This window comes from Anopheles gambiae, chromosome X (assembly GCF_943734735.2).
Source record: "Anopheles gambiae chromosome X, idAnoGambNW_F1_1, whole genome shotgun sequence".
NCBI classification, from domain to species: Eukaryota; Metazoa; Arthropoda; class Insecta; order Diptera; family Culicidae; genus Anopheles; species Anopheles gambiae.
Window position 1 is genome coordinate 9,863,859 of NC_064600.1, and position 276,732 is coordinate 10,140,590.

At 48.4% G+C, this 276,732-nt stretch overlaps 26 protein-coding genes and 2 long non-coding RNA genes across 78 annotated transcripts in view; 17 read left to right on the forward strand and 11 right to left on the reverse strand.

The window, feature by feature from the left end:
* Positions 1 to 2,604: 2,604 nt before the first annotated feature.
* On the forward strand, positions 2,605 to 5,636 carry LOC1271615 (vitamin K epoxide reductase complex subunit 1-like protein 1). Its single transcript, XM_310541.5, has 2 exons — positions 2,605 to 3,132; positions 4,947 to 5,636. Exons 1-2 carry the CDS (start codon positions 2,948 to 2,950, stop codon positions 5,290 to 5,292), a joined length of 531 nt encoding a protein of 176 aa, XP_310541.3. The 5' UTR covers positions 2,605 to 2,947; the 3' UTR covers positions 5,293 to 5,636.
* Positions 3,854 to 6,255, reverse strand: LOC133391580 (uncharacterized). Its single transcript, XR_009765070.1, has 2 exons — positions 5,654 to 6,255; positions 3,854 to 5,571 (listed from the first exon to the last, which is right to left on the reverse strand). It is a non-coding gene; the product is annotated as an uncharacterized LOC133391580 (long non-coding RNA).
* Positions 6,256 to 7,054: 799 nt separating this feature from the next.
* LOC1271693 (solute carrier family 35 member E1 homolog) lies at positions 7,055 to 14,101 on the forward strand. The gene is made up of 4 exons (XM_310540.5): positions 7,055 to 7,198; positions 7,314 to 8,183; positions 11,671 to 12,005; positions 12,114 to 14,101. The coding sequence occupies exons 2-4, from the start codon at positions 7,718 to 7,720 to the stop codon at positions 12,657 to 12,659; spliced, it is 1,347 nt and encodes a 448-aa protein (XP_310540.5). The 5' UTR covers positions 7,055 to 7,198; positions 7,314 to 7,717; the 3' UTR covers positions 12,660 to 14,101.
* A 3,447-nt stretch (positions 14,102 to 17,548) lies between these two features.
* Positions 17,549 to 24,043, reverse strand: LOC1271679 (von Willebrand factor A domain-containing protein 8). The gene is made up of 3 exons (XM_310539.6): positions 23,634 to 24,043; positions 23,119 to 23,546; positions 17,549 to 21,310 (listed from the first exon to the last, which is right to left on the reverse strand). The coding sequence occupies exons 1-3, from the start codon at positions 23,836 to 23,838 to the stop codon at positions 17,711 to 17,713; spliced, it is 4,233 nt and encodes a 1,410-aa protein (XP_310539.5). The 5' UTR covers positions 23,839 to 24,043; the 3' UTR covers positions 17,549 to 17,710.
* Positions 24,044 to 24,883: 840 nt separating this feature from the next.
* On the forward strand, positions 24,884 to 26,455 carry LOC4575968 (acyl-CoA-binding protein). Its single transcript, XM_001237265.3, has 2 exons — positions 24,884 to 25,299; positions 25,499 to 26,455. Exons 1-2 carry the CDS (start codon positions 25,285 to 25,287, stop codon positions 25,751 to 25,753), a joined length of 270 nt encoding a protein of 89 aa, XP_001237266.2. The 5' UTR covers positions 24,884 to 25,284; the 3' UTR covers positions 25,754 to 26,455.
* A 1,996-nt stretch (positions 26,456 to 28,451) lies between these two features.
* Positions 28,452 to 31,173, reverse strand: LOC1271677 (rabenosyn-5). 3 transcript variants are annotated; one of them, XM_061642806.1, is made up of 3 exons: positions 31,066 to 31,173; positions 30,604 to 30,673; positions 28,452 to 30,543 (listed from the first exon to the last, which is right to left on the reverse strand). In XM_061642806.1, exon 3 carries the CDS (start codon positions 30,439 to 30,441, stop codon positions 28,843 to 28,845), a length of 1,599 nt encoding a protein of 532 aa, XP_061498790.1. In that variant the 5' UTR covers positions 30,442 to 30,543; positions 30,604 to 30,673; positions 31,066 to 31,173; the 3' UTR covers positions 28,452 to 28,842. The 3 variants fall into 3 exon arrangements, with proteins under 3 accessions (XP_061498790.1, XP_310537.5, XP_061498787.1); XM_310537.6 differs by having other exon boundaries at positions 30,879 to 31,156; XM_061642803.1 differs by having other exon boundaries at positions 30,743 to 31,156.
* A 2,748-nt stretch (positions 31,174 to 33,921) lies between these two features.
* Positions 33,922 to 35,174, forward strand: LOC1271676 (uncharacterized). The gene has a single exon (XM_310536.3). It carries the CDS (start codon positions 33,976 to 33,978, stop codon positions 35,131 to 35,133), a length of 1,158 nt encoding a protein of 385 aa, XP_310536.3. The 5' UTR covers positions 33,922 to 33,975; the 3' UTR covers positions 35,134 to 35,174.
* On the reverse strand, positions 35,166 to 39,769 carry LOC1271675 (lipoamide acyltransferase component of branched-chain alpha-keto acid dehydrogenase complex, mitochondrial). The gene is made up of 4 exons (XM_310535.6): positions 39,253 to 39,769; positions 36,984 to 37,670; positions 35,958 to 36,353; positions 35,166 to 35,867 (listed from the first exon to the last, which is right to left on the reverse strand). Exons 1-4 carry the CDS (start codon positions 39,340 to 39,342, stop codon positions 35,628 to 35,630), a joined length of 1,413 nt encoding a protein of 470 aa, XP_310535.6. The 5' UTR covers positions 39,343 to 39,769; the 3' UTR covers positions 35,166 to 35,627.
* Positions 39,770 to 43,463: 3,694 nt separating this feature from the next.
* On the forward strand, positions 43,464 to 52,428 carry LOC1271674 (protein mesh). Of its 4 annotated transcripts, none has more exons than XM_061652080.1 (10): positions 43,464 to 43,667; positions 43,793 to 44,549; positions 45,345 to 45,949; positions 46,020 to 46,157; positions 46,224 to 46,990; positions 47,591 to 48,617; positions 48,689 to 48,818; positions 49,296 to 49,584; positions 49,697 to 49,884; positions 50,032 to 52,428. In XM_061652080.1, the coding sequence occupies exons 2-10, from the start codon at positions 44,216 to 44,218 to the stop codon at positions 50,841 to 50,843; spliced, it is 4,290 nt and encodes a 1,429-aa protein (XP_061508064.1). In that variant the 5' UTR covers positions 43,464 to 43,667; positions 43,793 to 44,215; the 3' UTR covers positions 50,844 to 52,428. The 4 variants fall into 4 exon arrangements, 3 of the variants coding, with proteins under 3 accessions (XP_061508064.1, XP_061508176.1, XP_061508253.1); XR_009765566.1 differs by lacking the exon at positions 43,464 to 43,667 and having other exon boundaries at positions 43,891 to 44,549; positions 50,032 to 50,972; positions 51,667 to 51,865; XM_061652192.1 differs by lacking the exon at positions 43,464 to 43,667 and having other exon boundaries at positions 43,892 to 44,549; positions 50,032 to 50,373; positions 50,440 to 52,428.
* Positions 52,429 to 54,178: 1,750 nt separating this feature from the next.
* On the forward strand, positions 54,179 to 59,738 carry LOC1271673 (probable 2-oxoglutarate dehydrogenase E1 component DHKTD1 homolog, mitochondrial). 2 transcript variants are annotated; one of them, XM_310532.6, is made up of 6 exons: positions 54,179 to 54,763; positions 55,323 to 56,018; positions 56,557 to 57,389; positions 57,462 to 57,885; positions 58,913 to 59,514; positions 59,594 to 59,738. In XM_310532.6, the coding sequence occupies exons 1-6, from the start codon at positions 54,676 to 54,678 to the stop codon at positions 59,693 to 59,695; spliced, it is 2,745 nt and encodes a 914-aa protein (XP_310532.6). In that variant the 5' UTR covers positions 54,179 to 54,675; the 3' UTR covers positions 59,696 to 59,738. The 2 variants fall into 2 exon arrangements, with proteins under 2 accessions (XP_310532.6, XP_061508962.1); XM_061652978.1 differs by lacking the exon at positions 54,179 to 54,763 and adding an exon at positions 54,814 to 55,230.
* A 2,386-nt stretch (positions 59,739 to 62,124) lies between these two features.
* LOC1271672 (TBC domain-containing protein kinase-like protein) lies at positions 62,125 to 67,600 on the reverse strand. Of its 4 annotated transcripts, none has more exons than XM_310531.6 (6): positions 67,443 to 67,600; positions 66,481 to 67,002; positions 65,625 to 66,411; positions 63,607 to 64,409; positions 63,265 to 63,536; positions 62,125 to 63,186 (listed from the first exon to the last, which is right to left on the reverse strand). In XM_310531.6, the coding sequence occupies exons 2-6, from the start codon at positions 66,785 to 66,787 to the stop codon at positions 62,716 to 62,718; spliced, it is 2,640 nt and encodes an 879-aa protein (XP_310531.6). In that variant the 5' UTR covers positions 66,788 to 67,002; positions 67,443 to 67,600; the 3' UTR covers positions 62,125 to 62,715. The 4 variants fall into 4 exon arrangements, with proteins under 4 accessions (XP_310531.6, XP_061509156.1, XP_061509229.1 ...); XM_061653172.1 differs by having other exon boundaries at positions 67,286 to 67,485; XM_061653245.1 differs by having other exon boundaries at positions 67,302 to 67,462.
* A 4,056-nt stretch (positions 67,601 to 71,656) lies between these two features.
* On the forward strand, positions 71,657 to 82,457 carry LOC1271671 (protein white). 4 transcript variants are annotated; one of them, XM_061653814.1, is made up of 5 exons: positions 71,657 to 71,941; positions 74,683 to 74,900; positions 78,510 to 79,453; positions 80,543 to 80,876; positions 80,955 to 82,457. In XM_061653814.1, the coding sequence occupies exons 2-5, from the start codon at positions 74,835 to 74,837 to the stop codon at positions 81,699 to 81,701; spliced, it is 2,091 nt and encodes a 696-aa protein (XP_061509798.1). In that variant the 5' UTR covers positions 71,657 to 71,941; positions 74,683 to 74,834; the 3' UTR covers positions 81,702 to 82,457. The 4 variants fall into 4 exon arrangements, with proteins under 4 accessions (XP_061509798.1, XP_310530.4, XP_061509581.1 ...); XM_310530.4 differs by having other exon boundaries at positions 71,754 to 72,080; XM_061653597.1 differs by having other exon boundaries at positions 71,754 to 72,080; positions 80,543 to 82,457.
* Positions 82,458 to 82,470: 13 nt separating this feature from the next.
* LOC1271670 (activating signal cointegrator 1) lies at positions 82,471 to 87,801 on the reverse strand. The gene is made up of 4 exons (XM_310529.6): positions 85,791 to 87,801; positions 84,682 to 85,708; positions 83,497 to 83,992; positions 82,471 to 82,642 (listed from the first exon to the last, which is right to left on the reverse strand). The coding sequence occupies exons 1-4, from the start codon at positions 85,856 to 85,858 to the stop codon at positions 82,560 to 82,562; spliced, it is 1,674 nt and encodes a 557-aa protein (XP_310529.5). The 5' UTR covers positions 85,859 to 87,801; the 3' UTR covers positions 82,471 to 82,559.
* A 291-nt stretch (positions 87,802 to 88,092) lies between these two features.
* Positions 88,093 to 91,051, forward strand: LOC1271669 (molybdenum cofactor sulfurase). Its single transcript, XM_310528.6, has 2 exons — positions 88,093 to 88,561; positions 88,644 to 91,051. Exons 1-2 carry the CDS (start codon positions 88,492 to 88,494, stop codon positions 90,884 to 90,886), a joined length of 2,313 nt encoding a protein of 770 aa, XP_310528.6. The 5' UTR covers positions 88,093 to 88,491; the 3' UTR covers positions 90,887 to 91,051.
* LOC1271668 (migration and invasion enhancer 1) lies at positions 90,890 to 91,619 on the reverse strand. Its single transcript, XM_310527.5, has 2 exons — positions 91,460 to 91,619; positions 90,890 to 91,350 (listed from the first exon to the last, which is right to left on the reverse strand). Exons 1-2 carry the CDS (start codon positions 91,510 to 91,512, stop codon positions 91,089 to 91,091), a joined length of 315 nt encoding a protein of 104 aa, XP_310527.5. The 5' UTR covers positions 91,513 to 91,619; the 3' UTR covers positions 90,890 to 91,088.
* Positions 91,620 to 95,425: 3,806 nt separating this feature from the next.
* On the forward strand, positions 95,426 to 125,647 carry LOC1271667 (mannosyl-oligosaccharide alpha-1,2-mannosidase IA). 2 transcript variants are annotated; one of them, XM_001688239.3, is made up of 6 exons: positions 95,426 to 97,672; positions 118,499 to 118,897; positions 121,655 to 122,093; positions 122,174 to 122,457; positions 122,518 to 122,634; positions 122,714 to 125,647. In XM_001688239.3, the coding sequence occupies exons 1-6, from the start codon at positions 96,956 to 96,958 to the stop codon at positions 122,846 to 122,848; spliced, it is 2,091 nt and encodes a 696-aa protein (XP_001688291.2). In that variant the 5' UTR covers positions 95,426 to 96,955; the 3' UTR covers positions 122,849 to 125,647. The 2 variants fall into 2 exon arrangements, with proteins under 2 accessions (XP_001688291.2, XP_310525.6); XM_310525.6 differs by lacking the exon at positions 95,426 to 97,672 and adding an exon at positions 115,190 to 116,806.
* A 492-nt stretch (positions 125,648 to 126,139) lies between these two features.
* LOC1271666 (nucleolar and coiled-body phosphoprotein 1) lies at positions 126,140 to 130,755 on the reverse strand. Its single transcript, XM_310524.4, has 4 exons — positions 130,439 to 130,755; positions 130,182 to 130,346; positions 128,674 to 130,114; positions 126,140 to 127,070 (listed from the first exon to the last, which is right to left on the reverse strand). Exons 1-4 carry the CDS (start codon positions 130,491 to 130,493, stop codon positions 126,383 to 126,385), a joined length of 2,349 nt encoding a protein of 782 aa, XP_310524.4. The 5' UTR covers positions 130,494 to 130,755; the 3' UTR covers positions 126,140 to 126,382.
* Positions 130,756 to 131,851: 1,096 nt separating this feature from the next.
* On the forward strand, positions 131,852 to 135,002 carry LOC1271665 (paraplegin). The gene is made up of 3 exons (XM_310523.6): positions 131,852 to 132,317; positions 132,394 to 134,438; positions 134,512 to 135,002. Exons 2-3 carry the CDS (start codon positions 132,420 to 132,422, stop codon positions 134,863 to 134,865), a joined length of 2,373 nt encoding a protein of 790 aa, XP_310523.6. The 5' UTR covers positions 131,852 to 132,317; positions 132,394 to 132,419; the 3' UTR covers positions 134,866 to 135,002.
* A 3,038-nt stretch (positions 135,003 to 138,040) lies between these two features.
* Positions 138,041 to 161,683, forward strand: LOC1271664 (kinesin heavy chain). Of its 7 annotated transcripts, none has more exons than XM_061652774.1 (9): positions 138,043 to 138,156; positions 142,213 to 142,954; positions 149,770 to 150,608; positions 150,689 to 151,942; positions 152,055 to 152,156; positions 158,176 to 158,293; positions 158,370 to 158,709; positions 158,792 to 158,929; positions 159,022 to 161,683. In XM_061652774.1, exons 2-9 carry the CDS (start codon positions 142,808 to 142,810, stop codon positions 159,033 to 159,035), a joined length of 2,952 nt encoding a protein of 983 aa, XP_061508758.1. In that variant the 5' UTR covers positions 138,043 to 138,156; positions 142,213 to 142,807; the 3' UTR covers positions 159,036 to 161,683. The 7 variants fall into 7 exon arrangements, with proteins under 7 accessions (XP_061508411.1, XP_061508626.1, XP_061508758.1 ...); XM_061652722.1 differs by having other exon boundaries at positions 138,056 to 138,260; XM_061652642.1 differs by having other exon boundaries at positions 138,042 to 138,156; positions 158,792 to 161,683.
* A 652-nt stretch (positions 161,684 to 162,335) lies between these two features.
* LOC4575958 (moesin/ezrin/radixin homolog 1) lies at positions 162,336 to 199,792 on the forward strand. 15 transcript variants are annotated; one of them, XM_061654690.1, is made up of 9 exons: positions 162,336 to 162,470; positions 166,461 to 166,642; positions 169,989 to 170,185; positions 187,315 to 187,494; positions 193,953 to 194,227; positions 194,307 to 194,613; positions 194,698 to 195,270; positions 197,024 to 197,236; positions 197,319 to 199,792. In XM_061654690.1, exons 3-9 carry the CDS (start codon positions 170,174 to 170,176, stop codon positions 197,481 to 197,483), a joined length of 1,725 nt encoding a protein of 574 aa, XP_061510674.1. In that variant the 5' UTR covers positions 162,336 to 162,470; positions 166,461 to 166,642; positions 169,989 to 170,173; the 3' UTR covers positions 197,484 to 199,792. The 15 variants fall into 15 exon arrangements, with proteins under 15 accessions (XP_061510674.1, XP_061510099.1, XP_061510234.1 ...); XM_061654115.1 differs by having other exon boundaries at positions 162,353 to 162,470; positions 194,698 to 195,288; XM_061654250.1 differs by having other exon boundaries at positions 162,411 to 162,672; positions 194,698 to 195,288.
* Positions 195,299 to 197,012, forward strand: LOC133392911 (uncharacterized). The gene is made up of 2 exons (XR_009765886.1): positions 195,299 to 195,760; positions 196,187 to 197,012. It is a non-coding gene; the product is annotated as an uncharacterized LOC133392911 (long non-coding RNA).
* Positions 199,793 to 206,023: 6,231 nt separating the features above from the next.
* Positions 206,024 to 213,323, reverse strand: LOC1271660 (arf-GAP with coiled-coil, ANK repeat and PH domain-containing protein 2). Of its 3 annotated transcripts, none has more exons than XM_061652860.1 (5): positions 212,383 to 213,323; positions 211,746 to 211,949; positions 210,588 to 211,655; positions 208,814 to 209,101; positions 206,024 to 208,738 (listed from the first exon to the last, which is right to left on the reverse strand). In XM_061652860.1, exons 2-5 carry the CDS (start codon positions 211,799 to 211,801, stop codon positions 207,196 to 207,198), a joined length of 2,955 nt encoding a protein of 984 aa, XP_061508844.1. In that variant the 5' UTR covers positions 211,802 to 211,949; positions 212,383 to 213,323; the 3' UTR covers positions 206,024 to 207,195. The 3 variants fall into 3 exon arrangements, with proteins under 3 accessions (XP_061508844.1, XP_061508913.1, XP_061508940.1); XM_061652929.1 differs by having other exon boundaries at positions 212,183 to 213,323; XM_061652956.1 differs by having other exon boundaries at positions 212,955 to 213,298.
* A 1,363-nt stretch (positions 213,324 to 214,686) lies between these two features.
* LOC1271659 (C-signal) lies at positions 214,687 to 217,984 on the reverse strand. Its single transcript, XM_310515.6, has 3 exons — positions 217,342 to 217,984; positions 215,617 to 215,668; positions 214,687 to 215,531 (listed from the first exon to the last, which is right to left on the reverse strand). Exons 1-3 carry the CDS (start codon positions 217,468 to 217,470, stop codon positions 214,966 to 214,968), a joined length of 747 nt encoding a protein of 248 aa, XP_310515.3. The 5' UTR covers positions 217,471 to 217,984; the 3' UTR covers positions 214,687 to 214,965.
* Positions 216,650 to 227,797, forward strand: LOC1271658 (thioredoxin reductase 1, mitochondrial). Of its 4 annotated transcripts, none has more exons than XM_003436982.2 (2): positions 216,650 to 217,174; positions 225,415 to 227,797. In XM_003436982.2, the coding sequence occupies exons 1-2, from the start codon at positions 217,159 to 217,161 to the stop codon at positions 226,905 to 226,907; spliced, it is 1,509 nt and encodes a 502-aa protein (XP_003437030.2). In that variant the 5' UTR covers positions 216,650 to 217,158; the 3' UTR covers positions 226,908 to 227,797. The 4 variants fall into 4 exon arrangements, with proteins under 4 accessions (XP_003437030.2, XP_001237264.2, XP_310514.4 ...); XM_001237263.3 differs by lacking the exon at positions 216,650 to 217,174 and adding an exon at positions 222,746 to 223,650; XM_310514.5 differs by lacking the exon at positions 216,650 to 217,174 and adding an exon at positions 224,939 to 225,106.
* A 2,596-nt stretch (positions 227,798 to 230,393) lies between these two features.
* Positions 230,394 to 234,756, reverse strand: LOC3289711 (B-cell CLL/lymphoma 7 protein family member A). Its single transcript, XM_003436983.2, has 3 exons — positions 233,773 to 234,756; positions 232,895 to 233,677; positions 230,394 to 231,978 (listed from the first exon to the last, which is right to left on the reverse strand). The coding sequence occupies exons 2-3, from the start codon at positions 233,427 to 233,429 to the stop codon at positions 231,860 to 231,862; spliced, it is 654 nt and encodes a 217-aa protein (XP_003437031.1). The 5' UTR covers positions 233,430 to 233,677; positions 233,773 to 234,756; the 3' UTR covers positions 230,394 to 231,859.
* A 4,344-nt stretch (positions 234,757 to 239,100) lies between these two features.
* LOC1271656 (palmitoyltransferase ZDHHC8) lies at positions 239,101 to 265,785 on the forward strand. 12 transcript variants are annotated; one of them, XM_061656754.1, is made up of 10 exons: positions 239,105 to 239,910; positions 243,194 to 244,052; positions 244,154 to 244,275; positions 248,462 to 248,619; positions 248,712 to 248,887; positions 248,989 to 249,183; positions 249,264 to 249,567; positions 255,584 to 255,664; positions 260,317 to 260,792; positions 263,969 to 265,785. In XM_061656754.1, exons 2-10 carry the CDS (start codon positions 243,961 to 243,963, stop codon positions 265,122 to 265,124), a joined length of 2,760 nt encoding a protein of 919 aa, XP_061512738.1. In that variant the 5' UTR covers positions 239,105 to 239,910; positions 243,194 to 243,960; the 3' UTR covers positions 265,125 to 265,785. The 12 variants fall into 12 exon arrangements, with proteins under 12 accessions (XP_061513204.1, XP_061512738.1, XP_061512826.1 ...); XM_061656842.1 differs by having other exon boundaries at positions 239,111 to 239,400; XM_061656915.1 differs by having other exon boundaries at positions 239,111 to 239,332.
* A 3,441-nt stretch (positions 265,786 to 269,226) lies between these two features.
* Positions 269,227 to 275,989, forward strand: LOC1271653 (forkhead box protein P1-B). Of its 2 annotated transcripts, none has more exons than XM_061647021.1 (5): positions 269,227 to 270,998; positions 271,073 to 271,099; positions 273,753 to 273,829; positions 273,907 to 274,008; positions 275,003 to 275,989. In XM_061647021.1, the coding sequence occupies exons 1-5, from the start codon at positions 269,918 to 269,920 to the stop codon at positions 275,447 to 275,449; spliced, it is 1,734 nt and encodes a 577-aa protein (XP_061503005.1). In that variant the 5' UTR covers positions 269,227 to 269,917; the 3' UTR covers positions 275,450 to 275,989. The 2 variants fall into 2 exon arrangements, with proteins under 2 accessions (XP_061503005.1, XP_061502996.1); XM_061647012.1 differs by having other exon boundaries at positions 269,228 to 270,998; positions 274,118 to 275,079.
* LOC4576160 (uncharacterized) overlaps positions 275,501 to 276,732 on the forward strand; it is a 1,442-nt gene continuing 210 nt past the window's right edge. The window contains exon 1 of the mRNA XM_001237262.3: positions 275,501 to 276,732. This exon is cut by the window's right edge and continues 210 nt beyond it. Coding sequence (XP_001237263.3) covers positions 276,307 to 276,732 — 426 coding nt within the window. The 5' untranslated portion in view covers positions 275,501 to 276,306.

Consider the following 276,732-nt stretch of genomic DNA (forward strand, 5'->3'; position numbering starts at 1 on the left):
TGTGCAGGCAGCACTCACCGTTCCCGTTGCACTCTTTCCCGTGGCTTTGCTGGATGGTCTAGGTGCTCAGCAGTCGGCCTTTTACATTTAAAAACTGTTTCAAATTTAAATTTTTATTTCATCACTGACAGTTTGTTTACATACAGTTTTTTTTTTATTTGTTTTAATGTGCAAAATGTAAAACTACACAACCACTGGCAGGGGGGGAAAGGTTTCGTTTTCACTCTTGCTGTTTGCTTTTTAAGAGCAAGAGCGAAAATAAATCAGGAATGCTTCATTCTTCGCCTTTGCGCGATTGCACAAGCCGTTAATCTGGACGCTTTTGACAGCTTATGGCAGCACGGGGCGAACTAACCGATTGGGTAATCGGAACTAAGCTATCGGCACTGGCTGTGGCATTTTTTTTTTAAGGCCTGGGTCTATGAGCATGTTGCGGCAACATTGGTTCAATGGCAACATTGCTGGACTTAACTGTTTTAAAATTAAGTTGCAATTATTTACATTATACATTTTGATGCGCAAACGTGATCAAAAGTGTTCCTGCAGCAAATAAACGTGAAGCAAATCATTTTTTTGTTTTTTTTTTTGCAACAAAAGAAATGATTCTGCAACATTTTAATAGACCAGAGCTTTAAATTAAACAGCATCAGCGTGTTTACAAAAAATAGTTGAGTTTAATGATTCTCACGACCGATTCTAATATTATTCGATGCAACATGCAAATAACATTTTGCGACTACCAGTCGAGGACCATACATACGAGGACAAATTTTGAATGAAAAAAATGGACATCACGTTTTTTGCAGATGCACTATTGTTCAACTGTACAGGAATTAATGGAGAGTGTTGCCACACGAAAATGCTTTTATATTGTGAATATTTTCATTTATTTTTATTTGTATTTAATACACTCCAAATAGCCAGCTGGAACTCCATAGCTGATTTGGGGCTGTTTAACGAAAAATCGCTCCGATGTCGAACTTTGAGAGTGACTGTTCTCTTTGGAACTTTGCGGCTGATTAGTACTATCTATAGGGTTGACGATGCAACTTTAAGGCTTTTTAAGAAAGCGTACCGAACTTGGTGGAACTTTTGAGCTTTTTAATGCATAACATCGGTACAAGGTGGGTCTTGTCAAAGTGTCAAAGACAGACGCCGTCAATCATCTCATTGCTGCTGTACAAGTTAGATAACTTAATTGAAGAAATTATTTTGAGCGAAGTGATTGTGATTGTACAATAAATTGTGTGACATTTAGTGCAATTCATGAATGTTTAAGGATATAAAAATAAATACATGTACTTAAACAAAACAAATCTTGTTGTTAATCGACAGTTATTGCATCGATGACGCTGGCTTGAAAATAAAACACAAAGAAAAAAAATCCTCGGCACCGTCGCACAAGGAAGCTGCTTAGGCGCTATTAAGAAGGACCACCTGGAACATTGATGCTGTTTATTTACTGGAAAAGGCGAATTCGAGCAGCGATCTTCGAGCTTTCCAAAATTGGCTGCTTAAGCAATTTTGGCTATTTGGGACATGATGAATTTATGCTAAAAATATTTAGTTTTTAGCTTTTAACGTATTAAGGGACCCTTTATACATTACAGGAATAAATCTGTAATTTATCTGTTGCTGACCTCATTACACAGAAATATTAATGAAACGGAATTATATTTAAAACACGTCTTTTTGCTTCAAATAACTATTTTGTGTGGAAGAATTTGTTTTGCGACTACACTGTCACGTATTGGATTTATGTGTTTCTTACTTTAAAAAAAACACCGTTTTACACTGTGACAGTATAATTCTACCTCCTGCAGGAATCTACATTGGCTTACAGCAGGGGCCTCCAAACTTTTCAGCTCACGGGCCGCATTGCTTCAAAATAACTCATTTGAGGGCCATTTGACGCTACCTTAAACTGACGAGTGAACGTTTGAATCAGATTTTATAACAAAATACTAAGGAGACCTGTTCAGCTTCGTATTACTAAAGCTTGGCTTTTGTCTAAGAAAAATGAAAAATACAATTTTATTCAAAAAAGTCTAAATAATGTTATATTTATTTTAACCTATGCAAAGTCATCTGGGGCCGCATTATAAGCTCTCGAATGCCGCATGCGACCCGTGGGCCGTAGTTTGGAGACCCCTAGCTTACAAGACCAATTCATTTACTCTGGCGAGGTAAAAGCTATCAAACGCGTTTTTTTTACGTACCATTTCTATTTCACATATTCCTCAGTGTGATAAGCCCTTTGTGAGAACCTATTTCAAATGAAACCCTTTCTCTGCGTGATCGCTATTGCCCCGTACTCCCTTACCAAAAACTTTCAATTTCGGTTCGTGACGTTTGCTTGGCGGCTACACTTGATTATGGCAATATTGTTTTGTTTATGTTTTTTTATTATCTTCTTTTAATTGTGCGTGCTTGTCGTTTTTGAATCCCTCTATTGCGATGAAAAGGGGGACCTTTACCAAAATACTAGCGATTGATGGCATTGTTCTGCATGATTTAATATACAGGTCCCGGAACGAACGCGGAATGGGAAAAAATATGTTCAAAAACAATCGAAATTCAAATTGAACGTTATTTTGCCATCCCCCGGGTCGTGACAGTCGGGACCAGGATGCTATTGCATTGTTTTCGTTTGACCCCGTTTGACACCAAACGTCACCGTGGCGTAGAAGTGCCAGAGGAAGGGCAGAGGGGAGGGAGGAAACAACAACAATCACATCAGAGCCTATATTCCAAAATCTCACCCCTTACCCTCGGGGAGACGCCATATAGGTGTATCGATTGGTGTTGGTACAAAGTTCGATCGTTCCCTTTTTGCCGCTTCTGTTCGCTGCGATGTAAAAGTGTCCCTGTGTCTGTAGCCAAAACAAACGCTTTCCATATTGCGCGATCCATCAGTTACTTCGGAAGCGATTAGGCAACACGCAGGATGAGCATCCTGGCGGGCAACTGCAAATGCACGTACACGCTCGCGCTCGTCGGCCTGAGCGTGTGCGGCTTTCTGCTGTCGCTGTACACGTCCTACGTGGAGCTGCGGGCCGAGCACGACCATACCTACCAGGCCATGTGCGACATTAGCGAGCGCATCAGCTGCACCAAAGTGTTTACCTCCAGGTAAGGAGCGGGATGGAATGCAAAAGGGATTCACCGGTACGTAAGAAGGAAACCTAGGGAAGCCAACAGTAAGGAGTGCGGACCAATGATGCCGTTTCCTATGCAAATGTGCATCATTCGATAGCATATGGGTGAGTTTTATGAGATGTAAAGCAATAAAGTGATTATTGTCGATCAATTGATTCGCCCCATTGCTTGGCGAAGGCAGCGCGAGGACAAACCCCAATCAAGCTAACAAATCAAAAGGAATGATCAAGTACCGCCACATCATTAGCATATGGGTGGGAAATGTGAGAGGATGGGAAAAAAAACAAGAAAATCAAATTGCCAATAATTTAGCGGAGCGTTTGCCGTTGAGCGGCACCAAATGGGAACGATTCGCCGCGTTTTAGGTGCAATAAAAGTTTGCACCCTTCCGCGTGCAAGCAGCCCCCATGCGTGCGCCATTGCGCCGGGGTCGTAAAACGGGTAGCAAAAGAAAAACCAAAAATCGGCAAAAGCACGCAGAGAATGCCCGCGAGCGAGCGAAAACTACACTGCACCGCGAACACGTTTGTGCAATCGCGCGACAATAAGGTGGTGACGCTTGGGGCTGCGGCGGCATCTGTTTGCCATAAAACGGTGCATCGTAAAGCAGCCGTATGCGGGCTGCCTGTGGAACTGGATTTTATAACGCCACAGCTGGATTATTCGCAGCTTAATGATGGGTGAGATTAACACATATGGCACCGCGCGGGAGTTCATTTGTTTTTATTTTTTTTTTGCGACGTCGCCATCATGCTCCTCTCTTTTTGTTCCTTCAACATGGGAACAGCAATCCTAGGGTGGGACCTTCATGGGTTTCTATTGAATATTACGTCTGTAAGGTTTGGAGGTGTAACACAGAGTAAAAATGTATTAACACATTACCAAAGGTTACTTCAATTCAATTGTTACTACTCTAACATCCCTCCTTAATCCAGAATTGACTTAATTCCAAGGGTCTCTCGTCCATCTTTACTGCTTTGCTGATAGGAAGTATCTTAGTAAGCAATTCTGCTTCTTGATTTCCAGAGCAAACATGTTTCAGCTGTATTATTTTTCTTGCAACGCTATGTCTGACGAAATGGTGTCGTATATCGATATGTTTACTTCTGCATGAGTAGCCAATTTGCCTCTCTGCCAGATGGATAGCACTCCGATCATCACAATAAATCGTCAATGGCTCTGCACATCCCAACAGTTCTTTTCGAAAACCTTTCCATCAAACAGCTTCCTGAGTGACTGCTGAAACTGCAATGTCGCCGAAAGTGCTACAGTTGATGGTTTACGGCAATTCCAGGCAACTGGACCTTCAGACTGCTTCTTCACATAACCAGTAATAGAATGACGGTTATCAGTGTCATTGATCCACTCAGCATCACAAAAACCTTCGAAGCTTCCATCGCTTGTACTGTTGTATATAAGCTTCATGGTTTTCGTCCGTTTCAAATAACGAAGTGTTTCGAAGATTACCCCACACCTCTTTCGTATTTTTAGCATCTCGCAACAGTCCTTATGTTCTTGAATCAATACTGAGACATATTGCAGTCAATGCTTGCTGGGATATTTCTTCGCTCACTGCCGATTCACCTTCAGCTAGCTCCTTCACTGCGCACCAGGTCCTCTCATTAATTAGGACCATCTTGGTGACGAAAGACCAAGAGCTATAGTTTTCCGATCCTCGAAGTATCTTCCGCAATTGCAGAGAAAATGATCCTCCTGTTTCCTATAAAAAGAAAGTTTTTCTCCTTCCCCATCTCCAATTGCTCTCTTTGCCATTTCTCCATTTCCAGGTACGGGCGTGGCTTTGGCATTGTCGGGCCGTTGCTCGGCGACGACTCGCTGCTGAACGTGCCGAACGGGTTCTACGGCATCTTCTACTACTTCCTAGTGGCCGGCCTCAGCTTCAGCAACAATCTGGCCGTCTCGCGGCTGACCAGCTACCTCATACTGCTGTCCAACGGGCTGTCGCTCTACCTCGCCTACCTGCTCTACTTCGTGCTGCAGGACATGTGCGTCGTGTGCGTCACCACGTACGCGGTCAATCTGGTCAGCCTGATACTGGCGCTGCAGAAAATTCAGGCTCTGATCCGGGAGGAGCAGGTAATGCGCGCACTCAAGGTTGGCAAGGCAAAGTAGTCGGGTCCCGGTGCCAGTCGTTTGCTTCTGCTCTCCCGGTAGACCAGATTATTATTTGCTCGCACCCGGCACCCGTAGTAGCCGTTCGTTGGTCTGCGACTGTTGCTGTTACTTTGTTCCTTTATACATTTCACCGGTGGGAGGATGTCGTCCGTTCATTGTTGGTTCGTTGTTTGACTGCTTTGTGCCAAGTTTTTGCCCCTCTCGTTATCTCGTACACAGTGCTTTCTAACGTTTCTCGTTCCATGGTGCCAAAAAACAAAACCTAAAAAATAGAGCCTGCAACAAAGATGGTTCAATGTTTGTGATGTTGATTTAATAAAAAAAAATCCATTCCATTACTGCGCGATGAGGTACCTACACTTATTCAATGCTGGACCCCGGCAATGCGTGCGTTTCAGTGCGAGATTTTGTTGTTTACAGCAGCAGCCGCGCGTGCTTGCCAAACGCCGCATGCACGTGTCGCACAGCGGGCGGAGCTGTCATTGTATACTGTCCGAAATCAAGAAAATACATGGTTTTTCAAGTCATTTCCCAAGCGCTAGAGATTACGCTTAAACGACTGAAAAATCGAATATCCATAGAATAAAAAAAAAAAAAAACGAAAGCTCCATAGCTTCATTGGTTTGTTCAATGGATGGTGTAATACAACTCATCATTATAATGATGTTCTTTTCTTGCAATGTGTTTCGACAAGCTTCATCTAATCATCACTTACAAAATTCATTATCATCACCTATAAAAAAATAATAAATAAATAACAAAAAAATCAACTTAAACGGAATATAGAAAGACTTCAAATAGCAGATGGCAAACGACTCATGCATTCTAAAAATAGCAAAAAAGCTGGAGGCGCCATTTCTTGGTGGGATTTTCAGCCAGTGGTGCTTACTCGCTTGGAGAGCTTTCTCATTCCCTCTGTACTGTTGTATGGTTTCTCATTGAAGTTATGCATCGCTAGAACTAGAACGGCGATACGATTGTTTAAACACTAATCTCCAATGTAAACCACCAGCATTAAAGCAAGTGAGATTTGAGCGATGGTCGTTGGTGTCGATACTCACGTATCTGAGCGCACGACCATTCATATAGATTTTTGCTCGGAAAGTTAGAAGGCTATATAGGTCATGATTAGATGAAACTTGTCGAAACACATTGCAAGAAAAGGACAGCAATACAAAGTTGTAATACGCGCCATCTATTGAGCAAACCAATGAAGCTTTCGTTTTTTTTTCTTCTATGGATATTAGATTTTCTAGTCGTTTAAGCGTAATCTGTGGCGCTTGGGGTGAAACTATGGAGACTTCGTTTTTCTTTTCAATGGACATTTGATTTCCGAGTCGTTCAAACGTAATCTTTGGCGCTTGGGCATTTTGGAGTGCATTTTCAAATGCTAATTATGTGCATGGCTTGAGCTGACTTGAAAACCCCTGCAATTCATTACTGTAGGCAAGGTTGTGCACGCAGAATTGATAAGAAATAATAAACAAAAATTCATGAAATAGCCATGAAAATTACCAATAATTAAAAACAAAATATCATCTACGAAGCAAAATTAAAATCTATAGAATTGCAAAAAACACCCCTTTGTCCAATAAGAACCATTTTGCGCCCATAGTGCCCATCCGCAAACGTCAGCGACAGTTGACAGCCAGCTGGGACGATCTGTCAACAATGTAGTGCGCTCTCGCTCGCACCAGCGCTCCCGAAAAAGCGAGGGAAAGAAAGAGCTCACAACATCAGCTGAGGGCTGTTTCGCTTCGTTTGCTCCATTTTTGACAGTTCGCACACACATACACATACTGCACACACGCGGCCACGCAGATACACCGTGAGACGTGGTCAATGTAAACGCCAGTCGCTAGATGCTTCGTCGACACGTATCGTGAGCTGTGCACCGCCAAGGGTGTGTAAATTTTCCTTCCCCATTTTCGATTTCCTTTTGCCCAATGGTGGTTGTGGTGGTGTTGTGTGAAAAAGGCGCAGTGAACTAATTGTGCCTGTGTGTTTTTTTTTTGCAGCGAGCCTTTGCTACGGGCTATCGGAACGAGCGGAGGAAGGCCATTCCTGCCCAACCACCAGTGCCGCCCAGAGTGCAACGGAACAGTCGAGGCCAAGGCCAGCGAGGAAAGGCTGCCCGACCCGTCCCTGTGAAAGAATACGAACGCCATCGGTGACGATGTGTGATGTGTGTACACGACAACATTTGCTTTCCATCCGTCGACGCACCGATCAGTAGCCAAACGGAAGAGCGAGAGAGAGGCCACTGGCCGCATACGTGTATTGCCTCCCCTTGCTAAGAGCATACCCCAGCTCTCCTGTCCGTGCACCTGAAGCCTCCAACTCCCCTCCCCTAGTCATAGGGGTAAGTGGGTAAAAATAAACGACGTCTTCTGTGGCCAAACGTTGGTCGTCCTCGCACACGATGGCGCAGGTGCTGAAGCGTCCGATCGGTACGCTCGTCAACGGGCTGCGTAGTGTCGGGGGCGGCGGTGGTGGCCGCACCGGCGGCAGCGCACCGCTCCTGCCGGACGGTGGTGGCGGATACGCCGGACAGGGGGCGGCAGGCGCCCCCGACGGCACCATGCGCCAAACGCTCACGATCGTCTTTCTCTGCATCCTCTGGTACGTGGTGTCGAGCAGCAACAACGTGATCGGCAAGATGATACTGAGCGAGTTCCCCTACCCGATGACGGTTACGATGATACAGCTGACCAGCATCACCGTGTACAGCGGGCCGTTCTTCAACCTGTGGGGCGTCCGGAAGTACGTCGACATCTCCTGGCGCTACTACTTCAGCTTTATCGTGCCGCTGGCGCTGGGGAAATTTTTGGCCTCCGTCACCTCGCACATCTCCATCTGGAAGGTGCCGGTATCGTACGCCCACACCGGTGAGTCTTTGCAGCAACGTTTTGGTTTTTGGTTTCTTTTTAGCCGGGGTTTTTTCCCCCTAACGGCAACCAGCGGGAATTACCGAGACGGAGGTTACGCAAAACCTGCACGCTGTGTGTGTGATTGTGTGAAAGTGAAAGTCTGAAGCGTGCGAAGACGAAGCCAACGCGTGTGAACAACAACTGGGTCAGCGAAACACGGTACCGTACCGCGCGTTTGGCACGTGCAGCTTCACCAATCAAACACGGCACATATAACGGAGGTTATCATTCAAACTCCTGCAATCAAACGCGAAGTGGTGATAGAGATGTAGCAAAGCGTGCTGGAAACGTTCCCTCTCTAAGGGCGGGTTCTTTGTAAAAAGGGTTGATCGATTTGTTTTTTTTTTATTAGTATTATTACTAGTCGATCGTATTTTCATGTGTAAACTATTCAGATAGTTTCAGTTTGTTGGCAGGAAAAAGGTTTTAAAAACACAAACATTATTGTTGAAGTAATTGATCCTTTCAAAAAGCGATCAAACATTACATTCTCTGTAGCGGTAAAGACACTTTAACGATAAAGATTCAACTTTTACTCTATGCATTATGTCTTGATGCTAAATTGCTTGCAAATCCCTTTTTTAATTAGAAGATCAGACAATTTATCATTAATTACAGAGTATTGTTAAGCCGTTTGCTCCTTTAGCTAGACAGAAGCATAAAAATAATGTCCTATTTATTCGATAATGAAAAACAGATGACCCTACACGAGTCTAGAATTATGCTGGAACTGAACCTGACCCCATGCTGGTCGTGGAATTGAACAAATCAAGAACAAATCCATACTAGTCCTGCTTTTTTCTATCATTAAACTGATCACTGAAGTGATCCTGAACGCATATCTTGGAACCGATCACGATCCCACGCCCATACCGGAGATGAAATTGACTTTCAGCTTACAGGGTTTCTAATTATAATGGAATAGTTCAATCACTTAAAAACTTTATTTTGATTTGTTTTTTCTGTGGCACCCATCTGTATGCATGGTACATTTTAACATCACTAGTTAATTTGGCCAGGTAATAGTACTCTAAAAACAATGGTCTCGAAACTCAATTTAGGTACTTATGATAATTAGGATTAGGAGGCCTAAAACCAAAACCAAACCCATACTGGTCCTGACACCAATACATAATCTTTTCTGGTTCAAGAACTGCACATGGCCTAATGCCGGTCCTTTACCTGATTACTGAACGTATGCCGGTCCAGGAACCGATACTGATCCCAAACCGGTCCAGGACCCAATACTGATCATACTGGTCCTGGAACCTATCATGAACCCATACCGGCCCTGGAACCCATCATGAACCCATACTAATCCAGAAATAGCTCCCGATTTCATTTATTTTTAGGAATTGTACCCTGAGTTGTTCCGGATTCAGATTCGGAACGATACATGTAACTGATCCGGGTATGAAACCGATACAATTTCAATTCAAGTCGTCAAACCATACCCGGAAGTAAATGTGCAGCGTAGGAATTAGCGCAAGAAATGGCGTAGGAAATAGCGTAGGAAATTCAGTAGAGTTTTTAGAGCGATAAAATTTTAGACACAAATGAATTCAATGCTAGCGAAATTAAGCAATGCAATGCGGTTGTATTTGTAGATTTTCTTTGGTCTTATCATCATCCAAGCAAGGTGGAAATTCCTATTATTAAATATCTGCTATTAAAATTAATTGTACAGATTTTTAAATCAAGGATTGGTAACATAGAACACAAAAGTGTTTAAAATGTAAAACAACAGAGCAAGAGCAATTTTGGCTTCTTGATAAACCTCTTCTCTCATGCTTCAAAAAATATTGGGGATATTCTGGTGATACATACTACAAAGTCCCTAACGACTGAAACATTTTTTTTTTTCAGACAAATTGATAACTGAATCCTTTTTTAAAAGCTCCTTAACAATCGTTGTAATCTTAAAAGGCAACAGTGTGTAATTGTCGTACTCTTAAAATCAACAATCAAGAGCATTGTCATGTAGAAGCAATATTAGTGGTAGAATGTTAGTCAATCCATGTTACTATAATGCAATTTGGGAGAGTTCGAAGGTATGAAATGTCATATTTCAAGATGTTCAGTATTTTGTAGACGAAATGGTATACAAACATTGGAATTTCAAAACTTTGGACGGGTTGGACTTTGCCGACCGCTGCCTTAGTCGGTACCAACTAGTGTTGGGTTTCATGAATCTTTCGTTGAGTTTCATTCATATGAATCTTGAGCGATGATTGATTCGAATCTGGAATCGGATCTCTAAAGATTAATTTCCAAGGTTATTTGGACTTCATTGCGCTGTTTAAAAATTCGTCTGTCCTTTCTGGCTAAACTTTTGCTACTGCGCGCGGTTTGCGATGGCGCCTATTATTCCTCAGCTGATCAGCCCTGACCTTGCCTGACCCCACTTAGTGAACTTAGCCGAACTTTTATCCAATTGGCCCTATTTATGATCAGCATGAACGTCTCATATCTTGGCGCATCTTTCCGTCCTTATCTCTCTCGACAGCGCCATCTGAGGTTTAACAATTGTTGCTATTTGTTTGGCTAATCCACACGAGGTCGATATCGTGCCAACAATGGACCTTGGAACCGATTACAAACTGAAACTGAATCAACACCGGCCGTGGAATCGATACGAAAATAATACCGATCCTAGAACCTACACCTCCTGGAGCGGTTTCGGTTCCGGCACGAACCGTGTGGAACCGAAATGGTTCCTGTTCGTCAAACCATTTCGAGGGCAGCATAAAATAAGCTGCAAATTCAAGCATATAGATTGAACGTAGAAATTCTGTTTATAAATTAAATCAAAGGAATTAACGCAGGAATTAAGCACAATTTGTATAGTGGTATTATTTTTACTATTATTATTATTATTTCACGTAAGAACTAAGCTTGGGCAATTTGGTTCATTTTCATGCACGTGAATGTACTAGTTCTTTCACTTAGATGAACTGAGCGTGAATCGCGATTCTTTCGTTCATTGCAGTTCATTCAGATCATGAAAATTATTTGGCAGACCAGAAAGTTCTTTTTGCGAACGACCTAGTCATACGGTTCACGTTCATATTTGTATTGCCTCCATCCAATGTATTGCCTCCAACGACCTGTCCGACTAGGATGTTCTTTATCTCGACGGGTAGGACGTTCTTTTTATGAACAACTCTGTGCATTATGGCTTCTAAAGAACCGATGAACGTTAATTAGAAGAACGTAGGTCGTTCGTTCTTTTGGAATGAACTGATTGAATTGTACAGGTTCTGGTTGTTGGGGCACACCAACGGCCTGGTTGATCCAACTAAGTCTTGTCGTTCTTGCCGTCCCCTGGTGGGTGTTAGGGATCTTTATTTTCGCTTTTGAGCGATTGTTTGAAGAAATTTAACATTACTAAATATACTAATCACAATTGCATTCCCGTTTTCCTCCAAATTTCCCTTTCAAACAGTGAAAGCGACGATGCCACTGTTTACCGTGATACTGTCGCGCGTGATCATGCGCGAGCGGCAAACCAAAGCCGTCTACCTGTCGCTGGTGCCGATCATCGTCGGCGTCGGCATCGCCACGCTCACCGAGCTGTCGTTCGACGTGATCGGGCTGGTCAGTGCGCTGATCGCGACGATGGGCTTCTCGCTGCAGAACATCTTCTCCAAGAAGGTGCTGAAGGAGACGGGCGTGCACCATCTCCGCCTGCTGCACATACTCGGCCGGCTGGCCCTGTTCATGTTCCTGCCCGTCTGGATCTACGTCGACATGTTTAACGTGATGAAGCATCCCTCGATCGTAACGTATCGCGTCCAACGTGCGCCTCTCGTGGCTGGAATGAATTCACCCCCTCATTAATGTTTCTTTCATCCTTTTTGCTGTGTTTTTTTCCTCTTCCTCCTCCAGGTAACGGGTGACTATCGCGTCATTGCGCTGCTCTTTACCGACGGCGTGCTGAACTGGCTGCAGAACATACTGGCGTTCAGCGTGCTGTCGCTGGTGACGCCGCTCACGTACGCGGTGGCGAGCGCCAGCAAGCGCATCTTCGTCATCGCCATCTCGCTGTTTGTGCTGGGCAATCCGGTCACGTGGGTGAACGTGCTCGGCATGCTGGTGGCGATACTGGGCGTGCTGTGCTACAACCGCGCCAAATACTTTGCCCGCCGGCAGGACACGCTCCTGCCGTACGCGTACGGCGCGAAGGAGGCGGCGGCGACCGGGCCGCCGACCGGTATCAGCAACGGCACCGCCACCGCCGGGCGGCGCTACCCGTACGCACCGCTGCACAGCAACGGGGGCGTGCCGGTGCCGGACAATGTGCTGCTCGCCGGGAACGGCACCGTGGCCAGTGGGATGACAGCGACGGCCCACGGTGCACCGACCATCCCGATCAGCGCCTCCTCGAGCGTGAACGGGCCGACCAGCTCGAACGGCAGGCTGCTGTTTGTTTAGGCAAAAGGGCAAAGGGACCTGAACCAAGGGCAAAATGGCAAGCCGCGCGCGCGCGCGCTTGGGGAATGGAACAATGCGCGGTTTAGTACGTTAGTAATTTATATGTCTAGAAAAAAACAAAACGACGCCACCGTTGTGTGCGAGATGATCCCAGCGCCGTCTCGTTACTCAACAGTGAACACACACACACGACTGTAATATAGACAGACACACACACCTGGACAGGATGTATTGGTTTGCCAATCGGAAAAAAGCATGCGTGCGAGGACTGAGTAATTGAATGTGCAAACGAAATGAAAGACACGGAAGCAACATGCTTTCCGCAACAAGAAAAAAAATATGCATGGCTTGTTTGCTCAAATCCTACCAAGAACGGCTCAAATCTAGTGCAAAGCGATGGGTAGGGAAAGAAGGGGAAGAATCAGAACACGCGAATAGTAAAATCAGAACACGGATCGGAAAGGATTATGGTTGGGCGATGGTAGGGACAGCGAGAACAAGCAATAATTTTTCAAGCACAGCAGTATTTTCGTAACAAACGTTTAGTTTAATTATTTTCTTTCGTTTCTTTAAGTTTTCCCCAATATGTTCCCCACCTAATTTTTGTATCCCCCCGTTTCTGCCATCCCCACCAAATGCCGATTCGATTAGGGACAGTAGTAGCAATATTTCTCACACGCGTTTGCTATTGTAATGTACATAGTTAGGGAAAAGTATGCTCTTAGCAGCACGAATCTGTATCCGTTTTTTTTTCTTTTTTTTGTTCCGGGACGCGAGCACCGCGACCATGCTTTGTTTGTTTTTCGCAAGGCTCAATGCTGTTTACCACTTTGTGTATTATTTTTCCGTTTTCTCTCCAACTATAAGCAATATTAGTTTTTTTGTTTGTTTTCTGTTTGTTTGTGCGATCGTAATACTTTCTGGCGTGGCTTTCGGCCGTCAGCCGTCAGCATCAAAGTGCGGGGAAGAAAAAAACAAAGCGCGTACTTAGCAAAAGGAAAGAGAAACACACTAATCACAATCGTCATCCACACCGCTGGCACACCCTCGTGTTAGTTGCCTTTTTTTTTTTTTTGCTCGGCTTTTGTTAAATATTGTTTCGTTTATGTATTCTTATTTTGTTTCTTCTGTTCTGCTTTTATTTGTCTTGCGTTATTTGCTTGGTGGATGTGGCTCTCCTAATTTTAAATGTTACACAAAAAAAACAAGAATCGTTGATGTGGGGACGGACGGACGAATTTAGTGTAGTAGCAAAAAAAGAAAGAAAGCATTATTATAACCTGTAGACAATTTTTTAGCTCCTTTTTTCTTTTTTTCCTGCAAACTCTGTTATTTGAATTAAAAAAAAAAAACAACAACAAGCGTTGCATTTGCTTAGCAAACAAAAATCACTTATAATATATTTAAAAAAAAATGAAGAAGAAAAAGAGATAGACAAAAGGGCAAACAAAACCCGAGGAGATAGCGAAGGGGAGGGAACGACGACGGTGCTGTGCGAAAAGTGGCAAAGCAATGTGCACACGAAATATACATTACTTGGCGAGATATTGTGGCTATGATAAAGTTTGCTTTCAGTGTCGGTTTTCGTCTCTTTTCGGGGCTGTTTAGGAGTGCTGGAGGGACCAAGTCACATTGGAATTGGTATTACATCCCGAAAGAACTATAAAAAAGCGATATCAAGATTTGGGTAGTAAGAAGAAGGAAGCAAATTAGGGATTGCCATGCAATTCCTCTATTAGAAGGGTTCTTGCAAAGCCCCTTTTTTGCAAAGGGATTCGCACTACTACTAATATTACACCTGTTCCCGTCAAAATTGCCCACGGAGCGCACCCACGACTCCGATCCGACTCCGACTATTATTAGTACGATTTCAACTCCGGCAAAATGGGAACCACTAGTTCCGCCCGGAAACGGAGTCGTCCGGAGCTGTCTCGAGTCGTCCGAAGTCGCCCGGAGTCGGAGATGTCCGAAGTTGAAATCGTACGGAGTTGTCCAGAATTGTCCAGAGTCGTCCAAGGTCGTCCGGAGCTGCCTGGAATCATCCGGAATCGGAGTCGTGTAGCGTCGCCCGGAGATGTCTGAAGTTGGAGTTGTTCGGAGCTGTCCAGAGTTGTTCAGAGTCGTCCGAGGTCTTCCGGAGCTGTCTGGAATCATCTGAAATTGGAGTCGGTTAGAGCCATAGTCGTGCAGTATCGCCCGGAGTTGTCTTCCAGAGTTGTTCAGAGTTGTCCGGAGTCGTTCGGAGCTATCTGGAGCCAACCGGAATCGGAGTCGGTCAAAGTCAACCGGAGCCGGATGGTGCAATGTGTTTGTGATCAGACATTTAATTTCGTTGCGTTTTTTTGTCTTTCACTTTGAGCGTCCATTTAGTATACAGGCCTTGGATTCGAAGCCTGACTCTTGTCGACTTCTACCGACCACGAACGACTCCGGACGATTCCGAACTACTTCAGGCAATGCTGAAGTGTAGGTGGACCTACCTACCGGAGTCAGTTTTAAAATTTTCGGAGTCATTTTCGGAATTTTGCCAACTTTACCCATCATTAGCCTAGACCCGACAACGGTTGTTGCACCAAAGAAGACTCAAAACCTAATGTGTGCCTTTCGGGCACAAATGAATGGCTACGTGCCTTATTTATGACCTGTAAGGCGCCAATGCTTTGTGTCGTGGTTAATGATGTTTGTCTGTAAGGCACCAATGTAAGTTAATAAGCATCTTAATTAGCTTCAGACACTGTGTAAACTTTCCACATTTATAGAGCCTTTTTTATTGAAGGATACCGCAGAACCATTCTTAACGAGTTTAATACGTTCCAATGATTCACGCATTATGCAGGAAACTCTTTTCCTGAAAGAAACTGAACTGAATGAAAAAATATATCAACCCGACGCTAAACAAACTAAACAAATAACAAGGCACCCGGAACCGACGGAATTGCAGCCGAACTGGTCAAAAATGGAGGTGCACGACTAGAAAACGAGATTCGTCAAATTGTTGCTGAGGTGTGAGATAGCGAATCGATGGCATGTGATTGGAATCTCGGCATCATCTACCCCATATATAAGAAGAGCGACTATACACATATACATAGACATAGAGACATAGACATAGACATAGACATAGACATAGACACATATAGAGAGACATATACAAGAAGGGAGAGAGAGAGAGAGGTTGGACTGCTACGACAACTGAAAATATCAAAGATCTTGCAGATGATGGCAGAATACAGACACGACACCTACCATCTGTTCATTGGCTTCAAAGCCACAAATGATAGCATAGCCAGGGTAAAACTATACGACGCTAGGAGCTCTTTTAGAATCCCGGCCAAACTGATAAGGCTGGTTAGAATGACTATAACCAACGTCACATTCCAGGTGAGGGTGGATGGAAAACTCTCAGGACCTTTTGCTACCACCTAAATCAACCTGGCGCTAGAGAGGGCCATCCGTGACTCGAGGGTGGAGACTACGGGAACCATCTTCTATAAGTCAACCCAGATCCTGGCATACGCTGATGATATAGACATCATTGGTCTGCGGCTCTCCTATGTAACAGGCGGCAGACAGCCTCGGATTGCTGATAAACAAAGCAAAGACCAAACTGCTGGTGGCAACATCAACGGACCTACCAATAAATAATCAGAATCTACGTAGGCGTGACGTGCATATAGGTGAACGCACTTTTGAAGTCGTCCCACAATTCACCTATCTTGAGTCAAAGGTCAGCAACGACAATAGCATGGATGCTGAGCTGCGCGCAAGGATGCTGGCTGCCAACCGGTCATTCTACAGCCTGAAAAAGCAGTTCACCTCAAAGAACCTGTCGCGACGGACGAAGCTGGGACTATATAGTACTTATATAGTTCCGGTACTCACATACGCCTCTGAGACATGGACACTGTCCAAATCTGACGAAACCCTCTTAGCCGCGTTCGAGAGGAAGATGCTCAGAAGGATACTTGGGTCCGTATGTGTGGAAGGACAATGGTGGAGCCGCTACAATGACGAGCTATACGAGCTGTACGGCGACCTCACGGTCGTGCAGCGTATCAAGCTCGCCAGGCTCCGGTGGACTGGCCATGTTGTACGCATGGAAACGGACGACCCAGCCCGTAAAGTCTTTTTAGGCCGTCCATAAGGACAGAGGAGGCGTGGTAGGCCCAAATTGAGGAAGGGCAAACAGGAGAGTCCATTGCCAGTGTCTCAGACCCCTGTGAGATTCGAATTCCTTTCCGACATCAAGTACGACACTCTCACCTTGCTTTGCACCCCGATCATGGTGGTCTCTAACAGCTGGACCAACTTCCCAGGGAAGTGGTACCGCTGTATGATGTTTCATAGCTCACTCCGGTCGATCGATATGTCAGGGGAAAAAAATCAAAAATGTTGATGTCCATCCTTCCTATTTCGGTGTCTTAACCAAAGGTGTCTGAAGGCTGCTTAAACCACAAGAAAATAAGATTCTTGAGTGCAATGAGTTAGTGAACTGGTGATGGGTTTTTTGTTTAATACTGATAATACTGAACTGAAAACTGAAATATTTCATACCACTGCCGACAATGTAAACAGTGCAAGTTACGGAGCTAAGATTCGTAGTAGTCAAATTAGATCCACAAAGGGTTGAGAAATAAGATCCACATACGATTGAAATTTTTAAAAATCTATTTTGCAGATATCATTCCAACAATATTCTCAAATGTGTTGTTATACTTTCAATTTGGATGCTTTACTCGTTATGAGGGGTGCCACTGTGTTAATACATCCCCTTACTTTCCCATGTTTACACAACTAAACAAAGAATGTTCGGATCGTTCGGATCAATGAAAGAATGAATTGTTTTAACCCGTAAGTGTCCCCAAAACACGTAGAAACAGAATCGATTGTACGTTTCAGAATCGGTATAGCGAAATGTATTGCAATAACAAGCATCTGTACACACCGGATAAGGTACAATGTATAGCCCCCTAGCAACTAACAAACTGTCTAGTTGGAATAAAACGAAAAAAAAAAAATACCCAAAAAGAAACCCCCGATCGTTACCAACACTACTGCAGCAGCGAGGCGGCAAAGATCTGGCGCATAATGTGGGGCAGCTGCTCCAGATCCATGCAGACGAACGCCTTGCCCGCGGTCATGCTGTCCGCCACTACCTTCGCCTCGTCGTCCAGGCTGCCGATGAAGATGACGTACGCCTGGACGCGGGGCGATTGGCGCGCCAGCGCCGCATTCAGCTTGCGCGGCGTGATGCCGTATCGGGCCAGGTTGGCATCGCTCAGCACGATCACGATCGCCTCGTCGCAGTCCTCCTTGGCCAGCTCGTCCACCGCCAGCTCGGTCGCGGCCAGCGTGTGGTCGCCGCTCCAGCAGAACTGGGCGTGCGCGTGCATCATCTTGATCGTCTCGAGCCGGCGCTTCGCATCCTTCGGCGGGTTGTTCTCGCTCACGAACGGGACGGCCACCGCCTCCCCGCTGTGCCCGACGATGTCGTACCGGATCTTGCCCTCGAACCCGTCGAACGCTTCCATCACCATCACGGTCGCCTCCAGCTCGCGGTCGAGCCGGCCATCGTACCCGTTGAACCGGTACATCGACCCGGACACGTCCACCACCAGCTTGAGGCGCTTCGGCTTCTCCTGGGGCGTGCCCGGTTCGGGCTCCTGCTCCGCCCGCTGCTTGTAGATCGCTCGCTCGCCCGTCAGCCCCTCCACCAGCTTGGTGTCGTCCAGCTCGCCCGCGCTACGGTGCCGCTGCCACTGGCGCTCCCGGGCCCGCGCCTGCAGCGCCTGCAGCGTGATGCGCAGCTGCTGCACCTGGCGCCGGACCGGCTCCGCGTACTGCTCGTACACCTTGTGCTCGTACGGGCTCATCTGTATCTCGCGCAGCTTCTCCTCGAACGCTTTCCGGTTCATGTCGCGCGCCGCCTGCTTCACCGACTCCGGGATGTCGTCCTTCTCCGCGTCGGACAGCTGGTGCACCTTGTGGCCGGCGTCGAGCCGGTACGGGCCACCCTTGCCGCCGAGCCCGGCCGTATCGCGCCCGCCCGTACCGCCCGCCCACGTGTTGCCCCCGACGTGCGGGTCATTGTTCGGGTCGACCTTGCCGTGCTTCGGTCCGGACACGCCCTTCCCGCTGTGGCTGCGCACCGTCAGCTGCAGCTCGCGCTGGCGGCGCATCGCCGCGAGCGCCTCGCACCCCGCGGCGTACTCGCCGACCGGCAGCCCGTGGCGCAGCAGCACCGCTGTCACCTGGTCGAGCGTTTCCGGCGCGTACCGGTCGTAGTCGAGCACGTTGCCAATGACCTCGGCGAGCGGGTCGGCCGGGAAGCGCTCCAGATGGCGCACGATCGCGACGACCTCGCGCGTCGAGTACGGATAGTGGAGCTTGCCGGCGTCCGCCATCTCGCGCAGCTCGGCGAACGCGTCCACCAGCCGGCCGATCGTCGCGACCGGCACGGACGGCCCGTACTGCTGCAGCAGGTAGCGCTCCGACTCGGGCAGCGGATTGTCGACCGCGTGGCACGCGAACAGATCGCCCAGCGCGGCAAAGAAATCGTTCCCGAGGAAGGGAAAGCCGGGCCGGTTCGCCAGCACGATCATGCGGAAGTCGGGATGGGTCGGCAGGAAGCCGCCGCCGCCTCCCTTCGCACTGGGCGGGCAAATCTTGCGCCCGTCGGACAGCAGCATCTCGCCGTGCTCGACGAGCGTCTTCAGTATGCAGGTGACGTGGACGGGCGCCTTGTCCGCCTCGTCCACCACCAGCACGTGCCCGTGCCGGACCGCCTTCACCAGCGGCGAGTCCTCGTACGCGATCCGGCCGTCCCGCACCGTCGCCTGCAGCGTCAGCGACTGGACGGTGGTGTCGCGGTGCAGCTGGATGTACTCGCGCGGCCGCCCCATCAGCTGCAGCAGCCGGTCGACGATCTTGTTCTTGCCGACGCCCTGGTTGCCCACCAGCAGCAGATGCTCGCCGAGCAGAAAGTCCTGCAGCAGCCGCTCCATCAGCCGCAGGTGCTGCGGCACGTCGTAGAACACAATGTCCGGGATCTTGCTGACCGCGTCGGTGCGGTACCGCGGTACGCTCGTGCGCCCAATCCGCAACAGCTCGTCCGTCTGCTCCACCGCGATCGGGGCGGCTCGGTCCGACTCACCGGCCGTCGCACCGCTGTAGCCGTCCAGGTAGCGGCGCATCGCCGAATCGAGCACCGAGCGCGGCAGGCTCGGCATGAACTTGCTCAGAAAGGTGGCGTGCAGTATGTCGGCCGCTGCCCCGGCCCGATTCTCCTCCTCCCCGTACTGGTGCAGCCGGCGGGCGATGCGCAGCAGCTGCCGGGTGGACAGATTGCCGGCGAGCGTCTGCTGCACCGGATCGTTCGAGGTGCGCAGGTGGTGCGCGACACGCAGGATTTGCTCCATCGTTTCGCCGATCGGGCCGTACAGCGTGTCGAGCACGTGGCGCTCCTCGCGCTCGCTCAGCCCGCGCACCTCGTGAAACAGGAAGAGGGCGAGCGTCTCCGCCCCGATCCAGGCGGTGCGGGACGGCCCGTTCGTACCCGCCGCCCCACTCTGGGCCGGCTCGGCCAGCGCGATGATGCGGAAGCCGGGATGGATGCGCAGCAGGCCGGCCGCCCGCAGATCCTGCCCCGGCTGGGCCGCCTGCAGCCGGTCGTACCGGTCGTGGGCCAGCAGCCGGCGGCCATCGTACAGCTGCAGCTCGCGATCGTGCACCAGCCGGTGCAGTGTGCCGAGCGTGCTGTGGTGCAGCCGGTGCACGCCGTCCAGCACGATCGCGTGCCCGGCGAGGGCGGCCAGAAGCAGCGGTGAGTCCTGCCACACCGTGTCGCCGTTCAGGCGGGTCGTGCGCTTCTGCAGCAGGTCGCGCGCCGTCATGTCCTGGTACAGGACCATCGCCTCCAGGTGCTGGTCGTTCAGCAGCCGGCACAGCTGCTCGGCCAGTATCGATTTGCCGCAACCCTTCGGGCCCACGAGACACACGTCACCGACGGCCACCGTTTGCACCAGCTCGGCCAGCAGGCCGGTCTGGTACGGCGTCGGTATGAACGGTTGCCGCTTGTCCTCGAGCGGGCTGGACGTACCAGCGGGCAGCCGAAACTCGACCGGTCCCTTCGCCGTTTGCAATCGCACCTTTAGCTCGTCGCCTTCCGCCGTAACGCTTTCCACCGCCGCTCGGTTGGCCGCACCTTCCGCCGGAGCAAACTTGAGCGACTCCATCAGCCCGGTCACGTACGAGCTGCCCTCCTTCTCGAGAAACACCGGGTAGGGGTACAAGCGCCGCAGCAGCTCCTGCTCGGTCAGCGTGCCGTTGTGGCGGAGCAGCCGGCCCGCGTACTGCAAATTGTCGATCGGGAAGTCGGGCAGCAGGGCCGAGGCCGACTGGATGCCGTACGCGAACGAGACCAGCTTGGTCAGCACGTCCGGGTGGTCGAGCGGACCGGCGAGGGCTTTCGCCTCCGTCAGCACCTCCACGTACGGCAGCTCGGCAATGTCGCGCGCCTGGAAGCGGGACCGGAGCGGTGGATCGAGCGGGGAGCCGCGGTACCGCGGCACCGGCAGACCGAGGGCGATTACGCGGAATTTCTCCGACACCCGCACCAGTCCCCACTGGTCCAGCTGGTCGCGGCTGAAGCGCTGCAGGGAGAAAGAAAAGTAAATAGATCATAATTAACATTTAGCGACTCGATTAGTGGTAGGAGCTTGGAGTCGGAACTACCCGGTACCGATTCCGTGTCCAGAATTAATTCCGAAGCCGATTCTGGTACTGGAAACGAATCCGGTTCCGGAGCCGATTTATATTTTAGAATCGATTCCAGTTCCGATTCTGGAATCGATTCCGGTTCCAGAGCCTATTTCTATTCTGGAATCGGTTCCGGTTCCGGAGCCGGTTCCTATTATGGAATCGATTCCGGTTCCGGAGCCGATTCCGATGCCAACTCCAATTCCGGGGCCAATTTCAGAGTAGATTCCAGTATCCGAAATCGGATCGGATCCGGTATAGGACCCAAAACCCTATTCTCATAGAAATACCGAAATCGACTTTGATTCCGGACCCAATTCCGGAACCGATTCCCGAAACTGATTGAGGATCTACTATCCGGAATCGATTTCTCAAAAATTCGGACCTAGTCGGAATCAATTCCGACCAAAACTTTGTTTTTCTCATCACTAGTTTACAAGTAAATTTTGATTCTTTGCGGCTATCAATATGATAGCATCATTGGAGGCGAAAGAACTCCGCAGGAGCCAAAGCCTCTCTAAACCATACTAACAACAACAATAGCATCATTGGATCTAAATGTATATTTTCAAAGTCGATTCAGATTTCTGAGCCAATTCAGATTCCTGAGCCGATTGCTATTCTGGAAACGATTCCGGTTACGGAGCCGATTCCGGTGCCGACTCTGGATCCGGAATTGATACGATTCCGATTCCGGAGTAAATTCCAGAATCCAAAATCGGCTCCGGTATCGGAGTTCCTCCGAAAATCGCGATCAACTCCGGAATCGGAATCAGTTTTGGCTCGAGAATCAGAGTCAGTTCTAGAATTAAAATCAGAAGTTTTGGAAACGAAATACGTCCCGGAATTTCCATGAGAATGGATCGTTTACAAGTAAATTTGGGTTCGTGGCGGCTTTAGATACAATCGTCGCTGATAAGGACCCAAAAGCCTATTCTCATAGAAATGCCGAAATCAACGCGGGAATCGCAATTTGCTCCGGTAACGGAATCAGAATTAACTCCATAGTTGGAATTAGCTCCGGAATGATCATCAGTTCTAGAATTGCAATAAGAAGTTTCAGAAGCGAAATCAGTCCGGGAATCTCCATAGTTTGCAAATAAGTTTTCATTCTTTGCGATTATCAATTCGTAGCATCGTTGGACTCAACCGTCTATTCTTATGCCCTGGTTTCTCTGTCCGCGAGCTAGGCTGGATTAACGAATAGATCTTCAGAGTGCGGAATTTCGCCGAGTTACAAATCAGGCCACGTTCATTGCCGGCTTATTGCTAGGAACTGTTAACGATCTCTATCTGTAAGGAGAACTTGGTTTTACTACACCCAGAATATCCTACCGGCATAAAAAAAAAAACCCTGCATGTTACACGTTCACGTCAACAACCATGACCATAATGCTCCTACTCTCCTGTATCACTTGTTGCTGGTATGTTAATATCTCATATTAAGCCGTTTTTTAAATTCATATTTAAAAAAAAAACAAATTAAACGCGCCATTCTACATGATACGCGGCTTTTAATCACACCAGTCCTTTCCCGCATATCTTTAGTTTATCTCGCTCCTTGCCTCGTCATGCTTTCTTATCTCTACCACGTGCTATTGGTTGTGTTTTAAACCTTAATTTCGTATGAATGCGTACGAGATTGCAAAACAACACACGGGTAGTTTGATGAATTCCCTCACCCGGGGCCTCGCTCACTCACCTCCAGCAGGGCGTCGTAGTTTTTGGCCGCTATCAGGAACCGGCCATCCTCCAGGTGCATCTCCCGGTTCTCGAGCAGATTGTTCAATATCGGCAGCACGTTCCGCTCCGTCTTCTCCACCCCCTCGATCAGCAGTATGCGGCCCTCGATGGCGGCCCGGACCGCGCTCTGGTTGTGGTACGAGGACGTGCCGTCCAGTATCTCCCGGCGCTGCTTCAAGTCGCTCTCGGTCGTGTCGCGGTTCAGCAGTATGTACTCGACCTCGCGCCGCGTCAGCTCCGAGTACTGCATCACGATCCTACGCCGCAGGCCGCCGGGCCGCCCGAGCAGCAGTATGTCCTGCCCGAGCTTATCCTTCTGCAGCATCCACCGGAGATGGTGCAGCCGGGTCTGGGACAGGGCCGCCTCGCCGGTCTCGCTGACGCTCACTGAAACACCCAACCAGAGGGAAGAGAGGAAGAGGTGTTAATCGACGTTGGCCAAATGGCAATAACGAAGCACAAACACATCCATACCGTAACCGGTCGGGACGAGTTCCGGGCGCAGCGGCACATCGATCTCCTTCTCCACGTCGTCGATCTGAATGGTGCCACCGGTGGCGGTGGTGCTACAGTGTCGGCTCCACGATACGCCGCCCACACCGGCCACGGCCGGCTGCTGGTGGGCGAGGATGCGGCGCAGCACGTTGATGCGCCGGACCGTTTGCACGTTCCGCTGCATGGCGCTCGTACGGTCCAGTCGCTTAATTCACTGCCCGCGCAATTAGCTTCACTTGACTATTACGGCCCCACTTTCCGGTGGTCGCCTTGGGGGTCAAAGTCTCCAGCCGCCCAGGCCTGTCTGTTGCGTGTTTCATCTCGTCGCGCGTTCGCCGTTGTTGCTGACGGCAATGGCACACACACACACATTCAAAGCTGGCTGACAGTTGGCAGCTGATTTTGACAGTTTCGTGTGAAGTCGCTCTACTCTATCTCTTTCACGCTTGCGTCGATTTGTGATATCGTGATTTGCAGGCAGAGTGACCAGAAATAACGATTTATCGGTTCAAATTTACCCCAATATCCTTTAAGTTGGCAACCGGATCCCGGGTATTTTTATTCAACTTTAAACTGCAATAACTTTTGATTCACTGCTTTTATTGGCCTGAAATTTTCTGTAGCCCATCAACTTTTAATTTATGATTTGTTGGTGCATAAGTTGTAATTTTAAACAGCCTGTAAGTATTTTATTTTGATTTTTTAACTTTACCTCGTAAGTTGGCAACCAGCATACCCGGATATTCCATACATTTTGTATGGAGAATGACGTTTCTTTTCTTCTTCTTTTCGAATTGTGCCTATTTTCGAGTAAAATTCAATCGATTCCAAATTTTAATTTGACCGTTATTTTTATAATAAAATGAAAAAAAACTTAATGAATAAATGAAATAGAAGAGAATATATGGTCGCCACTACTTGCTTACAGCATTAAAATATAGAATGCATTGTTTACCCATGAAAATCGTTAATTTTTTACATCAAAACGTGTGGAATACCCGGGTATGCCGTTTGCCAACTTACGTGTGTAAATCTGGTTGCCAACTCTACGGTTAAACGCGTTGTATTTTATTAAGACCACTTTTTTCATCTAAAGAAGGCGTTTGTAATGCTGAGATTTTAAAAGTAATAAAAGAAAAACACATGTTGTTTTATACAGCACACTTTGATTGTTGTTTGGTTTTGTTCACATTTTGAATTTGACAGTTGCAGCGCCGGCCACATGAACGTTGCAAATTAATGTGCACAAAATAGCACAAATTCTGCAAACATCGATGCTAAACCGTGATTTCTTTACATCCACTGCATGTTTTACATTTTTCTGCAATATTTTAAAAATTTGTTTATCAAGAACAAAACCAAAAAAACCGTTACAAAATGCAAAAGCCCCCCACCGAACCGGTTCTTTCGTGTGGCCGCAGCTTCAGATGTGTATGCGCCATTTTCGTACGTCGCCACTCATCTTTGTGTGTGTGTGTGTGTGTGTGTGTGTGTGTGTGTGTGTGTGTATATCCAGTTTTATCTCGCTCATCATCTCGACGACAGTAACCTTCCATCTTTGCCATCGCCCAAACGTGGCCGCTCCGTTTAGCAAAGCAGTTTAATAAAAAAAAAAAATCCGTGCAGCAAAATGTCCCTACAGGAGGTAAGGCGCTTTCCTATTTATCTTTCCGTTGCTTTTGCAAAGGGAAAACAATCACCTCTGCCGGCGTTTGTGTTTTGCTCGTTCGCAAACACCGTCGATTGAGGTTATTCCCAAGCCGGATGCAAGGATGCCCTTTTGGGCAGGGGCAGGCTACTTTGTGACCAGTTGCTAACCGGCTTACTCCCCCCCTTCCCTGCAGAACTTTGACAAGGCGGTCGAGAACGTGAAGAACCTGAATGCCACGCCCGCCGACGCCGATCTGCTGGAAATATACGGCCTGTTCAAGCAGGCGACCGTCGGCGACTGCAACACGGAGAAGCCCGGCTTCCTCGACTTCAAGGGCAAATCGAAGTGGGAGGCGTGGAACGGCCGCAAGGGCATGTCGCAGGAGGACGCGAAGCAGGCGTACGTCGACAAGGTGCAGAAGCTGATCGACCAGCACGGTCTGAAGTAGAGCGCGAAAGAAGGGGACAATCCAACACCATGGCGCGAGGGAGGCAGCAGGAGGACAATTACGGACGCATTGCAATTATGGTACAAACCGTTTGACCACACACAGCTGTACGGGAAGGTGTTGGAGCGATGTCTGCTCCCGTTGTTTTCTTCCTTTCGTTTTTTTTTATGTTACGTTTCCCGCCATTCCACACCCGGACGCCCTCTCGGCACTCAAAGAGACCCTCTGACCGAGGGGACTGGCTGTGGCGGACACGCATGTGGAAAATAGTAGCCAAGCGGATTGAAAAAAGGAGGCAAAATTTCGATCTTTTTTGTGCAATTTAGTTAGTTAGTAACAAATGGTAGGCAAAAAAATCAAAGCGGTGGTGGCGGATAACACGAGAAGGGAACACTGTGAACTTTAGGAGATTCTTTCTTTTTTTTTTACTATAATTAGTTTGTTAAATTGTTGTAGTAGTGAAAGCTTCGTGCTTTCGGCGTATCGCCTTGAATTTGTTTTTGAAACAAAGAAAAAGAAAGGGAAAAAGGATTCCTCAAAAACTACTCCATTGAAGAATCTCTTGCTGTGGCTACAAGCGGAAATAGGGAGTAGAAAAACAAAAACAAAAAAAACCAAACGCACACACACATACATTTGGACGGTTAATTTTGAACTCTTCGATAAAACAAAGAAAAAATAAAACCGATGAACTAACATAAATAATACGTGCAACATGTGAATTTATGATTACTAGTTAAATTGGCTCGGTTGACTGATTTGTTTGAGTAGATCCTATGTTAATATATACATATATCTCAATTACATGTTGGACCGGTCCTGTGATACAGTCGTCAACTCGTAGGACTTAACAACATGCCCGTCATGGGTTCAAGCCCTAAATGGATCGTGTCCCCCATACGGTAGGACTTGACTATCTTGTTGGTAACCAGTAAGTCACTGAAAGCCAAAGCCCCAATAAGAGTAGAGTGGTACAGGCAGGCAAGGCCTTTGACCGACAACGATTGTGTTGTGCCAAAGAAGAAGAAGGATTACATGTGGGTGGTCCCGTGATTACAGTCGTAACCTCGTACGACTTTAAAAATACAAACTCAAGCCTTATTTCAACCGTTAACCCATAGCAAGGATTGAGCAGAGAGACTGGGCCAAGATAAGATTCAAATTATATCTCAAGTTTTTCCACTTCCAAAATCTCAGACTCGTTTTAGCTGCTGTTTTCATGTTAATGCATTAGATATCCTATATTACAACATTTTCAAATCTTGTAACAATAGTCGAATTGTTTTTGATCAGTTGTTTGTATTACTTATAGTTTAATCTTTGCGTCAATTTCGCGAACAACATGTTGACAATCCTGATTCTACCTGTTTTTTTTTCTTATGCTACAGGCTTCCATTGTACAGACTCTTTCTATACTAATTAGGTTCAAAGCACTGGATAGTCTGTCTTTGCTTCTTGGTGATATTCCGGATGGGAACCAGCTGATTACAAAAGATCCTGCTGGCCTGCATATCTGATTTTCCGCCATAGGATCATTCTTCCTAATACTTTTAACTTTGAAGCAACCCGTTCAAAGATCCTGGCAGTTGTTCACAACCCGATTCTTGCATCAATAGTTAGATCAGTTTTTTGTTTACCAAGTTTAACTCTAGCAATGCCATATCAAGCTTAAGGATTCTGGGCTTTATATATAGCCTCCTCCTTATCCATCCTTATCAGACGTGTTCAGTTGATGGCCAGTTATGACCGAAATTCTTCTTCTTGGTATTTGGGACAGCAACGCCACCAATGTTGTAGATTTAGGCCTGTCTTAGCCTCTAATATCCTTAGCTATCTGGTGTGCCCATAGTCAGTCACTTGGAGTGCGTGATCCAATCCATATCTATGGCCTATGTCCGTATTGTTGTTTAGGTTTACCACGGGACTCAACATTAGCCGACTGACTGAAATTAAGGTATTGAATCAATTGTTACATTTCAAGGCCAGTTAAATTAAAGTAATTGAATGTGATTACAGAGATTTCTCTAAGGTGAATCTTCAAGGGACCGTCATCTTAGAGAGATATTCACGTTGAGGATAACTAATGAAGGTATTGCTATGAAGTCGAGACGCAAAAGAAAAAGCATGGTTGCCTTTGACCAATTTTTTTGTGAACTATCACCTAAACATTCACTTGAGAGAATTTGAACTCTCAAATTTGCGTATGCAACTGATGTTGACTTTGGAGATGCCGTCTATAGAGCAACCATTCTCCAAAATTTGCTAAATTCCAAAGCACCGTTGCTAAATTTTCCCATGGTGCTACTGCTCAAGCGTGACGCTCCTGGGTGCGTTAGACTATTTATATACCAGATTTTGCATTTTTTTTCATCCGCAGTGCCCTTGCTGAGGCTCTAATCTTTAGCTACTTTATGAAAAGCCTTCTAATGCTCGCGACGCTTACGCTAGAGAACATTTTAAATTTGAAAATGATGCTGCAAGTACCATTTTCCGTTATCGCAAACTGCAACTTCAAGGATTGTCCATTCTTCTGCTCAAAACTGCTTCCTAATTCTCCTTTTCCGCTCTGCAAGGTTTGATATCCTTTCGATAATAGTGAAATTGTATGCACCAATCGCACATTCTTCAACAATCTTGCCTTTAAAAGAATTAATATCGGAGTTGGAAATTGAATGAACGAAACCGCTAGATTTTAAATAATAATAATAATAATAATAACATATACAATTTATTATTCTGGTTCTTCTTCTTCTTCCTATTTGGCGCAACAACAACCTCGGTCGGTGTGCAGTGTGCCTCTGGCCTAAGCGACACAATGGGCTCGGCTATCTCAGTGACGTGTTGGTGGTGTGTACTCATGTAGCAGGACACAGTCGCAGTCACTGCGTATGGGTACGGAGCTTAAACCCTTGCTAATGTCGTGCCAAACTGATTTGCCAGCTGAGCCACGACGGGACTGGGTCTTGTTTTTAACTTGTTTTAATGGAATAAATAAACAGCACTCGGTGTGCCGTTCCGTAATCACTTTGCTCTCCTTTAAAGCACCTGACAATATGGTTCGCCCGAAGGACACCTGCTAGTGTCCTCGCTTACGAAGTTTCCGGCTGCTTGGTGTCCGTGTCCTGCCGCTGCCGGTGGTAAAACTCCTGCGTCAGCTCGCTCAGATTGCGCTCGAGCGTGGCGACCTCCTCGAAGCGCAGGGCGGCCCGCGCCTGTCGGATGTACCCCTTCACGATGTTGATCTGATCGATCAGCGGATCGGAGGTGCCGCCGGTCCCGTGCGCCTGCGTGCCGCTCCAGTTGTCCATCGTCGAGACGGCCGCCCCGTACCGCCCGTTCGTCATCTCGGCGGTCGAGGCGGTGCTCGAGCTGGACGAGCTGCCGTTCTGCCGGTCGGTGCCGGGCTCGGCACCACCGCCAGCCTGCAGCTCGAGCCGCTCGAACGCTTCGAGCGCGAGCTGCCGCTCCCGCTCCAGCCGTCGCTCCGTCTCCGTCCGCTTGCGGGCCTGGATGCGCTTGATCTCGTCCTCTACTGGCAGGGGCGGGATCGAAAGCATCCGCTCCTTGATGTACGCGATGCAGCCGAGCCGGATCGCCTTCTTGAGCGCCTCCTCCCGGCTGCCCGGCGCCGTCGGCAGCGTCTGCAGGCTCTTGCTCACGCCGTCCAGCTTCTCCGCCGACCGGCCAATCCGTTCCCGCAGCGCCGACGCGTCCGACAGCCGGTAGATGACGTCGCCCTCGTACAGGCTGTCCAGGATGCGCCGGTACATGCCGATGTGCGGCTCGATGTCGGTGCGCTCGCGCTCCAGCGCCTCGTAGTACTGGCGCAGCAGTGGCCGCTCCCGCCGCCAGTCCTGCATCTCCATCCGCACCAGCAGCAGGCGCATGCAGTGCTCGCACACCCGGAAGTGGCTCGACTCGTTCGGCTGGTCCGGCTCGGCGGCGGGAGCGCCCCCGGCCGGGCTGGCCACGGTCGGGTTGACCAGCCGGCCCGCCTCCTCCAGCGTGAGGAAGCGCGAGCAGCCGTCGCACATGACCGAGCCGCACACGCGGCAGTGGTGCTGGCGGCGCGTCAGCCCGAAACCGCGCGCACAGGTCGGGCAGAGCTTCACCAGCTTGCCGTCGATCCACGGCACCTTGCTCTGCTCGTGCCGCTTCCTGCCGTCCGGGTCGGCCGGCAGCCCGTCCAGCAGCTTGTCCAGCCGGATGATCAGCTTGTTCGTTTCGGCCGCGTACCGCTCGAGCCGGGGGCTGCGCACCGCCCGGAAGTACGCCATGTGCTCGCAGGTGCAGCCGGCCGGCTGCTGCCCGCCCGGCTGCAGCAGCGGATTGTTGGCCGTGCCGGCGCTGCCCACCACCACGCCCGACTCGGCCCCGTACCGGGACGGCGGGGACGGTTCGCTACCCTCCGCTCCCTGCTGCTGCTGGCCCTGCTGGCCCGCCGGTTTCCGCTTACCACCCTTCAGTATGCCCTGCCGGGCGAGGCTGAAGATTTCCTTCAGCGATTTCAGCAGATCCTGCTCCTCGGAGTGCTCGTGCTCGACGTGCACGGTGAGCCGCTCCGGCGTGCGCAGATCGCGTTTGCACACGGGGCACAGGAAGCCCTCGAGGATTTCGCTGTCCGTCGGCAGCAGGAAGGCACCGGACGTGGCGGACTCTTTGTCGTGCAGATCGAACGGGTTTTCCATGGTGTGGGGTTTGTTTTTTGTTTTTGTTTTTGGTGTTGATAAATTGCTTCTCGTTGTCGGACACACATACACAGGTACGCACACGTACGCGTGTATTACTCACTGTGAAGGAGAGTTTGTTATTGCAAGGTGCTCACCCTGATTGCCACTTCGCTAACTTACCTCATTGCTTCTTGGTTCCTTGGTGCCATCGGAGCGGAGGAACGTGTCCAGCCAGCAATAACAGGAGCTCCTACAACAACAACAAAAAGTTCAATTAAATCAATCCACTAGCCCAAAGCAAAACAAGCCCGAAACGGACCGGCCCAAGAGGGGAACAATAGCTTTCCCTTCCCGCAAGTGTCACGCAATTATGGCACGCAACAGCAAGTTAGCTGATTGTAGAGTGTCCGCCCCGAAAAAAAAAAAAACAAAACAAAAACGCAAAGAAAACGCACCGTGTGCCCAGGGCCGGACTGGAGACTGGCGCAAAAGGTTTGCAGATAAACTCCGCACTATCTTGCCCCCCTGCACAGTGGCCAAGGGTGCAGTCCCGGGAAGGGTGAAAAACGGGAGGAAGAACAAAAAAACACACACACACACTCGCTCAAAGGAGAGAGTGCTCCAACAACAAACCACACTCACTGGCTGCACGGTAGGGCTGGCCCGCCGTGCTGGATGCGGACTGAACAGTCGAGACATGCCAGGAGAAGGAGAAAGCAGGATGAGGGCAGCAGGAGATGCAGGGAGCGAGGGTGTTTTTCTGACAGCGAGTTGTGATTGGCTGGGGGAAAGCGCTGAGACTGCAGTTGCATGACGTTCGGTCTTTGTTGATTGGTAGCTGCCGCGCGAATGCAACAGACGGCGCTAAAAGCAGTTTGAATTTTTGAATTATGCTTTCAACGGTCAGTGAACAAATTCTGAGAATGTTTTTTGAAAGCGGTTCTTAGCGCATCGGCCTTCCAGCTGATGCTAGCACTGGCTTTCACTTGTTTTCTCTTTTGGCCCATCCCTCAATCTTCCGGCTCCCCCTTTTCCCGTATTAGCCGGTGGTTTAATGGCGTAGCGCTTCCACCACTTTGCTCGGCGTTAGTGTGGTTAACGGTTTATAAGGGGCAGAGTCAGGAACGAAAATTTAATTATTTAGCTAAACAAACTGTGTTGGCTTGTATATACAGGTTTAGAGACATATTACACTGCAAATAAAAAAAAACAAAAAAGCCTCAATACAAGAGGACGCAGATGAAACTACTTATTTACTGTAAAAAGAATCTTTATTATGTAACATGTTAAAACCAAAACATAAAAAGCCTATTAGCTAACGGGACTTTAAAACGAGTAAATAATTAACGATTTATTTATAAATAATTAAAATAAAGTTGACAATCATAACACAAAGCAGACATGGAATAGATGGGATAGATTGATTTTTACAAAGAAAGCGATTTAGCATGCATAGGAAAAGGTTCATAGGGAGAGATGTCGATTAAAAATAGCCAATCTAGTAGTAGATTTACAAAAGAGAAGTTGTTACGACTAGTGTTGGGTTTCATCAATCTTTCGTTGAGATTCATTCATATGAATCTTCAGTGAGTGATCTCGAAAGATTCATTGATCCATTCAAATCCACATATCTCCAGCGGGTCATGAATACTTAGAGATGTATGATTTTCAAAATATTGAGTTTGCGCGATCCCACCTAACATGCCCGTCGTGGGCTCAAGCCTCGCATGAACCGTCTCCGCGTAGCAAAACAAACTATCCGGTTCCGAGGTACTTTCCAAGAAGTCTCAAAAGCCTGTATAGGCTGGTATGATCTCGTAGGTTGTTACGCCAAGAAGAAGATAAAGCTAGAGCTTTATGATGTTTTAGAGATGTATGAATCCCTTGAGATTCATGAATGTTTCGAGATTTGTGAATCATTCGAGATTAATGAATCTTTGTAGATTCATGAATCATTGAGATTTATCAATGTTACCAACCGAGATTCAGATTGATTGAATCATTTCAAAGATTTATTCAGATTCATGAATCTGATTCAGATTTACCCAACACTAATTACGACGGTGAACGGATCTGTGGGCCACGCGAAGGATGCGGCCTTGTAAGTCAAACCCGCTCGGGTAACAGCAATCTTTTCAACCCTTCAACACCAGTAATTAACCTTCCCGCTAGTCGCTCTCTCAAGTATTTTGAGGAGCCTATGTCGCACAAGGGGATGAAGAAGGAAGAGAGATTTCTTTCGTGTTTGGAATATGCAAAATTAAGAAAAGTGAGCTTTCTTAGTGTTGCAAAATCCGAGTGGTTTGTTTTTATTGGTTTGTTTGTTGGTTTTGAGTGAAGTTATAAACTAGTAACAAGTTATGAAATCTTGAAGCGGTATCAGAATCGGGCCCGGAATCAGAATCGATCTGGAAATCGCAATTTGCTCTGGTAACGAAATCAGGATTGACTCCAGAAGTGGAATTAGCTGTGGTATGAAAATCAGTTCTTCAATTTAAATAAGAAGTTTCTGAAGCGAAATCAGTCCGGTAATCTCCATGAATTTCCGGATCGTTTGCAAATAAATTTTTATTCTTTGCGGCTATCAATACGTAGCATCATCACTCAAACACCTGTTCTTATGGACATGCCAAAACCGACTCCAATTTCGAAGCCGATTTCGGAACTAATTCCGTACCCGATTCCTATTCCGGAACTGATTGCGGAACCAATTCCAGCGCCGATTTCGATCGATTCCGGAAACTGATTTCGGACCTACTATCCGGAATTGATTCCAAAAATCTTTGGAGCTGGACGGAATCGATTCCGATGAAGACTATATTTTTGCCATCACTAGTTCAGAATATAGGCTTGAAACGTGTGTCGATTCCTCCGGAGATGTTGAGATATCCCAAAATTGGCGACGCCCAACATTGTGCTACTTAGTTAGCATGTTGACAAAGCATGGTGACAAGCATGTGATTTGTGTGGAGAACACACTCTGGAGTCTTCGGTTCACTTGCCTTTAGTGATTACAGCTCCTGCCAGTGTTATTCATTAGATGGGTTTCTCGTTTTAGCCGTTGTAGCCTTCCGGAGATTTCATGTTGACTTTGCTGCCAGCTCTCCGCTCTGATGCGAAGTTGAGTTTTTAAAGGTGGTTTTTGATAACCATAAAAAAAATACAACTAATAGGAAAATACAACAATAGACTTTTTCCTGGTCTTGGAGATGCCATTAAGAGAGTTGAAGTTTTAGCTTCAGTCAGTTTTATAGTGCGTCCAGCGTCCCTATCCTGGTATTAACTATTCTCCAACATTCCGGACAACATCACATTGCATGTTAGAAGTTGGTATTATTCCTGCAATTGTTGTAGTATAGAGTGACATCCATTTCCAATAAATCATACCCAGGTTGAGCGTCTGATCAAACAACACACTCGCTGTTAATTAATTGGCTTGTTTGCTCTGCTGTCGCCACAACTTATTACTACCAAACAAACCCACTAGTGTGTAGTTATAAAAAGCGAAGGACACACTGGCCACCTCTGCAACGATTGCATTCCCACTTCACGATGGCTTACCGACTGCTGGTGAGCTGTCTGCTACTGCTACAGCTCGTACTAACGCAAGCCGACGGAGGCAGCTTTCTAGCACCGTCCGGTAGTAACTACTGTCCCATACCGCTGGAAGTGCTGGAGCAGGAGAACGGCACCGCCCCGGCCGACTGGAGTGCCAGCTGCACCCAACGCCGCACGGAGGATCACGCCAAGATCGAGCAAGCAGTCGCAGTAATCAAGGACCACTTGGAGAAGCAGGCAGCCGCCACCAAACCTATACGGGACGAGTTGCGCCAGTTTGGCGGCACACTGTTACCACTGCTAAACTCCGCCCAGGTCAAGACCGATGCCGCCGAGCTGGACGAGCTGCGCATGAGTGTGCTGGTCGCTGCGATTGAGGCTGGCCGCATACCAGAAGCGATGACGCAGTTCCTCATGCTGGCCGGCTGGAACCGATGGCCGCAAATCGTCGCCCAGATCTACCAGAACACGAGACGCGACCGACAGCACATTGCGAACCTGCTGGAGTTTATCCGCATTGTGCCGGCGCCCGACGACCGGGTCGCGTTCTACCACGAGCTGAAGAAGCACATGGTCGCGAGCAAGGACTACGAGTCGTACCTCGGCGCCCTGTTTGCGGCCGATGCCTTCCATGTGGTGTACGAGGCGGACGGCAAGACGCCGCTGAACGAGAGCGACGTGAAGGCGCTCTACACCACGATGCTGGACGGTGCGGGGGCGTACTTCCAGCGTGCCCTGCTAACCGGCGCCAACCGGTACGATCTGTTCCTGCTCGACGAGCATCATCCGCAGCTGTTCGATCTGCTGTTCGACCGCATCGTGAACGTGTCCCAGGCGAATATGCGCAAGTTCAACTCGTGGCAGATGATGGGAGCGCTCTGCCGCGTGCACCGGCCAATGTCAAAGGTGCTGCTGTTCCGCAAGACCGCCAACCTGCTACTGGACCACTTCAAGTGGGAGAAGGAGAACGAGTACTACGCGCCGATGCTGGCCGGCTACTTCGAGGTGTGCCTGCCGGACATCCGGAAGGATCCAGCCACCGCCGGTCTCGTCACGGAGGTGCAGAACATCTTCGGCCGCTACAAGAAGGGGATGAACTACAAGAGCATCTCGCATATCATTGGCAAGAATATCCACGCGTATGCTGGGTAGGATTGTGGGTTAAGAATAAAATGACCGATGTGTATAATGCAGCCATTTCCATCAACGTGGAGTAGTTTATGTCAGGCGTTTGACGTTCTTTATTGACTTGGTCGAGGAAGCGCTAGGAGGGAGCCGTCGTAGGGACGACACAACAACACAAAGGATACAGTGCTAGCACATAACGATACATTCTGCACGCGCGCCTTCCAACCGACCGCCTGGAGGGTCTCGTGGAGCTCTGCTCCGGTACGTCATTCGATGACGTACGCACGTAACACCTCCGGGAAAGTCGCATAGGGAGTCGCGCATGCGGTATGGGATTATATAAAGAGCCTTAGACAACTAGTAAATGCAATATCGGCACATTAGAGGGTTCTCTCTCTCTCTCTCTCTCTCTCTCTCTCTCTCTCTCTTTCTCTCTATCTATATGTCTCTTTTTCTCGTCCCTGTGGGAGGAAAGGAATGTTTTCTTTTCGTTTGCGTCGCAGTTTGCCGTCCTCCGCCTACTTCGCTCCCAGCATCAGCAGGTTCGGGTTCTCCAGGTACTGCTTCCACAGGTTGGAGAAGCTGGCCATCGTGACGCCGTCTATGATGCGATGGTCCGCCGTCCAGCTGACCACCATGATGTGGGCCGGCACAACCCGCCCGTCCGCATCGAACCGGGGCAGGACCCGCGTCTGCCCGAGCCCACCGATCGCGACCTGGGGCGTCATCACGACCGGGTGCGTGTACGTGCCGCCAATCTGCAGGTGTACGAGAGGGAGTGGAAAATCAACAAACCATTTCACACACACACACACACACACACAGCAACGCCATCACACAGTACGTACAATGCCGATGTTAGACAGGGCGAACGTGCCGTTGGCAAAATCGTTCGGCGTGAGGGCCCCCTTGGCGCCCCGCTCCTGCAGCGCGTTCAGGTCCTGCGCTATCTGCAGGATCGACTTCTGCTCGACGCTCTTCACGTTCGGCACCACCAGCCCCTGGGGCGTCTGCATCGCGACGCTAATGTTGTGGTAGCGCTTGTAGATGACGCTCTCGGACGGCTCGTCGAACGAGCTGTTCAGTATCGGGTGCTGGAGCAGCGCGTTCGAGGCCGCCTTCAGGAAGAACGGCATGTAGGTGAGCTTCACGCCCCGGGCGGCGGCCTCCTCCTTCAACTCGGCGCGTACCGCTACCAGCCGCGTCACGTCCACCTCGTCGCAGTACGCAAAGTGTGGTATTTTCTGTGGGGGAATAGGTTGATGTTAGGGAGATTAAGGTTTAAAGGTTTGTTACGTCCGTTACGTCGTTACGTCTGTTGGGTATCATCAATCTTTCGTCGTGAGACATTTGTCGAACTCGAACTGAATCTCTAATGATTCATAAATCTCCAAGGTTTCATGAATCTCGAAAGATTCACCAAATCTTCAAACATTCATGAATCTAGAATGTCATTAATCCATTCAGATTCATAAGTCTCCAGAGATTAATGAATCTTTAGAGATACCCATCTCTTTCATTTTCAAAATATTGAATTGGCACGATTCCAAGCCTCGCATGGACCGTCTTTCCGAGGCAAAACAAACTATCCGGCTGCATAGTAGTTGCCAAGATGCCTCGAAAGCCTGTATAGGCTGGCATGATTACGTAGGTTGTTACGCCAAGAAGAAGAATAATAAAAGGTTCATGCTCGATGATTTTTTGGAGATTTATGAATCCCTAAAGATTCATGAATCTTTCGAGACATATGAATCTTTGAGATTCATGAACCTCTCCAACCGAGATTCAGATTCATTGAATCATTCCAAAGGTTGATTCAGATTCATGAATCTGAATCAGATTTACCCAACGCTACGCAATGCGTCCATCCTTACCAGTGCGTCCGTCATCGAACGAACCATCGCCTTGGCGACTCCCTTCAGTGGAACGACCGTTTCGGCCTGCTTCAGATCGAGCGGGGCCGTCGGTTCCGCCTTCCGCTGCTCCTTGGCCACCAGTGACGGATGGGGCTTGACCGTACCCTTCGGTATCACCTCCAGGAACTCGAGCACGTCACCCTTGAGGACGCGTCCGTTCCGCCCGGTAGCCGGTACCTTCGACAGGTCCACCTTGTTCTCCATCGCTATCCGCCGGACGGCGGGCGTAGCAAGCACCTTGCCGGATGCTGCCGTCGCCGCCACCTGACCCGCCTGCTGGGCAGCCGCTTTCGTGTCCTCCTCGTCGGAGCTGCTGCTGTCGCTGCTGCTACTGCTACCACTGTCATCGCCTTCCTCGTCGACCACATCGAAATCCAGCAACGGTTTGCCGACCAGCGCCACCCCGTCGACGTCGTGGTGCAGCTTCACGATCTTCCCGTCGTACCGGCTGGTGATCGTGACCGACGCCTTGTCGCTCTGCACCTCGCACAGGTTGTCGAACTGCTCGACCACGTCGCCCACCTTCACGTACCACTCCTTCACCGTCACCTCCCGGATGCCCTCGCCAATGTCAGACAGGTGAAAGGAGACGACACGGTCCAGCGCCGCGGTCGTGTGCAGCGCGCGCCCAAACGCGTGCGATGGCTGAAAGAACAGGCAACAAACAAACAGGCATACACTTTAATGTAATGCAACAAAATCACCCAATTTATGAATGGTACACACGCAAATGGATTAGCAACATGCATGATTGAGAATTGCGAGTCGGCGACCCGCTCGGGCGTGTGCACACATAATCTGGACGCTGGAATATTTTGATTGCTGATCCGATGTTTTGACTTGCCGCACCGTGCATAGAAACTGGCGATTGCACCCAGTTGCATGGTTGTGGACGGATTGCTTTTCCGCAACAATAAATGATTACCGAAGCATTAAACCTTTGCATGGCGTTGCATCGAACTGCACAGAAATCTTTAATTCAACGACTGTTTTTTTTTAAATAGAAAGTAAAGAGCAAACAATTTCCAAATCATGCAAGATATCGTGCGAGCAAAAACCGTTTTACTCTATGATCAAGCAAGCAGAACAGTGAATATGGAATCCGGAGAGGCACTAACGGAGGATCAATGTTCTTGGATTTTCCCTTATTGATCAGGCGATATTTGTTTTTTATTTGATTGCTGATATTGAGTTCTTGTTTGATATCTTGATAGTATTTAATCTCCATCGGTACATTGATAGATTCTTCCCAAGATCCAAGACTCCTTGATGATCAATCCTAAATGGTTCTTGATGTAGGATCCAATATCCAGACGATTTCGAGATTTCGTGACGATCTAAAGCGACAACTCTGCTGGCAAAGATCATCCAGAGTTGCTTCAATCAGAAGATTTAGGTCATCCGAAGCCTTACGTACTTCAAAGTTAGCTGCCTCAAACATTGGCAGCATCGTCGGCAACATATTGTACCTCTTCCTGATGGCGTTAAATGGGCAGCAAGACTTGCAAAATGGTCTTCAGTTTGACAAGTTACAAAATAAATAGGCAAACAAGCTTGATTTCTTCTTGCGATTCTCCTAAAAGCCATTTAGCGCATCACGGGTAGCTGGCGTGTTTAGCACACTATCAATTTCTGGCACAAGGCTCCCCGTGGGTTGTGGGTTTCAATTAGCAAAGGATTTTTGTCATCCCGTGTTCTTCCTGATTTCTTCGAGGTTTACCTCCCTCTCTCTATCTCTCTTTCTCTCTACCGCTCTGGAATCGCTAGAGCATAAAGGTCGCCTGCGACAGCTTTGACGTAAGGCGCCACGCAACGGCGCTCCTCTGTTTTGATGCCTGGCTTTCCGAGAAAGGGGATGAAACGCTGAGAGAAGGGGTCCACCAACCCGGTGCCGTTGAAAGTGAAATTCTCGGGCGGGGTTTGATCGTGCGGTTGTCCGGTTGGCACAGGTCGTGCCGGGCGATAGGGCAATCAAAAACATCTCTACTCTCTAGGGCTTCTTCGTTGTTGTTGTGGACACTCGCTGTACACGTAAACACACACTCACACACTCACGCACACACACACACAGTCACACACATACAGGTCTGCCGACAGGCTTATCGTACTGCGCATACGGGCGAGTGTTGATCGTGGGTTTGTCGACGTGCTGGAGAAAACATTACGTAATGCTCGGGGAGCAGGGGGCCACCGCCGCCGCCAAGAGTACCTCCTGGAGCATACTTACAGGCCGTCGGCAGGTTGAGCCACCGCAGGCTAGCAGATGGTGCCGGGCGATGGATGCACCGTAGCGCCGCAGGTTGAACAGGCCGGACATTGTGTCTGTGTTTTTGGGGGTTGTGACGAGCACTCTCAGCAATGCCACAGACAATTCCAACGCTTCGCTTCTAGACCACCGCGTTTGACTGGAGGAGCTACTGGAGCACTGCTGCAAACCGTGACCGTCGCGGACTGACTTCCGTGCTGCTTGTCCGCCCGTCGTGCCCTAGCCTCGGCGTCTCGCTTAATGTCGACTGCGCCCCGTGCGCGCGCGCTCTTGCCACCTTCACCTTCGCGAGCCGATGCGAGAGGTGCCCGAACGCGCTTAAACCGCAAACGCAACCGCGCTTTGCCGACACGAGATTCCGCCGACCGAAATGGTTAGGGTGTGTTGGTGCAGCAAAGTGGTCCCCGTCCCCGGTTTCTGTGGCAGGCCGGGGGTGCCTTTGTGTGCGTGCAATCTTGCCGGAACGCATCGCGTTTCTCGCCAGAGAGTGGGGCATTAAATGACTCGTTACCATGTGAAGTTTGCTACGTGTTATCTGGAAACATCGCCCCCCCCTCTCCGATCGATTCCATCTTTTGCTCTCGTGTCTGTGTGTGCGTTTCTGTGTGCGTAAGCGGCGAGAATCGTCAACAACCACGTGTTTTCGCAAAATACTTGCGGCACTGCGGCCTTGAATGTAATTGCGTAAATTATAACTTTTTTTAAATGATAATTATAGATGGTGGAGAGATTGGAAAAGGTTGAAAAAGATGTTTGATACTACACAATTTTTGTTAATAGAAATAAATAGAAATAAAAACAATCAACATAACGAGCAAAACAAGCGGAGAAAAATGCGTGTTGTTAAAGGTTCACGCCCTCTGGGGTGTTTTATCCAAAGCATTATCCCAGTGGGCTTTCATGACGACACGAAAGCTCCGTTCGAAAGCTTTGTGATATTACAGGGTGTCACGGGATGTAACTCCAGACGGTGGTGACACTTTTGCGATTCACCATGAGTCACAATGCTAGAACTGGTTGTGGGTAAAGTTGGCAAAAAATGGCGACTCAGATACGACTCCAAACATCCGGAGTCGTCCGGAAGCTGAGGAATTAAGTCTGCGTTAGAGTTAACATGAAAGACTCTTGAGTTTACTCTTGAATATCGTTTTGAAAACTCCAAATGTTTGGCGTACCCGTGGTACAATCGTCAGGTAGCACGACATACAAGTCGTTGTGGGTTCTATCCTCATTTGGACAGTCTTAACGTGGTAAAAACTGACTATATCCGGCTGCGTTGTACTAATAAATAAGTCTCGAAAGCCTGTACTGAGCTGACCGCGTAGGTCGTTACGCCAAATAGAAGAAGAGAAATAAACAATATCCAACTTTCAATCATTACTATTGGACTATTATTACTATTGGAAATCATTTCAGAAATTCAAATTCGTGTTCTTATTCATATTTGTTTATGTGTAGGCATCTGGTTAAATCCTGTAGGTTTATACCCGACAGAAGGGACTACAAGTTCAAACAGCTTTTTGCAAGAGGCTCTGACGTCTGAAATCTAAAAATCTTCGAGAAACATGTACTCTGGAATATCATTTTGCTCCTAGCCAAGCTGATCTTAGGCATAAGCTGTGTGACTGCTACTTAGATCCTCAATAGTGGTGTCTATTACCTACATCACTATTTTCTATCTCAGACTAGTTATTCTGATGATTGATCAAGTGGAATCATATCCATTCCTGATGAGCTGGAGTTCAGTCCATACAAGATTTGAACCCTGGATGGACAGTCTTTCAAGCTATGCATTTTACTGTTTCATGAGGAGAACTGACACAATGCAGGTCAAGCAAGACAAAAACATAGATAACATAAATAAACACATTAAAACTATTTTTAAACATTTAAATGCATAAAACTAAAGCTCCCCTTAATCCAGTTTAAAAGCAACCTCTCCTGCGTACAGGTGACTCGAGAAAACAGGTGTGGACGGTTTTGTTTGTTCACACCCGTTATCGTGCCGATCGAGCTGAAATAGGTCACACCCGACAGCCGTACGATCGCTTCCTCTACCCATACGCTGCGTGGTTAAATAGCACTACAAACGTATTACAAATACACACACACACACCGCTAGAAGCGTGCCGGAAATTGGAGGAATCTTATCATCATCATCACTTTTTCCCTCTAGGGCATCAGCACGCGAATAGCAGCAACGCAGTACGCTATGTTTGGGGCAAGGGTAGTCATCAAAAGGAGGATAAATTCAATGAATCATCCAAGAATATCCAAGAAATTAGAGCAATGCTTATGGTTAGCAATGCTTGTGAGCTTATTGCTTATGGTGAGCATCAGGAATTCGAAGCTTGTAGAGATAGGCTTATTTAAAGGAAATTTAGAATCCACACAAAGTTTGAAGTCTTGTCCATCGGGGTAGCCATATGCAACAAACTTCTCTGAGGTACAGTATCGGACATTAAGATAGGACCCTTTTTTTCAATGCACCGTGCACTTGTTTTGCCACGTTACTCGTGTTTGTGTGTGTGTATGTGTGTGTGTATGTGTGTGAGTGTGTGAGTGTGTGTGTGTGTGTGTTTGTGTGTGTGTGTGTTTGTGTGTGTGTGTGTGCATGTGTGTGTGTGTAGTAGTAGAAAGTGAGTGTGCTTTTTAATGTGTATTTGCAAGTGCGCGGGTTTGTGTCTGAAAAACATAGCTTGCCATGATGTCATATTGCGTTGAAATTATTCTTATTATGTGTGTTATCATGTGAAACATTGTGCGTTTACACTTGGATAAAAACTAAAGTTTGCATCGACAGCAGCCCTTGTTCCTCGGACGAAAACGCAGGTGTACTGTTTCATGAATGTGAATGCGACACCGGTGCGAAATGGACACACGCACAATAGCAATGAACTCGGCATTCTCTCACAGGTGTTTCTCCAGTGCACGCCATTGAAAGGCCTTCGTGCATCTCTGCGTTGCACGTTGTGTGCGAATGGTAAACTTTGTGCGTGCATTGAGCTGGCGCGCAGTTGTTCTTTTCAATGGGCGTTTTGTTTCATGAGCGCGGCAGTATTCTGTTCTCGATTTTGAAGGGAAGACGCTTACTCGCGTACTCGTTGATAGTTTTTATCCATGCGATGTTTTCGCTGCTCGACAACGATGTAATTCATCGCGTATAGAAGTAGAACGCAGGCAGAGCACGGGATCAGCCGTGTCCAAGTTTTTAACCAGCGCGTTCTTGACGGTCCAAGCAAGCAATGTTAGTAACAATGGGTCGAGGTAAACGTTGTACCGATTATCAGCGCCATATGTAAAAGCGAATGGCTGCTGCTGGCATTAAGCGCAAAAGGATCGAGTTCGTAATGGAACGATCGCGCACTTTTGTGGCAAACGCGCTTCGGACAACCGAAACGTGCTTAGACAACTGAAACGCGCTTGGACAACCGAAACGCGTAAGTCAACCGGTCGTCCTCAGAAGACCACGGCGAAAGAAGACCGTAACATTGTTAATATATCGAAAACACACTGATCGTGAGGGCGGTGGTCCTGCTTATCACACCAAAAACCTAACCCAAAACACAAAAAAGCTACTTACAAATCTATCCGAAACGACCTACTTGTGAAACAAACACACACATCAATACACATTCAAACATACATCCACACACACACACACATGCACACACACATACACACACACACATACACACACATACACACACACACACACAAACACAAACACATACAAACCACACATAAACTTGGCCCAACGGGTGCACGGTGCGTTAAAAACCCAATGCCCTATCTTTCTGTCCGATACTGTATCACCAAATTCTTAAAATCTCCAAACGGGAAATTGGAATTCAAATGAGAGCAGGTGCTGCAGCCTTGAAATTGTCCAATGTTAGAACAAAACTGATTATTTTTAGACGCTTGATGACGTATGTTGCGTTGGAATTCGTACATGTAACGATACCCAAAAGGTTTTGTTGGAGTAAAATATTGAGTTTTAACAGATATGCTAAAGGCGGTAAACTCATTATTTTGCTATGTTTGGTCATCAGTAATGGAGAAGCAGAAAAAAACACAATCCCTTCAGCATAACTTTGGTATGTATCAGTTTGCATTCCAAGAAACCGTGTGAATCACAGTACCCATGATTCTGGCACCTATTTCCAGCACTGCTGCCCTAGCCTTTATCTTCGCTGAGATAAGGGCCACGCACACTGTTGACACTAACGCTTACTCAACAAGTTAGCTGGTTCGGATCCAATACACAGCCCGGGAAGGAAATAAGGGCTTCGAGCGTGGTGAGATCTGCAAGTTGGATGACTTTTTTTTTCTTCCTGCCCGAAAGTGTAATCGCCAAAACCCTTTTACCCCAGTCGGTATAAGTTTCTAGATGGGGAATCGGCAGTGCATCAGCAAAACTTACCACTACGCATTCCCCGGAATGGCTACACTAACGGTTACAGGTTGGCACCTTATCTTATCTGTGCTGCTTTTTTTCTAGTTTCAAGCTTATCTTGCTTTTTGCTCGCCACTGCCGGGCTGAAGGGTTTTTACGATAACGACGGGGACGGGCGCAGCAAGGTGATTGTATCGTAGACCCTGTGTTGCGCTCCATCAGAAACCGTGGGGACACCTGCCCAGCTATCCCAGTTATCGACAAGACAACGCCCAAAGCGGTTGGGCATCCTGGGCATCCGTGAACGTGCCAGCAGAAGTGCAGAAATAGTGTTTTACCTATAAACCTTTGGTCCGAGTGAAATTGTGTGTGGAATAGCAGTGAGAAAGGAGTGCAGTGAGTGGTGGAGTCCTGTAGAACAGACAGTGTAGTGGGAGCTACCGGAAGCTCCAGCAAATTATTTGCCCCGTACCGGTGCCCAACTTCAACAAGCAAACAGAACGCGTCCCCGGCACGCGCAGCACAGCCATGCGGTGGAAGTTACTTCTGCTGCTTTTCTGTGCGGTATCGCTGATCTCCCTATCAACCAGTGCCGCCGCAGAGGAGCACGAGCAAGAGCAGGATGACGCAACGGACGACGACTACGATGCGGTAGCGGCAGAGAATGAGGAGCAAACCGAACCGGAGGAGCAAACCGATCCAAGCGACGAACCGGAAGACACCGATCAAAAAACGAACGAGGACGTGATCGACGTCGACACGGACGCAGTGGACGAGGGCAAGGATAAGAAGGGCAGATACTACAACTATGCCGACTTTCTGTCGGAGCTCGATATGTCCGACTCCAACTACAACTGGGAAGGTAAGCTAGATCAGTTTTTTGTTTTTTTTTTATTACTTGGAAAAGGATGAAAGTTCCCATCTACTGTACGCACACGGGATTCGTTTGAACTTGCTTGCTGTAGCCTAAAAGCGACTACCCTGTTTATCTTATCGTAGCACCTGTGTCCGCGTATTCTTGGGCCCACACGGATGACACATTCATTTGCGCAAACGCTTGTTATTGATTAGATTAGACCCGTCCATAGTTGTGTTGGAGAGCCCAAGACATACACGCACGACTGGATATTACACGCGAGCGCAGGGGCTTCTCTGCGGGGCAGAGGTTAGCCGTGCACCGGAAGGGCTGTGAAGTGCCCGAAGAGCACACGGTACATGTTGCAATTTTCATGCTGAAGCAACTCCACGCTCGGGAAGGCCGTTATCTTGATAACGGGCGTGTTGGGGACGATAACGACTTTCAATAACGACTTCATCGAGCCGATTTCAAACATGGAGGACGCATGATTGAAGTTGATCGATTCGAAGTTTGCCAATGGCTTGGTTGGATAAGAGCAGTGGCATGAGCGTTATAGAGCAAGGAGAGGTCTTTCGAGGTTATGTATATCAGAATGGCTGATCAAGCCCATGCCCAAGCCAGCTTATGTTGCGCCCCTCCACAGAGTACAGCAGACCACTTTATCTGATAACCCGTATCATCTAGCGATAGATAAATTGTGTAGTGTCGATTGCGAAATGCTCTCCTTATGCGGTGTGCGTTGATTCATGGCCATCGAATACCCTGTTTTTTTCTAATTTCCCTGCCCTAATACTATAGATCCAATGAATCGCGTCCAGCCGAAGGAACCGCCGACCCACAGCATCGACGGTGGGTACATCATCAACCCGACCCGGCTCGCCCAGATCCGGCGCAACTTCCTGTACCCGTTCTACGATCGGGGCGGCCCGGAAGATACCGGCGATCTGCAGCGCGACATACACGCCTCGATGCCGCAGGTCCACAAGAACTTCAACTTTCAGCTGCCGTTCTTCGGCTTCCGGTTCAACTATACGCGCGTGTCGATGAACGGCTTTCTGGAGTTTTCCGACCCGCCCGAACACTACACCTACCCGCTGTCGTTCCCGATCAAGGACTGGCCACAGCGCAACGACCCCTCGTTCATCGGCATCTTCTTCTCCAAGTGCCGGATCGGGCGCATCTACCAGACGGACTTTGACCAGCGGGCGCCCGGCGTGTACTTCCGGATGGAGCGCGATCTGATGACGCGCACTGATCGGGCGGGCGTCGAGATGCGCGAGCGCGTCATGTGGGACATCCGGGAGGGTGTGGTCGGGTCGGACACGTTCGTGCCGAAGCACGTCATCATCACGACCTGGAAGAACATGAGCTTCGCCGGCGGCATTGACAACTCGCTCTACCGGGTAAGTGAGGGTCGAAGGGTGTAGTTGTCCAGCTGGTTTTACTGACACGAGTCTCTCGCGCCTTCTTCAGACGAACTCGTTCCAGATGGTGCTGGCCACCGACGAGGTGTACACGTACGCCATCTTTAACTATGCGGAAATCAACTGGTCCTCGCACACGGAGGCCGGCGGCGACACGACCGGTGGAGAAGGTGGCGTTCCCGCCTATGTAAGTGTTGCTGCGCATCTGTGAGGTGTGTAGGACACCTAACTCACCTTAACGCTTCCTTTCCAGATCGGTTTTAACGCGGGCAATGGTACGCAGGCGTACGAGTACAAACCGTACAGCCAGGCGTCCGTGCTGCGCGACCTGACCGGGCGTGGCTGGGCGAACGGTTTCCCCGGCCGGCACATCTTCCGCATCGACGAGCGCATCATGCTCGGCACGTGCAACAAGGACATTGACGCGTCCCATCTGCCGCTGGTGTTTGCGCCCGAGTCGGGCAACATGCTGGGCGGCACGGTGGTGAACATTACCGGGCCGTGCTTTACCCGCGAGGACCGCATTGCCTGCCGGTTCGACACGGAGGAGGTGGTCGGCACGGTCGTCGACACGAACCGGGCCATCTGCATCCAGCCGTTCCTGAAGGCGCAGGGCTACATCCGGTTCGAGATTTCGATCGGCACGGATCGGTTCAAGTGGCGCGGGCGCTACTTCGTGGAGACGCCCGCCACCGCCACCGATCGGATCTTCTTCGAGACGGACGACGTGCACCGGCGCAACCCGAACGAGATCCGTATCACCTGGAACCGGTTCAACCTGACGACGAACCTGAACGCGAACGTGCAGATCTCGCTGTGGGGCTACCGGGAGGCGACGATCCGGCCCGAGCTCGAGTTCATCGACATGATCGAGACGCAGCTGACCAACACGGGCGCGTACACGATCATCCCGGCGAACTACCGGATGCGCGACAACCCGCGCACGGTCGACATGCAGTTTGGCTTCATTCAGATCAACCTCACCAATCCGGAGCAGTACAACAATCTGCGCATTTCACCGTAAGTAGACGTGGTTAAGACGTGTTTAAGAGGACGTACAGCACTTGTGGAGGGAGCTCAGAATCGAAACTACCCAGTTCCGATTCTGATTCTGATTTCGGAGCCGACTCCGATTCCGGAATTGAAGTAATGATCAGTAATGTAATTGATATCAAGAGTACTAGAAACGGCATCAGTCGCGGAATCTCCATGAGAATGGATCATTTACAAATAAATTTGGGTTCTTCGCGGTTATCGATACTTATCATAGACCCAAACGGTTATTCTCATGGAGGTACCGAATTAGAATTTGATTCCGGAGCCGATTCCGGAGTCGATTCCGGAACCGGTTCATGATCCAATTCTAGAATCGGTTCCTGAGCTGAATCCAGAACCGGTTCCTGAGCTGATTTCGGAACCAGTTCCCGAGGCGATACCGATTGCCGAGCTGATTCCGATTCCGGAGTCGATTTCGGAAACTGATTCTGGCCCTTCAATCCGGAATCGATTCCATAAAAATGGAAGCTAGTCGGATCGATTCCGACCAAAACGTCAATTTTTTCATCACTGCACAACACACTTTTCCCGTTTACTATCACCCTTCTCTATATAAAAAAACAGCATCCTGTGGTCGAAACCGATCCCACTCGGTTGGTACTTTGGACCGCAGTGGGAGCGCATCCACGGGCGTAACTGGCCCCGGGCCCTGTGCGACAACTGGCTGCGGACGGATCGGTTCCTGCGCAACTTTGCCCATGAGCTGCCGATCTGTCCGTGCACGCTCGAGCACGCGCTGCACGACAAGGGCCGCTTCCTGCCGGATCCGGACTGCGACCGGGACTCGAACCCGACCTGCCTGCAGCACCGCGGTGCCATCCACTGCGTCCGATCGGGGCAGCCGACGGTACAAGGGTCGGAACAGCAGTGCTGCTACGACCGTAACAGCTACCTGATGCTGTCGTACGACCAGATGTGGGGTTCGCGGCCCCGCCGTAACCACAACATTGGTCAGATCCCCTGGAACGAAGCCAACAAGGTGCCGACGCTGTCCTCCTGGTTCCACGACGTCCGCCCGTACTACTCCTGCTGCATGTGGCAGGACGAGCAGGCGGTCGGCTGCGAAACGTTCCGGTTCGAGCGGCGACCGTCGCAGGACTGCATCGCCTACCAGTCCCCCGGTGTGGCCGGCGTGTTCGGCGACCCGCACATCGTCACGTTCGACGGGCTGCAGTACACGTTCAACGGTATGGGCGAGTTTGTGCTGCTGCGCGGTAATAATGGGCGCGAGCGGATCGATGTGCAAGGCCGGTTCGAGCAGGTGGCGCGCAACATCCATGGTCCGGTGATGGCCACCCAGCTGACGTCGATAGCGGCGCGCGGCAACACGTCCACGATTATCGAGGTGAGGTTGCGGCCGCGTGAAGCCCAGTGGCGCTACCGGCTGGACGTGTTTGCGGACCAGCGGCGCATCTACTTCGACCGGCAGAGCCTCAAGTTCCAGCACTTCCACGGTGTGACCGTGTACACGCCGACCTACATCCTCAACCAGTCGGAGGTGGTGATCATGTTCTCGTCCGGCGTCGGTGTGGAAGTGGTGGAGAATAATGGCTTCATGACGGCACGCGTCTACACACCCTGGAGCTTTATCGTAAGTATTTGGAGTGGAGGTGGAGGTTTTTTTCTGAGATGGATGGGAGACTACATACATCACTTTTGCAGAATAAAACGCGCGGTCTGTTTGGCAACTGGAGCTGGGACATGCAGGACGATCTGGTGACCCCTGGAGGAGCGATCATCACACCCAACATCAACAATTTCCAGAACGTTCACGAACAGTTTGGATTACAATGTAGGTGTCCTTTATAGTTGTGTTTTATGAATCATTCGTTGTGACTCATTCTTATGAATCTTTAGTGATGAGCGATTCAAATCTTGAAAAGAACCTATAAAGATCGTCTATCTTCAATAAATCTTCAAAGATTCATGAATATCTGAAATTCGACGAATCTTCACAGATTTATGAATTTCAAGATATGGAATTTGGGATGATCCCGTGGTATAGTGGTCAACTTGCACGACTTAATCACATGCCGTCGTGGGCTCAAGCCTCGCAGAGATCTTTCGACATTCATGTAGCTTTTGAGATTCGTGAATCTGGATATTCTTGAATCTTTGAGATCCCATGAATCTTTTCAACCGAGGTTACGATTAATCGAATATTTTCAAAGATTCATTCAGATTCGTGAATCTGAATCAGATACACCCGCTCAACACACTAATCTCGGCTTTTGGTGCGAATTCTAACGCTCGTTTGTTCACCCAACAGGGATGCTCTCCGATCGGGAGGTAGAGAACATCGGGCAGGCACTGTTTACGCGCGAGTTTGGCCGCACCTCGAGCTACTTCGCCAACGCCAGCTTCATACCGAACTTTGTGCGGGAACCGGCAAACTTCCTACCGCCGAACCGGTCCCAGGACGTGATACGAGCGGAGGAGCTGTGCGGTGAGAGCTACCAGTGTCGGTACGATTTCGGCATGTCGCTCAGTCGGGAGATGGCCCACTTCACCAAGAATTATCACGCGAGCGTCATCAACATACAGGCGGTAAACGAAAAGTAAGTGGTGGGAGGATCTGCTCCCAGAGATTTTCAATAGATCCTACCGCATTATTTGCTGTGACTAACATATTACGACCTTTTTGTCTCCGGCCTCGCGATGATTCCTCAGACGTGTTGTATCGTGTGGTATACTGGAGACACCCCGGTTTGGCCGTAAGTCCAACTTCCTCTTCACACCCGGGGCGCGCGTATCGTTCGAATGTAACGAGGGCTTCTTCCTGATCGGCGACTCGCGTCGCATCTGCATGGAGAACGGCCAGTGGGACGTACCGGAGCACGGATACACGGAATGTTTGCGTAAGTATGAGTTCAGACAGTTTTGGCAGATGTCTCCCCTCCACTTCCCCTGTGTGTGTGTGTCTCTCTGTCTCTCGTGTCTGGTGTTAAACCAACGCACCCAGCATTCGCCGTTCACCCTCGCCATTTCTCGCCTCGCCCCCGCAGGTGGTGTGTTCTATTCGCGCCGTACCGCTTGGATCGCGATCGGCATTGTCATTGCTGTGATCATACCGCTGCTGCTGTGTATCGTGTGCGGCGTGTACTGTCTGCGCAAGCGCAAGCGCAAGGAGGACCCGGACTGGCGGCTCCCGCTGCCGTCCCGATCGGGGTCGCGCGCCACCCTGCGCAAGGGCGACGACAGCGAGTTTGACGACACGACGATCAAGAAGACGCTTCGGTACGACGCGACCTACCGGACGAACGAGCCGCTCGAGGGCAAACCGAACATACAGTTCGAGCCGAAAAAGATGGACCTGGACGAGGAAGATATCACGTCCTCGGAAGGAGGTGAATATAGCGCTAGGGTTGCACGTGATATCGAGTATAAAAACCTGGCTGATCACAAACAACTAGGTCGGCGCAGTCAGCGTGGCGTAGGCGGGCTGCAGCAGGCGGGCCTGTTCTCCGGCGAGGAGGAGGAGGACGACGACGACCCGAAGGGATATCCGCCGCCACCGCCCCCGATGAGCCAGCAGCAGCAGCAGCAACAGCAGCAGCAGCAGCGTAGTATGCAGCCCGAATCGCCCACCCAGACGTACGGTGCGTACAGCCCAACGTTCAGCGACATCGATCAGGTCAGCAGCTTCGCCACCGAGGACAACTCGCCGCTCAATCAGCGCCGGCCGCAGAACGGCAACATGTCGCCGATGCCCAACACGAGCCGCAGCTACTACACCGGCGAGCAGGGCCAGACGCAACCGCTGGTCCAGAACGTCGGACTGCCCAACCGCATGGACAGCCGCTCGACGGAGGTGTAAGGAGTATGGTTTAGCATGGTAAACCCAACCCTGGAGACATCTTCCTTGTATCAGTATATGACAGGCACATAGAACACACACATTTACACAAACACAGACATACACACAGAGACACACAGATGCCAATGGGTATGTGTTTTGGAAATGTTTCTTTCTCCCCAACTCCTCCCAGCAACCCCCCCCCCCCCCCCTAACTAACCATGGCAGGTTTGACAGGTAGAAGTTCGGTTTAGTTGCAAAAGCGCAGCACTAAGAAAATAGCTTAATATATCGGGCAGCAGTGCCCTTGCTAGGAAGAACGTAACCAGTTTCGCAGCAGTTGAAGTGTTAATCTTATCGTGTAAGGAATAGGAGCGCACCGAGAGCCGAGAGAGTACCTCTCAGCAGCAGCACAGAGGAGGCATTCTTGGAGGTCTGCAGAGATAAGATAAGGCACTCGCTAGACCACCTCGAACGGTGTGTGCTCGATTTCAGTGTTTTTTTTTGTTCGCAATAAGCAGTATTTTAGATATCCTCCATTTTGGACAACACCTCAACAACTCGTACGAGTGTTGTTGTGAGGTCTCATTATATTGACAGACTAATAGCAACTCTTCTCCAAGAAAAAAAAACAAACAAACAAAAGCACAGCAATGGCAATGCCCGGTTTTTGACGATCAAGCGCTGTACCAAGACGTCCTGAAAAACGAGACTTACTGTACCATCTGCACCAATGTTTTGAATTTAGCAGCTTCCCCCCCCCCCCCCCCTCCTCTATTTCTCGTCTGTCGTATCTACGTATCTTTTCTCGCCCACTCACCCACCTCTGGCGTGTCATTTGCAGGTGAGGAAGAGTACGTGGCACGGAACGCGGGCACCTCGTTCGGTATCGTGCTGGTCATAGTCATCCCGATACTGCTGATCGTCATACTGATCGTGCGCTACAAGATCAAAAGCTGGCAGCGTAGGGCGGGCGAGAAGGCCGGCAATAGTTTCTAGCAGTAGGGCGGACAAACAAATACAGTACCTTCGACAACAACAAACCAGTGCAGTTGCCACATCGATTCACTAAGCTTAGCGTTAGACGCGTCTAGACAATTAAGGATCATCTTTCCCCCGCTCCTTCCAGTAGACTACTTCTCTAGGTCTATAATGTACTTTTTTCTATGTTTATTTTTAAGGGGTTTGTGTTTGAAAATGAAGATAGAGAAAGAGAGAGGGAGTAAACAAAACTCCTTTACGTCGCTTCTTTTAAGTTACATGTAGCGTCAGTGTCAACGCATTTTTTTTTCATCCTTTATTCTGTTTGGTGCATGGACACCGTGAGGCAAGCGAGCACGATAACAAGTAATCGCTGTACCGCTTCATACGCATTGTGAAGCACAGGCACAATGTTAGATATGATTGATATGCAATGACAACAACGGTGCCTCCCTCCGCACACAAACAGTGCAGTTTCAAGAAACGATGAATTCAAAGATAACGATTTGTTTGCTTGGACATATCACAACACAAAAATAGTAAGCGATGATAAGTTTTTTTTTTGTTGGCTAACCTGTACCGAAAGTAATTTCAATAAACGTTTCATCCTTTCAATTAGCTTAAAGTTGGCGGTGTTTTGATTATTTTGTTTATTTGTTTGTTCTGTTCAGGTAAGTCTCAATTCATTGAAGCAACATTCCTCAATTCCTCAAAAATAGCGCTAGTCAATAGTTACAGGACTATAATTCCAAGATGATTACATACAGCACACAGTCCTAACACCTAAATTCCTGTTCAGGCACTGCTCCCGAACCTGTTAACGTTCTGGAGTTTAAACTAATCTTATGTTAATCTATCCCTGGTAATGGAAATCAGATTCATCCCATAGTTGAAATTGTGCTAGAACCTATTTAAGATCTGGTCCTAGATACTTGTTTCTTTTCAGGATTTGTTCCTGACAGATCTTCCTTCTTTTTTAGCACAACAACCGTTGTTGGTCAAGGCCTGCCTGTTCACCACTTGTAGATTTGGCTTTCAATGACTTATTGATTTCCCCCCATAGCAGGATAGTCAGTCCTACATATGGCGGCCCTGTCTATTCGGGGCTTGAACCCATGACGAGCATGCTGTTAAGTCGATCGAGTTGACGACTGTACCACAACACCGGATTATTAAAGTTTTTAAACTGGCTATTGAATTTGAACCTATCTTAATCTGTGAAATCACATGGTCCTTAATGACGTACATTCTTAGTGAAGAAAAGAAATGATAGCAATACAAGAAAGGCATCTAAATTTCTACACAGAAACGGTAGAACTGGTGTATTGAGGCTATGCTGGTAAGGACAAAATCTTCTTCTTCTTCTTTTGGCTCAACAACCGATGTCGGTCAAGGCCTGCCTGTACCCACTTGTGGGGCTTGGCTTTCAATTGATTTCAGTGACTAATTGATTCCCCCCCATAGCAGGATAGTCAGTCCTACGTATGACGGCGCGGTCTATTTGGGGATTGAACCCATGACGGGCATGTTGTTAAGTCGCACGAGTTGACGACTGTACTACGAGACCGGCTAAGGACAAAATAAAAACTCCAAATAATATTTTGAAAGTCTTTGTCGAAGAACTGTTGCACTTGAAGGACGTTTCATGTGTACCGAGGCTAACCAATAACTAGTCTTAATTTCTATCAGAGAAGAACTACACAACTCAGACATGATCAAGGATACGTCTTCTTCATGTTGTGCCTAACCAATCTAGGATATAAATGCCTGGATCAGGTTCAAACATGCAACTATCTGTACCGATTTACAAATAAACAAGAATGTGTGACGATCGTTAGCTTATTTCAACATCTTATTGACCTCCCGGACAGTTTTACGCACATCAGACGCGCTACGCGTTTAGTTAGCTCTCAAGAGAAGAACAAAATTATCAACTATGCCCCCCTCCCTGCTTGTTGTCGTGTTAGTTAGCAACGATGACGTCTTCCTCCTCTATAGTTACGAGTGCCTATTGAATTGCCAATAAATTGTGTTCCTAAGCGCGGAGTTCATGAGAGCATTTGCGCTTATCTGGAACGAACGCTGACAGTACCGTTCGTGCCGATTCTTTCGCTTCTACAAGCTTTTAAATGACGTACCGTTTTTTTGTGGCATACCAGATGATTATGTTTGTGTTGTAAAAATATAGAAGACAAAAATCCCAATTAAAGTCAGCATTGGTCGAAGCACACGGCGTGAATGAAAACGAACGAAGCGGCCACATCAACCACCCACCACCACGCTGCTTCGAGTGCGTATTTGAGCCACACACACACACACACACATCAGACCGGACAACCTTACCCTTACACACACAGAGAAACAATCACTACGGTCTATGCTGGCTGAGAGCAGGGCGTAAACATGCTTAAACGGTTGCGGCGCGCCGACGATCTCCCCGTTGCGCACAGATGTCGCGGGCTGCGTATCAGCGCCGAAACTGATATGCGGCGCGCACGCCCTTGGGGGGGGTTGAGCGATACGTTGTCCCGTTGTCAGGCACGGGTAATCTTCCTGCGAGCATTCCGTCGCCGGTTGCGTCTCGGTGTGGAAGCGTGTTTGTGACGAGCCCTTTTTTGCTGCTAACCCCAGTGTAGTGTACGATCGAGCGTATTCATCCCACCTTGGACAGCGTCAGTGTTGTGGGTGTTTGTGTGTTAGTGTAGGGATTTTTGTTGTTTTTCGGAGGTGCGTAGAGCTGGTACCGAGCCCCGCAGGTACCGACAGTGATCAGGATACATCAGGCAACGTGTGTGATAGAACGAGATAGAGCGAGAGCGCATCGAGGAGGTACACGCATCCTAGCCAACGCTCGCACACACAACCTAGCACGATGCTGGGCCGGCTGTTACTCTCACGCGGATATCACAGCACAAAGGGTGTGTTTGGGCATCGCCCCCGGCCAACGACGCGCTATGAAGGTAAGGCTTGTGCGTTGGTGCGAACGCTAAAGAGCAGTAGAGCTGCTCGTACCGGTTGCGCACGGTGCCGGTGCCTCGATCAATGCCCTCCGCCGCTTCTATCAAACGATTCTGCGATTGCGATTCAAACCCGTTCGAGAGCCTACCTGCGCTGCAGAGTGTAAACCGATCGTAGTCTCCTATCACCGGACAGACAGTCGAGACAGAGTGTTGGAGTTTTTTTTTTGTGTGGTGTTTGCTTTCCATCTTTCTATCTGTGCCTTCCCTCCCGGCAAAGATGCCAGTTGCCGAGTGCTTTTGTTAAGCTCTCCTTATCGCGTCCACTGATGTGTCTCCACACACAGAGGGTCCCAGTTGAAGTATGCGGATTCCTCTCGTCACCTGGCGCGCATCCGTGCTGATAAGACCGCGTGGTGTGTGCTTGACGATGGCCTTGCCACGGATGCAACAGCCATGAGGTCCTGCTGGTAGATCACACTTTGAAAGCAAACCACCTCAACGCTTATCTATGTGCGAATTGTGAATCTCTCTCTCTCTCTCTCGCTCTCTTTCCCAACAGGACTTGCTGCAGCGGTGCTGGACAAGCGCAACGCCAACGCCAACGTGTACCGGTGGGTCGAGGCATACCGCAACCATGGTCACCGGATGGCCGCGATTGATCCGGTCAAGTTTCACCTTGCAGACGAGGCCGCCAGCGAACCGCTGCCAGAGCTCCAGTACGCCCGGTACGGGCTCGGCGCGGCCGATCGGATCGATCCGCGCGGTCTGCTCAATGTGCCCGCCGCCCAGCAGCCCCTGTCGATGGCCGAGCTGGACGCGCTGCTCGCCCGCATGTACTGTGGCAGCTGCAGCATCGAGCTCGCGTTCATCGAGTCGGAGCAGGAGCGTGAATGGTTGGCCGGCCGGTACGAGCAGCTGTTCCAGCACGAGCTGACGGAGGGCGAGCGGCGCGAGCTGGCCGAGCTGATGCTTAAATCGCAAGCGTTCGACCAGTTCCTGGCCGTCAAGTTCCCGACGGTCAAGCGGTACGGGGGCGAGGGCGCCGAAAGCATGATGGCGTTCTACTGGGAGCTGTTCCGGTCGGCGGGCGAGCACGAGCTGCGCAACGTGGTGATCGGTATGCCGCACCGCGGCAAGCTCAACGTGCTGACGACGATGTTTGGGACGCGGCCGGCGAAAATATTCAAAAAGTTCAAGGGCCACCCGGAGTTCCCGGCCGACGCGCAGGCGATGTGCGACATTGCGAGCCATTTCCGTGAGTAGTCTCCAAACTTAGTGATGGGTTCTCTGGAGCGCATCCATGACTCCGGCAAAATGGGAACCACTAGTTCCACCCGGAGTCGGAGTCATCCGAAGTCGTCCGCAGTCGTTCCGAGTGTGTCTGGAATTGAAGTCGTCCGGAGGCGCTCGGAGCCATCTTGTCCAATGTGCTTAAGATCAGGAAATTCATTTCGATGTGTCCGGCCGACTTCAGACAACTCAGACTCCGGGCGATACCAACTCCAGCCGACTCCGGACGACTCCAAGCGATACTGGGCGACTCCAGGCGACTCCAGGCTGACTTCGAACGACTCCGAACGACTCCGGACGGCTCTGGACAACTCCCGATGGCTCTGGGTGACTCCGGACGACTCCGGACGACTCTGGATAATGCTGAACGGACCTACCTTCCGGAATCGGTTCCAACATTTTTGGAGTCGGATGGGAGTCGACTCCGGATTTTGCTCAACTTTACCCAACATTATTTGTAAAAATGGCAAATTAACTTGTTTTGTTGTTGCTTCTTCTTGTAGACACCTCCACGGATATAATCGTGGGCGGTAAAACATTTCACCTGAACATGCTGCACAACCCGTCCCATCTGGAGGCGGTCAATCCGGTGTCGATGGGCAAGGCCCGAGCGAAACAGCTCGCCCTGGCCGACGGTCCGTACGATACGAGCGGCACCGACCGGCGCTCCAAGGTGCTGAACGTCCAGGTGCACGGTGATGCCGCCTTTCCCGGCCAGGGCATCAACCAGGAGTGTCTGATGATGGCGGCCGTGCCGCACTACGAGGTCGAGGGCACGGTGCACCTGATCGTGAACAATCAGGTCGGCTTCACGACGCCGGCCGAGCGCGGCCGCAGCACCCGGTACGTGTCCGATCTGGCCAAGGCGATCATGGCCCCGGTGGTGCACGTGAACGGCGACGACCCGGAGGCGCTGGCCGGCGTCACGCAGCTGGCGATCGAGTACCGGCAAAAGTTTGGCAAAGATTTCTTCATCGATCTGAACTGCTACCGGCGCTGGGGCCACAACGAGCTGGACGATCCGACCGTGACCAACCCGCTGCTGTACCGGGTGATCCACGGCCGGCCCTCCATCCCGGACCGGTACGCCGGCCGGTTGATCGAGGCGGGCGTGTTCGACCAGCAGGACGTGGACGCGATCTCGAACAGCCACCGGAACTATCTGACCGCCGAGCTGGCGGCCTGCGAGCAGTACGAGCCGGAGCGGAGCTACTTCGGCGGACAGTGGGCCGGCCTGCAGCAGCCCGGCGACGAGGTGACGGTGTGGAACACGGGCGTCGACTACCGGCTGCTCAGCCACATCGGCCAGGAGAGCGTGCGGCTGCCCGAGGGTTTCGTGAGTGTTTCGCCGGAAAATGCCTCACCCTTGGCAAAGAGATTTGATGAGGTTTTTTCTTTCCTATTTTAGAATGTACATCCGCATCTGCAGAAGACTCACATTGATGCGCGCCGGAAGCGGATTGCCGAGGGGCAGCGGATCGATTGGGCCACGGCCGAGGCGCTCGCCATCGGCAGCCTGATGTACCAGGGCTTCAACGTGCGGCTGAGCGGGGAAGATGTGGGCAGGGGGACGTTTGCCCAGCGCCACGCGATGCTGGTCGATCAGCAGACGAACGAAATCTTCATACCGCTGAACGCGATGGCCGCGGCGACCCCGAACGCTGGCCGGTTCGAGCTGGCGAACAGCATCCTCTCGGAGGAGGCGGTGCTCGGGTTCGAGTACGGAATGGCGATCGACAGCCCGAACAGTCTGGTGCTGTGGGAGGCCCAGTTCGGCGACTTCTTCAACGGTGCCCAGATCATCATCGACACGTTCCTGGTCAGCGGAGAAAGTAAGCAAATGTTTATATGTTGTGATTTGAGTAGTGATGGGTTTAGTTGGCCAAAATCCGGTGTCGACTCCGATCCGACTCCGCCAATTTCGAAACCGACTTCGGAAAGCAGGACCGCTCTGCATTATCTGGAGCTGTTCGGAATCGTCATTATCGTCATTATCGTCAGAATCCGGACGACTACGAACGACTTTGAACGATGCTTGACGACTTTCGACGACTCCGAACGACTTTGAACGATGCTTGACGACTGACTCCGGATGACTCCAGACGACTTCAGATAACTTCGGACGACTCCGGATGACTCCAGACGACTTCAAATAACTTCGGACGACTCCGGCCGACTGCGACTCCGGATGACTCTAGGCGATTCCGTACGACTCTGGACGACTCCGGATGACTCCAGACGACTTCGGGCTATTCTGAACGAGTCTGGATGACTCCAGAAGACTTCAGATAACTCCGGACGACTGCGAACGACTCCGACTCCGGATGACTCTGGGCTATTCCGTACGACTACGGGCAACTCTCGGCGACTTCAGGCAACTCTGGACGACTCCGGATGACTCCAGACGACTCTAGACTCTGAATGAAACCCGCCTCAGGACGACTCTGCACGATTCCGAACGACTTCAGACGACTCCGGACGATTCCAGACGACTCCAGACGACTCCGACTCCAGATGACTCCGTCTCCGGACGACTCCGGATGAGTCTGGGCGATTCTGGACGACTCTGGACGATTCCGGACGACTTCGGACGACTTTGGATGACTCTAGACGACTCTAGACGTCTCCGGAAAACTTCGGGCGTTTCCGGATGACTCCGGACGACTTCGGACGACTCTGAACGACTCTGGACGACTCCGACTCCAGGCGACTCCAGACAACTGCGACTACGGGCGGAGCTTATGTTTCCCATTTCGCAGGAGTCGAAGACGGATCGGAGTTTTGAGGGTGCTCCAGAGAGCACATCACTAGTTTTAAGGCCCTGTTTAAATCTCTACCTAAACTCTTACCTCTCCGCAGCGAAATGGATGGTCTGCAATGGACTGGTGATGCTGCTGCCCCACGGCTACGATGGGGCCGCCTCCGAGCACAGCTCCTGCCGCGTTGAGCGCTTCCTGCAGATGACGGACTCGCGCGAAACCAGCCCGGACGGGGACGCGGTCAACCTGCAGATCATCAACCCGTCCACCCCGGCCCAGTACTTCCACGCCCTGCGCCGCCAGCAGATACGCAACTTCCGCAAGCCGCTGCTGGTCGTGGCGCCCAAGACGCTGCTCCGCCTGTCCGACTGCGTGTCGCCGCACACGGACTTTGCCCCCGGCACACACTTCCAGCCGGTGCTGCCCGATCCGGCCCCGCTCGATCCGAAGCGGGTGCGGCGCGTCGTGCTGTGCAGCGGCAAGCACTACTACACGCTCGCGTCCGAGCGCCAGGCGCGCCAGGTGACGGATGTGGCGCTCGTGCGCGTCGAGTCGCTCTGCCCCTTCCCGGTGCAGGCCATCCGGGACGAGCTGGCCAAGTATGCGAATGCGCGCGAGTTCGTCTGGAGCCAGGAGGAGCACCGGAATATGGGCGCGTGGACGTTCGTGCAGCCCCGGTTCGAGAACATGTGCGAGCGAAGGGTAAGTGAGGAGGGAACAGGGACGAATTGTTTGGCTGGTATCAATCACTTACGGAGTTCCTTTCTTTTTTTTTCTGCAGATTCAGTACCGGGGCCGTCCGGAAGCTGCCACCGTTGCCGTCGGTGTCAGCAAGTGGCACGTGCGGGAGGCCGAGGATGTGATTAAAACCACCCTGTATTAAAACCAAAAAAAGAAACGTTTCCCTTACGCTCCAATTTTCCCCACGCTGGGTTTTTATCCTTTGTTTTTGCGTTTAATTTTACTACAGCCTTTCCCCGAGTTACACGAATAATACGTTCCAATGAGTTCGCGTGTGTTGAATATCACGTTTTTCAGCCAAATTATAGTTGATAGATAGGGTAATTTAGCATTTTTTGTACACCACCCAATTATTCAACTGTTTCCTTTGTGGAAAAGAGCACTTTTTCGACTTATTTTTGATGGAAATACCAAGAATTTTTAAGAATTGTGCACAACACAATAAGGTGTATCCTTTGAACCATCTAAGCTTTATATTTTGATGGAAATCAAACAAATGTGATTATTCCTCGCGATTGGGTAGCAAAAATGTGAACTTTTGATAAAACAACTCTTATTTCAGTTCACTGTTCAATAATTGGAACAAAGAGAGTGCTTCGATCCTATTTTATCTTTCCAATCAACAATTGGCAAATACCCAAATTATTTTCGATTAAATTTAGTACTCTTCTGCTCTTAACTTATACAACTCACTTTCCTTTGAATCTTTCGTGCTACGGATTACAATCCATGTGAATGGATCGCAGTCAACTACGTCTCAATCGTTTTCAACTACGTTTGCATCGTTTTCAGCAACGCATTAAGCTTATGAGAAATGTATCAATGTTTTATTTTTTTTATGTATTTGTCCTATGTGAAGCTTACTTCACCATTTATACATGTTTTAGTGTTCGACACCATGTGGCGAACAAATCCCTTACAGCCGTCTCTGGGAATTAAAGATGATCGGCTGCTTATGTATTGCATCCATTAGCTCATCTTTATTTAATGGCTTTGATCGTTTAACTAAGCTTTTCCACTTACTAAAAACTACTATTCCGTATTGGAATACAAAATTGAAAATATGACGGCAAATGTATCAATTGATGACTGTTGTTAATAATTAATAATGTTTTTTTTTACATCGTGATTACCATGAAGCGGCACATTACCACGACACATCTTTGACTGTTTGAGTTTTCAAGTTTTGCGTGGAGATTGTTCAGAAAATCCGTACATTTTTCTCGATGTATGGCTCTGTTGTGTACCTCACAATGAAGCATCCCGTTTCTTGCCATGGCACAAACAATGGAGAAATTACGCGAACGTAAAGCAGGCACCACTTGGACTGCGCTCTTTGACCTACCGACCGATCGGTCATAATTCACTCTCATTGAAACTTGAAATCCAACTTCATTCATAAAAACAATAGAATTGTCTGGCTATTAATTGCGTAGTTCCATTAAATTTTCGGCACATTGTTTTCCTCCGTCCTTACAGCGAATGGTAAAACAGGCCGTGCAACAACGCTATGCATTCTTTTAAATATGTAGTGGAAACCTGCAATAGCTCGTAAAACTGTTGGAACTGAAACTATCCAACGACGCAAGCTTTCAACGTGTTCCTATTTGAGCTTCTTGTATTCTCTAACAGTAGCACTAGCTATTATTCTTACTCTTGAATTCGAATTCTTGAGCTTTTTACTAGAGTTGAGTAAATCTGAATCCGAATGGATCTTTGAAGTGTTTCAATGAATCTGAATCTCGGTTTGAAAGATTCACAAATCATGGATCTCTAAAAAATCATGGATCAAAAAAGATTCATATATCTCGAAAGATTCACGAATCTCTAAGGATTCATATAGCTCCAAAGATTCATAGAGCTTTTTCTCATTCTTCTTCTTGGCGTTAAAACCTACGTGGTCATGCCAGCCTATACAGGCTTTCGAGACTTCTCGGAAAGTATCACACAGCCGGATAGTTTGTTTTAGTTGCGGGGAGACGGTCTATGCGAGGCTTCGACGGGCATGTTGTTAAGTCGTGCGAGTTTATCAATGTACCATGGGATTGCGCAGTTTCAATATTTTGAAAATCGTACATCTCTAAAGGTTCATGAACCACTGGTGATTTATAAATCTTAATGGATTTATGAACCTTATGGTTTCATGAATCCTTGGGGACCCAATTATCTTTCGAGATTCATGTATCCCAGTAGATTCTTGAATCTTCAGAGATTTATTAATATTTAGAAATATTTGTGTCTATGGATTCGAGATTCGATTCACTGAATGAATCTCATGAATGAATCTCATGGTACCCAACACTACTTCTTACCATGATGCTTTCTGGAGGAACCTTACTAATTGAAAACTGAGGCAAGTATGAAATTTGTACTTGAAGAAACGTTTGTTACGTAAGGGAATACCACCACGGGGAACGCATATGTACTGTATCTCATTCTGTATCCCAGCCTGAGGGACCATTTCAAACATTTTCATCAACTTAGTTGCCCTATCCAAGTCCAAATCATTTCCAATACTGCCACAACACTGCTACTGCCTGCAAAGAGTTAAAAATTAAACCATTCGATCCGTTTCTTTTTTTGTTATACCTTCTTTTATTATGCAATATGTAAAATAGCTACAAGAATGGTTACACACAAGGTGTGTGGTTTTGGTTTAACGGTCGGGTTTTGAGTGATTCAAGCAGGCGCTTCCCGGTGGGCGAAAGAACTCAATCCCCCTCCGAAAATAATGGCGCTTATTGCTGGCTGAGAGTATTTAGTTGCAGTCACTATTGCACGTGTCATTAATCTCTGCGATTGCTGTTTGACGGTTGCTTTCTGAGTTGCGATGTATCGATCAGCAATGGTCTAATACGACACTCGAAAAGCTAACAAATAGAGTGTGTGTGTGTGTGTGCTGCCTATATATATGTAGCAGAACGGGGTATGAGTACGTTTCTTACGAAATATGAAATTAAATCATTAAACACATAAACCGATGGCGTAACGAAACGCGGTTTTGGAACAATTTGCACAAAACTTTTCTAAAACAAAAGCCTAATATGAGGATAAACAAAGACAAAAAAAAACAGAAAGTAGGTCCCCAACCCCTACTTCCCAACACAAAATAAACAATAATCTTTCCTATACACTTGCAGCTCGCGAAGAGTCTCCTCGCAACTACTCGCTCGCCGCAAACGACCCGATCGGCGTGAGATGCTTCGCGAGCGTATTGATGTAGTCGAACGTTTGCAGTATCAGCTTGTCGTCCGGGCGGTAGATCGCCTCGAAGCCGCGGTGCAGCACCGCCACGTACGGGACGCCACTGTCCACCAGGAACTTGGCGAACAGCATCGCGCTCTCGTGCGACACGCTCACGATCACGGTGATGAGCGGGTGGCGGCGCAGGTACGCCTCCAGCCGCGGCACGTTCAGCGCCTCCAGCCGCGGCTCCTTCAGCGAGACGGACGCGAACGGCACGTTGATGCTGTTCTCGATCGCCACCTTCCGGTAGTCGGGGCTGCTGCGTATGTCCAGTATCGCGGTGCTGGCCGGCCGATCGCGCAGCAACCGTATCAGATCGTACACGCTGATGCGCGGGTGCAGCTCGGCCTGCACCTCGCGCAGATCCTCCTCGGTGTAGTTTAGGTCCTGTGCAAGGGGTAGAAAAAAAAGGGAAGGGTTTAGCTCCACTGAAATCTGGCTGCAACAGCAGGCCGCTTCCCGTACAAACTCTTCCGGGCCTTCCTCGTGCAGGGCAAACTTGCGGTAGGTGATGCTTTTCGGCGTAAACTGGTACATCGTTTCGGAGTCGTTGACGCACGACTCGATCACGATGTCGGGCAGATCGCTGAACAGCAGGATGCACTCGTTAAAGCCCGACTTGAGCAGCGTGCCCTTCAGCTGGCGCAGTATCGCGATGCCGATGAACAGCGGGTAGGAGTTGTCGCCCAGTATCAGCTTGTCCCACAGGTGGAATATTTTGTGCAGCGGAAACACGTCTGCAACGGACAGAAAGAGCGGTAGTCAGTTAAATGTGAATTTCAAAGGCACCCAGGCCCGGCGACTTACGGCTAAACATGGTGAGAAACCACGGGATCGCGTACAGCTCCGGTATGAAGCTGATGCCGTGCAGGTGGTTCGCGAGCGCCGGCTCGTGGAAGAAGATCAGCTGAAAGAACTTCACCAGATACTCCTTGATGATGGCCGAGTTGTCCTTCAGGAAGAACAGGTGCAGATACTTCGGTATGAACCGGTACAGGCTGAGGAAGGCCCGCTCCTCGTCGTTGAAGTTAAGGTACAGGAACGGGGCGGTCAGCGAATCGAGCCCCTGCCAGTACACGTACTGCGGGTGGGCGGCCACCCACGCCTTCAGCAGGCGCTTCAGCTTCGCGTGCCCTTCCGGTGCGGACAGCAGCTCGTTGTACTGGTGGCAGCGCGGTATGTCCACCTCGATCTGCCGGTCGGTGTGCGTCGGGCTGCACTTGTCCAGCCGCTCGTACGCCCCGTTCGGTACCACACCGAGCAGGCAGGCCCACACCTGCCCCCGACACAGCGGCGGTATGTCCTTCGCCGCGAACGAGCGCAACAGATCGTGCGTGTACGGGTAGCCGTGCAGCAGCGTGTTGAGCAGCACCAGCCGGTGAAACTGGTACAGCATGTCGCGCTCGCGGATCACCAGCGGCAGCACCGTCTTGAAGTTGGCCGACTCGAGGTACGCGTCCGTGCTGTAGATCAGCGGCAGATAGTCCTCCTCCGGGATGCCGGACAGCCGCTCGAGCAGCGTGCCGAAGTTGAGAAAGATGATGCGGTGGTCGTGCAGGACGCTTTGGCTTTTCGGCGGCGAGATCGACCTCCCGTTCAGCATTACCAAGCTGCAAAACAGGGGTGCAGGGGGAAAAAAGCGATAAATGTAAGCGCAACGCTCGCCCTCACATGGGGGTTCCCCCCACCAGTGCTGCAAAATGTCATGAGCATCACGAGATGTCCACCAATGATAACAATGAACATATCCGTGGTAGCTTGATGCTCATTGCTGATACTCAATTAAAGTGCGTCATGTTATGCCGAATGCGACATGCGAATGCTTGAGTCAAACGCGATACTCTGACAAGCTGAGCTTAATGCCTCATGATAATAATCATGACTTTTTTCTGGCTGTAAACAGTGCTGCTAACTGCCACTGTTTCAATCATCACCACTCATGACTGAAACGAAGCTCAAATCAGATCACGTACACAACTGCGATGATTACAGGTAATATTTTTGCGACCAACGCTTGGTCAGTTATTATGTCATGACTTTTTTTTACTGTGATCAGTTCTGCAAAATGTCATTGACATCAATATGACAGATTCCAGCTAAAACAAAATCATGTCAGCGTCACTGTGATCATGAGTCTACTGTGATGATCACAGGTGAGACTCAAACAGTTGTTGCGACCATCACATGCTTGGTGACATTTTTTTTAGCATCCAGCTCTTGGCCACTCACTTAATCACGACATTTTCTGTCGGTGATAATCACGACATTCTTGGAATATACTTGGCGCGTGGTTACAAGCAACAAAATGAGCATGCTTTCTCGCTCTGCCTGGTTTGATGGACTGTCGGGTCAAACAGAGCATGAAACCATGCTTATTTTGTTCCTTGGAACCAATCGCACGCTCCGCATATCTCTCATGACTATTGTGATGATCACCGACAAAAAATACGCAAACAAGTGACTGACCAAGAGTGCACAAAATGTCACCAAGCATGTGATGGTCGCACCAACTGTTTGAGTCTCACCTCTGATCATCACAGTAGAGCTCGTGACGTTGACATGATTTTGTGTCAGCCGGAATTTGTCATGACTATGTCAGTGACATTTTGCAGAACTGATCACACATGACATGACATCATGACATAATGACTGACCAAGCGTTGGACGCAAAAATGTCACAAATCATGCATTGATCAAACCATGATCGTTTTGAGTATCATCTCTGATTATCACAATTGAATACGTGACGCTGACATCGATTTTGTTTCGGTCAGATTTTTTTATGATATTTACAATGACATTTTGCAGCACTGTTTACCACTTACTTTGGCAGCGATAGAATCGGCGCTTCGCTCTTGATGAGGCCCTCCTTTTTGAGCTCCTGCTGCACGTCCCCACCGGCCAGCTGCCACAGGTAGTAGATCTGGCTCAGCGACAGATGCTTCTCGACCAGCGTTTGCCCGCCGCCGATCGCATCGCTAGCCGATGCCGGGCTGCTGCTGCTGCTGCTGCTGAGCCGCACAAAATCAAACACCGGATCCTCGAGCGCCTCCTTGGCGAGCGGGCGCCTGCGGGGCGAAATCGTGAGGCACTCCTCTATGATGCGGCGCAGCCCCGCGTCCATCGCTTCGTACACCTCCAGCCGGTTGTGCTCGCGGGCCAGCTTCTCGAACACGGCGTGCTGCGTGTTAACGAGGCTGAGCACCTTGCGCACAATCTGGGACAGCTTGAGCGACTCCCAGAGCGTGCAACCGAGGGCCAGCTCGGCCAGCACGATGCCCAGGCTCCACACGTCGCTCTTGGCGTTCGCGCGGCTGCCGAGCAGCACCTCCGGCGCCTGGTACCGCACGTTGCCGATCGGAAAGGACACGTACCGGCCGCCGCCCGTCATGTGGTACAGGCCGTAATTGTACAGCTTCACGCCAAAGTCCCGGCTCACCAGCACGCTGGTCGGGTCGAGATTGCGACAGACCAGCCCGCACCGGTTCAGGTGGGCCAGCGCGGCCAGCACCTGGTAGCCGATGCGCAGCAGCGTCTCCTGCTTGTTGTTCTCGCCGATGAACGTTTCCGCCAGCGGGCAGCCGACGTACTCCTGCACAATGATCGTGCGCTCTGCAAAACAGGATGAAAAGACTATTATTATACCACTCCGCATGTACCAGTGCGTACCTTCCACCTTACCGTGCTTGCCCCGTATCGCGTCCAGATAGGTGCAGAGGTGCTCGTGCCGCAGGGCGTCCGACTTGAGCAGCTGCGCCCGGCCAAAGATGCCGATCGAGTTGGGCGTCAGCGGCAGCCCGTTCGTCCCGCAGCACTCATCGTTCGGGTGCGCCTTGGCGAAGAACGTCAGCACCGAGACGCGGTAGTTGAGCTTGGACGGTGCCATCGGCACGACCGCCCCACTCTCGACCGAGCAGCCGCGAAAGATGCTGCCGCTCTGGTACTCGGACGCGGTGCGGCGCTCCGTCGACGAGTTGGTCACTTTCATTCCCGCGTACACCCACCCGTCCCGATCACCGGCGCCCTTGTGCAGCCCGTGTCCAACAGGGAGTGTTGGTTGCGCAAGCCGATGCGATGCACGGCCCTAGCTAGCTTACCCACCGGTCGCGGACGTTCTGCCAACGCAGCACATCCAGCAGAGCTGTACGCTATACGCCCCCCTGTGTTTTTTTTTGCTGAGAACCGCCCGTGAGCCCGTGAGCGCTGCAACAGAATATACCAAACGAGTTGGATTAATTACATTTTTAAGAATAAGAATTTTAATAGAATAAAAGCAGAGGATAGCGGAACAGTTGCTGATACATTTGTAAAGTTATTTTATAGGGGTAACATATTGCATCAATTATTGATATTGAGATACGCCGCACTGTATGTGTATTATTAATGTTTAATACTGTAACAACGAAATTATGTTTACAACACGCTGTCAATGCTTTGTGAAGTTTCTTTTTTCGTTTGAGAAACAATGCAAATAAAATACACGTACACGTTCCAAACCTTACTTAACGAGAGCAGCATAAAACATTAGACAATTACTCTTAACAAGCTTATAACTCTCATTTTACACGTTACTTTCTAGGAGGCCATCGTAAAGTAGTGATGAAAAAACAAATAAATTATTTACAATATGCTTACACACTTACATTTACAGCTCAAAAACACCGCAACATGTATGTTGTTTGTTGTGTTGTGATTCAGGCACGATAGCTGACCGACCGTGCCAGCTGACAGCGCGCTTTGACAGAAAGCTTTCCCTGTCTCGCTATCTCCGGAGCATTCGCTCGGCCAGCACCGCAGTGGCGACATCTGGAATAATTTTAAATATAATAGAATAGAATTAGTTTGTGTCTACATATGTTAAACAAAACATTTGTTGCCTATTATTTTCTACATTAAGTTTCACGCACACGCGCTATGAGACGGCGGTGCTGGAGATCTTATTATTGCAACTTTGCTCGGGAATGAACCATCCCATCTGCATGCAGGGGTTTCCATCATGGTGCGCCTGTACAGCAGTTAGAAAATAATCTCTATCTCTAGTAGATTGTGCGGCTATCGTTTCAACAAATAAAGCTCTGCAAAAATGGTGTTTACTTATCTGCTCATTGCGCTAGGGGGAAGAATGGTATGCAGTTTTAACACACTGATATCCAGGCACTTGTATGGTGTAATTGATAGAGGCCACGTACACTAACGTACCTGGACTGCTGGTTCAACTATCAAGTCCCATTAAGATCCTCAATATCATCAAAGTTCGCAAACGGAGAAAAAAAAATGATTTTAGGACATAGGAAACATAGACATTGCATAGATTCAAATATAAATGGGTTTATTTGACTGAGATAGGTGCGCTGGGTACAATGCATTTAAAAATGGTTTATTACATTTCTCTGAGAAGTAAGCTCTACTTCTGAGAGGTAAGCATCGAGTTTGAAGTGTCATAATAACGGCCAAGGATACACGTTGACACATATCTAAAAAATCAATTAAGTTTGATCATATTATACGTGTAATTTAAATTTCATTTGAATTAAGTTGCTTTCATTCATTTTTTTTTGTTGTACATGAATTTAATAGGAATTAAAAATATAAATATAAAAAAATATTTTTTGTTGTTGTACATGAATTTAATAGGAATTAAAAATCGTCGGTAAGCTGACCACTTCCAATACAAGCAACGCAATATACATTAGACATAAACAAAAACCAAACAAAAACTCAAATGCGTAATTCATCGTAAAATGTATTCTTCGTTCATATGTTGCAATGTTGTATCAATCAACTTTGTTTGTTGTACAAGAAACCATCGCAAACAGATTAAATTTTAACGCTACTGTGCGCGATAATCAAATACTCTATCGTGACCATTCAAGAAACGTGCTGCTGCTACTCGAAGATGGCGACTGAAAAAAAAACAAAACCCTCCACAAACAGGAAATTTGCACGCGCCCTTAATTAAGTCATTTAAGCCGCACACACAGCGTAGGAGATTTTGATAAACATTCAATTCATAATAATGAAGCAAACAAACCAAAAAAAACGTTTTACAAGTCTATCAAAGGCGCAGGTCCACACCGGTACCGCACCGAGCCCACTGAGAAGGAAAGGATTTCGCCACGGTTGGTGCAGGCGTGTACCGATTTCCGATAGTTTTGTATCAAAACCTTGCGAGAGAAACCAATCGCACACACGCAATCGGCACACCCGACGGTTATCGCCGTACCGATCCGCGGCAGCAAAAACGCGGACCACACGATCTGGTAGGATTATTATCAAAATTGCGACAACATTTCGATTTCTACGCTAATGTTTCTATTTACGTTGAGCTCATGTATGTAGCCTTCCTCCAGCGCGGTTTCTTTTTGGCCCCTTCGCCGAGAGGCACGCGGGCCTTGATGATGCTTTTGATTGCGGGAAGAGCGACACAATGGGGGGGGAGGGGTTCGTTTTTGCTCCCGACTGCATCCCATCCACTTTTGCATCAAACAAATTCTCCGAACTAATTTCAAGAATTCTTCAATTTGTTTTTTTGTTTCTTTCTCCTTTGGTATGCAAGCGTGCCAGTTACTATGGCAGTTTTAATTTAATTTAATCGCGACTCACGCTGCCCCTTTTTTGCTATTGAATTCCGTGGACGTTATCAGACGAAATGTCGCACCGCCAAGCCGTTTGGCCCGGTTTGGCTACGCCTGGGAGCGGGTGGGGTGTAACGCGCGACTGGAAAAATCGCCAGCAATTGTCAGGTTTACCAATAGATTTTGATTTTGATTTTGGTTGGATGTGATTTCCGAGGCAGCGCAGTACTACTATTGATCGGTAGAATAATAAGGCGCACGTGTTGAATTGTTTGAAGTTCGTAATACCATGATGTTAGGGACTCTAACGGAAATTATACAGTAATGGCCACTGCGCATTCTTCGACTTTAGTAGAGAGAATAGTATTCTTGTTTTTAGAAAGTTTGATTCACGTCCTATTCCTCATTATTTGGCTCCTGTAAGAAATGGAAAGTGTATAACTCCACGATGTTAAAGATCCCATTGAATTTTTGAAACACCAAATTACCATAGTAATAGGAACATGTTTGTCGCCATTGTCCGGTTCATACTTGAATTTAATGTTGTAACATGGTCTCCAAATACTAACAACTATCCCAAGAATAGCTATTAGAACCTTAAGATGGAATATGGTCCAGCTACCAACATATGAGACTAGACGGTTTCTTCTAGATCTACTGTCCTTAGAAAGGCGAAGGGGCGGTTGAGTTACCAGCAGTTTTTGTATCAAATTTGATTAAAGGCAAAACTGATGCACCCGAGCTTCATCTTAAGATTAATTCCCCCCGACTAGTGATGGGTTTCGTGGTGATTTAGCCGGTCTCGTGGTGCAGTCATCAACTAGTACGACTTAATAACATGCCCGTCATGGGTTCAAGCCCCGAATTGACCGTGCCGCCATACGTTGGACTGACTATCCTGCTATGGGGGGGGGGTAATAAGTCACTGAAAGCCAAGCCCCCAAGGCTTTCATTCATAGGCAGGCCTTGACCGACAACGGATGTTGAACCAAAGAAGAAGAAGAAGAAGAAGTGATGGGTAAAGTTGGCAAAAAATTGGACTTCGGAAGGTAGGCCCGTCCAGCATTATCCAGAGTCGTTCGGACTCGTCCGGAGTTGTCCAGAGTTGTCTGGAGTCGTCCGGTGTCGGCATCATCCAGAGCCATTTAGAGTCGTCCGGAGTCGTTCAGAGTCGGAGTCATCCGGAGTTGTCCCGAGTTGTCCGGGGTCGCCCAGAGTTCCACGCACAAAGTGAACCTCGGACAACTCTGGACGACTCCGGACGACTCAGAACGACTCTGAATGATTCCGACTCCGGGAGACTCCGGCCGTCTCCGAAAGACTCCAGACGATTCCAAATAACCCCGGACGACTACGGATGACTCTGGACGACACTGACTCCGGGCGGAACTAGTGTTTCCCATACAGCCGCAGTTGCCATCGGACTAACAATAGTCGGAGTCAGATCGGAGTCTTGAGTGCGATGGCAGAGAGCATTTCACTACTCTACTATAGCTACTTCACTGCTTAGAGTAGAACGGGCCCGAACTTACACAGGAGCTCATGATCCTTTCATCTTAATATGCAAAACCTTTAATAAGTTCTACTGCTTTTTTGATTTCATTGTTACTGCTGCCCCGTTTAAATGTTTGTCGTCTCTTTTCAAATATATAGCTAGTAAGGTTATCTCACCCTTTATTTTTAAGCATTGGTTAGGTGGATTTTCTTCCCCGTCTTAGTAGTTCTTCATAACAATAATATTCCAACCATATAAGCACGACCAATTTCCAGGATGTGGAAGCATTTTCATTCTCTTATTTTAGTAGCACCAATAGTACCTCCTATCTAGTTCACGCGTTTTCCGCTTGAGTGCTGCAAGCGATTGATCCTGCTGAGAGCTGTCAAACGTGTAGAAAAAAAAACACGATAGTAGCCTCGCGTACTAACCGAACCTTTTACGATGGGCCGGCTGGGCCGTCTGTTTTTTCCCTCGATAAAGAGCTGATGTCCCTGAACGAGTCAGATGAAATGAGGGAGAGAGCGAGAGAGAGATACACCAATCGAAGGGTATGAGCGAGAGCGTCCGAGAACGATCGCATTTAGTAATCGAACAGCAGATCGTGCCAATGAACCTACCCGCGTCCGTCCCATGTGCTTGCCTGCATCTGATAAGGCAGAGCCGTCACCGCAGCGGCCCAATGGCTGAATGGGAATGAGTACCGGCGAGCGAAGGGCTGCTGCACGGGGGGGGGGGGGGGGGGGGGGGGGTTACGAGGGAGAAGGCACTCGCGCCGGAACGCATCGCTTCCACCGGCTAGGAAAGGAAGCACCGCATGTGTGCGTGGTCACACACACACACACACACAGAACCGGCCGTGTGTGAGGACCCTCTGGGTTCATTTTCTTACCCGGCGCAGTGGTGCCCCAGCGTTCATTCCAGTTCGATCGTTGCCCGGAGAAGCAGTGGCAAAAGTTGCAGCGCGCGCGCGTATGTTCGCAGAGCTGTTTCTGGTGTTGTGCGGAAGAAAAAACTCCCCACCCTCGAGACTAACCCCGACGGTACCGACGGGTTGTGCGGTCAACACGGAGTGAGTGCATAAGAGAGTGTGCCGCGGGTGTTTGTGAAGTGTCGTGGCGTGTTTAAGGTGGCCGTTGCACAGCTTCGAAGGGAAGGAAAGCACAAACCCACTTTTTCGCAAATCCCAAAATTGCGTCGATAAAGTAAAGGTGACGATTATTGTTCTTGTAATTATTATTATTTTTACAAATTACAATTCCACACTAGCAGTAGCAGAGTTTTGTGTGAGTGTGTCTGTGTGTGTGTGTTTTTTTTAATGGATTAGTGGTGCGATCTACCTATATTATTTAGCAGACTTATCGAATAAACGCGTTAACGTGGAAGAGCGTGTTAGACAATACCGGACAGGCACGCGCAACACGTTCAGCCCGCCCGCTGAAAAAGGATCGCCCGCTTTGCCGGTGATTGCCTACATTGTCTCTACAAAAAAAAAACTCTACAATCAAATGCAAGCGGGGAAAGCGCCATTTTGCGCCTTTGCCAATCCCGTTGTAAGCCCGCAGCAAGCGCAATGATGGGGCTGGGGTTTTCTGTTTGTCCAACCAGCCCGTTTGTGCCAAACTCATCCGATCAACCTCAACTAACTGTGCAAAACGGCACGCGCGCTCAAGACAGGGAAAAAGGACAAAAAAAAATGAAAAACCACTACCATGAGTTTCGGTCGTTCCTCCAATCGACTGGGATCGACGATGGCGCAACGACACAAAAAAAGCCCAACTGTTATCAATGTTCTATTTTTTTATTATTATTTTTTTTTTTGCTAAAGTGAGAAAAAATAGAAAGATTTCTTCCTAAATTATATTTCCAACGGGGAAGAAATGGGGAAGAAACGCGGGCAAAGCAACCGATACAGTGGTGTACAACACATTACGCTGCATTTACACACCAGCCTGCCTCTTGTAGAGTGATACCGATAGGCCTGTATTTCTTAAAACAATACACAACCAAAAAAAAAGGAAACGGATCTTCCAGTCGAACGCCTCCTAGAAAAACCCTAGGCCCTAGAGAGATACAGGGGAAGCCCTAGATCGAAGATTGGTGGTTGGCATTTTCCGGAACGCGTGCGCTAGACATTTTTCCACAGCACAACTACAGCTACACAGAAAAAAAGGTGCAACAAAAACATCACACTAGACAGCAAAGGGAGGGAAGCCCGCGCAAACGACGATGAGCGGAACGGGTCGGAAAGCCAATCGGATTAGTTTTTGCCGCCGCGCAGGAACCAGTGTAAACGGATACACCCCGCGGCAGCTCTAGGCGGCTGCGCTCATTTTCGGTATGACAATGGGGGGGGGGGGGGGGGGGGAAGGTGAGGCTCCTCGGGGCTTCCTCGGCATTTCCCGGAACGCGAAGAACCCGGCCGGTATTTTTTACTATTTTTTTTTTGTATATGTTTCTTGGATAAAGAAATTTCCCATTTCTTTCTACGAGGGAAAGGCTTTCTCCACTACTTCTAAGTATTCTTGCAATTTCGTACGGGGGGTTAAGATTTGTAACAGGATATATGTATAACCGCAACCAGAGGTTCTACGGTGTGCTTGCTTCCTTTGCGGCTACACACACGAAGAACGCTAATACAATGTAACATCCTAGACAACAAGAAAAAAAAAACAACGGAAAAAGCCATAACCTCGCATGTACAATGCCCTCCAGCGGTAATTAATACAGGAATGATCGTCTACCAACCCCACACCGTACTACTGATACAGCGATTGATTGGAAGACGACACCGACCGTTTTTTAATAAAGTCCTAATCACGCACAGCCCGGCACTTAGGGCGCGTATCAGAGGCCAAAAATCCGAGGACCCATCGTTAACGCGGAGCGCAGAGACATCGAACGATGAGCTCCAATGGGGCGAAAGAAAGTGCAAAAAAACGCAGCAAGACGACACACACACAAACACACACACACACACACGAAACAAAACACATACACGAAAAAAAGTATCTTCCCGATTACGGGAGCGACTCCGACGGACAAGATTATCCCGAGTGGTTCGAACTAACTAACAATCTTGCGCGCTACGCCACGGAAGCATCAGAAGCGCATTTGGGAGTTGTTATTTTTTTTTTTTTTCGTGTTCTTGTTGGAATGCTCGAGTACCTTTTTTTCGTGTCGAGGGGAAAAAAGGTCTGCGTCATCTCGAAGTTTTTGGTTTGATTGGATTTTAGACAAGCGACTAGAGAGGCGGGAGACAACAAAAAACGGGTGAGGTTAAGTCTAGAGGTCGCCCGCCTCGTCCAACAAAAAACCTGCACACGGTTGTGAAATTGGGACCGGAAATCGGAAGCAAGCGATGATGATGAAACATTTCCCCGGATAGTTGTTTTATGCACACCGCACCTAAGAACTTCGGGAAGTTCAGGATATTCGGGAGGACCAGGCACGCTGCAGAAGACACTCATGCACCGAAGACACCGGTGGAGGAGAATTTTTTCTGTGTTGAGGTAGTACACAGTTTCAAAAACAATAATAAGCAAAACAACCAACAGTCTTTGGAGTACGAGATACGGTGTTGAATTAATAGAGCCAAGGCGAAAGACACAGGGGCTCATCAAAAAGGAGCATTGCGCGCAAGCTCATTAGGGAGTGCGGAATGCGCATATAGGCCTGTGTTGCGCTGATAGCGCACCCGCCCAGGGAGAAACCTGGGGGAAAAGGTTACGTGTGAGAGGGGAAAGCAGTTGTCTAATCTCTTGTTTTTTTACTCTCTCTCTCTCTTTCTCTTTTGAATTTCAATAAATACAGGAACACATACCCTCCTACCACCCAAGTGGCCTGTGCAGCCGTGAGTTGCCACAACCAGACATTGTTGTGGAGTGGTCAGCAAAGTATCTTTACAACCTTCTCCGTGGGAGACACCAGAGTGGACACACCGAAACGGTCGGGACGCACGCAGCATGACGATCAACACGGACGACCAGTATGGGGACGCCGAATCCAAAACCACCATCAGCTCCAGTCGGGTAAGTCCGGTAGGGTAACGCCACCGTTCACAGATCGCAAGTCCGAGGTCCCGCCTAACGGACATCAGCGGTTGCCTTGAACCTACTAGGCGCCACCCTTCCTTGGTGCTAGGAACGGTGCGCCGGTACTTTTGCTGCATGAGTTCCGGGACACACTGCGCAATGACACCCGAAGGGTATCTTACATCGACTAACGCGCATCGCCATCAACACTCAATTCTTGGGGCCGAACGGCAAAAAAACAACAAGACGTCCGTGAACCAGTTCGTGTGCATCTATCGTGATGCTTTCTTGCAGCTGTTGCTTGCCCGTAAGGGGAAAAGGGACATGGATCATTGCGTGCCTGAGATAAGCCGTACACGGCGGGGATGGGCACAGAGTACATATGATCTGCTGCGACCCGAGGAAGCTTCCTGATCAACCAACGCAAGTCATCCAAAAGATCCAATGCTTCGCGCACGTTTTGAGAGCTGCCGCTGGGCCGTCCAACCAATGCTTTCGCTTTCCGGAGGTTCGGGCCCCTGCATCTGGGGCCAGGCGTCGTCGTCGGCGCCTCGATTCCGGAAGCACTGGCCTGTCGGTTGGGATAATGAAGCCCGACAACAACTCAAAGAAACATCGTCGCGAAGGCGTCGTGTGCATTAGGTGCATTTGTTTGGCAGCTGGTGCGCGCCACGGCTTATTGAACATCAGATCCACCCCTTCCCGTCTCCTTGGGTAGCTGGTGTGAAGTTACACACCGATCCGCACATAACCATAACCTCAACTAACGCGCTGAGCGTTAGATGTAGGTTAGGGTTTTGCAAACGGTGTCCACTGACACGGTGTCTCGTCTCGCTCGTTCTATCAAGCATCTCGGAGCAGACGAAGGTCCGCACGGGGAGGGCTCTAATTAATTTGGATTGGCTGATTCTGCGCTGGCCCTACACCCCATTAGGCCACGGCGATGTTTGATGAACCGTGGATGCTTATATATAAATATATGGATCGTACCCAGTGCACCGTAACGGAACAACACTGCTGCTACTGAGATAGATGCTGCCGGTTGTATACGTTTCGCCTCTCGGCTTGATAAGGCGGAGCACAATGTTGCCGAACGCTTATCACGAAAGCCCGAAAAATGCGCCCGTACACCGAACGGCGAGGAGTCGCGCCCGATTGGGAAGACGCCGTACAAAATGTGTTGGATCGCTACGCCGGCGGGCATTATCAAACAGTTCAATGCGGGTGTACGCGGGGGCGTACTACTACTGCTACAGTCGGCATTCCTGCGCACTGGATTGATTCATCCCTTGGATCGAAAGGTGTGTGCAATCGTAATGGAAGCCTGTACAACGTCGGAGCAAAGATGGTTTGAGGTGGCGGCGTGGGATCTAATTTCACTGCGCCCTGTACGCACGGAAACCCGGACAGGCTGGAGCCTCACGGGGGTGTTCCGGGCTGGTTCCCTCTGCCTCGCTCTCTGTCTCTCTCTCTCTCCTTTTCTCTCTGTCGTTCTCTGTCTCTTGATCAAAACGAAATCTCTACCGAAACTCAGCGAAACACAAACAGGTAGCATTGCCGGTGGAAGTAGCATTAAAAATGTCCTCCCTCCCCGCAGGGTGGTTTGCGCTACGGGTAGTTGTAGGTTTTCCTCTCACGACACACACACACACACACAGACACACGCACACAAAAACAAACACAGAAGATCTTGATCGGAAACGCGTTATGGAGTGCGCGAGAAACCACATCTGTTTGCCAAACACAGCCAAACGCGGCGAGAAACCCTCTGCGCCAGAGCCACAATTCTTCCTTTTTGTTTATTTATTGTTTTGTTTGATCTGTCGCCCAAATTTCCAAATGATTGGATGCGACTGGACTGCACATGCCACCACAACCACATTTCGGGAACCGGTAGAATCATATTTTTGGGATACAATCAAACACAACTCTGCTCCGGCCTTGCTCTGGTAGGCTGGCCGAACCGCAGCAATGCGTTCGCCACCGGTGAAAACAACTCCCCTACCGTTGTGCCGTTTTTGTTTTGATGCATGTCTCGCCAATTCGTTTGCGGTTTTCCCTTCCCCCTCGCGTTCTCCTACTTACTGCACACAGAAACACACACACACACGCACTGGGGTTTGGAAAATGTACCGGGCTGTGAAGCCCATCGCACTGTCACCTCATGCTACCCATCAGGCCCACCATTTCCAGCTGGCTGCGCTCACGAGAACGGCCCGCCAGAAAGGGAGAACCTGCCCCGTTAGGCTATTAGTAGCGTCACCAGGCTCAGGTTGTGTTGGCTTGCCGCCCGCACAAACAACAAAACACTGCCGACAAAGTAGTTGTCGTTGCGGCAAACTTTTGACTGATTAGTAGGCTTTAACCACGCGAAGATATGTGTGACACAGCACACAGAGTAATTGTAAGCCGATCGGTCGATCATTTCGCTGGTATCATTTGAGTCTGCTTTGTAGCATCAGAGCAGAAATGTAACGATAGGTGCTGCAGAATGACAACCGACAGCCTGGAAGTGATAAGGAACCTAACTGTTCAGTCTCTCTCTGGATTGTACTCTCTCTCTTATCTTTTATCTGTGGGTTCAGCTACAGAATTCTAGCAAGTCATCAGAAGTAGAAAATAACTTTGAAATCCTTATGAAATGAAATAGCTTTCAAATAGATCCTGTGAGGAGTTGAAATGATACACACATCCAGCTCAGATCATTGATGTATTATAACCAGTAAACTACTGCAATGTCTAAACGGCTCTTTCTGCCATTGAGAGAAAATTACGACAAACTGCACAGGCCCAACCATTATATAGATGTCATTTCACATTCCACAGCGATGCAAGTGTGGGTCATCGTGGTGATTGTGGACAGTTTGACAGACTGTTTGTCTTCCTTCTAAATGCTCTATCGCTCCAAGCTGATAATGTGCCGTCGCTCTGCATCGTTTCCAGAACAGCGGAAACCTTCCAGACATTGTGAAGATGAAGAATCTTGATAATCTCGCCCCTCTCTGATGGAATTTCCTGAATTTCGGTAGTTTGAAACGGTAGATTCCACCATCCGTGCATTGGGGGAGTTGGAGCTTTGATAACGTTGGTCCTAGCGCTATCTTTTCTGTCTCTCTTTTCTCTCTCTCTTTTCTTCTCTGCATTCAATTTCCCGACCATCTACTCTCCACATCCCTCCCGGACGTCTGGGATGAGTTTACAGCGCGAGATCTACGAATGCACGTGGCGGTTAAGCTGCGAATCGAGAAATTACGACTTTCCCGTTACCTCATACGTAATGTCCTGTGTGTGTGTTTGTGTGTGCTGGGGCTGTCTCTTTGCTATTTGTGTTACCAACCGTTGGCATTCCCGATGCTACCACTACCACTTCTCCCATGCCGCATGTGCTTGACTGAGATCTCTGAGCGCCACTCAGCCACGTGCGTCTCGATAGGCTTTTGCGCTTGCATTCCCGCTTCCTTCCCGACGTAGGTGTTGTGGTCGAGTCGTTTTTGGCTATTGGAAGCTTGCTTGGGATAGCCGTGTGTCGCTGCAAACCTGCCCAACACCATGCTAATCTTCAAAGTTTCTTCCCTCTCTCTCTCTCTCTCTCTCTTTGGCGTGTAGCGTTACAGCAGCAGCAGCTACCAGGACCAGTCGATGGACGATGCGCTCAACACGACGCTGACGAACGACAAGGCGACGCTGATACAGGTGTGGAAGCCGAAGAGCTACGGCTCGGTCAAGGGCCAGATACCGCAGTGCGAGCGGCTCACCTACACCTGGAAGGAGATCGACGTGTTCGGCGAGGCGCCGACCGACGGGAAGCCGCGCGAGCCGCTCTGCACCCGGCTGCGCAACTGCTGCACCCGCCAGCGCAAGGACTTTAATCCGCGCAAGCACCTGCTGAAGAACGTGACCGGGGTGGCGAAGAGCGGCGAGCTGCTCGCCGTGATGGGCAGCTCGGGCGCCGGCAAGACGACGCTGCTGAATGCGCTCGCGTTCCGGTCGCCGCCCGGCGTCAAAATTTCCCCGAACGCGGTGCGCGCCCTGAACGGGGTGCCGGTCAATGCGGAGCAGCTGCGGGCCCGGTGCGCCTACGTGCAGCAGGACGACCTGTTCATACCGTCGCTGACGACGCGCGAGCATCTGCTGTTCCAGGCGATGCTGCGCATGGGCCGCGATGTGCCGGCGAGCGTGAAGCAGCACCGCGTCCAGGAGGTGCTGCAGGAGCTGTCGCTGGTCAAGTGTGCGGACACGATCATTGGCGCGCCCGGCCGCATCAAGGGGCTGTCGGGCGGGGAGAGGAAGCGGCTCGCGTTCGCGTCGGAAACGCTCACCGATCCCCATCTGCTGCTGTGCGACGAGCCGACGTCCGGGCTCGACTCGTTCATGGCCCACAGCGTGCTGCAGGTGCTGAAGGGGATGGCGATGAAGGGCAAAACCATCATCTTGACGATCCACCAGCCGTCCTCGGAGCTGTACTGCCTGTTCGACAAGATACTGCTGGTGGCGGAGGGGCGGGTCGCTTTTCTCGGGTCGCCCTACCAGTCGGCGGAGTTTTTCTCCCAGTAAGTTATTGCGAAATCTTTATTTTTTTCGTCTCGTACACTCTAAAGAGTATCATTTTTTGCTGCGTCAGGCTCTCAGGCTCTTATCAGCTTTTGTTGAAATGACTTTATATTTTATTACAGAGTTTTTTTTCCAATTATCTGATGAAGCTTGGAGTCTTTTAGGACTTTTTGAATCGTAATGTGCATAGAATACAAAGAATCGATTCTTCGTTTTTACTATGACAGATTATAACGTCATGTCATTGAGAGTTCAGAAGATGTGTCAATAGTACCAGAATCTCCAAGACATTATGTTGTAGTTGTAGTATTATAAAGATGACGTCAGGACGTCAGATCACGTCGTCCAAACCTATACCTAAGCCCTGACAGACTTGAGAGTCTTGACCTTAGGATTTCTTGTGTTCATCCTTGAATATGAGGTCATTGGACTAATGCAACAGCTATCAGAAGGCTTGTTAGATCATACGTCGTACGTTCGATTAGGACTCCTTTGGTCCGATAACCATATGACGCTTTACCCTACTGTAAGACAACAGTTCGACCCTCAAATACACTCTGTTATGGTATTCTCAGGATAATGCCAGGAAGCTCCTTATTTTTATCTTAAGACTTTTTGGGTAGTAGGCTTATCGTTCAATGCTTTCGATTAGGACTCTTTTGATACGATAACCACGTCATAATACGGCGCTTTAATTTGCTGTAAGAGAGTGTTTCAATCCTCTGATATGTTGGCAAACATTCAGACGATGTCTTAGTACTCCAGAATGTCTATAAACTATATGAGATGCAAGGAATGCATGTGAAACTGCATTTTCAAACTTTTGGACGCTTTAAGGACAAACATTATGATCTCATATGTGGAGATGAAATATGTCATATGTCATCCTACTACTTCGGTAGTCTCTTGCAACAGGCACTAATGACCAATTTTGAAGACATCAATAAGAGAAACATACCCAATAAAGTAAAAATGGACTGAAGCTTTCACTACATTTTTCTGCTCCATCCTGCAATTACAGCAATGATCACGCTCCATATCCTATCGCTAACACCTGCCCGTTTAAATCTGTATCACCTTCTTGCCAGGTTGGGAATACCCTGCCCGCCGAACTACAACCCGGCCGACTTCTACGTGCAGATGCTCGCGATCGCACCGGCCAAGGAGGCGGAGTGCCGCGACATGATCAAGAAGATCTGCGACTCGTTTGCCGTCAGCCCGATCGCGCGCGAGGTGCTCGAAACGGCCTCGGTCGCCGGCAAGGGCATGGACGAGCCGTACATGCTGCAGCAGGTGGAGGGCGTCGGCAGCACCGGCTACCGTTCCAGCTGGTGGACGCAGTTCTACTGCATCCTCTGGCGCTCGTGGCTGAGCGTGCTGAAGGATCCGATGCTGGTGAAAGTGCGCCTGCTCCAGACAGCGGTAGGTAGTCGTGGGCCTTCTTCCGATTTGCCCGAACTAACCACCTGCTTCCCATGCTTCTTTTCTCCTCGCCCGCAGATGGTGGCGACCCTGATCGGTTCAATCTACTTCGGCCAGGTGCTCGACCAGGACGGCGTGATGAACATCAACGGTTCGCTGTTTCTCTTCCTCACCAACATGACGTTCCAGAACGTGTTCGCGGTCATTAACGTGTTCTCGGCCGAGCTGCCGGTGTTTCTGCGCGAGAAGCGCTCCCGGCTGTACCGGGTCGATACGTACTTTCTCGGCAAAACGATCGCGGAGCTGCCGCTGTTCATTGCCGTGCCGTTCGTGTTCACCTCGATCACGTACCCGATGATTGGGCTGCGGACCGGCGCCACCCACTACCTGACCACGCTGTTCATCGTCACGCTCGTCGCGAACGTGTCCACCTCGTTCGGCTACCTGATTTCCTGCGCCAGCTCCTCGATCTCGATGGCGCTGTCCGTCGGGCCGCCGGTCGTCATCCCGTTCCTGATCTTTGGCGGCTTCTTCCTCAACTCGGCCTCGGTGCCCGCGTACTTCAAGTACCTGTCCTACCTGTCCTGGTTCCGGTACGCGAACGAGGCGCTGCTCATCAACCAGTGGAGCACGGTGGTGGACGGCGAGATTGCGTGCACCCGGGCGAACGTCACCTGCCCGCGGTCGGGCGAGATCATCCTCGAGACGTTTAACTTCCGCGTGGAGGACTTTGCGCTCGACATTGCCTGCCTGTTTGCGCTGATCGTGCTCTTCCGGCTCGGCGCACTGCTCTGCCTGTGGTTGCGCTCGCGCAGCAAAGAGTAAGCCGGAGAAGAAGCAGAGTCGTTTTTTTCTTCTTTTTTTTAGTTTATTCTCCCATTACCCACTGCAACCCCCCCCCCACCCCCCTCCCCACACTAGCAGGCAACTGCACTGCACCATATTTTCTTTTTGTATTTTAAGACACGTGTTTTCCGTTTTGTCACTTTTGTCTTGGAAAAAATCAACACAATGTTTCCGTTTTTTGTTAGTTTTTTGTGTTTTTGTTTTTTTCCTTAACAGTTAAGTAACTTAAGCGTAAATTGTGTAAGGGGGAATGGGGTACTACTATACCACCCCCGACCCACAGCAAAACGAGAATGTTACACAAAGCGAAGGAGAGAGAGAGAGAGAGAGATGCAGAGAGAGAAAGAGGAAGAAAGATATATATAAATAACATTGATAAACATAATCATAGTGAAATGCAAGTTGTCTAGTTACCGGATTCAGATTGTGCGCGATTGTGTGTCAAATATTGTCTATTCCTCCCGCCCCCACCGCCCACCATTCCCGTTTTTCGCCTGGCCTCAACACCAGCATCCCCTTTCCCTTATCAGCCGCTTTTCGCTGCCGAAACAAATGTTAAAACTGTAACAATTACAGATTCACCGGCTAACGCCCCCGTCAGTGGCGTCCTGTTTTGTATTGTTTTTTTTTTACATAGGAATATTACGACAAGTGACAAGCAATCTGCAATAGGGAGCAGTAGTAATAATGATATTCGAATACAGTAATACATAAACGTCATTGCGAACAAACAAACCAAATGCTGCGATTATTTGCGATGCGATGTTTTATTTAGCAATTCTCCCTGTTATACACAATCAATGCCGAATCGTATCCGACTGGAGTAGGACGGGTGCTTCAGTCGGCCAGCTGTTTGTTTTGCTTCGCTAACCGCTGCAACGCTTTGACCGCCGCCTGGTGTATGCCCGAATCCAGCATGTCTGTGTGCGGAAGAGGGAAGAAAGGAAGGCAAAAGGACAACAATGAGCAAATTAGCACGCAAACGCACACCGGTGCACACTAGTGATGTGCTCTTTGATGATGATTGTTAATCCAATTCCGACTACGGCAAAATCCGAAGCACTAGTTCCATCCGGAGTCGGAGTCGCCCGGAGTCGCCCGAATTCGTTTAGAGTCTTTCGGAGTCGTTCGTAGTCGTCCGGAGACGTCCGGAGTTGGAGTCGTCCGGAGTTGGAGTCGTCCAAAGTCGTCTAGAGTCGTCCGAAGTCATCCAGAGTCATCTGGAGTCGTTCAGAGTCGCCCGAAGTCATCAGGAGACGCCCGGAGTCGTCCAGTTTCGTCAGGAGTCCTCCAGAGTCGTCCGGAGTCGTCCGGAAACAAAGGCCTGTATAAGACTCCAGACGACTCCAGACGACTCCAGGCGGCTTCGGAAGATTGCAGACGATTCCGGACTTCTCCGGACGACTCCGGACGACTCCGGACGACTCTGGACGACTCTGGACGACTCTGGACAACTCTGGACGACTCTGGACAACTCCGACTCCGGACGACTTTGGGCGACTCTGGATGACTCTAAACGACTCTGAACAACTCTAGACGACTCCGACTCCGGGTGACTCCGACTCCGGGCTACTTAGGACAACTTCGGACTACTCCGGACGACTCCGGACGACTCCAAAAGACTCTAGACGACTCCGAACGACTCCGCATACTGCTGGGCGAACCTAGCAGTCGGAGTTGGTTCCGAAATTATCGGAGTAGGATTGGAGTTGACTCCAGGTTTTTGCACACTTTACCCATCACTAGCCCATCACACACACACACACACACTTACAGATTTTGTGGTCCCCCCGGACCGGAAAGCGTATCGGCAGCTCCTGCGGCTCCTCGCACACAAACACGAACGGGCTGTCCGATTCGCCGTTCGGGTGCTGCTTCCGGTACTCCTCCTGCGGCAGACAGTCCTGCACCGAGACGCAGCCGAGCAGGCAGCCGGCCGGATACTGGGTGGGGAACTGGAGTTCCGCCCCGTCGCCGTACAGCGTGCGGTAGAAGCACTCCAGCTCGCGGATCGTTTCCGGGTCGGCCGGTTTTGCCGTCGCCGCGATCCAGAGCCGGCCGCGGTGCGACGAGTACCAGGTGCGGCCCTCGTGCCGCTTGATGCCGGCGACGAGCAGTGACGCCCACGGCTGGTGCATCGACAGGCAGTGGCGCAGGTCTGACATCTGCAGGAACTCTTTGTCTTGCACGCGGCTGTACACGCCATCGTACCCGGTGGTGCTGATGGCCGGCCGCCCTGCTGCCGGTGCGCCTGCATTAACGTCCACGAACTGAAATCAAGCGAGAGGGAACTCATTTATTGTGCTTGGAGTGTGAGGAATATTGCTGCAAAATGTCACTGTCAATGTCATAAAACAAGTCTGACTGAAACAAAATCCATGTCAGCGTCGCGTACTCAATTGTGATAATCAGAGGTGATACTCAAAACGATCATGATGTGACCAATGCATGCTTGGTGACATTTGGTTGAGCACCCAACTCTTGGTCAGTCACTTGGTCGCGACATTTTCAGTCGGTGGTCATCACGATAGTCATGGGAGATATGCGGAGCGTGCGAGTGATTCCAAGAAACAAAATGAGCATGTTTTCTCGCTCTGTTTGACCTGACAGACCATCAAACCATACAGAGCGAGAGCCTCATCTCTAATCATCGCAGTTGTGTACGTGATCTGATTTAAGCTTCGTTTCAGTCATGAGTGTTGGTGACTGGAAGCACTGTTCACAGCCAGAAAAGGTCATAATTTTGCTTGTGACGGCATTAAGCTCTGCTTGTCTGTCAGAGTATCGGGTTTGCCTCAAGCAGTCGCATGTCGCGTTTGGCATCTCATGACGCACTTTCATTAGGTATCAGCAATGAGCATCAAGCTACCACGGATATGTTCATTGTTATCGTTGGTGAACATCTCGTGATGCTCATGACATTTTGCAGCACTGGTGAGGAGTAGGAAAGTATAGTTACCGTCGGTGCAGGACCACTGAGGGTCGGATGCACGTCCTCACTATCCGGACCAGTCGGATGCTGCCCGGGCGGTTGCACGTTCTCCTTGCCCCGCCCACCCCCACTGACCGGCGCCTCGACCAGAGACGCCTGCCGCAGTATCTCCTCCACGTCCTCGGTCGACAGGGCCGCCTCGTCCAACACCCGGCGGCCGGCAAAGTCGAGCGTCACCTTCCGGGCGAGCCGGCTCGCGTGCCGCTTCTCGCGCAGCTCCTCCTCCAGCTGCTCCAGCTTTTTGCGCTCCGCGTCCGACAGCCACACCGAGTGCGTCTTGAAGTAGTCCGCCTCGTCGTCGATCACCGTCGTGCGCTTCTCGCTGTTCCGGTCGTACTCCAGCAGCCGGTTGCGGGTGGCGAGCGCCTCCTCCCAGCCGGCCGGCCGGTTCTGCTCCATCAGCGTGCGGCGCAGGCTGTCGCCCTTGCGCGACGCGCTCTCGATCAGCCGCTGCTCGTGCTCGGTGCAGACCAGGCTGCCGCAAAACAGGCACGGCCCGCTGCCCTCCTGCTCGCACACGATCCGGCCGCAGTGCAGACAGTTGTTCACCAGCCGGTGCTTCCCCGCCTGGCAGTCGCAGTGATGGCGCCCCTTGAGCAGCACCACGTCCGCCAGCTCCCCGTCCTGCCCGTACAGGTTGACGTACTTGGTTTTCTTCTTACTGCCGCCGCCGCCGCCACCCGAAGCTTCCGGGGCCGTAGGCGTAGGTTTCGAGCTGGACGCACCGGACGTTGGCGGGTTCGCTTTGGATGGTTTCGTTTGCTGCTGCTGCTGCTGCTGCTGCTTTGAGGACGAGGCGGATGGTTGTTGTTTGCTCTTGCCGGCCGATTTGCCGGTGGTGAGGGGCTTCATCACCGGCAGCCCGTCGGGTGTGTCGTGGCCGAGCCGCACCTTCAGCTCACGGATGAAGGCCGTATGCTGTGGATTGTTGTAATCGAGCAGCGTCCGGAAGTAGCCATCAATCTCGTGCGCATTCTGAATGGTGTGGATGTAGCTGAAAAAAACACACGGAACGGGAGATTTGTTATTCAGGGTGTGTCAGAGATGGCACAAGCGAGACTTCTTTCGATACTTACGCGATCAGGTCGTCCGGTATGTCGAAGTGCAGACATTTCGACAGCTCCTCCTTTATCCACTGATTCATGTCACTTTCTCTCACTCGTTTGATTGATGGAATGCCACAAAACACTGCTATTTTCTCACCGCCACTGGACAACTGATGATCGAATGGGAACCAGTAGAGACCTGGCCAGTTTCGCAATGCACGCTCACTCCCGCAAAACAAGATGCAATTGCCCTTATTTTCCGGTTTGCTGATGCGATAAACACCGTTTTCGTCATCGGATGCAATAGAGCCGGGGCTTGACAGCCGGGCTCGGTTGCTCGGACGGTGACACGTCTGACAGGTCCGTAGCAGTTGTTTAACGCAATGTTTTGGTATCAATTTATAGCCCTACACGCCCTACACCCTTTTGCCGACCAAACCAGCTGACAGGAGGAACACAACCCAGGCCGATCGAAAACATTCGGGCGCTTCCATTGATGCCGTAACGTGCATTGAAAAGAGCATCAGCATTTCACTATTGTTGTTGTTTGTATGGTTTAGAGAGGCTTTGGTTCCGATGGAGTTCTTTCGCCGCTTCAGAATTTTCTAGGCTGCTTTTTGGTAGCTATTCACACTCAAATACAATGCTACTTTTTTATGAAAAGCGAAATTGACACATTACGCTATTTAAAAAAAATAGAAGTTGACATATTTTTCCCTACGTTGGAATGTTTGTTAGTGTGAACAACACCGTTTCTCAATAAATAGACCTATCCGCGGCGAAATCAGTCATTGCCACCAATCCGAACGGTCGTCTATGGCAAAACTTCATGTATCCAAGGTTGTTGGCCATTGCTAATCATCTTGAGGGCTTTAAAAAGATAAAAACAACATTAGCCATTAGCGGTCCCCGAGATACACGGTTAATAGGAACCGAAAGCGCCCGCAAAATGCGACGTATCTCGAATTTCCGCATGAGCCGAATGCTCGTGATTTTCAGCGGAAATTTCACTAATTTTCGTATAATTTTGCAAGTAGCGGGTAGCTTTTAGCCCCTTTATTAATTAGTTTATATGATTCGCAATGAATATAAAAGTTTAAAACCATTTGAAATGGCTTTTAACATTCGATCAAAAGCGTAATTATTAGGCATTTTACAACTGTGTCAAATCGGTGCTAATTGCTCAAAGAACTGTCAAATGTTGGAAAACCGCTTATCTCCGAATCCGCGTATAAGAGGTACCGTGTATTTCGTATAAGAGGTTCCATATATTTATGAATCTTAATGGGTTCATGGATGTTATAGATTCATGAATCCTTGGGGATCCATCATAAATCATTAGAGATTCGATTCGAGATTCGAATCACTCACGGCATGAAGATTCATATGAATGAATCTCAACGCAAGATTCATGAAACCCAACACTAATCAGACATGGCATGGTAAGCTAGCCGCACGATTACACCAAGCAGACGCTGGTGTTAAATAAAGTCTGAAAATCTGAACCAAGAATGCACACCAAGTCGGGACCATTTTCAACCATTGGTTCTTTATCCAAAACGGGAAAGACGCACGGGAAAATTTGTCTCGAACGAACGAGTACAGTGAGGTGACCATACTGAGATGTAAACATACTCCAGTGCGTTCGCTAGCAGGAGTAACGATTCGCTGGCTGTATTGTACTCGTTGGCGTTGACTTGAGCTTTTTGAACGCAAACAAAATACCCAAAGTTTGAAGGAGAAGGTGCGCATTTGCGATAAACTGCTCCTCATTAGATTCTGGTTGTATTATTTGTTTGGAGAATCACTCCAATTAACAATCCTCCCGTGAAAAAACATTAACTAAGCGGTCACCTACTGTATTGAATTGTAAGGCCTCATAAAGGATATCCCAAGCAACTCGTTACAGTTCTGCACGGTTGGGACTAAAAATCGAAAAACAAAAATCAGAATTTCAACGTTACGTAATAAATGGATATTTGCTGCACACCGGCCCGCAAGGCCACAAGGCACCACGGCAGTTTACACCGGTTGGTTCGGGTGCGTGCCGAGACGTTACCATGGGTTACGGGCACACGGGCCGTCCGCTCACCCGCGTGCGACGTACACCACAACGGGGAGAGGGGCACTATTGCACAATGTGAAAATAGGCAATTCTTACAGCAAAGCAGCAGTTTAAGAAGCTACACTGTCCCCCCGAGCTGTCAAACAGGAAATCATACACTGTTTTGGACTGTCGGAAATGTCGAACCGAGAAGCGATCATTATCTAGAGTCCGAACACAGACACACACACACACAGGGCAATCGAAGCCCTGTGGTTTCATATCAAACCCTATTTGTTTTGCTTCTTCCACTGCATCCCCCCCTTCCCTATCCCTCCCCTTTACCCCTTTGGGTTGCCCACGTCCGAAACGTCCAGAAGCGGAATTGATTGAGTTTCGGGCCGAATCGATGAGTGGGCGCTTTGCCGACCCCACGGAGCATTTAAATGTGACCAGCAGTGTGGTACGGCACGTGAGATGCGGGCTGGAAGCGCACACGCATGCTGCTAACGGCGCTAGAAAGTAGCGCGCTCATCGAGAAAACGACTGCTTATCTCGCGCGCCCTCAGCCTCGTCACGATCGTTATCGCGTCCCGCAGTCCCTAAAACCAGTGTGAGAGTGATTGTGAGCGGTGGCTGGAGATCCTGTTTGCTGTTTGCTTGCGGTTGTCTTGTATAAGGGAGAGGATGGATTTCGTAGAAGAATTCACCGACGAGGAGCGGTTAAAAATTGAGCAAGATTTCTCCCGCCTGGCAGGTAAGCGCGGTCTCCCCCACTGTGAGCTTATCAAGCAAAGGATAAATCGTGTGTGTGTTTGTTTTGCACTACTTACCTACAGACAAATGCTATCTGGACCACGCGGGCACGGCACTGTACGGCGAGTCGCAGCTGCGCGCCGTCCAGGAGCTGCTGGCGGGCGGCCTGTACTGCAACCCGCACACCAGCCGCACCATGGAGGACCTGATCGATCTGGTGCGGTACCGGGTGCTGCGCTGGTTCCAGACCCGGCCGGCCGACTACAGCCTGGTGTTTACCTCTGGCACGACCGCCAGCCTGAAGCTGGTCGCCGAGTCGTTCGAGTTCGGACCGGGCGACGCTGAGCCGGGCTCGTTCGTCTACCTGCGCGACAGCCACACGTCCGTGCTGGGGATGCGCGAGCTCGTCCGCACGGGGCGGGTGCAGCCGATCGAGCGGGCCGAGCTGCTGCAGGCGCTGAACGAACCGGAGGACCCGCGGCGCCAGCACCCCCATCGACCCTCGCTACTCGTCTTTCCCGCCCAGTGCAACTTTAACGGCGCCAAGTACCCGCTGGAGCTGTGCGAGCTGATCGAGCGGAACGGGCTGCGCGGGTACGGCGGGGACGCGTTTCACGTCTGTCTCGATGCGGCCAGCCACGTCTCGACCAGCCCGCTCGATCTGTCCCGCTACCGGCCGAGCTTCGTCTGTCTGTCGTTCTACAAGATCTTCGGCTACCCGACCGGGCTGGGCGCGCTGCTGGTACGCCGGGACGCGGAACCGCTGCTGCGCGGGAAGCGGTACTACGGCGGTGGCACGGTCAAGATAGCGCTGAGCGGGCCGGACCGGTTCCACGAGCGGCGGGACGCGCTAGCGGACCGCCTCGAGGACGGCACGATCAACTTCCTCTCGATAGCGGCGCTGCTGCCGTGTCTGGAGACGCTCACGCGCCTCATCCCCGGCGCCACGATGGACCGGATCCAGCGGCACACCTTCCAGCTCGCCCGCTACTGCTACCGGGAGCTGCAGGCGCTGCAGCACGCAAACGGCGGCCGGGTGGTCGACCTGTACCACGATACCGCGTTCGGGGACGCCCGCACGCAGGGCGCCATCGTCAACTTTAACGTGCTGAACGACGACGGTGGGCACGTGGGGTTCGCCGAGGTGGCGTGTATGGCCGCCAACCACGGCATCTATCTGCGCACCGGGTGCTTCTGCAATCCGGGCGCCTGCCAGCGCCACCTGCGGCTCGCCGATGACGATCTGCTGCGCCACTACCGGGCCGGGCACGTGTGCGGCGACGCGAACGATCTGATCGACGGGCAGCCGACCGGGTCGGTGCGCGTCTCGTTCGGGTACTGCACGCGCCGGTCCGACGTCGACCGGCTGGTGGCGATGGTGCGCCGGTGCTACGTGCGCCGCTCGATAACCGGGCCGCTGTCGCGCGCGGACGTCCTGGCGCAGTACAAAAGCTACGATCGGCCGCGGCTGGTGCAGCTCTGCCTGTATCCGGTCAAGTCGTGCGGTCCGCTGCGCGTCACTACCGGTGGGTGGCCGCTCGCCCCGACCGGGCTGCTCTACGACCGCGCGTTCCTGATCGTGGACGAGCATGGGGCCGCGATGACGCAGAAGAAGCTGCCGACGATGTGCCGCATCCGGCCGGACATTGCGGACGGGCGGCTGGTGCTGCGGCACGCCGACCTCGAGGACGAGCCGCTGACGATTGAGCTGGAGGGCGGCGGTGAGGCGGGCGAGCCGGCCGCCGCACACCTCTGCCAGACGAAGGTGTGCCGGGACAGCGTGCAGGGCGTGGACTGTGGCGAGCGGGCGGCCGACTGGGTCAGCCGGGCGCTCGGCGTGTCCGGGCTGCGGTTGCTGCGCCAGTCCGGGCAGGAGCCGCGCCGCCAGCGCCAAACCGACCGCGCACTGTCGCTCAACAACCAGGCCCAGCTGCTGCTCGTCAACCGCACGTCGGTCCGGTGGCTGCGCGACAAGGTCGGGGACGGAGATTGGGACGGCGCGGACGCACCGTCGCTCGACGCGCTGGTCGACCGGTTCCGGGGCAACCTGATCGTCGAGACGGTCCGCCCGCTGGAGGAGTCGGACTGGCGGCGGGTGCTCGTCGGCCCCAGCCAGTTCACCGTCGACGGGCCGTGCACCCGCTGCCAGATGATCTGCATCGATCAGGCGACGGGCGAGCGGACGGCGGAGCCGCTGCGCACGATCAGCCGCGAGTTTGGCGGGCGGATGCGGTTCGGCGTCTACCTGTCGCTGGCGGGCGATTGGGCCGACCGGGAGCTGCCCCTCGGTGCGACGGTTTCGGGTGTAATCGAGGAAAGCGAATAGCGATTTCGGGGGAATTGATGGTCAAAACCTTTTTTTCCTTTTTGTTTTGCTAAACACACACGCATTAAACGCACACTGAGCATTAAACATTGCGGTTTACCCACAAACAACGCACCTGGATACTTTAGCAATAAAAAAAAACGGACTAGAAGAAACACCACCGCACATCTCTCTGGCTCTCTTTGCTCGCCCCAGCCCAGCACTACTGCAGCACACAGTCCGTGATCGGTTGCTCCGCCACCCTGGCCACGGGAAGGCCGTCCCGGGCTTTGCGCACATTCTGCACCACCTCCTCGTAGCGCGGGAAAGCGAGCGAGCCCAGCTTGGAGTGGACGAGCGTGTCGTTGATCTGCACCTCGAACGAGCCGCGCCGTCCGGTGCGGCAGACCACCTCCGCCTCCGGGATCTGCTCCCGTATCAGGGCGGCCAGCTCCAGGCACTGCGGTTTCGAATTGCACACATTGCTATGGAGGGGGAGGCGCGAAGAAGCGGGAAAACAGGGAAGAGCTTTCATGTAGTTACACTACCAAAACGCGCATTGCTGCCCTGCACTGGCACGCCGCGGTCACGTACCAATACTCGATGTCGACGCGAGGTTTCGGGCGCGCTGCCTCACCCTCGGACATGGCTGGATTTGGTGTGATGTTTTTTAAGGCGAATTTTGCGTTGCACAGTTAGGGCCACGCTGTGTTTGTGTTTTGTTTTGGCGGCAGCCGGCTTTTGAGATTTTTTTGTGACAGCGGAGCGTCTGTCATCGTGCGTCAAAATATTGAGCGGGCACTGCAGCACGTTTGAAAAAAAAAACCGTTACCGTTCAAATAGAGCGACAACGTCGCGCGCGATAAAATTTAACTCAAAATTTCACTCCACGTAGATCATAGTAGCTCATTCGACTCAGTCAACCAACTTGTTTTATGTTTGAAAACACAAAAAATAAGTTAAAATGTGTTCAAATCTATTTTTTGCGTTTAGCATTAATCTGGCTCATAGAGCGTTTCTACATACACCGAGAATGCAGCTGAGAAAATAACTGACAGTATGCTTTGACAGTGACTGACAGCATTTTCGGTGAGAGAATTCTCCTCGGCATGCAAAGAACGATGGAGCTGAGAAAATATTGAATTGGCAGTTTATAGCGATCGATCAATAATAGTTTGCATTTTTGCCGTCTAATAATCGTAGATATATTATTAAAAAGTAAAAGAAACTTTTTTGACTTCATTTTAGCGATTAAAATGGATTTTTTCAACATCATTTTAAAAGTCTCATCTCGGCGCTTTTCAGAGCTTCTACACACACCAGCGTGAGAAACCGGTTGTCAATTCTCTCACAGCCATCTCTCAGCTGCATTCTCGGTGTATGTAGAAACGCTCATAAACAAATTTGATAATTCGATTATTCGATTCCTAAACGGAGTATCGAAAGACTTCGTTTAACAGGCGGTGAACGACTGATGCTTTCTAAAATTAGTACAAAAAAGCTAGTGGTGCCATCTTTTAGTGGGATACCCAACCAATGGAGCGCTTTCCTCGCATTAAGAGCTTTGAAGTTGAAGTAGAATAATTACCACATAAACCAATTCTGTTTCCCTGCGCGTTATTACACTAGCGAGTAGAATTTTCATGTCAAACCGCTCGCTGGCATCGGTCTTGACAGAAGAATTCCAGTTCAACCTACCTAGTCTAATAGCGCCATACCCAAAAAGCCAAAATTGCTTAAGCAGCCAATTTTGGTAAGCTAAAGATCGCTGCTCTGATTCACCTTTTGCAGTAGTTAAACAGCATCAAACATCCACTTGAATCTTTCAAATAGCGCTTAAGCAGCTTCCTTATGCCACGGTGCCAGGGATTATTTTTCTTTACGATTTATTTTCAAGCAAGTCGTCATCAATGAAATAAACAACATGATGTATGTTATATTATGTGCATGTTTATTTTAAAACATTCAATGCTCTTGAATTCCATAGAATTTTACATAGTTTTCTAAAAACTTACAATCAATTCGCTCAACATTCCTTCTTCAATTAACGAATCTAACTTGTGTAGCAGCAATGAGCTGATTGGCGGCACCAGTCTTTGACACTTTGACAAGAGCTACCTCGTACCGATGTCATGTATTAACCGTAGAGTTGGCAACCAGATTTACACACGTAAGTTGGCAACCGGCATACCCGGGTATTCCACACGTTTTGATACAAAAAATTAACGATTTTCATAGGTAAACAATGCTTTTATATTTTAATGCTGTAAGCAAGTAATGCCGACCATATATTGTCTTCTATTTCATTTATTCATTTAGTTTATTCATTTTATTATAAAAATAACGGTCAAATTGAAATTTGGAATCGCTTGAATTTGACTCGAAAATAAGCACAATACGGAAAGAGGAAGAAGAGAAACGTCATTCTCCATACAAAATGTATGGAATACCCGGGTATGCTGGTTGCCAACTTACGTGGTAAAGTTAAAAAAAAATCAAAATAAAATACTTATAGGCTGTTTAAAATAACAACTTATGCACCAAAAAATCAGAAATTAAAAGTTGGGAGGCTACGGAAAATTTCAGGTCAATCAAAGCAATGAATCAAAAGTTATTGCAGTTTAAAGTTAAAAAAAATTCCGCTTGCCGAAAAATGTATTGATATGACAGTTCGGGAAAGTTGCTGTTGACACTTTGTATATGGGTTTGACAGCAGGCGGAATTCCGCGGCCGCGAAATTCCGGTCCGTGTATTTTCGGCCTAAGAAGTTCCACCAAGTTCGGTACATCTTCTTAACAACCCAAGCGCCAGAAATTAAGCTTAAACGACTGGAAAATCGAATATCCATAGAAGAAAAAAAATGAAAGCTTCATAGCTTCATTGGTTTACTCAATAGATGACGTATTACAACTCATCATTACATTGCTGTCCTTTTCTTGCAATGTGTTTCGACAAGTTTCATCTTATCATGACCTATATACCCAAATAGCCAGCTCGTACTTTATAGCTGAATTGGGGCTGTTTAACGAAAAATCGTTCCGATGTCGTACTTTGTGGCTGATTAAGAGATAGACGGAACTTTGCGGAACTATGGAGCTTTTTAACAGGCACATGGTACTCTTTGGAACTTTGCGGCTGATTAGCACTATGAGTAGGGTTCATGAAGGAACTTGAAGGCTTGTTAAGAAAGGGTACTGAACTTGGTGGAACTTTATAGCTTTTTAATGCATGACATCGGTTCAAGGTGGCTCTTGTCAAAGTGTCAAAGACGGACGCCGGCAATAATCTCATTGCTGCTGCACAAGTTAGATTCGTTACTTGAAGAATGAATATTGAGTGAAGCGATTGTGAATTATCAGTAAATTGTGTAAAAATTTGTGTAATTTATCAATACAAAAGATTTAAAAATATACATATGTGTTTAAACCAAACAAATTTTGTTGTTTATTTCATCGATGACGCTTGCTTGAAAATAAAACACAAAGAAAAATAATCCCTGGCATCGTGGCATAAGGAAGCTGCTTAGGCGCTGTTTGAAAGACCCACATAGAACTTTGGTGCTGTTTATCTACTGCAAAAGGCGAATTAGAGCAGCGATCTTTAGCGTGCCAAAATTAGCTGCTTAAGCAATTCTGGCTATTTGGGTAGCCTTCTAACTTTCCAAGCAAAAATCTAAATTGATGGTCGTGTGGTCAGATACGTGGGTATCAACACCAACGACCATTACTCAAATCTTACTTGCTTCAGTGCTAGTGGCTTCCATTGGAGTTTAGTATTGAAACAATCGTATCGTCGTTCTAGGGCTAGCGATGCATAACTTCAATGCGAAACCATACAACAGTACAGAGGAAATGAAAACTCTCCAAGCAATGGATGCTCCGCTATCCCACCAACAGATGGGGCTACCAGCTTTTTTGCTAATTTTAGAATTCATTAGTCGTGTGCCGTCTGCTAAACGAAGTCTCTTTTATATTCCGTTTAGGTTGAGAGCTTGAGTCGTTTAGTGGTCGGTTAGTGGATTTGTGGCACTTGGGATACTTTTAATATCCATCATGAATCAAACACATCAGGCTAACCAGCTGCAAGGATCCAGAGTGTATAAAGTGCTTGTTAAAAAGCTCCATAGTTCCGCAAAATACCGCCTTTCTCTTAATCAGCCACAAAGAACGACATCGGCAAAATGTTTTGTTAATCAGCTCCAAATCAGCTATGGAGTTCGAGCTGGCTATTGGGGTAATCGCTAGCGCGAAGCTTAGTGCATAATTTCCTCCTCGTGAAGCTTAGTGCATAATAATAAATAATGATTCCTTTCGGGCAAAGTCCCATCTTTTTCTTATAAACCCGCTTTCGGATGGAATTTAGTGACCTGGCCCGAGATCCGCCGCCAACGACAAGTGGCCACTTGCAGCTGCATTTTATAACGCACATTTTGTAACGGTTTTTATTCAAATAAGTCATGCGTTGAAATGGCTGCGACGAGCCCTGTCCTGAAAATGGCCTCCACTGTCAAAAGTCAAATCAGACACGTCATTTTCTTGCACTTCCCGGCCCGGCCGTCCGCTACTGTAACCACCACGACAACCGTCTCTCTCTTTTGCTCCCTTGCCCGCTCGTTCCGTTTCATTTTCCAATCACAGCGGGCTGGCTGGCCCCACCGAATCGAGCGCACACAATGCACAGTGGACAAAACGGCATGCAATTCATTTGGACAAAAAAAAATCCGTCAACCGAACCATTGACAGCACGGCGCGTACGAAACGAAGAGCAGCAGCAGGAGCAGCAGTCACAGCTTGCTTCCTCACACACACACACGCTGCTCGTAACGGTGAGCGCACGATAAGAGAGCCCTGTGCTTGCTTTTAACACCGAAAATTCCACCCCGTGTGCGTGTGTAAGAGTGAAACGATTGGCAAACGCGCGCGCTCTGCCACCAGGCCCACCACCAATCGAACAGGGCCGTGCGTGCGTGCGTACATTGTCCAGCAAAAGTTGCTCTCACACCAACAACAACAACAACAGCAACAGCAGAAAGTAATAGTAACGGTCCACATTCGCGAAGACGTTCCCCCATTTCCAGAACCGCTCTGGTGTTTTTTTTTTTGTTTGTTGCGGTTCTCTCTTTCTCTCGTACTCTCCCTTGTACGGCACGGATTGTATTCTTACTGCCGTTTTATTCTCGCTCGATCTCTGCCATTCTCGCAAACGCGGTCAGAAGGGTGTGTGTGTGTGTATGTGTGTACGTGCGTGTGTTTGGATGCGTGCTCGGTCGAGCAACGACGGCCTGTGATTTAACCTCCCTCCCCCGTCTCGTTCACACACCTTCCCGCACTGCACCTTCGTGTGTGTGTGTGTGTGTAGCCGTGTCGTTGTCGTGTGTTCGTGCGTGAAGCCAAATCCGGTGTTCCATCCATCCGTTCGTACCAGTGCCAGTGGCTCGATCGATTTGCTGTTGCGAAACTACAATCGCGGGTGTGTGTGTGTGTGCGTCACCACTACACAGTTGCAAAAAGGAGTGCGGGAAGGGAGCCGACTAATCTGCTTCCGGGGTGCGGGGGTTCCTCCCTACTATCAACTGTCGCTGCGCGGGGAACCAAGCCCCAGCGAGGTCCAATCAACCCCCGACAGTGCAGCCGACCATCAACCTTTGCGCGGATGCGGGCCTGGTACAGTCGACCGAATTGACCGAATGCGGTCAACAGTCGGTGGAGCAAACCGAAATCGCTGACCAGCTACGCCCGCCTCTTCCCCGGCCATTTGGCAGCAGGGAAGGAAGGAAAAGGGAAACGCGCGATCGATCAGGTGTTGCGAAACACGCGCACACCGAGAGAGAGAGAGAGAGAGAGAAAGGGGAAAACGGTGTGTGTCCTTCAACCTTTCGCGCTACCATCCGAACGGCGACGCTGGAAGCAGGCCAGGCGAAACACGACGTAAACACAAAGGCAAACGGGACAGGGGCGGACGTGCATGAATGCAAGGGACGAACCGACGAACCCTTAACAAGCCGGCGAATACGCAACAGCAGCAGCAGCAAAGGACAGGAAGCGCTTAAGAAGAAGCCCCGGGCCCACCAGCCTGCCACACGCACACACAATGCTACCCACGTACCAGCGGGTAAGTGGCGGCGGGAGCGGCACCGCCGGCACGAGCGTCTCCGTGACGAACCCGCTGCTCGGGCGGCGGTCGTTCCGGTCGCGCGAGAAGTGCCTCATCCTGCTCGTCCTCTCCACGTTCGGGTTCGTCTGCTTCGGCGGGTTCTTCTTCCTGCCGGACAACTTCAGCGCGGACCGGGTGCTGAAGGCGTACAAGCAGTTCCAGCGGGCGGGGCCGGAAATCTTCATACCGGCGCCGCCGCCCGCCCACGGCCGCACCGGCGAGGAGGACATCCACCGGCAGGACGACCGGGTGAAGCTGGCGGAAAAGATACGGAAGGAGCTGCCGGACGACTTTCTCGAGAAGCCGGACACGGGCGGCGGTGGCGAGGCGGGCGTTGGCGGTGAGGAAACGGAGGGCGGAGAGCAGCAGCAGGCGCGGGACGGTGCCGGAGCGATCGATGAGCCGGCGCTGCAGCCGGGTGGCGCCGGTGGTGTGGGCGTTGTGGCCGGCCCGGCCATCGAGGGCCCGGCCGGGGTGGTGCAGCCGCCCCACCAGCAGCACGCCCCGGAACAGGAGGAAGGCCAGCTGCAGGAGGTGGCGGGCGGGGACAGGCGCGGCGAGAAGGCGCGCGCCCCGGCCGGGCTGCACTTTAACGCGTCCGTCGGCGAGGACCCGGACCGGGCCGTGCGGGAGAAGCGCAACAAAGTGAAGGAGGTAGGTGGATTTTGCACTGCTTTTTTTTATTTTTAAATGTTTTTTTTTCACGGTTGACAGCTGTCCAAAGGGGACGTCCATAAATGATGTTACGGCAAACAAGCAAAGTTTTTGTTGGATCCTCTTAGAGTCATTTGACTTGAATGAGGAAAAAAAAATCAGTATGTTGATCCTTCACTATTGCTCAACAAACTGTATTTTTAAAAAAAAAATTTACCTAAAAATAAACTGTAATCGCCATTTTGGTAACGCAATTCGAAAACAGCTTATCTCGAATGTCCACGAATGTTGAATTGCCCAGTTTCGAGTAAAAAATTGCCCATTAGTTTGTAAGTTTATTAGAGGTGGTAGCTTTGAGTTCTACATATGTTATTTCATACGACTCTGACCAAAGATTACAATGTTGAACCCTTTTCAGTGATTTCGGTACCGAATAAGAATTTATTTTTTTATTTTGACAATGTCAAATCAATAGAACTTTCTCAAAGATCAATCAACTTAAGAAAACTGCGAATCTCGGAATCCATGTATTAAGCGGTACCGTGTATCTCTGGGCCTATCTTGTATATGTCATAGCCTTTTTGTGTGTACCCAATTTTGAACGTCACTTTTTGACAGGACGGGTGAAAACTTTTGCCCCAACAGGCTTTCTGGTAACGTGACGAATACACAAAACACTCTTCAAATCTCCATCCAGAAGCAGAAGCTTGAGATAAGCCCACCTGTGTACTACACCCACTTTGATAGCTGCTCGAAAACTGTTATACAATGCAAACAGCTGATAGGGTGAAAATTCAGCCCACAATCATTAAAGGGAAAAGGACCCATTGACAGATATTCGGCATACGACTTACACCTTGCTTTGGGATACTTTTTTCCGGTCCCAGTCGTTGCTCGGGGGGTCACCAGTGAGGAGTTTTTGAAGCATTTTCTGTTTGTTGATGATCAGATGGTGACACCTGATACCGCTGTGTAGCGCTTTGGTGCCGCTGAAATGAAAGAGTAATTTATGGAGAAGCCCCCATGAGATCAATCCAAGCCTGCACAGAAATTTGTTATGTTACTGCAGTTGAGTGATATTTTACTGATTTTTTGTTGTTGTTTTTGCACAGAAAATTCAGTAATCCTTTCATTAAAAATCATGTTTACTGAATCAATCGGAATTGTTGGGCGCTCACCAATATGACAGCTCGTTTACTGCAAAGCAATTATGGCATTGGGGGGTTTTACGATACTGGCCAGCTGTGTTTTTAACATGCAGTTTGACAGTTGGCGGCTGAACAAAGAATTATGACTCATTTCAAACAGAAAAAAGAAAACATATCAATTTTAAAATACATTACTGAAGTGACCATTACTGATTGTTGAGTTCTGTAAGTGCTAACAGACACCATGACATTTTAACAGTGGATTGTAGCAAAGATTTTACACACCAACACGGCGGCCAATTGTTTCAAATTAATCCCGCACCTGAAATTGTATTGGGGCGTCTGTTTAAGTCTACCAGATCCACTTTTTGCACATCGCGCGCGAGTGGGCATCGCGTGTTGTTTTGTTATGATGCTATCACTGACAATTCGGTTTGACAGAACTTGCTAATTTATCATCAAAAGTCATAAGAAAACAACCATAAGCTGTAAATGAAAGATGAGACATTAAATACAGAAATGGAGAATGGTCCAATAACTCCCCTCCTATAAACATATGGTTAAAACTCTGATTATGGCTCTGGGATATGAAACTCGGAATATATACCACCAATCCTATAAAGAAGAAGAAGAAGACGAAAAAGATGAAGTCAATTTGGCGACGTTACAGCGCTGCCCAACGAAATTTCAAAGTTCCGTTTTACTCGGAAGAGTACGTTGGAGTTGTTGGTCTCGAAACCCAAATCTAGGACGAGGTAACTTGCTGTGTATAATGGACTCTCTTACGACGTAATATTGAATTGTGTTTATTTACCTACAGATGTGAACGATTCAAGCCGCAGTTCTTCTTCTTCTTCTTCTTCTTCTTCTTCTTCTTCTTCTTCTTCTTCTTCTTCTTCTTCTTCTTCTTCTTCTTCTTCTTCTTCTTCTTCTTCTTCTTCTTCTTCTTCTTCTTCTTTAGCCTTATACTCACACGGAATAACCATCTATAATTGAGCTAGACTAGAGTTTTGAGTAATTCTGATTCAGATTCATGAATCTAGATGAATCTTTGGAATGATTTAATGAATCTGAATCTCGGTTGGAAAGATCCACGAATCTCAAAGATTGCAATTACGTTACCTCTCTAAATATCCATGAATCCCTGCAGAAATATGAATTTTAATGAATTAATCTGTGAAGATGCACGAATCTTTCGAGATTCATGAATCCTTGGAGATTTACTCGAAGAATTCGAAGAAGTTTGAAGATTCGACTCGACAAGATGCATATGAATGAATTTTATCGAAAGATTCATGAAACCCAACACTAAGCTGGACTTCTCTGTCTGTTGCTCTTTGATTATGTGTTGTATTGGTTTCTTATTCTTTGATTGTCACATCGTTGATTTCACAGAGTTTGTTAATCACAGGTCGTTGTTGTGTTTTTGTCTCTGTTCAAAAGCAGCAGTTCAAATCGTGGTGTGAATGTGCAACACTGAACACATGTCAACGCCTGCTTGCGCGTAAAAGCCACGCTGTCACGCTGAAAGAGTCAATACAATCATCTCGAAACCCCCGTTTGTAACATTTTTGACATGGTTTGAGCCAGAATACATGTTTTCCTAATCGGCTAATCTTAATGCCGTTGGAAAAACCCGCCCCAAAGTGGTGCCCGCGCTTATCGCTATCATTCGGCCATTGTGCGCGGTTTGGCTTAAAAAAACACAATACAAACGCGCTGCACACAATGTATGTTGTTGGCTTTACAACCCAAAGTGCACGGGAAAGTAATGGAGAACGGGGAGGGGGGTGGTGGGGGGGGGGGGGGTGGAGTGGTGGTGAAAGAGGGGGAGAATGAAAAGCGTGTTTCCGGTACATTAAAGATATCGCACAGAGTGGGGTGGTGGAGGCCTTAATCAATTAATTGGATTGAACACCCACGCACACACACATACATACACAAAGCACAGGACAGAGGAAAGGGTTTGGCCAGGTCATGCAAGTGTCCGTGTCCGTGTGTGTGTGTGTGCGTGTAGGTATGTTTGTTGAGCGATTGGGCCCAAAGAAAGGGTTTATTATTTGCGTGTCGCTTTCCCCCCCCCCCCCTCCTCCCACGAAGGCAAGCGAAGCAAAACCCGTCACTAAGTGACGTGCAAACAAACGCGCCCTTTGTTTTCGTATGCATACCAAAGCGAGTGTGTGTGTGTGCAAGTGCATTTGTGTCTGTTTACGCCGGGCTGCATTGCTGCATTGCCGCCGCGTGCTGCCGTTTTGCACTCGGTTGCATATTTCGTCCCCATAATTATGACCAAAGCACCCCGCACCTCCCCCCTTTTTTACATCGTTCGCTCTGTTTTTTGTTTGGTTATTTGCTTCGTAGAGTTGCGAAAGGGCTGCCGTGGGTTCGAGGGAGCGGGGCTTGGTGGAACGGTGATAAATATTAGCGCTTAGCAAACACAAAAACAAACTCTACTGCACCTAGGACAAGAAGGAAGGGGAAGACCGGGCCGGGTAGAAAGAAGTAGGGGAATGTGGGGCGAAATGGTCACCTGCATCAAGACCATTAATTAACACGTTTACTGATGACTTGTAATGATTGAAAAAACATCAAAACCCTGGATTTATGGATAATTTGTGAAAATAATAAAATATAAATCAAAACGATGTTATTTGCACCGTCTCGAAAATAATGTAATGTAAGCTGACATTTTTTTTTTAATGTTTCGCATAGAGGCAAAATGATCGATATGTGTTGACAGGAGCAAAATGACGAGGCTTGGGTGTAAGCAAAGATCGCCACGACATATTTATGTTACATACATACAACTATACTGTATAGTGCACTCTATCGACAAGAAAAATTACTGACAACACGTGAATTATTGAAATATTCCAGCAAATTAACTAAATGATTTAACAAAACATTTAAAACTTAATTCTCTCTACCCTTCCAATTTTACCTAGATGCAAGCAGTGTTGCAAAATGGCATGAGTATCACGTGACGATCACCATCGAAAACTATGCATATTTCCTTGGTAGCTTGATGCTCATTGCTGATACTCAATAAAAGTGCCGAACGTGACATGCGAATGTTTGAGCCCAGCGCAAAACTCTGACTGGCAAGCTGAGCTTAATGCTTTCGCAATCATAATTATGACTTTTGCTGACTGTGAACAGTGTTGCCAATTGTCACTATTTGAGTCACCAACATGGTCATGACTGAAACGAAGTTCAAGTCAGCTCACGTACACAACTGTGATAATCAGGGATGAGACTCGCACATTAGATGGTGGACCAATCAGATGCTTGGTGACATTTTTTGTAGCACCCAACTCTTGGTCACTCACATGGTGATGACATTTTCTCCCTATGGTCATCATGACATTCTTGGAGTATACATGGCCGTGTGGTCCCAAGCAACAAAATGAGCTTGCTTTATCGTTTTACCTAAAAGGCCATCTCAAAGCAGAGAGACATTGTGTTGCTTGGGACCATTCGCACCACCCCGGATTTCTCCCATGACTATCGTGACCAAGTGACTGAACAAGAGTTGGTGGCACAAAATGACACCAAGCCTGTGATGATCGCACCAACTGAATGAGTCTCACCTCTGATCATCACAGTAGAGATCGTGACGCTGACATGATGTTGTTTTTAGTTGGAATTGGTCATAACTATGTCAATGACAGTATGCATAACTGATCAAAGTAAAAAAAATGTCATGACAGAGTGACTGACCAAGCGCTAAAATGCCACCAAACATGTATTGGTCACACCAACTGTTTGAGCATCACCTCTGATTATCACAATTGAGTACGTGACGCTGCCATGGGTTTTGTTTCAGTCAGACTATTTTTATGACATTGACAGTGACATTTTGCAGCACTGGATTCAAGAGCGCAAAGCCTAAAGGCCAATGTTGTGTTCCTTAAAGTGAAATCCTGAACAGTGCCATTTTGCCCCGGCTTACCCTAAATAACGGTGTCCCTTTCCCACCATCCTGCCAATCTCTGTACATTCTCCCCCTCCCACGAGGCGAAACAAACACACATACCCCGACGTGCACTGACGTCCGGTGCACCTTCCTGCTTGGGCGGTTACGGTCACTTTCTAATTGTTTTACACAACAACAAGAGATTTATTTTTGCATGAGTGGGTTAGAACAAAATACAACGCAAAGATCGATCTGTAACCCTTTTTTCTAGTTATATGGGGAAACACACTCCTCCCGCAAAGCGGTGGGGGGGGGGGGGCAAAATACTAACGACCAGTGAAGCTAATGGCATATGAAAATGGCAATTAAATTTCACTTTGTGCTCATCCCCCTCGGACCTAGCTCAAAGACCCTTACCTGATACTCCCAATGCTCATTTGAACCCCTTTTCCACACACACATCGCACGATGAGATAACCTTTACACTGTTGGGAGGAGGTTGGGGATGGGGTGTAGCTTCAGGAAGCGAAAAGTAGGTCACAAATCCGGGAGTGTTTGCACGGTGCTTCCCGTTTGCTGTCGTCACTCTGGGCCTCCTGATGTATCATGTGAGGGCTCATCCATAAGTGACGTAAAGCAGCAGTTGAGAGTTTTCAAGGCTCTCCTACCAATCAAACTTGTTTTAAAAAACCGTTACAGGGGGGAAATGGAAATAAAAAAAAACGAGATGCTCCAAAATTGTGATTGGCCGGTAAAACCCACGACTAAAAATAGACAAACGGGTCGACCGGTTCGAGCCGGTCTAAAACGCCACCTAAATGTCACATTCTGCTCGCTTAAACGCGATGTTTTGTGTGTATGTGTGTGCACGGTTTGTCGAATTTGAAACATCACAAACACACACACACACACACACACACACACACACTCAAAAAAACAACCCCACACTCTTTGGTGTTTTGCATAAACGTATGCAAATATGTTCATCTCAAAGCCGTGGAGGAAGCGAAACGATTGGCTTTTGTGATGTGATTTTTTTTTCTTCTAATTTTCCACCGCAACATTAAACATTTATCAGCTTTAGTGTTAGAAAGAAGCGCACACATTTACCCAAAAAACAACTGCTAATACTGCGTGCGTTACCAAGCGTTACCAAACCAAAGAAGAGGAAAAAACGGAAATCTGTTTGGAAAACATTTAGCAAAAAAAAAACAAAAACAAAAACAATCCACAACGCGCTGCTTGTGAACCACACGACGTGTGGGGTGTTTGTAATCTCCCCCCCCCCCCCCCCCCCCATTCCCCATCCAACTGTGCTTCTTCGTTTTTACCCGTGGCAAATTTCCCCGCATTGTTCTATTTTGTTTGCGTGATTTTCCTTTGGGCGTTTATCGGGTGTGTCTTGCTTTTTGGGGGGATTTTTTTTTTGGAACAGACCCGTGGGGGCTGTTGTTTCCTTTTGTTTGTTTACCAACACTCTGCACGCTCTGGTTTTGCGTTACGGATGCATGCGCTGATACGGTTTTGCCTCTGGGTAAGCGCGCGCGCGCGCCCAATCTTTCTCCGTGCGTTCTGCCAAAATGCCGAAGGTCAAGGCCAGGAGCGGAATATGTTTGGTGGGCTTGAAGGGAGGAGGGTAGGGACGCTGTTATGTGCTGTGCTATGAAGCAAGCAACCAGCAAACGCAGCCCGAGCCAGCGCTCGATTTCCGGCGTGACGCGTGTAAAAATGTGGACGACGTGTTGCTTTTCTGTGTGTAAATTACGTGCTGTATTATGGTCCGTCTTCGCTCGGGTTATCAATCGGGGCTGGTGCGAAAACATGTGATGTGGTGATGTGGTGGTTGTCGCGACCCCACGAACCAATGTGCCAAATGTGTGATGAGGCCCTTCTTACAGGGTATTCCAGGAGTTATCATAGCAGGGGGACACTTTATAGACTCTTACTTACAGGAATTGAACCTATTGTAATTGGAATTGGACTCTCTAGCACGCTTGCTGGACAAATCCAATAGGAATTTTCAACGAGCTTGTCCAAAAAGGGTGCCATAGAGTTCAATTTCCAACGTATCAAATTCAATTCCAATCGGAAAGAGTCTAGGAAGTGTCCCACAACTATGCGAACCCCTGGAAAACCATGTAACGGCTTTTTAGTTTGTACGGAACAAAAAAAAAAGGTTCGCACATGATTATTTTGAATCATGTCCGTTTGGACGCGAAGTTTGGCGAAGCGACCGTTGGCGTTAGTTAATTTGTAACTTCTTCTTCTTTTTTTTTTTAAATAAATTATGATACACGACCCGTTTCGCGCTGCCGTTTGCGTACGCGCTTCGCGCAAAGATTAATTATCTGGTGCGACGTGGAACAATGTGGCCTGTGTGTGTTCGTGGTGATTGTCGCTAGAAATAGTGTGTGTGTGTGTGTGTTCGCCGTGTTCAACATTGTCTATCTACTAAATTGTGTGTCGCTCTATCTAAAAAGGCTTCCCTCGCAGTAGTATCGCACACACTGGCAAGCGTTACCTCAAAGGGTGTAATAACCCGCGTTGGTTGGAGCGCGGACGACACGCTGCTCTACGGAACGTTCGCAATCAGGGCTCGGCAAACGATTCACGCAAGGGAGCAAAACCAAGGGCAATATGGGGGTTTTCATTGTGCGAGATATTTTTTTGTTTCGGTGTTTGTTGTTTGATGGTAACTGAAATATTATGTCAACAGTCAACAGCTCGCAAAAAAATGCCTATCAGGAAAGGTACTGATTATGAATGCATATTTCTACCCGAGCATAAATATTTTTTTTTTCAAAAAATGTTTTAAAAACTATTAGAAACATATTTTTATAATGAATTCAACGTATTCTAACTCATTTCAAATATAAAACATGGAAAATCAACCTGCCATTCGATACATGGTTGGGCACAAATGTAGAAATCCAATATGGCGGAAGGCGGAATTGTCAATTGGGTGTGGAAAATACTATGAATAGTATTCTAGATGACGCCACTGCGACCTTGGCAAAACGTACAGGCTCTTCTTCTTCTTCTTTTGGCTCAACAACCGTTGTCGGTCAAGGCCTGCCTGTACCACTTATGGGCTTGGCTTTCAGTGACTAATTGATTTCCCCCCATAGCAGAATAGTCAGTCCTACGTAAGGCGGCACGGTCCATTTGGGGCTTGAACCCATGATGGGCATGTTGTTAAGTCGTACGAGTTGACGACTGTACTACGAGACCGGCAAAACGTACAGGTATATGCTGTAAAACGCAGGACTAAACGTGTGAACTTTCTCTGTAGTGACTCTTCGACTAGTTTAGACCACAAATTCGAGAAAGGACACCACATCACAGAAATGTATGTTGTTGTGTTATTAAAACGGTACAGTGTTAAAGCGTCCCTCGACCACTCAAAATTTGTGTTATTGCAATATTATAAAATATAGAAGCCCACCTGTTACCTGTGAGAGTTTTACGATACTATCCAGTTTTTTTTTATATGGAGTTTGACAGTTGGGGGCTGAAATCATGTCAACACTCCATACAAAACCACACGCTCGTGAAGGATTGATTTTTGTTTTTGTTTTCTGATGAAGCATTAATATTTTGTCTAAAAACCTAAAAAAATTAGATTGTTTTTTAAACTTTTTAAAACTACTGTAATCCATTTCAAACCAACACCAAAAAAAAACAAAAACAAACCGATTTTAAAGTACATCTTTGTTTGTACACACATCCCGACATCGATGAAAATTCGATGAATGCGTAAATCTGATTAAAATGTGTTGGGTGTTTGCCGACCCCTGGTTCTAATTAATACCGTGCGAAGATTATCGGTTTTACATTTCCAACCATCTCTTTCCATCAAGCATCTACTATGGGGGGAGCTGAACTCCCCATACGTGTGCTGGTGTTCTTCGGGTTCATTGGCACACATACAAGCGCTCTTCGTTTTGCGCGCGCTCTCGCTGTCTCTCTCTCTCTCTCTCTCTCTCTCTCTGCGACCTCCTGCACAGATCAAACTGGTTCGTGCAAAATTCTAGCTGTCGTTGTCGCCGCCCTTGTCCCATCCGCTCTCTCGCTCTCTCCCACTCTTTCCTGTACGACCCATCCAATGCGGGGAATCTCCATAATTGGACCGGCGAGCTTTGACAGCGCGTGTGACGTGGCCTATGGAGCTGCCAGCAGGGCAACCGGGACAGATCCGCCACCACCGTGTATGTGTGTGCGAGTGTGTATGTCTGCTGCCATGCTAGCACGTACACCGTGCTGTGATGTCTCTAGTAATCAACGCGCCGAGCCACACGCACACACACACACACATATGCCATGCCGTATCGCTTTTTGCCACCACTTTTGATATACAAGCTTTATCTCGGCATCTCACGAATGGGGGGCACCTTACCGCACTGGCTGGGCACACACAATGGCCACCGCACGTATCGAACAGCATCATCCCCCCCTCGGTAATGGCGATTGCAGAAGCAGAGCGATGACGACGCTTTGCACACACCAACGCTCGCCGGAGAAGGCAGAAGATGGCAAAAGAGACATCCGATCCGATCACGGTATATGTGGCAGAGCCGCGTGACGCACCACTGGTCGCCAACCCGCGCGGATTTATGCGCAACGTGTTTTCATGCTGCTGCTCTGCGGGTGGTGGGGAGGGTGACAGACAAAAAACTCCTTCTTTGCATTGATTCTCAAAGTAACGACGAAAGAGCACCACCAGGCCGGCATAAAGTGCTTTGCTCCAGTTTTCACTTCGGCTCGTTGTGCGATTGTGCAACGTAGTTGTAGGTGGTGGTGCTACTTTGAAACAAATAGACACCCGTCCATCAATGCAAACAATCGTTTTCCTTCTCATCCTACCACTCCCCCCAATGATGTTGTTGCAAGTGCGCAGTCATTTGGTTCGAACACAGGTCCAAGTGTTTTAGCAACACAGTGGAACCCTTCATAACGAGTTTAATCCGTTCCAAGGACACTCACTCGTTATGCGAAAAACACGTTATGCGAGAGGCTCTTCTTATATGCAAACGGAACACCTCCAAGTGGCAACAGTAATCCATTAAACAATTCTTAGTATCGAAATTCTCGCCTTCACGAGAGATCAAGAATGCATGCAAGAACACACCTATCAATACGTCTCACACTCGTGAAACACTCGCGCTTCTTAAGGAGTTACACTACACACTAAAATCCACGTCCTGCCCACTTCCACGGACGACGCCCGAAGAGAGCCTCCGATATAATGGTATAAGTACTCGTTCTGAGGGATTCCACTGTACACAATCGCGTCACGAACGTCTAGCGAACGGATCGAATTGGAACTTCCGATTGAATTTGCCCGCAACCGGAGCGACGCGAGCAAATGATGCCGCATGAGATGTACTTCAATAGTTCTTCTAGGTAATAGCAGAGCTCCTCTCGGATTTGTTTGTGCAGGTGTAATTTAAAGGTTCAATATACCTTCTCCCCACCACCATTGTTGGAGACATCTTGTTGATTCTATTTATTTTTGTTGTTCAAGTGGCATATGTTTTACCAGGCGTTTTTCTTCGAAAATGTCTCCGATTTAACTGGTCCAGTAGCTACGGGATGTGTAGCTGGTATGAGTTGGATGCTTTGTAATGACTTTTTACAAAGATGTTGAAACCTTGGGAGGATGTTTCGAGTGTCTTTGAGTCGTCAAATTCCTCGAGACGACCAAATAAGACAGATGCTCTGTGGAGACTATTTTCCCATGGTTAGATGTAAAACCTTCAACGAGTTTCGATAAAGCCTTACGACACTACTGAAATCTTAGGTTAAAGAAGGCTTACAACAACTCTACTTGCAACACACTTGTTATACTGCTGGGCGCTAATACCGGTTGGATATCAATAGTTCATAGAATTAATGATTTGTGAATGTCGAATCAGTCAAGATGATCAATTAATACCACCTGGGTAGTTGATGGTGTCTGTGGATCGTATTCTCAACTCGGAACTTAAGCTTAAACAACTCTCCAAGTAAACTCCCAAGATGCTCCCAAGTTTGAAGACCATCGTGGGAAAGAATTATCACAATAATTCTCGTGACAAGATTTATTCGAATGTCGAATCAGTCAAGATGATCAATTAATACCACCTCGGTAGTTGATGGTGTCTGTGTCCAACACATCATGTTCTCAACTCGCAACTAAAGCTTAAACAATTGTTCAAGCAAACTATCAAAATCGTCCCAAGTTTGAAGATCATCCCGGGAAAGAATTATTACAATAGCTCTCGTGACAAGATCTAGTTCTAATCCCAATGGCGAATCTGTCGAGATGCTCGATTAATACCACTTCGGTAGTTGATGGTGTTTGTGGATCATATTCTCAACTCGGAACTTAAAAGTAAACATGTCTTAAGCAAACTTCCAAGGTCCTCCCAAGCTTGAAGATGATCCTGGGAAAGGGTTTTCACAATATCTGTCGTGACAAGATCTAGTTAGAATGATAGTAGTTGGAGACCAAATAATTTTTGAGCTGACCAAATAATTCCACCAAGTTGATCTTCCTTGGAGATGCGAGTTGTGAGTGTTGATGTTAGTCGCAATATATCGGGGTAGTGCGCTCTACAGACATCTTGTTGATATCTGGACATCTTGGGGAGGAATCTCATTTCGATACGTTGATATGGAAAAATCCTACACAAGGAGTAGTCCCGATTCAGTCGAATTTTACAAAATAAAGGATACACCATAAAAAGCACAGAGTTAATGCTACAAGTCTAAAGTGTTTCCGTTTTCCAGCATAAAGTCACTCGCCTGCAAAGATTTCGCCCAACGCCTTTAAGCGTTATTTCTTGTCTCAATGCTACTGCGAAAAAACGAATTAAATTCCTTATCTAAACAGTACCACTCAATGCGTCCAGAACGTGCCAAATCTATAAAATTCTTGATGGAATGGAGCTGAAAGCAACACGTCTAGCTCAAATCGTCCAAATGGTTGCACGTTTTACAACACCGATGTGTGCCCGCCGCAATGCAACAACACCACCCCACGTAACGGCCATTTGTTTGGCGCTTGCCGTATTATTAAAACATTTGCAAAGCGTTTTTTTTTTCTTAGCCGGCTAAAGCAGAAGCACAACAAATGGCTAGACACCCTTTACCCCTCCTCAAATGCACGGGCAAGCAAGTGAGCAGCTCCCCGAACCACACAAGACTTTTGTTTGGTGAGAATGGTTCGTAACGCACGCTTGTTGAAACTGGCGAGAAAGAAGGGATGTCTATCGTAAGAGGAGACTGTTCGGAAACGGTCAATAAATACTGGGTGCTGCGTTAGGCAGCGTTCTGTCAGCCATCGAACAGGATATACGACTGAATCTCGGAAGGTCCATGATTTTTGAAGATATTGAACTATCTTAGAATGTTTCTGTATCTCAGAGGATTTATTGATTATCATTTTTTTCCTCGTTCTTCTGCCCTGTACAGGCTTTCCAGAGTTATTTATAGTACCATGGTTAGTAAAATGCTACGTGGGGACAGTCTATACGAGGCTTGAACCCACGACGGGCATGTTGTTAAGGCTTGCTAGTTGGCGAGATGTACCACGAGGCCATCTTGGAAAATGTGTGTACATAATGCGTAGATCTAGGCGTAGATCTCTATAGATTATAAATCTCTGAAGAATCATGATTTTCATGATGATCATCCGAGGTTCGTGATTCCTCAGCAATTTACGAATCTTCAGAAATTCATGAATCTTCAGAAATTCATGATTCTTCTAAAATTCACGATTCTTCAGAAATTCACAAATCTTCAGAAATTCCTGAATCTTTAGAAATTCATGATTCTTCAGAAATTCATGATTCTTCAGAAATTCATGAATTTTCAGAAATTTATGAATCTTTAGAGTGTCTTGAATAGAGGTTCATAAGTCCTAATTTAAGATCCAGGTACATTAATTCATTTCAAAGATTCATTCGGACTCATAACTCTGAATCAGAGTTGCAACATCTCTACAACAAACAGGGACAGTTCCATCAGACAACAAACTGCAGTCACCGTCTCGCTTGTTTGTCCTGCCTTAAGACGCCATTTGTTTGCCAGTGTAGATGGCGGACCTCTTCCCGAAATGGGGCCAATCCCCGATCAGCCAGAACCAATATCGCACCGTGCCCTAGAATGCCAGTAAACCCTAATGAGTAAAGATGTTTGCCCATCGTACGAGCATACACACAAACGCAAATGGTATTATAGGTACCGCCCAGCGGCGTAGAACAACCGGGGGACGGTCAGCATCGTACGATTCTGATTACGGGCACCGATTGTGGCGCGCGCCCTGTAGTACGCCTGGAACTGACGTTCCGGTGTCCGCGGTGTCGTCCTTATCGGTTGTTTGCCGCTCGGCCATAATGGAATTCGATTGTTGATTGCGCGAGCGCCTTCTTCGGGACAGTGTGAGTAGCGGCCAGAGGTCAATAGGTGGTTTTTTTTGGGGGGGGGGGGGGGGGGGGGGGAAGTAGAGAGACGGGGAGTTGATATTGTGTTTTGGGTGACCTCACATTCGGTAGGGCGCGTGAGTTTTACAGACAGGAAACAAACATCGACCACGACCAGTATTTTAATATCCAGACAAAGGTTATTGCTTGCGGAAGGCTGGTTGCTCGATATGGAGCAACACCAAGATGTCTGCTGCCATCACAGTTACCCAAAATAGATGTTCAAATCATCTCTTCTTCTTGTCCGCCAATAAAAGCTGCATCATCACAATCTGCATTTACCGTTCACGCACGTGCAAACGTTGGTTGCCCCCAGATGGCCAGATGACCTGACCTTGTTGGTTTGTAGTCTCAGTCCGCGCGCGTGTGGTGCAATACGGTGGCGCCCGCTCCGGCCAGGCTTGAGGCGCACTCACCCACAACCGTGCATTACATTAGCTGGCCGGGTTGGGTCGCGCGCAACAAACAAACCCCTTTGGCAAACTGCAATGAACCGTGGAGTGTAGCGGTGTGTATGTGGTGGTGTCTTAAGACGATCTCTCGGACCGGCCTGGGTGTTGCAGCAACGTCAACGTCCTTGACAGTATGTATGCATGCACGTGCCGCAGCAGGATGGGAAGCGTCTCAATCAATTTGAACGGGCGGTCAACGGTGTGACCTCACCAAGCAGCGAAGCGTGTTATGCATTCGAAGGATGGGTTTCTTCGTGATCTTTTGCCGACTGCCCCGATCGCGGCTAACCTTCTCACCCCGTCCGGTGCTAATGACGAAGATCTTAGGTGCCGTAGTAGGTAGTGGTAGTAGTAGTAGTGTCGACAAGGACTGCTGGAATCGGTGTTAGGCACGAATTGGTATCGATTCCGCAGCGCAGCTTTTACAGTAGTACACCCGATGTACCGGCAGCGGGGGGGGGGGGGGGGGTATTCTAGTGTCACTGTTGACCCTCTTTTACAATATAGAAGTGAAGGAAAGCGTAAACATTGCCCGAACGCCGCACGACGAACTGTTGCGAGTCCAATGTGTGTGCAGAGCGTAAAGCAGTTTAGAGGCGCTGTCTGCACCTTTCCGCTATGATGGTGGGGTCGAGGTGGTGATCTCTCGCATAAACCTTCGCCGATACTACGTGCCGGAGGGACAGAGAAAGAGAGAGAGGGAGAGAGATAGAGCGCACTACCGGGCCGGTTGAAGGTCCCCCGATCGCCTGAAGTCCACCAGAGAGTGACCAACACATTCAACACGATCAATCAAGCAACGGGCCCGAGCACCGAGAGAGAAGGAGAGAGAGAGAGAGAGCGCGCGCAATGCGTTCAAATTGCACCCAGGAGCACTATGGGTTTTGTGATGGCTTGTCCAATCAGATACAAGTAAGATGCAATGATGGATCATTTCATGAGAATCACAACTGCATCTGAAGCTGTCAGACATTTTGTGGATTTTTTTTTTTTTATTGTAATGACTGTGTTGGATTTACAAAATTTACAAACTCAGAATCAAATGTCAACCAAACGCTTTCAATAGCTCCAGACTCACTTCAGCTGTCAAGAGTTGTTTATTTCTCTGGTTTGTTTACATGAGCTAGTGCTCATAGCTTTTTGCACAGCAAAACCCGCAGGCTTACAATAATTTTGTTTTATTTGATTAAGGATACACCTAAATGCATAACAAACATTACTTTCAATCAAACAATTCCTAAATACGTGTTTGAATGTGCAAAACGATGTACAAAATAGACATTAGAATAGGAAAAACGATCTTGAGCGTCTGAAAATGCATATTTCTGCTATAAAAATACTGTTTTTCTTCTTCTTTTTTGTGAAGGCAGGTTGTATCCTCCTTTGTTTGGATTCCCATATTTAGTGGCTTACTTGTGTTCTTATTTAGACTTCTAGACTATCTAGAGTCTTCTTGCAAGGGTGTAGAAATACTGTTGGTGCAGTGAAACAATCACTTGCGACAGCTAGTGAGAATCTAGAGCTACTGCAAATGATTTGTTGACATTTGATTCTGACTCGTCAAACCCTGCATTACACGAATAATGCCTCTAGAGCGACCTAAAATCGTTTAGATTCACCGTAAACTTAAATGTTTAGATTTATTATTATTATTTCAGTTGAAAATACGTTAAGGAAATCAGGTGGTAGCATATCGATCTTTTTATCAATTCGCCTTAAGGTGACATAAGGTCCCCAGGATTCAAACCATTTTTTACGTCTTTTAATTTGCTTATGGATTTTACCTACAACATTTTTTTAATGAAATATACGTATGAAACGTATTTTGGGCTTTGCGTGTTCTTATTTAACATTAAAATACAGACTAAACACAGACTAAACAAATCATCTACTCTTTTATTAATGCGACTCTTGTTTCTGATAACATCCAAAAACTTTCGTGTGCAGAATCTAATGTTTAAAGGTTTTAAAATGACGCAAGGTTACCTTGTGTTCACTACAAAACAAGCAGAAATATGACGTTTGACACTACAGATGTGCACACTGAGTAAGAGTGAGTAGAATCCTGCAAGTGAAGTATACGGATTCAAATCAGCAGCATAATTTTATTTAACTAGTTTATTTGGCCCGGTTACAAGGTTATGCAAGATAGTTTCAAGAAATTTAAAAAAGAAAAACTTTAGGATGCGTGCAAAGGATTGTTGAAAAGACAACGCCAATTCCTGGTGACTTTCAAGGGATTCATTAAAAGAAACTGATTCAGAGCCCATACCGATCCTGCGACAGATCCCGAACGCATGTCAATCCAGGAATTTTACAGATCTCATACTGATGAAGGAGCTTTCTCCAATTCCATCCCAATTGAGCTTGACTCTATACCGGTCCAAAAGCCGCTCCCAAAGCCGTATCGATTCTGGAATTGATGATTTACTGGTCCTTGAGTTGATTCAGATTCCATATCGGTCCTGAAACAGATCCTGATGCCATTTCAGGACCTAATACTGCTCGCTTTTTAATTCGGGTCCAAAAATAGTACCTAAATCTAGTCCAGTTTTTTCCTTTTTTTTGCATTGGGAGGTTCCACTGTATTATCATCAATTCGGACACTTAATAACATGCCCGTCATAGCTTCAATCCTTGTATAGGCCGTCACCCTAAGCAAGGATGGACTATCCGGTTGCGTCCGGTTGCAAGGAAGTCTCGAAAGCCTGTATAGGCCGGCATGATCCATTGCCCCTAAAAATCAGAGGCGAAAGAGACCCTAAAAAGTCCAAAACCTCATTCTACGGTTAAGCAACAACAACATTACCCCCAAAATAAAGTTATTTGTTGCAGTAACGTCGTTGTTGTAACGTTGTTACCAAATTTCCAATTATCCGGACCTAGAGTGGCGGCCTAGGACACCTAAAGTCTGACTATGAGGCTTCCTGGATCACTTTCTGGAACATTTTCCCTATACATCGTAGATGACATTAATCTGTTAAATGCTAGCTATGGGGCCCTTTCCGTTTTAAGTTCGCAGGCTGAAATTTGAGCCTGTCAGCTGTTTGCATTGTATAGCAGTTTTCGAGCAGCTATCAAAGTGGGTATAATGTACAGATGGGCTTATCCCTGGGAGTATGAATTTAGTAGGCTGATTTTTATCGCATGCTATGAGACCACCTGGTATACATACACTTTGATTCTAGATTCCACCACCTGATCTCTTTAATGCACCTTGGGAGAAATGTAAACACCATCTTGTTCTGCAATTTGTTTCGAGCAGGTACTCGAATCTAATTCTAGCTTTGAGGCTAGAATAATCTAGACTGAAAATTGCTGGCCAGTTTTGATGTGTGGTTTTGAATGGAGTGTTTACATAATTTCAGCCTCCAACTGTCAAACTCCATACAAAAAACTGACTAGAACCGTGAAGGGCCCCAAAGATGGCAATTAGTAGCGATATAAATACCGATGGGCAACTGTCCCACCATTTGCCCATAGTGCGAGCGCCGCTTGATGGAGCTCGATCGCTCGTCGCCTAGTAGCGAGCGAGCGAGCGAGCGAGAGAGAGCGCCGATGGGGCTAAGCCTACAGCCGCAAACCGTCCCGGCTAGTGTGTCCAACGACGCCGCCTGCACCAGTTAGTAGCGAGAAAGCCGCCGAGCGGTCGGAGAAGACGTGCTTTCGTCTGTGTGTGTGCGTGTGTGTGTGTTGTAGTCGTGCGCGCCATACTCCCCCGGGCCTTAGTGGCGTGTGCGAAGGACGGCAGTGCGTGCGTGCGTGTCCCTGTGTCCTAGCCAACCATCCCTTCGTGGAAGGGGTGGGGTCAAAAAGGGATTTTGTATCAGATCGCGCGCCTCCGTTGTGGCCTCGATCGCACATCCGGCACACCGGCAAAAAGATCCAACGATCTAAGAGGATCGTGTGGGGATTTCCCTTTTACAAAAAAAATCTAAGAAAAATCCCCAAATTTCCCCAAAAAAAAAAAATACAACATCAAACCGGTTGCGCGCCACCAAACCGGTCCCCCGAGGAACGCTGAGCTGGACCTGGACATCTGGAAGAGATCGTGCCCCCCCCCCCCCCCCCCCCCCACCCTGTGCCTTACTGACAAACGCGTCCGTGTTTTGGTTGCTGTTGTTTCCATCCCGCACGGCCCCTAATCAGTTGCTAAGCGCGCGTGATCGCGGATGCGAAGGCCAGTGCGTGTCTACCGGTGACCACCGGTTCCGCCCATAGCAGCAGCGACCACGTGCCGGGAAGCTGACCCAGTGCTCTCTTCGACTGGCCGCAAACGGGGAGTCCTTGCCGCGTCACACCAATCTAACTCACTCACTCACACCTTCCGTCCATCAACCTGCGGTGGCAGCCAAGACGCCGACTGCCCAAGACTGCGCTTTTTTTTTTTTTAGTGCTGTGCGCGATAGTGAAACAGAAGGTCGTCACCCCGAGATGACGGTGGCAGTAACGGTCCGATAGGGCAGCAGTTACCGTCGGTGTGTGCTATAGCGAGTGTGTGTGTGTGTGTGTGTGGCGAGCCTTTCCCTCCTACTGTGGAGCCTTGTGTACTTCCTTCCGAGGGGAACATCACCGCGCGAGTGGGTTTTAGCTCAGCCCGTTCCTTGCTTACGCTCTCGCTCTCTCTCGCTCTCTGCAAGCGTCCTCCAGAACCTGCGTCCTATAACCGCTCTAGAATGAGTGTCGTTGCTACGGCTATGTTTCTGGTGGCAATGACCGGCGTGACGCTGGTGGTGCGTCAGCAGCGCGATCTGGCGGACCCGCTGCAGCCGGCTGTGCCGGTCCCGCACCACCGGTACCAGGAGCGCTTCCTCAGCTACGACGATCACGTCCGGTTCGGTGGGCTCGGCGGCAGCAGCCCACCCGACCTGGACCCGAACGGGCAGCAGCAGCAGCAGCAGCAGCAGCACTACTATCACTACACGCACAGCAAGCGGCAGGCGGCACTGGAGGAAGGACCGGCCCCGTCGGCCGCCGACATCGAGGAGGCCCGGATACGGCGCTCCCTCTACGACAGCAGCTCGTACGTGCCGCGGTACATCAACGCCACCGGCTGGCTGCGGATCGAGGAGGGCAGCCCCGCCGCCGCCGCCGCCGCCGCCAACCCCGTCGGCAGCTCGATCGATCACGAGAAGCGCGACTACGTGCGACAGGTCGGTTTACCCAGCAACAGTTTCGCGCCGAACATCCGTTCGGTTTTTCGCTTACGAGGCGAGTTCGATCCGTTGCGCTTTTATTTGTTGTTGTTGTTGTTGTTGTTGCATCGAAGGCCTTCCAGGTCAAGCACTACTTACCCCAAGGCGCGCCCAGTGCGATATCAGCTGTCAGCAGATTTTGTTCTTTTTTTTTTTTGGCAGCAGCGGTGCCTTCTGTTTGCGCTCACCAAAGCGTTGCCCCTTTCCCCCCAATGGGACACGACCTCGGCGCCACGTACGAGGAGTGGCCTGTTGTGTGCCTTTCGAACCGAGCCTCTGTGTGTGTGTGTGTGTGCGCGGTTTGTCGCGATTCGATTCGATTGGCGATGCAAGACGCCACGCCACGTTTGCCAAGGCTGTTTGTTTCACTTTACCGTACGGGGTTTCGGTGACCGTGAAACGATTCCACGATTCGGTGGCATTGCTATTGAACTCTCATCTCAAAAGTTTTGAAAATGGCGGGGGGGGGGGTTGGACAGGGCAGCATCCTCAGCATGATCTGTGTGGTCGATGGCCCCTGAAGGCCAGCTACTCCTGCCACGGGGGGGAGGGGAGCTAAGTTAATATGCATATTTGCATTCGCCCGCGAACGTTGAACCAAACGCAGTCCGGCTCTCGGTCGGGTTACCGTTTAGAGACTTCCGGGTTTGGTGGAACGGTTAAGCGCGGGGTTTTTTTTTTTTTGTTTGTTTGCCCCGTTGATATGAGCGGTTAATTTTGGCCCCATATGCACGCTGCGGGCAGAAGCAAACGAACCGAAAGATGAAAGGACGACCAGGCGCGATGGTCAATGGGCAGACTTTGCTGAGTGTGTTTGTTTGGCGCTGTGTGCTTCATATCGGCTGGCTTCCAATGAATGGCGGAGAGCCGAAGGTTGCATCAAATAAGCAACTCAGCAATGCTGTAACGCACTGCTGGGGAATATGGCCTCAATGTGAAGCATTCGCTGAAACTCACCATAAAGCAAAATAAATGTCATCCAGCAACGATTGCAAAATAAAATGGACTAATTTTGCTACCGTTCTGCGGATGACGCGATAGTCTATTCGAAAGACGCGCTGGGAAGCTCCGCTTGACAAGTTCGGGCGTGATTTCGATTCCCATCATGGAGCAAATCCCCATATTAGCTTTAAATCTTTTCTGATTACTTTTCTGAAATGGGCAATCAAAAAAAAAGAAGAAGAAGAAGATAAGAAGAAGAAATGAACATTATTGTTGCCAAGAACCCTCGGGTACCTATAAAATTGATTTACTACAAGCGCCCGTCTTGCTTGGAAAAACAATTTAAAGAGAACGTTCATAGGCTCCCAGTAATAAGTGCTTTGTTGCGATGTAGAAACCGTTTTCAATGAAAATCAACTCTCATACACACACACACAAACTCTTGCTCAATAGTGTGCCATACAGACCCTCAATCAGGGTGTGAGAGAGAGAGAGACCCTTTTATTAAGCAATCGCAACCCCCAACATTAACCAACAAAACAGAAAATGTGTCAAATGCTCTAGCGAGACGGTCGCGCAGAGGCCAGTGTGTGGTGCAACGGCGCGTGTTGCCTTCGATTTAACCACGCACTCTTTGGGGTTCTGCTTCGTGTGTACTAACAAATTTCTTCTTCCTTCCACCACCGCTTTCCCCCTTTTTCCTTCCAGATGATGGTGCACGCCTGGAGCAACTACAAGCTGTACGCGTGGGGCAAGAACGAGCTGCGGCCGCTGTCGAAGCGCGGCCACAGCAACAGCATCTTCGGGTCGTTCGATCTCGGCGCGACGATCGTGGACGGGCTGGACACGCTCTACCTGATGGGCCTGCACAAGGAGTTCGACGAGGGGCGGGAGTGGGTCGAGCGCAAGTTCACCCTCGACAACGTGGACGCGGAGCTGTCCGTGTTCGAGACGAACATACGGTTCATCGGGGGCTTCCTCACCTGCTACGCCTTCACCGGCGACCGGATGTTCCTGGAGAAGGCGCGCTACGTCGCGGACAAGCTGCTGCCCGCCTTCCAGACCCCGACCGGCATCCCGTACGCGCTGGTTAACGTGCACAATGGGGTAAGTGTTCGTCGCGGATAGGGGGATGTATATTTTTCAGTGGGTTGGGAGGTTTCCTACGCTGTCTTCCTATAGCTATTGCGCCCCGTTGTGGAATTAGTAGCACTGTAGCGAATCGCTAGTCTAGCAACGCACGGGGTGGTAGTGTTGAAACTGCTGGTCGTGCTAGTAGTTAGCAGTATTTCTTCATTTGAGACACCACCACTACCAATGTTTTAGTTTGAATTCGTAACCTGACCTAGTGTTCTGGATTAGTGACGGGTAAAGTTGTCAAAAATCCGGAGTCGACTCCGACAATTTCTGAATCAACACCAGAAGGTCCGCCCAGCGTTACCCGATGTCGTTCGAAATCGTCTTGAGCCGTCCGGCGTCTCTCAGAGTCGTCTGGAGTCGTACGGAGTCGTCCGAATTTGTTCAGAGTCGCTCGGAGTCGAGGTCATCCAGAGTTGGACCGAGTCGGTCTTCGAAACAAAGATGTGCATGCATAAAATGAAAGACAAAAAAAAACACAAGGAAATAAAATGCCTGATCACAAGCACATTGCTCCAGTTATCTACAATCGACTTCGATTCTGATCGACTCTGGACGACTCCGGAGTCAAGAGTACGACTTCGCTCGATTCTGGACGACTCAGTATGACTTCAGACGACTACGGACGACACCTGACGACTCCCGACGACTTCGGACGACTCCGGATGACTCTAGACGATTCCGAATAACTCCGGACAACTCCGACCGACTACAATTCCAATCCACTCTGGACGACTCCGGACGACTCCGGATAACTTAAGACGACCCCGAACAATTCTGAGCGACTTTGGTCAACTCAGGACGACTCCGGATGACTTAAGACGACTCCGAACAATTCTGAGCGACTTTGGACAACTCCGGACGACTCCGAACGACTCCAGGCGACTCCGGACGACTACCACTCCGATCGACTCTGGAAGACTCCGAATAACTCCAGACGACTCCGGAGTCCGGAGTTATTCCGGAGGACTCCAGCTTCGGGCCGAACTAGTGGTTTCCATTTTGCAGGAGTCGGTATCGGACTAACAATAGCCGGAATTGGATCGGTGTGCTCCACACAGCATATCAATATTCTGGACGATCTAGAAAGTCTGAGGATTCGTGTTGTGTAATGGAAGTTAGTTCCATCGCTCAGCAGCCAAACTGGACATATACTAATAGACAGCTAGACTACCAAATTAAAACATACCACGACGTACTTCATCCACCAAATTCTATCTCTATGCTCTCTGATCTACTTCTAACACCCTTAATCTCACGGACACATTGCTCACCATCATCATCATCATTGTGCGCTTTTGACTAGATTACTTTTTGTGTTTTGTTGCATACATTTTTTTCGTAGTGATATACAATTTTCTCCCTCTGCGCCCATTCCACGTCGGCACACGCCGGCAGACTCCGAGTTTGGCCGACGTTGCGTGGGTTAAAACCAAAATAAAAAGCACTAGCAACAGCAGTCTACAGCTCGCCCTCTAGCGGATATGGTCCGTACCGATAACTGTTTTTTCCCTTCTCTCCTTTCCATCTCCGTCCAATTCGCGTTCGGTTCGGATTTTGCGGAACACGGAAACATGCGTGATAAACTGTCAACCCACTAACACCATCCTTATTCCCGAACACTACCGTGACACTATTGCTAATTTCAAAAAAAAATGCTACACACACATACACACACCAACATGAATTACGCTCTCTCTCTCTGTCTACGGTCTACTGTGGCGCCATCTCTGTACGAACGAACACTGACGACGAATACTACTGCGACTACTACTACTACTATTACTACTGCTACTACACCCTGTATCGCGTGAACGCGCGCCTCTCCGATGTCAACTGCTTCCTGCCTGTGTTGTAATTGCCTGTGTGTTTGTGTGTTTCATTTTGTGCGTATACGTGTATGATTGCCAACACTATTTTTGGACTGTTGTTTTTTTGTTTGTTTTTATTTAAACATAAAACGCCACTTAAAACCTTTTCCCCATTGATATCTGTATTTGTGTCGTATATGTGTGTATGTGGGCGGAGGGATTTGTACACACACACCCATCAATAATAACAACAACAACGAATGTGTGAACCGTAACCCGCAATACATTCCTCCCCCGTTGTTAAATGTCGCGAAAAGCCTCAAACCATGCTCGAACGCATACTAACGCACGTAGAGCTATTCTTTACCACCCTGTTCTATAAGGTTAGTAACGTTTTCCTCGTAGCCTGGACGGCCATCTTGGGCCATTCCGCCATTCATTTTGTTTTTCTTTCCTCCTTCGCTCTCCTGCTCTCGCCAAGTAGTAGTGGTCTCCAACGTCACATCCCCCCCCAGTAGTAGTGGTAGTACAACAAAACCCGCGCATATCACGCGCGGTGTAGTGTAAACCCGTGTAGCGTCCCTTTTCACCTCCATCCACCTTGAGTGCACACAAAATGGTCGCTGGACGTCGGGTTGTGGTCTTTTGTGTGCACTGTTGCAGCTATAATTGGCACACGAAAAACAAAAGCAAAAAGAAGAAGAAGGAAGAATTGTTGTAGTTTCTCATCTCCCATCCAGAAACGGTCTCTCCTCCAGAGTAGTCGCGCACACTCGCCATTACACATTTGCTCCATCATATGCGCACGTTTGCAGCAAACGATATTATCGTGGCCCGTTCGTCTTCCGCACAAACGCTAATCTCTACTTTCTTTATTTTCACACCCACACACACACACACACACACACACGCAAAGGTGAGCAAAAACTACGGCTGGGCAAGCGGCGGCAGCAGCATCCTGTCCGAGTTCGGCACGCTGCACATGGAGTTCGCCTACCTGAGCGACATCACCGGCGACTCGGTGTACCGGGAGCGGGTCCAGACGATCCGGGCGGTGCTGAAGGACATCGAGAAGCCGAAGGGCCTGTACCCGAACTATCTCAACCCGAAGACGGGCAAGTGGGGCCAGCAGCACATGTCGCTCGGTGCGCTCGGCGACAGCTTCTACGAGTACCTGCTGAAGGCGTGGATCCAGTCCGGGCAGGAGGACTGGGAGGCGCGCGAAATGTACGACGACGCGATGCAGGCCATCATCAAGCACATGGTGCGGAACACCCCGTCCGGTCTGACGTACGTGTCCGACATGAAGTTCGACCGGCTCGAGCACAAGATGGACCATCTGGCGTGCTTTGCAGGTAGGCTGGACGAACCCCGTCCAAACAAGTTGCGCTGTTTTTAACACATCTTCTTTTCTTTTTCTTCTTTTTTGTTGCAGGTGGTCTGTTCGGGCTCGGCGGTACCTCGCTCAACAATCAGTATTCCCAGCAGTACATGGAGATCGGCGAGGGGCTGACCAACACGTGCCACGAGAGCTACATCCGCACGTACACCCGGCTCGGGCCGGAATCGTTCCGCTTCAACGATGGCGTCGAGGCGAAGGCACTGAAAGCGCAGGAGAAGTACTACATCCTGCGGCCGGAAACGTTCGAAAGCTACTTCATCATGTGGCGGCTGACGCACGACCAGAAGTACCGCGACTGGGGCTGGGATGCGGTGCAGGTAATGCTCTTTTTTGCCATTAACCTTTGCATTACTAACTCGCATATTACACTGTTGCAGGCACTCGAGAAGCACTGCCGCACACCGACCGGCTACACCGGGCTGAAGAACGTCTACCTCACCGAGCCGGTGAAGGACGACGTGCAGCAGAGCTTCTTCCTCGCCGAAACGCTCAAGGTAGGGGTCGCGGCCAACAATTGGCCAACAGCGAGATGCGCGTGCCAATTGTGCTAATCTGCTTTCTCCTTTCCAACAGTACCTCTATCTGCTGTTTTCCGACGACTCGCTGCTGCCGCTGGACGATTGGGTGTTCAACACGGAGGCGCACCCGCTGCCGGTCAAGGACCGGAATCCGCTGTACCGTCCGGCGGCCGGTTCCAGCTCACCGTAAAGCGGCGCGCCAAGCGCGGTCGATGGAGAGGGTCCAACAATACAGTGACACATACACGCGCGTGTACACACAAACAGAAACAGAAGAAGAAGAAGAAAAGTAGAAAAAAACAAAACCGCAAGATTTCTTATCCCTGTATCTCAGCTGAAAGGAGCCAGATAAGTTTGGGCGAAGAAGAGTGTTAATTTTGCTCGGCCACCGGGTGATACCTTATCTCTGTAGTGCGTGGCAGGACAGGGGGGGGAGAGAAGACGGTGGTAGGTAGGAAAAGCATAAAAAACAAGCAATATGGAGCCCAGGAAAAAAAACAAAACACAAAAACACAATCACACGTTTAGTGTAGGGCCTGAGGTGGGGGTTGGGTGTGGCGAGAGGGAAATGAGAAGCAAATTTCATTCTTTTACCGACAGTTTACGTGCCAATAGTATGTGTGTTTGTGTGCGTGTATGTGTGTGTGTGTGTAAAAGACAAACATAGGGAGAAAATGTGGGCGGGAATTAGGAAAAATGGGAGTGATAGGAGAGATATAGGTGAGGGCAATGAGGGCCCAGCAAACGATCGGGCAAGGCAGTGTACCCAACGGGGTGTACCGATTAATCTTATTCCTCCTAACCAAAAACAAACCAACAAAAAACAAAAGCAAAAATTAGGAAACACATTTTAGCAAATATTGTAGAGGGGCGCGCGCCACGTCGCAATAGGGTCCGGTAGATGTTTTTTTTTTTTTTTAATGACACTCCCTTTTGCTGCCTCTCCACCTTACCACGGTGCTGATATTACCCCCCTCCCTTGTGCACCGCTCTCCTCCTTCACGTTTTTTTTATTGTGATGCGTTTCCCTCGAAGCAATACAACGACTTACTAGCGTGGTGGGCTCAAAGGAGCAAACACACACACACACACACACGCTTCCATCATCCCTCCCCCCGCAGCTGCAGCGGTTTGAAACCTGGGCTCCGTGGTGGGGTGTGAGGGTGACGCACGACACCTTCCGCTGGTGGTCGACCTTTTTTTTATGTAAAGCCGGTCGCCGGATAAGTAAACTATGCCCTCTTATACACCCACACACACACACACAATCACTGCACTTTGGTTTGGTAGGCGTCCATTTTTGTGCACATCTCTAGATCCCGCACCACCGTTTACGCAACAAACAAAGAAAAAGAAGAAAAGAAAAAGAAGAAGAAAAAGAAAAAAGGAAGAAGAAGAAGAAAAGAAAAGTAAGAAGAAAGAAAAGAAGAAGACGAAGAAGAAGAAGAAGATGAAAGGAAAAGGAAGAAGAAGAAGAAGAAGAAGAAGAAAAGAAAAAGAAGAAGAAGAAGAAAACACACTCCCACACCTTAACGAAACGATTTGCGGGAGGGAAGTGGAGAGAGCGAAAGATAGAGAGAGAGATATATATAACCATCTCCCCATCCCGTTGTAGACTATCAAAAGGATAGCGAGAAGTACTAGCACCTATCTAATACCAGAGCTAAACACTACCACACACACAGACACACACGCAGAGGTAGGACTTAGTAGTACTAGTAGTAGTAGTAGTAGTAGTAGTAGTGACTTATAGTGATATGTATAGACAAGGGCCCGGCAGAACTCGGAGGAAATGGTCCACACTTTTAATTAAATCGCTTACTGCTCGGCGACGCTCGTGGGTGTCCTTCCCGGTACCGGATACAATCGTGTGTGTGTGTGTGTGTGCTGGTGTGAAAGTGTACAGGATCATGGTTGCTGTCACACAACCATACCTGTACCAAGAAGGAAAACGACCCCCCCCCCCCCCTCCCCTTCAGGGACACAGATACCGACACACAAACAGAACGGAAAGGATAATTTTGAACAAGAGAATGCAAAAGGAATGAAAAAAAAACGATGATAGGGACTGTGTGCGTGTGTATGTGTGTGTGTGTCTTTTGTTTAATTGTTTGTTTTCTTTCTTTCGTTTTCTTTTTATATAATTATTTATGTAGAACCTAAGCGAACAGTTGTCTTCGTCCCACCACTCAGCTCTTGTGTTCGGGGTCGTTGTCGTCATTGTTGTTGTTGTTGTTGTTATAGTTGTTGTGCGCCACTTTAACAACGGAAACAGGTACCCGGAAAAGGGGGGGGGGGGGGGGGGAGGGGAAGGGCCGGGTAGTCACACGGATGCCGACGGTGGTGAGCAGCGCGTGCTGCCGGCGGGCGGGAGGCATACCTTACACCTTTTGTTGTACATAGCATATATATCTCTGCTGCGATGGTGTGTGTGTGTGTGGATGTGTTTAGTGAGCAGCAAAGGTAAAACAAAACCCTTTTTAAAACGCCCTTCTTCCTTTCCCCCGGTTTTCCCACGCTCGTTTTTCGGCGGTGATCATTCTCGCGTGGGATGAAAAACGCAATGCAACACTGCAACAGTCGTCGCAATCTGTTGGAAAAGTTTGCTTGCTAAGGCTAGAAATGTTTTCCATTCTTTTTGTTATAAAAGCAAAAGGCCATTTCTTCCGTTGGCCATTTCGGCAGGCCCAAAAAAAAACACATTCAAACACATACACACATTGATCGCAAAGAGGAGCACTTCGTAGGTATGGAATATGATGGGGTGCGTTAAGGCAAATGCAGCGCGGTCGGACAGGGGGGAACAAGAAGAAAAATTTACTAGAAATGATTTACCCTGTTTAGATGTAATAGAAATATCTTATATTTAAAACAAATATATACATACCTTAGGCTATATATCGTGCATTATTATAACTCTTCTATATTATATATCTTAAACGTAATAAAAAAAATTAAATCATAATTGCAAAAAATTAAACAAAAAAAAGAAATAGGATAGTTCGAAAAGCACTGTTGGCACACTCCCAAACACACCCACACACATACACACAGGATCGTTTTTAGTAATTATCGTAGTAGTGGTGCAGTAGTAAAACAATGCGGGACTTTAAACAAATTTGAACATTAAAACGCGGACAACAGCAACAACGGAAGCAGCGGCAATGGTTGTTCCGACACACAGACACACACACACACAGCGCAGCGAAAAGGAGCGAAGGGTAATTTGTGGGGGAAGTGTCGCCGCAAGTAAGCTCACAGGAGGAGGAGGAAAGTTAATATTATTATAATATAGAGCACGACAGGAGTGGGGAGGGGGGGGGGGGGATGGGCAGTCCAAAAACCAACCAAACGATGCTACGGCGAAGAGAGGGGGTAGAAAATATACAAGATAGTGGTGGGGCAGCAGGGCGTGAATAGGGATAGAGAGAGAGAGAGAGAGAAAGCGAGGGAAGCGAAAGAAAAAAAAAACAAATAAATCTGCGAAATAAACAACAATAACAAAAAATGCATTTGTTCGTTTCATTCGTTGTCTTTGTGCATTTTTTTTTCGTTTTTGGTTTTCTTCGATTGAAGTTACAAGAATAGGACACGTAGTACGAGACGACAAAAGCACTAACAAATAGTAGCTCCCAGCCGAACGAAAGGAGATCGCAAAACCCTTGCGATTACACACACCAAGGCTGATTAGTGGCACGGGGAACGGGGTACGGGGACGGGCGGGTCAGTCGTCCCCGTGCAGCTGCGCCAGCACCGCGTATATGGCCGCCTCACCCACCTCAACCTCCTCCGGTGGGCCGGTGGGAGTATCCTCCTCCTCCTCCTCCTCCTTCTCCTCCCGCACCTTCTCCTCCTTCAGCTCCTCCTTCTTGGCCGCTGCCAGCGGGGTTGGTGCGGGCTGCTTCGTGGCTGGCGTGGCTGCCGCTTCTTCCAACGGTGCGGTCGCAATGACGTCACCGGGCGGCGGCATCGGCGGTACATTCTCCACATTCGCTGGCGACGGTGGTCTCGGTGGTGCGGCGGCGGATTTCGTTTTCTCCTTGCCGAGCGGCGCCCCCACCGCGCTCTCGTTGCTGCGGCGGGCGGCGGCGGCTGCGGCGGCACAGGCCCGCACCGGCCGCCGATTGCTGCCGGCCGTCGCCTCCGCCAGCGGGGCCGGCGGTTTCGGCTGGGCGGCTGGCGGTGCCGCCGGCTGCTTTTTTGCCTTCAGCTGCTGCTGGCGGGCGGTACCGAGCCGCGACGTGACCGGCGGCAGTATCTCGCTGGGCTGCTGCTTGGCACGCTTCAGCGGTGTGCTGGCCGGGCTGGTCGAGGGCGTTCGGTTGCGGATGGTGCGCTTGACGGTGGCGGTGCGCGGCGACCGGCCCACGACCATGTTGATCCGGCACTGGAGCGGTGTGCTGTACGAATTGCTGGATTTGCGAGAAAGGGAACGCAAAAGTTAGTTAGGTGTGGGGTATTCGTTGGGTGTTCACAAAATAGTGTTGGGGTAACTCCGATTCAGATTCATGAGCGTGAATCATTGTTTCAAATGATTCAATGGATCTTAATCTTAGTTGGGTAAATTCAAGAATCTCAAAGATTCGTGAATCTACAAAGATTCATGTCTAAAAGATAATGGACAGTCATTTTGGGAATTAGCAACTGCAACGTCAACCTAAACTACTCGCCTGGACTCTACCAGACTCGTTAAGTCTCATCCGGGCTCATCCGGACTCATCCAGATTGCTCCGAACTGGTGCGGATTGAGCCGGACTGATCCGGAGTTGAATACGGTTATGATCAGGAGTCGGAGTCACATTTTGAGCACCGGAGTCGCAGTTGATCCATGACTCCGCTCCGGATCACCCATCACTAATGCCCACCTATACAGGCTTTCGAGACTTTTTGGCAAGTACCACGCAGCCGGATAGTTTGTTTTGCTACGGGGAGACGGTCCTTGCGAGGCTAGAACTCACGACGTTCATATTGTTAGGTAGGATCGCTCAAACTCAATATTTTGAATATCATACATCTCTGAAGATTCATAATTCCCTGTAGATATATGAATTTTAATGGATTCATGAATCTTTCGAGATTCATGAATCCTTGAAGATTCATTTATCTTTTAGGATTCATGAATCCTTGAAGCTTCATGATTTTTTTTGAGATTCATGAATCCTTGTAGATGAATCTTTAAAGTTGAATCTTAAGAAATGAATCCTTGGAGATTAATCTTTAGATATGAATCCTTGAAGGTTCATGAATTTTTTGAGATTCATGAATCTTTGGAGATGAATCTTTAAAGTTGAATCTTGAGAAATGAGTCCTCATTGATGAATCTTTATAAATGAATCCTTGGAGATGAATCTTTAAAGATCAATCTTGAGAAATGAATCCTTGCAAATACATCTTTAGAAATGAAGCCTTGGGATCTTTAAGGATGAATTATAAGAATTGAACACTTGGAGATGATTTTTTAGAAATGAATCCTTGGAGATGAATCCTTGGAAATGAATCTTTAGAGATGAATCCTTGGAGATGAAGCTTTAAAAATCAATCTTAAGAGATGAATCATTGGAGATGAATCTTTAAAGATCAATCTTAAGAAATGAATCATTGGAGATGAATCTTTAGAACTGAATCCTTGCAGATGAATCTTTAAAGATGCATCTTAAGAAAAGAATCTTTAGCGATCAATTCTTGGAGATGAATCTTTTAAGATCAATCTTAAGAAATGAATCCTTGGAGATTAATCTTTAGAAATGAATCCTTGAAAATGAATCTTTAGAAATGAATCCTTGGAGATGAATCTTTAAAGATGAATCTTTAGAAAAGAATCTTTAGAAATGAATCCTTGGATATGAACCTTTTGAGGTTCACGAATCTATGCAGAGTCGATTCTAGAATCGAATCACTCATCACTGAAGATTCATATGAATGAATCTTAACGAAAGATTCATGAAACTCAACACTAGTCCATAAGCTGTTTGCAATCAATCTCCACACTTTCGCCACGTTCGCCACGTAACTTACCTTTGTGCCGTCGACTCTGCTTTGGTCTGCTTCTCTTTCGTCTTGCCGCGCTGCTGCTGCTGCTGCTGCGCCTGCTGGCGCCGGTACCGCTTGACGTTTTGTACCATCTCCCGCACATCCGCTTCCTCGTCGTCGTCCGAGGAGGCAAACTCGGACGAATCGCTGTCGAGGTGGGCGGCGGCGGTAGATGCAGATGCCGGCGCCAACGCCACCTTCACCGCCACCGCTTTCCCCGCCCGGTCGGACGTGACCGGCGGCTGCTTCATGCGCACCGTGCGCTTCTTCGCGGTGGTGCGGGGCGATTTCGTCCTGATGGCGATGGTGGCGGTGGCGGCACCGACGCCGGGTAGCGTTTTCTTGGCGCTCTTGGTCGGCTTGCGCTTGCCGGCATATTTCGGGTCCGCCTGTTCGCGCTTTTGCTTGTCGTTCAGCACGAGCGCGATCCGCTTGCGCACGTCCTCCTGGTGGATCGCTTCGCGCACGTGCTGGTCAAAGTTGGACCAGTTGATCGAGCGGATGCGGTTCCATTCCTCCAGCGCGCCCGGGTCGACCTTGCGCTTCTGGGCGGACGGTTGCGCCGGTGCTGCAGATTCGAGCGTGGGTTGGGCCGGGTCGGCTGTTGGCGTTGGCTCTGGTGGTTGCTGAGCCGGCAGCACTTCCATCCCAGCGTTCTCGACCACCTGTTGCTGTTCGATCGCTCCCATCTCGGCGTACGCTTGGGCCAGCGGGTTCGAATCCAGCGGTGGCGCGGCCGCCAGCACCAGTTGGCTGGCGTTTTCATCGGGTTCGTCGGTAAGCACCGGCAGGCTGTGCAGCGTGGCCGGCGTGCTCTCCGAGCCGACCATCTCCGTGCGGATCTCGACATTCTGGCCGATCGTGACGTCGTCCTGCTGGTACGCCAGCGTCATGGGCGGGCGGCAGCTCTCCACCACACTGCCGTCGTTATCGTTCACCACGTACAGCAACATCGGCTGGACGTGTGCGTTCTGCCCGACGACGCCTGGCAGGTGTGCCGTCACTTCACCCTGGCTGCCCTCCGCGACCTGGTAAACAAAGTGCTCCTCGTGCAGCTGGGTGGCCGGCAGCTGCACGGTACCGACCAACCGGTGCGGTTCGGCAAACTGGTAAATGATGGGATCGTTCTGCAGCTGGGCCACCGGCTTGCCGGTCGCGTCCTGCACCACGAAGCTGTCCAGCCGATTGTGGCGTATGTCCGGCTCCGCGCACGCTGCCACATTCGGTTGAATGTATGTGTTGGCATCGGCCGGTTCGGAATTGCTCACCGTAATGAGGCATTCCGGCTGTGTCTGTGGTGGTGGTGGCTGCTGTTCAGCGTAAGCTTTCGAGCGAAAATATTCCACCACATGCTGGACCTTCTCCCAGGTGGTATTTTCGTGCGGCAGGCTGACCTCCCGGTGGTGCTTCATGAGCAGCAGCTTCACTGGAAGCACAAAATGGCAAGTTAAATTAAACAGTCCCACCATTGCGACCGCGATCGCGTCACTTACTTTTCCGGTGCAGGTCCACGTATTCGCGCACCACCTCCTGCAGGCTTCGCAGCGGTGCGGTCAGGTACATGCAGCCGCGCGGGCACCGCCGTATGTGGGGCAGGAACGGGCTTGCCTTGGAAAACTCTTCCGCCACCTGCGCCAGGCGCTGTTCGATCAGGTAATCTGAAAGGCGGGCGTGAAAGGGCAATTAAAAACAAAACACACACGGTACAGCAACGAAAACCCTCCTTCGGAAATGCGCAAGAGCTACTTACTGTAAACTATGATCGCAACATCACACTCTTCCTTGTAATCCATCGTTTGGCCCATCTCGGCCCTTCACCAAGACGCTTGCTGTGACACCGAAAATGCCGCCTGCGAAAGCATTGGAGTGCATGCAAACCACAGTAGCACGGTGGATTTATTTTACCCGTATTTCACCGCTTACTTCCTTTTTGTTTTGTTAGTGCCGAGTCAGTGCCTTTGAGCGGCTTGAGCAACTGCACAAGCCCGTGGTTCGTCGAAATTGTTGTTATTGTGCGCCGTTTCAAACGGTCAAACGTCTGCCGGTATGCGTTGCCAGCTCGCGGCTACACTCTGCTGACCAATTTGACGTGTGCGATTTGAATGCGCCGTTACGCGTACGGGTACAGTTTCAGTGCTTTTTTTATTTGAATGGTGGTGGAATATAGAGGAATTCCTATCCTATCAAGGTGGAATATAGAGGAGGTGTCTTCTTAGCTTTTGACAGGTTGCCGTTTTGAGATCCAGTTCGACAATAGCCGTATAATGTTGTGTATAAGTAGTAGCCGCAATATAACGAGCAAAATGCCGTTTTTCAAAGTGTGGTTGAAAAATTGAAGTTTTCACCCAAGTACCACAAATCCACTAAACGACCAATGGGTTCTAAACGACTCAAGCTCTGTGCCTAAACGGAATATAGAAAGAATCCGTTTAACAGGCGGCAAACAACTCACGCATTCTAAACTTCCAAACAGCTGGTGGCGCCATTTGTTGGTGGGATATTCAACCAGTGGAGCTTCCTTGCTTGGAGAGCTTTCTTATTCCCTCTGTACTGTTATATGGTTTAGCATTGAAGTTATGCATTGCTAGAACTAGAACTGCTAGTTTTAATACTAAACTTCAATGTGTACTATTTTGCTTGGAAAGTTGGCACGACGCTCGCTGGCTGGCAGGTTGACTGGCACGACGCCTCGCGCGACAAAAAGTAGCTAAATTTTGCAAACAGAGCTACTAGCCTCGAGGGATATTTCTGCTTCATCCAACACAATCAAAATATCTAGTTTTTTACGAGATTAATTTCAAATTCAAACGAATAAATTTGAACACATTTAAACTTTTTTAATGTTTTTAAAGAAAAAAAAAACAAGTAGGTTGACTGGGTAAAATGCGCTACTTTGATCTATGTGGAGTGAAATTTTGCATCGCATTTAATCAAAAACCCAAAAAAAAAATTAGCTGATTGCGCGAGTCGTTGTCTCCATGTCTATTTGAACGGTTAAATCTTAATCTCGTTATACTCCTCAACAAGAATCAGGATTTTTCCCTATCTCGCGCCTGTACCCTGTTTCAGTTGGGAACACAAAATAAACACGCTGACACACTGCTGCTGCATGGGCACCGACAAACCGCTGCGTCAAATCGTTTGACATGTCCAGCTCCGTTTACATCGCCGGTTTGATGGATTCTGTTGACAGCTGATTTCACAATACGGAGCAGCGAAATAAAAACATTCACGTCCGGCAAGTATTGCTTTCGACGACCGAGCGGTACTCTATTTTTATTGTTATTCGCCAAAAAAAGAAGAAGTAATCGCAAGCCAAAACAACTGCGAACAAAGCACAGAAGCAAAGAAAAGGTGGTGTAACATTTTGTGAAATTTTCGTGCGTTGGTAAACAACGAGCCAAGATTGTGAAATACACCGACAGGCGCGTACGAAATCGTCATACGTTCTGGAACAACAAGTCTGCCGCCCCATTGCGAGATGCGCTCGGTGAAGTGATTTTCCGCCTGCCAAAAAGTAATTCCTGTAATGCTATACCGAAGTAGGTGCCCGACTGATACAGGCTTTTCCCTCCGCGCACACCGACGTGTTATGTAAACCTGGCCTGGACTGTGCTGCTTTCTGTAGGGTTTGTATCGATCCAGGAGTGCCCCTGGACCTTGCACACTAACGCAATGTACCGGTTGCTTTTTTTTTCCTTTTAGACTCTAGATCCTTTTGGAACACATCGATGATGCATCATCTGGAGCGGTGTAGACAGCTGATCAATGGCACCGTGGTGAGGCTGGCGATGCGCCGGCTCGAGCCCGTCCTGGCGCTCGCGCACCGCACCGTCACCAGCGAGTCGCCGCACCGGGACGCGCTCTGGCGCGAGATTCAGCGGGTGCCGCGCGGTACACAACCCGCCCCGACCCGGCGCCAGCTCCGGCAGCTGCAGGCCGACCAGCGGGCCCTGCTGCGCATGCTGTGCGATGCGGGCTCGATCCCAGCGTACGTGTTCGCGCGCCACCTGCACACGGCGTGCGGCAACCGGGCGCCGCAGGGAGCGCAGCCGAGCGGCCCGAACCAGAAGCCGCCGGACCGGGACGGGTCTGACCCAAACCGCAAGAAAGATGAGGATGAGGACGACAAGGAGAAGATGATGTCGGTGGTGACGAAGACGCTCATCTGGATGATCACGATCTACCTGCTGGTCGGTTTCCTGTCGATGGTGCTGCCGTCCCGCAACCGGCCCGAGTCGGCCACGCGCTACGTCAGCTGGCACGAGTTCGTCCACCACATGCTGGCGGTCGGCGAGGTGAAGGAGGTGGTGGTCCACCCGGACATGGAGATGGTGACGATCATCCTGCACGACGGGGCGATCGTGAAGGGGCGCCGGGTGCAGTCGAACATCTTCCACATGGCGGTGGCGGACGTGAACAAGTTCGAGGAGAAGCTGCGGTCGGTCGAGCAGCGGCTCGGAGTGACCGACGGCGTGTCGGTGCAGTTCGAGCGCAGCGGGGACGTGAGCGGCCGCATCCTGTTCACGCTGTTCGCGACCGGCGTGATCATTGCGCTGCTCAGCCGCATCCGGGGCGGCCGCGGCCCAATCTCGATGGACAGCTTCACGCAGATGGGGCGGGCCAAGTTCACGCTGGTCGATCCGGTCGAGTCGGGCGGGCGGGGCGTCTGGTTCCGGGACGTGGCCGGCCTGCAGGAGGCAAAACAGGAGGTGATGGAGTTCGTCGACTATCTCAAGTCGCCCGGGCGCTACCAGCGGCTCGGCGCGAAGGTACCGAAGGGCGCCCTGCTGCTCGGCCCGCCCGGCTGCGGCAAGACGCTGCTCGCGAAGGCGGTCGCGACCGAGGCGCAGGTCCCGTTCCTCAGCATGAACGGCTCGGAGTTTATCGAGATGATCGGGGGGCTCGGGGCGGCCCGGGTGCGCGACCTGTTCAAGGAGGCGAAGAAGCGCTCGCCGTGCATCATCTACGTGGACGAGATCGATGCGATCGGGCGGCAGCGGGAGGGCGGCGGCGGGGGTGGCGTCGGCGGCGGCATGAACTCGGGCGAGTCGGAGCAGACGCTCAACCAGCTGCTGGTCGAGATGGACGGCATGGCGAGCAAGGAGGGCGTGCTGATGCTGGCCAGCACCAACCGGGCCGACATCCTCGACAAGGCGCTGCTGCGGCCGGGCCGGTTCGACCGCCACATCCTGATCGATCTGCCGAACCTGGCGGAGCGGAAGGAAATCTTCGAGAAGCATCTGTCCGGCATCGCGCTCGAGCATCCGCCGGCCACCTACTCGAGCCGGCTCGCCACCCTGACGCCCGGCTTCTCCGGCGCGGACATCGCGAACGTGTGCAACGAGGCGGCGCTGCACGCGGCCCGCACCAGCCAGCGGGTCGTGCGCACCAGCAACCTGGAGTACGCGGTCGAGCGGCTGGTCGGCGGGACGGAGAAGCGGTCGCACGCGCTGTCGCCGACCGAGCGGCGCGTGATTGCGTTCCACGAGTCGGGGCACGCGCTCGTCGGCTGGATGCTGCCGAACTCGGACGTCCTGCTCAAGGTGACGATCGTGCCGCGCACCAGCCTGGCGCTCGGGTTCGCCCAGTACACGCCGAAGGAGCAGAAGCTGTACACGCGCGAGCAGCTGTTCGACAAGATGTGCATGGCGCTGGGTGGCCGGGCGGCCGAAAATCTCACCTTCAACCGGATCACCACCGGCGCCCAGAACGATCTCGAGAAGGTGACCAAAATGGCGTACGCACAGGTAAGGATCGATCATCGCCGGTTCGCTTCCGGTGCCTTCTCACGCTCACCGTGCCGCTCTCCCCTTATTGCAGATTAAATACTTCGGCATGAACAGCACGGTCGGGCCGATCGCGTTCGCCGAGGACAGCGACAACAGCCCGTACGCGGAGAAACCGTACTCGCAGGGGCTTGGTAATCTGATCGACTTCGAGGCGCGCAAGATGATCACCGAGGCGTACGAGCGGACCGAGCAGATACTGCGCGACAACGCGGACAAGCTGAACCGGCTGGCCGAGGCGCTGCTCGAGCAGGAAACGCTCAACTACGACCAGGTGGTGGAGCTGATCGGCCCGCCCCAGTACGACGATGCCCGGCGCAAGATCGAACCGGTCGAGTTCGAGGACAGCCTGAAGCGGCTCGCCCAGAACGGCACGGAGGAAAAGTAAAGTAGACGGAAGGGAGGGAGCGGGAGCAGGGGTGTAGTCTATGCGGGATAGCAAACTAAAAAAAACAACACTGTATGGTTGGAAGCCGAATGCGCGCGGGTATGTTGCGTTGTAAATAAATTAATGATGCCTATTTACGTTCGCGGACAGTTGCATTGGCAGGGCAAGGGAGTACATGGTTTCACCAGCTTCTGCCTAGTCCAATGAAAGAACTAACGATTTCGATCACAATTCTAATGCTTATGACAATATTAATTGAAGAAAACACAAGGAAACAAATACGATAATATGAGCGAAAAGTAAGGTCAGGTGCATTTCAGGTCAGGTAGTCCGACAGCTTGTGGCGTTCAAGTTCAAATCCATAATTCACCTAGAAGAACATTTGTGGAGTATTTTCTAACGCAAAAAGAAGAGCATTTTAGCAGTTCCCTTCCTAAGCACGTTCAAATTGACCGTTGGTCAAAGCACCGCGCGTCACAGGTGCGCAAAATTGACTGATTAATGTATAAAAATTGACAAACAAGCGGAGATGATTTCAACAAATTTCGGAACCAGTTCCGAAGCATCGAAGCTTTAAAGAGAGAGATCCGTTCTTGCTGGTGTTTATATTACACGTAACTATTACATTATGGTGTTATAGACTAGTGATGGGTGAAGTTGGCAAACATCTGGAGTCGGTTCCGATTCGACTCCGCTTATTTCGGAACCGACTCCGGAAGGTACTCCGTCCAGTATTATCCGGAGTCGTTCGGAATCGTCCGGAGTCGGTTGGAGTTCGGAGTCGCAGCTATCCGGAGTCGTCGGGAGCCATTCGGAGTAGTCCGGAATCGGTTGAAGTCGGCGACTTCCGGAGTTGCCCCGAGTAGTACCTTAGAAACAATGGCCTGTATACGAAGCTTACGCGAAAAGTAAAAGACAAAAATTACTCCGGATAACTCTGGACTACTCCGACTCCCTGGTAGGTCCAGACAACTCTGGTCGACGCCGAACGACTCCGGACGTATCCGGGCGACTTCAGACAACTCCGACTCCGGGCGGAACTAGTGGTTCGGGCTTTGCCGGATTTTAGCCAGAGTCGGATCGGAGTGGTAGATGCGCTCCAAAGAGCACATCACTATTATAGACTACAGGTGTCCCCCGAGTTACGACTGTATCTGGGACCGAAAACATGTCCCAAAGCAAGGCGTAAGTCGAAATAGTCGTATGTGGAATATCTGTGAATATATAGTTTATAACCGTTGTTGAGAAGTCGGAATCTATGAAATCGAGTATTTTGTTTAAAATAATGTACGATAATGTGTAAACGGCTTTTGGGGGAAAATTAATACGATATAGATATTCAAGTCGCTTATTCTTACTGCGAGGTAGGCGCTTCCTTCGATACCACATCTATCTGCGTCTTGGTCAGCTACGACTGGACATCATAGTAGCCGAATGATTCAGCCAAGAAGTTCTCTCTGGCGTGTTGTTCAACAGAATACTCCTTCCTGTCGTCATCGATATTTTCTTCCCCCTCTTGCTTGCGCGTATTAACGGTTCGTTCAACTTCTCTTTATCACGAGCAAACACGATGTTTTTCAAATTCCTCTTCAGTTTCAAGCACACACCGATGTCAACGTTCAACGAAGCACTGCCACGAGCCTATCTCAAACGCTTATTGAAATTCTGGAAGATTTTCCAATGCACTCATCTTCCTTCCCGAGGATTTCTTGGCGAATGTTTTTTTTTTTTTTCGAGGACGTTCCACATTTCCTTCACCATGGTCTTCTCTTGTATAAATCCCAAGTACTCAACCGAGATTAAACTCACCAGCAATGTCTTGGCCCTGGCGTCCATTTCCTCGAACTTGGTCACTTCACTAGCCTCTGCTGGCACATCCTTTACCACTGCGTTTCACACCTTCGAGGCTTTCAGAAATACTTCCACGCGAAACTTCCAGATGGTGTAGCCTGTTCCGGAAAACAGCAGGATTCTGTTAACAGCCAATTCTTTCTGCTTCTCTGGACTCATAACCTAGAGAGATCCGTTCTTGTTGGTGGTTTTATTAAAACTAACTTTTAAATTTTGCTGTTATAGACTACTGATATCTATCTTTGCATGCAATCAGAATTGTTCGGAATTACAGTCGGCCTGTATTAAGGAATGTCAGAGCACAAACATTTGATGCAATGTTCACTTGCTCCGTGGATTGTGCGCCATTCCCTTCTCAAAATGTTTGGAGTGTCAATGGAACCTCTTAACATACCGTCAACAAAAGGGATTCTGCAACATTCCGAATCATTCCGAACGGGTTCGTCCGAGCTAGCGATTCCACTTCTCCGGATTCGGAACCGTAATCAAACTAGCCGGGTGCGCTCTCGGTGAACCCATCTCTACCCAGTACAGTGTGCTATGTTCACAAACCTGTCAGAAACATCAGATGATGATGCTATACGGCGGATGCCAGCCAGGCAACACAAGCGAATTCAAACACAGCTTCTATCGTTGAACTTTCGCTGACGTTGATTGCAGCGATTGAAGCTATTTGCGATAAACAAAATAGATTTATGTTCGATGGAAGAAAGGTTTTCCGTTAGTCAGGCCATGAGCTGGTGTGGATTACGACCCAGGGACTGGATTAAAGGAAGGAAAAGAGATGGCAAAAGAAACGACCAGTACCTTTCTGAGCAGCACGAAACAGGGAAGATGTGTTCGAATTTTCTATTTTCTTTTTAAGATTTTAAGTTCGTTTTGTATGGAAGGAAGCAAAAATTAATGCAAAAAACAATAAATGTTGGAAATACCTTTGATCACGACCAACTGGAGATAGAGAAAGAGAGAGAGAGAGAGAGAGAGAGCGAGAGAGAGAGAGAGAGAGAGAGAAAGAGAGAGAGAGAGAGAGAGAGATATGGCGTAAACAGCGACATGCCGGGTGTGTTCGATACACGCAAAAAAAAACAACAAAAACCAAAATAAATTGCAATACAAAATGCCATTTCACATAAAAAAAGAATGCAAAATCAACGTGTCCTGCGTAAATTGTAGCATCTTTCATCGTTCAATATTCAAAAAGTTCAAAAAGTTGAAGCAACAAAAAACAAAAATACGCACGTGGAACGTCAAACCATTCGTTCGAGCGCTGGACCCGCGGCTGTCAACGCGCCGGCAGCCAAAGCTGTCAAACGAGGCGACCGCTCCAGGGCCGCATTATCCGTGCCAGCACAGTCGAGTCGGAGACACACGCACACTGCGCAGTGTGTGCTCGGGGAGATCGCGATACGGCAACGGGAAACCACGAATGCACAGCGAAGAGTAGTTTTCTTTTTGTTTCTTCCCTTCCTCTCTCTCCCCCCCCACCCCACCACTCCACGCCGTCACTAAAACTGTAGGCGCGGTGCGAAAAATCGTCGTCCGTGGTAAGCTGTCCCATCCCAGCCCTTCGCAGCGGTTGTGAAAAATTGGAGAACAAATATCGAACAAGAGAAAAACTCTCCTCCCCCGTAACGGTGCCACACACCGCAACGGATAGTGCCATTGTGTGGGTGTGCGTGACAAAGCAGCCGGAGGCAGCGGAAACAGAGGCGAACTGTGCGTGTGTGTGTGTGAGGCGGCGGCTCGTGTGTGTGTGTTTTTTTCCTGTGGCAAATTTCGGAGCTTTTCCCGAAACAAATTCGGAGCACACTTCTTTTCAGCGCGTTGTGTGGAAAAACTTTAGAATCTCTATGTGCGTGCGTGTTCCCCCGGCTCCCCTTATCCCCCATCCCGCAATTCCTGCTTCGTTACATCGCCGGCTGAGGAAAGCGTGAAGAGCGGCAGGAGAGGAAAAGGCAGGAAAAGCGTAAAAAAAACCGTCAGTCAGCGCTTTTTTCGCCATTTCCCGTGCTTCGCCTAGATCGAGAGCGGACGCGAAGGAGAGAGAGAGAAAGAGAGGCCATTGTTAGAAGCCATGTTATTTATGCTGCTGCTGCCGTTTTGATGCAATTGATTCGCCGGTGGTTTTGTTTTTTGTTTTCCTCTTCTGCAAAGTGGTGAGATAAAAAAGGCAGCCTGCAGAGCTTTTCCTCCGCGCAGCCGGTGTCCGGAGACGTTCGCCAACCCCCCCTCCCATTTGCCTTGCGCACCCGTTGCGCATCTTCCGTGCGCGTTCCTCATCAGCACACCGTGTTCACACCTTGGTCGGTGTTTCTGTGGTCCGTGTGTGCGTGTGTGTGTGTGTGCGTGTATTTGCCGATGTGCCCGGCAACGTAAAGGTGTGCGTGTGAAGATGTCCGGGCCTGTGTTTACACCAGCAAACAATTTTCCCTACCTTTGTGTGTGTGTGTGTGCGGTTGAGGACATTTTCTTTTCTCGTCGACGTGAGTGGTTCGATTTTTCTTACCGATCGATTTTGACCACCCCCCACCCCATTCCGATGGTGCAATTTTCCTAATACAATGCACATCGCACGTGGTGTGTGTGTGTGTGCGCGTGTTAAGTTTTTTTTCTTTTTATCTTTTATTCATCCCCATCCCTTCTCGCCTTTTCTCCTCTACAAGCACGGTGGGGTGTTTTTTTTCTTCTTCTCCCGAACGACTTCACCATCACGTACACGTCCTGTCGTGGGCTTTTCCGGCATCCTCTACCTCTGCGTCTTTCTCTTTCCCTTCTTGGCCATCTTGCGCGCGTGTGTGTGTTTGTGTGTGTGAAAAGATTTTCTCTGGAATGTCCGTACACTACAGACACACAAGGAGGGGAAAACTGATACAAAGATACAGAGAAAACGAGATAGAAACAGAGAGAAGCACTAGCAATTGCACTTGATAATTAGGTTTTGCTGCTTTTTTTTGCTATTAAATGATACAAAAAACCGTTATTAATTGACCCCCTTCTCTTCTCTCTATATTGTTCGGGTAAATCAAAATTTTGCATGATAATGCCATATTTTCCAGTGACATCATTGTTTTATGTTGTATACTTTCCCTGTAGTGTACCCCCTGTTGGTGTCGGTGTTGGAAAACTCGACGTGCGTGCCCCCCGTGTGTAGTAACGGTTGAGCCACGTTCGTATTGCTCAAAGAAGAGAGAGAGAGAGAAACGAAAAAAAGGCGAGTTAAAAGATAATTGAAGAGAATTTTGATTCACCGGAAAAAAAACGCCGCTAATCCACGTCAGCCCCTGCTTCATGCTGGCCATGCTGTGTGTGTGCGTTTGTAGCCGCCCGTTCCGGACCGTTGGGTGGCTCTACTACAATTCAGCGAAGAAGGAAAGACCCAAGGAAAATGGTGCAAAAGACGTCTCCTTTTCCAACACACACAACCAGGGATGGTGAAAATGGGTTTGGGCAATAGAGCGCTGACACGCAACGAACCACCTGCACCAGCGGGCGGTGGAAAATCAATGTGCAGCGCGAGGTGGTGCATTGTACGGTTTTCCACACCCGCTCGCTTGGTACGAACTCTGGAAATCGATGTCGTGTGGTGGCACTTCGGGGGCCGAATTATTATAGTCGTTGTCGTCGTCGTCCTCTCGGCCCTTTCTGGGAACCATTTTCTTAAAACTCTCATGCACGCTCGCCGGAGTCGTTTCGGGATGACGTTTTCCATCGGAACAGCAAACGGTAGAGTGAGAGAAAGAGAGAGATAGAGAGAGAATGAAAGATGGAGAGAGAAGAAGATAAAGAGAGAGAAAGAAAGATGAGGAGAGAAGAAGATAAAGAGTGAGATAAAGAGAAAGATGGGGAGAGAAGATAGAGAGAGAGAGAAAAAAAGATAAAAAGAGAAAGATAGAGAGAGACAGCAGGAGAGCGAGAGAAAGAATGATAGGAAGAGTAGAAGATATAGAGAAAGATAGAGAGAGAAAGATAGAGAGGAACAGAAAGAAAAAAGCGAGAAAGTGAGAAAAAAGAGAAAGTGAAAAAAGCGAGAAAGTGAAAAAAGAGAGAAACAGTCAGAGAAAAAAATAGAAAAGAATAAGAAAAAAAGCGAAAAAGACAAAGAGAAAGAAAGACAGAAACAGAAGGAGACAATAAGAGAAAATGAGAAAGAAAGAAAAGCGAGAAAGATAAAAAACTAGAGACAAAAAGATAGAAAGAATAAGAGAGAAAGAAATAGAAAGAGAGAAAGAAAAAGAAAGAGAGAAAGAACAACGAGGAGAGAAAGAACAAGAAAGAGAGAAAGAAAAAGAAAGAAAGAAATAGAGACAGAAACAGTAAAAGGAAGAAAAACAGAAAAAGAATAAGAAAGAGAGACAGATAAAGTAAAAGGAAGAGAGACAGAAAAAGAAAAAGAAAGAGAGACAAAAAAGAAACAGAAACAGAAAAATAGAAAGAAAGAGAAACAGAAAGAGAGAGAGAAAGAGAGAGAGAAAGAGAGAGAGAGAGAGAGAAAGAGAGAGAGAGAGAGAGAAAAATAGAAAGAGAGAGAGAGAGAGAGAAGCTTTCGGGAAAGTTACTTTTTTGGGATCTCAAAAAGCTGTTTTTCCTCCCTTTTCCCTTCCTTTTCCATCCCCAAAAATTGAAGGTCAGTCACCTGTTTTGGGTGTGTTTGTTTTCTACGCTAAACGTGATGTTGCATTCAAGTATCTCTTACAAGCAGAAAGTACCCCGAACAAGCATCTCTTACAAGCAAAAAGTTTAGACTCCGAAAATTTTGTTCAAGGATGCGTTACTATTTGAATCCCTATTAGAGTTTTCTTTCCGTGACTAAAGCTGTTTCAGGACAGTTTAACATGTCATCCCGAACCAAATTGTTTGCGGTAGAATGTCAATTCAGCGTATATTGCAGCGTTCAACTCTATCCGAGCATCGCTGAAACGCTTTTGAAACTCATATTTACAACCAACGCGTGTTCCTTTTTCCAGGTCAAGCCTTGGGGGTGCTTAGACTTCCCTCGCGGGTGGGTACTACTGTCTACGAGAAAAGCCACCCATGCACCCATTCAAATGGATGGCGATAAATCGAAATGTAACCATTTTTACGAACTCCACTCGACTTGGAACCTTTAGCACAACCATTTTCCACTCATCGCATGACACACCAAAACACCACACAGAAAATGGCAATCGATTTTCCGATCGGGCGCGCTCTCCGGCGCTTTTATTTTTCCTCTCCTCGTGCTTACCACACACACACGCACGTTTGTGTCTGTGTATGTGTTCTTGCTGCTTTCTCGGCTGTCGGCGGAGTTTCTCGGGTTTCCGTTGCGCCGTCGTCATCGTCGGTTTTCACGAGCCAGCAGCCAGCGGCAGCAGCTTGTCCCTCCAGTTCGCTATGTAGTGTGGTTCGGTTCACACGAAACCAGCACGGACCGCACGGGTGGTTTGTGTGTGTGTGTGTGTGTGTTGTTTGTTTCATTCCTCACACCCGTTTCGATCCCTTCCACCGCCCATACAGGTGCACAGCAGGTGGACAGAGAGTTGGTGGACGGAAGCCCAGAGACATTTTTCCGGGCAAAACAGATTAAAGCAAACCGTGCGCGTGTGTGTGTGTGTGTGCCACACAAACAATTTAAGTTGGAAGCGCCATTAGGAGAAAAAAAATTGAAGAGTGAAAAAAAACGGTTCAAAAGAAGTGATTGCAGCAAGAAGAAGAAGAAGAATCAGTGTGTTTGTGTGTGTTTTTTGTATGTGAGTGTGTGCGGGTTTTCCGCCGCTGCGGACGATTCTAGCGAAAAGCTCTCGGGAAAAGCCCCCCAACAACAACAACAACAACAACAGTGAAAGGAAATCGTCTGTGCACGTGTGTGTGTTTAAAGTGTCCTAAATATAGCCGCGCACTGTGTGTGCGCGCGTGTGCGAACCTCTGTGTGTATGTGCGCGTTGAGGAGACGCAGCCCCGCACCACAACAGCGACCTCCGCGCCCACCACCCATCGCGAGCAAACGGGGGCAACAACACTGTTAGGCGGCCAACACACTGCCCGCTCCTGCTCCTTCTACCCTTTCCAGTAGCGTACACACACACACGTGTAGACAGCAACAGCAGCCAGGATGTCGGGCGTGCGGGAAATACCGGCGGAGGACAGCATCAAGGTGGTGTGCCGCTTCCGCCCGCTCAACGACAGCGAGGAGCTTGCGGGCTCGAAGTTCGTCGTCAAGTTCCCGTCCGGGCCGGAGGAAAACTGTCTCTCGATCGGGGTAAGTAGGAGGAAAGGAGGGCAAGGTGAAAATGGGGATGACCTTCGGGGAGGAAATTTGGGAAGGTTGTGTGTCTGTGTGTGTGTGTGTGTGTGTGTGTGTGTCTTTGTCACTTGTTTTCGTATTACGCAACGACAAGAACGGGGAAAGCTTTTCCTTTTTCAGGGCTGTTAAGTCCATGCCGAGTGGTACGGGAAAAGCTTTACCAGTGAAGCGAAATGTGCAAAGCAGCCCCGCCGCCCGTAAAGGGCAGCCAAAAACAAAGCCCACCTCAAAATGGCGGAACGTACGCGAAACTATGAGCCAAACGGTAATAAAATGTGTGGCCTAAAAAGTGGAAAAATCAGCTGTAATGACATGTTTTTGCCTTTTTTTTTTCTCCTGCCCGAAGCTTTCTACGTTAGATTTTTCCATTGTCTTTCGCTCAGCTATATTATCTCTCTCCCTCTCTTTCATTTGGGGTTTTTGGAGAAAAAAGAAACCCCCCATGCATGCCCCCCATGCAACAGAATGTTTGTGCAGTACGCGCAGGCCTCAACGACAGTCATTGCCATTGCTTTCTGTTTTTTTTTTGTGTGCGAGGGTTCGAATGGAAAAGTGGAAGAATGGAAAGCTTTTCCGCTTTGCCACTGTTGCGGTGCATTAGGTAATTTTCCAGAATGTCTTTTGCAAATCGAAATGTGATTTTCCGATTTCTGTTTGCTGGTAGAGTCGGCATGTCTCGCCGGCCATTTCAATGTTCCGGCCATGCCTAAATGCTGGGAGGGAGTTTGGCAAACAAAAAAAAAACAAACGTTTGCGACCTTGAAAATTTGGGCTGTGCAAGTTTTGGCCCTATTTGGTACACATGCGCATGGGGACACGGGATGCAGTTATTTTTTTGGTTTTGAAGAGATTTTGGGTTTTAGTTTTGGTTTGGAAGAGATATTAGACGTTAAAATACTGCTACAATTCGTGAAAAATATTACAAAAAAAGGGACAACCATTGAAGGTGTGTATGTTTTGTTAAATTTTAAATCAGTCTGCTGTTTTAATTTTTTTTTTATTATTATTATTTGGCTTAGTAGCGGCAGCGCAAGGCAAGCAAGCAAAAGAGACAAGGCAGCGCTTCAACAATCAATCCAGAGAGGGAAAATCAATTTTCTCCTCCCCATTTTCTTCGGCTGCAAGCAGGCGGCAGTGGGTGTGCTTTCTCCATCCTCCCGCGGCCGCAATCAACCACAACAGCACAGCAGCACACGCCCCCGGCCTGCCCACCATTCAACCGAGAGTACCACCATTCAACCGTGTGGAACCGAACCCAATAATAATAATAATAATTGCCCTTGCTCTGTGCTTGCTGCTGCCCCAATGCTGCTGATGGTACACCCCGTTTTGTTCGCTTCACGAGACACAAAACACACACCTTTTTGTGCACTGGATTTTCCTTACCTCTCTATTGATTGTAGTACTAGTATTAAGGGGGTTCCAATCAGTTTGGGTGTACATTCGTTATATATTACCGTATATGTGTGGGGGTTAACACATATACGCCACACACACCTGACCTAGGGCTACAACACGCCATCGGGGGGCTGTGGAGAGAGAGAGAGAGAGAGAGAGAGAGCCGGGGACCCGCGATGGATCTTTTTTTTTCTATTCAATCATTTTTAAATAATCGATAAGTATGGGTGTGGAAAAACATTTCGAAATTAAACTGCATCAATATTGCTTTAAACTCAAAGCGAGATTCTAACTCGAGTCCGCGCTGCTTGCATGCATGCACCCAACAAAGTGCGGCGCGTGCCGCTACCACTTCCACCACGGAGGCGTACCGTGATCGAGCGCGCTTAAAGGCGTACAGGTTCGTTTGCGTATAAAGATGCGTTTTTTTTTGGTTTAAATCATTATTAATTAAATTCCGGCGCAACGCATCGCAGGTTTCAACCTACGATTCATCAAAATCGAAACATGCGTATTTGCTTGTGTGTGTGTGTGTGTGTGTGTGTGTGGGTGTATGTGTTGATTTAATGTTTTTTGCTCTCATTTACCACACCCTTCCCACACACAAACACACAGCGCGCGCTTGCGAATGAGTCACCAGAGTAAACAATTACCCCCATTGGCGCACAGCAAACCCCGTCGCCTTCTAAATAGTGTGTGTGTGTGTGTGTGTGTGTGTGTGTGTGTGTGTGTGTCTCCTTTTTGTTGTTGTGGTTGTTGCTGGTTCCTGGAGCTAGCGGTCATGCGTTGGCGTGCATTTAATGGCCGGCAGCATGCGGCCACCATCTTCGTCATCATCGTATGCGAAAGCTCGGCTTGCTGTTGCTTGTACCGTTGTACGCCTGCAGCACGGTACGGCACATAGCCTTTCTTCTCGCTTCCCACTCGCCGCTCCCTCTCGCCTACACCACCATATATGCTGCGCTGTGTGTAGAGTGGGACACTGTAAGGTGGTGTTGTATTGCGGCACGTTGCCGTTGCCAGCGTTGGTTCCCCAGTGTGTACAGGATGCCCACATTTGGGGGAGTTTTTGGAGCGATGTGCAGCTAGACAAGGCACAACAGAAACCCTTTGCCGATGCCGATTAACCCTCCCGCTCGTGCGGTACTGAGTGGCCGTTTCTTGACACCTCGTTTATCAGCGCATCAGCCAGAAGAAGGTACCGAGTGACGTCAGGTTCGGCGGTTCGGGCCGCGAGACACGCGTGTGTCGGGGCTAGAAACGGAATGAGCGCATCCGACACCAGCCGCTGGCGGCGTCATGTGTTTTTAGTTAAATTCAAATTATGGTTAGCAGCCTACCACAAAAAAAAAAAGAGACACCCCACGTGGTGGAGGCAAAGAAGGTGAACGATTGGCAGACAGTAAGGAAGAGAAGCAGAGTTGATAAAAAAAGAACGATGCCACTCACCAAAAAACGTACCCAACTTCAACTCCCCAGCAGCGTGTGCGTTGTGCTGAATCATCGTCCATCCCCCCGATCGACCAGTGGAATGGTGGTTGTGTGATGATCTCGCAACGATTCCTCTTATCCTCTTTCTTCTTCCACTTTGGGGCGTACGTACGCGGGGAGTCATCTTGTGCTGAATTTTATGATAGTTTTTTTTGTATTAGTTTTTCGTAGCTTCTTCTCGGAGAGCTGCAAAAAAAAAGCTACTGAGCCAAACCAGTGGAACCACACTGGAGGGGGGCTGCGTACATGAAAGTGTGTGCTTTTTGCCCCCGGCCCCCGTCCCTAGACCGACCGAGGGAGAGCGTGGCCAGCCTTTTGGACAACTGGTGCGGGCAGAAGGAAAGCTATAAATAAAAGCGCTCGAAACTTTCCGACTTGCGCCCGTGGTGGGGTTTTTTTTTTGCTTCTTTATCTTCATCCCCCTTTTGCTGTACCCTTCTTTCGTTGGTTAAATTGCTCGCTGCCTCTGTCGCTCCTCATAATGCTCGGGCAGCGGTGCACACCGGAAGCAAACCGCACTGAACCGTGGCGTGATTAGTGCTCTGGAAGTATGTATGTGTGTGTGTATGTGTGTGTTGTGCTTTTTTTCTTCTTCTTTTGCTATATATTCGCTAACGCTTATTATAATATAATGTATACATACACCACTGCCTTTACTCCGATCTCATATACCAACGGGCACATATACATCGCGTGGAGGGTTGCACGCTTCAGTGGGTCAGCTGGACTTTGCTTGCCGCTAACGGCGCGATGGAAAGTCTGACCAACTAAGGAGAAGAAGCAATAGAAGAAACAAAACCTCGCACACACGCGCGCAGACGAAAGCTCTAGAAATTTGGTTGTGTGCGAAAGGGAAGAAAACACCAATCTGCCAAGCCTGTCTTCACGGGCACGCAACCCCCATTGCACAACAAATGAAATAAAAGGCCCCATTGCCTTGTTGGTGTGGTGGCACACACTGCCAACTAAGACACACAGTTGCTGTACTGATCCTGTGTATCAAGATGGGCTTCTGAATGGATTGGAATGTCTATTCCAGCAGACGTTCTAATGTTTGGAGATGCTCCAAGGACCGCAGAGACTCTGCTGGTGTACATTGGAATTGAAAGCGAGAAGAAATAAGCTCTACAATGGCTTCCAAAGTTGGTCTGGAACAATGCTGCGGTGTTTCTCATACGCTAGAATTTATTAATAATAATCAAATTAGCTCAACAACTTAGAAGACAGAAAGAATTAGTTTTTTTTTAATTTCAAGTTGCCTAGAGCGTCTCCAAAAAATAGCGTTCATAATTCTGGAAGACTGAAATCACAAGCAACGGTTGAGAATGCCACAGGAGATGTTTCTAATGCTTTTCTGGAATGGTGCCTAAACACCTGATAACCAGATTCTCTGGATGGTTTGGATATTGTTTATTTTAAAGGTTTGAATATCTTTTCCAAAAATTGGGATACGCTTGTAAAATGGACCAGGGCCTCAAACAATCATTCTATCAGCCATTTAGAAATGTATTTTCCAGGAGATATGTTTTGAGTGATATTCTCAAAATTACGCATCCCACCTTTGAATAACAGATGAAATAAAAGGTCTCCCATTGCCTTGTTGGTGTGGTACTGTGGCACTCACTGCCAAGAAAAACACAGTTGCTGTACTGATCCTTTGTATTAAGATGAGCTTCTAAGTGTATTGGAATGTCTATTCCAGCAGACGTTCTAATGTGGGAAATACTCCAAGGACGCCAGTACATTGGAATTGAAATCGAGAATGAGTAGGCTCTACAATGGCTTTCAAAGTTGGTCTGGAACAATGCTGCGGTGTTACTGATACGCTGGAATTTAATAATATTAATTAAAATAGCTCAATAACTTAAAAGGTGGAAAGAATTCGTTTTTTTTTTCAATTTTAAGTTGCCTAGAACGTTTCCAAATGTTGTTTCTATAATTCTGGCAGACTGAAATCACATGTAAGGGCTTAGAATGCAACAGATGTTTCTAATGCTTCTCTGGAATGGTTCCTAATCGTCTGACAATCAGCATCTGTGGATGGTTTGGACATTGACTGTTTTTTAAAGGTTTGAGTCTCTATTCCAAAAATTGGGATACGCTTGTAAAATGGGCTAGTGTCTCAAACATTCATTCTATCAGCCATTTATAAATGTATTTTACAGAAAATTCCTTTTGAGAGACTTTTGAGAGACACTGACAACTAAGACACATAGTTTCTTTACTGATCCTGTGTATTAAGAAGGGCTTTGGAGTGGATTGGAATGCCTATTTCAGCAGACGTTCTAATGTGTATAAATGCTCCAAGGACGCCAGAGACTCTCTGCTGGTGTACATTGGAATTGAAACCGAAAAGCAGTGGGCTCTACAATGGCTTCCAAAGTTGGTCTGGAACAATGCTGCGATGTTTCTTATACGCTGGAATTTAATCGCAATAATCAAAGTAGGTCGATAACTTAGAAGACAGAAAGAATTAGATTTTTTAAATTTCAAGTTGCCTAGAGCTTCTCCAAAATTTTGCTTCCATAATTCTGGCAGACTTAAATCACATGCAAGGGCTTAGAATGCAACAGGAGACGTTTCTAATGCTTCTCTGGAATGGTGCCTAAACGTCTGACAATCAGCATCTGTGGATGGTTTGGACATTGACTGTTTTTTTAAAGGTTTGAGTCTCTATTCCAAAAATTGGGATACGCTTCGAAAATGGGCTAGTGAACTTTAAGTGACTTTTTGTCCTGAAAATTACATTTTGAAAGACATTTTACTCACTAGAACATCGGAATGATACAAATTACTCGCTCAGTAGTCGTACCTTTTTTTAAGATCTGTGCGTCAGATTAACCGTAACGCAGCTCAATGCTATAAAAAAGACCATTACAGTGTAGCGCACGCCGCAGCATACGGGAGGGCCTGGTAGCTAACAAAACGACTGCTCCAAGCTCCCGCAATTCCACCCGGAGCGGCCGAGTGATATCGATTTTATGTACCGCTCATTAGCTGCGCACACCTCAACCATCACCCGCGCACCGGTGCTCGTGTGGCGTACGTGTATGATTGCAATGAGATCATCAGCACTGCCGTTGTTAGAATGCTAAAAGAAGCCTGCATGTTGTTCGCTTGCCACGAGAAAAAGAATAAAAACAAAACACACACACACACGCCCGACAGAGAAAGAAGAGCCGAAATGGGTTCAAATTTCTCTTCACACAATTCCTCTATCACTGGTACCGATCCTGCCCCCACCCTTCGCCAAAAGTCAAAAGTGACAAGTTAGATAGAAGGTTACAAAGGTTGGTGAATCGTACATTTGCGCTTCACTTTAGCATGGAGTGTGTAGCATGTTTGCTCATCTGCGCCAACAATCTTCGCCGCCACATAGGGTATCATGTGGATTACCCTATTTCTATCTCTCTCTCTCCCTCTCTCGTCCATTATAAACCTCATCGTCTCGAGCGAATTGTTTGTGTGCTCTGATTCGGCGGCTGCGTTGCCTCTTCACTATCTGTTTTGCCAACCTACTCTCTCTCTCTCCTCGGCAGGGCTGTGGCGAGTGTGTTTATTTTAAAAGGCATGACGAATCGCGGCAGCATATCCGCGCGGATGCGTCTTGTCTCACACAGCGATTGCGTGTGACGTTCGTTTTGCTCATCCCAAACCCCCTGAGGGGAGCAGCGTTGCTCCAATATATGATCATCGCCGTCCGGCTAAAGCATTTCCGGACGTCGAGGCACGTTGCGAGGCTTTTTTTCTTTGGGGAATGTTGTTGGGCTTTAGTGCATTTGATAACTTCAACTTTAAAAATGCTCTAACATCAACAATCATTGTTGTAGAGATAATTCGATACGTCACGACACTAACCACCTTCTCTCTCCCACACGCAGGGCAAGGTGTACCTGTTCGACAAAGTGTTCAAGCCGAACGCGACACAGGAGAAGGTGTACAATGAGGCGGCGAAATCGATCGTGTCGGACGTGCTGGCCGGCTACAACGGCACGATCTTCGCCTACGGCCAAACGTCGTCCGGCAAGACGCACACGATGGAGGGCGTGATCGGCGACCCGGCCAAGCAGGGCATCATACCGCGCATCGTGAACGACATCTTCAACCACATCTACACGATGGAGATGAACATCGAGTTCCACATCAAGGTGTCGTACTACGAGATCTACATGGACAAGATCCGCGACCTGCTGGACGTGTCGAAGGTCAACCTGAGCGTGCACGAGGACAAGAACCGGGTGCCGTACGTGAAGGGCGCGTCCGAGCGGTTCGTCTCGAGCCCGGAGGAGGTGTTCGAGGTGATCGAGGAGGGCAAATCGAACCGGCACATCGCGGTGACGAACATGAACGAGCACTCGTCCCGCTCCCACTCGGTCTTTCTGATCAACGTCAAGCAGGAGAACATGGAGAACGAGAAGAAGCTGTCCGGCAAGCTGTACCTGGTCGATCTGGCCGGCTCGGAGAAGGTGTCGAAGACCGGCGCGGAGGGCACGGTGCTGGACGAGGCGAAGAACATCAACAAATCGCTGTCCGCGCTCGGCAACGTCATCTCGGCGCTGGCGGACGGCAACAAGACCCACATCCCGTACCGCGACTCGAAGCTGACCCGTATCCTGCAGGAGTCGCTCGGTGGCAATGCGCGCACCACGATCGTCATCTGCTGCTCGCCCGCCAGCTTCAACGAGTCGGAAACGAAGTCGACGCTCGATTTCGGCCGCAGGTAATGTTGTGTGCGTGCGCTGCTTTAATATTCATCTTTTTAATGTGTCTTTTTTGGTTTCATTATCCCCTCAACCACAGAGCCAAGACGGTGAAGAACGTGGTGTGCGTGAACGAGGAGCTGACCGCGGAGGAGTGGAAGCGGCGGTACGAGCGGGAGAAGGAGAAGAACACGAAGCTGAAGGGCAAGATCGAGAAGCTCGAGGCGGAGCTGGCCCGGTGGCGGGCGGGCGAAACGGTCAACGTGGAGGAGCAGCTCGACCTGCAGCAGGACGCGATGGAGGCGAGCACGCCGAACGTGGAGGTGCTGCTTGCCCAGCCGGCCGATCTGCCGGTGCCGGCGACACCGGGCGGCGGCGGCCTGCCCCTGTCCGCCGAGCGCGACACGCTCGAGGTGGAGCGGGAGCGCCTGTACCAGCAGCTGGACGAGAAGGACGAGGAGATCAACCAGCAGTCGCAGTACGTGGAGAAGCTGAAGGAGCAGATCATCGACCAGGAGGAGCTGATCGCGAACACGCGCCGCGACTACGAGAACCTCCAGTCGGAGATGACGCGCATCCAGCAGGAGAACGAGAACGCGAAGGAGGAGGTGAAGGAGGTGCTGCAGGCGCTCGAGGAGCTCGCGGTCAACTACGACCAGAAGTCGCAGGAGATCGAGCTGAAGAACAAGGAGATCGACATGGTGAACGACGAGCTGCTGCAGAAGCAGACCACGCTGAACAGCGTCCAGTCGGAGCTGCAGCAGCTGAAGGACATGTCGTCCCATCAGAAGAAGCGCATCAACGAGATGCTGACCAACCTGCTGCGCGACCTGTCCGAGGTCGGGCAGGCGCTCGCCGCCGACCAGAACGAGATGAAGATGAACGTGGAGGCGTCGGCGGGCAAGGTCGAGGAGGAGTTCACCGTCGCCCGGCTGTACATCAGCAAGATGAAGTCGGAGGCGAAGAACCTGTCCGCCCGGTGCGCCAACCTCGAGACGCTGCAGCAGGACACCTGCCGGAAGGTGGGCGACTACGAGAAGGATCTGAGCGAATGCCGGCTGCTGATATCGCAGCACGAGGCGCGCATGAAGTCGCTGCAGGAGTCGATGCGCGAGGCGGAGAACAAGAAGCGCACGCTCGAGGAGAACATCGACGCGCTGCGGGAGGAGTGCGCCAAGCTGAAGGCGGCCGAGCAGGTGTCGGCGGTGAACGCGGAGGAGAAGCAGCGGGCCGACCAGCTGAAGGTGGCGTTCGAGAGCCAGATGGACCAGCTGCGCGACGTCCACACCAAGCAGGTGTCGGCGCTGCGCGACGAAATCTCCGAAAAGCAGGAGCTGATCAACGAACTGAAGGAGTAAGTGGGGGGGTGGAGAAGCTGCTTTGTCCTGTGGGGGTGTGTGGGTGTGTGTGTGCGAGCGTATTGCTAATGATTTTTTCTTTTTTTTTTTTCTTTTTTTGTATTGCAGCACCAACCAAAAGCTGACGCTTGCCCACCAGCAGATGACGGCGGACTACGAGAAGCTGAAGCAGGAGGAGCAGGAAAAGTCGGCCAAGCTGCAGACGCTTATGTCAGTATCACCCTTCCCAGACTCGCTACTATTAACACCGCCACAGCATACTACTACTACTACTACCACTACCTTCCACAACCATCATCCATCTAACCTCGATTCGAACAAGCTCCTAGAACAGCAACAGTATCACGAAAAGCAGCAGCACGACTGGCTAGCGCTGGAGGCGGACCCACTGTCCGCCAAGCGCCGGACGCCCCTCGACTACCAGTCAGGGCTGGCGTCACCCGCCTCCAGCGTGGAGCTCGTGCGCCTACTGCAGGCCGTCCTCAGTGAGGGCGAACAGCAGCACCAGCAGCCGTGCAAGCTAGCGTCTCCCGTCGGTCAGCGGCTGTCGAAGCGCGACAAGAACCGGGCGAACGAGGAAAACGCCAAACTGACACCGTCCTCGACACCGGAACGGCACCACCAACAACAGCAGCAGCAGCCACCCGCCCGCAAGCGTGCCACCAAATCGCGCCGGGTGCTGAACCTGCGGGCGAAGCGGGACGATGAGCGGGAAACGCCCGGCCTGGCGGCGGCCGTTGCTCCGCCCGTCAAGCATCGGTGCCGCTCGGCCGACTCCTCCCCAGCACCGTGCGTCGCCGGCACCGAGCTGGAGGGGGTGTGCGGGTGGCCCGGCCGCCTGATCAGCTCGCTGCTGCCGAAGGGCATGCCGACGCTGCAGCTCCATCTGCTCATCTCCCTCACGATGGTGCTGCTAACGCACCGCTGCCCGCAGTTTATGCTGGTGCTGTAAAACAATCCACCCACGGGACTACCCCATTCTCCTTCCCCCCTCTCTTTCGTTTTTTCTGTGCGTGTGGCAATGGTATCTCCTACTCACTGTGTAATGGTGTGGCAAGTTGATATCGTTTTTTTGCGTTTCGGTCCAATTGTTTTGTATAAAGTTTTAGAGCAAAACGAAGCTTTCTTGGCAGAAAAGCAAACCGCTCAGTATTAGAGTTGCAAAAAAAAGCTCCTCTTTTTGGCTTATCCCGCCTATAGCGATAACGGCGATAACGCATCTCAGAGAAGCTCAAAACTCAAGCGCTGCACATTGCGACGCGGTTTGGCGTGATTTATTGTTAGCATTTCCATCCTTCCGGAGCATCTCTTCTTCTTTCTTATTTTTTTCATCATGACAGGAAAATGAAGATTTTTTCCGCATCGAATCTTCTCTTCTTTTGACCTGGAGACGCACGCTCTCTCGCGCGCGCGCAAACCGTCTCGTTACTGTGTGTTGTTAGTTCTGGTAGTTACGATCCGACCGACCCGCCTGTGGCTGGTGGGGCAGATATGGTGGAAGCGCTTACGTTCACGTTTCCCTTTCCCACCGCCCACGGTGGGTGGCAGGATCGACGATAAGTTAGATTACGCCCTAGTTAAATGTTGTTGACTAATATGTAGAGCTACTAGCACCACCGGACCACTCCCAGGCACGCAAAAAGTCGGTGCCGGTCGGCGGTGGTTGTACGATAAATGCTGTAGAAGAAAAAAATGCTGCTCCTTTTGCGCTCCCAAACTCTCCACCCCAAAAAAAGGCCTTTTTGCTTCTGTGATAGCAAAAACAAAATCCCCCCCCCCCCCCTCAGTCCCTCAGTCATAATAGTATTATAGAACAGCGACGATGTGGTACGAACAATTGAGGGTGGTGGGGAAGACTTCTTCTTCTCTAAAAAAAATTAAAGATTGTGTAAGATTAAATCAGGGGGACACACACTTTATCTTATCGTTCGAAGAAGAGCAAGAAAAAAACTAAGTTCGATTAGCATATCTACCGGTTTGCGCAGTCACTTTTGCTGCATTGTTACGTCACGAATGTGTGTGTGTTTTTTTTTTCAAAGAATTTTTATGTGTGTGCGTGTATAAATTTCCGTTTTGCATTGTACGTTAAGCTTGCCGCTAAGCCCACTGCCTCTCGAAGCGGTGGAAGGATTTACGTTAGGTTTTAGTTTTTAGTTTGCAAACTATTTTCTGTATCTCGCACCATCATCGTTCGTGGTGGTGGTGAGGTAGTAGGGTAAGCGTTTGCTGATGGGTGTGTACAATACGGTGGGCCACAGCCAGTGCTGCAAAATATCACTGTCAATGTCATAAAAACAATCGGACTGAAACAAAATGTCATGTCAGTGTCACGTACTCAATTGTGATAATCAGAGGCTGATACTCAAAACAGATTGGTGTGATCAATGCAATGCTTCGTGACATTTTTGCGACCAACGCTTGGTCAGTCATTATGTCATGACTTTTTTATTTACTGAGATCAGTTCCGCAAAACGTCACTGACATAGTCATGACAAATTCCGGCTGACATAAAATCTCTTCTCTGATCATCTCAGCTGTGTACGTGAGCTGATTTGAGCTTCGTTTCAGTCATGAGTGTTGGTGACTGGAAGCACTGCTCTCAGTCAGAAAAAGTCATTATTATTAAGCTCAAAATGTCAGTCAGAGTATTACGTTGGACTCAAACATTCGCATGTCGCAGTCATGACACACTTTTATTGAGTATCAGCAATGAGCATCAAGCTACCGCGGATATGTTCATTGTTTCCTATGTTTATTTTCTCGCGATGATCATGACATTTTGCAGCACTGGTCACAGCTCTGCTGGCGGTGTGGCACACACTATAGGGTTTATAGGGAAGCGGCCCTCATCAGCCCAAGGAACTTCGCCTGCGCGGCGTGGCAATATTGAACGAGCTGTGATAAAGATAACGCAAGAGAGAGAGAGAGGGAGCAAGCGCAAGTAGTGCATTAGGTTTTCGATTAGCGATTGCTTTTGTGTTAGCAATACAATGCCCCCCTCCTCCCCCCTTAGGCTGCCACTCCTGTTTCGCGTGCTCCAACGCTTCCCCAAATAAGCCCGATGGGGGATCACACTCTTGATAGGCGATGAAGACGATGCACAGAATCCGATGAAGAAGGTTCGAATCATTCGCGAACGCGCCGGTAAAAACATCCACAGACACACACACACACATAGACACATACATGAGCCCACTAAACGTGCCCAATTTTCTTGATATGTGTTTTTGTTCTATCGCGCTAGCCATCTCCCTTTGGTCCCCTTCGCTTTCGAGATGTGCGTTTTGGACGTTTTTTTTTTTTAATTGTATCTCCCCCTCTCTCCCTACTTCGAACATTTTCGTTGTGCTGATGTGTGTACATTCCGATTAGGTGTTAAGCTTTTACAACGTTTTATTGATTATCCGTTGCTAACTTTATTGTATTGTTGTCACTTTTTGTTGTTATTTTTTCTCCTTTACCTTTAACTCATTAACTTTAAACTCATCCATAATTTTGCAGGTCACCCCTCCCGCCAAGTTGTTTCACTGTCTCGTTTTGTTTTGTTGTAGTGTTTTAGCCCGGTTTTTCTTTCACAATTTTTGTTTCCAGCTTTTCTCTTCCCCCCATGTATGTCGCGCTACCATTACGCTGGTTGCGCCGCCGAAGACGTGGCGGCAGTGGGGGCTGATATTTCTGTATTTTAAAAGAGCAAAAAAACCCTAATTAACCAAAAACATTGAACGCCCCGCTAAGCGCCGAAAAGCCGAAGCCCACCCACCCCTGGAGCCGAAGAGAAGGCCGGTTTGCGCGTGATTCGTGTGTCGGTTGTGGCGTTTTTTTTTTCTTCTCTTTTTTTTAACGGGACTGTCACACCACCAAATCGATGGATTGGTTAGGGCACATTTTTTGTTTTGTTTTTAACAAAAGACTTCAACAGACACTTTCCCAGGACGGCCCAGGAAAGTAAGGGTAGGAATGAAGAATCATTGTAGCGAAAAGAGAGCAAAAAGAAGAAGAAGAAGAAGAAGACAGTTAGAGAGCAGAGTACGAAGGTGTCCAGACCGCGACCCCAGACACATCGGCCGCATATCTAGTGCTTCCAGGCCTTCCAGGTTCCTCTGGCGCGGTCCTCAGCAGCGTCCGTCCAGAATGGCGTGACCAGTGATCCAGGCTTCGGGGCGGGCGAGTGCGTGCGTGCGTGCGTTTCTGTTCTGATTTTTAGGTTTTTCTAGGTTTGCTCCGGCGGGACTGCTGCGCTTCCTCCGCGCACTGCTTACGGCGAGCAAGCGTGCGCGTGCGGTTCGGCGTGCCAGGTTGCTGTGCTACGATGTTGCGATGTTACTGGGAGCTCAGCGAATCAGATGGATGGCGGCACTAACCTTTCCCATACCTTCCGACCCATCTTGAAATCTTCGATAAGAGAAACACGAAACACAAAAGCGAAATGAGAACATATATGAGCGTATTGTATCGCGTCGAAATCCGTTTTTGCCGGTAAGCCAGGATCGACCAGTAAGACTTCGGAAGCGGTAGGCTCTAGCAAATATCTAGACAGACTGATTTAGAGCTAGGATGCATCTAGGCTTGCAGTCGTTAGGGATACTTTTACGAAAGAGAGCGAGAGAGAGGAATAGAGAGAGAGAGAGAGAGAGAGAGAGAGAGAGAGAGAGAGAGAGAGAGAGAGAGAGAAGTTGGACTGCGTTAGTATCTATTAACAACCACCACGACCAGATGCGACCATGCGGCTTGCTGGGGTTGCGGGCATAAAGAGGAAAGGGCTTCCCGGGCTGCGACGTCTCCGGCTGTAAGCGACGAACTTTTTTGTTTGTTTTTTGCCTTTGTAAAGCAATGTACAGTAAACCAACAAGCAAAAACAAAAAAAAACAACCTGCCCCTCTCCGCACACCACCACCCCATCCGCCTGGTAGATGTTTTATGTTTCAGTTCCATCTCTTCCGTTTTATATTATGCCTGAACAGTTTTTTGTTGTTCTTTTTTTTCTCTCTCTCTGTACTACTGAAACTCTCATACTACCATCCTATATATATGTACTCCTTTTTGCGTTTGAAATGTACACTATCTCTCTCTCTCGCTCTCGCTCTCTTTAGTTCAGCTTTCTAACGAAAATAAAGGATACGGATACGTACGAACAGAGCACGCACTATAAACATGCACCCCAAAATAACTCTAACAGACTTAATTGTGCACACACACCACAAAAACCCCCACAGACACACATACACAGCTATATAACTTAAACACACACACACATATCATACGGAGAGAAAGTTCGGGCTGCTATATCTGCGCGCGTAGACAACGACCAGCTATCGCAAATCACTAACGCCGCGCACACAATCCACGCGAAGGCAGGCAGCGCAAGGGGTCAGCTAATACAGGACAATAATCGGGTGTGAAACCGGATGGGGCCAGAAGACGCCCTTGCTAAAGAGAATTCCTTTTTTCCGTAAATTATGCCGCGCTTGCTTCCGCTTTTGCAGTGCGGTCCGCCGGGTCGATTTGTGTAGCCAATCGAATGCAAGCGCAGTAACGCTAGAATTAAGCATTTGACTGGGCAGATGATGCCCGCACAGTAATGTGTCCCCCCCGTACTGGACGCAGGGAAGGTGCTGTAGTGAAAAAGAGAAGAAAAAAAAAACAAAAATTGCCCGTGTGGCTTTGTGTGTACAGTAAAGGAAGAGGAGAGAAGAAATTCAGAAAATCAAAAAGAAAAACAAACCAAATATGTTATGTACAGTTTATAAGCTAAGAGAGATGATCATATATATATACAGATATTTATATATACATAAGTATAATGCAGAACCTGGCAAGAGAGAAGGCTAATCGGAATGTGAAACAACAACAAAAAGTGTAAATGTATGTTTTTTTTTTGCTGGAACTAAACGAAAAACAAAACCAAAGATGTTGTCAACGTTACCGTGCTGCGCGCTAGGCAGGTGGAGAGCAACACTGTAATCGTAATGCGAGGAAGCGATAGGGAGCGATAGATCGGTAGCGGAAGCGAAGCATGAAAACACGTATGAAACAACCAAGCAAAAACCGAGTTAATTAAACGTAAAAAGACACGAATCTGTACGCAAACTCTGTTCTCATTTCGTTTTACGTTATCGATTATCGTTGATTTTTACGTTACACGGCTAGAGTTTAGTGCGCGCTCGTATCTTCCTTACTAACCGCGGGATTATGTGTCTCGCTGTGGTTTTGTTTTTGTTTACCCTTGCAGGCTTACCGACGAGCGACGCGAACAGGCCCGCAAGGATCTCAAGGGGCTGGAGGATACGGTGGCCAAGGAGCTCCAGTCGCTGCACGCGCTGCGCAAGCTGTTCGTGCTCGACCTGCAGGTACGCGTGGTGTTGCGCGCGCGCGTGTGTTGCTGGTTTGATTGTATCTCATCCCTTTTGTCTTCCCCTTGCACAGGCCCGCATCAAGAAGTCGCTCAACTCGGAGGACACCGAGGACGACGGCGGCTCGCTCGCCCAGAAGCAGAAGATTTCCTTCCTCGAGAACAACCTCGAGCAGCTGACGAAGGTGCACAAGCAGCTCGTGCGGGATAATGCGGACCTGCGGTGCGAGCTGCCCAAGCTCGAGAAGCGCCTGCGGACCACGGTCGAGCGGGTGAAGGCGCTCGAGACGGCGCTGAAGGAGGCGAAGGAGGGTGCGATGCGCGACCGGAAGCGCTACCAGTACGAGGTGGACCGCATCAAGGAGGCGGTGCGCCAGAAGAATTTGGCCCGCCGCGGACCGCAAGCACAAATCGGTAAGCCAGCCGCCAGGGGGCCCTACTCAGAAGCGCTTTTTGGGTGGAAAATTAATGCTTCGTTTTTGTTTTCCATTCGCAGCTAAACCTATTCGAGCCGGCCAGGGGCAATATCTGTTCAAGAGTGGCGGTACGGGCGCGGCCACCACGGCACCGGGCGGCGGCACCGCCATCACGCCGAAGGCAATGGCGGACGAGAAGCGAAAGTCCCAGATTAAGGGTAACTATGTTCGCAGCCACGGGCGGCGAGGGAGCGCCATTATTCATACCTTCTTTTCCTTTTTGCTATTTTCAATTTTTTTTTGGTTTTAGACATGGACAGTTGAATGCATTTTGGCGAGTAGCGAACAAAATGCGCGGCGGGTGGTTAAGTAGTAGTGGATAGAAGCGTCAAATGATGGAGCGAAAGCAGCAAATGCACCAACAACAACAGCAACAACAGCAAATGCCGCTGCGGAAGAACTAGAGACGGAGAAGAGAGAGAGACACACACAGATTCATTACACAAAATCGTGCAAAACCCGACAATGAAAAAAAAAACCGGTATCTAGGAAGCTATTACAACGTGCGACAGGAAAGCAGGCCCCCTCCCTCGCCCCACGAAAGCTCATTTATAGACATACTTACAGACACACACACACACACACACACACACACACACTATGAAATCACCGTTCGGCTCTTTCTCTCTTGCTCTCTCGCGTGTCCCGGTCCCACATTTATTTAGGTTTGAAATTTATGCTCAATCCCCTCTTCCCCTTTATTTTTCATGGCGTTTAATAAACAACACCACCCACCCCAACATAGAGACAGAATAGCGAAATTGTAAAGATATCTACTATTATGTTCTGTATGCGTACTACATTATTAATATTATTATTATTGTATTTTTATTATTCTTATTCTTATTCTTATACCTTAATAACGTAATTTTTTGTCATTCGTTTAAGCCAGTAGCAAAAAGAGAAGAGCAATGTGTGAGACAGAAAAAGAAAGAAGGAGAGAGAGATAAAGAGAGAGAGAGAGAGAGAGACAGAGAGAGAGAGAGAGAGAGAGAGAGAGAGAGAGAGAGAGAGAGAGAGAGAGAAGAAAGGAAGCAGAGTAGCAACAAACATACATACACACATACATACACTACACCGGTTAACGGAATGAGATAATTAGAATGAGTGTGGACAGGGAAGGAACACAACAGGGCTCGCGCCTAGGTAAACGGCAAAGGCTTGTGAGACGATTACAAAAAAAAACTGAGTGGGCTATAAACAGGAAGGTGGAGAAGTAAATATTGTGCTTATCGCTTTGAGTAAGTTTAAAAACAGAAAAGAAAACGAGGAAGACGAGAAAAAAAGTAAACAGAAAACCACTTTATAACAATTTAACGCTAACTATACTTGTGATGGCTGCCAATATATACTGCGCGCTACTACGATAGGATGGGAGCAGGCAGGGGGAGGAGGGGGTTTAGTTTTTGTTTGGAGAGAAAGTGCAATAGGATATCGTGAATCATTCCTCCTTATTTACGTTCTTTTTTTTCTTCTTCTTAAATATATCTATCTCTCCCGCACGCATGCATACGTACACACGGCCACTAATTCACACAAACCAGTTCACCTTTTTGTTTGTGATCTCGTTCAGTCAATGGTATGCTCTAGTTAAAAACAAAAACCACATGCTCTTGCCGGTAAATGGAAACAAAAAAAATTGAACAAAAAGTGAAGCATAATTACAGCGAGAAGGCCAGATATAGAGAGAGAGAGACTGGAGGGAATTCAGATTGAGAGAAAGTGCGTTAGAAAACAGAGTATATAAGGTGGAGGGCGGTAAACTAATTGAAGCAAAGCATGCCCTTCGAGGCGTCTCCATTTCTTCTCCAGATATAGACACACACATACACACACATCCAACAGCTCTTAAATGGACGGTCCATTTTAGGGTGAAAAATGCTAAACCGGAAGTGAGAGAATGCCGCCTTGATTGTATCTCACTTTTCCCAGCGTGTGTTTGAGTGTGTGTATTGAGCTGAGTGTTTTTTTTATCCTTTTAACACCGATCAATGTCTTGTTGTGTCGCTTCGCAAACGGAAAACAAAACCCGGCGCGCTCTGTCTAAGATGTTTGCACGAGGAGTGCGGGGCTAATATATGGGCTAAAGTGGGCTAAAATCTAAGGAGTAACAAAGAAATTTGAAAGTTAGAAAAAATTGACTTAACACACACACATACATTTATATCTTCTACATACAGACCACAATCAGTCTGGTCGTGTGGTGTGGGTGGTGCTTCGAATCGATTAAAAAGATTTACAACAAAAAAAAAGCCGGGGAGAAAAATGGAGGCAACCCTCATCCTACTCATACCCCCCCCCCCCCCCCCTCCTGAAGGCGATGGATATGATCCATTTCCGAGAAGAGGTTGTGGGTGGGTTTGGAAATCCAGAAAGAAAATCCCTGTGCGCGTTTGGGTGCTTATAGAATGCAGCAGAGAGAGAGAGAGAGAGAAAAAGAGAGAGAGAGATAAACCAAGTGAGAAGGAAAAACAGGAAAAATCAACAACACAAACACATACACACCACGTCATGTAATCACACACGCTTTTCAAGCCGTTGCTGCTGCCGCCGCCGCCGACGCCCAGCATCCCCAAAATTATTCAGGCGCGCGCCCAGACGAGGTCGTACGGTTGTTGTGTGGGCAGGAGGAGGGGGTAAAGAGAACGGGAGGGAGGGGGGAGGGGGGGAAGGATTGGCCTGCGATAAATTGCGCTAATAAACCTTATTCTAACATTGCAACACATGATGTAGCTCCAGAACCATCCCCCCCCCCCACCCTCTCGCTCGAGTCTCTGTCCGGGGCCTCCAATCCCGATCGCCCGACCGCTCCCTGGACTTTTTGAATTGCTGCTTATTTTAGTGATCAAACAAAAATATACAACTGATGGTAAAACAAGACAAAAAAAAAAGGCAAGCCAACCAGCCGTGTATGTTTTATGTCGCGTTTGTTAAGTTTGCCGTCGAAAAGCATGCTCTTTCCCGAGTCTTGATGACATTTCGGAGCCGTACTTTGAGCAACTCCACTAACTCACCCCATTATCAATCGCTCTATTAAAGTGTAGCATTTGGCGCCTACACTGTTCTCCATTCGATGGGAACAACCCCCCTGTAAACCACCCCAAACGAGCAAGCGGAAGGGAGATCCCAAGTTCCTGGAACTCCAGCGCGTGCAGTATTCCAGCCCGTGAAACATTTCGCGCTTGAAACGTTTCAACAATGTTTGAAACGAAATCTAACTCAGCAAAAGCTCAGCCCGCACGCGTGTGCTTGCTCAGCCAGCGGTGCATGTGTCAAAACCGGTAAGCTTCCGAAAAATAGGGGTTGAAGCTGTCACTCCAGCCGGGGCAGCCGGGTTTTGGTTTTGCCAGTTGAATTGGCGTTCGGCACGAAAGTTGTGGTGAAAAATGATTATAAAAAATTCAAACAAAAAAATTAAATAAATTCCCTAAAATCGATTGCCGATTGCGGGGTGAAATTTCCTCGAACCCAACAAAAAAAAGGGCAGGAAAAGCTCGCCCTTCTGTTCTTTGTAGGGGGTGCTTGCTCACACAGCTCAAGCTTTCCAGCCCCTCGGATCGGATCGGATCGGAATCGTTCCGGACGCGCACCGCAGGAACCATTTGTCCAGCAGTGACGGGCAGCGAACACCACTACTATACGTGAGGTGTCACTAGATTACGGATGTGGATTTCGACTTCCCGAGTCACGGCCAATATCGTACGAATAATTTCTACCATTTAAAAAAAATCCTACTCTATTCCCTCTTAGTCACACCGTTTTTTGTTGTGTAGGGTCTCGTGCGTGCGTGCGTGCGTGTGTGTGTGCGTGTTGTGAATGGGTGTTGCTTTTTTTTTTGGTTAATGGGGTAGAAGAGGCAAGCTTCCTACGTTGCTAATTCGTCGCTATCAATAGTTGAATGGTACGTTGGCCGGTTTTAGGGATCCCAGCCTGTATGTGTGTGTGTGTGTGTGTGTGTGTGTGTGTGTGTGTGTGTGTGTGTGTGTGTGTGTGTGTGTGTGTGTGTGTGTGTGGGTGTGTGTGTGTGTGTTTCTGATGTTTTCCCCATCCTCACTGCCCCGGGCACTCCGAAAAAAAAACCACCCCCTTGACGGGCAAATCCATCGCCACCCTGTTGCGGTGCGAAGGTATTTACCGCTTGTGTGTCTGTATGTGTGTGTGTACGTGTGTCGGTGCGACTGGATTCCCGTCTCTCCCGCTTTCTCTCCCTCTCTCACACACACACTCACACACGTGGCATGCCGTCCCCTGTCCCGTCGGCCAGTGAATTTGAATTGCGCGGTCGGGTGTCGGGTATGCGTGTGTGTGTGTGAGTGTGTGTGTCTCAGGTTGCTTTTCCAACATCCAACATTTTTTCCCTTTGGTGTTGGTTGGTCGTGCTCCCTTTTTTCCTCGGCAAAGCACAAAACCAACAAAATTGTTTTCGCAGCTTTTCGTTCCGCCGGGAGCATTGGCTGGCTGGCTCAATCGACCGTTGTTTGGAGTTGTCCCGGAAAATTCCGACACACTTTGGCTTTCTCCAACCTCCCGATTGGTGGTAATTGTTTGTGTTTTATCGTGAACGCTTGCAACCACCCCGCCCCCCTCCTCCCACGTGCCCTGGGAAAGATTTCACCCAAACAGTTCAGGGGTTCACAGCAGCAGTAGAAAACCCGTAGTAACCGTAAACCCGCACGGAACAGGTCAGGGGTACGCACGAAAGAAAGCAGACGTCGCCTCTTTCGCCCGTCATAGTGTGTGTGTGTGTGCGTGTTTGTGTTGAGCCGTATATGTTTGTGTGTGTATCGGTACAGTGTGCGTAAAAGTGTTGGACGTGTGTGTAGTGTGATGATGGCACCGTTTTTTTTTGTTGAGAGTCTAAGAAGGAAGCCTTCAGGAGGGGAGCCTCCCGGAGTCGCGTAACAACGTCAATTACCAGCCTCTATGTGTGTGTGTGTGTGTGCATCCATCCTCTCTTACACCCTTCCCCCCTTGAAGGAGTTTTGGTGGGGAAGAGGAAGAAGACTGCTGCCGTTTTTCCTGCCCCCCCCCCTTCTTTCCCGCTGCATGCGGGGACGAGCATCAAAAACATCCAAAAATGCGCAACAACCAACTTATTAAACACAAACACCAAGCAAAAAAAAAACGCCCCCCAAAAAAAAATCAAATCCAGCGGGCCTCTACCCTGGCTGGCTGGCTGGTACGCGCGTCAACCAACCTGAGTTCCAGCGTGCTTGTACACGAGTGCCGCAAGATGGCCCGTACCGATCGGGCGTACCGTCCCACTCGCTCGAACACGCACGTTCGCGCCACCGTCCTGCTCGCACGTTCCACGTAAAACTCACCTTTGTGAAAGGATGGAAGGAAGGGGCGGTGAAGCGCGCGGTGGGAGAGGGGGAAGGGAGAAGGTGCGCGATGGAATTTCACATCATCACCTCATTAAGCCCGCATGCCCACCGCCGGCAAAGGAAAGAAAGAGAACGGTTCAAGCGGAAGAAAGAGAGCGAAATAGAGTATGAGAGAGAGAGAGAGCGCAAGATAAAGGAAAAAGAGCACAGTGTACACCAGAAGAAAGTGATAAAAATTAAACGGACCCACACAACCACAAATACAAAATACCAATAGGTGTACGTATGTGTGTGTGTGTGTGTGCATTGTTTTCTTCATGGTGTAGTGTGTTGGTTTGTTGATCGATACTTCTGTTGCATTGGAATGGTGTGATAAAACGCTTCTACAGAGAGAGAAAGAGACAGAGACAGAAGAGCCTTTCCGAGACATTAACAAACACATTCCACAACATCGTACAGACACTTTCCCTCTCCCTCATTCACTGCTCGCTGTGGCGCGTCGAGTGATCGATGCTCGTTGATCAAGCGATCACCAACACCACTCCGATCGAGTCAGACGCACACACACACACGCGAGCGAACGCGTGCACCATTGCTGGAAATCACAGCCCCCGGGCTAGCACAGGGTGGTTCAGTGTACCCTTGCGGAGATCGCTGGATCGAATCCGCTTAATGTCGCTCTCTTGCCATTTCAAATGATCTTCTTGCTTGCTCTCTCTTTTTTACGTTCGAAACTCGAGCCAGCCTGTTGCTAGTTTCCCTACCAAGGGCGGACGCATATGTCGATCGTGTCTTTCGATTTCCTTCCGATCGCGAAATATTGCTCCGTTTGGCGTCCTGATACACACACACACACACGCTTGCAGACTTTAGGCGGAAATGTAGGCTGTGTATCGTAAATGTCCCGCTTCCTAGAGCCTACTCAGCAGGTTGTTTTTTTTCTAGTAATTATATTTTACTTATCTTTCGTTGTGCCCGTGTTGGTGCTCTTACTGTTCTACCCTTTTGCAAATGTTGTTTCTGCGTGTATGTGTGCGTGTGCTTGTCCATGTTGATAGTAGTAACAGGTATCGCAAGAGCGCGCGCGTGTATTAGAATGTTCCAACTGCACACAACAGTGTAAGCAGATTACAAAGATCCTGTTACGAAAAAGAAAGTTATTATACCCACCTGCAAAAGCCCTCTCTTTACACACCACCACTGACGCACCAGGCAGGCGGCGCTGCTATTGCTGCACACGTCCACACATTTCTCACTGTTTCTCGCTCTTTCTCGCTCTCGCTCTATCTCTCTGACTTTCTCGTGAATGGAATACAATTTTTACCCAACCAACACACCTGTCCACCAAAAGCGAATGCTTTCCTGTCCAACTCTTCGGTTGGGTTGGGTGTCCGTGTGCGTTGTTCCTCTGTGTTTGTTTTGGTTTTTCTGTGCTAATTAGTGTAAGCAGATTTTTAAACATTTACTACGTCAGTTTTGTGTGGACACCCACCTCCCTCTCTCTCTCTCTCTCCACAACATACATTTAAATATACCATCCCTTTCCCGGGGGTTCAGGATTCGAACCTCACAGTTGCTCGAACAGCAGCATCATGATGGCGGTGACGTTTGTTGACGACCACGGAACGCACCTGATAAGCTGACGTTCCAGTTTGAAGTGGTTCATTCCCGCCTGCTGCGGATAAATTGCGTTTCTTCTGTCATTATTTCTATTAAAATCGCATCCCGCTCGCCGCGCTAATGAGTTACTGTTACGTCGCTGTACGCCCTGCACATTGGCTGGTTTTACTAGCTACTACGGCATTTCCGGTGTTTCAGCCGTTGACCGCGATCACCACAGCACTTGCTAAGAGGGTCTCTGTGTGTATGAGAGAGATAGAGAGAGGTGAGTTGTGTGTGTGTGTGTTGTGTGACAATTCCGGTGCAAATGCATCTTCCTCTGTCAAAGGGTGTGCCAAATTCAAAATAAATACACCAAACAGTGCCCCTCGGCTGTACGGTGTGTGCGGGCGTGCGTCTTCTCTGGTTTCCTATTGTTCCTTCCTCTTATGAATGTGTGCTGATGTGTGTGTGTGTGTGTTTGTATGTGTGTTTGTAGTGTAGGTTAATTTTTGGGGTTATCCCGGAATCTCGACAGACGTTTGTGTGTTTTTTTTTAAATATTTCTTCTCCAACTCCCTGTCCGTTTATACAATAAGAACGTGTGAGAGAACGTGTTGCGCCTTGTGCTAGATGGTGTTGTCCATATCGATACTATATATAAATTATTTTCCTCTACTTCATTTCTCTCTCCCCCCTCTCGCTCGAAACGTTTGTGTCGTGTTCGTAATTGTTGTCGCGTGCGCGTCGTCTCCCCGTGCAGTGCAATCCTCTGTGCGAGCCGTGCGCAGCTAAGGCCATTTCCGCAAGTCACCGGAAGTTGGACATTCGCCAGAAGACGCGCCTTGAATTTGCCTACTACAGTGTGAAGCGGTCAAGTTAGCGATTACAGCAAATCCCAAGTCCCCTGCCCACTCGGAAGAAGAGGAAGCATCACTTCGCGGGGTAAGTAGAGGAGTGTGTGTGTGTGTATATATGTTTTGTGTTTGTGGGGATGGCGGGACGACCCCGGTAGCCGGACGGAATGTGACGCCGATGATAAGATACCGGTAGGGGGTGGGAGAGGCAAGCAATCACTGCTTGTTCGCCGGCGACCGATACTGCAAGCGAGGCTATCGGGCGATGCTTCCGAGAGGAGTGCAAAAGAACACGCGGCTGCCCAAGAGCATGGGCGACAAACGTCCGAGCCGGGAGCGAAGGAGAGGTTCGTCGCTTGTTGCGTGGCGACATCGTTCGTATTCGGAGGGCCGCCGGATTATGATGGTTCAGCGTACTTTCGTTGGAATCGGTAGGCGATATAAAGCTTTCCACCACTTGACACCACACACTTGAAAAACGGGTTAGAAGATGGCGCTCGATTGCTCGATGCGATATCGTGACATTCCTTCGAGTGACGCACCACCCCCACAAACTCTTATCAGCGTCGGCTCTTGTCCCGGCCGAGAAAGCGAGAGAGAGATTGCATCAGTCGAGGCAAACCATTTCAAAGTGCCGCGCCGGCTGGTTCTGATGGTAAAGACATTTGTGTGAGTGAGCAGGTAGCAATCAGAAATCTGCCCAACGTTATCGATGCTTGGAGCATTGTCGAAACATTGGAATGCTCTGATGAGTTTCCTGATGAGGTTCTTTTTTGTTGCTGTTGCTTTGTGCCAGAGAGTGGCGGACAACGGTAATTGTCAAGTTGGCCGATTATGTACATCTTCAAAAAAAAACGCTACTATTAACTTTATAAAACTCATTGTTGTTGGAGTCTTATGTGCCATGTTCCGTTGCTGACCGAGCGCTGCCTCAGTTACGCGTGACCCAACCAGACAAATCGGACTTAATTTATCCCTATCTAACCACCTAACTACTGGTAATTTCAGATTAATTTAATGGAAAATTACTAGTCGTTGAATTACCCTTTTCGAGCAGTATTGACATATCCTTTTCCTTACTTTTATTTTTTCCGATTCTTTTCGAATGGATACGGAAAAAATAGCACAAAATGTAGAACGTTTCAGATAAATTGCTTTATTGTATCGTATACTTAATTTCCGATACTAACTTTTATGTTTAAAAAAATAAATAAAACGATGATTTACGAACCACCCTGTGTAGAAATGTTTTTATTTACAATACGTTCACAATAACTGAAAACGGCGTTAGTGACGTTATTTTTGGAGCGTTAAAATATAATGCTTTTTATGCTTTCATATTGCTCTCCCATACCCACCCCGCCCATGGAGGTTCCCTACACTGACGCTGCCCGGTGACGTTGGAACTCGTTTCGCGCACTCTGTTGTATGTGCACGACACCGCGCTGCACTTGCTCACTCGCAACTCGCTTTAGTAGTTTGGTGTGGCGTGGTAGTCGCCACCTTCCCCCTCTCCAACTGGCGACATTGCTCCGTTTGTTTCCACCTTCCTGTGAACCGTCCTCGAACCGGTTCGGTGAAACCCCCTTTGATTATATACCCCCCCCCCCCCCCCTGTACCCCTTATTGCTTCCGCGTCGTAGTGTGTTGCATGTGGGCGGAGAGGGCGGAGAGGGTGCAGAGGGTGCTGACAACAATCGAAAAGTGCCCCCCCCCCCCTGTCGGCCGCACCCTTTTCCGGTTGAATGGGGACGACACTGATCGAACAAGCTAGAGAGGGAAAGAGTGGAGAGGGGAGGGGGGGGGGGGGGGCGAACATTGCATTTTTTTTAGTGCGTAGCAACCTGTCATCGAACCAAACCCTCAGTCACTTTCCGTTTGATCTAGAAAAGAAGTGTGCTGAAAACACTAAATATACGCCAGGCCGGGTCCAAGATAGTGTTCCGCTTGGGGTTTGGGGTGTATCTGATTCAGACTCGTGAATCTGAATGAATATTTTAAATGATTCAACGAAACTAATTTTCGGTTGAAAAGATTCATAAATCTCGAAAGATTCACGAGCCTCTAAAGAATCATCGAGCATTCCTGAATATTTCAAAATGATTCATGAATCAAGAAGAGATTCATGACTCCTTAGAGTTTGATAAATCTTTGGAGATTCGAATCGAGACTCGAATCACTCATCGCTGCAGATTCATATGAATAAAACTCAAACCAAGATTCATGACACAACACTAGTTCCGCCAACTGTCAGAACCGGATCACCAAGGGCTCTCGCACACAGTGCGGCACGCTGATCGACTTAAACCCCGTAGTGTACCTCCCTACAGACAACGTTACTACGAGAGGTGCAATTTTGCATTGAGCTTTTCGTGAGCTCACAACTCACAACACACACCATTGCAAACGTTACGTGCTCTTTTTGACATTGTTTTCGGCATCCAGGCGTCCGGAAGCATGCTCCGTTTTTTTTGTTGTTGTTGCGTTTACGTTACATTGGCGCTGGTTTCGGGGTTTCGCCGCCTCTCCGGTTCGAAATCCGAACAAACATTATTGTGCGTAATGGAGGGAAACAATCGCTCCATGAAAAAAAAACAACAATTCCCTTGCATGTGTGTATGTGTGTGTGAGAGTGTGCGTGTGTGTTTCTTCAATCCCAACATCATCGGCACACATTGCTTTGGTTACGCGTGATAGGGTTGCAGTTTGACAGGAACAAGAGTCGTCGCGCCACACACCCAATGTGTCGGTGTATTGTGTATTGCTGGCGGAAAGAATGCACCGACCAGCTGAATATACCCAGCAAAGGTGTAACGTTTTACCCCACTGCCTCTAGGTCCACCACACGCCCCTTCTTACATCCCCGCGCGCGCGCTCGCGCGTTCCGAGACATTCCGATACTGCGCCGATAAGGCTTTTCCGATGTCTCGCGATGCGCGAAGGGCCCCACACATTTGGGATGGATTGGTTTGTATTTTGCTGGCGAGCGAAAAGCAATACACGCGTTCACAATACGTCGAGTGTTTCGGGGTAATAGGTGGTGTGGCGTTGAGTTGAGCGTGTTACGTGTAATACCCCCACACGGCCCGTTACAGTTTGGTGTGCTTCCTTCATCCGCATCCCACAAACCGTTCAAGTAAGCTGAGGAAAGGAGGGGGGGACAAAGAAGTGAGTAGTATCACCAACCAACTCACCAACCAAGTGTCCGTGCGGTTGCAACATCACCAATCCCGATAGCAGCGGCATTTGTGTGACCCACGAGAAGTAAACGTGGCGCGCGTCCGTACCCTGAGCTCAAAAAGAAGATCGATAGGTCGCTATATTATAGGGATTTTTTTGGATGGGTGTAATTTAAGCGACACTTTTCGAAATCCTAAATGTCTGTTTAATTTTTCTTATATTTACTATTATTCTTCTTCTTCTCCTTATTTTAGCAAAACACTTCACCACATCCATCCACGTAAACGACATTCGGGCCGCCGAGACAGCTTGCGCTCGCTTGTAAAGACATACAGCAAGAACACAGGCAACAACAAGGCTCTGCGTATCAGTTTTTTTTTTCAAATCCGAATCCTTCCTTCCCGGTCAACTTACTAACCGCCCAATCAACCCAATCAAAATGCCGAAATCAGTAAGTACACAAAGCGCTTCTTGCATTTTTTTTTCTTTTTTAGTTACATTACTATTCTCTCCGCGAGTTACGCTCGCCAATTCTTCTGCCGTACGATTGCTTCCCGCCGAGTGATCCCGGCGAATCTCCGGAGCAGCAAAGACAGTTCGCATAAAAATGCAATGTTTATCGCCAGGCACAAGACTCTATTGCGCACAGATAGCGCAAAGCCGTCGTCTTGCATAAGACTCGACGGTGAAAGGGGCAGCCTCGCTTTAAACGCTTTTGACGCCTTTTGAGTATTGAGTACGTGCTACTGCTAGCAAATTAAGAGATCAATCCAAACGCTAATCAAGAAAGTGTGCATTCGCAGCAAAAAAAAAGAGCGTATAAGTCAAATATAGGGAGGGCACTCTTTTGGGCTTTTGGGCGGTGGTGAAATTCCGACCCAGGAAGAGCGCGCTTGTGCACACAATGTGTGGCGTCTTCGTCGGCTCGGCATAGTAACGTAACGAAGGGAGCGCGGCGATTTGAATAGTCAATCGGAAGTGGTCTGCCGTGTGTGTGTGTGTGTGTATGTGTGTCTCCAGGGTTGTGGAAATTATGGGGTAGAAGACGGCATACCTGAAGTATCATCATCGTTGTTGCGGCTGTTGCGCGAACCTGCTAGCACTAAACCACAACCCCTCGTACCTGGCGTGCGTGCGTAAAATCGGCAGGGTTTCTCTTTTGCTTTGTTTTGATTGTATCGGAAAGCAATAAAAAAAAACACACACACACTCCCCAACTACTACCGTGTGTGTGGAGTTTGTGGCGTGGTTTCGAGATTTCTACGGTTTGTGGGAAAAGCTTCGTAAAATTGTTTGATTTACTCTTTCGCGTGCAGACATAACATGAGCAGGACGTTGGAGAGAGGTTTTGGGATGATTCCGGGAAGTTGTGTGATTTGCGGTAATGTCCCCCTGGCAGTGTGTGCTTGAAATGTCACATGCCCTCAACTTGTGAGAGCTGTGTGATGCTCTACGCTCTTCAGAGATGTTCCTTGTATCACAATAATATCAAGAATTCATGTCATCTGGAGCTGTCAGAACATTATGACGCTCGCAATGATAGTTCTTCAATATCTCTAGCAACTCTTGTAGATTTATGGTCCTCATTGATAGAGCCTGGTGAAATCTCAGAAAGACTGTATTCTACAAGTTCCTAATAACTCACGCCTGTAAAGCGAAGCTCAAAAACATCTAAGGTCTGAGACTAGTTCTCAGCTCCCATTGACTGGATGTCTCCGACTGATGCAGACAAGTGATGTCAGGCGGGAGAATCAGCAATCGCACAACTACTCCCCACTCCAAGCGTTACGTAACTGCTGGGGAGGGGGAAGTACATAGTGGCAAACCATCACGTGTTCTACTGTAAGCAACAACGATAGAGCATGACAAGCTCGGGAGTGGGAGAGTGAGGCAAAAGATGCAAATTAGTAGCATTAATCACCAGCGTGTATCCGTCTGGGTGATGCATTCGTTGAATTTTCTGCTAGAGTAACACCCGAGCGTGCGGCTCCAGGCTTTGGTTTGTTTATTCCAATAATTCTGATATTGGCACAGTGCACGGAGAAACTGTTACATTGAAACGATGCCAACCACTGCTACATCCTATCGATTGATGTGGAAAACTTGGCAATCAAACGATGGTGGCAGCTCCGCAGCACGGCCTAAGGTTCTGCTGCTGCAGCACAGTAAGCCAATTAGTGCGGTCTGCTGTCTGCGGAGTTGGGTGGACGTCACCATCGTCGCGGCGAAACACACATGCGTGCTGCAGCAGCGAAAGCCAAACTCTGGCCGCAACTGTGTTTTGTCAAATTAACAAAAAAAAAAAAAACAAAACGACCCCCAGCCACCCCGACGATGACGATCACCCGATTGACGTGTACGCGGCGCGCGGGCAAGCGGATGTTTCATCTGTTAGCTTTGCGGCGCGTCACTGTTTGCTTAAGCGCTAATTGCTGTTTATAAAACGCGGCCCCGGCACTGTACTGATTCTGGCGATCGCGTACGCCATTGCTCACTGTTGTTGATCTACAAATTATCTTAAAAATAGTCGGAGCCAGCAGTAAACGCTTGAGACCGTACGTGTATACAGCATCAGTGGCACCATGATGACGTGCGCTGGCAGCGTCCTTCTCCCTGGCAGCCCGTGCAAACAGTAGCCGGCGCAGTTTCGGTAATGTCAAACCACCAAATGGCAATGCAAATATACTTCTTCTTTGCATATCTGGCCTGGTGCGATGCCGGTGGATGCTGTGGAAGGCGGGGGTGGTAGCGACGGGAGGGTTACAATACAACAAGCGCGGTTTTTTTATAATTATTTTACACCTCCTACCCCCTACCCATTATCAGCATTATGCAGTTCTGGGCTGCAGTGAAGAAAACGAATCGGAAAACCGGTCGTTCCGGCCGCGAATCGTGGTTCGGAGTGGAGTGTGCTGCAACGGGAGTGGTCCAAGGACAGCAGCATTGTTTGCGAAGTCGCTAAAAGATTGGTACGCGGGCGGGTGACAGGGCGGAAAGCGGTGGGTGAGGAGAGAAGAAGGCTGGCAAAAGAATCACACACATCTTTTCCATGACATCATCATCGTCGTCACCTCTAGGCTCCGTTTGTTTGTACTTGTTTTGCTGTTTTCTACACCCGCACTCCCCCTCCCTTTCCCATCCACTGCCCTCGTATGCGCGCTATTGCCTATTTTGGTGTGTGTGATTCATTGCCTGTCGTCCCGCGCCGGTCTCGCGGTGGTTCACGTTGTCCATGTTGTGCACATGTGTTTTTTTTTTCTTCCTTTTTTAAACTGTGACCAAATGTTGCTGTGTGTGCCATGCCACGCTGGCCGAAGAAAAATAAATCGATGATAATGAGATCATTTTTGCGCTGAAAAAGAAACGGGAACGGTCGGAGAAAGAGCAGGATCGAGAATGAGAGAGTGAGAGCGCTTCGTTTCTAATAAACTCAGCGCAGTGTGATTCAGACTCGGTGCGATGGGGGAGCACTAGAAATTAAACCCGGCAATACGATCGATAATCAATGCCATATTCTACCGCGAGGAGAAGCAGTCGGAATTACGCTAAGAGTATTTTGGGATCTGCAGCATCGATAATCGATATGCAAGGGAAGATGGGATGGGAGAATGTATTCGCTTAAATTCGGTCCGTCTTGCGAGCGCCTCGGTGGTCCAGTGGTAGACACACCGGTTCATACAATACCGAACGTGGATCGTTCCTCCTTCCGACCAAGCGTGTGACCCGTTCTTCCCCACATCCCGTCCGACCTCTAAAACTTTTACAGTACTCCGACTAATGCCACAAAAACGTAGAACGTGTCTTGATGTTGTGTTCTGAGGAGGAAAATAAAAAAAAGCGATCTCTTGCCAAACCCATCTTGTAGATGACGACAGGACATTTAATTAATATCTCTCAGTAAGCAAAAAGAACAAGCAGAACCGAAGTACGAGAAAGAAGCACAAAAACATGTGCAATATCAATAATAACAATGGTGTTGTCTCCTTTGCACGCCCGAAACTAAAAAAAGAGGTCAAGTATGTTCATTTGAGCTTCTTCTTCCCGTTCTTCATTTGCGCAGTGCTAACGAGATTCTTTTTATTATAGCGGCCAACGAAACATTGACAGAGAGAAGAAGAGTAAAAGATTCCTCAACCAATCATGACTCTTGTACAAGTAATATTTCTGATAACATCACTCTACCTCGAACAACGTTTTCGATCGATTCGTAATGGGGATTTTGGTGTGCGGTGCTGTGTATGTTTGCTTGCTGTGATTTCCAGACTAGCAGCTGCAATATATACTACCAGCCGATAGCGATAGAGAATGACCGGAAGAATGCTTCTTTCCATGTTGTTCTTTTCCGTGACCGTGGTTTTATTGATAAACCACACTTGATGCTTTGCTTTCAATTCACGTTTTTTTCCTGCATTTTAGGCAACAATGTGAAATTTGACACAAACGATCAGTACACGTTTGTACAATTTACAGTCTACAGTCTCTCTAACAGCATGCAAACAATAAATTTGCCTGTTAATGTCAACTAAACCGACCATCTATAATCGGCTGCCGTTGGGTTTGCGACGCACGGGCGTAACGCGCCGTCACGCTAACGTAACGCTCTGCAGCTACCGCCTTACGTACTGCTTTTCCAGTAAACTTTACTGTTTTGATTTACGGTGGGTGCGAAATTCGAAACTAGTTTTTTTTTGTCACTTACAGCAGGAAATGCACATCACATCCGCTCTTGACAGTCACTCATCAGACACCAAATCATCACACAACAATTCTTCGCCCTGCTACTAGAGTAGGGGGAACAAAAAAAAGTGTTGTCTCACAGCACAGAACTGGTACGCCACAGTTTGCCTAGGCAGAGCCGGCCTGTTTCGTTATCTTATCAGTGTGTACTTCGCCCCCTTCCCTCCTCCTCCCGTCCTATCAAACCTTCCCCGCGGGAGGCATACCACAGTCTCGGAATCTCGGTTGTCGCTCGGTGGTGCAATCGAAACCCCAGTTTTGCTTTCTCCAGCACGAAAACTGACTGCCAAAGAACATTCCTTTGGAAGTGTTTTTTTTTTTTGGTTTTTCAGGCAGCTTTAGGAGCCATTTTTTCAGCGTTTTATCACCCAACCCATTTTTTTTTTTAATTTGACCCGGTGGAAATGGAAACTAAACACCACCATCGCCATTTTATGGTCGATACGCTTTAGTGTAGTGTTATTTGTTTTGTTTTTCTACAGTTAAACAATCACTAATTCGTGACGACTTGCCCGATAACCTCGCGTTTGCGCTAATGGGTGTATGAGCACACACACACACACTAACTCGTGCTGCAGTTTCGGCTGGGAACCATGAGCTCACCCGAAACACTTAGTAGCACTTAGTAGGTTTGGGTGAAACGGTGGCGGCGGTTTAGAGAGAGAGAGAGAGGGAGCAGAAAATTAGCAAAATGAGTCTCCCGCGAGGCCGCCAACCCGACCTGCCTGGTGACTCCTGGTGGTGGTGATGATGGTGCGAGGGGTATCCATGTGATTGCCCCGATTTCGTGCCGATCGTGTGCTGTCATCGTGGCGCCATCTGTCGGCCAGTACGCCGCCGGCGTCCGCCATTTGGGTAATATTAAGATTACCCCGGCGGTGATAAAACGGTCTCACCCCGAAAAACGTGCCTCGGATGTTGACCAGAGGTCCGGGACGGGAGGGGAGCTCTGTTTTATTTTCGTTTCCAGTACCTCCGAAGGACAACATCCTCCCCCGATAAAGCGAGCGTTGGTTGTCATTTTCTGTGTCACTACTCTGCAACAGTTGTCATGCGAGGGGGGGGGGGGGATTGCTAGCGTGTACGTGAGGTTTTGTTGGATTTTTTTTTCACTACCAACCCAAACGCAAACTGTCCGTGCCGCACAGATGAAGGCACGTAGGAGAGAGGGTGTTCGATTTAGGCTAGCTTGCTGGTGCTGTTCCACTTTGCTATACACACACCTCACCCGAATGCACGAAGTTGAGCTCATCTGCGCAGAATTGTTTACCGCAAACGAAGCAAACGAAACGGCAGCACGGTGCAGCGTGTGTGCGTGTCCGCCCGCGCGCTCAGTTACCAATTGTTGTGGGATTAGGATAGGGCATGGTGAAGGAAGTTGGCGGTAGAGGAAGGCAGATGGGAAGGCCCTTTACTATTATTTTCTGCTACTGCTGCTGCTGCTGCTGCGGTTTGGCTGCCGCGTGCATACGTAAACAATTCACGAGAGCGCAACAATGCCTCAATTATAATATTGCCTCTTACGGCCAGATTGTGTGCTGATAGAGTGATACTACTGGGAGGGGGGACGAGAGTCACACCAAACAGAGCCGTCGCCGTCGTCGCCGTCGGTTTTGCAGCTGCACTTGACCGCTGCACTTCTCACTCACTCTCGCGCGCACATCACATCATACCCTCATACGACTCTGGGCGTCGACTCTGACAGGGTAGTGCGCGATGGCCGCCGCCGCTGAGGGGACGACGCAAAACGAGCAAAAACGGAGGAAACAGTGCCCCGGGGGCAGCACGCCCCACGTGCCAGCGGCAGCAGCGCATCTCAGCCTCATCTGGCACGCGCGCGCATCTGCTATATGGGCGCTTGGGGCACGTTCTGGGAGTCCAGGGTCAACCATTGATTGCTGTGGTGGAGGAGGGGGGGGGGGGGGTGGGGATGGAGAAAGGAAGGGAAGCAGTAGTAGCTCCCCCTCCTCCCCGTGTGTGGAGGTTTTGCTGGCCATGATGGGGCCGCAAAAAGAGTCCATGGCAATAGCATCAGCACAAGATGCATGGGCTCCTCTCCCACAACAACAACAACAACGGCAACAACGACCTCCAAACACAGACACACACACACCTACCAAACCGGTGCTAATCTTGCGCGAATGCTAATTGTTTACTGCACGAAGATCGCACACGTGGTGTGTGTCTGCTGTGGAAGAAGCTACTCAAGAGAAGGATAGAGAGGGTGGAGCAAAACCCCAAGAACACTCTGGAAGACGATGCGTGCGTAAAGTGACACTGAAACCAATAGAAAACCCGGATGCATTATTCATGCACACTCTAAGGCCTAGCATGCCGCAAAGTTGTGAACAGCAGTGACGTGTACAAGATTTTAGTCCTTCGAACCGGATTCTGGCAACAACCCCGGGCCAACAGTGTGCGTCTGGTACCCTTTTTTTGCTCCATTTTAAAGTAGTGGTTGTGGATTTTGGTTTTTGCTGCTGCTGCTGCTGCTGCTGCTCGGTTGATCCTTGCCACGAGACACCACCACTTCCATGCCCCCTTCTTTCCTTCTTCCCATCCCATCTCCCTACGGGGATGGCCCTGAGCTTTCCATTAGCGTGTTGCGCGAGCGTGGCGCATATAGATATACGTTTTACACCACACACAAACACACACGCACATCATGTGATGACCCCGCTGGTCATGTCAGTTAGCCTTCGCGGCCGCTTTACATTGCTCCCTTAGATGCAGTGGCGGTGGGGCCGGTGTGGATGCATCTGGAAAGACGGGACAGCGTTGCGCTGTACAGGCATGATTTTTCACGATCGGGTCATAATAGCCGCTCGGTTGGGGGAGGGCCTATTACATGGTGTACAGCGTGATGGTTCGTTTTATTTCTCCACTTTTATGCCTGTCCACTAAGAAATTGCTGAATAGGCTATTAACTTTTTTTTTGCGTGCAACTTGTATCTCCCTTATTCTAGTAGCAAGCGAGGCTGACCTCGAGCATGATAAGCAAGTTTGTGCTCACTGCTTAGTCGCTCAAAGAGTTCTATTGCAATATTTATTTTTTTTTTGCTGCCTGCTCCGCTTCCCTTAAACGTTTTCGGTCTTGATGTGAGTGCCTTCTCCTCCTCCGTCGACTAATTTTTGATGATGCGGCTTCCACATTAGGACTTCCGGCACTTCTGGAATGTGCCGTTTAGCGTTAATTACCCCGGCTGCCATCTGTACCCAAGCTCTCGGGTTGGTCGGGTGGCAGGGGGTTTACGCACACGATTCAATCACCCCTAATGACGTAATAATTGCCTGACACTTTTCCTAATCACCCGCCGAGGGCAGTGTCGTGTACAGGTGCAAGGTGAGGCAGACGCTTTCTTTTTTTCTGTTACCACTTTCACTCCCGCTGTTGAAAAGAAGCGCGCTCAAGCCGAGCCGGTAACGATGGGTTGTGTTGATCGCCGTACGTCATCTAATCGTAATGCACTGTTGATGATGATGATGACGACGGGTCTATACTTAATGGTGACGCAAATATCATACCCCTGTACTCGGCTCTCTTATCTCGTGGTGACATGCGGGACGCAAAGTCGCACACACACACGTCATGCAGATGTGCTAGCCCGTTTTTGCCCGTGGTTTTTAATGAAGTTCTGCTCACCTTCCAAGGTTTCACGCCTTGTTTGTCTTATTTTTTTCTTGCTTTCAGGAATTAAAAAAAACAAAAATTGAAGATTAGCCTTATTTTTTGCACTTTGCTCGAGAGCGTTACGTTTCACTGCAGCTAGAAGTTATCTTACATCTACTCGATCTTATGGTCGGATGTTTATATTGGAGCACACACACAAAAAAAAATGAAATGCGTACGCTATCGTGCCTCGAGTAAAGCCAACATGGCGACGGCAAAACCGTTCGTTTCTCTCTTCGGCTTACGGTTGACAACGGGCTCGTCGCTTGCGATCTCGTTGCAGTTTCTCGAATTGCTTGGTGTGCGCCGTAGCGATACGGTAAGTGCCGCCGGGTAAGATGAGATCTCTCTCAGCAGCAGCGACAATACCGGAGAAGAAGGTTGAGAAGGTTGAGAGGCTAACCACCGCGCGCTCCACTCGTGTCCCCGGTCCGAGCATAATGGTGTAACGCTGCGTATAACGCTTTCGCACGCGCTATCGTCTGTGATATACCGGTCGTGTGAAGACACACTCACACTAACGACCCGTGTGCGGGGGGTAGTTAGAATTGCCCTCTCCTTCATCCCTGGTTGCGTATGCTTGTGCTTATGCGTCTGTGTGTGTGTGTGTGTGTGTGTGGTTGCGAATGCGTTACTTCCCTTACAGAGGAGGGTCGATATTGAGCCAGGGCCCGGGGTTGCGTTTCTAGCGTTGTCGGCATTTTGCGTCAGTTCTTGCGCAGCCCTCGAAGATTACGGACAGCAGCAACGGTGTGTGTACATACGCGCTTCGTATTGTATGCTCGGTCGGGAGTGTCTGTGTGGAGGGAGAGGGGGGATTTTTCCCCTTAGTGCGTGTGCGGCGATGGTGTACCCCTTACCTAAACCTACCCGGCAGAGAGGAGAGAGGATGCTTTTGACAAAACGGCTCATTTCATACGTGAAATGCGCTAAAACACGTGTGCTTCCGCGAGGGAAGGTTGAGTTGGCAGCGAGAAGAAGAAGCCTTACTAGTTGTGCTACGAAAACGCGCTATGCGGTCGTGTGCAAACTGGTCTTTCCGTTTCCTTTTTTTATTGGTGTGTGTGTGTGTGTGTGTAAGCTCTTCACTTGACATAGTGAAGGAATTAACTAACTCAAGGGGATCTTGCGGAATGTAAAATAGAATGGAAAGAGAGATGTAGTGGGTTTGCGAGAGCGAAATGATGTGATGGAATGTAGAATACACGTTTGTATATTGAAGATGTCCTATATTACTATGGCAGTTTGAAAGAATGCGATCATGCTCTGCAATCAATTTTGCAGTAGCACTACGACCTCCTCCAACGTGAGATGCAACGAAGCAGCTCCATGGTCTGATGGTAGTCGCGTCGATTGGCACAAAAGCTGGACGTGGTTCGTTTCTCATCTGTGAACTGTCGTCGTCACTCCCGTAGCCAGTCAAAAGCCAATAGGGGTATGATGGCCGTGTTTTTCGTTAGTTGTCACTAACACTCTACGAGAAAGAGCAAAATGAGACAGGCAAATTTTATTATAGAGTGAGTCAGCAGCTGACACTCACTGAATATGTAAGCACACCACGACAAGCAACACTCAAGTAAAAGTCAGTAGGGAATAAAATGTATTGTGTTTGTTGTTACCACACGCTCTTGGTGTTGGCCATTTGCAGGCTTTCGAGTTGCTTTGTGTGGTGCACCTGTCTACCTGTGTGGACACGACCCTCCTCGTCCCTGTTCCCGTACTTTTTTTTCCCTTTTCTATGTGTGTCCGTCATGGACTTCTTCGCGTTGGACACGCACACAAATGATTGTCTTTTTTAGGCCTGCGGTAACTCTGCTGCAGCCCTTTTGCTGGAGAGATGACGACGAGATACACCGGTGGTGGATGACCCATCCCTGTGTCCAGCTTCTTCCAAGTGTGCTCACCTGGCTGGGGACTCTTCTGCTGTGATCTCGCTCGCTCTCTATCTCTCGCACGAGATACTGCTGCTGCTGGGGGTTTCTCTCGTTCAAGGGACACCGCACGGGAAAGCTGCAGTAAACGAAGGTCAAAAAGGGAACGAATTTTTGACTCCCTCTCCGTCTCTACGCTTTTTGGTTTAAAAGAATTGCACTCGTGATAGGTTTCTGTTTTCCCAAGCGTGCGGGCCAGTTTTGAGTGTTGATCAAGCGATTCTTCCTCTCAGTTTCGGTCGCATCTCTTGCTTGCACTTGCTCTCTGCTCGTGGAACCCGCTTCGCAAGAGAGAGAGAGAGAGAGAGAGAGAGAGAGAGAGAGAGAGAGCGGAACGAAATTTGAATGCGCTTTTCAAACGGTCAAAAAACGGAACAAACGACGTTTGGTTTGGCGCGGCGCGTCATCGTCCATTTCGCAGTGTTTGAAACAGCAGCAGTTGGTGTCTACACATCTCTACCAATACGGGGGCTGGGTAACAGGTGCGCTTGGATGATTACTACTAGAATCGTTGCCCTCTCATCCTCTCTCTCTCTCTCTCTCTTATTCTTTTTGGTTGTGGACACCCGCCGCACAACGTACACAGACACTCACCGGGAATGGTGTAGTACTGGATACTAAATTTTACTACCCGTCTATCAACAGTGTATTTGAGCGTGTGTGTGTGTGAGAGAGAGTGTTTTCTCCTTAGTGTTTTCCTAGCTGGCATTTTCGGTGGCAACGATCGTTCTACTTCGTAGGTTAGAACCGTCCGCCTGCCAGAGAGCTGAAGAGAGCCACATCTGTGCCGCTGTGTTTGTGTGTGCGCGCGCGCGTGTGTGTATGTGTGACTTTGTGTGAACAGTGCGGGTGAGAGAGCGCATTGGCAGCAAAAATACACACACCCGCGGTCAAAGAGCCCAGCAGAGTTCTCTCTGTGGCCAGTTCATCTTCATCAACGTTTCATCGACGCGCTCCTGCTTCAATCAGCCAACCACAGTGTGTCGTCCAGCAAACACAGGCGCCGCCATCGATCAGTACATCCATCGTCCTCTGCCTTCCCGCAACCCAGCGCATTACTCGTTGAACCTGCCAACAAGTGTTCTCCGGGCGTGTGTTTGTGTGATACGGCTACTACCTCTACTGCTGCGGCGTGTGTGTGTGTGTATCGATTCTGGCAATAGTGCGCGCGAGTGTGCACCCCCTTAGTCCAGTGTCTCTGCTGCTGCTCACGTGTGTGCGGTGTGTGACATCGGCATTTTGTGTTTTTGCTGCGCGCTTCACTCTAGATTGAAATCATCCTCCGAGCCTCTTAGTGCGCGAGCAGATAGCTTAACAAAACCCGCAACTGGTGTGTCGCCTTTACTTCTGCGCACAGCAACACCATCCCGTACGCCGAAAAGATGGTTGCGAGCAGTAAAATGGTAAGCGGGTTTTGTGCTTTTCCTTTTCGTGCGTTTTTGGCAGGTTTTTTCGCGTTTTGGTTGTGTTTTGGCTGCAAAAGAGTGTGTGTGTTTTTGTACACCTGAAAAGGAAGGCGCGTGCCAAAATCTTGAATTGAGGTTAACTTCTTGCGTGTTTTTTTTATTCTGTTCGTTATTACACTTCTATCCCAGACGCGTGGAAAAATTGTGTTTCGCCTGATATATGTAAAAAGTAAAGATTGCAAAATTATCTCACAAACGCACATCCATTGCCTGAATATTTGCTAAGTTTGCGCCATGGCGCAAACAAGAAAAAAGTATGCGTCTCCTCCAGCCAAATAAAATGGCAGCTGCTGCTGCTGGTTGTGTGTCGAGCGAGCGATCGCGCGACGCCGAAATTCTGTTCTGCACGCTGTTGCGCGTAATACTTGTGTGTGTGTGCGAAAAAGAACAGCCGTGTGGGTTTTTTTGACAAGGTTTTTGTGTGTGTGTGTGTGCCTTCCTGTGAGGTCCTAACCAAATGCAAGGGCATGTTGTAGCCTGGTGGGAATGGCGATACGAAGAAGATGTGCAACGGGCGCGCGTTTTTGCAATGAAAAAAGTGCACCACCCGATGGTGTGTGTGTTTTTCTCTCTCTCTCTCTCTCTCTCTCTCTCTCTCTATCTCTCTCTCTCGCGCGCGCGCACATCTCTTTGTGTCTCTGTTTCTTGGTGGCCAAGCAAACGGCGTCACCTTGGAGCCCTTTTTGTGCAAGCCTCACTTTGTGTGTTCTCACCCCAAAGCCCAAACCGGTTAAATTGAAAGGGAAACCCGTGTTGGTGCGGAAGAGAATGTACCGATGGGAAGGGGTAGGGGCCAACTTTCCTGTGCTGTTTTGTGTAGCATGGCGTTGGAACTAATCCCAGCTCGTCTGCCTTGTCTCTCTCCTGTTTTGCCCCTGTTCTCTCACGCTCTCGTTCATAAACCGGATGCTGGAGAGGCAGAACCTTGAACAATGTGTGAGCCAAACGGAGCAGGAATGGTGTCCCGTGTACATCCCGCCAACTACAGGCACAGACATTTTTTTTTTTTCCTCAATTTTACGAATGCTTCCAATCCCCAACGTGGTGTGTGGGTACAACGTGCGGGATGGCAGGGTTTCTTCGTTTCCTTGTCTGAGGACGTCTGAGGTATCCTCTTTTTAATTATATAATTATATTTAGACATATTCTTTTGCATATCACTGTATAAATTCTGCTAAAAATCCTACGCTATTTGCTACGCCCCACATGGATTCGATCGAAACTGGAACTGTATAGCTTCCAGACCAAGGTTCAAGTTTCATCCCGAATCCAGAACTTCTAAGCTAATTCCTACGCTGCATTGGGATTGCCAGGTATGGTTTGGTGACCATCCGAATTAGGTACCCGAACGGAACTAATACTGTATCGGTTCGATTCCGAGACCAAGTACAAGTTTCGTTCCAGAATTCCTACGCTACACATGTTCTCTCGATCGTTACTGGACCTGAATTAATTTGAGACTCGGACCAAGTACAAGTTTCATTCCCAATCCGGTATTCCTACGTTGCACATGTACTGCCGGCTATGGTTTGTCGACCAACAGACACAGTTATTCGATCGAAACTATAACTATATCGGTTGCATCCCGAGACCCGATTCAAGTTTCGTTCCGAATCCAGTATTACTACGCTATTTCCAGTACGCAGTACTGGATCGGTATGAGTTATTTATCAACTCCAGGATAGGTATGGGTTCATAATCGGTTTCAAGGTTTCAAGACTACTTAATGATCAGTTCCAGGATCCGTATGGATTCAGTATCAGTTCCAGGTCCTGGATGGGTTCAAGATTGGTTACAGGTTACAGGGCCGATATGGGTTTGGCTTTGGGTTTAGGATTCTTACGGAGTCATTATCTGATCCTCAAATTAATTGGGTTTTAAGGCCCCATTATTTCGGCGTACTCTTTACGTACCTTTGACATCTGTACCCTTGTCAACTAGTTGTAAACAAAATATTGCCATTGAAAAGAACTATATACGAACTGAACGACAATACGATATGACGGATGGAGGAGGTGCACAATCTCTCATAATTACGCACCCAACCTGAACACATGCCCATGAACTCTTCTGTCGTCCACTAATGTATCTGCTATTAGTCTGACAGGCTTTTAATTTTCGTAAAAAAATGGCAATTTTATTGTAGCCCTAAAACACACACACGCACAAATATTTGGAAGTAAAAGTCGGAAAATCGAAAAAAACACCTGCGTCCTTTGGGGCAGTCGCACTAAATCCGGCGGTCGTCCGTGACGTACTTTACCGTTGATTGCACAACAATACAATCAGGCACACATAAACACAAACACACACACGCATACCGAATGGGTTAGAATTGGCATCAGATGGAAAAAAACGACAGCAAAAAAAGAAAGAAAAAAAAACAATCCCATCAAAATGGGTGGCATCAAAGAGGAGAGCCGCGCCCCATTCGTAACCTTGGGCCCGTTTTATTCCGGGGTGCCACAATAAAGTTCACATTATGAGGGCGAACGTGAAGGCGACGATAGGCGTGTGCCAGCCAGACAGTGGGAGACATGTTTGGGCGATAAATCATTCGGTCGTATCATCATCCCCCGTTGGTTCGAAATCGTGGGTTAACAATCAGATAACCAGATTGGGGACTTGTAAGTTTGTAAAAAGTCCGTAAACGTGATAGTGTGTCCCATATATTAGCCTTATTTAGGCTTACTAATACTAATGATATTTGCTGGTTTAATTCCTTCACTTATCGCGGAAGAAAGGTAGCTTCTGCGAAGAAGTTGCGTCTCACATCACCAATGGTGGATATTTAATTTTCCCTCGTAGAAAGTAGCTGAGAGAGAGAGAGAGCGAGAATCCGAGACGAGAGTTGAACTCCATCCGGCCTTCAACCATTGTTTGGATGCTGACACGTTTATACATTCGACCGTCGGGTCATCGCGTGTAAAATAGGTTAAAATGTGATATGGTTCAAAAATTTACTGACCATCAACATTCCCTGGCTCTTCTTACCAATTTAACAATATGTTAAAATCTCTACCAATTTTACGCTTGGTTTTGACTTCTATTCTTCATTTTCCCTCCTGCCAGAAATAAAAACAATCAAATGGCAAAAAGAGTGAAACATCAATCCATTAATCCATTTTCACATGGACAACCCGAAAAGTGCTGCATTATTTAATCCAATGTCCAATCGGGACCTGTGTGTGTGTGAGTGTGCTTAATCTCTGACCGTTAGAACCGATTGCCCGGGAGAGTTCCTCAAGGTCTGGTGCCTCCGAAATGCAAAGGGAGCTCGGCAGCGCTTAAACAGGTCAAAGGGAGGCGGGGGAGTGCAGCAAAGTTCGACCCTCCGCCCCTTCTCGTCATCCATTGCACCACACGGAGGGAGGAGGAGATGTGCTACACGTGCTGCTACTGCTGCAGGATTAGTTGACCGGGTGGGAATAGGTTGAGACCGAGAAGCGAGAACAAACGAGTCATGTTACCAATTGTGTGTGTATGTCTGCCAATATGCGTCCGTAATTGGATTGACGCGTAATCTACCCTATTATGGTTGACCAGGGGATTGCCGTCCGTTGCAACACACCGCCCCCTTCCCCGTGACCGTTTCGATCGATTACTAGTCCCTAGTGCGAAACGACCGAGTGTGAGTGCAGTGGCTATAGTGTTTTGGTGAACATTAGGAAAAGCGGTTCTGGTTTTTAGAACCGTTTCCAGCACACACACACACACACACACACACACACACACAAATTGGTCACAAGAGGGACACAAAGGTCACAAAGGGAGCAGTTTATTAGAGAACTTAGATGAGCTCCTGGGCTCTGTCGCCTTCGCCAAGAAGCGAAAGGAGGTCATCGATTAGCATGCATACCAGGCAGGATCTCCAAAAATCCTTCAAGCAAGCAGCAGTGTTGGGGCATGTAGCGCAAAAGCCGGTCGCTGCTGCGTTGCCCATTGGTGTGGAATTTGCATGCACAACACGTATATGGTGTCGTTTGTGCGTTGGTACCAGGGTGATGTAGCGACCCGCATTGCGACCAACGGGGTGCGATCCCCTGCGCATATCAATTCGTTCGAGCCCGATGGCTGAAAGCCGGTTGCGATGTTGCGATTCAATGTCAAGGATGCGCACGGAAGCACATCGCTAGAATTCTAAGCTTTCTGCAATTATAATAAAAAAATTGCATAATCCTCTCTGTGGCAAACTGCTCGAGTCAAACTCCTCACACTAAAGAGCCCCTCTAGTAGTACGACCACTACTCAAACCCCCCAACTGTCTCGTGGCACACACGCTTTAGTCGTTTTAGGTCATGGAGTGATTACCGCCTGGACGAAGGCAGCAAAAGCCACAAGAACACATGATTATAGAAGTATGAAAATGATAAAGTCATCATCACCAACGTTCCAATGTGCTGTTGAAGGTGGCGGGGACCTGTGTTAGCTCCTGCTTATCTTACCTGCCTTGTTTCTGCTTACAATTCCACTAAAGAATGGTCTGGTGGTGTTGCGTCTACGTGTGTAGTGTGGCAGATTGTGGGGCAAATCGTTGCGCAACCTGTGCCACCAAATTTATCGCGCGAAAAGATAAAGGACCAAGCGCACTGAATAGCGTCGTGGTGTGAAGGTCCAGACTAGTGATGGGTTTAGTTGGCAAACATATGGTTTCGACTCCGATCCGACTCCAACAGTCGTTCGGAGTCGTCTGGAGCCGTACGGAGTGGTCCAGAGTTGTCCGGAATCGCTAGGATTCGGAGTCTTCCGGAGTCACCCGGAGTGGACCTTCGAAACAAAGGCCTGTATACGAAGTGCACGCGCAATTTATAAGGCCAAAAACACAATGAAATGAATTCTATGTTCACAAGAGCATTGCACCGGACGGCATTGCAGGTTGACTCCTGCCGATTCCGATTCCGGTAGATTCCGGAAGACTCCCACTCCGGGCGACTCTGGACGACTCCGAACAACTACAGCAGACTTCGACTTCAAACAACTCCAGACAACGCCTGACGACTCCGAGCGACTCGAGACCACTTCGACGACTCTAGAAGATTCCAGACGTCTCCGACTCCGGAAGACTCCGACTGCGGATGACTCGGGACGTCTCCGAATGACTCGGATGGACTCCGGATGATTCGGAACAACTCCGGGCAACCAGGGACGACTCCGGGCAACTCGGGACGACTCCTGAAGACTCCTACTGCGGATGACTCGGGACGACTCTGGATGACTCGGGACTACTCCGGGCAACTTGGGACGACTCCAGGCAACTCAGAACGACTCCGAACGACTCCAGACGACTCTTGAAGACTCCTGACGACTCCTGCAGACTCCTGACGACTAAAGAAGACCCCGAACGACTCTGACTCCGACGACTACGACTCCGGATGACTCTGACTCCAGGCAGTGGTTCTCATTTTGGTCGAAGTCTAAATTCGACTAACACTAGTCGAAGTCGGATCCGAGTCGTGGGCGCGCTCCAGAGAGCGTCACATCACTAGTCCAGACGCTTTTTATGCTGTTTTGCTTCGCATCTTAGCAATGAGTTAAATTATGGTTTGTCCTGACGAATTCGGCTTGCCAAACGCGTGTCGGGTGGACAACTTTGTTTGCTCCCGCCCATGCACGACAGCACGTGATGGTTTGCTCTCGCGCACTATCTATGAACGGGACTGCTCCCCAAGGGACAATCGCTGCGGCTTTGTCTCTCCTACTAGCTACCGAGATGCTCATGAACACATTTTTTTCTAAATTTGTTTTTTTCTGCCTTGCTTCTCTTCCTCCCCATTAGATGAACGTGCGCGTCACGACGATGGACGCGGAGCTGGAGTTCGCGATCCAGCAGGGCACCACAGGCAAGCAGCTGTTCGATCAGGTCGTGAAGACGATCGGTTTGCGAGAGGTCTGGTTCTTCGGGCTACAGTACACAGACTCCAAGGGCGATAACACGTGGATCAAGCTGTACAAAAAGGTAACACATTTGCGAACACAATCGAGCTTGTTTTGTATTGTTTTTTTTTTCTTTTAGAATGCTAGTTGTATGCGCGTGTGTGTGTGAGAGTTGTTATCGCTAGGAAATTTGTTTTTTTTTTCTCGTGTTATGCCATCAAAACCTCTCGTATCCGCCAGACGAATCGATTTTTAGAATTGGTTGCAGCCTAATTACTCTTTCCACGGTACTGTTGTTTGTCGTTTGCTGCTCGGTGTCGTAATGCCTGCATATACCATCATCCAGCTCTCCTTCCCCGGTGTGACGATGGCTATTAGCAATTTCACTCCCGCTTTTCTCGTATCCCCCCCCCCCCCCCTCCCTCGACAATGATGATGGCCAACAACACTGAGGCGGGTTGAGGGAGAAGTATGTATGTCGTCCGTCAAGCAGTGTCGTCGGGAAGCGCGATAAGAAGAAGGGAGAAGTTAGCAATGGCATGTCAAATGGTGTGCACGGCATAAAGGCCATCGTGCGACGGAAAACGCTGGCGGCGGCGGCGGCACGTATTGCTTCCAGGCCAGGCTCTTGGTGAGATCATCGTGTGCGCGTTCAAGAAAGCAAACCCGGCCTGCTGCTGCTGCTGATTAGAATTACAAAGAGCGTGCGCTGTGGAGAAACTCGTGGGCTTGTAATTGCTGCTAGTAGTTGTGTGTTGGTTTTTTTCGCTTTTTCGTACGGATGCTGCCAATACCCTTGTTTTGTTTCGCTCCTTGCGCCTAGTGGTCCAGTGGCTAGCTCTACCTAGAGACATATCCGGAATCGTTCCGCCTGATCTGCCGCATCGTTTATTTTAATGAAGAGCCCTCTTCTGCTTTGTGCCTTTGGCTAGCCGGAAAACGTCATCTGCAAGCATATGAAAAAGATCGGCAAAATCATCAAGCGCAACATTGAGCAGCATCATCACCGCCTGCTGAGCTCCAGCCTGACCACCAGCAGCAACAGCAGCAGCAGCAGCAATGGTGGCAGCGGTATGAACGGGTCAAAGGTCATGTCCTCCTCGTCCAACACACTCGACGGTGACTCAGACTCGGACGAGGACGATCTGGTAAGGTGGCAGTGGAGTGTACCGGTCGCTGTGCCGGGTACCGGGAGTGTGTGTGCCATCCCTTCCTTCCCGCAGTCCTTCCATCAAGTGGCGTTACATGCCAGTGTGCGCGAGAGCGAGCGAGTAAAAGAGTGGCGAATAAAAAGGGCCAACTCAAGCAGGATTCTAAAATGAAAAAGTGATGTAAGAAGCGCAACTGCAAGTCAATAATGACTGACCTTAGCAACGCGGAGAAGACAACCACCACCATCACCCTACTGCTCCTTCCCTCCAGCAGCACTTCAAACGACAACTTGGTTCGTAGCAAGCGCACGAGCGAAGCGTACAGGGGGTGGGTACCCCTAATCGATTTTGTATGTTTGCATTTGCATCATCGCCCGATTCTAAATGCATATTTGGCAAACACACGATCTTTCCAGTGCATCGTGTGTGTGTGTGTAACTACTGTAAATATTTTCCGATCGCTCTCCGACGCCAGACGCCGCGTGTAGCAGCAATAATTGCCTCTGGTGTGGGCCATATGGGATTCGTTCGTTCTGGCTGCCTACACGCCGGTTTTGTGTTTGTGTTTTTTTCCGCACAAAATGCCCCTGCGGTCCTTCGGGGTGCGCTCCCCCTCTCTCTCTCTCTCTCTCTCTCTGTCTCCTTCTGACTTGCGCGGCAGGTTGCTGTGCGTCATCATCACGCGGCAGCGGGTGGAACACCAAAGTTTAAAGCACTGTAGCAAAACCACAAAACTCTGTACAAACGAACGAGCGGAGCAGTGCTAAAGGGCATTTGGTGTGTGTGTGTGTGTGTAAAACAAGTCGACCGGAACCGAAATTGGATCATTGGATTTTTGCGATTGCGCATGGCCCCTCGTAGTAGTATACTGCGTGTCCCACGCCGACGACAAATCGCTTGTGCGCAGCACCATCAGCGTGTTTTGCTCGGTACTCTGGTTGCGCTGGCAAGCGTTCTTCTTACACCAACAATTATAACAAAAAAACAGCACACACACTGCCCTATTCTAATGGTAAATATTTACAAACGTTTCCGCTGGCCCTCCCTGCGCGGTATCAAGGTTTACCGCTTCCTAAGAAGCGGCGTGATTCACCAAGCCGTAGAGCCCGGTTCTTTGCTATTACTAATCGAGCCGAGCAAGGGTGCCAACTTGGACATAAAAAACGAGTCACACATTGCATCCACATTGCTCTCCCTCTCTCTCTCTATGTTGATGCAATGTTATAGGCTTTAGGTGTCCTCGTCATCCAACATTAATGAGCGCTCTCCCTTTCGCATGCCGCGCTGGGCTGGGGAAACAATGCAGTGGCATCCGGTGATTTCTTCCGCAGAGCTGTGCTGGGAATCATTTACGATAAGCGTTCATCAATTTCATCTCCCTTCTATGTGTGTGCTTTTTATTGCTGGGTGCTGTTTTCCCCAGTGACACAGCATCGTCGTGTCTGTAATACTGGTTTTTGTGTTTTCTACTGCTACTTTTAGCTTGCGCGAGAGTTGACGCAATTGGCTTGCGTTGCCTCTGGAAGGAAAGGGTTGAATTACCCAAGCGGACATGACGCTCTCTCTCTCTCTCTCTCTCTCTCTCTCTCTCTCTCTCTCTCTCTCTCGCAATATCGGTGACCGGCTCGCAGATCGGGTGGCAAGATCGAATCTTTTTTTGTTCACTAGCACCACCCGCATGACGCAATTGCAACGTGCGAAGATGATACATTGTAGCAGTAGGGGCTAGAAAAAGTGGCTGACGAACAAAACGGTCAGAATAAGAAGTAGTAGCATTTTTGTAATAGCAAAGGTAACCCTTTTAACAACACCAATCGTACACGCTGCAGCACTGAGGAAGAATTCCACTCGTACCACGTGTGCCGCCCTACTGGCAAAGCAAGCGGAAAGCAAGGGAGGGTTGTGTACTGCCCCACCCCCTTTCCCGTTAGCTGTGGCACACCAAGAGGTGTCGTAAGCGAGGTAATTAAATAGCAATCGTAGATAGAGCCCTGTGTCAATTACGTAAGCGCGCGCGCACACACAGCCACAGATGTGGCGCATGATGGATTGCAAATGAGTTTTGATCTTAGCCTAGGCAGGTCCGCGGAGACAAACCAGTGTGCATATGTTGCAGCCTCGATCAGCTATCCGATGCCTCTCTGAATTAGTGATGTGCTCTCTGGAGCGCACGACTTCGAACCAACCCCGACTATTCTTAGTTCGATTCCGACTCCTGCCAAATGGGAACCATTCGTTCCAGGTCGGAGTCATCAGGAGTCGTAGTCGTCCGGGTCGGTGTCGTTTGGAGTCTTCCAGAGTCAGAGTCGTAGTAGTCTGGAGTTGTCCGGAGTCCATCAACACCATCCCGGACGACTCGGCACGACGACGACTTCGACTCTGGATAATTTCGGACGACTCCAGATGACTCCGAACGACCTAGACGACTCCAGACGACTCCGAACAACACCGATCCGGACGGCTTCGGACGACTACGACTCCGACTCAGGAAGACTCTGGACGACTTCGGACGATTCCAGACGACTCCAGACGACTTCAGACGGCTCCAAACAACACCGACCCGGACGACTACGACTCCGACTCTTGAAGACTCTGGATGATTCCGGATGACTCCGGACGATTCCAGAGGACTTCGGACGAGTCCAGACGACTCCAAACGGCTCCGAACCAATTTCTGCAAATTGAGAACCATTCGTTCTAGGTCGAGAGTAGTCTTCCAGAGTCAGAGTCAGAGTCATAGTAGTCTGGAACGACTTCGACTCTGGAAGTTTCTGGACGACTCCAGAATACTCCGAACGACACGGACGACCCTGGACGACTACGACTCCGACTCTGGATGATTCCGGACGACTCCGGAGAACTCCAGGCGACTCCGAGCAACACCGACCCGGACAACTCTGGACGACTACGATTCCGACTCTGGAAGATTCTGGATGATTCCGGACAACTCCGGACGGCTCCAGACGATTCCGAACGACTCCGAATAATCCGGAGACGGTTCCGAAATTGTTGGAGTCAGATCGGAGTCGACTCCGGACTTTTGCCAACGTTACCCATCACTACTCGGAATCATTCCGTCGCTCTCACTCCCTCTCTCCTCTCCACCGCATCATAACCCTAAAGGCAATTCAAAGTCCACTTCGAGTCACCACAGACTTCAGATGCGACGAGATCCTTCTGCCAAGTGTTGTTCGTACACATGGCACTCTCTGCCTGCTCGCCCTGGGTTGGAAACGAGGCCCCAGGCCCCAAACTTCCCCCCTACGCGCACATCAAACAAAACGACAAGAATGCGTAGCATAGAAAAAGAAGAAAGAAAAAAAGGTAACCTTAAAGTGGTGCGGGTACATTGTTTTTACTACTACTGCCACGGCTGATAAGGACAAAAAACACAGCGTACGAGTACTACGAGCGTGGAAGATAACGTTGGAGAAGGGTGGGCGCACACACACGCATATCTATGATGCCATCGTTGTTGCTAAGCGTGCGCAGATATGTTTCAAGGCAGAAGAAGAATATGTTTTATTTTAGACACTCACTTACAGATGGTAAACTTTGTTGAAGCTTCTCTCTCGCTAGCACTGCTGCCCTCCTTGACCCTTGAACCGAGAGGAGGAAGAAATCATCCCATCAAGTGTGTCACTCTTTCGTCTGTATGTTTCCCCCCCTGGTCGGGATGTCTTGCCCCGGTCAGGTTTAGTTACTACGGTGGCTATTTGAACCCACAAAAACCGAACGTCTCTGTCTGTCGCTGCCTCTGGTTAATTGTGTTAATTAACATTTAGCGCGTGTAGGCACCAGCTTCATCATGGAGCGGGGTGGAACATTAACGCTCTAATATATCAGTGTGTCTGGGTGCATGGTGCTGTTCCTCAAAGATAGAAAAAAAACCCCTAAAGTAGCCTTGCGCAATTTTGGACCATCGTCTCTGCGTACGCGCATCATCCGCACGCAGAGTGCAGAGCACGTGACACAGACTGTTGATTTAAGGTTTTTTCCTCCCATTATTTGACTGTCTCTCTCTCTCTGTCTCTCTCTTTCTTCCCTTGAGTCACGCCAACTCCCCCCTCCCCTTTTTTTTGTACTGCAGCCTCTCTTGTTCGGCGAAGCTGGTCACGCAAATTGCTGCCAACGCATTAGCACCCACCCACCGTTTCGCGCCTTGTGAGAGGACCTTGTGCACGCGCGCTTCGGGACAGGCAGGCAAGCAAGCAAACAAAAACGCGCAAATAGTAAAGATTCCACCGCACTGTTTGTTTGGCCCGCGGGGCGAAATATACTGATCATGATGCGTCCCGCTAAATTTTAGGCCGTCGTCGTGCACATTTGCTTCTTTTTCTGCTGTTTTTTTTTTTGTTGGTCCCACACATCCGCGGCGTATATAACCTTCCGGAGTTGCCGGAGTTGTGCGCTAATCAACACCGTGGCAAAGTACCGCACCGAACCCTGGGGCATGGTCTCACATTAGCGTTATCAACATTATCGTTATCGTCGTAATTAACTCCGCCAACAACGACGCTTCAACCACACACACTCACACACACACATACATACAGCACAAATGCGTGCAGAGAAAGGTGGAGGAGGGGAACGCACACGATGAGGTGTGCGTTTAGAGGAGACCGTCTCTGCACCGGCACCATACTGCAGTGTTGTGTTGTGGCTCGCATCTTATTTGCAACTTCCATTTTCCCATGTTTTCCCACACTGTCTCTGGGGGTGATTTGTGGGTATATTTTTAAAGCCCGCCCTCACTTGAGTTAATTACCTAAAACCAGAAAGGGGGTTCGTCGTCTCACTGACAGTTGCAATTACCGTTGGATGATTAGGGAAAGGAGACGAGACGCAAACCGGGCAGAGCAATTCGCCCCAAGGTCTCGTTCTAGCGCCCGTTTCGTTCACAAACCTTCTCCATTGATAAAAAAATTGTGGTTGTAGTATTTTCCAACAGTTCTAAAATCTCTTGTTTACTCTCGCTCTCTCTCGCTCTCGATCTCTATTTTCTACTTGAATAATAATAAAAACCTTCTCCCCACTTGCGGTAACTGCACCACATCACACCCACCCACTTTACAGTGTTTTCATTTAATTACGTTTCTTTATATATTCCCTGCATGCTGCATGTTTGCCCTTTTCTCTCTGGTCGCGCGCGTCTGCTGTGTTTCTTCGTGTGTTGTTTGTGAAACTGTGCGAGAATAGACAGGGTCGACGCCGTTTTCTAAATGGGTAACATCATCACACACGCGTGCACCGTCATACCGTCTCTCTGCAAAACCCAATCGCTTTCCGAAGCAAGGAGAGCAGGATACCGAACTAAATTTACTTCAGTTTTTCTTTTTTTACTCATTTACTTTACTAATCGCCGTTTGCTTTCCCAACCCCGGTACAGGTGATGAGCCAAGATGTGCAAAAGGGTGACCCGCTGCTGTTCAAGTTTCGTGCCAAATTCTACCCGGAGGACGTGGCCGAGGAGCTGATCCAGGACATCACGCTGCGCCTGTTCTACCTGCAGGTGAAGAACGCGATCCTGTCGGACGAGATCTACTGCCCGCCGGAAACGTCCGTGCTGCTCGCGTCGTACGCGGTGCAGGCGCGCCACGGCGACTACAACAAGGGCACCCACGTGCCCGGCTTCCTGGCCAAGGATCGGCTGCTCCCGCAACGGTAGTTATCGGCTCTTTTTCTTGTTTTAGTGCCTTATGCGAAACAGCTCGACTAATTTGGTTTTCTCCCCCTCCCCCAGGGTCATCGACCAGCACAAAATGTCCAAGGACGAGTGGGAAAACTCGATCACCACCTGGTGGCAGGAGCACCGCGGCCTGCTGCGCGAGGACGCCATGATGGAGTACTTGAAGATCGCGCAGGACCTGGAGATGTACGGCGTGAACTACTTCGAGATCCGCAACAAGAAGGGCACGGAGCTGTGGCTCGGCGTCGACGCGCTCGGGCTGAACATCTACGAGAAGGAGGACCGGCTGACGCCGAAGATCGGCTTCCCGTGGTCGGAAATTCGCAACATCTCGTTCAACGATCGTAAATTCATCATCAAGGTAATTAATTGCTGCGTGGCTGCTTGCCTCTGTTTTCACACTCAATATTCACCTCTGCCTTCTTTGTATTACCTCCCCTCCCAGCCGATCGACAAGAAGGCGCCAGATTTCGTGTTTTTCGCGCCGCGCGTCCGCATCAACAAGCGCATCCTGGCGCTGTGCATGGGCAACCACGAGCTGTACATGCGCCGCCGCAAGCCGGACACGATCGACGTGCAGCAGATGAAGGCGCAGGCCCGGGACGAGAAGAACGCCAAGCAGCAGGAGCGCGAGAAGCTGCAGCTGGCGCTGGCGGCGCGCGAGCGGGCCGAGAAGAAGCAGCAGGAGTACGAGGACCGGCTCCGCTCGATGCAGGAGGAGATGGAGCGCAAGCAGGCGAACCTGAGCGAGGCGCAGGACACGATCCGCCGGCTGCAGGAGCAGCTGAACCAGGTGCAGGCGGCCAAGGAGGAGCTCGAGCAGCGCCAGAACGAGCTGCACGAGATGATGCAGCGCCTGGAGGAGACGAAGAACATGGAGGCGACCGAGCGGGCCAAGCTGGAGGAGGAGATCCGCGTGAAGCAGCTCGAGATGCAGAAGATCCAGGAGGAGGTCACGCTCAAGGACTCGGAAACGAAGCGCCTGCACGAGGAGGTCGAGGAAGCGATACGGAAACAGGTAGCCAAGGGCAGCCGTGTATGTATCGCTCCGTCTCTCTGTTTCGCTTCCCCCTTTTCCATACATGCGAGCGGTTCGCGCTGTCTCACTGTATCTCTCTCACTCTCACTCTCTCTCTCTATTGTTTTCTCGCAACCACCACCCACTGTCACACAAACACACCATCTTGACCATTCGCTAACCCCCGGCAAAATCAATCTAACGTTCCATCGAGCGGCGCAGTAACATTACTCACACTGATCGCTGATGAAACATCTGCTGTCTTTTTTTTTCTTCTCTAAACACTGAGTTTTGTTGCACTTTAATATACACACTTTAACAAACACACACAGTGCTGCAAAATGTCACTGTCAATGACATAAAAAAATCGAACTGAAACAAAATCCATGTCAGCGTCACGTACTCACTTGTGATAATCAGAGGTGATTCTCTAAACGATTGGTGTGATCAATGCATGCTTCGTGACATTTTTGCGACCAACGCTTGGTCAGTCACTATGTCATGACTTTTTTATTCCTGTAATCAGTTCTGCAACATGTCACTGACATCATCATGACAAATTCTGGCTGAAACAAAATGATGTCAGCGTCACGAGCTCTACTGTGATGATCAGAAGTGAAACTCAAACAATTTCTACGACCATGACATGCTTGGTGACATTGTGTGCAACTAACTCTTGGTGATCAAGTGACTGCTCTTGGTTACGACATTTTCCGCCGGTGATCATCGCGATAATCACGGGAGATATACGGTGCGTGTGAATGGTTGCAAGATACAAAATGAGCATGGTTTCTCGTTGATGGCCAAACCAGAAAGTATGCTCATTTTGTTACTTGGGACCACACGTCAATTATATTCCAAGAATATCGTGATTATCACCGACAGAAATTGTCGTGACCAAGTGAGTGATTAACAGTTGGGTGCCTAAAAGAATGTCACCAAGCTTGTGATGGTCGCAACAACTGTTTGAGTCTTACCTCTGATCATCTCAGTTGTGTACGTGAGCTGTTTTGAGCTTCGTTTCAGTCATGAGTGTTGGTGACTGGAAGCACTGTTCACAGCCAGAAAAGGTCATGATTATGCTTGCGGCGGCATTAAGCTCAGCTTGCCAGTCAGAGTATTACGTTGGACTAAAACATGCGCATGTCAAAGTCATGAAACACTTTCATTGAGTATCAGCAATGAGCATCAAGCTACCACGGATGTGTTCATTGTTTTCGATGGTGAATATCTCGTGATGCTCAGTACATTTTGCGGCACAGCACACACATGATACAATCACACAGAACATGTTTAATTTCAAAAGAAAAACCGTTACAAAAGCGAACGCGATAAGCACACGTGTAAAACCGAAATTGGCAAACGATTGGATTGATTGCAACCGTGCGGGGGCAGTAGATGTTGTGGCGTGGTGTGGATAATAGTGAAAGAAAGCGTGAGAAGAGGGAGTATGGAAAAGGAGAAGGGCAAGGAGAGATGTAGCAGCATGAGGGGGAGGGGTTTTTTGTTTGTAAATCGGAAACAAAATTAAGCGTTTTGCTAAACGTTGTGCACCGCCACTGCACCACACCGAGTATTTCACCGAGTAGCGTAGCACCCAGTGTTCAAATGTTGTGCCTCTGGTGGTTGTTGTCATCGTAAAACCAACATTTTACTTGTGTGGTGGTAATTTTCCTCGCCAAATGGTCACTCAGCTAGTTTTTTGTTTTCGTTTCCGCTTCCAACAACAACAACAAAACCAACTCGCGCACAGAACGAGGCCGCTGCTGCGTTGCAGGCCGCCACCACCACCCCGAAGCACCATCACGTGGAGGAGGAGGAGGAGAACGAGGAGGAGCTGATCAATGGGGAGAACGGTACGCAAGACTTCTCCAAAGACTTCGACACGGACGAGCACATCAAGGATCCGGTCGAGGAGAGACGCACCCTTGCCGAGCGTAACGAGCGCCTGCAGGACCAGCTGAAGGTATGAGGGGCGCTACGCGCCGCTTCCTTAGCGCTGAACTGAAGAAGCGTTTTAACTTACTGCTTACTCCCGTTTCCCGTAGGCCCTCAAGCAAGACCTCGCACTGTCGCGCGACGACACGATGGAGACGCCGAACGACAAGATCCACCGGGAGAACGTGCGCCAGGGACGGGACAAATACAAGACGCTGCGCGAAATCCGCAAGGGCAACACCAAGCGCCGCGTGGACCAGTTCGAGAACATGTAAAAAGCGCCAGAGTAGTGTGCGTGTGTGTGTGAAGGAGAGAAGGAGAGCGAGAGAGAGCGAGAGAGGGAGACAGGAGAAAAAGCAACAATTACACACAGTACAGACAACCCCACGCGCAGATTCTCAGAATATGATGTGCCTGCGCTGGCATATGTGGTGGCAGTATAAATCCCGTACAACCCTTCCCATCCTCCCGCGCGTGCGTGCGTTCGTGTTCCCTCCATTTATGGTGGTGTGGAAGAAGCAGAAGAAGACGATGATGATGAAGGAGGCGCACGGACGGGCGCGCAACAATCGAAAACGGACCACGTGTGCACGCGCGCCACGTGCTTTCTGTGTGGAAGGAAAGCGTTGCATATACTAAACTATTACTACCACCAACAATACCACCACCACCACTACAACAAATCCCCTTCCCTCCATCCCCCCCTCCCCCACCCCCTCAACAGCCAATATGCTCCCGCGCACATATATAGTATACAGTATGACACTAATGACACTTATTCCGAATCCCTTTGTAATCCTCCGTTTCATGTGGTGGTGGGGTGTGGTGATGATAGTGCCGCCCCCACACCGGTGGCTCGCGTCTGTTACAGCAGCAACAGCAACAACAACAACAACAACAACAACAACAACAACAACAACAACAACAACAAAACACGAAAAAAGCAACACAACATTTACTTAGTAGGACGATAATCTTATGGCAAGCAAAAGGGTAGGGCAATCGTGTTAGGGTTACTATTACTATTACCATGGCAGCGACAAGGAGGGAACAAGAGAGGAGAGACAGGATTCATGCGTACAGTGACAACGCGGCGGCAGCAGCAGCTGCAGCAGTTGTTGTGTCTATAACACACACACACACACCTACCCACACATACATATTTTGTATACTTTTTTCTTCTTCTTCTTTGGTTTCCACCACTTGCCTCGTCGCGCAACATTGTGTGTGCAACACATATTGACCGTTGGGCGAGAAATTGCATCCACGCATTAAATTTGAATCCTGGTGTTGGGTCACGTGACCCCCATCACCGCCCCCCTTCCCTCCACCCCCACCCCGTTCGTCGGTGTGGGTTGGTGTTTATTGTTACATACTGTTTCATGTAAACCATTACCAGAAGTACACGCAATTGAAGCTTAGCAACTTGCACTCTAGATAGTGTTCAAGCAAAAGTGTATAATCTTTCCCATTAAAAGTTTTGAAATAGCACACACACACACACACGCACACAATTTTTAGTGTGCGTTTGTGTGTGTGAGATGATTTTTTTTTGGTTCTTTTCAATGACAAGCAAAGGTGTGATTGGCATTATTGATCACGATAAATGGATTTTTTTGCTGCTGCAAGCGCTGGAAAAAAGGATTGGGGAGCAGAATTACGAAATAATAACGATGAGCAGTTTTATCCTGCAAAAAAAACTTTATTGTATGCGCGTGTGTGTGTATGTGTGACCGAGAGAGAGAGAGAAAGGTGTAATGGCAGAAGTATAAAGCAGTAAATGGTAGTAATGGTAAGGCGATATCAGTCTAGCAGGTAGAAATTGGTGACCAGAAAACGCGTATATGATGGCGTTTTTGTTTTTTGGTTCCATCTTTCTTTTCTATATTATTTCCCTCCCTCTCTTTTCTTTTTTTTTTTTTTTGGCGATGATCCGTCCCGTGGATCAGTATTGGTGTGTGCGTGCGCGCAACCACCCCGGGGTTTATTAGGGAGCGCGGAGAAGACGTGGCGGTGTGACACACAGTTGGGCACTGGTGCACTGGGGCGGCAAGGCCAACAGTAGCAGGTGTAACGGCTTTGGGAAACCACCAGCGCAGCAGCAAGTCGGAATCCGCCACGCTAGTGGACGTGTGGACAAATGAATATATATATATTTAGTTACGAGGCAAAAGTAGGCATTGTTTATTATACAGCAAACAACAACAGCAAACCAGATGAAAGTTAAAGCAGCAAACTCTACAACACACACATACACACACACACAAAACACATTATATCGTTAGGGATCGTTAGGGGGTTGGTATTAACCGGGGAAGTAGTGAGAGCAGCGCAGCGCGTGTGAGAACGAAAAGGAAGCACGGGAGGGGGTATCTTTTATCCCAGCCGAGAAGAGGGGGTGTGGTGTGTGTTGCGTTATTCGGATTTTAGGCATTGGTTCAAATCTATATATATAAAAAAAGTATTTCCCTTCTTATATCATCCCGCCCCCGTTCTCCCATTTTTTTTTTTGGCCGGTAGCGCGCTTCTTTTCGATTTCCGGTACGACAGTGTCCTCTTTAATATATCTATGTTATGATTAGTATTTCCATTTTTTCTTTTCTTTCTTTTATTATTACTACATTACTAAAAGAGCAATGTGTGTGTGTGCGTGTGCGTAATAAGTGTAAACATGGGAGGAAAGAGGGGCTTGTCTTCTGTATTCAAGCAATAGCGACACACACACAGCACACAGCACCAGAGCGAAAACAAAACCCCGTCGGACGGAAGGACAAAGGGGGTGGTGGGGAGAAAACGCTAGCAGTGCAGGATGTCGTGGTGTTTTTTTTCTCTCTCTTTTCGATCGATGATTATGCTTTCCTAAGTTTTCTTTTTGGTTTAGTATCGTTTGCCCGGCACACCTTGTTCGTGTGTGTGTGTGTGTGTGTGTGTGTGTGTGTGTGTGGGTGCGTGTATCCCACTCTCATCGCCCCCCCCCCTCGTTCCTCCTCATCCTCCTTCCCCTTGCGCAACCTTGGTGTAGTGGCTCATGTAATAAATCGAATTAAAATCGACGAATATAAACGTAAAAAAAAAACAACATAACAACTGCAACAGCAAAATCAATCAATTGTTACAAAACACACAAACACACACAGACACACATTCGCGAAGAGCGAGAAAGGGAAGAACAAAAAAAAACAAAATAGAGACAGAAAGCGAGAGAGAGCGAGTGACATGAATTGACAAATGGAAGTGGAGAACGAAGGATTGGGACAAAACACAAACAAACAAACAAACAAAACAACAGAAATGAAAAAGCGTTCAGTGCGCTATTTGCCGGAATTACAGGTTCGGTTTGCACACCTTCTTGCCAAACAGCAAACAGCCGTAGTCGTCCCCTCACGCATTATTTCCGCATTTTACATGCATAGCAATATATGATTGTATTTAAACAAGAAACCGAATGGATAAAGAATGTGGGAAAGTCCACTGGTTTTTTTTTTTTTGGTATGTTTTTGTATACAAAACGATGCAAACACAAGGTAGAACAAAACACGTATTAAACCCATACTTTTGTCTAACTAGGGATGAAATCGAATGCAGAATGCAACCACAAAGTAGGAACAAAACATGATACAAAACATTGCACAGGGGCAAAGCTGAGCTTAAGCAAGATTAGACATGCACACGTGCGCGCGCGCGCCTTCTCTTGCGCATGCGCAAACGTTTTTTGCGCCAAAGTTTAGCTATGAACAGTAATAGTAGACGTAATGCGATAGCAGAACCATTACAGGGTTTACCAGGGGTTCTCATAGTTGTCCTGACACTTCCTTGACTCTTTCCTATTGGAAGTGAACTTCATGTGTTGGAAATTGGACCCTATTGGCACGCTTTCTGGACATTCCGATTGGATTGGTCCAACAAGGGTGCTATAGAGTCCAATTCCCATTACATTAAGTTGATTTCACGTAAGAAAGAGTCAATAAAGTGCCCTACAGCTATGAGAACTCCTGGAAAAACCCTGTATATTCCTTCCAAGCGAATCCCATCCTTGGTAAATACGTGATCGCATGTTCGCACGAGCGTGTGCGTGTATGTGTGTGAGTGTGTGCATGTGTAAATATGTTTCCTATACAGTCACAAAGAAAGACCGTGTTAAAAAATGCACATGCGCCTAATGTTAGCACAACATCGAATGCAGTAATTTAAAGGAGAAAAAAAAACAAGTTGGGTGCCTTCAGTACGACATACCCCCGGGTCAAATTTATATGTCAATCGAGCCCCCCCCCACGGGTGATGTATGGCCAAACATTTGGCTGCAAAGTGTGCAGAAGGTAGAAAAAGGGGAAATTTTTGTGTTTGTTTTGAATCTGAAATTTTTATTTATGTTTCTCTTTCACATCGAACATTTGATTGTGTTTAATCCAACCTTTTCTGTTTTTTTTTCTTTTTAATTTTGCTCAATTACTGTTTTCAAACCTTGTTGAATGTGTAACAACAACGAAACAAAAAAAAAAAATAATTCTAAATGTATAGAAAAGTAATGAAAGACAAAAAAAGAGGGAGGACAAACGTGATAAATGGCGATAAACAAGGTGCAAGAAAATGCCACAATTTGGAGAAACAGGAAACAAAAACAAAACACCGGTGAAAAGCGAGTAATGTGCTGTGAAATGTAAATAGAAACATGCAAAACCACCCAGCGTGGCTGAAGGTATGCAACATGGGGGGGGGGAGAAAGCACATTTACTAATACTTTTGGAAGGTAGACAATTGGAACCCGTTCAGGAAGCAAGCACGCCACGGACACAAGGGGCGAAGAAAAGCTTTACTAGTGTGTCCAGCATGCATATTCGGGGGAGCATAGCGCCATGTAGATGATAACGAGTGATTTTTTAATGATGTTTTTCCTTTTGTTTGTTCTTTCGCCTTAACGAACTTTAACTCTGGTTTGTGCGAACAGAAGAAGTAGAGAGCTGCTAGTGAGTGCGCTGAATTATTTTCATTTCTGATTTGGCGTTGTCCTTTTTGTTTATTGTTCTGTTTGTTTATTGTCAGAGAGAGAGTGAGGGTAGGAGTTTTGCAGGTTCATTCGTTCTCTTTCCATTTCGATAATCGAGTCCTTTTTTTTACTAATTTTGTTTGTATTCTATCCGTTTTGGAGTCTGCTCGTTTGCTTTGGTTTTGGGTGTATCTGTTTTGTGTTGTTTCATTGTTTTTTTTTTTCGATCAGTATTTCTTCCGTTATATGGGGTAGGTATTTGTTTTGTGTGTATGTTTACGACTTTCTTCCATATTTTTTTTATGAATTTAATTTCCCTCCAATTATCTAGCAAAACAAAAAGCAATCAACAGTTGTACTCTGTACACAAAACCTCTATTACAGTTTAGGAAGCGTATGCCGCAATTTAAAACCAGTCAAGACCGCATTAAAACCATACTCGGTTTATTTTGGTTTTACAAACAATAAAACCCGCAAGTGCATTCATTGATGCGCGTGATGAGCGCGCATGGAACGGGAGGGGTGGCGATTACGCCACGCTCCTCCTGCCAGCTTCACAGCCACGCAAAAAAAGACTTATCTCAACCGGCTCAGCGCATAACCCCGAAGCCTCTAGCCGCCAGGCAGCCCATTTATATACAATTTGTACACGTGCGTATACAACGATTGAACTTTCATATTGAGCTACCAACAGCGTAACAGTAGGGCGGATAAATATATACACATTTACACCGGGTTGTGTGATAGATACAACGAAAGTAGGGCAGAAGAGGAAGAAGAAGATGCTTCAGAAGCTTCACCGTTCGGAATGTGGCCCCGATGCAACCGACCGGCCGGACAGAGCGCGTGTGCTGTAACCTTTACCAAGTGCCCCTCAAAATCGTATCGTGCTGGGAACGGTTTCTTCGCCGGACGGCAAAATGATAAGCGCCAATGAGAGTCCAATGAGCAATCGCAATATATTTTTTGCCCGAGCATTCTTCGCTACACACATATTTCGCGCTCCAACTTACAAAGTTGTTGGCGACGGGGCGTTAAAACAGAAAAAAACAGGAGTGTAAAACACGGACGAAGTGAAGAAAGTGAACAAAAAAGAACGGAAGGAAATAAAACAATTAAATTGGAGTTCAACTAAGATCAAAAACACAACCCATCACCATCTCTCTCTCTCTCGTTCTCTTCTTCTTGTGTATGTGTCTTGTTGTAATTCTTTAGTGTACAGGTGAGCCCCAAGAACCCGGGCACGATTCGTTCAGTTCATTCCAAAGAACGAACGACCTACGTTTATCTAATCAACGTTCATCGGTTCTTAATATAGCGTTTTCCAAGTCAGTTTCCAATTTAAACGTTGTTATTCATATTTTAACATTTCTTCAGCATGATTTTCAACACGTCTCAAGCTGGATTGAGTTTGACCGTTTTTTGTGATAGGTTGTGCCCACAGAATCATGTGGAAGAATCGATTTTTCCCCCTGGTTACGCGAATAATGCGATCCGGAGACGTTCGCGTTTCTAATGTAGTTCATTTATGTAATTTTTTACTTTCTTTACAGGGTTTTCCAGGAGTTCTCATAGCTGTGGGACACTTAATTGATTCCTTCGTACGTGAAATCAACTTAATGTAATGGGAATTGGACTCTATAGCACCCTTGTTGGACAAATCCAATCGGAATGTCCAAGGCGCCGGTCCAAAAAGGGAGCCATAGAGTTCAGTTTCCAACGAATGAAGTTCACTTCCAATGGGAAAGAGTCAAGGAAGTGTCCCACAACTATGAGAACGCCTGGAAAACCCTGTAATACAATTCGTTTGCAAAATTCGGTTACTTCTGTCTCTTTAGAGATTAACGACTTTTGACAAATTGCAATTTATTTTTCGTTTGACAATTGATGAAGAAAATTTTACTGATTTGACCTCTGAACTGTGAAAAATAAAAATTCGCGTAACTCGGGGAAAGACTGTAATGCAAATACAACACGGCGAGAAGATGTTGAAAAGCATCTTGCAGCCGGTGCATAATGATGGGCACATTCGAAGGTGACTTGGAAAACCCTGTAATGTACTGAGTTATTCATTCAAAAGAACGCGTTCTATGTATGGCAGGTAGTTCATTTCCTCCAATATAAATATGAACGTGAGCCTAGTTTGGTGAATTGTTAGATGGCTAAATTAGTGTTGGGTAAATTTTATTCAGTTTCATGAATCCCAATTAATCTTTGAAATTATTGAATGAGTCTGAATCTCGGTTGGAAAGATTCATAAATCTCACAAATTCACGAATTTCAAAAGGTTCATGAATCATCTAAGTAATTCAAAAATCTTAAAATTGTCATGGAGCTAGAGCTTATTCTTATTCTTCTTCTTGGCGCCACAACAAACGTAGTCAAGCCAGCCAATACAGGACTTACCAGCTTTTTGGCAAGTGCTGCTCAGCCGGATGATCGGTCCTGGCTATGGAAAGATAGTCCATGCTAGCACCCAAGACGTGCATGTTTTTAAACCTTGCGAGTTAACCACTGTACTGCGGGATAGTGCAGGGATAGGAAAACTTTGTGATTAAAAGAGCCAAATTCAACAACAATGTGAGCAGAGCGCTACCTGATGAGCCAAACGGATAACTCAAGAGTTAAAATGTTTGAAAGTTTTATGAAACATACGAACGGCAAAGAACCGCCATCTAGACATTAAAGAGCCGCATGCGGCTCGCGAGCCGTACATTGGCGATCACTGGGATAGTGCAAATTCAATATCTTGAACACCATACATCCCTAAAAATGCATGAACCTCTGGAGATATATGAACGTTTATGGATTCTTCTTCTGCTTCTTGTTGGCCTGCTCATGTATGAGCACGTCTCGTAGACATGGCCAGGTCGCCAATCCGTTTCCAGGAAACTCGGTCCTGAGCTGCAGTCCTCCAACGACGTGCCCCAGCCATCGTATCCTTCCGGCTTTGATGGCCGTCAGGATATCGGCACCGCCAAACAGCTCAGCTAGCTCGTGGTTCATCCTCCTTCTCCACACGCCCTGCTCGCACACACCGCCAAAGATAGTCCTTAGCACCCGCCGTTCGCAAATGGCGAGTGCATTGGCGTCCTCCGTTAGCATAGTCCAAGACTCGTACCCGTAGAGGACTGCCGGACGAATCAGTGTGCGATATATGTGGCGCATTTCGTGTGTTGCTGAAGTCTTCCGGATCGCAGGAGTTTGTGGAGTCCGTAGTAGGCACGACCTCCCTGAACAATGCGCCTTCGGATTTCGCTGCTTACATTGTTGTCCGTAGTTACGACCGTACCAAGGTAGCAGAACTCCTCTACCACCTCGAGATCGTCGCCGTCAGTTGATACTCTGCATCCGAGTCGGGCTTTATCACGGTCAGAGCCCCCGGCAAGCAGGTACTTTGTCGTCGTCACATTGATGCTCAATCCAATCCTCTCGGCCTCGCGTTTCAGTCGGGTGTACGCTTCGCACACCGGCGCAGTTGTATGTCCGATGATGTCGATGTCATCCGCGAAGCCGATTCGAACGATTCCGAAAGCTTATGGATTAATGCATCTCAATAGATTCATATTAATGTAGCTTAGATTCATGAATCATTCTTGCTTCATGAATCTTTGAAGACTCGCAAATTTTAACATATTTAAGACTCCTTGGAGATTTGTGAATGTTTAGAGATTCGAGATTTGTATCACTCTTCGCTTAAGATTGATATGAAAGAAACCCAACACTAGACTAAACTCCCCCTTTAACCCTTCGACCTTCCCCCCCCCCCATGCATCCGATCAAATATCCGAAAGGTTTGGTGGTTTCTCCAGCTGCAAAGATGACCGCCCATTTGCGTTTGTCTCATTTTCCCCATTTATTTTTGGTGCAAGATTAATAGATTAACATTATAACATCTTCTTAACATACGATGCTCTAGGCTCGAGATTGCGTAATCGAGAGATAGAGTGTGTGTGAGAGAGAGAGAGACTTTCTTTTCCGTGTGTTGGCTGTCCAAGGGCATCGGTCTCTCTCTCTCTCTCTCTCTCTTTCTCTCTCTCTCTCTCTCACACACACACACTCACGAAGAAGGGCCGGAAACGGGTAAAGTGGTTTTTGTTGTGCTAATACTAGAGGCTTCACTTAACAAAAAAAACAAAAATACATTTAAAAATAACCGCCCAATAACCCCTCTTAAAGGCATGTTTTTTTTTGTTTGTTTCTAGATTTAGTTTCTAGAACAGTCGATTAGACGTTGGGCAGATGTTCGACCTCTACCGCTTGCAACAAACCGTGTCAACGTGTTAGTTTGTGTGATGCGTGTATGTGTTTTTCTTCTCTTAACAAAAAAAAGCAAAGAAAAACGTGCTCTTGTGGTGCTGAATAAAATCCAATACATATCGGGTGCCAACAAAATACAATGTAAAATAATTATTACGCTAAAAAGAAAAAAGAAATGGACAACACTTAATGAACGGGGGACGGACAACACAAAGCACACCAATGGGGCAAAATTAATTTTGTTTTGTGAAGGGCAGGGAGCAGCGGAAGAGATTAGCATTAAATGCACGTACAAATACTAGGCAGGCCGTCCGTTTTCCTTTGGCGGGCAAAAGCCGACTAACAAAAACGCTCTCACAAGAACAAAAATGAGAACGAAAAAACAGTTTTAAACAGTTTCTAAACATGAAACATTATTGCGCTTACATTCTGGGGTAATTATTTTTGTTTATAGATAGAGTTTCCCCCTTCCCACTGCCTTTGCTTGTAAATAACACTAAACGGAATCTATTCCACACACACACAAAAAGAAAAAAAAGAAAAACAAAACTTCATCACGATAAGACTTCGCAGAGTTCGGTCAGGGGATATAATGGGGAAATGAAAGCTACTCCCCTTTCTTTTCGTTTGCTTCTCATCCCCCACTGCACATCAAAACAATCGAGCACTGCGGTGTGTGTTTCCTTTGCCCTCTTCTCTCGTCCGGGTAGCAGCAAGAGATTCGTGTGCAGACGACGGACGACTCACAGCTCGCTCACGGCGTTGCTCTTCGCTTGCGAAGTTGCATCCAGATCCAGCGGGTGGGAATCGTCGGTGGCCGCTAGTGCCTGTCGCTGCTGTTGCTGCTGCTGCTGCTGCTGCTGGTGCCGATTGCGCTGCAGCCGCTGGGGCTGATTGCTGGCGAGGTGGGAAAACTCGTTCATCACCGCGACGTAGGTCGAGTCGCCGCCGGCGTACGCTTCCCCGTCCTCGCCGGACCCGATCTCGTCGTTCAGCAGCGTCAGCCGGAGCAGCGTCACGATGTCCGCGTCCTCCTTCTCGACCGCCACATCGATCGGGCGGCGCCCGTCCACGTCCGCGATGTCGTAGCGCGCCTTGTGCTTGAGCAGCAGGTAGGCCTGCGCCGCCGAACCCTGCTCGGCGGCCAGGTGCAGCGGCGTGCGGCCGTACCGGTCGGTCGCATTGATCGCGGCCCCGTTCAGCAGCAGAAACTCGCACGACATGACCGAGCCGGACAGGATGGCGGCGTGCAGCGGCGTCCGGTCGGCGTCGTGCGGGTTCGCCCAGCTCTTGTCCGCGCCGAGCGCCAGCGCCTGGCTCATCACGGGCAGATTGTGGCCGCTCGCCGCCTTGTACAGCAGATAGTTCGGCGACAGCCGCTCCAGCTCCTCGCACTCCATGATCGCGTTGTCCTCCTCGCCGCTCGTGGACTCCTGGTCCGAGTTGAGCAGCAGCAGATCCTCGTCCGGCAGGTTGTGATCGTCGGTGAGGATGTTATCGCCGATCAGCAGTATGTCGGCGAACTGCTTCGGCACCCGGGCCAGCACGTCCTTCTCGTCCGCGTCCGGGCAGCTTTTCGCGCCCGACGCTCCACCCGCCCCCTCTCCCTCCTCTCCCTCCTCCTCGTCCGGCTCGGAATCGCCATCGAGATCGGTCACGGGCAGCCGGGAGGACGCCTGTTCATACGCTTCATCTCCCTCCTCCTCCTCCTCCTGCTCCTGCACTACCCCGCCGCCGCCGCTGCCGCCGCCCTTCCTTGGCGCATTGGTGCGGCGGAGCAGCTGGCGGTAGCTGCGCCGGCGCAGCTTCTTGATGCTCCACTTCTCCGGAAACTTGGAGCTGTCCGCCCCGAGGCTCTTGAACGATAGCGACGAGGACGAGGTGCTGCTGTCCTCCGGCCCGGCCGCCGCCGCCCCGCTGCCGAGCCCGCCGAGCGGCACCACGAACTGGCGGTCGATGTACTTCGCCCGGATCCAGGCCTCGCGCACCGCGATCTCGCAGTTGTCGGTCGCCCGATCGAACCGGGCGAGCCGGGCCGCGTTGCCCTCGTACACCCGGTTGATCACGTCGTTGCCGAGCTCGATCATGACGCGCAGTATCTCCGGCTCCCACACGTCCAGCGTGAGCGACCGGACCTTGCTGTAGTGCACGCCGAGGCTGCGGTGCACGCCCGAGCACGCGATGCACAGCGTGATGCCGAGGTTGATCGAGGCCCAGCGCGGATCGGCATTGCCACAGTCGGCGCACCGCGAGTTGCCGGGTATTTTCAGCATCTGCGTCCAGTTGCTGCGAAGCGGAAGGAGAGGACAAGAGAGGTGAGCGTCACTGCGGTCATCAAGCGGTGAGCGCATGCCAACTTACATCTTCTTGAAGCCCTTGCGCGAACCGTCCGAAGCGCGGCCCGTGCCGGCACGCTCTCGGCCGCTGGCGTCCGTGCGCCCATCGCCCGGCCGGCCACTGTCGGATGCCGCCGCCGCGCCACTGCCACCGGGGCCGCCGACACCGCCGCCCGGGCCGCCGCCCGCCGCCAGCCCGCGCATGTCACTGCTGTACCCGCTGTTGTGCTGAATTGCCGAATCGATGCCCTTCTGCAGTGCCTTGATCCATGCGCTCATCATCGCTTCCGAGTCGGCCTGCAGTATGTGCGATCTGGAAAGCGGAATTTGGGAAGAGCACAAAGCCATTAGGTGGTGGGTGACAGTTCTTGGTGATGTATTGAAAATCATGTGTAAGAACTGAAATATAATTATTATGCAAATACGCCATTTGACAACTGTTGAAAAACATCTAGGAGGTGATCAATAATGATGTGCACATTCCTAAGTGACTTGGGTGATAACCCTGTAATGTTTGAGCCATTGAGGCTTTTGTAATATTTTGAGTACCTACAAACATTTTTGGGAACTGGCAAGCGAGAGGGGGTCATAGAGCAGCGATATTGTGCTCTTGCTTTGTAGTTTTAACTGATCACACTTTTGCACACTCGGTTGCTGATCCTCGACTGTTAAATCTGTATAATATCATTATTTATATTGCTTCATGCTATTAACCAATTATTTAATTTCTAAAATTTTGTAATGTAATACTTTAAGTGCAAAAAAGCGCTTGCTCCTGGCCTGCGGATCTCGATCATTTACTAAATTTGGTCCTTCGATCTCTATAGTTTGCCGTCCGCTGATCTAGAGCTACGCACTGATATTACAGGGTTTTGCAGATCATTTTTCAATGTGCACATAATTATTCACCGCATCTAAGATTTTTTTCAACAGCTGTCAAATTGTGTATTTGCTTCAAAATGAAATTTCAATTTCAACACATGATTTTCAACATATAAGAAAGAACTGTCAACCTCAGTCCAGACTGAGTCGTGTTGAACATCATGTTGAAGAAATTAAAAATTATTATTTAATTTTTACAGTCCAATCTCCTATGTGCACAGCATTACTCACCACTTGCAAGATGTTTTTCAACAGTTCTCACGTGCTATGTTTGCATCGCAATAAAATTTCAATCCTGCCACATAAATTTCAACACACCACAAAGAACTGTCAAACTCAGTCCAGTTTGTTGATTTGTTGAAAATCATGCGAAAGAACTGGAAAATATTTGAGATGCAATTATAGCATTTGACAGCTGTCGAAAAACATCTTGCAAGCAATGAAAAATGTTGTTGACATTGGAAATTGACTAGGAAAATCCTGTATGAGGGAAATGAAGTATCAGAGTGATGTGGAATAACATTTTGCACGCAGTGAAAAACAATGTTTACATTCGAAAGTGACTTGGAAGCCTCTGTAATCTCGGACCACTTACAGGGTTTCCTAAGTCACTGCGCATAACTCCGTGCGCATAATTACACACCGCCTCCAAGATGTTTTTCAACAGCAGGTGCTTTTGCATCAAAATAAAATTTAAATTCTTACACATGATTTTCAACACACCTTGAGACTTGTTGAAAATCATTTTGAAGAAGTGTAACATTATTTTGATGAAAATACAACATTTGACAGCTGTCGAAAAACATACCGCAAGCAATGAAAAATGTTGAAGACCTTGGAAAATGACTCGGAAAACCCTGTATAACTGTTGTTCGTGTCATTAAATCTACAAAACAAAAAATATTCCCAGCGCTTACTTGGTCGGTGAGATGACCTCGAAGCAGTAGCGCCGGTCGGAGTCGGCCAGCTGGCGCACGGTGCAGAGCCGCAGGTCCTCCTCCATCACGGTCGGCAGCTCCTCGCCGGTGCGCTTCCGGTAGAACAGCTGATTGTCGCGCATGCAGAACCACCGCCGGTTCCACGTCTTGAACGCGTTCGAGGTGCGCTTGAACAGGTAGCCCTCCATGTAGCTTGGTGTGCGGGCGCCACCGTCACTACCGACGCCGCCGCCGCCGCCGCCGCCACTTTCGCCACCGGCCTCCACACCCGGCCTATGCTCACTGGCTCCTGCTCCACTACCGCCACCACCAGCAGCACCGCTCGCATCTGCTCCTCCCCCGTCTCCGTCCGAGCGGGGCTCGTTCACGCACGTGTGCCGGTTCTGCATCTGCTTGTCCAGCACGCCGTACTCGGACCGCATCACGCCAATCTCCTCGTCCAGGCTCTTGAAGAACGTCCCGTAGTCCTCGCACAGGTCCGACCCCTGGTGGAAGTAGGTGCTGCACGCCTGCAGGTAGCTCAGCAGCGTGCCCAGTATCTCGTGCCGCTTGCGGTTCTGCAGCAGCGTGATGTAGTTGACGTAGTCGAGCGCGGTATGGTTGAAGCACGTCTTCGACGCGGACAGCACGTTCTCCGCGTCGAGCACGTCGGCGGGCCGGTTCCGGCTGACCTGGGAATTTTTGTAGACGGCCGCGTCCAAATTTTCCGACACCTTGTTAAAGATCTGCCGGTACTCCTTCACCTCGCGGATGTCGCGCCGCAGAAAGCCGGTCAGATTCTTCAGCACGGTCCGGTTCGCCTGGTCGAGCAGCGTCGTGTGGTACCGGTTCATCTCCTGCAGCAGCTGGATCAGCTGGGCGAGCGCGTTGGTCGAGTTCTTGCTGTCCTGGAAGTGCTTCTGCAGATCCCAGAGCGAGGTCGCGAACGTGCTCTGGTGCCGGATGTACTCCTTGCCGCTGTCCACTGCCGCGCTGCACGCTTTGATGATTTTCTCCAGCTTCGATTCCAGGTGCTCGATCTCGGACTCCTCCTGCTCGAGCCGTAACCTAATGGGAAGGGGAAAACGAGTTGAGTCGAAGCAGTTTTTGGGGGGGTGACGGTTTGCGGAATTTGCCGATTGTCTGGAAGAGCCTCACCGAAACTTGGGCGAATCCTTGAGGCACTCGCCAAAATCAATCTTGCACTGTGCCATGGCGGGGGCAGCGTTGGGCGGGCCACTATGCGCACGCAGGTTTGATCGTTGTGGCGCGCGGCGCCAGTTTTGAATGACGAACGAGTTGACACGGTGCGGTTGCGGGCGGGGGGAGGGTTTCGCGTTGCAAACGTGTTGCAGTGTGGGGCTGAAAATGAAGAAGAAGAAAAAAAAAACAGAACAAAAAATGAACAATGTGAAAGTGAAGTTTCGCTTGCAGAAAAAAAAAACACAAAATCATCGATCCCTTCCCCCTCCCGGTAACCGGAAATAATCCACTCGCCACGTTTTGGAATTGTAACAAGGGGAGAAAGGTGGCGGGGGTGGGGGGTGGGATGTAAGATACACCACTACAAAAAGCTTTCCAACTTTCGTTTTCACCTTTTTCACTGTAGACAAGGGGGGGGGGAGTGGTCTAAGCGCTCTGTCACTTCGATCGACGGACCGTTCCGATCGGTTGGCGGTCGAGCGCGCGCGTGTGTGCGTGGTACGAATGGTGGGGGAAAACGTGTACGATAGAAAGAGACAGCAGACAGTGAAGAATACGGAAGAGCGAAAAGTGCACATACTGTGTTACTCACCATCCAGCAAGGCGTCCGCAGGCCACCGATAAGCGATATCAGTTCGGAGGGGGGGGGGGGGGGTTGGGGAGGTTCTTTGCGAGCCGGAAGTCGTGGCGTTCCGCGACCGACTGGAGTTGTCTCGAGAAGTGCACCCTGTGCTTACTACTGCTGTGTGTGAGTGTTTTGGATCGCTTACGAAAACATGCTGTCATCAAGCGACTAATGCACTTCTCGTGCTAATGACTAACGCCTGGGGACCACTGCCAGCGAGACACAGCTCCCAACGCGCCCAAGAGCCGTTTGTTGACTTTGTTGCCGACGCTTCCGATGCGGGGAAGACGTTCAGCTCAAGGAATGCAACCAAACTAACACACAGTGGGACCGCAGCAGGGCACACCCTCCGTCCGAAACCGTCTGACTAACGCAGCAACACACACACACACATACGGGTGTGTGTGTGTATATCAAAGTCATCCGTCACCTCCAGCCAAGATCGATCCGATCGTGTCTCGTCGTCGCCACCAAAGCGGAACCGAGCCCGGGGCGGAATCGATCGCTCCGGGAAATTCGGGCAGAGCGTCCTAACTTACATGCAAACGCACAGAGGGAAAACGAATCACACACACTCACACACGCACAAAAAAAAACACAAACAAAACACAAACAAAACACTGGCACGCACGCACGCACGGCGTACTTCACGGGGAATGGGGTTGGTATTGTGTTTTGCATGGAACGGTTTGCACTGGCTGCCTAGGTGTCGAGGTGGGGGAAAAGGGAGACGACACACACAGACACACACACATTTGGGGGAATTGCGTTTTGCTACAACTGACAGCAAGGCTTCGCAAGCAAGAGCACGAGCACGATACGGTTTGGGCGAGAGCGAGACACACGCAGGGCAGCTGACAGTCCCATTCGGTGTGTATGCGTTTATCGTACGTTTGTGCCACACTTGCACAATGGTGCCGAAAGGTGACGTTTCGCTACAAACTTCCAGAACGTGTAGTGGAGCGCAAGCGGCAGGGTTCGCCGCCTTCACCTTTGATACATGTTTTTTTATATATAGTTCGGGCATGTCATCTCCACCAATTCTTTTGAATCAATTTTTTTCTTGCATTTTTGTACTATTTTCTTGGACTGGATATGGACTTTATTTTAATCGAGGAGAACATGTATGACTTCATTTAAAATGTTGAACAGTGGAATCGATACAAAATAGCATAAAAATACAAATCATCACATTTTGTCCCACTTGTTTGGAAAACTTCTTCTATTTGGCGCATCGTCGTCCTACGCGGACATGACGGCCTATACAGGCTGTCGAGGCTCTATTCACTACGATGCAGCCGGAGTCCTTTCTATGGAAGGATAGTCCATTTTAGGATTGAACCCACGACGGGCATGTTATTGAGTCGTTCTCCAAAGTCATTCCCGTTTGTAAAACAAAAAGCCACGTTTTAATGAGAAACAAAATGTTGCTGGGTATAGTTGGTCAAAAGCCGGAGATGACTCCGATCCGGCATCGAAAATGTCAGAAACGGCTCCGAAAGGATGCGACGACCAGCATTATTTGGAACCATTGGGAATCGTCCTGAACCGTCCGGAATCGTCTGGAGTAGTGTTGAGTAAATGATAAGTAGATTCTTAAATATTTGATGATTCGATTCGATTTAGCGAATCAATCATCACTGAAGATCCATATTCCATCTCTACAAAAGATTCATGAAACCCAACACTAGTCTGGAGTCATCAGGAGTTGGAGTTTTCCAGAATTATAGTCATCCTAAGTTGGAGTCTTCCAGAGTCGGAGTCATCCAGAGTCCTTAATCGGCTAGAATTGGAGTCGGTTGGAGTCGGTCAGTCGGTCGGATACGGTCGATCCATGGATACTGTCGCAACTAAATGCAATGACTAGAACCATTGGTCTGTTTGGGAAGTCGACGAGCAAAGAGAAAGACGAATACAATCCATTAAAAATGAAAAGCTGTCTCCAGTCCCGACTCTGGACTCGGGACGGCTCTAAATTTGGACAACTCCGACTCCGGTCCACTCCGACATCAGCAGACTTCGGAAAACTTCGAACGACTCCGATTTCGTCCGCCTTCCGCCGACTCCAGACGCCTCCGATTCCGAAAGACTCCAACTCCGGATGACTCCAAATCCAGAAAACTCCGATTCCGGGCAAAACTAGTAACTCTTGTTTTGCCGTAGTCGAAATCTGACTAACAACAATCGGATTCGGATAAGAATAGTAGGTAATAAACAAAAGGACACTAAAAAGCAATTACAGCCCTATAGCAAACCAGGAAAATCGTGTTATTTTCGATAAAACTTTATCTCTGCTATGTTGAGGATTCATGTTTATTGATAAAATTCCTGAATTTTTGTTTGTGATATTATTAAATATCATTGAATTTTACAAAATCGGAATAACAACAAAAGGGCGCCAGATTTTTCGGAATCGTTTTCTTGCTAAAATTTATACCAGTTGCTCTAGATCGCTCCCATAAAAACACAGAAATCTTCCTGCCGATAACATTAACCTGAGTACGTTGTTCCTTCCAAATGCGTTTTGTCAGTGCTGTGCAGTTGGGCACACTACCATGGTAGCGGTTTGCCATCGTACTGCAGGAAACCGCCGTTGTTCGACTCGTTCAGAGCGAGCAGCGTGCCCACCATCGCGGCACAGCTCTGCTCCACCGTCAGCGGTGCCTTGGCGCCGCCCATGTCCGTCTGCACCCAGCCGGGATGCAGTGCGACCGCCATGATCTTGTGGCCCTTCAGATCGAGGCTCATCGATTTGGTGGCCGCGTTCAGGGCCGACTTCGAGGTACGGTAGCCGTACAGACCTCCCTCCCGGTTTGCCTCGATCGAGCCGAGTATCGAGCTCATGTTGACGATGCAGGCGCGCTGCGGACCGACCGGTGCCGCCGGGTTCGCGTCAGACGCTTTCTTCAGCAGCGGCACGAACGCTTTCGTCATCATGATCGGCGCGACCGTGTTCACGACGAACGTGTCCACCAGATCGTCTTGCTTGGTGAAGTTCAGCCGGGTCGACTTCGGTGAGATGCCGGCATTGTTGAACAGGACGTTCAGACCGGCGCCCTGCAGCACCGCATCGACGTCCTTTGCGAACTGGTCGTAGAGGTCGAAATTTTTCACATCTGCAGTAAAAAAACAGCGAAAGGAAAAGAAATCATTGAGACCTCCGTTGTGAGTGTTGAAACTATTGAACTTCTGCCCGCTTACCGAACTGGAGGGGAACGATGTTGGTATGTTGTTTGGCAAGCGCAAGCAGATCCTGTATTCAAATAAAATTTATATTAAAAAATGATACAGATACAGTAAAACCTCGATTATCCAGGGGTGGATTAACAGGCGGGTGGCTTAACCATGCGCACACATGTGATAGCTGTTCAAGCGTACGGCGAAAATTTGCAGCGATAGTTAAGTGGGCAATCAGTTTCTTGTGCAGGTCTGTAGTATCTAGAAGTATTTTCGAAATTCATGTTTGTTCTTAAACTGTTGTTAAACCTATAGTTATTGATTAAAATAATATTCTACTAACGATTGATTCAAAGGGATTGATTCATTCATTAATCGTAAAACTAGTGAATTTGAAAATTTTATAATTTTTATATGAATTTGACTTTTCTTGAACCATTGTCCGTGCAAATCGATGAACCGGCAACCGTCCGGTCCCGAGCTGTCCGGCTAATCGACGTTCTACTGTTCATGTTACACAAAAAGGCTTCTTTACATATATAAGGGAAAGTCATACAGCGTTTCCTCCTATGGGTTATTGGTTTAGTCCAGTGATTTTTTGAGTTCGTCTCACGATTTATTCATCATTTCTCATATATTTTTGGATCGTTCCCATAACGTATTGTGATCGTTCGATTGGATTTCAATACAATTGAACCAAACAATTCTGGGTTACGCTCAATAAATCATGGGAAGCAACCAAAACATTTCGGGAAACAACAAAAACAAGGCTTTTTTTACCGTAAACCCTGTAACCTAGTTTACAATATAAGAATAACAAATAAAATCTCAGAATTTGGATGCATCGATTAAATTCTTCATATTCAGCCGAAGTAAAATCAAATCAAATGCCAGTAAAATCGTTTGAAACCCAATGGTCGAAAAAAAATCCATTTCCATAACGATCAATTCAAATTATGCGAAGCTTTACAACAGTCGCGTGGCAAAACGAATTATGACGAATTACAAATTGCACACACACACACACACTGTTGCGTAATGTAAACGCTGCCCCGTCACTTGCCAACTCGCGCACAGCAAATACAGCCACACACAAACACACTCGCGCACACACTGTGACGGATTATTCGTGCCGGTGCGATTATTCGGCCCGATTTGCTAGAAAACCCTTCAAACCGTACCCACGAGAAAGAATGAGAGAGAAAGAGAGAGAGGGAGAAACAGCAGAGTCTGACAAAAGCGAGCAAGTGAGCAAGCGTTAGCTAAAGCCGGCAAACACACACGCGAACCCACACAGAGAGGAAACCCGCACCACATCGATTCTGCAAGCGGAATTCTGCCCACAAGCCGTTTCATCCTTCAACCGACGACAGGCGACATTCCCGTGCACCGTTGCTGTGTGTGTGTTTTTTTTGTGTTGTATCGTTCACCGTGCCTTTTCATCCACCGGCATTCAGTGTAGGAAGCGTCAACCTGTTATATCCAGCAAGCAGTGCAGTGCGACACCAGCGCATTCGGCAGTATTATCTACAATACACACAACACGTTCGACAGCGTTCCGCAGCGATGGCGCCATTGAATCGTAAGTGTTAGCAAAAAGTGTGTGAAAGCTCTGCGTCCAGGCGCTTGTAGATCATTCCAGAGACACGCCGTTGCGGCTGTGTGCGCGTAGCTGTGTATGTGCGCGAGGGTATGGGGAGGGGGGGGGGGGGGGAATACAATATGGTGGACAAAATTGCACGCGCTCACCTGCGATTTGGCCGGATCACGGTACGTCGCGATGATGTGGGTCGGTGCCGGGGCCGGCAGCCCGATGAGCGCCTTGACCAGGCCCAGCCCGAGCCCACGGTTGCAGCCGGTAATGAGGATGCTGTTCATCGTTCGTTCGATGCCGGATGATGGCCCTCCTCCTATTCTTCTTCTTCACACAGAGCGACACGCACACAGCCGTGCAGGGATAATTGACCACAGGAGGTGGGAAGCCAAAACGCTCCAAACAGCAGGAACAAAAAGCCAACGAAAAAAAAAAACACCTCACACAATGACGTAACGTTGGGCAACTGTTTCGGAGCTCTTTCGGTCGGCCGCGCTGGTGGTGTAGGCTTTGTTGTGCGGGAAGACACCCGGGTTAGAAATTTCCTTCTCGAAAAGTGTGTGTGTGTGTGCCTATGTTTGTATGGGGTGGGGGATGCGGGTGGTACAATTTGTAAGGTTAAAGCAAACCCAGGGCAACCACACACTCCGACTGACTGACTGACACACGGACCGAGACGCGAATGAGCAGCGAATGCGTGTGCGAGAGCGGAAGCGAAAGGAGTTGTGCTTGTCTTTTTCTTCCGCTCCACTTCATGCTGTTCCAACCCAGCCAGCTCGTCCTGTCAAAATCCGGCATTTTTCGACCCCCTTTTGCTCCCCCTCCCCCCCGCATCACCCCATAGGGTCACCATAATCACACGCCTCGATCATTCTCCCGTACCCCTCCACGGGGGGACAGGCTTTCTGTGCCTGGTAACTTTATGTGTGTTTTTCTTTCTTTCTACAGAGTGATAATTAAAATCGAAATCAACAAAGCACCCCAATGGGGAAAGAAGGGGAGGGGAGTGTTCAAGCGAAACGGGGCTCCCGAGGAAAAGGCTGAAAAACAATAATTTATGATTGGCGGTGTAAAACAAAAAAACTTTAATTATTGTGCGCACACGTTGCTGTGCAACGTGGTTGGATTAGTTTTGCCTAGTTCCCTGCATTTTTGGGGGGCAAACTTTGTTGCTTTCGCCCTTCGAATTAGCAACACGAGATCGAAACCGTGGGTCCCCAGCAGCCAGTGCTGCACAATGCCATGAGCATCGCGACAAATTCACCGACGAAAACAATGAACATATCTGTGGTAGCTGGATGCGTCATGACTTGAGTCAACCGCGAAACTCTGGCTCGCAAGCTGAGCATAATGCCGTCACAAGCATAATCATGACTTTTTCCGGCTGTGAACAGTGCCAGCACCTGTCACTGTTTCAGTCACCAACACTCATGACTGAAACGAAGCTCAAATCAGCTCACGTACACAACTGAGATGATCAGTGATGAGACCAGTTGGTGGACCAATCACGTGCTTGGTGACATTTTGTTTAGTACCCAACTCTTGATCACTCACTTGGTCACGACATTTACTGACAGTGATAATCACGACATTCTTGGAATATGCTTGGGCGTGTGATCCTAAGCAGCAAAATCAGCATGCTTTCTCGCTCAGTCTGCTTTGATTGTCTGTCGGTCAAACAGAGCGGAAAACCATGCTCATTTTGTTTGTTGGAACCTCTCGCGAGCATCGCAGATCTCTCTTGACAATCGTGACAATCACCGACACGAAATATCGCGACCAAGTAACTAAACCAAAAATTGGTTGCACAAAATGTCACCAAGCATGTGATGGTCGCAACAACTGTTTGAGTTTCATCTCTGATCATCACAGTAGATCTCGTGACTGACATGATTTATTTTCAGCCAGAATTTCGCATGACTCGCATGTCGGTGACATTTTACAGAATTGATCACAGTAAAAAAAAAAGTCATGACATAGTGACTGACCAAGCGATGATCGCAAAAATGTCACGTAGCATGCATTGGTCACACCAATCGTTTTGAGTATCACCTCTGATTATCACAATTGAGTACGTAGATTCTGACGTGGATTTTGTTTCAGCCAGATTTTTGTTATCACAGTGACATTTTGCAGCACTGCCAACAGCAAGAAGCGGATTTTTGTTTAACCTTGAGCTTGCTGAGAGGCACCGGTCGATCGACGGCGATGACTCTTTAACAATTGCAAAGAACGTCCATCCACTCGGTAGCTTGGTCTAAGTGGTCAAGTCAACCTATTGACAAATGACCGATACTGATTTCGATTTTATCGATGGCCGCTTGCGTGCCTTGTGCCACACAAAACTCGACCGTACTATCTTGAAGGGTTTCGCAACAACCCAGCAACACACACACATTAAAGATTGCTCACGCTGAGATAACCCAATATATCTCGTTGTGCACAATGTGTCTCTTTGCCGATAAGCACAGTGTCCTTGCTAGTGCCATCCGGTGCTGCTTCAAGGTTTTTGGATGGCTTCCGAAAAGGGGACTCTCACAGCACGTAAAGGGAGGGGCGGTTGTTCCGATTATCGTGAATCATGCACCGACCGTTTCGATCGGAGGTCCACCCACACTGCTCCCGAACGAACTGCCCGTTGTTTGTGACGCGCCCGGTCACTAGGCAACCACCACCACCCAAGGGATGGGGGAAACATGGCGCGTGAAACTAGCCTTTGGAGTGCGGGCTGGAAATCATACCACCTCCCTCGAAGGTCAATGCGAATGTGTGTGTAAAGATAGGCGTTTGTGCAAGTCATTCCGCGCATAACTTAGAGTTGCCAGATACGATTGTGCCCATCGGGGTTTTCTCTTCCGACTAGTGCGGTTTGTGGCCCATCGAGAACCGTCTCGATGGAGCGATCCGTCATCCGTTGGTGGCAACAGGAGTCACCACCAACTAAAGATAGCAGTCAAGAAGGGTGCGGGGGAGGGAGTGAAGGTTGATGCACGCTTCATCTACTTCACAGTATGACGAAATGATGGAATTGCTTGCTGTGTTGTTTGCCGTAAGTCTCTCTCCGACGGCTCCCTGTTTTTCCCTTGCGCACGAGGCGCGGGTAATGTACATTTCCCAGCCAGCCGCCAACAACGGTAAGGCAAACAATTAGGGGATGTGTGTGTGTCGTACAGCAGAGGGAGAGAGGGAGCGTAAATGGATATTCCAATTATCATTTGCGCTAGTGTACTTCACGAGCGGGAAGTGATACATGATGCTACATCGCTTTCCGGAAATGAACGGTTGCTGTTAGTAGAAAGAGGTTACTCATTAACATTTATTGTGCAACATTGTTGTAATTGTTTGTTAGATGTTATCTAAATATGATCCTTTGATTGTGCTATTCATTGAGCACACAACAGCACATGATTATAATACATGTAAGACAATAAAAACCACGTGTTTGTGTTGAGAATTCGATAGTCCTTTATTAATCTAAAGTCGAGTTTTTTACTCTCAAAGATTCTCCAACGTTTTGGACCGTAATTGGCTTATAATCAGCCCTTTCACAAAGTTAATTTCGTAATTGGGGGAAAGTCATCTTTCATCTTTGGAACAAACATTGATGGAATCGTTTGCCCCAAATCATGGCAGATTTCAACAGAAACATTGAACTAGTGGTGGGTAACTCTGAGTCACAGATTAGTGTATTTAGTGAAATATTCCTGATGAATCAATGCATCTGAATCTCAAACTAAGATGGCGTTCTGGCACCAATCGAACAAGACACCAGACTCGAACAAACGTATAGAGTTATATTTGGAGGTGTACCGTCAGACATCTCGAATAAACACGACTCAAACCTGTCAAATGCCATACATTTTTCAAGTTCGATGTCATGTTCGATTGGTGACAGAGCGCTGGGTAGAAGGTTCATAAATCTGAAGATATTCGATGATTCATTAAATCTCGTTAAATATTCATGACTGTCCAAAGGTGTATCTCAAACTCTCAATATCTCTGAGGATTAATGAGTCATTTATGATGGATGCATCTATATAGCTCTTTGACTTGATGTATGGGCTTGCTCTTTTCACTAGGATATTGTATGCATTGAGTACCAATTCTTGGCCTCTTTTCCGTGCCCCGTCGAAACGATTCCTGAGTAGTGATACGTTATGCCCTTTTCGTGTATGCTGGCCGTCGCGATTCTTTCGAGATTCGTGAATCTTTTGCAAAAGTAAATCATTGAGAATCGTTTGAAACTTTTAAGTCTGAATAAATCGTTAGCGATTCATCTATATTTGAAGATTCGTGATTCGAATCACTCATCACCGGACGAATCTTTATGAAAGGTTCACAAACCACAACGAAGAGAAGAGTGAGCCACAACGTTTTTAGAGTGAGAAGCAGTGACACAAGAATGTTAATTGGTTGTAAATTACTTAACCTCGTTCCAGGCAGCCGGCCAATTGTAAATTATTAAGTAAATGGTAAATGTAAAAAAAGAAAGCTTTCATAAAAGAAACATCGCAGCATGAAACGACTTGAAGTAGAGTCAACTTAAACTACAAAACACAGAATATACCACTGAATATTGCTTTCCCAGGTAGTCCCTGAGATGCGAGGTTTAGGAGATACGCGCTTTTTTATATTTTGACAGTTCGTTAGAGCAAGTTAGATTGATTTTGGACTACCTCGATTGTCAAATGCGAAATAATTTCCAAAAATTAACAAAAATTAACTATACATGCGGTCTCTGAGATAATGGGATGGGATAATGAGGACCGAAAACGGCCACAAAAAAAACCGTGTAAGTCGAATCTCGTGATATCCAGCCAAAATATCACTAATTTTTGTATAATTTTGCAAGTAGGGGGTGGTTTTAGCCACTTTATTCATTATTTGATATGATTCCGACTGAATATTACAGTTTCCAAACCTTTTGAAATAGTTTTAAACATTCGATCTAAACCGTACGGGGGGTTTTCCCCCTAATTTTCTACCTCCACCCTTAACACTTAATTCCAGAACCGATTCCGATTCCAAAGCTGATTCCGGAGCCGATTCCGGAGTTGACTCCGGAGGCGATTCCAGCGTCGACTTCGGATACGATTCTGGAGATGACTCAGGAATCGGAATCGGCTCCGGAATGGGAATCGACCTGGGAATCACAATTTGCTCCGGTAACGGAATCAGAATTGACTCCAGAATTGAAATTAGCTTCGAAATGAGAATCAGCTCTTGAATTGAAATAAGAAGTTTCAATCAGTCCGCGGCAAAGTCTATGAGATCGTTGGCAAGTAAATTTTGATTCTTTGCGGCAATCAGTACGTAGCATCATTGGATCCAAACGTCTATTCTTAGAGGATACCGAATCCGATTTAGATTCCGGAACCGGTCCGGATTCCGGAGCCGTTCCATTTCCGGAATCGCTTCCGATAACTGATTCCGGACCTGCTATCCGGAATCGATTCCAAAAAACTTCGGAGCTAGCCGGAATCGATTCCGATGAAAACTTCGTTTTTACCATCGCTACACCGGAGCGAGAAAAGAAGCGTTTGACAATTGCGTCAGCCACTGTCGCTGTATGTGTCGCGTCTGCACGTGCGAGCATCTGTGTGTGCGTTGTTTTGGTCGGCGACAGGGGTCGGTCGGGTAGTTTGGCATACCACCGCGCCACCGTCGCTTCCTATTGCGGGGGGGCTGTCCAGCTGTCATTTTAGCAAAGTTGCTGCTCCGTACCGCGCGCGACCATTTGATTCCCCCGGGGGGTGTCCGCTGCTCCGTCCAACCAATTATCCAGCATTGTTAAAGACTGTGCGTGTGTATGTGTGTGTGTGTGTTGAATAACGCAAAGGAAACGGTCAGCAAGAAGACATTTTCTTCCCCCTTTTTCCCTTTCTCATGTAACAACCCACATTGGATTCGGTTCAGGCTAGTGGTTACGTGGTGTTTGGGAGGTTAAAATTTCACCTCTTCCGTCTGTGCGGCGCTTCGTTTTTTGGTTTCCCTCAGTGCCCCGCAAAGTGTGTGTACGAACCAGCAGTGAGTGTACTATTGGCCATGAAAGTGTGCGCAGCGAAATATTTGATTGCCCGGCGCGCGTAACACCACGCAATTATTGAAAGAAAATCACGCACACACACAAACCCATCTTTCAACCTTTTCTCACTGTGTTGTGGTGTCGTCGAGGGTTACATTCGTGCATTCGCTGCGACATCACCATCCACCGGCGCTGTTCTTATCTACCAAAAAGGGAGCAGGAGCGAGAAAGGGAGTGTGGTGTGGGAACAATAGGAGCACCAAAAAAAAAGCCTCATCATCGCCGGTCGTGTCGATAGCAACACACACGCACACACCTTCACACACTCAACGAAACAGCGCGATGGCGACGGCCGTGCTTGCGAGACCCGCGCGGAGCCTTATAAATGTTGTACAGTGCGTGCGGCTGATACGTACCCAGGCCACCGTCATGTTTGCAAGTGAGTAGGTGCACCGGTGTGAAAACAGATCGGATTAACCTCTGCCACTATCAACCAAAAAAAAATACATCATTCCAGGCAACCGGGCTACCTGGGTAGCCAACAACTTTGAGGGCTCATAACTTTTGAATGCGTAATCCAATATCGATTCAATATTATGATGAAAATTGAACAAATTAGTGCAGTTTCTATAACTGTGCATGGATTGGTTGAACTCGCTACCGTTTTTATGTCATAGCTTTCCAAAGCTGAGAGGATTTTTTTTTTGGGAAAAAAAAATACAAAGAGTTAAAACATTGTTTACAAACACATCGGAACTTTACAAAAATTTCACATTAAAATGGTTCTAGTGGTCTTGAGAACTGTATATTCCTCGTCTAACACATTTTTCCAGAATTTTTTAACAATTGTTTAAAAAGATAAAGGAGATTCCATTTGAATAAAAACCGTTATAACACGCCTGTCATCGTAATTTTATAAAATGCGACAAATGCAAAACTTCTTAAAATGGCTATTTTTGGTAACTTATGTTGAATTAATACTGCAAATAGACTGAATTTAAACATTGTTCGTGAATTGTATTTGATTGTTGGTGGCTTTCTACCAAAAAGGGTCATGATGTAACGGTTTTTATTCAAATGGAAACTCCTTTATCTTTTTAATTACTTGTTGAAAAGTTCTGAAAAATTTATGTTAGACGTGTGATTTACAGTTCTCAAAACCTTTAGAGCCATTTTAATGTGAAAACGATGCAAAGTACTAAAAGCAATGTTTTTGCAGTTTTGTAATTTTTCTCAAAAAAAAAAAAATCCAGCCAACTTTGAAGAGCCATATCACAAAAAAACGATAGTGGGTTGAACCAATATGTGCACAGCTTTGGAAACTGCATTATTTTATTAAATTTTCATCAGAATATTGCATCGATATTGGAGTACGCATTCAAAAGTTATAAGCCTCCAAAGTCACTGGCTACCCGTGGGAAAAGAGGTATTGCAAAAACTTCTCCGTAACAGGTTTATTAAACTCGAAAAATTCGACAAAAAAATAAACAGGAGAAAGATGGCTGTGATTTACACGCACACACATTCCAAATTACAAGTCTATCGGTTTTCCTAGGGCCAGAGAAATAAGCAATCAAAATCGATTTGGCTACCCGTGTAGCCGGTTGCCTGGAATAGGGGTTAACATTGCCATTAATCTTCCCTCCTGCAATTAGTTGTGCAATTTCCTCATTTAACGGTTTGTTTGTGGTTTTAATTTGAATTGCGTTTGACGTTTTCGTCGTTTAACGTTTGACGTTTTGCACCACTTTGACGTTATCAAGCACAGAGTTGTGTCGCGCTGTTTGGGGTTGCACACCGGTGAAATTGTGCGGCTCTCGTAGGAAAGGAAGGTTTCGTTGTTCATTGGCACAATCCAAAACGCTTCTTCATGGCGGCGGCAACGGCAGCGGAGCGTTAGTATTCGTTCGTTTGTATTTGCTCTTCTCCCCCCGCCCGCAACCGATATGTTGACGACGGCGGGAAGTACCATGCTGTGTCAGGTAGTGGCGCAGCGCTTGCTTTTCCTGCAGTTGTTGCACTCCTTGGATCGAACCGTTTGCCCACCACAGCGAGAAGGTAGCAAAGGTCGCCCCAAGACACACACACGCACATCCCATTCCTCCGCAAAGTGTTCTTTCCGATTCAAGTGCGATCCTTACAGCCGGAAAAGCTAATCTTTTTCTTTCTCCTCTCTCTCTCTCTTTCTTTCCCCTTTCTGCAGAGGAAAACTATGAGTACGATCTGGTGGTGATCGGTGGCGGTTCGGGCGGTCTCGCCTGCGCCAAGCAGGCGGTCCAGCTCGGCGCGAAGGTGGCGGTGCTGGACTTTGTGAAGCCGTCGCCGCGCGGCACCAAGTGGGGCCTGGGCGGTACCTGCGTGAACGTGGGCTGCATCCCGAAGAAGCTGATGCACCAGGCGTCCCTGCTCGGCGAGGCGATACACGACTCGCAGCCGTACGGCTGGCAGCTGCCCGACCCGGCCGCGATCCGGCACGACTGGGCGACGCTGACCGAGTCGGTGCAGAACCACATCAAGTCGGTCAACTGGGTGACACGGGTCGACCTGCGCGACCAGAAGGTGGAGTACGTGAACGGGCTCGGCTACTTCAAGGACGACCACACGGTGGTGGCGGTGATGAAGAACCAGACGGAGCGCGAGCTGCGCGCCAAGCACGTGGTGATTGCGGTCGGCGGCCGGCCCCGCTACCCGGACATTCCCGGCGCGGCCGAGTACGGCATCACGAGCGACGACATCTTCAGCCTGCCGCAGGCGCCCGGCCGCACGCTCCTGGTCGGCGCCGGCTACATCGGGCTCGAGTGTGCCGGCTTCCTCAAGGGGCTCGGGTACGACGTGAGCGTGATGGTGCGGTCGATTCTGCTGCGTGGCTTCGACCAGCAGATGGCCACCATGGTGGGCGATTCGATGGTGGAGAAGGGCATCCGGTTCCATCACCGGTCGCGCCCGCTCGCGGTCGAGAAGCAGCCGGACGGCCGGCTGCTGGTGCGGTACGAGACGGTGGACGAGGCCGGCACCGCCACCAACGGTGAGGACGTGTTCGACACCGTGCTGTTCGCGATCGGGCGCCAGGCCGAGACGGGCACGCTCAAGCTGGCGAACGCGGGCGTCGTCACGGCCGAGGGCGGCAAGTCGGACAAGCTCGAGGTGGACGAGACGGACCACCGGACGAACGTGCCGCACATCTACGCGGTCGGCGACGTGCTGTACCGGAAGCCGGAGCTGACGCCGGTCGCCATCCATGCCGGGCGCATTATCGCCCGCCGCCTGTTCGGCGGCTCGGAGGAGCGCATGGACTACGCGGACGTGGCGACCACCGTCTTCACGCCGCTCGAGTACGGGTGCGTCGGGCTGAGCGAGGAGGCGGCCGAGGCCGCCCACGGCAAGGACGGCATCGAGGTGTACCACGCCTACTACAAGCCGACCGAGTTCTTCGTGCCGCAGCGCTCGGTGCGCTACTGCTATCTGAAGGCGGTGGCGCTGCGCGAGGGCAACCAGCGCGTGCTCGGGCTGCACTTCCTCGGGCCGGCGGCCGGCGAGGTCATCCAGGGCTTTGCCGCCGCGCTCAAGTGCGGCCTGACCATGCAGGTGCTGCGCAACACGGTCGGCATCCATCCGACGGTCGCGGAGGAGTTCACCCGGCTCGCCATCACCAAGAGCTCGGGGCTGGACCCGACGCCGGCGACCTGCTGCAGCTAGGAAGGGAGGAGGCGTACGGACAATTCGTTGCCTGCAACTCACACACACACACCAGCATTCATCACTTCTCTTTTCTTCGTCCTTTAGTTTGTCGCTTTTTTTGTTGTTTTCTTTCAAAATCCAATTTGGCGGGAATGGTATGGGGCAGTGGAAAGGTTTTAGCATGTAGAAAGGAAGGCATACACACACACACAGGTGCGCGTCGCTGAGCAAAGGAGAAAGGATCCTTCTAAAACACATTAAAAAAAGAGGAAGCAGAAAAAGAATAGAAATTTAAAAATAGACAGCTCGTTAGGACGGCTCTTTTGCCCCTTTTGCTCTAACCCGGTCCGATTTGGGTCCAATCGCTGTGAGGAAAACGTTCCATCTCTTTTTGTTGTTGTTGGTTTGTGCGAGTGTGCCCAATGTAATTGTGGTGTGCAGCAGCAATGTGTGCATGTGATTTGTAGTGTGTGGACCAACGGGACGGACCGGAACGAAGCGGGAGCGGAGGGTGGCACAAAAAGTAGAGCGAAGGAACAACAGATTTTGGTTTATAAAACCGAACAAAGGAGGAGAGGACGGTTTTCTTTGGATTGTTTTGCTAAGTTAAGAACAGGCCTATACGCCGCCGCCGTGTGTGTGGTGAGGATAGTGTGCGCGCACTACCCAGTAACAACAGGGAAAGTAGAAATAGAAAAAAAAGGAGAGATTATTCCCGCACAATTGACAACTACAGATCCATCCGGGGACGGTGAAGGTGCCGGTTCTGCGATCAATTCCCCATTTGTACGGTTTCTATTTCATCAGTATCAATGCGTCAGAGAGAAGGAAAGAAAACACACACAACAACTCAACAATACATGTGTATCGAAATTGCAAGTTGAAAACTTGTGATGAACCCACGGAAAGCGTATCGGGTGGTGTGTTTTATTTGTTTGGACCTATTTTTTTTTTTTATTGCAAAATGTTACACCGAAAAGTAATAGACTGATAAATTCCAGTTTTCCAAATAGGGCAGCTAATTACTGTACAAATTACTGAACATCTTTTAGTATGGCATTTCATGCCGTTGAACTCTACGAAATTGAATTATTGTAACATGGACTGACGCACTAATCAATATGGTCGAACTCGAGGTTAAATTTTCTGTATGTTAACACGTACATTGCTTTTACATGACAATGGTCATCTTCATTTGAACTTTGGAACGAATATTACTTGTTCGTAATGCATTTTAATAGTTACTGAATGCATGTTAGCCTCGAGAATTTTTTAGCTCTAAAGGGTTTTGTACCATTCTTAGAATATTCCCAATATTTTATTTTTATTTTTGCAGCAAGAGAGGAGTGGCTCTCACTTTGATGTTCAAAAGTTCAAAGCAACAATTACTTTGTTTCTAAAAATGTATAATGATTTATGTGCCAAAAACAACTGCATACTCCTGGCCCGTGGTTTGATATGATTTAGAAAATTTAGCTTTACTCCGAGCCTTTTATTACGAGGGATTTAGCCCAAGAGAGCTCAGAGGACAAACGAGTGTCGAGTTAACTCTTGTTCATAATTCAATAATTTTTCTATTTACCAATCGGCACTGATCCAAGCAAAAAAGTCGGACTGTTGGTCGGACATTCGCAAGACTTTTCGTGTTTGTTTATACAGTGAAATCGCTCGTAGTTGAATCTTCAAGGAGCCGCCAGAGATTAGAGAGCTATTCAAGATATTAGAGAAAACTGATGAAAGCGTTGCTATGAAGTAAACTTAACCAATAACTTGGTGTTTTGCAGTGTTTTGCTTTCAACAGGACTCAGCTCCAGCCCATAAAGCTTCAATCGTGCAGGAATGGCGTAAGAAGTAGTGTTGGGTAAATCTGATTCAGATTCATCTGATCAGATGAAGCTGATTGAACCTTTGGAATGATCCGATGAATCTGAATCTCGGATGGAAAGGTTCATGCACTTCGAAAGAATCATATATCTGGAAAGACTCACAAATTGCTAGGCATTTATGAATCTCAAGGGATTAATAAATCTTCAATGATTCATAGAGCTTGAGCCTCTCATTATTCTTCTTCTTGGCGTGGTCATGTCAGCCTATACAGACTTTCGAGATTTCTTGGCAAGTACCACGCAACCGAATAAATAGTTTCATTTCGAGGAGACGCGAGGCTTGAACCCACGGGTATGTTTTGGTGGGATTAGGCAAATTCTTTTGATATTTGATATTTGCAGGGGCAAATATTTTGAAAAGCATACATCTCTAAAGTATGATGAATCCCATGGAGAAATATGAATTTTAAAGGATTTATGAATCTTATAGATTTATAAATTTTTGAAGATGTGTCCCAAAATTATGAGAACTCCTGAAAACCCCCTGCAATAATTAATCCGTCTATCGATAATACGATAATAAAAAAAAAATACAGTAAATTTTATGTGAACTAGTTCATTTCACTAGGTTACAGGGCTGCGCAAATAAATGTCCCTCCTAAGAGTACGCTGAAATTAATGGCCTCTTAACCCAATTACTTGAGATACTTATGACGACCCCTTAAGTGACCTAAAACCAAACCCATACTGGTAAGGGTTCATGAATATTTCGTTGAGATTCATTCGAATGATTCTGAAACGATGAGTGATTCAAATCTCCAATCTCTAAAGATTCATAAATCTCCAAGTAATCCTAAATATATAGCGACTTGCGAGTCTCCAAAGATTCATAAAGCAAGAAAGATTCACATATCTTTAAGAGATGAATATGAATTTATAAAGATTTATGAATCCATCTCCAGAGATTCATCAGTCTAGAGATGTATGGTGTCCAAGATATTGAATTTGCACGATCCCGTTATTGAGTTCAAGCCACGTCCTTAGAGATTCGTGAATCTATGAGATTTATGAAGCTTTCCAACCGAGATTCTGATTCATTCAATCATTTAAAAGATTTCTTCCGATTCGTGAATCTGAATAAGATTTACCCAACACTAATACTGGTCCTGGCTCGAATACATTGCATATTCTGATTCAAGAACTGCTATATACTGAACCTATACCGGTTCTGAAATCGATATGAACCCATACCTATCCTGGAGCCTATCATGTACCCACACCGGTTCTGGAATTAATTATGATCCCATGCAGGTCTTGGAACAGATCATGAACCCATACTGTTCCAGAAATAGCTGCCGATTTCAATTATTTCTGAGAATAGTATCAGGAACTATTCCGGATTCGGATTCGGAACAATACTTAGGCCTGGTTCGGGTGTATCGGCATGTATCCGATACAATTCCAGTATCAATCGACAAACCATACTCGGTAGACAATGTGCAGCGTAGGAAATATTGCAGGAATTAGCGTAGAAAAATTTAGTGCAATTTCTATAGTGATTGATTCTTCCCGTCTTGTAAGGTTAGCTTTTGGCCCGCGGGCCGAACTTTTGCGCGACCGTTGCTGTAGGTTCATGTCATCCCGGTGGAAAAGAAAATCCCGACACAAAGTGCTCTTCTTCCATATCGGCGTCATTACGACAAGGGGGAGAGATTTATTTGTTTGTTTGTTTGTTTTTTTTTAAGTCCAATGCAGGAATTGCCGTATCTCGTTAGGTATATGAACCAGGCGCCACAGGGGGTTGGAGGGAGGGGGGGGGGAGATACCTGAAGTGTGCCCTCTGCAACGGGGGTATTGAAAGAAGGGCGGGGGGGGGGGGGGGTGGAGGAAAGAGTATAAATGCATCTTTTGGCTGACGATTCTGGCCATTCCCACCTTAACGACGTGTGGGGTGGTGTTCATCCCCTTTTTTGCCGAATGCCCCCTCCGCTTTGTTGTCCCCTACCTGGGGACCTGGCCACTATACACCGCATCACTACTACTACTACTACCACCGTCAATCAAGTACATCTGACAAAACTCTCTCCAACTCGTAGGCGCTTCCGTACTTCGAAAAACGCTACCGCATTGCCTGCCAATGTCATTTCATTTGCCCTTTGTAATTCAAGGCGCGGGGAGGGGACTGTCTTAGAAGAAATGGTTAATGTAATAATGTGTTTGTGTGTGTTGTCTTCTGTGTGCAGTTTAGCGTGATTTCGTTTGTTGCACATTCATCATGTCCGGGTTTACATCTCGCGCATCATGCTCCACAATTACCCGCTCTTTTACAAAACGCCTAAAAAAAAAACGAACGCACACTCCAACGGCGCGCGCCCCACAAGCAAAAGTAAAAAAAAAAAAGAAGGTCCATTTACACAATTAAGCCTTACACTATAACTAACGGCGTTAAGAGAAGGAGGAATAGTACAGAAACGGGATGGGGGTAGCAAAAGAGCGTGTCGTAGGGTCGAGAAAATGAAATTAAAACTACACACAGCAAAAAGAAAGAAAGAAGGAAAAACGAACGAAATCGTGAACTTAAAACAAAGGCAGTCGAAAAACGAAAAAAAAAACAACCTATCCTATTATCCGGCGGTCCTTACGAGCTAATAATATTATAAACTGTCTCCAGTCTCGTCCCTCTGCTCTGCCCTCCAACCGCTCCCCACCACGAAAAGGTGTGTCGTCTTGCAGCGGGTTTTAGCAGGCCGGTCCCCCGTGGCAGGCTGCTTCTCTTTGTACATCGTAATCGGTGTTTTGTGTGTGTGTGTGTGTGAGAGAGAGAGAGAGAGAGATGTGCCTTTTCTCTCTGTGGTTCATCGGTTTCTTGAATGCAGTTTCGCGTTTGTTTTGGTAATCCTGCTCCTGTCCAACACAATTACACACACATACACGCCACGATTGATATATGGCGTCGGTGCGCTGTGGCAGGAGCAAAGGTTGGACACCGTGCCGAGAACCATGCGGATATGCGTGGTGATGACGGGGAGCGAACAGACAACCGTGGTGTCCTCGGGAGGCGGGAGGGGATATAATTGTTTTGTCCTAGGGCGTCGAGCGTTTTGGGGGTTGAGTCGGGCGGCGTCACCCGTCACCAAGGGCTCTCTACTCCCTCTTGACTCGCTTCGGTTGCGCACTGTCGCTGCCCTGCGAGTTGGAATCCTCCGAAAACATGTTCGACACGAAGTCGGTGGCGCCCTGGGAATCGCTCACGATGGAAAAGCCTGTCGAGAAACGGGGAGGACAATAAACAACGGGAGTATTAGTAAAGCGGCACAAAGCGGCGTCATTTCCCTTTTCTGCAAAGTTGTGATGGGTAAAGTTGACATAAATCCGGAGTCGACTGCGATCATTTCGGAATCGACTCTGGAAGGTAGGTCCGTATAGCATTATCCGGAGTCGTTCGGAATCGCCCGTAGTCGTTCAGAGTCCTACGGAGTTATTCGAAGTTGGAGTCATCCCGAGTTGTCTGGAGTCATCCCGAGTTGTCTGGAGTCATCCCGAGTCGTCCAGAGTCATCCGGAGGCATTCAGAGTAGTCCTGAATCGATTGGAGTCGTCCGGAGTCGTCTGGAGTTGTTCGGAGTCGGCTGGAATTGTTCGGAGTCGTTCGGCGTCGGAGTCATTCGGAGTTCTTCAGAGTAGTTCGGAATTGATTGGAGTCGTTCAAAGTCGAATTCGTCCAAAGTTGTCTGGGTAGTCTGGAGTCATTTGGGGTCGTCCAGAGTCGCCCGAAGTCGTCTGGAGTCATCCGGAGTCGTCTGGAGTCATCCCGAGACGTCCAGAGTCGACTGGAGTTGTTCCGAGTCGGAGTCGTACGGAGTCATTCAGAGTAGTCCGGAATCGATTGGAGTTGGAGACTTCAGGAGTCGGCCCGTGTCGACCTTCGAAACAATGACCTGTATACGAAGTGCACGCAAAAAGTCAAAAACAAAAAACAAAAAAAACACAACGAAATGAATGCCTCATCGACTCTGGATGACTCCGAATGACTCTGACTCCAGGCAACTCCGACCCCCAAAGGACTCCAGGTAACTTCGAACGACTCCGCACGACTCCGACTCCGGGCGGAACTCGGACTAGCACAAAAACCGGAGTCGGATCCCTGCCCACGAGTGTGCAAAATGCCTACGAGACGTACAGGTGTTGGAGTCTTCCGCCAGCCCGAAGTTGGAGTTGGAGTTGGAGTCCGTACCGGCCGGCGGCGGCTGGGGCAGCTGCTTCCGGTTGTTTTCCTTGTTTTCGCTGCTGTTGCTGTTACCGTTCGCGCCGCCGCCACCGTTCACCTGCCCGCCGGCTCCCGGTGCACCGCCGCCACCGGGCGCTCCGTTCGATTCGGCCGTTTTGCCGGTGCCGGGTACCGTCGCCGTCGAGCCGCCGGTCGACCCGGGCGGCCCACCAATCGCGGCAGCCCCAGTGCCAACTCCACCGCCAGCCGCCGCCGGTTTCTTCTTGTCGTTGGTCGAGATCGGCACCCATTTGTAGATCTTCATCGACGTCTCCCCGATCGTGACCCACTTCTTCTCCCAGTGCCGGACGCGGTCCATCGACAGCATCAGCTTCTTCACGTCATCCTTCTTGCTCGCGCGCGTCTCCGCCCGCACGCTGCGCGACATGGTCGAGCCGGTGCTGCTGCTGCCGCTGCTGCCCTTCTCCTTCACCACCACGCCCACCATCCGCCTCGTCGTCAGTGTTGCCGCCGCCGTTGTGGATGGGTGGGTGGTTTGAGTGTGGTTGTGGTTTTGTGGTCCGACACACTGTGCTCGCTTGCCTTCTGCGTGTGACTTTCGTGCACTTTTACCCCTTCTTACTGGTGTGGACGTTTCCTTTTCTTGCCTTTTTAATTTTCTAATACACACGTACGGCAAACTGCGCGCTGCCTTTGTACTTTCATGTCCTTTTTCCTACGACCGTGCGGGGGTGCCTACGAAGAGACGAAACCAACGGTTATATACAGCGGTGGAGGAGGGAGGTGGGTGGAAAGATGGGGGACGGGGGAGATGTTACGCATTTGTTTACCTATTTCTACCCGCTGCCGGACCCACTGAGCCCGCTGCCGACGGATTGCCTTGCTGCCCGTTGTTACGACGCTTCCCTCCTTTCCCGTGCACACGCCCGCAGGACCTTGCTCCTGCGATTGATTGTTGATGTGAGTTTTGTTCGACGAGGCTGCTGCAACGGTTTCCTTTCTACGTGTTTGAGGGCGAGCGGTTTTGATCGTGGCTCTTGGGGGGAGGCGTTTGTTGCTCGATGATGCGGCGGAGAAGTAGGATGGGGTGGAAGGGACCGTAATTGGCAGGGCTAGAAGGGGCTGTCCTGACGAGCCTTCCTGTCCGCTCCTCTCACAACCTTCGCTGGCCGGGGGCGGCGTCGGGGGAAGCCATCTGCACGCGCGAGGACTTGAGCACACACACGCACGCACACGGCGGGGGTGAGGAAGGGAAGGGGGAGGAGGAGAAAAGAATCGTCACGGTAACGCCGTGCCGTCGGAAAAGGAGGAGGGCCGGGCGAACGGGCGATGGCTTGTCCTCACACGGTTTCACACAGCAGGAAAGGGATGGGGGGGGAGTAAAAACACCAGTGCCCCACAAACGCACACACACACACACACGCGCGAACTACCGGGGTGGCCTAAGCTAGGAACGCCGCGATATGTGCAACGATGGCGGACCGCAGCCAGTTTCAAAGATGGAGATTTCGCGACGGAGACACACACAACATTCGGACGCCGTTTGTTGAAGCGGATCGCACCAAGGGACACACGGCTGCGCGCAGGAAAGTGGAGGATGAGGCAAAGGAAGAGCGAGAGAGAGAGAGTGTGTGAGAAAGAGTGAAGGACCAGGGATGAGGGAAATGCAAACAGCTCGGGCAGGGGCTGTACGATACGCTGTCAAACCTTTTCTTTTGCTCCATTTTCTCCTATGCTGAGCTTCTCTCTCACTCTCTTTTCCACGGTGGAAGAGAGAGAGAGAAAGAGAGCGAGACCGCAATGGTTGTTGTGTGACAGTGAGCGAATGAAAAGAGAGCAACAAATCGCATCGAGCAGCAAGCCCCGGTTTATACCCGGGGGTGCAGGAGCGTTCCAGCGAACGCCGAGCTGCGTCGAGCTGTTTCTGTAGTGACATTTAACCCTGCCACTGGCAACCAAAAAAAAAAAACATCACATTCCAGGCTACCCGCGTAGCCAGCGACTTTGGAAGCTTATCACTTTTGAATGCGTAATACCGATGCAATATTATGAAGAAATCTGGATAGTTCAATTCAAATTTTCAAACCCATGCATATAACCATTTCAAAGTTAACACGATTTTTTGGAGAAAAAAAAAACAAAAAATTTCAATACTTTATCCAATTTTTACAGCAAAATGGCTCTAAAGGTTTTGAGAATGGTAACACGACTAACATAATTTTTTCAGATTTTTTCTACGAACAATTAAAAAGGTAAAGGAGTTTCCATTTGAATAAAACCCGTTACATTATGACTCTACTTGGTAGAAAGACAAAAAAACCAAAAAAAAAAACTCACAATACATGTTTAAATTCAGTCTCTTTACAATGCACAGTGGAGCGCCGTTAATACGGATACCTTTTATCCGGCTGTCCGTTTATCCGTGCTGTTGAGACATGAGGTAATGATCAGAAAATTGCTGCATGCAATTCTCATTTTTTAGCTTTTTAAGGTATTATTATGAGATATTGTTGTTTTTTTTTATAAAGATAATCATTATTTGATATGATGATACACAGTTGACATCTGAAATAAAATCGCATGCGACGATGAGACAATATCAAATGATTTTAAGTTTGCCGCATTGCTGTATGCTGTAGATTCGTGTGCTGCCCAAATCTTATACAAAAGCTTGCGGCAAAATCGCATGCGACGAAGTTCTGACCGTTTCCTGACAGTTCAATACAAAGTGACATACCTAAATAGCCAGCTCGTACTTTATAGCTGATTTAGGGCTGTTTAACGAAAATTCGTTCCGATGTCGTACTTTGTGGCTGATTAAGAGATAGACGGTACTTTGCGGAACTATGGAGCTTTTTAACAGGCACATGGTACTCTTTGGAACTTTGCGGCTGATTAGCACTATGTGTAGGGTTCATGATGGAACTTGAAGGCTTGTTAAGAAACGGTTCTGAACTTGGTGGAACTTTATAGCTTTTTAATGCATGACATCGGTTCAAGGTGGCTCTAGTCAAAGTGTCAAAGACTAACGCCGGCAATCATCTCATTGCTGCTGCACAAGCTAGCTATTCGTTAATTGAAGAATGAATATTGAGTGAAGTGATTGTGAATTATCAGTAAATTGTGTAAATTTGTGTGTAATTCATCAATACAAAGAAATTAAAAATATACATATGTGTTTAAACGAAAAAAATCTTGTTGTTTATTTCATCGATGACGCTTGCTTGAAAATAAAACACAAAGAAAAATAATCCCTGGCACCGTGGCATAAGAAAGCTGCTTAGGCGCTGTTTGAAAGACCCGCATAGAACTTTGATGCTGTTTATCTACTGCAAAAGGCGAATTCAAGCAGCGATCTTTAGCGTGCCAAAATGAGCTGATTAAGCAATTCGGGCTATTTGGGATAGCGTGCTGAGGAGTATCATAGAACATGGATACAGGCTTTCCCCGAGCTACGACCCCCTCGAGTTACGACGATTTGCAGGTATGACGATTTTGATTTTGACAGTCAAAAGTTGTCAGAAATTAATGTTTTTTTTTTCGAATTGCTGTGCAGATAACCGTTACACATGCATTTCCGAAGATTCCACAACTTCCTAATCTTGAATATCTATATCGTGTAAACAGCATTTGGAGTAAAATTAATACATTATCGAACACTATTTTAAATGCTATACACGATATCATAGATTCCGACTCTTCAACTCTTAAGCTTTGCTTTGGTACATCCCAAATAGCCAGCTCGTACTTTATAGCTGATTTAGGGCTGTTTAACGAAAAATCGTTCCGATGTCGTACTTTGTGGCTGATTAAGAGATAGACGGTACTTTGCGGAACTATGGAGCTTTTTAACAGGCACATGGTACTCTTTGGAACTTTGCGGCTGATTAGCACTATGCGTAGGGTTCATGATGGAACTTGAAGGCTTGTTAAGAAAGGGTACTGAACTTGGTGGAACTTTATAGCTTTTTAATGCATGACATCGGTACAAGGTGGGTCTTGTCAAAATGTCAAAGACAGACGCCGCCAATCATCTCATTGCTGCTGTACAAGTTAGATTAGTTCTTTGAAGAAGGGATTTTGAAGGAAGTGATTGTTATTGTACAGTAAATTGTGATACGTTTCGTGTAATTTATGAATATTAAGGATTGAAAAATATACACATGTACACAAACAAAACAAATCCTGTTGTTTATTTCATCGATGACGCTTGCTTGAAAATAAAACACAAAGAAAAATAATCCCCGGCACCGTAGCTTAAGGAAGCTGCTTAGGCGCTATTTAGAAGGACCGCCTGGAACTTTGATGCTGTTTATCTACTGCAAAAGGCGAATTAGAGCAGCGATCTTTAGCGTGCCAAAATGAGCTGCTTAAGCAATTCTGGCTATTTGGGATTTCTTCGGTCCCAAATACAGTCGTATCTCGGGGACACCTGTATTACAAAAGCAATTTTTTTCCAAGAATATGATATATTAAAAAAAACTCAGAAATTTGGAGATCTCAGGAATAACTTCTCAATAGAGACCATTTTATGAAATTTTGATTTTTTGCCGTAACGCATTTTGTAAAATTATGATGACAGGTGTGTTGTAACGGTTTTTATTCAAATGAAAACTACTTTATCTTGTTATGGGTCATATAAAAATTATGAATGAAAAATGTTACACTTTTAATATACAGTTCTCAACACTATTAGAGCCATTTTGCTGTGAACATTTGGTAAAGCACTAAAAAAATATATTTTAAGTTTTGTGTTTTGTTTTTTCTAAAAAAAAATCCTGTTAACTTTGAAATGCTTTGAACTTTGAAATTGCATCGGCATTGAATTACGTATTCAAGTGACAAGCCACCCAAATAGCCAGAATTGCTTAAGCAGCTCATTTTGGCACGCTAAAGATCGCTGCTCTAATTCGCCTTTTGCAGTAGATAAACAGCATCAAAGTTCTATGTGGGTCTTTCAAACAGCGCCTAAGCAGCTTCCTTATGCCACGATGCCAGGGATTATTTTTCTTTGTGTTTTATTTTCAAGCAAGCGTCATCGATGAAATAAACAACAAAATTTGTTTGGTTTAAACACATATGTATATTTTTAAATCTTTTGTATTGATAAATTACACAAATTTTTACACAATTTACTGATAATTCACAATCGCTTCACTCAATATTCATTCTTCAAGTAACGAATCTAACTTGTGCAGCAGCAATGAGATTATTGCCGGCGTCCGTCTTTGACACTTTGACAAGAGCCACCTTGAACCGATGTCATGCATTAAAAAGCTATAAAGTTCCACCAAGTTCAGTACCGTTTCTTAACAAGCCTTCAAGTTCCATCATGAACCCTACGCATAGTGCTAATCAGCCGCAAAGTTCCAAAGAGTACCATGTGCCTGTTAAAAAGCTCCATAGTTCCGCAAAGTACCGTCTATCTCTTAATCAGCCACAAAGTACGACATCGGAACGATTTTTCGTTAAACAGCCCTAAATCAGCTATAAAGTACGAGCTGGCTATTTGGGCAGAGTCCAGAGTCACAGGCTACCTGAGTAGCTGGTTGCCTGGAATGGGGTTAATTCATAATTTACAGGGACTAGATTGTTTTATGAAACGCGTTGGTGCAATCGTGCCAATGAGTGAGTATAGCTCCGATTTAAGTAATAATTTGTTAGTTTTTTTTTACAATTTGTCGACAGTGACCAGCAGTCGAGCAGTAAAAGTGCTCGAAACCACTGCTCGATCGAAGCTGCACGGCACCACCTTTGGAAGAAAAAATACATTGCAAAAAGGGTAGTGAGTTTTAACGTTTTTGTTTTTTTTTGTTTTTAAGTTTCCATTAACAGCTACTACCCCGAATTAAAAGTAAGTTTGTCGAAACGCAACAAATTCATCCAAACAATTACAGCCGTCCCAAAACGTCGCCGCCAGTTTATAACGCGGCGTTCTGGTGCTCACCGTCGCAGACGCACCTCGATTGTGACGTTGACGCAAAAACGGTTTTTTAATGGCAAATGCTCTCATTTCTGGAGGGGTTTCTTTGTTTTTTTTTTCTTTTTTGTTGCGCTCATTGCACTTTCTCTTCCCTTTTCGCACCAATGCCTGGTGCGCCCTGCCCAGTACGCCCTTTACGCATGCTGCCTGCGCTCTCTCGCTCTGTCGCACTCGCACACACAGACACACGGCACTGTGTCTCTGCTGGCAGCGAACGCACTGGGTGTCCCCATCCGTCAGACGGCCATTGAAATTTTCCTTCGCTGGTGCGCGCTGCTGTCGTGTGGTCAGTGTGTGGAGTCTCCGAAACAGAGTGTGTGCGTGTTTTTTTTCCCTTCTTCTGCCCCGTGCGTGACGACGACGACGACGGTGCGTTGCGGTACTGTGCTGGGCCGGGCGTGGAAGAGGTATCAGCCAAATCGGCCAGGAAAAGAAAACAGACGCAACACACGCACGCACACATACGCGGTCTCGGGTGAGCCTGATTTGGGATAATTGAATCCACCTCCAGGGCGGACAGAGTCTCCAAAGCAAAAAAAGGGCAGCACAACCCAAGAAAGCAACGGTGCTGCCCATTTTGCTTCAACTCTAAATTGTGCGTTTGTGTCTGTGTGTGTGTGTCTGTGCACCAGAGATAGAAGTGGTGAGCAAAGGGAAAATAAGAAACATTGTGTGTGTATGTGTGTGTGTGTGTGTGGGTAGGTGCGTGCAATTATTAGTTTATTTAAAAGGTTGAAACACACACAGAAGTGGTTCGTGCGTGCGTGCGTGCGTGCTTGTGTGGCCATGGGACCATCGCGATCCACTTAGAGCGCTGCCTTCTCGCCTCCCTTGCTCTCTCTCTTTCTCTCGTCATTGCCAAACCCATCCTTCACCCCTCAGCCCCCTATCAAACGTACAGGAGCCAGGAGCGTGAGCCGCCACCGCAGCCGAACGGCTCACAGGACGGCTCCAATTTCACGGCCATCACACGTGCGGCGAATGCGTGAGTGTTGTTGTTTTTCGCGCACACCTGTATGTGGTGCAAAAACGGGAGGGTCATAAAAAAAAGCCCCGGTCGTGAGAAGAGGACGACGTGTGTGACGAAGTGTGTGACGAGGTTGTGAGAAGTTGGACGGATGAGAGTGCTGCTTTTTTGTGGAGCGGGCTGGGAAACGGCAAAAATTGCAGTACACAAAAAAACCTCACCACATTCCCCCTTTACACACACACACACATGCACACACACGCACGTTAACACACATCGATCGTTCGAGGAAGGAATGGAAAAAAATGGCCCGAGCGGCAATACAAACGTGCACACACATACACACATAAACACATACGCAAGCTTCTTTAAAAGGAAAACCCCCTTGCCGTGTGTGTGTGTGTGTGTGTGTGTGTGTGTGTGTTTGTGTGTGTTTGTGTGTGTTTGTTGCTGTGTGCTCTCTCCTTATGGGTGTCACGGTGTGTGTTTGTGCGTCTTGAGAAGAAGGGAAAGAAAAATCCAACCATTTGGATGCTCTCCACACCCCCCCCCCCCTCCTACCCTATGTCCACCTTCCCTTCCCTCTGCGGATGGGTGCGGGTGAAGAGAAGAAATGTGTCCGTATGTGTGTGTGTGTGTGTGTGTGTGCTGGTGGGCTACTTGTTGTTGTTGTTGCTTCAGTGGCCAATATTATCACACCATCTTCGCAGAAACTCACCCCATCCCCAGGGTACGGGAACCGTGAAGAGCTAACTTCATTTCCTTCCAAATCACCCTTGGTTCTTGGTCGTGCAGGAAACGAGGCAAAGGGGGCAGGGGTAAGAAAAACGAACGAACGAACAACAACAACAACAAATAAGAATAATGTTTGCCTGGAAAGAATTTTCCACTCTCTTCAAATTCAATCAACCATAGCTGAACTTCCTTCTGGTTTTGTCTTTAGAGAAACACCGAGAGCGAGAGAAAGAGATCGAAAGAGAGAGGGAGTTTGCCCGTTTACTTCAGTGCTTTCATTTCTTCGCACGCATCATGAGTCATCGTGTCGGTGTGTGTGTGTTTTGGTGTTGTTGTTGTTGTTGCTGCTCAGGGTGGATTTTAGTGGTGGGAGCTCGGAATCGGACCTACCCTATGTTCGGAATCAATTCCGGAGCCGATGCTGAAATCGATTCCGATTGCGGAGTTGATTCCGAAGCCTATTTCGGAGTCGACACCGGAGCTGATGCCAGAATCAAAATCGGCTCCGGAATCGGAATCGAGAATCGTAATTTGCTCCAGAAAAATAATTAGAGTTGACTCCAGAATCAGTTCTTGATTTGAGATAAGAAGTTTCAGATTCGAAATCAGTCCGGGAACCTCCATGAGAATGGATCGTTTACAAGTACATTTGGTTTTTTGCTGCTAACGATACGTAGTATCATTGGACCCCATAAGCCCATTCTTATGGAGATACCGAAACTGACTACGATTTCGAAGCCGATTCTGATTCCGGAGCCAATTCCGTATCCGAAACCGATGCCGAATCTGGAGCCGATTCCGGACCCGATTGCGGAGCCGATTCCGGAGCTAATTCCGATGCGGGAATCGATTCCGATTCCGAAGCTGATTCCGATTCCGGTTACGATTCCGGAGCTAAATTCCGGAGCGGATACCAGAGCCGAATCTGGAGCCGATTCCGGAGCTGATTCCGGTTCCGATTCAGGAGCTGATTCCAGAGCTGATTCTGGAGCCGATTGCGGTTTCGACAAATCCGGTTCCAACGATTCCGATTTCGGAGTCGACTGCGGAGCCGATTCCGGAGCCGATTCCGATGCTGGAATCGATTCGGATTTCGGAGCGATTCCGGTTCCGATTCCCGATCTGATTCCTCAGCCGAATCCGGATCCGATTCCAGAAAACTTTCTGAGCTATCCGGAATCGATTCCTTGATTTTTCCCATCACTATTTGATTTTGTGGTGAGCAAAGGCTCTCTATCATTCCTTTACTCGTTTAGGCGTGTCTGTGTGAGTGATTTTTTTTTAAGCAAAAAAGGGTTTTCCTTACACTGGAACAAAAAAAACAGAGTAATGGAAATTAGTTTCCCCATTCCCTTAAGCCTGTGTGTGTGGGCGTTCGTGTGTGTGTGTGCGTCCATCGGCATTCTCTCACTGTGTGAGCTGTCATGTTACGCACTCCTTTATTTTTCTTTTTTTCTTTTTGCACACCTCCGTCAAGAGCTCTGCGATGAGATAGAGATTCTCCACATTCTCTCCCTTGTGTTTTTTTGTGGGACTGGTACCGGAGTTGGAACAACTCAAAGGGTGCCCTGCTTCCCGACACTTCGGCCGGGAAAAGTTGGAGCTCATCCGGCCGACGACTTCTGCTCACGGTCAGCGAGAGAGAGAGAGAGAGAGACATGGAAAACCACCTTCGGACAGCGCTGGCATCTGGCCTGTGTGCATGAAGGGCTCGCCTAAGTGCGTGTGTGTGCATGTGTGTGTGTGTGCATGTGAAAAATCATCACGCAACGCGGAAATCCGCCAGACCGACCAGACGGGGTGGACATTGGCCCGCACACACGGACCAGCCCAAGAAAACGGAGCTTTGGTAGAACAAAGCGAGTTGAAGAGGGACAGAGAGAGAGAGAGAGAGAGAGAGAGAAAGAGAGCGAGAGAGGTAAAAAATAACAAAACCAAATCCATCCGCCAGCAAGCCTGTATCCAGCTGCTCTTCCCAGTGTGAATCCCAACGCTCTCTCTCTGTCACTGTGTGTGTGTGGGTGTACTGTGCGTGTGTGAGCATTTGCTGTTTTTCCAGCTCGTCGGCTCACTCTCTTCGGCTCGCCTTGTGTGAGGAAAATGTGTAAAGATATTTAATTTCTTGGCGTATTTTTCGAGAAAAAAAAACAATTAAAATGTTTGTGATACTGGGTGTGTGAGTGTGCGTGTATGTGGCCGTCCAACGGTGAATGGGTAGGGCCGTTATTTCATCCCTTTGTGTGTGTGTTTTTCTTCTTCCGATTGTGCGAGTGTAAGAGAGAGAGAGAGAGAGAGAAAGAGCGAGAAAGACCACCTCTTCAACCACCCCCCCCCTTCCCTCCCGCACCTAACCATTCCGAAAAAACACAATGCAACAGGAGAAAGATATTCCAATCGTCGGTCGCACACTGGTCGCGCCTGTTGGGCTGCAATATCCGCACGACACTAATATCTTAAATGTTTTGCTTTTATTCTTTTTTCCTTGCCTTTTTTTTGGTTCCTGTTTCGGCTGCCGTCGATGGGCTTTCTGCTACGGGTGCTCGCACACACACACACACACGCGCAGATAACAATCAGTCGGGTCGTGCCGATCCACACCGGACCAGCAACGGTGGGGTGCAACGTCCATCCATCGTCATCCATCAGCAGCAGCAGCAAGATTATCCCCGGGAACGGGCGGCAGGCGGCGATTCGGACGAAACATCCCTCCCACCGTGTGCCGAAGCAGCAGTAGCAGCGACAGACCAGAACAGCGGACGAGTGTATGTGTGTGTGTGTGTGTGATAAAAGATAGAAAAAGCGCGTAAGGGCGCACATCGTGCAAGTGCAAGAAACCCGTGTATTTGCGCGTGTGAAAGAGAGAAAGAGAGAGAAAGAGAGAGGCCCACACATACTCACGGAGAGGGACGGAACTTTGCCTCAGCTATCAGTATTTCGATACGGGTCCGCCTCTATCGGAGGTCGGATTTGCGTCCACACAGCAGCACAGCTTTGCTGTTTGTTTTCTTTTTTTTTTGTTAACTTGACCAGAGGCAACAGTTTTGGCGACCATCAACACTCTGCAAACACACAGACACACACACGCGTTTAATCCAGGAGGTGGTCTGGCCCTCACCCGCCGCTTGCATGACGCGAACGTTCCAGTAAGTCCCTCCTTGCCCGGGGACCCGCAACAATCAATCGAACCAATTGCCAAAAATAACCAACAACGGAAACCAACCCCCGTTCGAGGTACGACAAACGCCGCTCCTTATCAATCAACCCATTGTCGCTGCGAAGGGAGAGCAGCGGACGAAGGAGCCGCTCCAGGCGGGCGCGTAGTGTGTTGCGAAAATGCCGAAATGTGACGTGAAGACGAGATACATCCCTGCCACCTTCGCCTGGACCCTGCTGCTCAGCACCACCTTCCTGTTTTTCTGGTACCCGTGAGTAATCCTTGGCCGCTGGCCGACCCCTCCCTGAAAATCCCCTTCCCTTCTCTTGGTGCAGCTTTTTCATTGCGCTGTGTGTGTTTTATTTGTTGCAGATGCCGCCAGTTCTACATCCACCGGCATCCGTGGGTGCCGGCCTACCAGGCCGTCATCACCTTCTTCGTGATCGCCAACTTTACGCTGGCAACGTTTATGGACCCGGGCGTGATACCGAAGGGTAAGCGAAGGGTAGGGAAACCATGGCTGCAATCATTACCGAGTCAAGAGGCTAACATTTAGAAATTGGAAAAATCGTGAGGAGAAGATTGCCCATCCTCACATGCTGTAGGCTAGCTTTTTGCGGATTGTTACATCGTGTGCGAGCGAGATTTGTTTTTATTAGAATATAGGGGTAAATTAGGGAAACAGGTTTTACTGTCTTCCTGGGTTTTCCAGGAGTTGTCATAGCTGTGGGACACTTTATTGACTCTTTCATACGTGAAATGAACTTTATGTATTGGGAATTTGAATCTATACACATCCTTGTTGGACAAATCTAATAGGAATTTCCAAGGAGCTCAAAAGAGTACCATAGAGTCAAATTTCCAACACATGAAGTTCACTTCCCATAGGAAAGAGTCAAGGAAGTGTCCCACTCCTATGAGAACCCCCGGAAAACCCTGCGAAGCATCGCACAGATTGATGTTGGTTTATAATCGGAAAGATGGTAATAATTGTATGTTATTCATTGTGAATAGAACACGACTTTACGTCAAGCTACACGGTATGGTGGATTGTCAAAAAATTTGACAAAACCGTGACGAAACGATAACGTCAAAGTAGAACACCCTACATACATTACTTAAAAAACTAAGGGAACTATAACTAAACAAATCTAATGCGACCCATCGCAACATTCGATCCGGTCCGCGAAAGGTTTTGACTGATGTTGAAAGATGGGAAGAAACTATTCGTATAGAAATTACTGAATATCTTTGGGAATAACATTTCATACCATCGTACTCTTTCAACTGTAATTAAAGTACTATGGAAGGACGGATCGTTCGGTATGTTCGAACTCGAGATCAATATCCCCGTAACGTTTAGATGAAAAAATGCCTTTTTTCGGCTAGCTGTAATGCAATATTTTTTTGCGGCGATGGGAGAATGGGGTCTTCAAGAAGCGATATTGATTCTTTTCTGTTATTTTTTGACTGAACACATTTTTGGCTATCTATTGCCGATTCTCAAATGATTAAACATTACAATTAGATTTCAAAGTAGGTATCATCAATTTTGAACCATGCTTGGATGATATAATTACAGACAAACAACAGTAATACCTAAAAGGTTTCTAAAAGTTTAAAATATCATAATTTCAACACCAACAATAATAAAAAACCGCATTGTCCTGGTCCTGCGGCACTCGATCGTTTACTAAATTTGGCCCTTTGCCTCAAAAGTTTGCCGAGACTGCTGATCTAGTGCGATATGCTCTTTTAAGCGTCGCAAACATTCAGTAACATCAAAGGACATGTCAATTACACTCGACTAGTTATTAAAAGTTGGGAACATCAAAAGTAAAGGATCTCTTGCACTTCGGCAGCGAAATGCTGCTTTATACGGTGGAAATGCTATCAGCGTTTCTCCACGGAAGCCGTTTTATTGCAATACGTGTAAACCTGTTTGTCCAAACAAAGTTCATTGTCAAGTAAGACGCCTACATCCTTCACTGTCTCAGATCGTGGTAGAGGCTTGCCAGAAATACAATATGCAAACGTTATTGGAGCTTTAGAACGAGTAAAATACTGCCCTGAGGTCCGGTTAAATTTTTCAGAAAAACCGTCTCCTATTTTAACTCGTACGGGACGATGCACCAAGTAGGAACCAAGCCACCTAATTTATCTGAGGTGGAAACTGGTTTGAATAGTAACACAATCGAATGCAGAGTTAAAATCAGTATCGATTGTATCCACTTGCATCCCTTTATCTCGCTTCGCAAAACAATAATATAGCAACTGCACTAAGTTTATCGCTGTAGAACGACCTGGTATAAATCCTTGTCGTAGTGGTGTTCAATGGTGAATAATGCCTAGCAATAAGTGCTTACGAATCAACTACTCAAACAATTTGCTAGCTGAACAGTGCAAATCAATAGATCTATAGTTGGAAATTGAGGATCTGTCTCCTTTTCCAAGGTGCTGGGAAACGCCCAGATTGAAGCGAATTGTTGAAAATGATAGTAAGTGATAGCTTGATAGCTTTAATGTAAGAAGTAACTACTATCCCCGGGATGTCATCAGGCCGCTAGCTAAGGATGGTTTTAATTCAGCAGCTTCGCTCGTCGAATGTCTTCAATAGTAAGTGCCGGAATCGGAATATCCGCCGAATCTGGAGCTGAAGCTGATTAATCTTTAGAGATTCACGAATCTTTGAGATTCATGACTCTATGCAACAGAGATTCAGATTCATAGAATCATTTCAAAGATTCATTCAGATTCATGAATCTGAATCAGATTTACCCAACTCTAATCTCAATCGCAACTGCGCAACCGCGTTCGATTGTTTGATGTCCATTTTGTTGAAATTAAAATGTTTGGAGCTTAATTTAGTGCCAGTTTTCTAGTCAATTATTAATTTTCGGAAGGTATCGGGAAAAATACAGGCAAATAAATTCAAACTATTGTTGTAAATGAAGACACAAACAAAAGGCTAAAATTAATGTTGCAAATGGATCAACTTTTCACTTGCTTAGTTACAATTGAAGGATGTTCAGATAGGCATCAGTATTTTTGAAAGATTTCATATTTGCACTTACATTGTTGCATTATAAGGGATTAAAAGCGAAAAATAATTGGCTTGTAGTGGAATTTGGGGTAAGAGTGCCATAGGGTTTTTTTCCAGTAAAACTTAAGTTAAATGACCAATTCAGTATACAGATGATTTCGTTCAAATGACTAGGTATACTGTAAAGAATTTCATATAGATTTTTCGATTTTTATCATTTGTTGAGTGTCACAAATGAGCAGAAAATTATAATTTTTCAACCACACCAAATAAGCGCTCTAAACACATAGGAACTAAAAAATCCAGAAAATATTTATGCCACCGTAAAGCCGAGAATGAAATTTTTCGTGGGGTTAGCTGAAATAAACTACAGGCGGTCCCCGAGATACACGGTACCTCTTATACGCGGATTCGGAGATACGCGGTTTTCTAAATTTGACAGTTCTTTGAGCAAATTGTACTGATTTGACACATCAATTGTAAATTGCCAAATAATTTCCGTTTCGATCGAATGTTAAAAACTATTCCAAAAGCTTTGAAACTGTTATAATCTGTCAGAATCATATCAAATAATTCATAAAGTGACTAAAACCGCCCCCTACTTGCAAAATTACACAAAAATTAGTGATATTTTAGCTGGAAATGACGAGATTCGACTTACGCGGAAATTCGAGATACGCGGTATTTTGCGGCCGTTTTCGGTCCCCATTAACCGTGTATCTCGGGGACCGCCTGTATTTTTTGTCACTGAAATATCCAATTTTTCCAGATGAGTGGATTCCGCTCCGCAAAAAACAGACCAGCAACTTCCATATTGCGGCACAGTTTGTGGTCAAAAAGGGTTCATTGGTGACACAATACATGTAGGAATATATACACTATTGCCACACACGTAAAAATTTCCAAATTATCCAAGAAATTCGTTTATTTTATCCAGTTGGCTGTCTTGCCCCATAACCAAAAAAAAAAACGTCTTTTCGGCCCTGTTTAAAACGCTTCAAAATAGTTTTGTTTGCACTCATTTCTAAACTAAAAAAAACGCATTTATAAGTGAGGAAATAGATTGTTTTTATTCAGGAGTAACGGTCCAAAAAGGCCGTATCGCTTAAGAGGAAATAGATTTAAAATGGTTATGAAATTTAAAACCAAGGAAATAGATTTAAAATGGTAATGAAATTTAAAACGGTTTTTGATAAGCATGTTTTGGGATATTATAGCATGCAATGTTTAAGGTGGCACACTTGCCCCAAACCCGGCTAATATCAAAACCATGTGATCGATGATATCAAAGTCTATCAAAGGCTTGATGCATAGCTCGATGTTGGTCCACCATTTTCATAGGTGGCTTTTGGCAGTTAGATGAAAAAGTGTTTTTCCACAAACATTTACACACATCCAAACACTTTTGCGATCCAATTTTACTTGTACTGCACAAAACCTAGTGTAAATATACATTTCCATCTCATGAAGGTGGTATCGAACAGTTTTTTCCCCAGGAATTCATCACTTCAAAACGACCACAGCCAATAAACTAGCTTCTTAGCGTTGGTCCTCTTGAGCTGCGCATGATTGCGTCCTAGTTTTGGGCAGTCGCGGTATATTAAAACTGTTTTGTTTACCCTCGCACGCACCACCAGCACCACCAGACGAAGACCGGGAGGATGAGTTTCGGGCGCCGCTGTACAAGAATGCCGAAATCAATGGCATTACCGTGCGGATGAAATGGTGCGTCACGTGTAAATTCTACCGGCCGCCACGCTGCTCCCACTGCTCCGTGTGCAACCACTGCATCGAGGTAGGTCGAAAGCCTGCGCCCGCGTAACCCACCTGCCCACCTTCTTAACTCTCTGCTCTCTATCTGCTCTCTCTCTCGCTTCCCCTCCGCAGACGTTTGATCATCACTGCCCGTGGGTGAACAACTGTATCGGCCGGCGGAACTATCGGTTCTTTTTCTTCTTCCTCATCTCGCTGTCGGTGCACATGCTGAGCATCTTCTCGCTGTCGCTCGTGTACGTGCTGCAGAAGGAGAAGGACAAGCTGACGGAGGTGGAACCGATCGTGGCGTATGTGTGCTTTCCCTGCTCGCCGAGTTGGGATTTCGAGTTGAATTATTTTTTATCTTATTTTATTTTATTGTGGTACATGGTGTCCCACCCTTTTGCAGCATGATACTGATGGCCATCGTAACGCTGCTCGCCATACCGATCTTCGGCCTGACCGGCTTCCACATGGTGCTGGTGTCGCGCGGTCGCACCACGAACGAGCAGGTGACCGGCAAGTTCAAGGGCGGCTACAATCCGTTCTCGCGCGGCTGCTGGAACAACTGCTGCTACACCCAGTGCGGCCCACAGTACCCGAGGTTAGGAGGCTTCTGCTCGTGTGGCTTTTTTTTTTCAACGCTTCTCACACCCTTTATGTTTCCATCGGACCAATTTTTAGCTTGCTCAAGCCGCAAAAGTATGTGGCCCGCCGCTCGAACAAGGAAAACCAATCGATCAGCACCATCACCAACGACGGTGGTCCCGGTGGTGGTGGTGGTGATGCTGCCGGCTCGGGCCGCCGGCACATGCCGACCGGTGGACCCGGTTCCCAGCAGCAGCAGCAGCAGCAGCAGCAGCAACAGCAGGCACTGAATCAGGGCGGTGGCATCTACGATAATAACCGGCACACGCAGGTAAAAACCTATATGGATCATGGAAATGGTCACGGTATACGTACAGTTGGATCCAGTCATTACAGTAAGGTGCGTAGAATGTTTGGCTTTTCCCTTTATTATTATTATTATTATTATTATTATTATCACCACTGTTTAGTATTATACTTCGTTTCTTAACCGCCTACCTTCCCCCCTGCCCCACTCTTTTCTGGGCCCCTCTTACTATCCCACTTACTACTCACTGTTCTTCAATGCTGTCGATATAGAATAGAACGCTCTATCATCTGCCCTCTGCCGCGCCTAAATCTAGACTCTATCTTCACAACCGTCGTAACACACCTTTCTGCGTGGTGGCTTCTGCCAGTTCTTCCATGGGGCTGTGCTGACTCGAGCTCTCCAGCTGACACTCTGACCTTTGCGCTCACCACTCTCTCGCTCCGACCTGCATCCTGCTGGCCATTTGTGCCTTTTGGTCGGGGGTGGGTTTCTGGCTAAAAGTGAGGCTCAGCCCTCTACGTTACATTGGGGGAAGCGTTACATGCCTTATAATATTCCCAAGCAACCTTTTTACTGTTGTTTTGCGACCGTCCACGCGACCGACCGGTGTACATTATTTGGATTAAACATATTTTAAACTGTGATGAACGTGTAAGTTATTCGTTTTAAGGTTAGTCGATACCAACGAGATTATATTTTTCAATTGCAAGTTAAATGCAGGCTTATTATTTTTTATTATTGCACTACGGTTTATCAGAAATAGCCATCGGAAGATCTAATAACCCTTAACTACTTTAATTGGAGAAACAATTCCAATAAGTATAAAACATAAAATATTTCAAATAGATTTTAATATATTCATAACCTTTTCAATTTAAGCTTCTTTTCATGTTGAATCATAATGAAACTAGGTTTAAGGGCGCTAAAATTAAGGCGCTGTATTAGTAAACACTTTTGTACAATGATTATGTTTTCAATGTTATAGTTTTACCAATGGATAGGCAAAAAGATTTTTTTTTTCATTATTACATCTATTTTTATGATTATGTATTATAAATTAAATTGTTATAAAAGTAATTTTCAAACTTGTTCTTCTTCTATTTGGCGTAACGTCATACGCGGACATGCTGGCCTATACAGGCTTTCGAGACTTACAGGATTTTCCAAGTCAGTTTCGAATGCAAACATTGTTCTTCACTGCATCCAAGATGTATTTCAACAGCTATCAAATGATTTATTTGTTTCAACATGCAATTTCAGTTTCAACACATGATTTTCAACACATAACAAAGAACTGTCGAACTCAATCCAGCTTGAGCCGTGTTGAAAATCATGCTGTAGAAATTTAAAATTATTTTGATAGAAATGAAATGTTAGATCGATGTGGAACAACAGTTTACATGCGGTGAATAACAATGTTTACATTCGAGAGTGATTTGGAAAACTCTATAATTCATTACCACGCAGCCGGATAGTCAATCCTTGTTACGGAGGGACGATCCATTCTAGGCTTGAACCCATGCCGGGGATGTTATTGAGTCGTTCAAGTTGACCGCCCCGTTTTAAACTTGTTATAACTTTGATTGATTTAAAAAATAATAAGATAATGATTATATTTTACCTTTTTTTAAACTCAAAGAGTCTAATCTCTATTAACGATTACTGAACTTTTTTTTTTGTTAAAATTTGTTGCTTTTCTCATTATCATGTAAAAATAATAAATATTAAAACATGATTATCTATCTTGCTCATCCAGGGCAATTAAAAAAAGGTGTTCAACAAAATTGCTGCTTGGGTCTGAGCAGCGCGTAACGCTAGCGTAACGTAGAGCACTGAGCCTTACTTTTACCGTTTTCTGTCCGCCTTTGTTGTGCACTTTTCACGCCTGTACTCTATTTTTATTAAACACTTCCCTGTCCGGTGAGGGTTCGGTTTCGGTCTTCTATCGGGGGCGTGAGGTACTGTCTGGTGTGGCCTGTTTTCCTTTCGCTGGTTTAAGGTGTGGCTTTCCTTCTTAAAGGATTTTTTTAAATCAACTCCCTTAGCTTCGGAAGTAAATTGGTCAGCTATATGTATCCTCCTCGGTGCACCTTATTCACGCACTACTACATAACGCTTGAACCATCGTGTGTCCACTATCGAGAGCGAAAGAGAGAGAGAGAGATAAAGAGAGAAAGAATGTTGTTTTTTTGGTTTTGCTTTGGAAAAGTCTGCCCCATTAACCCCATTTTCTTCCTGCCCGATACCAACTCCTGATGCAGGATTCTCGCCTTCCCCTACCTCGTATCGCCTCCGCTTCTTTCCTCTCGAGGTGGTTTGTGTGTGTGTGTGTATTTTTTTTTTATAAACCCTTGTCACAATTCTTCCACTATACTTTCACTGCTGTGTTAACATTTATTTTAGTTTTTGTTTTGTTTCGTGTGTGTTTTTCCTCATTTTGTATATACACTTATATTTTTTTCTCTTTCCAATTCCTTTTCTCTCCCCTCCTCCTTCCTTTCCCGCACCACCCCCTACCCCCCTCCTGGTATGCTCGCGTGCCGTTTATTTTTGTGTTTCGTTTCGTTTCGTTTTCGTTTATTTTCATTTTCTTTCTTTTGTTTTTCCTCCCTCCGCATCCTTTCCCCGTGTGTTATCCGCTCCGCCATCCGGTTTCCCTGTTTTTGTTTGTTTTTGTTTTGTTGGTACCATCTTCAAAATGGCTACACATTTGGCTCCCGTTTTCCCCACTGTTGTTTCGAACGCCGTCCATCGCACTTTGCACAACATCAGTTGACCGAACTATAGTGTATCGAGCCTAAAGAGAACGAAGAGAGAGAGAGAGAGGGAGGAGGCGAGAAAGAATGTAAAAAAGCTTCACATCTAACTTCCACTCCAACCCCCCCATTCCAACGATCTACACACAACGCCACACAAACCGTCCGTACAGTGCGGGAGGGTTTTGTATTTCAATTTTGCTGTTGCTGTTGTTGTAGCAATTTTTAACTCTAAACGAAATTGTTACCACGTGTTCGGACCGCTGTTGTTGTTGTTGTTGCGGCGAGCTTGCAGCTCCACACTTTACATCACGTGCCTCTCGGTCAGCGTCCACACAGCGTGTAAAAAAGGCGGCTTTGCATAACTATTAGTCTAAGGCGCGTGAAAGGGCATCTCTAGGAACAGGGAACGCTAGCAGGAACGATTATTATTCAATTGTTTTAGCCTGTTTTGTTACGAATAGTTTTCGCAAAGGGTTTAGTTTGTTTGTTTTTTTTTTTGGTTTGCGCTGCTGCTAGCATAGTGTAGCTTAATTAGGTGCTCTGCTGCTGGCCCATCGCCAGTGCGATCTCTCAGGGAATCGATCACGAACGCAGCGCAGCCCAGCTCGGGAAGATGGCAAGTCAAATAGTAATAGCGACACACTGTTAGCGGTGCCTAGGAACTAATTGTGAGCGAAATAACTAGTGATGGTAAAACAAAAGAAGTTTAGGTTAGCATCGATTCCGGCTAGCTCCGATCTGGGCTGTCTAGAATCGATTCGGCTAAAGAATCAGAATTGACACCACTCAGAAAGAACGAAACGAAACGAACAGTCCGGAGACACATTCCACTACACATTCCTTTTTCTCTCAGTGAATCAGTGAATCATCTGCCGGTCGCACCAAAAAAAAAACGGGCACATGAGTGTAGACGGGCTAGCAAGATCACGACGGCACGATCTTAATCGCGCAACGCGCGACCTAGATTAAGTTGTAAAAAAAAGAAGAAACAAAAAATACAAGTGCAGATTAGAGCGTACAGAAAAGCGAAATATAAAGTCCTTATCCAAACACCGACACCGACCAAACACACGGCCTTGCGCGCGGCGAATGACTAAATTGTGCTGTCACGCGCGGCATTCGTCACACAGTTGGTAGTTTTGTTTTTTTTTTCATTTTTTTTAAAATATAGTGTTTAAGTTTAGTTTCTTTGGTTGTTGTCAACTTTCTTCACCCTTTCCTAAACCCCTCACGAACCTCCTGTGCCATTTCTTTCTTCTCTCTGCCTCGTTCTCTATATCTTTCTACCTGCTGACATTTATTTTCCGCACCCCTTTGGGTGTTGCCGTTTTACCTAACCGTCATCCCCATTGCTCTAACCCGTTTGCCTTGTTTAACTCAACAATTTTGTGCCCTCTTGCACCCATCAGCCCGATGTACGGTATTTGGTTTTGTGATTTCGCTCGTTGACACATTCGGGTTAACCTTTTTAGGGTTGTTTAGAATCAGATCCCAATCCCAGCTCTCTTCGCTCACAGTGACTTTGCCTTTTGGTAATGGGGGCTCTTCCGTCTCTCTGTGGTCACACTCCCCCCCCCCCCCCTACCCTTTTGCCTTTTAACCGAATAGTGACACCTATCGCAAACGTAGTTAACCACTGGTTGATACATATATCAACCAATTTAATAAATAACGATGGCGGATAGGTATCGCCGCAGGCTGTGGTTTTGAGTTACATTAATAATGGGGCCCTTCACGATTGTAGTCAGCTTTTTGTATGGAATTTGACAGTTGGAGACTCAAATCATGTAAACACTCCATACAAAACCACACATCAAAACTAGCCTGCAATTTTCAGTCTAGATTATTCTAGCCGCAAAGCTAGAATTAGATTCGAGTACCTGCTCGAAAAATGGCAAAACAAGGTGGTGTTTACATTTATCCCAAGGTGCATTAAAGAGATCTGGTGATGGAATCTACAATCAAAGTGTATGTAGTCCAGGTGGTCTCATAGCATGTTTTTTTACAACCAAATTTGAATATCACTTTTTGACAGGATGGGTAAAAACTTTTGTTCAAACAAGCTTTCTGGAGGCTTGCAGAATACTGCAAACACTCTTAAAACTTTCATTCAGAAGCAGAAGCGATAAAAATCAGCGTTCTAAATTCATACACCTTGGGATAAGCCCACCTGTAAATTATACCCACTTTGATAGCTGCTCGAAAACTGCTATACAATGCAAACAGCTGACAGGCTGAAATTTCAACTTATGAACTTAAAACGGAAAGGGCCCCAATAATGGAATATTTAATGGAAGGAAAACAAAGTATTAAGATATTTCCCACGTATGGCGCTACGTGGACATGTCGGCCAATAAAAGACTATCGAGACTTATTGTCAGCGCCTACACGGTCCAAAACAGCCGAAGTCATACAAAATCATGAAAAAGTCTGCGCCTTTATGTTCTGGCGCCCACCCGACCTTTACCGAACTAATCCGAATAGTTGTGTTCGTTAAACATGTTTGCGTAAAAGGTATGAGGGGATTTCTCGCTCATGTTATCCCGACAGACCATCAGACCAGTCAGAGCGAGAAAGCATACTCATTTTGTTGCTTTGGACCACACGCCAAGTATATCCCAAGAATTTCGTGACCAAATTAGTGACCAAGACTTGGATGCTAAACAAAATGTCACCAAGTATGGTATTGGTCCATCGACTCTCATCTCTGATCATCACAGTTGTTTTCGTGAGTGGATTTGAATTTCGTTTCAGTCATGTGTGTTGATGACTGAAATAGTGGCATCGTGTCACATTCAGAAAAAGTCATCATTATGCTTGCGAGGGCATTAAGCTCAGCTTGTCAGTCAGAGTTTCGCATATCGCACGTTCGGCATATCATGACACACTTTCATTGAGTATCAGCAATGAGCATCAAGCTACCACGTATATGCTCATTGTTTTCGGTTGTGATTATCACGTGATTCTCGTGACATTTTGCAGCACATGAGTGAAATGCGTACGCGTTGCCCAATTCTAACTGACACATTTGTTGGTCGATATAACCAAACCAGTGGATAATTGGTATCGACTGTTTTGGCGATAGGTGTCACTGGTCCCATTTCTAAAACCCATCATCCGCCTAACCGGACATTCGTTCTTTCGCCTAAAATAACGCCCACGGGGAGTTCGCTTGCCGTACTAACACCACTAACCAGTTGCGCGCACCCTTATCTCACGTGTGTTTCTCTTTTTTCACCTCTCCCCTCGCCCCCTAAACATCGCTCACGGCATCTCGCACCCATTCACACCCTCACGCATCCTTCATGACATGCACGCACGCAACACGACACGACGACGGGGGTCAGTCTGCGGCGGATTACGTGCATCTCGTATCATCCCATTCCGTCTCGCTAAAGGCACTCACGCAGGGCACCAGTGCGGATGAGGTAAACATCAACTGTGGGGGGATTGTGCTCCTTCTCACTGCTCGCTCGCCTTACTACCGCTGCTTCTCGGCTTTCCCTTTCGCAATAGGCGCGCGTGTAAATAGGCACAAAGAAGCTTAAGAGTGGGCTTTTTAGCTGTTGTTGTGGTTGTTGTCGTTTTTGTTGTTAGCTGTTTGGTTGACAGCCTTTCCTGTGGGATTCCACGCTTTGCTTTGCGCTCGTAACGCTTTCGGTCCGTGCAGTAACGGGTTTGCGTTACTGTAGCTACCGATCTCTCTGCTTCAAGCTTTTGCTTGCCAGTTTTGCCTTTCTAAGCTCGTGCTTTTTTTTATCTTGTTACTTGCTCTCGGATTTGTTTGTACCATTTTCACTAAAATATAAGGAAGCTCCTTCCCGCCGCCCCTCCCCCTTGCTAACCAAGCCACTGTGGTGGTGCTTCCTGGTTTTAACTTCATTCATCATCTCATCCCATCCATCTGCATCCACACTACCAAGCGCTTTAGGGCTCTACTCCTACATGCTTACAACAATGCTCCAACCCGCTTCCACCTCCTGCTATAATAAACTCTTTTCGCTGCAAAATGTTGAGAAATGCTGTTTGACAAATTCCGAAAATTGGAAAGGGAGCCCATCGAAAGGACAGATAATTAGAGGGAAGGCGCGGAACTAAGAAATAAGCTCTTGGGTTAAGAGGAGAGAAGGGGGGTGAGGAGGGTGTAGGGGAAGTAGGGGAACGATACAGCTGTGTTCGTCCGTGCTCGAGACCGGCGAAGGTAAGTGAGACTCTGTGTGCCGTCTCTGTGTCTCGCTCCGCCCACCTCTCCTTTGTTCGCCATTCCCATCCACTAATCATCTTAGTACATTGTGTTCCTCCTGTTCACTACTCCCACTCCGATGCCACACTGTGATGCCGTCCTGTGGGTGTTTATGTTTGCAAGCAAGCTCTGTTTGTGTGTATCAGTTTAGTAATTAGTGCTGCCGCTACGTCGAGCAATGGGCTTTGCTTGCCTTTGCTAAGTGTTACAGAGAGTGGGGAACAATGCATTCAAGAATTTGGGAAGTTTATTGCGTTTTTTTAGATGAATCACAACCAATTGTTGTTTGCGAATCTTTTGAAATCTTTTGAATCATTGTAAAGATTCAAAGCGAGTGATTATGCACTGTATTGCATTACATTACAAGCGGCTTCGTGGTTTAAAATGATTCCCAGTGCATCGCAGTAAGTCGACACTATTTGTGTGAAAACCTGTACCTTAGCCTCATTGAGTCACAAACCGCGTAGAATGGCTTTATGATTCAATCCTCCAATTTGAGTGAGTCGTCACAAAAGAAACATGAACAGTATTTCACGCCAAAGAGTCCTTGTTGAGATCTTTCATGGATTTATAGTTACAAAGTACAATCTCGGCATCATTTGAGTATTTTTGTTTGAAAATTATAAGAAATTGTGCGTGAATCATGAATTGTGGTAGCATCTTATAAATTACTACTACATCACACTTGGAAATGATTCTCTTACAAGCCTGATCGCGGTGTTTCAACGGCAGTCAAATGGACCATTGGGCTTCACATCGAACAGCAATACATTGGAATCATGGCAGCCAATTCGCATCGATGCAAACGTTCATCAACTTTATGAAGCGTTTTTAACTGTACAAAACACTAGTGTTGGGTAAATCTGATTCAGCTTCAGAATTCATAATGAATCTTTGGAATCATTCGATAAATCTGAATCTAGGTAGAAACGATTCATGAATCTAAAAGATTCATCGTATGAGATTCATTAATTTCAAAGATTCATCTTATGAGATTCATGAATCTTAATAGATTCATATATCTCGAAAGATTTACAAATCTGTAGAGATTCATACATCTCCAATGATTGATAGAGCTTGAGCTTCTTGTTATTCTTCTTCTTGGCGTAACAATCTACGCGATCATGCTAGCCTATATGTGGTCTCGAGGCTTCTTGGCATGTACAACACAGGATAGTTTTATTTGCTACGGGAGGACGGAACACGGAAGGCTTGAACCCATGACGGGTATGTTGTTATTTCCGTGCGAGTTAACGACTGCACTATGTTATGGGATCGAGCAAATTCAATATTTTTAAAATCAAATATCTTTAAAAATTAATGAATCTCTGAAGATTCATGAATCTTAATGGATACATGAAACTTGAAGATTCAAGAATCTTCAGAGATTTATGATTCTTTATAGATTAACGAATAGGGTAAACGTACCTATAGTGGTGGTAGTACCAACAGTGGTAGTATTGCACTAAAATTCGTCTCATACGATAAATTAATAGTAGTTAAGTTATTTGTGATAGTGTGAAATGTTCTCTAGCATTTTACAAAGGAGTTAAGCGTTAAATGGAGCCATTCCGTTTCTTAGTGACCGAAAAAAACCATTATTTTGTGAAAGGTATCAACATTTTTCCAAAATCCTTAGGATTTCATAACGGTACTAATATTTTTGTTAACGTTCTAAATGACCACATAACAACGCAATTATTCGTTTTTTTAAACATAATTGTTATTAAATGATATTGCTTTATTCAAATGCCTTGCCTTTTGACCATATTTACGTATTTTTAAGTGTTTTTTTTACGATAGTGCCATTATAGGTACACCAAACAGGCTTGTTTATGTAAGTTGTATGTAAGTAATTTACCAAACAAAGGCCAAAATTTGCTTATCTGGCTGAGTGAAAAATCGACTTTAAATCACTCAATCACTTTAGTCAATATTTTCAGCATCCAAATTCATACAATTTTTGCGATCAAATTACGAAAGAAATAAATCTAATGGCAGTAATCCTTGCTATTCATACGAAAACAGCTTCAAAACTAAGTTACATTGATATTATACACTGTTTTGAGGCATCTTTGTTTACCACCACCATAGGAACACATTACGACGACTATAGGAACCATACCACCATTATAGGTACAATGAAGCAGTCACAAAAAGATGTATTTATTCGAAAAGGTGATGTGTTTCATGGTAACTGAACATTGTGATTGCGAAGATAATACACATTCCAACTGTTATGTGTTAAAATATTCAGAAATTGTCCTTCCTGACACTTGCAATCCATTAAAACACTACAAATTGCACCACTATTGGTACATTTACCCTGTTTGAGATTTGATTCGAGATTCAAATAACCCTTCCCTGAAGATTCATATGAATGAATCCTAACGGAACCAGCACTACAAAACACATACAAATTGTAAAAAAATCAAGCCTTCTAGGAAACAAACAAATCCTTGAAATTAATTTGAAGGCAGCGTGTAGAGTCGTGTAGCAAATCAGCTGTTCGTTAATCAATGTGTTCAAATTTGTGCGCTAGTGTGTTGGTGGCCTCGCCTTAGTAAACGTCTGCCCCAGTGCCCCCCCTCAACCCATTTCATTTCTCATATCTGTCAGTCATTAGTCAGCCCGCTCTGCTATGTGGGTGTAAGCGGTTTGGGAGGATAGCAACCAGTTTGAAGTGTCCAGATGTGTGTGTGCGTGTTCGGTTTACTCCTGTGTAGTGTCCTCCATCTTACTTTTTCGCTTACCTCTCCACTTTCAAAAAAAAAACGAACGCTTGCGTGTGAACGCAAATCCTGAACGTCCCCTTTCTCGCTGTGTAGTTGCTTTTTTTCTGTGCACATGGTAGTGTGGTGTTTCCATTAGCCCCCCCCCCCCCCCCCCATCCCCTTTATGTTACGTCATCACTCTAGCTTAAGCAGCTTATTTTGTGTACGTGCCGTCTCGCTGATTTCGCTGCACGTCTCATGCTCTTCTCTGTTTGCAACGTTTCTGACTGACAGTTGTCCCCGAGCGTGTGTATGGATGTATGTATGTGTATGTGTATGTGCGAGTATGTGATTGCGTGTGCTTGGTTTGTGTATGTGTTACATCTCTCTCTCTAGCTCGTTGTACAACTTAAGAGTGCTCTGTTCTTAGTGTGATTAGTAGCGTGTTGGTGTACCACCGATCTTTGCGTTACAAAGCGTTACCTGCCGTTGTTGCAATTCCCAAGCAGTTTATGTTTTTGCTACACCATTATAAATAGTAACAAAAATTATGGGAATACTTTAGAAATGTGGAATTTGCATTCCAACTTTTAGTTCCCGAGGTGTCGCCCAAGAAACGTCCAAACAGTGTAGACCGCACTGGATCAATGATAATTGTTCTATAAGAGGGACTACTCGTCCATGTTTGCGTTTGTAAACAAAACATGTTGCTTGGGTTTTGCGATCCACAGGCGTTACACGTAACGCCACCGTAACGCGACGATCTGTGCTACATATTCATCTGGCGTTACGAATGGTTGTACGAAACGCACCATTCATGTACTTACGCCATGCAGCACTTTCTTAGCATATGGAATGCTATGATAAAAGAAAAAATCTAAGGATAGCGCGTAAAAATATGTTCTTTTTCTCTCTTACGCCCTCTTCTCTCTTTTATACCCTATCTGTCCCTGAACTTCCTATACCCATACGTCCGTCCCTGTTCCCTGGCTCGATTTTTGTTTCCTCAATCCGTGATTTCTTTGCTGCGGCACTATCTGTTTCCTCCCAAACCGATCGCACCACAATCCCACGACGCGCTCCTGCATCATAAAAAAAACCTCTCCCCGCTCCAACAACACAGCTGTCACCGGGTCGCGAGTGCTCCGACATCGACATGGAACCGCAGGCCTCCCAGAGCCGGGACTGCGAACCGACGCCACCGCTGCAGCGCCACGGCTCCAAGAGCAACTTCTTCCTGCCACCGCTCGACGGTCCCGGCGGCATGGTGTCCCAGGTGGGTAGCGGGGGCGACTCGCCGCGCCAGCAGCAGCAGCAGCAGCAGCAGCATATGCGCATGTACCATCCGCGGCATAGTCCGCATCCGCGGCAGCGCGGGCTCGATCCGTCGCGCAGCTTCACGCCCGAAGGACTGTCGCCCGACCATCCCGGTGGACCCGGCGGTCCACCGCCGATGATTACGATACAGTCCCAGCAGCAGCAGCAGCAACAGCAGCCACGTGGAGGAGGTCCTCCATCGTCGGCTACTCCGACCATGCAGCAACGCATCAAGGCGCTCGGTGTCGCCACACCCCTAGCCATGTCCAGTCCCGTGCGAAGGTAAGTGCCCATACATCCAACCATATATATATATAGACTACACGTACACTTTTGACACAACCATCTAAGGTCATGAAGGAGCTTATTTTTGAGCAGCGAAGGTTTTCAAAGATGTGCAGCTGTATCGGGGATCGCGCAGGGCCCGCGGGACGGATCTCTCCTCCAATGTCCTGGATGTCCTATCAAACGTCTACCAGCGGGCGCAAATTTGATATGCTACCGGGAACACTCGTATCATTTAACCATTAATCTCGTCCCCACCAACTCGAAAAACACACGCACACACCCCACTCATTACACTGAATCCAACTGCTCGCTGTTTATTGCTGCTCCACTAATCCTGCTCCACAGGTGGACGTAAAGATGGCGGCTCGACGCTCCGAAAACAAAGCCAAAGCAAGTGAAACACGCAAAACTTTCGAAATTATACACATCTACCTGCTTTCCAGCGGTTGCGGCACACCACGAATAACGCGAGTGGCCGCAAAAGGGAATATAAACACACACACACATATTCACAGGAGTAACAAAAAAACACAGAAGCTAACTAACAACGGAAACTCGAAGCAGCGCCCGTTTAGCAGCCTTCCGTATCGCATCCGGCCCAACAAACTCCTCCTCCCCTCCAATCTGGTTCCAATGTGTGGAACTCATCGAAAAAAAAAAAAAACAAGATGGCGCCTTAGTGTAAACCACGCGCACCGGATCACTGGAAGCGTTACTTCCGCGCGTCCACTTATCCCATCCAACGACAGTTGTACATTCTTCGAATTGAAACCGAAAACAGCAGACATAGACGTGCGGACACTGCCAACACTAAGAGCGGAAAGAAGAAGAAGAAGAAGACTGGAAGAGCATGAAAAAAAGCCGAACCGTTCTGCTCTTCTTCCTGCCTCGTCACATAACTCCATCCCCATCCCCTGACCCCTTGCGCTCTTTCTTCACACGGCGACATCACGTGGGTAAAAGCAGTGTGTTTGTTACCGTTACCGGTTTTGCGTTACTACGTTACTGCGTTACGTGTGTTCGTGTACGCGCTAGGCTCGTATTTGTGTTTCGTTTGGCATTCTTCTACGTTCGCTCGTATTAGGCGTAGAAGTGCAGTTTTGTTATTGCAAATTGGTAGAAGTAGACGCAGAAGCAGAAGAGGAAGGAGTTGAAGCAAAAGAAGAAGACAAAGAAGAAGGGCGTATTGATATTTGCCTCGTTAGTTTTGCTGTTTGTTTTCCCTACCACCTGATAATACGTTATGCCCAAATGAAACACATAAAAACACACAAAAACACATAAAAACACACAAAAACACACAAAAACACACAAAAACACACAAAAAACACACAAAAACACACAAAAACACACAAAAACACACAAAAACACACAAAAACACACAAAAACACACAAAAACACACAAAAACACACAAAAACGCACAAAAACACACAAAAACACACAAAAACACACAAAAACACACAAAAACACACAAAAACACACAAAAACACACAAAAACACACAAAACCACATCAAAACACATAAAAACACACAAAACCACACAAAACCACACAAAAACACACAAAACCACACAAAACCACACAAAACCACACAAAAACACACAAAACCACATAAAAACACACAAAACACACAAAACACACAAAACATACAAAAACACACAAAACCACACAAAACCACACAAAACCACATAAAACCACACAAAAACACACAAAAACACACAAAAACACACAAAAACACACAAAACCACACAAAAACACACAAAACCACACAAAAACACACAAAAACACACAAAAACCCACAAAAACACACAAAAACACACAAAACCACATAAAAAAACATAAAAACATACAAAACCACACAAAACCACATAAAAACACACAAAACACACAAAAACACACAAAAACACAAACAAGCAGAACCCCCCTATCTCCCGTCTGACAATTCGTTAATCGTTTTGTTTCTATTTCTGCTGCACAGTTACATTTCTTCTGCTGTTGTGTACCTTTGCTCTATTCGTATTACTTATTCAATCTGTTTCAATTTGTTTTTCACGTGTATTTGTTGTTTTTTTTCTTTCCCTCCTCTTCTTTTATAAACATCTCTCTTTCTCTGTCTCTCTTGCTCTTTACCGTGTACCGTTCAATTTGTTTTGCTACCATGCTGTGCTCTACCCACCCTGTTTATTTGTTTTGTAGTTTCATTTTGTTACTGTTTCATTTTCGTTTGTTGAAATCTTCCAAACCCATATCCACCATACTGTACAAAACTGCCATTGACACATTACTTTTCCTCTTTTTTTCTTCTTTTTATGGGTTTTAACTGTTTTTGTCATTTGCCAAAATGGCGCGCGCCTGTATGGCTTTTCCTGTTTCATCCAGTTTCCGCAGGCAGGCGAGTGCTGTGGCAAATCAACTGTCAAATCGCGCGCTGTCAACATGAAGCGTACACACCCCCTGCAAAAGGACCTTATTATGGCTGTTTAGTTGCCTGTTCAGGTGGGGCGTTGGCATTGGCGATTTCGGAACTGGTCCGTGGCTGGTGGTTGCGTGCGTCCGTGTAGTGGTAGTAAACTGTGTGAGGCAGCGGAGTTTGGTAGTCGCGGAAGCTCATGTGTGTCTGTGTGTGTGTGTTGCGTCGCGCTGTTTGCGTCGCGATGGTCTGTGCGGCCAATCCCGGAGGAGACGTTTTCTGTTTCTTCAATTGTATCTTATTTGTTGCCCGATTTTTTGCCCCCTTACATTGTCTCGGTAGTCCGTTCTGCTCGTTTGCTCGTTACATACACGTTCGTATTTTGTTTCCAGTGTTCCGTTTTATCGCGTTAGAACAAGTGAGAGTGGTGGAGTGAGAGGAGAGAATGAAAGTGATAAGAGGTAAATGAGAGAGAAAGAGTAAAGAAAAGAGCCATCGTCTCCGTTATCGCGACCTATCGCGATCTCTTTCTCTCTCTTTCTCTCCAGCTCACACCCTATCGCTCTCTCTCTCTCTCTCTCTCTCTCTCTTACTCGATTGCTGAAGTTCGCTCTCAGTAGAGCTGCCAGCCGCGTAGTACTTAGTAGCTATTAGTAAGCTCGCTCGATCTACGCTGCTCGCTCGATGCACGGTGTAGTAACGTGGTTTAGACTAACGGGTTGATTTCTGTTCTCTTCTCTTCGATAAACCCCTCCGCTAGATCGAACCCGGGCACACCGACGCAACCGAGAAGGCCCGACTTTATCAGCGTTGGCCAGCAGCAGCAGCAGCAGCAACAGCTCGGTGGGAGCGGCACCATGACCGGCAACTACTACGACTTCCCGCTCCAGCCCCAGCAGCAGCAGCAGCAGCAGCAACTTCCACCACAGTCGATGGCACTGCACCAGACAACAGGTCTTCCCCCCCAGCATCCGTACCATCAGCAGCAGCAGCAGCAGTACCCGATGGCAGTGCACCATAATGGCGGACTAGCCGGGCCGGGAGGCCAACCGTCCCAGCAGCAGCTGCAGCAGCAGCAGCAGGCGCTCAGGGGCAGCAATGCCGGACCGTCGGTCGTGTACCATCACGGCAGCCCGCAGCGCCGGTACCTGTCCGAGGGCGAGCTCGTCCGGCAGGGGGCGGAGCTGTCGTACGCCCGCAACAACCAAACGTCGGATAACATCCGCGAGCTGGCCGGCAGCCCGCAGCGGGGCGTCTACCTCTGGAAGGATACGTCGCCCGGCTTCAATCAGCCGAACGGCGGGCCCCAGCAGCAGCAGCAGCAGCAGCAGCAGCAGCAGCAACAGCCGCTGCCCTCGGTCTACCAGAACACGCCCAGCCCGACGGCACCGCACCAGCAGCAGCAGCCCCTGCCCCAGTCCATGGCCCCGTTCGGCACGGTCAGTGCCGCCCGGTACCAGCTCCAGCAGCAAAGCAGCCTAGCGAACGCCGCCGGCGGGCTCGGGGGCGGCTCCGGCGGCCTCGGCGCCTACCATCCGGCGCTCCGGGGCGGCGTGCCCGTCTTCCCGCCCCAGCCACCGATGCAGCAGCAGCAGCAACAGCCGCTTGGCCAGCAGCAGCTGAACGGGCCCGGTGCGGCCGGCGGCGCCGGTCCCCAGGCACCGTCCCCGTCGATCAAGCGGAAAGCCACCCCGACGCGGCCGATGTCGTTCGTGCGGGCGCTCGAAATGACCGACTCGATGGAGCTGGGCGGCGCACCGGCCGGGCCGGCCAACGCGAACGGTGCCAGCGCGAATGGGCCGACCTCCAGCGTCGCTGCAGCTGCCGCCGCCGCAGCCGCCGCCAACGCCACCAACACCTCACCGCCCGACCAGCGTGCCAGCGTGTATGACATGAACTACGAGATTTCAGTGTAGGCGAGCGGCACTTAACACGGCAACATCACACAGATGTGGAGGAAGCGCAACAAAAGCAACAACAACAAAAGAAAAAAAAAACCAGTGAGAGGGGAACCACTTACTCAAAACCCTTCTTCTTGTATCCATCCCGGCCAATCCTCACACCCCCGTCCCGTGAGAACGTTGTTACATCCCTGAAGTGGTGGTGGTGGTGGGGGAGCAGTTTCTTTTTTGCTATAAACATGTATTTAAATACTTTTACACCTGGCTGGTTGCACATGTGGCGGCGTACGCGTACATACAGCACCCGCTTTGATTAGTTGTACTTGTATGGAGACAGGGATAAGGCTAAGACAGAGAGAAAGAGAGAGAGAGATAGTGCGCATCAGGAAAAGAGCCAGCTGGAGAAAGTTGTTGTTATGTAGTAGTTAGGACGTCAGCGATCGTTTTCCCTCCCGTCAGCGGCGACACACAACGAATTCCGTCACTTCAGGGTTTAGGGCAAAAGCTCCAATCTATCACACACACTCACACACATATGGACACACACACACACACACACACACACACACACACACACACACACACACACACACACACACACACACACACACACACACACACACACACACACACACACACACACACACACACACACACACACACACACACACACACACACACACACACACACACACACACACACACACACACACACACACACACACACACACACACACACACACACACACACACACACACACACACACACACACACACACACACACACACACACACACACACACACACACACACACACACACACACACACACACACACACACACACACACACACACACACACACACACACACACACACACACACACACACACACACACACACACACACACACACACACACACACACACACACACACACACACACACAAACACACACTGCTTTTCTTTTTAAATTCAATTTATTTTGCTATCCGTTGTTTTAATATGTATTTGTTCACTAGTCACATACCATTCGGCTCCCAGTACTAGATTTGACTCCAAGCTGCTCTAGTCCTTCCCCCCCCCCCCCCCCCTCTTCCTGTACGATTCCTTGTCTGATCTGATCAGGCGCATCAGCCCTTTTGCTGCGTGTTGCAACACCGGAAGCCCGAATTCCGATATCCGTTTGCCCGAGGACGTTGCTGATTTTCCGTTAACGCCGTCCGTGGGTTGGGTTTTTTTACTGTTTTTTTCTCTCTCTCTCTCTCTCTTTATCTCTCTCCATCCCATTCCCGTCGAGTCGCCCCCCCTCCCCCCTTTCCCGAACACATGATGGGGGTTTCGTGGAGATTTGGGTTTAAGCGTGTAAAGATACTTTTGCATTGCGTTGTCAGGCATAATTACCGCATTGCGTTCCTGAAGCGGAAGGTATGCACCGTTACAACTTGATCGTGTAAAGTGTGTGTATGTAGTAGCTTGCGAATTCGAACCTGTTCCGTGTGTGCGCGCGCTCTCACCCTTCGCAGCGACCGACTTGCGTGGGAAATTGCGGGAAACACAACATCCAGTTACGAGACACGCGATGTAAGGGAAGGAGGACATGCGGTGTTTTCCTCCTATTGGCATTATTATTATTATTCATAATATTATTACTATTATTAGAAAGATTTGTTTGTTTTTTTGCTGTGGAAGATCACACGATCGTTCGAAGCTGCGTGTGTATGTATGTATGTATGGGTGTATATATTGATGTGTGTTATGTATATGGTAAGGAAGCTGTATGCAAAAAAAATACAGGGGGAGTTACGGTGCGGGTATGTGTGCGAGGAAGCGATAGAGAGAGAGAGAGAGAGTGAGCAACATAGGACAGTTTAGGCAAGGCTCACACGGGCACAGGAGCACACGGAGCAAACCGTTCGCGGTCGTTCCCATGTTTGTGTGCGTAAGTAGTAGTAGTAGTAGTAGTGCGAATACAAAAACACACACACATATACACAAAACAATCGAAATTTAGTTAGTTAGCTGTGTGTGTGTGTGGGGCTGATTAAGGTTATGTGGTGTAAACAAAAAAAAAGCACGAGCGCAAGAACAATTGGAAATGTAAATTGTGTTACTTTTAGTTTTGTTTTTGTTTTTGCTCCCCTTCCAACCACCCCCCCCCCCCCTCCCCCTTCAACCACTCGAATGTAAGTGTGTAAATAGAAACAGTGCAGATTGTGAGAGAGAGAGAGAGTGTGTGAGAGAGAAAGAGAAAGAGAGAGAAAACAAAAAGCCGGTGTCCCGGTTTACTTCATTCATTCTTCCCCATTGTCACGTTCCACCAACTTCAGGGCGGGGGGGGGGGGGGGGGGCGTTTCCACGTGTCCACAACACTTAGTCCTGGCGGGCAGCCGCCCCCGCCTGCATCTTTAATGCGGGAGCATAGAACATTAAAAAAAACGTAACGGAAGCTCATCCAAAGGATACAAAACATTAAAACAAACAAAATAGAGCGAGAGAGAGAGAGAGAAAGAGAGAGTAAAAGTAAAAAAAACGCATCGCAAGGGGGGGGGCAAGGAAACCCGTGTACTGTTTAGACGTGTTGTGTGCGGGAGAGAAGGATCGTGCGGGTAAGCCGGGTCGAGTAGAGAGTCGACCACCCAGTTGTGTGAAAGCAAGAGACGATCGATCTTTTTTCTTTTCGGTTTCCTTTTATGTTGGGGGGGTCCTTATCTTTGTGTGTCAAAATACAGGAAAATATAAGATGAAACAAAAAATCGAAAATAAGATTAAAAAAAAAACAAAAAAAAAAAACACGAAATGATAAATTCTCGAGTTAATGGGGTGGAGGGGGTAAAGGTGTGGTAGACAAAGGACATCAGCTGCACCCCTTCCTACATCCTTACTTATTGCTCTGTTTGAGACAAACCAAAAACAAAAGAAAAAAAACTAAATGCATAAGGTAAAAGCAGCGCAACCCCCCCTCCTTCCCTTCCGTTCTCTCTTCCTCTCTCCTTCTCTCCCTTCCTATAAAGGAAAATTGATCTGCTCCTTCCCCTTCCGCTCTGTCAACTGTTTCTCTTGTTGTTGGAATTGGAATTCCCATTTTCTACAAATACACGGATATATTTCCTGCGTATTAGTGTATGTGCGTGTGTGTGTGTGTGCAAGAGTGTGTGTGTGTGTGGAAGGAAAGAAAATCGGTTGACACTGAAAAACAAAAACAAAATAAAAAAAAACGCGAGACATGTTTGTTCTTTTTTAAATGTTGCAAGCCGAACACTGTGTCTGAATGTGTGTGTGTGTGTGTGGACAATTCAAACAAACAAAAAAAGAGCATCCCCATTTGATATTCCTCCCCATCCCCCACCCCGCCAGGACGAGCTAAACAAAAAAAGGTGTGTTTGTGGTCACAATGTCACAGAAAACAAAAAATACAAAAAAAATTAAAATGGGAGAAAAAGAAAGGAAGGGCAGAAAATATTATTACAAAAAAAAAAAACAACTATTACAGCAAAGATGTGTGACAAGCCAGTAACAAACGCTCTTTTCGACGTTTAAGTGCAACACAGAAAAGAAAAAACAAAAAACACACACACATTAACTGTAAACATTTCACCTGTGACTGTGTAAATGAAGGAGGGTGTGTGTGAGCGAAAGAGAGAGAGAGAGAAATGAAGAAAGAAAAACAAAACTCAAAAATATATATGTAGATATACATATGTATATATATATATACAGCTATTACTAAATCGATTGTGTTTGCTGTTTTTTGTTGTTGAATTCTCTCTGTGTGTGACCTTTTGCGGGTGAGGGATGGGAGAGGGGGTGATGGGGTTAAGGGTCTTGCAACAAAGTGTCGATGCGCTCCAGGTTCCAGCTTTCGATCAGCCCCGTCCCCTGTTCGCCGTGACAAAGCGAAGCAGCAGCGCGTCGGACAAGGGATTGCATACATGTAGGCGCCTTTCACCGTACGGCGGGTTGCGTTTGCTCTGGCGTCTGCGCGTTAGAACGCCCCGTACCATCCTTTTCCAGCCTGTGAGCGCATCGAAAAGAGAGAGAGAGAGAGAGAAGGAGAGAGAGAGAGAGAGAGAGAGAAAAGAGAGTGAGAGAGAGAGGCTGTAAGACCGTGCAGGGCAAGCAGAACGGTCCATCAGAAGGATACTGTCCACCGTGCGGGTTGCATACCTGCAGGCACTCCAATCAACCGGCCGTCTGGGTTGTTCGGCCCCTCTTTTCTCCCCCCCCACCCCCTCAAATCCTGCTTTTTTGTTTCAAAATCACGCTTTGGCCTTGGGGCGGCCTATTTCAGCCAGTTTTTGTTTGTGAACCTGTGTGCTGTGAACAAAGGATTTATCCTTATTTATTTGTGAAACAGTGTGAGAAACTGCTGCATCATTCCCCCTCACAAAATGGCAGTTTGTGCATCCGTGTGTTTTGCATCCCTGCCTTCCAGTGTGTGTGTGTGCGTGTGTGTGTGTGTGTGGTGTGAAGAAAGAAATTCTTCTATCAGACGCTGGAACCTTGGTTCATCCGAAAGCCCAAAAGTCATCGGTCGTCACATGTTTTGTTTGTTCTGCTTTTCTCTACTCGCTTGTTCAATTGTTCGTTGCAGCTTTTCCCTTTGAGCAGCGCAGCTTTTGCAGGGTGGAGGCTTAAGATGAAGACGTCCAGCATCCCCCGATTTCCCCTCTGGGCCCACCTACAACCGGTGGGAAGGGGTGCAATTCGACGGTTTCGAGCAGAGCGCAGACGTGTGCACCAAAGTGCAACTCTCTGCCGTGCTGTGCCCTTATGTGTGTGTGTGTGGGAGCGGGCAACGCACAGCAGGAATGCCATTTTCGTCTAGACACGCCATCACGCCCGTTGCAGTTGGTGCAGTTCGACGCCCGAGCCGAAATTTGTCGACACGATCAACACGTTTTAAAGTTCCATTTTTTCGCAGCAATTCCCACCTGGAGGACGTGCGGCCTGGCCCCCCGAACCCGGTTCGAACCATCGGAACAACGCGCGTTACGATTGCTGGCAGTGCTTCCGTCTGCTCCCCCCAGCAAACAAATCGCATTTTTTTCTTTCTTCTTTTACTAATACACCATCCCCTGTGGCACCCTTTTCGCTTTGCAGACGAGCCGGGCAATGGGTCGTCCTCGTCCCGGGCCGGCTCGACCACGATCCACCCGCTGTTCGGTGGGGGCGCCTGCCGCTGGCCCGGCTGCGAGCGCGTGTTCGACGAGTTCGACGACTTCTACAGCCATCTGCACTCGGACCACATCAACGGCGACTACTCGGCGGCCCAGGCCCGCATCCAGATGGAGGTCGTCTGCCAGCTGCACCTGCAGCTGCAGAAGGAGCGCGACCGGCTGCAGGCGATGATACTGCACCTGAACAAGAAGAACGAGATGCTGCGGGCCACGCCGGCCGCCGCCCTGTTCGGCGGCTCCTTCCTGTCCCAGCTGCCGGCCATACCGCCGCCGCCGCCGCCGCCCCCGCCACCGCCGGCACCATCAACGCAGCCGCCATCGTCCGGCTCGAGCGGCGCCCAGCCGGGAGGGAGCGTCACGCCCGTCGGGCCGTTCGATCTGATCGCCGGGCTGCGCTTTCCGGCCGAGCTGGCCGCCGACATGGTGCAGGGTGCGTTCGGGGGCGTCCGGCTCACCCACCCGCAGCATCACGTCGGGTTGGGCGGTGCGGCACATCATCTACACCATCACCACGGTGCCCAGCAGCAGCAGCAGCAGCAGCAGCAGCAGCCGCATCCCCATCACCACCATCATCACCAGCCGGCGCTACATTCGCTGTCACCGCCGGGTGCTGGGTCGCTAGGTGCGGCAACTGGTGGCACTGGCGGCACGAAGTCGTCCAAGGGCGGTGGAGCGGTCCGGCCCAAGTACTTCTCGCCCCAGGACAGCGACGGTAGGTATTTTCGGCACCGGGCCGTGTTCGGCACCGACGCTAATCGCGAGCCGCTCTTCTCCGTCTCCTTCCAGAGCTGAACTATCCGGACGTGCAGGACGGTAAGCGGGTTGGAAGAAGGGGGACACGAATGATGGTGATGGGAATTACGCCCAACGGTGGACTTTCTTTTGTGGCAAATAATTTGGTGCGAATTTGATGTGTGTGAGAGTTGCGGCAACTCCTTCGAGAGTTAAATTGCGATGAGTGAGTTCTGCCGACTAGCCTCAGAAGTTAAGCATCTTAGGCTAATAGTGCGATGACACGTTGCGCTTTCATTCTTCAAATGTATGATGTGATGAAGAAAGTGGTTAGCGATCTCACAGGAGTGAGAAATGACACTGATTTGGAGGAAAGGATGGAACTACACAAGCGGGGGCCGTACATTAATTTCTGTCCTACTAAACCTTCTCTGGCTTCTGGAACTGAACTATCATGACTTCAGAATATCCAGAATGGCGGGATGAGAGCTGTGTGGTGCTAAACTGTGGCTTAGAAATCACAAGGCTTGAAAATGATATAGATTTGGAGGAGCGGATTGAACTGTACAATCGGGTCGTACATTCATCGCTGTCCTACTACACCTTCTCGGGCTTATGAATCTGAATTCTCACGACTTCAGAAGATTGAGAGCTGTGTGGTGCTAAACTGTGGACGGTTTGCGTCGTCGGAGATAATGTTTTGGTCCAAGAGGCAGAGCATAATCTACCTAACCATGGTGCCCATCTACAAAAGACTTAATGGACCTGAGTCCAGCAAAATGGGAATTACTAGTTGCGAACGGAGCCAAAGACTCCCGGAGTCATAGTCGACTGGATTGGGATCGTCCAAATTCTTCCGAAGTCGTCCGAAGTCGTCTGGAGTCGTCCAAAGCCTTCTAGTGGAATATGCTTGTGATGAGGGATTTCATTTCGTTGTGTTTTTTTTGCCTTTTACCTTGCACGTGCGCTTCGGGGACAGATCTTTGCTTCGAATGCCAACTCCGGCCGACTCTCGATAACTTCGCACGACTTCTTCGAAAGACTCCTAACGATTGCTGGGCGGACTTGCCTTCCGGAGTTTGGCATTTTGGAACTGTAAACCTCTCACTAATGTGGTTTACCAACAGTTACTATACAGCTTTACAGGTCTTAGTTGTGCGACTAAGTCTAGATATAGATAATTGATCGATGACCATAGTAATGCAAGATAACCGTTGTATTTCGTTTGTTTTAGTTACACTTGAGTTACTCGAGTCTGAGTGATTATGATGATAATTTTCTTAGTTTTTGTTTTTTGTTTTGTAGAATGCTAAGAATATAGGTAAAAAAGAAAGACACAACAATTGAGACATGTTCGGGAGGAATGGAATCGGGTGCTGGGGTTTTGAGATGAAGGGACCTAAAGTGGCCAACTATGTTGAAGTCACTTCAATTATTGTAAATTTAACTGTCCGTTCCTCTCCAATCGATTGCCAGGTTATCATCATCAACCAGCAACTCACTGGCCTCTTTAAGAGTTAAGCAACGACTAAGCTAAGTGTTACATCACTCAATGACGAATAGTAGCTCACAGTCACTTAACCACAGCTACTTAATTGAATCACGGGTTATCCGTCGCTCTGGCAGTCATTGAACAAGACATCAGACATCACAAATGTATGGAATTTGACAGGCTCGAAACGATTTTTGTCTTGTTTGTTCGAAATGTATGATGGTGCACCACCATATACGTTATACATGTTTGCTCGAACTGGATGTTTTATTGGATTGGTCCCAGAACGCCGGCTTAAGTAACTCTCTAGACCGAGTTCCATCTAGATGAGTGATATGAATCTTCACGCTGACAGGCAACTCACTTACAGTGTAATACATCACTCGTGAGATTCATCTTTTTCTTGACATCTTGAAAGTTGAATTAGTGACTCTCTCAACTCTGTTCGGAGACCAGCAGATTCTTAGCAGTGAGTTAAATCTCTCGGAAGTTAGGTTTTTTTTTGTGAGTGCAATCTAGATTGGTGAGTCAACTCTTAACGCTGATTAGGAACAGTGAAATCCATCACTCATAAGTTAAATTTTTTGCCACATCACGACTAGCACATCACGAATAGCGTTAAATATGGTTGAGTATCTCAAACTGTCCACGTCGATGACCAGTTCACTTGCGATGAGTTACTTAACTCACTTCTTCTACTATTTGTCGTAACGTCCTACGCGGATATGCTAGTCTATTAAAGGATTTCGAGACATCATTACCACGCAGCCGGAGAAGCAGTCCTTGTTATGGAGGGACAGTCTATTCTAGGCTTGAACCCATGATGGGCATCTTGTTGAGTCGTTCGAGATGTACCACCAGGGATGTCCACCAGTAACTCATGTGAGCCTTAAATCTCAATTAATGCTTGAGATTGATCCAACGATTGGCGTTGACTAGCAATTTTAGTCTCTTAGAGAGTGAGTTCCCAAATTAAAGTCACCATTCGAAACTCGTTCACTCTGAAGTAGCCTGCGAGTGGCGCGAAATCGCCATTTCCATTAGTTGCTTGAGTTCCGATTTTGTTCCTCCACATGTAGGCGCGTCGGTCCTACAGTGTAGAAATCAAGGTTCTAACGTTCCATGTAAAGAACGAAACGAAACCGAGCAGGTTGGGGAACGAAATTTCCATCACCACGCAAAAACACACAGCGAGGTAGCTGGTTCAACTGAAATTGTATTCTCTCGTGCCTGCCTTCGCAGATGTCCACAAGAACAGGGAGTTCTACCGCAGCCACGACGTGCGTCCACCGTTCACGTACGCGTCACTGATCCGCCAGGTAAGGGCTCTCTCTCTCTCTCTACCAAATGTTCTCTCTCTGCCTGTTGACTCACCTCCGCTCCCGCCCCATTGTAGGCCATCATAGAATCGCCGGAGAAGCAGCTGACACTGAACGAAATCTACAACTGGTTCCAGAACACGTTCTGCTACTTCCGGCGCAACGCGGCCACCTGGAAGGTAAGTAAGCGCGGCAAGGGTGTAGGAAGTGAACTGAAGAGTGCTGGTAATTCCGTGCCGTGGTCACCTTTTCAAAACCGTTTGCGACCTCCTAACCATACTGTCCCAGAACGCCGTACGGCACAACCTGTCGCTGCACAAGTGTTTCATGCGGGTGGAAAACATTAAGGGCGCCGTGTGGACGGTGAACGAGGCCGAGTTCTGCAAGCGGCGCCCCCAGAAGCTCGGCATCATGCAGTTTAAGTTCCAGCAGCAGCAGCAGCACAACCAGCAGCAGCACCACCACCACCATCCCTCCCAGCAGGGCGGCACTGGACACCAGGGCAGCAAGAAGAAGCAACCGTCCCCGGCAGTGACGCTCGCCTCGGCCGGGTCGTCGTCGTCGCCGCCGCCGCACCCGGGGTCGCCCCGTGCAGCGGCCGCCATCGTCGCCAGTGTTGCCAGCACGCTCAAGCCGCCGCCGCCGCCGCCGCCATTTTTCTACAAACGGTTCGTGGCTTTATCGTACGACCTGTTTTTGTTTTGTTTTTGTGCTCTCCATTTCTCTCTCCCTCTCTCTCTCTCTCTCTCTTTTTTTCGCTCTGTGCGAAGGAATGTGCTAGATATTTTTGTTTGCAAACGAACGATGGCATCACTGCCGCCGTAGAACAATGACAGCCGCTTTGCGCTCCTCCCTTCCCGTTGCGCGCACGACTTACTAACCGCCATCACGCCATTTTCCCATGCGTGCCATTGCGGTTCGTGTCTGCTTTGCAACAAACAAACAAAAAATGGAGGCGAGGAGTCGACTCTATCGTACTCACTGTAAGCGTTCGTATCCCCTTCAGCGCACACTGCTGCACACCTTCGGCTGCTAGTGGAACCGAGTAGAACGATGACAAAACGGTCGGTCCTGGCAGCCGTGGTTCACTGTGTCGGTTTTTCTCTCTCCTCCTTCTCCTATTATCCCCTCCCCACCATCCTCCTCCTCCTCTCTCTTCTTCAATTGGTGTAGAACGCGATACGCACCAACCTGTCGCTGCACAAGTGCTTCGTCCGGTACGAGGACGACTTCGGCTCGTTCTGGATGGTGGACGACCACGAGTTTCTCAAGCGGCGGCATCTGTCCCGCGGCCGCCCCCGGAAGTACGACATCTCGATGCCTCCGCTGGCCGACCCGCCGGCAGCCGGTGCCGGCGGCCCGCTGCCGACGCCGGCCGGCCGCCCCACCGGCCCGGCGTCCGAGCAGGGGGACCGGGCCGGGTCGCTCCACTCGCCGGCGGACACGCTCGGACCGGACGGCGGTGGCGCCGGCGGGTACGGGGAGGAGGGCGAGTACGGCCGGGAGCCGACGGGCGGGCCCACCGGCAGCCGGTCGGTGCCGGAGAAGGAGCTGCAGCACGGAGGAGGCCGCCAGCGTCACCAGCCGGCCACCAAGAAGCCGGACTACAGCAGACGGTAACGCAAGCCGGTAGCGGAGGGGAAAACGTCCCTGCCACCATTGCCGTGGTTCCCTTGTCCTCCTCCCCCACTAGCATCCGGGATTTAACACACTTTCAGCTTTCACACACACACACGCTCCTCAGCAGGACGCAAAAGGACGGTGCAAACGTTTTTTTTTCTCTCTTCTGAAGATTTGCAGAATTTTTGGTGGACTCTTTTTCTCTTCCCCGTAGGTCTCTTCTGCCCAGGTCAACGAACTCCGGTCCAGAATTGCTCAATGGTTAGACAAGTGTTGGGAGGGGAGGGGCTCTAAATGTCCCTTGTTTCATTGCAAAAATTTTGATTCCATTTCATTGCATTCCCGGGGCGGCAAAGTTTCTTCCCACTTTCTAGGCTCTAGGCACCGGCGTAGAAGACATCCGGCGCACTCCAACCGGCACTGGCGATGAAAGGGATGGCGTTGTGGCGATATTAAGTGTCCAATAAAGAGGATGATACCTCTCTCACTTTCAACCGAAACACTTTACGCTGAAGGGCGCAAAGGCTTCGAGCGATCGAATTGATTGACTTCCTATTCCAGGGATTACGGGCGCGAAGATATCACAGCGGGTTTGATTGGGCAGGTGACTCAATCTCAACGTCCCATCGCGTGGACAGGTACGGGGATGTTTGTTGTTGTTGTTGTTTATGCAGTTCGTACCGGCTTGGCTCTCGTGGCGATAAGACGCCGACGCGATTCCCTCTGCGAGCGCGCTATCTTTCGAGTGGCATTTCCGTTTGCACTAACCACTAACCTAGTTATACTGCCGTGTATAAAAGGTGCTTCCGAACGTCTGGCCGCCATTGTATTGCAGCTCTCCTCCGCACAAATCAACCATGCGCTCGTCGTCTACCGTGTTGCGCGTCTGTTTGGGCGTCGCCCTGATCCAGCTGTTCGGCGGTGTCATCGCCGGCCCCGTCCCCGACCCCGTACTGCACGTTTCCCTCGAGACCGTGCCGGACCTGGAGGCGTTCCGGCGGGCCAACCCGGACCTCCAGGTCACCCCGCTCGTGCCGGTGCGCCAGTCGGAGGTGTTCGCGGGCGGCAGCACGCGCCAGCAGATCGTGTACAGTGTGGGGGCGCATTCGGCCAGCGAGCGGCTGGTCGGGCTGTCGTCCAACCAGCAGTCGTGGCCGACGCCCCAGGACGTCCGGCTCGATCTGCAGTACCCGACGGCCGGTGTCGGCGCGGTCGTATCGTACGTGGAGGTGGTCGTGCAGCAGAGCACCACCCAGGGTCGCGGTTACGTCGTGTCGGGCGGT

Bases quoted from the DNA above. Each gene is read 5' to 3' on its own strand.
- LOC1271679 (XM_310539.6), bottom strand. From the start codon at position 23,838: ATGCAGCGGAACGTGCAAACGGTCCGGCGCATCAACGTGCTGCGCCGC. The intron at 23,547-23,633 runs GTATGGATGTGT...TGGGTGTTTCAG, and splicing joins ACTCGTCCCGACCGGTTACG to TGAGCGTCAGCGAGACCGGC. The intron at 21,311-23,118 runs GTGAGTGAGCGA...TTCTCCCTGCAG, and splicing joins ACTACGACGCCCTGCTGGAG to CGCTTCAGCCGCGACCAGCT.
- LOC1271693 (XM_310540.5), top strand. From the start codon at position 7,718: ATGGCGCAGGTGCTGAAGCGTCCGATCGGTACGCTCGTCAACGGGCTG. The intron at 8,184-11,670 runs GTGAGTCTTTGC...CCTTTCAAACAG, and splicing joins GGTATCGTACGCCCACACCG to TGAAAGCGACGATGCCACTG. The intron at 12,006-12,113 runs GTAACGTATCGC...TTCCTCCTCCAG, and splicing joins TGATGAAGCATCCCTCGATC to GTAACGGGTGACTATCGCGT.
- LOC1271658 (XM_061655628.1), top strand. From the start codon at position 225,158: ATGTTGACGACGGCGGGAAGTACCATGCTGTGTCAGGTAGTGGCGCAG. The intron at 225,270-225,414 runs GTAGCAAAGGTC...CCCTTTCTGCAG, and splicing joins TTGCCCACCACAGCGAGAAG to AGGAAAACTATGAGTACGAT.
- LOC1271669 (XM_310528.6), top strand. From the start codon at position 88,492: ATGGATTTCGTAGAAGAATTCACCGACGAGGAGCGGTTAAAAATTGAG. The intron at 88,562-88,643 runs GTAAGCGCGGTC...ACTTACCTACAG, and splicing joins AGATTTCTCCCGCCTGGCAG to ACAAATGCTATCTGGACCAC.
- LOC1271659 (XM_310515.6), bottom strand. From the start codon at position 217,470: ATGAACAGCATCCTCATTACCGGCTGCAACCGTGGGCTCGGGCTGGGC. The intron at 215,669-217,341 runs GTGAGCGCGTGC...ATTTGAATACAG, and splicing joins GTGATCCGGCCAAATCGCAG to GATCTGCTTGCGCTTGCCAA. The intron at 215,532-215,616 runs GTAAGCGGGCAG...TTTTTACTGCAG, and splicing joins CATCGTTCCCCTCCAGTTCG to ATGTGAAAAATTTCGACCTC.
- LOC1271672 (XM_061653030.1), bottom strand. From the start codon at position 66,787: ATGAAAGTGACCAACTCGTCGACGGAGCGCCGCACCGCGTCCGAGTAC. The intron at 66,412-66,480 runs GTAAGGTGGAAG...CCTGTTTTGCAG, and splicing joins CGCGATACGGGGCAAGCACG to AGCGCACGATCATTGTGCAG. The intron at 64,410-65,624 runs GTAAGTGGTAAA...CCTGTTTTGCAG, and splicing joins CCGATTCTATCGCTGCCAAA to CTTGGTAATGCTGAACGGGA.
- LOC1271660 (XM_061652860.1), bottom strand. From the start codon at position 211,801: ATGGCACAGTGCAAGATTGATTTTGGCGAGTGCCTCAAGGATTCGCCC. The intron at 211,656-211,745 runs GTGAGGCTCTTC...CCTTCCCATTAG, and splicing joins AAGGATTCGCCCAAGTTTCG to GTTACGGCTCGAGCAGGAGG. The intron at 208,739-208,813 runs GTAAGTTGGCAT...TCCGCTTCGCAG, and splicing joins CGCAAGGGCTTCAAGAAGAT to CAACTGGACGCAGATGCTGA.
- LOC3289711 (XM_003436983.2), bottom strand. From the start codon at position 233,429: ATGGTGGGCGTGGTGGTGAAGGAGAAGGGCAGCAGCGGCAGCAGCAGC. The intron at 231,979-232,894 runs GTACGTCTCGTA...GTTTCTCGACAG, and splicing joins GGCGGAAGACTCCAACACCT to GCTTTTCCATCGTGAGCGAT.
- LOC1271665 (XM_310523.6), top strand. From the start codon at position 132,420: ATGATGCATCATCTGGAGCGGTGTAGACAGCTGATCAATGGCACCGTG. The intron at 134,439-134,511 runs GTAAGGATCGAT...CCCTTATTGCAG, and splicing joins CCAAAATGGCGTACGCACAG to ATTAAATACTTCGGCATGAA.
- LOC1271615 (XM_310541.5), top strand. From the start codon at position 2,948: ATGAGCATCCTGGCGGGCAACTGCAAATGCACGTACACGCTCGCGCTC. The intron at 3,133-4,946 runs GTAAGGAGCGGG...CTCCATTTCCAG, and splicing joins ACCAAAGTGTTTACCTCCAG to GTACGGGCGTGGCTTTGGCA.
- LOC1271675 (XM_310535.6), bottom strand. From the start codon at position 39,342: ATGTCCGGCCTGTTCAACCTGCGGCGCTACGGTGCATCCATCGCCCGG. The intron at 36,354-36,983 runs GTAAGGATGGAC...ATTCCCCCACAG, and splicing joins GTTCGATGACGGACGCACTG to AAAATACCACACTTTGCGTA. The intron at 35,868-35,957 runs GTACGTACTGTG...GTACACCTGCAG, and splicing joins CCCTGTCTAACATCGGCATT to ATTGGCGGCACGTACACGCA.
- LOC1271664 (XM_061652427.1), top strand. From the start codon at position 142,808: ATGTCGGGCGTGCGGGAAATACCGGCGGAGGACAGCATCAAGGTGGTG. The intron at 142,955-149,769 runs GTAAGTAGGAGG...TCCCACACGCAG, and splicing joins AAAACTGTCTCTCGATCGGG to GGCAAGGTGTACCTGTTCGA. The intron at 150,609-150,688 runs GTAATGTTGTGT...CCTCAACCACAG, and splicing joins ACGCTCGATTTCGGCCGCAG to AGCCAAGACGGTGAAGAACG.
- LOC1271666 (XM_310524.4), bottom strand. From the start codon at position 130,493: ATGGGCCAAACGATGGATTACAAGGAAGAGTGTGATGTTGCGATCATA. The intron at 130,115-130,181 runs GTAAGTGACGCG...TTGTGCTTCCAG, and splicing joins CGTGGACCTGCACCGGAAAA to TGAAGCTGCTGCTCATGAAG. The intron at 127,071-128,673 runs GTAAGTTACGTG...TCGCAAATCCAG, and splicing joins GCAGAGTCGACGGCACAAAG to CAATTCGTACAGCACACCGC.
- LOC1271667 (XM_001688239.3), top strand. From the start codon at position 96,956: ATGCTACCCACGTACCAGCGGGTAAGTGGCGGCGGGAGCGGCACCGCC. The intron at 118,898-121,654 runs GTAAGTGTTCGT...ACACACGCAAAG, and splicing joins TGGTTAACGTGCACAATGGG to GTGAGCAAAAACTACGGCTG. The intron at 122,094-122,173 runs GTAGGCTGGACG...TTTTTGTTGCAG, and splicing joins CCATCTGGCGTGCTTTGCAG to GTGGTCTGTTCGGGCTCGGC.
- LOC1271668 (XM_310527.5), bottom strand. From the start codon at position 91,512: ATGTCCGAGGGTGAGGCAGCGCGCCCGAAACCTCGCGTCGACATCGAG. The intron at 91,351-91,459 runs GTACGTGACCGC...CCCCCTCCATAG, and splicing joins CGCGTCGACATCGAGTATTG to CAATGTGTGCAATTCGAAAC.
- LOC1271674 (XM_061652080.1), top strand. From the start codon at position 44,216: ATGCGGTGGAAGTTACTTCTGCTGCTTTTCTGTGCGGTATCGCTGATC. The intron at 46,991-47,590 runs GTAAGTAGACGT...ATAAAAAAACAG, and splicing joins AACAATCTGCGCATTTCACC to CATCCTGTGGTCGAAACCGA. The intron at 49,885-50,031 runs GTAAGTATGAGT...TCGCCCCCGCAG, and splicing joins CGGATACACGGAATGTTTGC to GTGGTGTGTTCTATTCGCGC.
- LOC1271656 (XM_061656754.1), top strand. From the start codon at position 243,961: ATGCCGAAATGTGACGTGAAGACGAGATACATCCCTGCCACCTTCGCC. The intron at 248,620-248,711 runs GTAGGTCGAAAG...TCCCCTCCGCAG, and splicing joins TGTGCAACCACTGCATCGAG to ACGTTTGATCATCACTGCCC. The intron at 249,568-255,583 runs GTGCGTAGAATG...GACGGGGGTCAG, and splicing joins GATCCAGTCATTACAGTAAG to TCTGCGGCGGATTACGTGCA.
- LOC1271676 (XM_310536.3), top strand. From the start codon at position 33,976: ATGGCTTACCGACTGCTGGTGAGCTGTCTGCTACTGCTACAGCTCGTA.
- LOC1271677 (XM_061642806.1), bottom strand. From the start codon at position 30,441: ATGGAAAACCCGTTCGATCTGCACGACAAAGAGTCCGCCACGTCCGGT.
- LOC1271653 (XM_061647012.1), top strand. From the start codon at position 269,918: ATGCCATTTTCGTCTAGACACGCCATCACGCCCGTTGCAGTTGGTGCA. The intron at 270,999-271,072 runs GTAGGTATTTTC...GTCTCCTTCCAG, and splicing joins CTCGCCCCAGGACAGCGACG to AGCTGAACTATCCGGACGTG. The intron at 274,009-274,117 runs GTAAGTAAGCGC...ATACTGTCCCAG, and splicing joins GCAACGCGGCCACCTGGAAG to AACGCCGTACGGCACAACCT.
- LOC1271673 (XM_310532.6), top strand. From the start codon at position 54,676: ATGCTGGGCCGGCTGTTACTCTCACGCGGATATCACAGCACAAAGGGT. The intron at 56,019-56,556 runs GTGAGTAGTCTC...TTCTTCTTGTAG, and splicing joins CGACATTGCGAGCCATTTCC to ACACCTCCACGGATATAATC. The intron at 59,515-59,593 runs GTAAGTGAGGAG...TTTTTTCTGCAG, and splicing joins AGAACATGTGCGAGCGAAGG to ATTCAGTACCGGGGCCGTCC.
- LOC1271670 (XM_310529.6), bottom strand. From the start codon at position 85,858: ATGAATCAGTGGATAAAGGAGGAGCTGTCGAAATGTCTGCACTTCGAC. The intron at 83,993-84,681 runs GTAACTATACTT...GCTTGATTTCAG, and splicing joins TCAGTGGTCCTGCACCGACG to TTCGTGGACGTTAATGCAGG. The intron at 82,643-83,496 runs GTAAGTGTGTGT...TTCCGCACACAG, and splicing joins CCGGGGGGACCACAAAATCT to ACATGCTGGATTCGGGCATA.
- LOC4575958 (XM_061653939.1), top strand. From the start codon at position 181,455: ATGGTTGCGAGCAGTAAAATG. The intron at 194,228-194,306 runs GTAGTTATCGGC...CCCCTCCCCCAG, and splicing joins GATCGGCTGCTCCCGCAACG to GGTCATCGACCAGCACAAAA. The intron at 195,289-197,023 runs GTATGTATCGCT...ACTCGCGCACAG, and splicing joins AGGTAGCCAAGGGCAGCCGT to AACGAGGCCGCTGCTGCGTT.
- LOC1271671 (XM_061653597.1), top strand. From the start codon at position 74,835: ATGACGATCAACACGGACGACCAGTATGGGGACGCCGAATCCAAAACC. The intron at 74,901-78,509 runs GTAAGTCCGGTA...TTTGGCGTGTAG, and splicing joins CCACCATCAGCTCCAGTCGG to CGTTACAGCAGCAGCAGCTA. The intron at 79,454-80,542 runs GTAAGTTATTGC...CCTTCTTGCCAG, and splicing joins TCGGCGGAGTTTTTCTCCCA to GTTGGGAATACCCTGCCCGC.